The 243,793-nt window shown below is 35.5% G+C and overlaps 10 protein-coding genes across 22 annotated transcripts in view; 4 read left to right on the forward strand and 6 right to left on the reverse strand.

Moving 5' to 3' along the window:
* marchf8 (membrane-associated ring finger (C3HC4) 8) overlaps positions 1-29,078 on the reverse strand; it is a 137,468-nt gene extending 108,390 nt beyond the window's left edge. The window contains exons 1-2 of one of the 2 annotated variants that reach the window (XM_051125725.1): positions 28,818-29,078; positions 1,250-1,431 (exon numbers count right to left, since the gene is read on the reverse strand). In XM_051125725.1, the coding sequence (XP_050981682.1) occupies positions 1,250-1,345 (96 nt within the window). In that variant the 5' untranslated portion in view covers positions 1,346-1,431; positions 28,818-29,078. The remainder of the gene's footprint in view (positions 1-1,249; positions 1,432-28,817) is intronic. The other variant, XM_051125724.1, reaches the window with a different exon arrangement.
* A 3,876-nt stretch (positions 29,079-32,954) lies between these two features.
* zfand4 (zinc finger, AN1-type domain 4) lies at positions 32,955-62,217 on the reverse strand. 3 transcript variants are annotated; one of them, XR_007828954.1, is made up of 11 exons: positions 61,778-62,217; positions 61,054-61,354; positions 53,268-53,343; positions 52,450-52,517; positions 50,475-50,664; positions 46,848-46,995; positions 42,670-43,713; positions 42,340-42,385; positions 36,843-36,960; positions 36,627-36,761; positions 33,836-33,964 (listed from the first exon to the last, which is right to left on the reverse strand). XR_007828954.1 is itself a non-coding variant. In XM_051126100.1 (10 exons), the coding sequence occupies exons 2-10, from the start codon at positions 61,235-61,237 to the stop codon at positions 33,829-33,831; spliced, it is 2,010 nt and encodes a 669-aa protein (XP_050982057.1). In that variant the 5' UTR covers positions 61,238-61,354; positions 61,778-62,216; the 3' UTR covers positions 32,955-33,828. The 3 variants fall into 3 exon arrangements, 2 of the variants coding, with proteins under 2 accessions (XP_050982057.1, XP_050982058.1); XM_051126100.1 differs by lacking the exon at positions 36,627-36,761 and having other exon boundaries at positions 32,955-33,964; positions 61,778-62,216; XM_051126101.1 differs by lacking the exon at positions 36,627-36,761 and having other exon boundaries at positions 32,955-33,964; positions 62,081-62,211.
* Positions 62,218-62,464: 247 nt separating this feature from the next.
* On the reverse strand, positions 62,465-89,385 carry washc2c (WASH complex subunit 2C). Its single transcript, XM_051126081.1, is given in 33 exon segments — positions 62,465-63,070; positions 64,749-64,923; positions 65,001-65,576; positions 67,306-67,524; positions 68,244-68,300; positions 68,594-68,662; positions 68,758-68,856; positions 68,956-69,078; positions 69,172-69,384; positions 73,618-73,836; positions 74,327-74,441; positions 74,545-74,711; positions 74,884-74,985; positions 75,077-75,172; positions 77,969-78,067; positions 78,147-78,254; positions 78,326-78,362; positions 78,364-78,499; positions 78,586-78,780; positions 78,875-78,925; positions 82,033-82,102; positions 82,211-82,332; positions 84,251-84,316; positions 84,432-84,516; positions 84,636-84,737; positions 85,006-85,056; positions 85,143-85,204; positions 85,292-85,385; positions 86,436-86,609; positions 86,745-86,813; positions 87,071-87,235; positions 87,337-87,476; positions 89,250-89,385. Coding segments are annotated over 32 exon segments (4,194 nt in total). The 5' UTR covers positions 87,466-87,476; positions 89,250-89,385; the 3' UTR covers positions 62,465-62,921.
* A 711-nt stretch (positions 89,386-90,096) lies between these two features.
* Positions 90,097-103,030, reverse strand: alox5a (arachidonate 5-lipoxygenase a). The gene is made up of 14 exons (XM_051126099.1): positions 102,812-103,030; positions 101,733-101,931; positions 101,560-101,641; positions 99,384-99,506; positions 97,965-98,071; positions 96,152-96,324; positions 95,882-96,028; positions 95,426-95,629; positions 95,007-95,093; positions 91,824-92,002; positions 91,592-91,713; positions 91,330-91,430; positions 91,077-91,247; positions 90,097-90,993 (listed from the first exon to the last, which is right to left on the reverse strand). The coding sequence occupies exons 1-14, from the start codon at positions 102,959-102,961 to the stop codon at positions 90,814-90,816; spliced, it is 2,025 nt and encodes a 674-aa protein (XP_050982056.1). The 5' UTR covers positions 102,962-103,030; the 3' UTR covers positions 90,097-90,813.
* Positions 103,031-111,905: 8,875 nt separating this feature from the next.
* slc25a16 (solute carrier family 25 member 16) lies at positions 111,906-124,394 on the reverse strand. 4 transcript variants are annotated; one of them, XM_051126112.1, is made up of 10 exons: positions 124,255-124,394; positions 120,110-120,252; positions 118,900-118,992; positions 118,681-118,814; positions 117,008-117,071; positions 116,798-116,919; positions 116,654-116,720; positions 116,378-116,540; positions 114,164-114,232; positions 111,906-113,566 (listed from the first exon to the last, which is right to left on the reverse strand). In XM_051126112.1, the coding sequence occupies exons 2-10, from the start codon at positions 120,204-120,206 to the stop codon at positions 113,410-113,412; spliced, it is 966 nt and encodes a 321-aa protein (XP_050982069.1). In that variant the 5' UTR covers positions 120,207-120,252; positions 124,255-124,394; the 3' UTR covers positions 111,906-113,409. The 4 variants fall into 4 exon arrangements, with proteins under 4 accessions (XP_050982069.1, XP_050982067.1, XP_050982070.1 ...); XM_051126110.1 differs by lacking the exon at positions 124,255-124,394 and adding an exon at positions 121,161-121,440; XM_051126113.1 differs by lacking the exon at positions 124,255-124,394 and adding an exon at positions 120,817-121,136.
* On the forward strand, positions 124,281-180,173 carry tet1 (tet methylcytosine dioxygenase 1). 3 transcript variants are annotated; one of them, XM_051126078.1, is made up of 11 exons: positions 124,281-124,427; positions 127,768-129,309; positions 163,160-165,230; positions 165,317-165,407; positions 168,206-168,299; positions 168,393-168,601; positions 170,894-171,044; positions 172,150-172,239; positions 173,411-173,548; positions 173,650-173,941; positions 175,182-180,173. In XM_051126078.1, exons 2-11 carry the CDS (start codon positions 127,939-127,941, stop codon positions 176,129-176,131), a joined length of 5,457 nt encoding a protein of 1,818 aa, XP_050982035.1. In that variant the 5' UTR covers positions 124,281-124,427; positions 127,768-127,938; the 3' UTR covers positions 176,132-180,173. The 3 variants fall into 3 exon arrangements, with proteins under 3 accessions (XP_050982035.1, XP_050982036.1, XP_050982037.1); XM_051126079.1 differs by having other exon boundaries at positions 124,316-124,427; positions 127,772-129,309; XM_051126080.1 differs by lacking the exons at positions 124,281-124,427; positions 127,768-129,309 and adding an exon at positions 156,169-156,698.
* Positions 180,174-185,475: 5,302 nt separating this feature from the next.
* On the forward strand, positions 185,476-194,150 carry eif4e1c (eukaryotic translation initiation factor 4E family member 1c). Of its 2 annotated transcripts, none has more exons than XM_051126121.1 (7): positions 185,476-185,592; positions 186,677-186,771; positions 190,248-190,343; positions 190,463-190,526; positions 190,740-190,853; positions 190,951-191,090; positions 193,000-194,150. In XM_051126121.1, exons 1-7 carry the CDS (start codon positions 185,575-185,577, stop codon positions 193,112-193,114), a joined length of 642 nt encoding a protein of 213 aa, XP_050982078.1. In that variant the 5' UTR covers positions 185,476-185,574; the 3' UTR covers positions 193,115-194,150. The 2 variants fall into 2 exon arrangements, with proteins under 2 accessions (XP_050982078.1, XP_050982077.1); XM_051126120.1 differs by having other exon boundaries at positions 185,560-185,643.
* On the reverse strand, positions 193,900-204,621 carry si:dkey-228d14.5 (uncharacterized protein LOC796266 homolog). The gene is made up of 7 exons (XM_051126118.1): positions 203,927-204,621; positions 202,159-202,206; positions 202,012-202,083; positions 201,859-201,926; positions 201,621-201,751; positions 199,717-199,894; positions 193,900-199,269 (listed from the first exon to the last, which is right to left on the reverse strand). Exons 1-7 carry the CDS (start codon positions 203,989-203,991, stop codon positions 199,082-199,084), a joined length of 750 nt encoding a protein of 249 aa, XP_050982075.1. The 5' UTR covers positions 203,992-204,621; the 3' UTR covers positions 193,900-199,081.
* Positions 204,622-205,712: 1,091 nt separating this feature from the next.
* Positions 205,713-209,776, forward strand: zgc:110319 (uncharacterized protein LOC796111 homolog). Its single transcript, XM_051126114.1, has 8 exons — positions 205,713-205,906; positions 206,176-206,264; positions 206,366-206,525; positions 206,618-206,684; positions 206,774-206,885; positions 206,963-207,026; positions 208,846-209,020; positions 209,129-209,776. The coding sequence occupies exons 1-8, from the start codon at positions 205,851-205,853 to the stop codon at positions 209,198-209,200; spliced, it is 795 nt and encodes a 264-aa protein (XP_050982071.1). The 5' UTR covers positions 205,713-205,850; the 3' UTR covers positions 209,201-209,776.
* Positions 209,777-211,716: 1,940 nt separating this feature from the next.
* ccar1 (cell division cycle and apoptosis regulator 1) lies at positions 211,717-241,486 on the forward strand. Of its 4 annotated transcripts, none has more exons than XM_051126082.1 (26): positions 211,717-211,751; positions 212,995-213,152; positions 213,374-213,546; positions 215,138-215,269; positions 216,448-216,480; positions 217,191-217,387; positions 218,227-218,353; positions 218,470-218,583; positions 221,135-221,327; positions 221,408-221,606; positions 221,691-221,846; positions 223,463-223,688; positions 223,811-223,924; positions 226,655-226,821; positions 227,562-227,772; positions 228,762-228,845; positions 230,192-230,380; positions 230,467-230,658; positions 232,699-232,917; positions 233,278-233,413; positions 233,499-233,587; positions 233,677-233,823; positions 235,512-235,635; positions 235,740-235,925; positions 236,106-236,311; positions 240,324-241,486. In XM_051126082.1, exons 2-26 carry the CDS (start codon positions 213,041-213,043, stop codon positions 240,363-240,365), a joined length of 3,768 nt encoding a protein of 1,255 aa, XP_050982039.1. In that variant the 5' UTR covers positions 211,717-211,751; positions 212,995-213,040; the 3' UTR covers positions 240,366-241,486. The 4 variants fall into 4 exon arrangements, with proteins under 4 accessions (XP_050982039.1, XP_050982040.1, XP_050982041.1 ...); XM_051126083.1 differs by having other exon boundaries at positions 221,408-221,549; XM_051126084.1 differs by lacking the exon at positions 218,470-218,583.
* Positions 241,487-243,793: the final 2,307 nt, after the last annotated feature.

Below are 243,793 nucleotides of genomic sequence, written 5' to 3' on the forward strand. Positions count from 1 at the left end.
AATTAAAGCCATTTAAAAATATTATATTTATATTAATATTTTTCAAAAGCTAATAAAATGACAAAAGCACAAATCGACTTTAAAATGAAAAATAAAAATATAAAAAAGCTCATTTAAAATATATAATAACACTATAATAGTATATAAATAATACTAAAATAACTAAATTAATTTTTACCCCTTTTAATCAAATTATAATTTTTTTACAATGTACACTGTTATATTATAATATAAATTAATTTATAGCATTTTAAAGCAACTTTATTTTTTACAAACAGCTTTATTTTTTGTTTATTTTAAACAGTGCCTTATACAATAAGCTTTGTGTTACACGTAAGCTTTGTGTTTCAAGAGCTAATAAAATATTTAAACTTAAATCAATATTGTGTGTCTAATTATTTACTTCAGGACTATGTACATCCAGCTGTTATCGCAAAATAAACTACTTCAGGATGAAGCAAGATCCATCCGCTTCTCGTCAAGGTCCTGATCACTCTATCGGAGTTTATTCTGCAATAAAAACCAGCTGGAAAGTACATTATCCCTTAATTATCGTCTTATCTGTATCAGCCAGAATTTACATTTCAGTGCATCCCTAGATAAAAAATGACAAAGAACAGTAATGAAAAATAGCACACGATAATTCATTCAAAATGAGAACAGGGATGTCCAATAAGAAGATAATAAAGAGCCATTTATGACCTCATGCTAAATAAGCGCAAAGAATTCTTAAAGGCACGGCGTCCCAAATAATTCCTAGGTTTGAGAGTTCTGTGATGCGGAAAACCACAAAGCCCACAGGCACCATGATATCAATCACACTTTGTTTTGTTTTATAGTTCTCCTCACAGTCATTCCTGTCTGCAACACTTACTGGAAACCAGCCCCCCCTCCAAAGCACCCAATCTTGTGAATGTGTGACTTCCTCTACTTCATCAACTTCCTTTATTGTAATCTGTGTCAGTAGTTTTGATATTTAGGAGTGTTCCACGAAAGCATATAATATCAACATTACTTGAGACTGAGTTCACAGAACAACTTCGGAACAAACAAGCAAATTTCGAGCTCAGACTGACGAATACGTGCGTACAAGGTTTGCCTCTAAAATCCTTTCCTGAGAGGGCAAACAAACGTTCAGAACTGTGAAAACAGGATGCCGTCTTTCAGTCGGAATGAGGATGAAGGTATGACAAGGGTCACAGATTAGAGTACCGCCTGTTTTTCTATGTCTATCAGGTGGAAGACAAACCTGTTTGTCCTTTTCCTTTGCCTTCCCGCTGCTGGACACCCGGGAGGAAGTGACATCACGAGGGATGACAGAGATTTGGTGCAATGGCATGTTCATCCCCGCAGTTCAGTGGAGCTCACACTCTCTGAAGCTGAAGCCTGTCCACCAGCACCGGCATGATGGAAAGAACCACTAATCCAAACCTGAATAGAAAATGCACACAAACATATCTTGTCAATCAACTGCTGTTAACCGCTTTCTGTAGATGGTAATAGTCTGGTGTTAACTGAACCGGGTAAACAACGCAGACTTTTGTGTATCTGTGCTGTAGGTGTGAAGAAATGAGTGTCTAATTTAAATACTCATACAACAGCAGGCATATTTCAACATATTTTTCAAAAAATATCTATCAATATCTACAAAATAAATAAATGCAATGGATGAATGAACAAATGAATAAAGCCCCTAAAAATAGCTGAGGTCAAAAGTATTCATACACCTTGTAGATTACCAAAATAAGAGGGATCATACAAAATGCATGTTATTTTTTATTTAGTACTGACCTGAATAAGATATTTCACATAAAAGATGTTTACATATAGTCCACAAGGTACAAAATAATAGTTGAATTTATAAAAATGACCCTGTTCAAAAGTTTACGTACACTTGATTCTTAATACTTTGTTGTTATTGAATGATCCACAGCTGGTTTTCCTGTTTTGTGATAGTTGTTCATGAGTCACTTGTTTGTCCTTAACTGCCTGCTGTTCTTCAGAAAAATCATTCAGGTCCAACAAATTCTTTGTTTTTTCAGCATTTTTGCATATTTGAGCCCTTCTCAACGACTGGATGATTTTGAGATTCATCTTTTCACAGTGAGGATACAGCACTTAAAACAACGCATTAAGTGCCAGGGGGTGAAAACTTTTTGAATTTGAAGATCAGGGTAAATTTAACTTATTTTGTCTTCTGGGAAACATGCAAGTATCTTTTGTCGCTTCTGAAAGGCAGTACTAAATGAAAAAAAAATATGATATTTAGGCAAAATAAGAAAGAGGTACACATCTTCAATCTGTTCAAAAGTTTTCACCTCTGGATCCTAATGCTTGTTTTTCCTTCTGGAGCATCACTAAGCATTTGAACCTTCTGTAATAGTTGCATATGAGTCCCTCAGTTGTCCTTACAACAACATACAATCATTGTTGGAAAGGGTTCAAATACACAAAAATGCTAAAAAAAAAAAAAAAAAAAAATGTGGGAGCTGAAGGACTTTCTGAAGAACAGCAAGGGTCATTCAGAGCTGTGGGTCACTCAGGTAACAATACTGTTAAAAATCAAGTGTATGTAAACTTTTGAACTGGGTCATTTTTATAAATTCAATTATTATTTTCTCTTGTGGACTATATGTAAACATCTTTTTTGTGAAATATCTTATTCAGGTCAGTACTAAATAATAAAAAATAACATTAATTTTGTACGACCCCTCTTATTTTGCCAAACTAACATTTAGCAGATTCTGTAAACTTTAAATAAACCATTAATAAAATCCTTAACTCCTGTATGAACTTGCCAGATCAAGTGCTTTCAGTTTTTTGTGAAATAAACATCAGATGGTAAATGGAATGAAATAACAGGAAGATGAGAATGTTTTTCCAAGTCTAACCCAAATGCTAAAATCTGGTTAACAAGAATTTTGTTTTAAGTCCAACATGGATGTTGATCAGGAAAACATCTCACATGGTGAAATCACGGTAAGTATTCGCGAACACTGCTGCATATTAATTGAACAACAAAAACATCAAGTCTCATGCAGCGAGTGAGGAAATGAGAAGCAGCAGTAAAAGTTGAATCACCAATTACAAACCAACTCCCATATTTTCCATAATGAAAAGCATTCTTTGAAGGAGAACAAAGAGCTCATGCCACGCTGAGACAACGCAAAATCTGCTTACAAATAGTCCGTTCAACTTCTACCACCATCTGCTGCGACCATAACAGCAATTAAAATTCCCTCCATTTTGTGACCATGCCAACGGCCTTGTTGTGTGTAAGACTTTGCGTCTAGAATTGCCACAGTGACCACCGGCATCAGACTAAATCCACCAGTTTTACACTAGCAGGCCGATATGCACTGTGCAAATGGCTTGTTTAATGGACACACAAAAGTGCAGAATGACAAACTGTTGGACACTAAACACTGAAGTAGAACAGTATCGACAATACTGAATATCTCACTGCTGTTTTAGACCAACATTACAGTCCAACAGTTTGAGAACACACTTTTTGTGAATATTTGTTTATTTGTACACACTGTTATCCTAACAGAAGTAGAATGGCAGTTTTTAAGCATATTTCATAAATAAACTGTATTCTGAAGCACAGTATAAAAAAACTTAAAATTAGATATTTGAAAAAAAAGAACTCTGATCAAAACACTTACAGATTCCTCCAAGTTATTGGGGTTAATCTAGCACCTGGTGCTAATTTCCTTAATTATATGAAAAACCTAATTTTACCGGCAGCATTTCATTTGCAAGATTGCGGGCTGCTCTGAGGTGACTGAAACCCTGCGTCAGGAGGTTGTCCAGATGAAAGCCAAAGGAATAAGCCTTTCAGCCACTGCACGAAAAAGTTGGTTGTTTCAAATCTGTGATTTCTCAAATATTGCATGTTTGCAATGATACTAATTCATTGAAGGCTCCCAAAAAGGCTGGTCATCTATGTAAGCCAAATGCATGAGAAGACAGGATAAATGCAGAGACTCTTAATGGGGAATCGGTTCAGCACTGCAGCTGGAATTGCTAGGCAGTTCAATGCTGAACATGGTAAGGAGCTGTCTCTGCATGTTTAAAAGTCGTCAGACTCAAAGTGCACACAGCAGTGACCAAACCTATCATCACCAGAAAGAATCAAGAGAGAATCAAGTTGTGTGCAGAGAGGAGAACTGGTCCAAAGTTCACTTTAGCTATGAAAGCAAGTTCAAGTGGGTCTGATGGGAAACAATGGGAATGACTGAAGCCCAAGTGCGTAAATAAGTCAGTGAAAGGTGGAGGAGGAAGTCCCACGGTTTGGGGGATGTTTACTGCAGACGGAGTCGGGCTTGTTATACAGATACATGTTATACAATGCAGAGTGTCCTGATCTAAACCCGATTGAAAATCTCTGTTAAATCCTTGGTGACAAAGTTATGGCTAAAAAACCCAAACTATGGGAAGAAGAGTGGATCAAGATCACACCAACACAGTGTGAGAAACTAGGCAACTGATGTGCTGAACTCATTCAAAACAAGGGCCTCTACACTTTCTACTAATTTCTGACAGCTGTAACCCTCAAAAATTTTAGTTGCAATCTTATTTTGTGCTACACTGATTACTGGTCTCTAATTTTGATCACTGTGTTTTCCACAACTTCAAGGTTTGTGTTGAAATGCCTTTTGGCATATATTAACATACATGTTAGTCGAACAGTGGTATACCTACAGCAAATATTCCTACGATAATTATCGCGCAATACGAATTTCCTCGATAAACGATAACAAGAGTTCGATAAATGTTCGATATAATGTTAATGTGGAACAAAAGAGCACTAGTCAAAGCGCACCACTCGGACCGTTTATCCGCTCGGATCAAAGTTCAAATGGCAGCACGGCGCGAACTCACTAAACAGCGCCAATGTGAAACGCTTGAATTCAGTTAAAAACACAAATGACTCGGTTTAAAGCCAGATAAAACAGCGCTGACAAACAGGAGAAACGCTATGCACAACGAGACAGTCAGAAGACTTTTTAATATAAAAATCGCTATCATTTCTCATAGATTGACTGTAGTAGCACTAACTGCACAGTGGTGTGGTGTCAGAAATGTGGGTATATTTGTGTCTAATTTTATTATGTTATTAATGTAGACATGTAATTTACTGAAGGAGTAGTAATGGAATATAATTACAGTATTTTTTGTGATTAAACTATAGCGTTTATGCATTTATACTAAATGTATTTAAACTACTGTTTTTCATACAAATACCTAGGAACCAAATTATATTTTTACCATGGTACTGAGGTGCTATATTTGTGGTTTTAACTCTTATTATCATGATCTATGGATGATACTATGGAAGAGCAATGGTTAATAAAAAACAACAACAACAAAAAAAGTCAGAATAATTAAATTTCACCATATAAAAATGAGGTTGCTACAATTTTTACAGATATTACTGATTTTGATAGTAAACATAAATCTACACCTGCATCCTAACTCAAGCTACTGTCAAATGTGTATTTCTAAGAGACAAAAAATATATTATTATTATTATTATTATTATTATTAATATTATTAGGTAACACAAACCTGTTTCTTGATTTGAAACAATAATACATTATTTGGTTTATTGTTAAGATATTTATTTTGTTATGGAAAAATGACTGGAAAAAGTGTGAAGAATTCAAAAAACATGTTTGTCATGTTCTAAAGAATATTTTAAAGCTACATTTAACCGTATGGTTTTTACAACTTTTACATTTTAAATCTGCCTTCAAACTTGGAAGAAATAAAAATTATTTTGTGATCATTTTTGGCCATATCGCCCAGCCCTACTTCAGATTAACAATATTTCAACCATCTTTAACAATATAGAAACACTCAAACAGAAGCATTTTCACTCGTGGAAACTAGTCTCGGATTTTGGATCCTACTGTACTCGCAACAGCTTGAAGTCATTTTCACATTTGGTTGTGCGATTATCAGTGAATGCATATGATGATCTAATATTATGATATTGTTATAATGGTCAACACATGGGGAGGAGCGAATGAAATCCTCCCTCTCTGGCATCAAAAGTGCCATTAATTCATAAGCTGCTCACAGAACAGCTGGTCAGTTTATACAGATCCAAAACTCACAGCAGGACAGTTATCTGAGCAGAAACCGCTCTACATGACTGATCAACAGCCCATGCTAATCACGCCGCATTAAAGCAGAGGCCATGTGACTGCAATCACTCATGTGCCACCGGATCAATAGGCTGAGGATAATTTTTAGCGCTCTAAAACAAAGGCAGCAGCATATGGTTTACTGCCAAGCACATGAAATGTGTGACGTGCTGATAATTCTACAGTATCCTGGTCCATGCTGCCATTTTTGTAGGTAGATTTCATGTCATGTCAGCAAGCCAGCTTAAGGCATATTCGGTGAACAATCAAAACACAAAAAAACATCCATCTCGTGGCTTTTGTTTCAGTGAAGCAGTGATGGGTGGGAAAGGAAGCTAGCGGTAAAATTCCTGTGCCACTACACTTTGAGATTTTCATGAAATCAGATGTCATAATAACAATATTAATCACGGTCTTGAGGCCTGTGGAGTGATGACTAATGCATGAGGTGTCTGCCAGTTCTTGATATAAAGGAGCAGTGCTAAGTGAAATGCCTCAGTGTAGTCAATCAAGGTGGAGGAGTTAAAAAAGGGCAGCAGACTGTCGATCTGAAGTGCCATGTACAGTATGTACTGTGTAAAGGTCGTATTTAACTACTCTTCTTACTATTATTGCTCATATCTAAGGTTAGGGATTTGAACAAACCCATAAACTTAAGGCATGTAACTTATCCTTAACATTCGCTACTGAAAGTAAGTGATACCTCAAATCATGTGGCTTGTTGAGTAAAGGATGATTTATGATTTTTGTCTGGGCAAAAAAATCCCACAGAGTCATAAAGGGACAGTTCATCCAAAAATGAAAATGACCCTATGATTTACTCACCCTCAAATCATCCTGACTTTCTTCTTTCAGACAAATACAATCGGCGTTATATTAAAAAAAGCCCTGGCTGAATGGGTGCTGAGATTTTGAAGCACAACAAAGTGCAACCATCCATCATAAAAAGTACTCCACACAGCTCCAGGGCTCCAAGTGAATCAATGCATTTGTGTAAGAAAAATATCCATACTTAAACTTTATTCTCTAGCTTCCATTAACCACTGGTTTTCCTTTGCTGTAGACAAAACTTGGTTCTCACGAGACTAGCATATTCTCACCGGAGCTTACGTCATCCACTGGAACGCCACTCTCTCGTGAACGTGCATACGACAGTTAGTGTTAGATTACAGTTTATAAAGCTGTAAACATGGAGTTTTTTCTTCAGAAGGCCTTTATTAACCCCCTGGAGCTATGTGGAACACTTTTTATAATAGACCAATTCAGTGTTTGCAAACAGTGATTATATTTTTGTGGGCGGAGCCTATCTGGTGTCAGAAAAAGACAGTTTTCAAGTGGCTGTCTATGAAAACAATGGAATAAAATAATTAAAGAAGGTAAATTTGAGTTTATATGTAAAAATTCTGACTTTATTCTTACAATTCCGAGATTATATCTCACAATTCCGATAATCAACTTGTTATTCTTTCTTAGTCTTTCTTACATTTTTGGCTTTCTTCTCCCCTCAGAATGGACAAACTTGCCATTGTTGAGTTAAATCGAGATATAAAGTCTGAAATACGAGATATGAACTTGCATTTGTGAGACAAGAGTCAGAACTGTGAGATAAAATAGGCAAATGTTACAGGTTTAAGCAGTGTAATGCTGTATCTGTAGGGCTAATACAATATTAACTGCATATGGGAATACTATGTAGACATATTGTTTAAATTAAATGTATGCTTTAAAAGTAGAGTAATCATATCAGGTTTCATCCATTAGTCTGTCCATTTAAACATCTGCGTTTAGCTTCAAATGGCATCTCTGATGACAGTATTCTATAAAAATTATTTGCATTCCGATTCTGACATCCAAAGGCAACACAATACATTTTATCACTCATTTTGTGGATTTTTTTCCATTTCACTCCACAGTGTTTTTCTGCCACTACAATGTATGCGTAGATGCAGGTGACGTAACTGTGACGTCTACTCCAAATTGGTCTATAGATGGATGCAGTTTATTAGACTTCAAAAACTCAACACCCATTCACTGCCATTTTTAAACTTGGAAGAGCCAAAACATTTTTAACATAACTCCAATTGTATTCATCTAAAAGAAGAAAGTCAGACACCTGGGATGGCTTGAGGGTGAGTGAATCATGGGGTAATTTTCATTTTTAAGTAAACTATCCCTTTGTGCATGTCTCACTCTGCGGTGCCTTTAAAAAAAAAAACATAAATTTAAGGGATTAGTTCACTTTCAGAACAAAAATTTACAGATAATTTACTTACCCCTTGTCGTCCAAGATGTTGATGTCATTCTTTTTTCAGTCGTAAAGAAATTAGGTTTGTTGAGGAAAACATTTCAGGATTTTTCTCCATGTAATAGATTTCTATGGTGCCCCCAAATTAGAATTTCCAAAATGCAGTTTAAATGCAGATTCTTTAATGTATTTCTGCAGTGATGTAGGGCGATTTTAAAGTTTGAGGAGAAAATGAGATGGGAGTTCACACAGAGCTAGACAAGATGAGCATTTGAGGTTAAAAAGTATATAAAACTGTAATAATTAAAAAAAAAAAAAAAAAAAAAAAAACGATCCTTTCGATAGATAAAACCCTTCTTCCTTGGCTGGGATCATTTAGAGCCCTTTGAAGCTGCATTTTCGAAGTTCAAATTTGAAATGAAAACATAATTACAAAAAACATAATTACTTTACGACTGAAGAAAGAAAAACATGAACATCTTGGATGACAAGGGGGTGAGTACATTACCTGTAAATTTTTGTTCTGGAAGTGAACTAATCCTTTAACATATAACGCTAAAGGAGCAACTACAGTCATCTAGAAAACATAAAATCGCAGAGACTTGAGACACTTTTTCACCATCAAGCCAAGCCTTTTTTGTTGCTTAACTGTTGGCCAGCCAAAGAGAGAAACTGGAATCCTGAAGGGCGATGTCACTAAACAAGTGTACAATTTCGTAATCAAGCTTCTCCTGAGCCAAGCTCAAGTGAAAATATAACTGTAACCATTTATTACCATTCTTATAACCATTTGGCCCAACAGACTAAAAGCGTCCATTAACAACGCCCTAGCAACCTAATAGCAATGCACTAAAACCCTAAGAACCCTTTAGTAACCACACAGTAACACTCCAGCATCTTGACAGCAAGTTTTGCAGACAAACATTGCCAATATTTTGTTCAGAAATGTTCAAAACTAGGAAACATGTCTCAGCCTGGCTGAAATGCCTCAAAGAGCATAAAAAATGTTGGCTTTTTTCATCCTTTTGGAGGTTTAAAGAGAAAAATTGTGATAAATGATCGAAGATAAATAATATACTCACATATTACGTCGTACACAGTGAAACAACTGCATTGAATTGGATTACAGAGCTCACACAGAAACTGACACAATGGATGAGAAAATTTGCTTCGGTTCAAATCAGTCACCAAGTTCAAGCTCATGACAGGAAGAATGGCTAAGAGGAACAGCAACGGATCCCTGCTGGCAGCATGTGATGAGGTGTACCGTATGCTACACGACTGCCACAAATACAGCTTTCACAGAGCCCAGAGCAGGGATTTTAGTCTTAAGGTGCATCACATTAGCAATACGAAGCACAGAAGTCACTTTCAAACCAAGCAGCTTTCTGCTGCAAATCTGTGTAACCAACTTGAAAAAACAGGAAAACCTGTGTGGAGAATTCTTTCAGCCTTGTGAAAAATATCCAATTGCATGGATTTCTATTGAAATGACTGCAGTTTGCCTGTGAAAAATCGCCAACACAGGCAGATTTCTAAAACATTTCAATTCTGTAAGAACAGAGGAGTCCACACCACAACTACAACGATACAGTTCTCTCTGTGAACAGTCCTTAACTCTCTGACAGTAAGAGAGAGTCACTGCACTGTGCACTGAACTGCTCAGGCTGGTAAATTACCCTGCTTCCACAAAGGATGATCCATCAATGAGCAGCTGCCGCTAGAAATGACACGAGATCGATACAGCAATGGATCTATCTAAGAGACGGGCCTGAGCCTGTGTGTTTCCCCTCCCCTGGAAAATCCTTCTGCTGGTCTCCTGTGTGAGAGATAGCACTGAGCGCCAAGACTCTAACCCAGATTTATTCATCCATGCGACTGTAAAGGTGACATAGTTAGATATTCCCTATAGATCTTCCTCTAGTCTGAAAACAGAAACCAGCTAAAGTTTCATATGTATGATCTATGTTTCCACTTAAGAAACTGTCAGTGCTGGGGAAGCTTGTTAAGTTACAAGATACTCTTCATTTAAGGGTAATCTTCAGTCAAGATAGCGTTTTTAAAAACGCAGTTACCTACACCAGAAGCTGTAATAGAAACTACACTGAAGCTATTTTTAAATATCATATTGTATCACTGCTTTTTTTACTGACTTACTACTTTTAACTCTTATAAATACATTTATGTACAGTTGAAGTCAAAAGTTTACATACGGCTTGCAGAATCTGCAAAATGTTAATTATTTTACCAAAATAAGTGAGATCATACAAAATGCATGTTGTTTTTTTATTTAGTACTGACCTGAATAAGAGAAAATAATAGTTGAATTTATAAAAATTCCCCTGTTTACATACGCTTGATTCTTAATACTATGCTGTTACCTGAATGATCCACAGCTGTGCGTTTTTTTGTTTAGCGATAGTTGTTCATGAGTCCCTTGTTTGTCCTGAACAGTTAAACTGCCTGCTGTTCTTCAGAAAAATCTTTTAGGTCCCACAAATTCTTTTGTTTTTTTAGCATTTTTGTGTATTTGAACCCTTTCTAACAATGACTGTATGGTTTTGGGATCCTTATTTTCACACTCAGGACAACTAAGGGACTCATATGCAACTATTACAGAAGGTTCAAACACTCACTGAAGCTCCAGAAGGAAACATGATGCATTAAGAGCCGGGGGTGAAAACTTTTGAACATAATGAAGATGTGTACATTTTTCTTATGTTGCCTAAATATCATATTTTTTTCATTTAGTACTGCCCCCTTAGAAGCTACAGAAGACAAAATAAGTTAAAGTTACCATGATCTTCAAATTCCAAAAGTTTTCACCCTCCCCAGCTCTTAATGCATCGTGTTTCCTTCTGGAGCATCAGTGAGCGTTTGAACCTTCTGTAATATTGGACCTCAAAATCCTCCAGTCATTGTTCGAAAGGGTTAAAATACTCAGAAATGCTAAAAAACCAATTCTAGGACAAACAAGGGATTATCACTAAACAAAAAAAGTTTACTTTCAAGTTATTAAACCTAAAATTACACTACAAAGGGAAACACATCGTTCTTTCAGTAAAATAGTATTGACCAAAAATTACAAAAGTATCAAAACAGCAAACTTAAATGATCACTTGTATTTTTTCCTGATAACAATGAAAACTTAAAATGCTCCATCATTTTTGATTATACAGATAATGCATCATTTAACTGTAAAAGGTCTCACAATATCAACAAAACATTGTGCTTTTGTTAAATAGGGTTACTGATCAAATAACTGTCATGCACACCACTGTGCAGGAACAGAAAGTAATTGGTGAAAAAAATACTGAAACAGAGCATTTAAAAAAATAACAATGCGAATCAGTTCACTAAAATGAAAGGAAAATTAGCTTGGTACTAAAAAGCTACTCTGGCTTGAGCTATTGCACACCATTGAAAAAGTATTTAAGCTTTAGCCGCCTCACTACTTTTATTCAGTTTCTTACTCCGCCTCATTGGATCCTTAAAGGTGAATCTGTATTCAGCAAACACCTTGGTTGCAGTTTTCTATTCAGTCTTTTATTTCCAGTAGCAGGCGTCAACAGGATTAATCCCTGCTGTTTTTTCTAAACAGTTGCACAATCACACGCCTTATTATCTTGCATCCTTTGGATTTTACTCAAATGGGTAACGTCAGGTAGTGTCATATGTGACCGGAGTGATGATATCAGATAATTATTCAAAGCTTAATAAGTGGCTTACTGGCTTAAACCCCATCAGTGTGCTATATTACATGACCTCAAGATCAGAGCGGGACACAAACTCCGCCAGTGCTGGAACATCCTCACAGACTGTTAAGAGATTAGAGCGGGATAAACCGGACTTGATGTGTACTGATGAAAGCCTGCTGATCCTCACACAAACTCTGTGCTGCACAGCAGTACTTTCATTCCTTCATTTCACATTCAGAGACCAGAACGATCTAAAGAATAAATTATCATAATGTTTTGTGCGTCAACACGTTGTTCTTTTGGGACGCCGTAATTTATGGAGCGAAGTGTTACGGCACTGACCGACTCCTTGCTCGACACTGTCAGATCTGCTGTCTCTGAATAAGACAAAGTCATTACTATGACATATGTATGTCAGTTTATGTTATGAATGAACATGTGTTTCTGTCACGCATCTGCAGTGGAAACATTAAGATGTCCTAATCCCTGTTGAAAAAAACAGCATATGTTGGTTAGGTAGGTTTTGAAGCATGGATGCTGGCTTTAGCTGGTTTAAGATGGTCCTTAGCTGGTTTATGCTGGTCCTGAGCAGGGGGACCAGCTTAGGAACAGCTTAAACCAGCTCAAACCAGCATGCATGCTTCAAATCCTTCCTAACCAGCACATGCTGTTTTTTTCAACAGAGATGTTCTACATTATTAAACAGTTTCCTCTATTCTGAATACAACTGTAAAGCTATTTTAGATAAACCTGCCCCTAAACAGCACAACAAATCCAAACAAACTGTGATTTGTCATTTTCATGTTAATCAGACAACGGAACTGGACTTCATGTCTATAGAGGGTATGCACTGACGTCACTTTCCCGCCGGGAAACGCGCCCCCTCAGCCGGACTGAGTGGCAAAAGAGCCTTCAGCGTGAATGGATTTAATAGGGAAGATGCGAAAATGTGAGTAAAACAAACTAAAGGTTGCTGAACTTGATATAATGTTCCTAACAACTTAACAAATATCCAGTCATCAGTGGATATCGAAGCAGCCAAGAATTGTGTTTTCTAACACTTATATGTGTGTGATTTTGACGCCTGGGAATATAAATAAAGCAAATTTGCCTGTGAACTCATTTTGTAAATACAAAATAGGTTGGTATAAACCCCTGTGATCACTTATATCAATGTTACATATACCGTCATATCGTCCAGCTGAAAAACCTAGTTTTTGTCAGTGTTTATTTAAAAACATCCAGTTATGCAGAATTTAAGATGGTTAATATTTAGTTGATGACTTGTCAGTACGATATACTATAATACAATATATAGGACATGATTTTACTGCATAATTTAACATATTAACGTGAAATAATCAAAGCAAATGCGTGTTTCGCTGCCATACATCACATACATACATACATCACAGAGATGTCTATTTGACGTCTGCATTTACATCTGGAAGACGTATTTTTTAGAGTGTTTGCTCATTTGCAATAGGCCTATACGACGTTTTCTATCATATGTCAAATAGACGACTATTAGATTTTTATGATTTAGTATATATATAAAACTGACATCTTACAGACGTCTGTCAGATGTTGTGCACAGCAGATGTTTCCAGATCAAGTTCAGCCTTCCAGATCTTGCAGACGTACCTGTGCTGTCTGGGTTAGGTCTATTTTTATTACCTCAAAAATGTATTATAATTATTCGATAACTTGATTAAGCAACAGATTAATCAACCGATTACTCAATTACCAATATAATCATTAGTGACAGCCCTAAAAAGGTGTGTTTGAATTTGTTTGCAGCTGGATTTGCCATCCATCATGAGATCTAGCCATCTAGACTTGCTTTTTGCAGTATTTTGATGGCATACGTCATAGTTACGTGACGTTGGCGCCGTCTCGAGTTGAAAAAAAATTCAGCTCAGACACCGATCGGTCTGCGCAGTGCTGCATGAAGTCGAACAAACACATGACCTCAGGGTACACATGCATTTTTGAACACACACAGACACAGTCTCTGCTGGCTCAAACAAGAAGAGTCTTCTAAGAAAGTAAACCCTTCTCACACTTTGAAGACAAATCCTGCAATTTTAATGGGGACGGCAGACCTTCCCAGATTTTCTGCATTAGTTGTAGTTTCTGTCAAAGCGTCTCTCCATCCGCACAGACTCAGAGCAGAGCACGGGAGGAAACTGGATAGTGGCTGACTTCATGTTTTGCAAGAGGAGCAGGATGAAACGTTTTGAAAACTTTAGTGAGGAAGACGAAACTGCAGACTGCATCAAAACATCAAAAAGAGTCCCTAAAAAGCATAGAGACATTGAAAAATCTCAATTTTGTGAAACACGGTGTACGGATGGCATCGCTTTGTTATTATGTGATTCTGCTGCTTTTAAGTGCAGATTATTCAAATGGCAGCTTGGTTTCAGTAAATGCTTTTCTATCTATCAAAATGTTAATGGCCGGTTAGTGGGCAAAAGGAGGTGCTCATTTAGGGCACACTCTTGTTTCTGAACGCATAAACGCCTGGATGCAAAATTAAAGCATAATGCGTGAATAATTGGGTCATGCAAAGGTTTCTTGGTAATCTGCCAGCAGCATCTAGCCAAACAACTTAACTGTTTATGAAGCATGTCTGCACCGGCAGAATTCATACAGACATGATAACAATAATAAAATCCAATAGATAAATTTTTAAAAAAAGCTAAAAACCAGCCAAAAGATAAAGCATTTGATATGTGCCTTATATATGATATATAGTTTACATATTACAAAAGCTTGCATTAAATACACCAATGTTCAAAGGTTTGGGGTCTCTTATGCTCACTAAGACAGCAATGACTTTATCAGAAAGACGTAGGCAATATTGTGAAACATTATTACAATTTAAAATAAATGTTTTCTATTTTAATATATTTTAAAATGTAATTTATTCCTGTGATGCAAAGCTGAATTTTCAGCATAATTACTGCAGTCTTAAGTGTCACATGTTCCTTCAGAAATCACTCAAATATGCTGATTTGGTGCACATACTTTTCTTTTAATTATTAATGCAGAACAAATATTTTTTTTGTGCATACTCAGACTTGTTCAGGGCTCTTTGATGAATATAAAGATCAAAAGATTTATTGCACTTAAAGCAATTATTTTTTTTAATAAATCTTTTATGACATTATAAATGTCTTTACTGACACATTTTACTGTCACATCCTTGCTGAATAAAAGTATTAATTTATTTTAGGGAAAACCTCACTGACACTAAACTTTTGAATGGTAGTGTGTATCTTACTTTGATTTATATATTACATTTATATTTAAATGCTCATAAACTACAGATCTGTTATATCTATCCATAGCATTTCGTTAAAAAACTAAAAGTTATAGTCTGTTAAAACATTTTACCACATTTGAAAACATTCCAGTGATGTTTTATAGTCACTTTTAAAACAGGAGAATGAGCATGTCCATTTTTTGCTATGAAAAGAAAGGCAATAATGCAATGTGAGATTCTATAAAATTGCCCCATACAAATACAGTTATGGCACCGCAGAATCAATTCATGGTTCTACACTCATTACGGTGGTCTCAAGCAGCATCAGGGACAGCGGGGAAAAAAAGCACTGAGACGAAAGTGCAAAATTCAGCATCATTGATTTTTCATCACACACTGGAACAAAATATCTTCCCTTGAATTTCCTGCTTTCACTTCTTAATAAAACTTAAGGTTACTGCCACAATAAGAGGGAAATGGCATTTGCAGAACAATAACAAAAGAAAAACACAGCATGTGCTGCAGACAGTACTATGGTTAATTACTACCTTAAACCAAGAGGATGTAGTTAAAATACTAAGGGGTTATTTACACTTCTGTTTACTTCCTGTGGAACACAAAAAGGAGTTATTAAAAAGTCAAAGCTGTTCTTTTACAAAGAATATTCATGATGATGCACAGTATTATAAGCAAAGTTTAGCTGTTAACCAAATTCAACCACAAATGAAAAAAATTACTATTAGGTAATTCAAAATGTAGATGAGTTTGTTTGTTCATCGAGTCAGTTTTGGAGAAATTTAGCATTACATCACTTGCTCACAAATAGATCCTCTGCAGTGAATGGGTGCCGTCAAAACGAGAGTCCAAACAGCTGATAAAAACATCACAATAATCCACATGACTCCTGTCCATCAATTAATGCATTATGAAGTAAAAAGCTGAGTATTTCTAAGAAAATTCAAACCAAATTAAAGCTGCAAGCAGCGTTAAAAGAACCCTCGCACCTGGGCTCACCACCTTTAGAAAAACAGCAAACGGTGAGCAATATGCATTTAAAGTGGAAAATATAGGGGGAAAATCTCACAGTCATTTAAATGTGCCAAACTTCCTTACGACTATAACTGAATATTGACATGTAGATGTCTTTATTTTTATCGAACATATGAAGTTTGGTGCAGATTTTGTTCCATGGTATGTTCCAGCATGATTTATCCTGTTGCCAACAGGTGCCCGACATGCCTTTAGATGTCTTCAGGCCAGGACTCTTACCAAACGTGAAGTTTGGTGCAGATCGGACATTGCATGTTTAAGTTAGTGTAAAACAAGTCATTTCCTGTTGCCAGCAGGTGGCAATATGATTGTAACAGAATATTGGCCTTTAAATGTGTTCTTATTGAACATGTGAAGTTTGGGGCAGATCACACATTGTATGACAGAGTTACAACACCTTTTATTCCCATGGCGAAACATCGAAATTTGTCAGGATGCCACACACACGCCAGCAACTCATGATCGTCGCATTTTAACATTGCAAAGGCCTTTTGAGTAAACTGACCAAATATAATATTGTTGTTGTTAAATCTCAAAGAGTTTGTTAGGGCATAAAACATGCCACTTCCTGTTGCCACCAGGTGGTGGTATGACTATAACTGAATATGATAATAGGCATGTGTTCTTATCAAATGTGAATTTTGGTGCAGATCGGACACTGTATTGCTTAACTATAACAACTTTATGTTTCATGGCGAAACAATGTTTGTCAGGCTGCAATAGACACACCGTTTAACAAAAACTCAAGATCTTCGCAACTTAAGGTCACAAAGGTCTTTAGATTACACTGACCAAATTTGGTGTTGATCTGTTTAAATCTCTAGGAGTTTGTTTAAATGCAATGCCTGAAAATGGCAAAAACAACACAAAACTTGCAGAAAAATGTGAAATAACAGACTTCCTCTTGGGTTTTGGACTTCGTACCGAGGGACTTTTTTGTAGGTATTGGTGTGTTACATATGTCAACCAAATTTTGTACATGTACGTGAAAAGTAGCTCGAAGGGCACTTCGTTGAAATTTCATAGGTGGTGCTATTAAGCCATTTTGACACACCCACTTCTGAAACCCATATCAGGTTTAAATTTTCACCACTTTTGGTGTGTATGCACAGTTTCATAAATTTGCAAGCATGTTTAGGCCCTCATAAATGCAATTCATTTTGGAGAAGAAGAAGAAACTGAGCAATTCCAATACCTTGGGCACTAATTATGAGTCCATAATCCATAATAATGCTTCTTTCACTAAAAAAAAGCCCATCCCCTATTGTCATATCACATGAAAATCCACAGACATAATTGTTAGGAATTGTTTTGGACTGTTTGGGCTTGTAAACAGTGTTTGATCAATGCATATTTGTTTCCCAATTCAGAAGAGAGAACTGAAGAAAGCAATATTATGAAGAGGGTCTAGTATTTTAGCTGGAAGCAATGGTTTTGAAATTACAAAACATCTTAATTATGGTTTTGTTTATTACAAACATGCAGCTTTTCTTTCGACAAGATGTTAACTGATGGATTTGAGTCGTTTGTATTACTTGTGGATTATTGTGATGTTTTGATTAGCTGTTTGGCCTCTCATTCTGACGGCACCCATTCACTGAAGAGGATCCATTGGTGAGGAACAGAGTAATGTTGAATATCTCCAAATCTGTTCCGATGAACAAACTCATCTGCATCTCGGATTGCCTAAGAGTGAGTAAATTTTCTTTTTTTTAGGGTGAACTATTATTTTAATGTTCAATTGGAAACGCTGAGAAGCAGCTGGGCAGAACTGTTTGGAAAATACATAAGAAAACAAGGAAAAAACTGGTCCAGAGCCTTGGGTCTCTATATGAAATACAACAAATAAAACAGCTCCAAACTGTGAAACACACAACCCTATACACATACAGCTTGTTGGTGTACATACTAATCAGGCCTAGGCTATCATCATAAGCACACAAGTGATGATGACTGAACAGCACTGCAATTCATCATTTCATAAGTGGATTATAATTGTTTTTTTCTTTGAGTGGCCCAAAGAGCTGTACACTCCATCTCTATTAAAACACATTTTCTGCGTCCAAATGGTCTTACTCAGAGCAAAAAAGCAAATAATCTGTAATGGAAAGTGTGATTCAACTCAAACTAATGTACAAAACAGAGACATGGTGTCCAAAAACAGTTCTAATATGTACTCTTATCTACACACCCAAAACAGTGTATTTGTATATATACAGTGGGCCCAAAAGACCACAAAGTTATTAAAGGAGAAGTCCACTTCCAGAACAAAAATTTACAGATAATGTACTCGCCCCCTTGTCATCCAAGATGTTCATGTCTTTCTTTCTTTAGTCATAAATAAATTATGTTTTTTGAGGAAAACATTTCAGCATTTTTCTCCATATAGTGGACTTCTATGGTGCCCCGAGTTTGAACTTCCAAAATGCAGTTTAAATGCGGCTTCAAAAGATCCCAAATGCGGTTGTAAATGATCCCTCAAACTCTTGTCTTGTCTCGCTCTGCCTGAACTCTGTGTATTCTGGCTCAAGACAGTTAGGGTATGTCGAAAAACTCCAATCGTATTTTCTCCCTCAACTTCAAAAATCATTTCAAAATCATCCTACATCGCTGCAGAAGTACCGACCCCGTGTTTGCAAAGTGAACATGCAAAGATGATCAAACACCCTTAACAAAAAAAGGTAAAACAGAGATATAGGATGATTTTGAAGTTAAGGGAGAACATGAGATGGGAGTTTTTCGACATACCCCAACTGTCATGAACTGGAAAAAAACAGTAACACAAGATGAGCGTTTGACATTAAAAAGTATATAAATTGTATTTTTTAATGAAAATAACCATTCGGTTTGCTAGATAAGACCCTTCTTCGTCGGCTGGGATCATTTACAACCACATTTAGGATCGTTTCAAGCCACATTTAAACTGCATTTTGTAAGTTCAAACTCGGGGCACCGTATCAGTCCATTATATGGACATTATATTCTTTACGACTGAAGAAAGAAAGACACGAACATCTTGGATGACAAGGGGGTGAGTACATTATCTGTACATTTTTGTTCTGGAAGTGAACTTTTTTTCTTGTGCTTTGCTGCTATTGGTATTTTTTTTTTAATCATAATTCAAATATTATGATAACAAATACCCATCTGCAACATCAAGCAGCATAACTGACTGTTTTTGTACATCAAACACAAATGTAAAAAGCCACACCTGCTCTACTTTACCAAAAAGTTAGATAGCATGCAGTGTCATAAAAGAGAAGAAAATTTATACAGTTTGAAGGTCCTAATAACAAGGTGATCATTTATTTATTCAGTAAGTCTGAACTCAAGCGAAGCATTGCGGTTATTAAAATCTCTCTCGCACACTGGCGAAGTACTGCTGCAACGGCAGTCTGCTTCACCTAAAGCTTTCAGATTTGCATTCCCTTGTCATCTGAATTAGCCACTATGACATTTGTGTCATTTTTGTTATATCTGTCAGCTTTAAATTCATGCAAAAGCTGATATGACTTTATTCTGGTTCAACAGTCATGTCTGTCACTTGTCTGCGGTAGAAACCTTTGAAGTAAGGGACCTAGACATGACATTTTCAGCAAATCTATCCATGTTTATAGTCTACGTCTATCAGCTTCAAAGTCACCTATATTTGTGTGTGTGTGTGTGTGCACACCAAGCACCAATTTCTTTTTCCAAAAACATAAATATTTCATAGTGATTCCAAACAATGAATAGTAGTGTACACAAAACACACAGTGTTTCTTTTCCAGATTATATCACATGCCCTCTAGTGTTGTTAAACATCTTTCTTTTTCGTTTGTCACCTAAACCTAGCGAGGCTGTGTAGAATTATTTAGTATTACCATATGTTACTCATAAATGCATCCTTGATTCCCATAGCTGTACTATGAGCAGTGATGTCTAGACAATGCTGCTTGCTATTCTGTAACATCCGTCCTTTACTTTCGCCCTTGTTGGAAGATGAGTTTGTTAATATTTAACTAGGTTCTGGCAAAATACATGTTAGAGAAACTGCATCTGACTGCCCATCTGACTGTATTGTTTCATCTTTTAACAAGCACAGCAGCACGCTGTTGATCTGAATGAGGCATCTCTGATTCACCCCTTAAAGAAGATGGCTTACATGCTTTTGTTGCTGGGTTTTTACAATGGTGAATGTACTGAATAATGAATAAATGAATACAAAGTACATAGGGATTCCAAAGCAAACATGGTGACTCCCAATTTGGCCCACCTCTACTTCTAGGAAATGTCCTATCGTAATTTATGACTCTGTTTGGAATAAAATACTAGCTTGCTGCTAACTGAATACTTCACATATAGTGTACATTGTATATTGACTACTATTTTTTTTAAATTGCTGTCATCTGTTGTCACAACGTGGCAATTAATCATCTCAAAAACACACTACCGGATATTTCAGTAAGGAATATAATACAATCATTCATTAAAGGAGAAGTCCACTTTCAAAACAAAGATTCACATATAATGTACTCACCCCCTTGTCATCCAAGATGTTCATGTCTTTCTTTCTTCAGTCGTAAAGAAATTATATTGTTTAAATGCGGCTTCAAGCGATCCCAAATGTGGTTGTAAACGATCCCAGCCGAGAAAGAAGGGTCTTATCTACCGAAACGGACGGTTATTTTCATTAAAAAAGTACAATTTCAATACTTTTTAATCTCAAACGCTCGTCTTGTCTTGCTCTGCCTGAACTCTGTGTATTCTGGCTCAACTCCAATCGTATTTTCTCCCTCAACTTCAAAAATGATTTCAAAATCAACCTACATCAGTGCAGAAGTACCGACACAGTCTTTGCAAAGTGAACATGCAAAAAAGACCAAACGATTTATTGGAGAACATGAGAACCGGAACAAAAACAGTCCAGGCAGAGTAAGACAAGACGAGCGTTTGACATTACAAAGTATATGAATTGTATTATTTTTATTAAAATAACCGATCGTTACGCTTGATAAGTCCCTTCTTCCTCGGCTGGGATCGTTTACAACCCCATTTGGGATCGTTTGAAGCCGCATTTAAACTGCATTTTGTTCAAAAAAGTTTAAAATCGGGGCACCATATCAGTCCATTATATGGAGAAAAATGCTGAAATGTTTTCCTCAAAAAACAATTTCTTTACAACTTTTTTTTTAAAATGGAATTCTCCTTTGAGGAATTAGAGCTCGTATACAGCAAAAATGCATTATCAACCAAATTTCAAAAACTTCCCCAGCTCAAATTTTTGATTTTACTAGTTTTTGGGGTTTTTTTTAAGAAAGATACACATGTATAGTTATGAAAGCCAAAATATTAAATGTCATGGATGAATATTTACTGTGTAATCCACTATTTTGTAGCAAAATGTCAATTTTCACCTGAAATTCAGAGTCAAGTTACAGGGGGGTAAAAATGACTTCAGAAAGATGGCAGCATCATTATTTTATTTTTACACAGAGATTGGTAGTTATATTAGTAAAATCTGTTGACTTCAGTAATTTTTGTTGCATTATGTGCCAGTGGTGACCAATTTAAAAATGGGGAAACAGCACTTTTCAAAATTTTCTCCAAAGTTTGCATGCCTGTAACTCAAGAAGTATTAAGGATATCTTAATGCCCTTTTAGATATTGGGTCTTAACAAACTTTCCCTTTGGCATCTTCATTTATAAGACCCTATGAGATTCGGTTCCAGAGATAATGGAAATTCAATATGGCTCCAGGAGTAAATCATTAAAATTTACACATTTTCAGTGGTCAAAAGCCAAATGTGGGTCAGTTTGCAAAAATATGAGACTTTTCTTTTAAAGAGGAATGTCTGAAGAACAAATAATGTTAAAACTAGAGATGTATCTCAACTGCATTGAACATACCAATACTGACCCCCCTCTACAAAACAATGGATTACTCAGTCAATATTCATTGATGTTAAAATGTAATATTTTGGCTTTCATCACTATACATGTCTATTTTTCTTCAGAAAAAAATATTAGCAAAGTCAAAAATTTGAGCTGGGGACCTCTAGTTGAGTTGAATGACCCTGCTTTTTTTTTTTTTTCCTTTTAAATCCTGAAGAAAAAGTATCAGAGTTTCCACAAAAATATTAAGCAGCACTGTTTTGAACATCAAAAATAATAATAAATGTTTCTTCAGCAGCAAATCAGCATATTATAATTGATTAATGAAGGATCATGTGACAATGAAGACTGGAGTAACTTACTGTATTTTTTTTAAATATCATAAATAATTTAAAAATATATTTAAAAAAAAATTAACATAATTAATAATAAATACAACTGTTTAATTTAACTTAGTTAGATTAAGTAAATGCAGTCTTGATGAAGATAAGAGATGCCTTTCAAAAACATAAAAAAATATTACCACCCCATTTTTTGTACAAGCTCCAAAAAAAATGAGTCAAGAATTGAGAGAACTGTCAAGTGCATTGCAGGATTCAGTACTGCACATACTTCTACTCTTAGCATACTGTGGACAGTATATTGATTATATCCTTAAAAAAAAAACACTGCAGAAATAGTATGTTAATATGTTATCCGAAACACAGTCCATGAAGCTGAGGGCAAGGGTCATGAGACAGTGTAGTGGGCAAGTGCACTAATGTAAATAGCAAAGCCTGGAAGCATGTGTCCAGATTAGTCAAACAAGGCAAATGTTCTCCCATCTCTAAATAACATACTACTGTGTCTTGTCTCGGCTATAATATTGTACCTAAGTGAGATCAAAAGTTTATTATGCTATATTAAAACCCAACAGCACATTCATTAGCAGGCCATGACAGGACACTGTAAATACATGGCTATTGGCCATCTTAAAAATGTCTGTAATATGAACACTTTTGCATTACAAACAAATATGACTTCCTGCATCATTACAGAATACTGTTCAAAGTTTAGCCGATATGCTGTTCATAGATGATAAACCTTTAAGCACCACTCATCTTGCAAACTGCTGCCATACTGTATGCGCTTTAAGCAATGTAATAAAATGTTGGCATAGTTAGGGCCCTAGAATCGCAATGGAATCGCGGAATCCAGTCATAAAAATGGAATTTACAGTATAATGCGGAACATCATGGAATTTGCCACATTTTGGATGAATAAATTAAAAGTAGGTCAGTACATTTAAATCAAAAACGCAACATGAACTAGTGTCTGTGACTATTAAGCCGCAAAAATACTATATAAAAATGAATCCTGCGTTTTCTGCAAGTCTCTGTGTGAATGAATGGCACAGACGGACGGTTTTGTTTACTACTCACATACCGAGGCGTACGTGATACTAGCAGTGATTTCAGCCTCTGTCGCCTCAAAATATATGTACATGAACACAAGCATAATCTCTTGGGCTGCTCTGAGAGTCACTTCATGAGCATTTTACCGTTTCGTTTGAGAAAAACTATTGTTATATGACATAACAGAAACAGACAGACAAACAGAAACTTACAGGCGACCTTACAGGCCTTCAATTTCAATTGATTTGATAAGCTTTTTTTAACATTATTTTTTAACTTTACCATTAAAACATGAGTCTGAAAAAATTAAAACGGGGAAAAAAACGAAATGGCTATTTTATAGGGCCTTAAAATGTAATTTTTGTCCAACTTTTAATAAATCACAGTTAAATTGTGTAAGTTTTATGATTTTGGTTAATTTTACATGCTTTTTGATTAATACTTTTTTTTTTTTTAATTTAACCATTAAAACAGAGTCTAGAAAAATTAAAATGGAAAAAAATGAATTTGTAAAAAAAAAAAATAAAATGGAATTTGGAAATAAAAATATTTCATAAGGTCCTATATAGTCATGTGTTTTGGAGAAAACTGTACCTGTACCTTTTTAGCACCACTCGCTGGACACTGCAACTGTTGCAAAACGTGCAAGAAGTAAAGAAATATCATATTTGACACCAAAATATTTGTCATGAGCTTGGGTTGCAAATCTTTATGGCCTCGTTTACACTGCAGGACTCGATGCCAATTTCTGATTTGTTGCCCATATCCGATTTTTCTGCCAGTTCTTTCAATTGTGACCCATATTCGATTCATGTGTTGCCATACCATCTGAAACCACAAACTAGCCAAGATGGATGAACACAAAATATGCTTGAAGCTAGACCTGCAATATATGCAAAGGTTACCAAACATCACCATGATGTTGTCATTTACCGCCTCCACATGTTTTTTCCTGAGAAGAAGATGACGTCATTAAACAGCAGAGAAGCACCAGTTTTAATGTACAAAACGCAATGCCTCAGAAAAGCCAAGCTGCATGTTTGACAGTCGCATTGGCACATATCCGATTTATTTCCACATATCAATGAGGTCTGAAACCGATTTCAAAATATGCAAACGCATGTGTTTTTTTCCTGTTTACACAATCATAGAATGCATCCGATCTGTCACAAAAACGGAACTGGGTCTCACTGTGTAAACAAGCCTAAGATATTCTGGTCTCTAGATATGTCTTGCGTCACTACTTCATGGTAAACCTATGGGATTTTTCTGCCTCTCCTTAAAAAGCCCTGCAAATTTAAAGTGTAATTCATGCTGATAATACAAATAGTGTGAGCCAATGGTTTGTTCAAATCACTAACCGTATGCATGAGCAATATAATACTGATGTTTCCCATAGCAAACTCCACTAATTACTTAGTGAAAAACTTGAATCCGCCAGAGGGGACAAATTAGTGGAATCCAAAAAATGCTCTATTTGTAGCTCTAAGTATTAGATCTCATTATGGATTTTCCTACAGTCTTACAATAAATCGTTAAGTGTCTTGGCTAATGCCGGAGTGGTTATTCAAAAGCTCCGTCAAGTGCATCAAGCACATTCGAGCACAAAGGTGAATGTGCTTCATGAATAGACAGCATTAAAAGCAATGCACACATACAGACTGTCAAATAGCAGTCAATTTTTTCAGGAATTCACCCTGTTAGAGTTTTCCAATGTAGCTGCAATTTAGAAAAATGTTTTTGGTAATTAAATGGCTTTTTGGGGTCAAACCAATTTCAGAGAATCTAATTACTTTCTACTGTAACTACCTACAGCAGTTTTTAGTTTTCTGTCAGAAACACAACTAATTTAAAAATATAACAGTGCAAGTGGTTGCACAACTTAATCAATATGTTTATTTTAAACCTGTCACGTTCACGACCTATGCTGAAGCATTTGTGCATTTGGCTATATCTAGTCAGACTGCAGACGGCAGTAGCATAAAACTCAGTGATAATTCAACACCTTCTTCCAAAGGAGGAATTGCACCATTTGATACGGAGATATACAGCTTTTCGTGGCAGGTCTGTCCTGCAGCTATACATTTTTATGCTAATCATAAACATTTCATGCAGTGAAGGCCCAGGGGCGGAGCTTGCCTTTTCTGAATGAGGATGCAAATGAGAAACCCTGACTTGAAATGTAAAATCCAGAATCTGGATACAACTTATATGAAAAATGTTTAACGCATGCTTCAAAAATGTATGGGAAAAGGCTGAATATTGTTTGCAGCATGATGGATGGGTTATTGGATTTCTATTGGACTATGGAATATTAGCACCCATTCACTGCCATTATAAACCCAGGACTTTTTTTATATATATGACCCTGGACCACAAAACCAGTCATAAGTAGCACAGGTATATTTGTAGCAATAGCCAAACAATACATTGTATGGGTCAAAATGATTGATTTTTCTTTTATGCCAAAAATCATGAGTAAAGATCATGTTCCATGAAGATATTTTGTACATTTCCTACCATAACTATATCAAAACTTAATTTTTATTAGTAATATGCATTGCTAAGAACTTTATTTGGACAACTTTAAAGGTGATTTTCTCTATATGTAACAAATATTGTCCTATCTTAACAAACCACAAATCAATGGAATGCTTTTTTCAGATTTCTGATGATGTATAAATGACTGGTTTTGTGGTCCAGGGTCACATATACAACTCCAACTGTATTTGTCTAAAAGAAGAAAGTCATATACACCTAGTATGGCTTGAGGGATGAGTAAATCTTTTTTTTTTTTCATTTTTGGGTGAACTATCTCTATTCAACAACTTACTATCTTACAATTCTAAAGTAAGGAAAACAAGATCTACCCTATGCATGTACAGCATTCTGCATTACTCAACCTATTCATTAAGTCTTATCACTAAAACATCCCCGTTTATCATTTACAGCTTCACGTAAGCTGAGATAAGACTCACACCAAGGCACACAGACGCCACGAATGCCAGCACACGTAACATTTGGCAACATGGAAGTAACAGGAAAAATCTTGATACAATGCACTAAGGTCTTCCTGGACGAACTACATTTTTTTTTTTTTTTAGCAAAATTCACTGGAAGGGAGGCAACTCTGCCATTCCTGAAGCACATCCCCCCACATGATATGTTCTTAAAAACCTCAAGCAAGTTCAATAACAAGCAAACAGGATCAGAAAATGCAAGCTTGGCATGCAAAGCCATGTATTGTTATATTTATTGTGACATTCTGCTGTTAAGATAACAGTGGCAATGCAAAAACGATAAGAAAGTGTATAAAAAGTCAAACTGTTCAGCAAGATGTGATAAGACTAATGTGACAAATACAGTCATGTTATTATAAAAAAGGCTATATTATTTTACTACCATCCTGTCAGCAAGATGCACTTACTTCTCCAATTACTTATGTAATTTATGATTTAGAGTATAAAAGAGTTATTACTCTAATCAAGTAAAGAGGACCTAGATTAACCTTAGTGGTTAAATAAGGACGTTGTGACAAGGCCTATAATTATTAGTAAATATATGAAACAAGTGCTTGTTTAATACTAGACAGAAACTGTCTTAAATTACAATCATTTTCATTGGAGCAAATTGTAACGTATTTGAAATGCTATATTATTTACGTTTGCCGAGTTCTATACAAATCTATACAGAAATTGGCTTAAAAAAGAAGTTTGTCACTAGAGTAGATATTTATCCTCGGACTCATTTAGAAGTGTCTTACTGTAGTAACAAAAATATAAAAATACACTTAATAATAATCAATTATACAGTATAAACAAAATAATGCGCTTACCGCCATGGCCATCAACATCAACAAAACTGGCAGCTCAAAACCATCCTTCAATTGTGAAAGACAAGGCGTGTATGAATGTGCCTGACACCATAGAGTCACTGATCCACCCTTTAAAGCTATTAATGCTAGACAGTAGCCTAACGCTAGCAAAAAGCGAAATAAAATGTTTACAGTACGCACTTAAGTAGCGCTGTAATCCATTCTGCATTGAGCCAATGCATCCATCCAACAGACCTGCCGCAATCCAAGCGCGCTGGGTACTCTGCCTAGTTAGTAACGTTGGCGATTCGGGAATCGTCTTCGGAGTCGAATCTTTTCGATGAATCATTTGAACTGGTTCGCTAACGCGCTTTAACATAAATGAATCAGACGCGAGTGAACAACTCACTGTCTGGCTAGTAGCCAAATATAGCAGCAACTTTACGAATAAAACCTGAAATGTGTTAAGTGTTTACGTACGTACGTATGATAGCAAAACTACTTCACCTAAGTGATTTAGAAAACATTTTACTGTTGTTACATACATATAAAAAACATAAACAGTAACAAACAGCAATATTTACCAAGCTTTTACATGTAAAAGCCTTGCTTAGAAGTCAAAAGTCGCGCTTTGGCGAAATTACGTCACGGGATTAAAAAGAATCATTTCTGAGGTGTTCGACTCTTTTAAAACAGCTGTTCAAAAGAATCGATTTGAGAACTGTGCACCCACCAGAGCGACCGCAACCAAAGCGCTTGTTTTTTTCTCGAGTCTGGTGTTACACTGATTCCCAGCAGCTTACTCTTTTGTAGGTTACACATCGTTCACTAGCAATAGTTTTGGCGTACAGTATTAAAACAGTTTTGCTGATGACTCGCGACGAAGAATGACAGCAGCTGCAGACCACCGGATAGATTTGTCTTACAGTTTCATTTCGACAGCATACTCGCTAAAAACAGATACTGTTGCATTTCACCGTCTGTTCATTATTAGCACGAACACTGTCAAAGGAAATACAGCACGTATAACAGCAGAGCTGTTTAGCAGTGTTTCTGCGCGCACCGAAACAACGAAGGCACGAGCTGCAGTGTTGTTTATACAATAAACCAATGTTTTCTGCAGGGCTGAACGAAATGACATGCGAATGATACATTTATAACATGTATGCAAGACGGAATTCCTCTGTGCAAATGCCAAAAAAGGTACACATTATTTGACGGCGAGTTAAGAGACGCCCGTGTGTTTTCTTCCAGTGACAGCGGTACAGTGTTTAGCCTCTTAATGCACGTTTACGCGATTCGCTCAAATGTTTACTTACCTCGTCTTCCCCAATCTATACAAACGATGTTTTTGTTTTTATTTCACAGTCCCCATCTGATCAGCGTGCGTCATGTCCACCGACTTCCGCGTTCGGGGTGGAAAATCGGGCTGATAAAGAAAATAAATCGGAGAGGGCATGCGCGTACTATCGACTACTCCAGTGCTAATAATTTATATACACAGCTGATCCAGTGGTGTGGGGTTATAAATCATTGTTCAAATTCTATTTAGAAACGAGCAAGAACTTTTTTGTTTTTGCGAGTTCTAGCGATGGATCCCTTTGTGTTTCTACTGTCTGATTGTTTGAGATTCATGCGTCTATACAGTCATTAGTTACAATGGTGCAATATAGGGTGTGTTTTTAGTTCGTTACAGGTTTTTTTTAATGAAATGAATTGAAAGATGCTCCTTTCTAGTGTTTAAACACAATAAATGAACCTTGATTACACAGGGCTGGGCTCGATGTGCCCTGCTCCTCCTCGTCTTATTTGGAGGAACACAACAGATGATCTTATGTGTCATGATAGAGGAGAGAACAGCTAAAGGCTGTGTCATGCTTTCAAAGGGTTTACACGTTTTATCCGCACATTCTGTGCTCAGAGCATTGTCTAAACAAGTTTTGATTCATTGTTACGTAATGCTGGTGGTTATGAATCGTGCATGCATGAATAAAGTACAACAGTCTGGGCGCTACAATCAATGACAGCATTTGTGTGTGTGTGTGTCGATATGTCATCATATGTAAAACTAGTTTTTCTTGATATTCCTGCATTCTAAGATGCATGTTTTCTTAAAGGACATAGGACAAATCTTAAAGGAGACCTACTATGCCTTTTTACAAGATATAATAAGTGTCAGGTATCCACAGTGTCTGTAAAGTTTCAGCTCAAAATACCCCACAGATCATTTATTACATCATTTTAAAAATGCCCTTTTTGAGTAAATGCGCAAACACGCTGTTTTCGTGCATGTCTCTTTAAATGCAAATGAGCTGCTGCTCCCCGCCCACTTTTCCAGAAAGGCTGTGCTTTTAGTATTTTACCCTCCAGAACACCATTTTTACCTGGATACCCCCTCAAAATGTGATTAGGCCAGTTTTGATTAGAAATTGGGTGGGTTTTATGAAAACCTGGCAACTTTGCTCAGATCAGTGTTGCCAAGTGTGTGGTTTTCCAGCTGAATTGGGCTAATATTTTAACGCATCCAAAGCTCAAATCCGAAATGTCCACATATGCATATGATCAGAACTCCCGCACACTTTCGATTGGAAATGAATGACTTTCGATCTGACGCTTGTTTGTTTGCGTGGGTTGTTTTTCATGTCCACAGGCAACCTTGTTCAGATCAGTGTTGCCAAGTGCACGGATTTCCAGCAGATTTGGGTTACGTTAACTGTTGCCGTGGCTTGTTTTTCATGTCCACAGTTTGAAGTTACCCCGATAATGTAATATTTAGCCCTTGGAATGCGAATTTTACCATGGGAACCCTGCCAAAAAAAAAAAAAAAAAAAAAGGTGTATTTTACCCTCCAGAATGTAATTTATTACCAGGGGACCCACTCGAAATACGATTGGGCTAGTTTTGATTAAAAATTGGGTGGGTTTTTATATGAAAACCTGGCAACCTTGTTCAGATCAGTGTTGCCAAGTGCACAGTTTTCCAGCAGAATTGGGTTACGTTAACACTGTTGCCGTGGGTTGTTTTTCATGTCCACGGTTTTAAGTTACCCCAGTAATGTAATATTTAGCCTTTGGAATGCAAATTTTACCAGGAGAACCCCTACCAAAAAAAAAAAAAAAAAAAAAAAAAAAAAACGTGTATTTTACCCTCTGGAATGTGATTTTTACCAGGGGACCCACTCAAAATAAGATTGGGTTAGTTTTGATTAGAAATTGGGCAGGTTTTGTTAGTTTTCCTGTGCAATTGAGCTACTTTAATATTTTTGCTGCGGGTTGTTCTTTATGTCCTCAGGTTAAAGCGATCCCAATAACGTGATATTTATGCAGCCTTTCCACTGTCTTCAACATTTGGATACGATTGTCACATTTTTCCCCCAGTTGCAGTTGCACAGAAATTTCAAATTGGTCATGCAGCAACCATTACCTCAGCATATTCATCATGGTTAAATTAATGATTTTAATCAATATAATTAATATAATGTATCAACACAAAAAAACATGACCCCCAAAATAAAAACACAGTAGGTTTTATCAATGTAAAAAAATCTTAAAAAATGATTTAATAATTATAAAATTATTTCTGCCATAATTATTCTAAAGCACCATTTTTCAGAAACTGTGTTTAAAGAAGAATGCTAAAGTGAAAAAATACTGGTCATTTTAACCTTACGCTCATAGTTTTTGATAGAATATATCATATTCAGTCAGGCGGTCACAAAAGAAGCCCAAATCGGATCCAAAATTTCCACATACTCATATGCTCCAATTCCACGCACATTGGAAATGAATGACTTCCGGTCTGTCGCTTGTCATTTGTCTGAGATAGTGGAAAATATCTTGAATGCGAATTTTACCCGAGGAACCTTGCCAAAAAATGGTTATTTTACACCCCTTGGAATGCGATTTTTTTCAGAGGGACCCCACACGTGGCAACCATGCCTCAGATACTCTGCTAAAAACATCTGTTTGAAATCATGCATTTTAAAGCCATATTAAACTTCTGATATAGGGTTTTTTAAACACACATATCCGAAGCACGCACACAGAAAGCGGATGTCTCACGGCATGTGAGTACTAGGTTTTTCGCGTCTTATTGCGCTTAAACTGTCAAATACACAGGAGTTCATGTTAAAAACATAAATGAGTTACAAAAACAGTCAGTTGTCAACCTAATAAAAACATACGTGGGAACTTTTTCGCAAGACGCAAAATACGTACCAATAAGTATTAATCACTGCAGTTTCCAACAGAAATGAACACCAGAGGCAGTAAAACAGCAAGCACTTAATCATTTTCATACACAGTTATGATTACAACTCCATGTGTTTCGCTTTCCAGATGAAACAAGCTTGCTTAGTAGCTTATCTGGCACAGAACTGGACTTAGGATGCGGAATCCTTGGGTACGAATCCTGTGAAAGATCGGCATGCTTGCAATTGTGTTTTTACGCCACATTCGCTTTTGTTCATACGATCGGACAGGTTTAGATGTAATGCAGATGTTACGTTATTTTAAAGCATTAGAGTTATAGCGCCACTCAAAGGACATTTCAAGTCAGAACTGCAGTGACACGTCACATAAAACGTACCATATGTATGTTCATCTGTTCTGACGGGGAAAAAAAATTAACACTCAGTGGACATTTTCCATCGAATATGTCACGAAACATACATGGCATATTTCCCATCTTGCAGAAAAGTTCCTACAGGTACATTTTCATCATGAGATCAGGTTGGTCTATGAAGTAAACAGCTTAGTCTTGTCTCCTCTAAGACTGCGACTCAAAAAAGTGTTCTGTGCTCATCTGTCCAGCCAGTGACAGAACATGTGTCCTTTTTCCAGAAAATGTGTCGTTTTTCACATTTTCTAGGTTGGGAGATACACCAGGGACCGATTATAGGACTTAAACATGGAAAAAGTCATATTTTCATACGTCTCCTTTACGACTTATTGGCAAATGAGATCTGTGTTCTTCTATAATGTGAGATTGTGTTTTAAAGAGGTGGTTACTTTTGAAATGGCACAGTACAATAAAACTGCACATCTAAAAAGCTCCACTTCTTTCACATTCTCTGTTTTGAGCAACGCTTGTTTCCTTTAATTTAGCAATGCATGAGCCATTCTTACACCATCTGTTGGCTCCACAAACTAGTCTTTTTAGTTCAAGACTCAGCTGAGGTTATTCCTGAAATTTCTTTGACACTATTTAAAGTAAAAAAATGAGCAATCATAACACAATTACAGTAATTCCGAGGAAGATGCACTCATCGAAACAGGTTCATGCGAGACACAAGATAACATCTTAGTCAAACGAGGTGGAAACATGTTAAGACAGGACCGTGAATATACTCATTCCAGTACCTGGAATCCCTCACAGTAGTGCTGTTATGACGAAGCAACCGAAACAATAACATATACACTCCAATGCAATCCAACAGAGTGAAGAAGAAAAAAAAATCAAAGGAAACACAAGGATATTTTATTAGGCTCATCACCCGACAATTACAGAAAAATGCAAATAACAATTGCCGCCTTCTGAGCAGCTTTTCAAATACTAAGGTACAAAAAGGATCGTTCGTCATGGCATCCAGTCAAATGTTCACATCTTATCATGCCAAGCCCTTATAAAGTTGGTTTAGAATGCTACATGGTCAATCTGCATAGTGTAGTGCGTATGGCCGACAGAGCCTATATACTTCATACTGAAAGTGAACCAAGGTTAAACAGTCTTGTTATAACACTAGCGTACAGTGCTTGGCATTTTCCTTGATAAGAAGTGTTCGGTAGAGTGCTACTAGACAGAGAAGAGAAGTAATGTGTCAGAAATATAAGAAGTTCTAATAGGAAACTTACAAAAGACAAACGGCACATAGTTCAAGCACACCATCACCCCCCCTCCCATACAGACCCCAATCTCCACAAGAGATATTCAGCGTTACTAAAGTGCATCTCTGCAAGACTTGTCATTAAAAGTGATTGTTGGTTCTATTTCAAAAAGCAAAACGCACAAAACATTTGAATAGATATGCGTAGTTGTGTATTTTGCTTGTTTAAAAGTGTTTTACTCATTTTAAAAGTTTGTTTGCATGATATAAAGGTTTTTAGAAACTATTTACATGCAGGGTTTCATATTTTTTCATTTATGTCATTTATGGACAGCAGACAAAGGTGTGTTTTTCCAAGGCAACAGCTAATTTTTTTCCTTTTGTTTTTTTTTTACTACATTTGTAAGCAAACATGGTGATAAAAGCACACGTTGGTGATCAAGGTTTTTTTTCTCTTTTAATAGCTGATGGATGTCTTTATCTATTCTCTCACCCGTGCAGTGCCTTCATATTTTGGGCAGCTTTGGTGCACTTATGATGGGGTTGGTCTCCTGTAGAAAGCGTCGGCCTGCGCTTTTGTAGTCGTAGGTGCAGTCGTGGGTTTCTGAGTAGCGATGCATGGAACAGAAGATGTTGCCACACCTTACACAAAAAAAATAAACAGATACCCTTATGAGAACAGAAATAATCAGCAGTCTAAGCGATGCTTCCTCTAAGCTGTGTGTGAGAAAGTGCACTTCTGAAATTGCTTCCTCAGAACTGAGTAAATGGATTGTGTTTGAAATTCATCCGGATGTCCATTGATTTTCAGTATGAAACTAAAGCTGTGAGAAAACTGTCCAGAAAAAGCTCAAAGTGAGACCAAATGGAATTGTTTCTAAACATCCCACACAGATGCATCTTGTTTTCACTATATCTTATTGTTCTTGTGAAGCTGATATAAAAAGTAACTTTGACATAACAATTATTGACTTTTTTTTAAAAGTATATTATAGAGTTGCAGCCTCTAGATTAACCTGGGAATAGTAAATAATCATCTTGGCACAATTAGCCCAAATACATGGTATAATGATTTTGAAGGACGACTCTTATGCTCACTGAGACAGCATTTATTTAATACAAATATAGTAACATGGCAAAATGTTATTACAATTTACAATATCTGTTTTCTATTTTAAAGAAGTCCACTTCCAAAACAAAGATTCATATATTATGTACTCACCCCCTTGTTATCCAAGATGTTCATGTCTTTCTTTCTTCAGTCGTAAAGAAATTAGTACATTATATGTGAATCTTTGGTTTGGAAGTGGACTTCTCCTTTAATTTATTTTAAAATGCAATTTATTCCTGTGATACAAAGCTGAAATTTCAGCATCATTACTCCAGTCTTCAGTGTCACATGATCCTTCTGAAATTATTCTAATATGCTGTTGCACAAGAATAATTTCTTAAGGCCCGTTTATACCAAGAATGATAATGATCAAGATAAGTATAATAGTATCCACGCTAAGAGATGACATTATTTATTTCGAGAACATCTTGCAGTCTGCCGCTTAAATGCTCAAGCTCTTTAAAGTCTGATGAATTATGATTGGCTATCATTGTTTTTATCATTCATAAGCTGACAACAAATTGTTACAATTATATTTAGTCATTTAGCAGTCGCTTTTATCCATAGCAACTTAGGGACAACAAAAGCAATCAAAACCAACAAAAGAACAATAATATGTAAGTGCTACGACAAGTCTTGGTTAGTCTAACACTTACATGTAGCAAGAATAGAAAATGCTGGTGTTAGTCATTTTTTTATAATAAATAAAAAGAAAACAAGTAGATAGAATAGAAAAAGATGGTGTTAAAAGAGTCTGTTCTGAAAGTAATTCCAATGATATTGTTTCTCTGTGTTTTTATTGCTATAATTGTGCTGTGGAATTTATAGTTACTGTGAAGTTACAGTCATCATAATTAGTGTAAATGAGCCTTTAATATGATTAATGATAAAATAGATGTGCTACTTGGTAGTCTTTCACTCAGCAAGAATAAAAATAAAGCGAATTAATTCAAATTAATTATATTCTATTGACTAGTACAATAGAAAAAGAATAGAGAATGCTAGTGTTAGAGGTTCATTTTTTTTAAATAAAAAAGTTGAAAGAATAGAAAAAGAATAGAGAATACTAGCGTTAAAGGGTCATTTTTTAAAATAAATAAAAACAAAAGTAGAATATAAAAAGAGAATGATAGTGTTAGAGGGTCAATTTTTTTAAATAACAAAAAAAGTTGAAAAAATAGAAAAAGAATAGTGTTAGAATGTCATTTTTATAAATAAAAAAAACAAGTAGATAGAATAGAAGAAGAATAGAAAATGCTTGTGTTAGAGGGTCATTTTTACAATAAATAAAAACAAAAGTAGACAGAATAGAAAAAGAATAGAGAACGCTCGTGTTAGAGGGTCATTTTTTTATAATAAATAAAAACAAAAGTAGAATAGAAAAAGAGAATTATAGTGTTAGAGGGTCATTTTTTAATCATAAAAAAAAGAAAATAAGTACACAGAATAGAAAAAAATAGAGAACGCTAGTGTTAGAGGGTCATTTTTTATAATAAATAAAAACAAAAGTAAAATAGAAAAAGAGAATGCTAGTGTTAGAGGGTCAATTTTTAAAAATAAGTAAACAGAATAGAAAAAGAATAGAGTACGCTAATGTTAGAGGGCTTGTTCTGAAACTCATTCCATTAATATTGTTTCTCTGCGTCTTTATTTCTATAGTTGTGCTTTGGAATTTATAGTTATAGTTATCACAATTGGTGTGAATGGGCTTTTAATATTATTAATGGTGAAACAGATGTGCTATTTAGTAGTAGGCTTTTATTAAGCAAATTAATTTTAAATGATTATATTACATTGATAAATGTTCAAATGAATCTGCAAAAAGATCAATGACACATAATTCTAAACATTCTAAACCTAAAATCCTAAAATCCCTACAATACACTCAACATGAATGCTCTGAATGTAGAAAAATCAAACAAAGAATTTAGCCTATAAGCCAAACATATGACTGTATATTAGAGGGATCAAATGATTTAAGAATAAACCATAAAACCCATACTGGCCAATCTAAATATTTAATTTATGGTGATTATAGCCATGCTATAAACAAACTATTCAATACTATTTTGTACCAGTCTAGCTGGTTGGATTATATAAGAAACAGAAGAGAATAACACATAGCTTTCTTTTTAGTCCCATTTAAAGATGCATCATAGCCTTTGCCTTGATCAAAGCTTAAAGACAACATACCGAGAAACTGCAGAAAGTCACAGATGGTGTTATCAGCAATGGCACATGACATATAAGAGAACTACTGTCACCTCCAAACAGAAATAGCTCTGTCTTCAGCCATGTGCGCGTGCACCAAATGAAGCACATACTTCCCTTTAAGATTACAGATATATATATTAACTTCCCCTGTTGTAAACTAATGAAAAACTCACTACTGAGGGATCCGCACTGTACCTGCATTCATAGCTGGTGGCCAAGCCGGTCTTCTTCCCACACAGGAAGCAGTGCTTTGAACTCTTTTTCTTTGTTCCAGTGGGAACCTTCACAGGGGGCAAGTGATGTGTTGGAGTGCCTAAACCAACATTTCCAAAAACGCAGACAATCACAGGAATAGAACAAGAGAGACAATCACAACAATTATACAAGCTAGATTCAAAAGAAAAAGTACCCATGCACTTGAACCTCCCTGTTTATATTTCTACACAAGTCACAACGACAAGAAGCATGGAAAAGACACACATTGTGACAAAAAAATGCCAAGCACTGGGGCTTGAGATTGGATTTCTAGTCATGTAGTTGCTGGTCTATCTATTCTGTTATTTGCCATCACTACTGCATTTTCAAGCCAGTGACAATCTCAGATGTAACAGAACATTCAGACTGGCGGTAAAATGTCAGGGAACATTTCCCAAATGTACCAGGACCACCTGTTGCAAAACCATCATCCAGGCTCTTAAGTGCACAATCATGCAGACAGTCTGTCTAAGCATCAGAGTGAAGATGTGCTTCTATTTTATGTGTAATTTTGCATGCATGCTTTTGTAAACATGTGATTGTGAGAATATTTATCTATTCAAATGAGCTGCGGTCATCATTTCCCGTTTCTTGGTTTCAGTCAGCAGTTATTCTCTGTATGACACTGAATATTTTAAATTCGCTGTCCTCTTCAACCCTCAAACTGACTTTCTGGAAAATATTTTATAGACTGATATGCAGTATTAGGATTACAAATTAATCAACCAATGTTTGGCATTTTGAGATTGTCACATTGGCTTGACCTACAAAAAAAACTTTCCCAAAACGTAATACAGCTACATTTACAATTTCATATTTTCTAGTTTTGTGATGCCATTCAATACATATCTCAATATTTAGCTATTTGCACTGAAGTGGCATAAATGATGGCTTAAACTGAAGCCTTATTTTAGCATCGTTAGTCAATTTGATTCAAAATGTTTAAAGGGGTCATGAACTGAGAAACCAAAATTCCCTTGATCTTTTGACATATAAGAGGTCATTGTACTATAAAAACCTCCTGTAAGTTTCAAAACTCAAAACTTTGTAGTTAGTCTAAAAACTAGTGTTGGGGGTAACACAAATTTTGTAATCAGATTACTTTTTTCAAGTAACTAGTAAAGTAATGCATTACTTTTTAGTTTATAAGAAAATATCTGAGTTTCTTTTTCAAACAAGTAACGCCAGGCACTTTGTTTTCCCATTTATTGACTGACAAGTCTCCTGTCCTCATGTGGAGAGAAATCAGAAGTACAGAGGCGTAAACTTGATGTTACTATAGTTCAGTGGTTCCCAAACTTTTTCTGCCGGGCCCCCCCTTTTGCAGAATAAAAAACAATTTCACCCCCCTTTACTTTACTAGTAATACTACATAGCTTTACTATGTACTATTTTTTTTTATTATGTAACAGCATTCACTGTTTTTTAAACAGATTTTGTTGTCTTTTCAAAAACTTATCCATGCTTATAGCAGAACTACTATGCGTCCATTCACTCATAATTTTACTCGGCTACGGCAATTCTCATTTCTGATATCAACTGTACCATCTAGTGGTCTGTTATTTTACGTCAAAAACTGCTACAACTGATAACAGACAGCTGCAGTGGGTACTGCGAGTCTTGAGGTAATAAAATATGATGAAATTCATATTTTGTGTTAAATTATTTACATATGTGGCAAGTAGCCATATAATAAGCAAGATAATTTCACAGTGGTGTCATGAATCACCCTGAAAACAATCTAGGGATGTACCGAAATGAAAATTCTTGGCCGAAACTGAAACTGCTTTGTAATAATTATTTATTATTTTATTAAATAATATAGTCATTTTGTAAGACTTTTAAATTTAACTCAATAATTTTAAATGATACATAAAACATAAAAATCACAAGCCAATAAAATAACCATGTTTATGAAAAGTAAAAATAAAATTGGACAGAAAATATATGAATATTAAATCTCAATATATTATTTTTATTCAGTTCTATGAAACAGAATTAGATATAACTTTTTTTGACTAATTATCAAAATAATGTATAGTCCTACAAAGCTATTATTATCAGAGCATGTGAGCAGAGCATACCGTCACGAGAGGGTAACGTCATTTTACCAGCGTTGTCCAGTACAAAAGTACTACAGCATGTTACAGCACAGTATGCGACGCTGTTGCAAACAGGAACAAGTATACATAGACATTTTCTGTCGGCGCGTTATTTGAGCGGACTTTGCTTTTCCAGCTACATAAGCCGTACACGAGTGGAGCATTCATATGGGCCGTGAGCAACTCAACGGAACGCACATTCATAGAGCGGAATATTGAGCGGTGCGTCACACACTGAAAACAACAGGATGCTCTTCAGTGCCAATTTGTGTCTATGCATTGCCTTTATTCTGATCCCAACATTAGGAAAGAGTCTATGAACTTTATTTTTAATAAAGTTCCAGACCGCGTCAGTAAGAACTCAGTCCTTTGTTTACTTCATTTTACCATGGATTTGTTTACCGTTTATTATTACCGCTTACCGATTTGTTTATTACTCATAGCATCAGAAACGCAGCACTCGTTCCCTTATCTCAGGGAACCAAGGTTACTTCAACGTGAGATTTTCAAAAAGATTGAAACTAAAAGATGATGCTGTGCCGCCTATATTGGAACTGTTTTTATTACATGGCCACTATTGCTTTGTCTCTTCTTACAGATCGTTTGACATGTATTGAGTTATTTATGCGTTTTAAACTTAAATCACAATGACGTCTGTCTATGAGGAATGAATATACACTGGTAGCTAAACATAGCAGTGGGCGTTAATATCCGAGTCTACAATCCACCACGCCTATTCAAACAAAGCGTTCTGCTGAGGGGGTTTATAAAAGAAGGACAGAAAATAGCCTATTACTTCTAAATGATGTTTTTTTAAATGTAAAAATCTTGCTGACATTATAAGTGGACCTCAGAGAACAGTACAAAAACACAAAGGCAGTTCATGACCCCTTTGATGTAAAGTCAGGGATTTTTTCATGTTTAAAAAAATCTGACTGTTATAAGACTGCATTTATTTGATCAAAAATATAGTAAAACTGTAATATTGTGAAATATTATTACAATTTAAAGTGCATTTCTATTTTCATTTTGTTAAATATTCTAAAATGTTATTTCTGTGATGGCAAAAATGAACTTTTAGCAGCAGCTTCCGTGTCACATGAACCTGCTGAAATCATTCTAACATGATGATATGATGCTCAAGAAACATTTGTTATTATTATCAATGTTGAAAACAGTTACTTAATATCCTGTGGAATCTGTGATATTTATTTAAGATTCTATGACAAATATAAAGTTAAAAAAAAACCATTTATTTGAAATATAGATCTTTTTAAGTCTTTGCTGTCACTTTTGAACAATTTACTGCATCCTTGCTAAATACAAGTAGGAATTTCCTTACAAAAATAAATATAAGTATTCAAAATACTCACATATTCAATATGCTGGGCCCATAAACCACAGATCTCAATCTAAGTTGGGCATTAGTATTTTAAAGGCAGGACCTTCTGAGTGACCACTGGGGAGTTTTCTTCTTTGTCGGTTTCCCCATTATGCGGTGTGCCCCAAGGGCCTATTTTAGGCCCTCTTCTTTTTTCACTTTATGTGTTCCCCTCAGGTGCTGTTTTTAAGAAATACAGGATTTCCTAACACTGCTGTGCTGACAATGCACAATTTTATCTACCAGCTAAAACTGATAACGGTTATCATTTGGAATCTCTTTGTGATTGCTATGAGATTAAATGTTGGATGGCTAATTTTTTTTCTAGATTCTTCAAGGTCTTCTCCTGATTTTAATCTAGGGCCTCTTGCAGCTACTGTGCAACCACATGTAAGAAATCTTGGTGTTACATTTGATTCATCACTAAACTTTGAGAAACAAATCAGTTCTGTAGTAAAGGGCAGTTTCTTTCATCTGAGATCAATTGCTAATTAAAACAGGTTCTGTCCCCGAGAGATTTAGAGACTGTAATACACGCTCTTATAACATGATGCCTGGACTACTGTACTTCTTTATATTGTGGCCTGACACAATATGTAATCTCTCACTTGCAAATTGTCCAAAATGTTTAATGTGTCTTCTGTACAGCACTATGGTGCAACTCTGCTTTTAAACGTGCTATAGAAATACATTTTACTTTTAAACTCCACTTTCAGAACAACAATTTACAGATAATTTACTCACCCCCTTGTCATCCAAGATGTTGATGCCTTTTTTTCATCAGTCGTAAAGAAATTATGTTTTTTGAAGAAAACATTTCAGCATTTTTCTCCATATAATGGACTGATATGGTGCCCTGATTTTGATCTTTCAAAATGCAGTTTAAATGCGTCTTCAAACGATCCCAAATGCGGTTGTAAACTATCCCAGCCGAGGAAGAAGGGTCTTATCTAGCGTAACGATCAGTTATTGTAATAAAAATAATACAATTTATATACTTTTTAATGCCTAACGCTTATCTTGTCTTAGTCTGCATTGACTGTTTTTGTTTCCAGTTCATAACAGTTAGGGTATGTCGAAAAACCCCCATCTTATGTTCTCCTTCAACTTCGAAATCGTCCTAAGCTGTTTTACCTTTTTTGTTAAGGGTGTTTGATCTTTGCATGTTCACTTTGCAGTAACTGGGTCGGTACTTCTGCAGCGATGCAGGATGATTTTAAAATGATTTTTGAAGTTTAGGGAGAAAATACAATTGGAGTTTTTCGACATACCCTAACTGTCTTGAACCAGAATACACAGAGTTCAACGAGAGCAAGACAAGATGAGCATTTGAGATTAAAAAGTATTTAAATTGTATTTTTTAATGAAAATAACCAATCGTTTCGCTAGATAAGATCCCACTGGGTGGGATTGTTTGGAACCGTATTTGGGATCGTTTGAAGCCACATTTAAACTGCATTTTGAAAGTTCAAAATCAGGGCACCATATCAGTCCATTATATGGAGAAAAATGCTGAAATGTTTTCTTCAAAAAACATAATTTCTTTACAGCTGAAGAAAGAAAGACATGAACATCTTGGATGACAAGGGGGTGAGTACATTATATGTGAATCTCTGTTTTGGAAGTGGACTTCTCCTGGACTTCTGCTTTTAAACGTGCTATAGAAATACATCTTGAGTTGACTTGAATAGGTGAGTACTGAACTAGGCTGGAGGCAGCTATGAACTCAAGTGCAGCATGACATTAAAGCAGTGGCCTGTGGATTTACAGATACAGTAGGTTTAACAAGCTAGGTGTAAGAATCTTTAAAGCAGTGACGAGTGGAAAAGTATGACAAACGACCGACACGAATGACATTACTCTCAACAACAAAAAAAGTTTCTCTGTGATATGGGCCAGCATTGTGAGATGTTCTTAACGGTTCATTTCACACTGTTTATGTCAAGCCACTCACCTAATCTCTTTATTGAACCAGAGAGGCCGCTTGATGAGCTTGACGGCTGCAACGACAAGATTTCGCATGATAAAGCATTCGTGAGATTGCCACAGCACTATTCTCATTAGCTGAAATGCCAAAACTAATGAATCGCACTTGTAATCTGTCTTGTACGGTGTATAATGTGCAGCAAGTGTCTTTTCGTGACAGGAAACACGCTCTAGTAGTAGCACTAATTTGCACGACAACATCCACATGTCATATTGACAAATGAACATCAGGTTTTTGAAGCTGTACAAACGGTTAGATCTGTAAAAGCAGCAGCATAAGTCAAGGTTACAAACTCACTGTGTGGCCGGCTGTTCTCTGTAGGGGGGAGATCCTCCTCAGCAGGTCTTCCTGCAACAGATGGATGTTGGTTGGTAGGGGGGCGGCTGTAGCACATAACCTGCCCAGCGCGAAGGGCCCGGTCAGAGGCTCTTGACCACCGCCAGCCAGGGAGGCCAGGAGCTCTGCGTTGCTCACCGAACCCAACGGCTCTTTAGTCGCTTTATTAGCCATCTTCGTAATATCTCGGGCCTCGCTTTTGGAAATCACCTCTGAATGCTTGTCGACTTTGAGCCCACATACTGATTTGGTCCTTGATGGGGAGCTGACTGGGAGAGAGGGGCTGTTGCTGGTTCTGAGGAGCGCATGGGCTGGACTGGAGGAACCTGTAAACTCAAAGTGCTGCGGTATATGAGGAGGTGCCTCAGATTGGGACGCCAGCCAGTTTGAATTGATGGCTTGTGAAAGAAGAGGAGCTGCATTATTAGGTTCTGGTACAGCTATAGTGTTCAAACCTCGCTCTCGCTGAGTGGATACGTCCAGACTCAGGGGCTCGGGAAGATTGAAAGGTACAGCTTTGGGTGGCTCCATCACCGCTGAGCTCTCGGCTACTGTTACTCGGTCACTCTGGAGATCAACTTCATCTTGACCTCCAGAACTGGACAGAAGCGATACAGGTGGGTACACGCAATCTCGCATGACTTTAGGTCCTCTCATATCCAGCCTGGACACTTTGGGAGGGAGTCTGATCTTCCTGGGCACTGGATTATCCCATGGTTCCTCAGCGTGGAGCATATATATGCCGGAGGCTGGAGAGGAAGGATGAGCGCGGTTTGAGGAAGTGGGGCTCGAGAGAGATGCGAATGGTTGGCGGGAGGAGCTAGCAGCAGGGGATGAAACTGCAGGTTGCTGCTGATCACCGATCGGAGGTAGATGTGTTGGAGAAGCGTGGCCTATTTGAGGAAGGACACGAAACATTCGATGGTGTCGTGCAGAGCCGAGCGAACCGCTGCAGGGACGCGGACCCACTGGAGGTCTGACTTTTAATTTTGCAGTCTTCTTGGGCTGACAAAGACAAGAGAAAACAATCACACGCATATCATACACAATAAGGTACATAAACAGAGAAGATCTGGCATTTCTTAGTGATTAGGAGTGGGCGATATGACCAAATCATATATAGTGGTATGAGTCACAGTAAAAATATCTCTCATACTTTTTACCTGGGATTCCCTTTACCAATACACATAAGTCAAATGGATAATATTTATACTTTATAAGCAGGGTTCAGACAGATACTGTAAAATGAAATTCCAGAGCTTTCAAGGGTATTTCAAGCACTATTTTTTGATCAAGCACTTCAATCAGAGACACTTATCGAACAATGTCTTCTATTTCAAAGTCTTAAAAAAAGAGAAATAAATAAAAACATACTAATAAAAAAAATGGCAAAAATAAAGTGAAGCACATCCAAAGTATTACTACTAAAGTATTACAAAGTATACTACACTTTTACTAAAGTACAACCACTGTTAATTTTCTTAAAGGATTTGTATTTATGCATACTTTCGTTTTTCTCTTTCTTTTTTTTGTTTTTATAACTGTACTGCATTAAATATTTGATGTTTTCTACCGTTTAAGAAAAAAACTGGAAAAAAAAAAAAAAAAAATTTCCGAAAGTGCTCTGAAATCCTGATCTGAAACAAATGACTTGCAAACCCGGGCTGAAGTCCTGATCTGAATCTGAATCAACTAATTTGTGTTTATAATGAGGACTGTTATTATTTTTACAGCAATTCAAATGTATGGGGTCATTACGATTTTTAAGAAATTATTTTAATTCAAGGATGCATTGAATGGACCAAAAATCTTTTTACAGTAAATTATTTTAAGATAAGTGTAATAACATTCATTTACAGAGTTTTTAAGCATGTTAGTTACAGCTTCAGTGTTGCTGAGATGCTGATATACCTTGTTGCCCCAAATTTAAAAAGACTAAAAAAAAAAAAATATCCTTTTTAGAACATATCCACAGAGACATTTTTACAGAAGAGATTTTAGTTTGTTCCTCCATTCCTGGAAATCTTGAACACCCTTTTTACTGCTGTGATATGTTTTGATGTTTTCAATTAGCTTTCAGTGAAAATTAATAACATTTATCCCTTATGTTGAATATGTTGAGTTCGCTTTTTTCTGACATAGTGGACATGGTTATTTTGGTGGGTAAATAGCCTACCACATTTACACATGCAAATGGAAGAAATGTAAACCCTACTTTACTATATTCATAAACTGTGTGAGAATATTTAAAAGTTTGCTTACAAATACTTTAAATAAAACAATGTACAACCCTAATTCTAGAAAAGTTGGGACGTTTTGTAAAATGATAAAATCTGTGATTTGTTAACTTTACTTTGGGGTTGTAGACAGATGGGAAACTTATTTTCACGATAGTGACTATTTCAGCACTGTCCTGATTTATATATTTGTTGTTGTCAATTAAATTTCAAATCTTGCTTTTTTGTCAGTGTGGTGTGCCAGCTATAATAAGAAGAAAAGTTTCTTAAGCAACAATCAGCATGATTTCTGAAAGATCATGTGACACTAAAAGCTGGAGTAATGAAGATTAGCATGAGAGGAAAGCACAGAGAGCTTTTTTTTTTTTTTTTTTAATGGTAGATTTACTGTTTTTACTGTATTTTTTAAACAAACAAATGAAACTTTTTTTTTTTTTTATTAATTCATTAACAAATCTTACTGACCTTTTTTGATGGCATGTATATTATAGGCTATATTTTATTAATAATATGTAGGTCTGTTTTAAAAGCAAGTACCCAAATATAACAGCCCACATTAGCCCAAACATAATTTTATTTTAAAATATTGCATACTGCATTGAATGCAGTGAAAAAAGTGCCATGGATATAAATTTATATTTGTGAGCTTTGAATAAACTCTTTGGTTTTCAAACCAACAGCAGCCAATCAGCAAACAAAAATCTTTCATATTAATTTTTCTAAACCAGAAAAAGCGTCTTATGGTTTAATCGTGTCTAAATGCTTGCTATTGTTTTGATGGGAAGTTCAGCAGCTGCGCTCCAAAAAGTCAAGTGAACACTAAAGTAAAAAGTCGATGCTAAGGAAATAATACGCCGTCTAGTCTAAAAGTGGGAGTATTGGTGTAAAATAGCAGCTAACACTAGACCGGGCGCAAAAGGCGCGACACGTTGCGTATTCTAATCAGTCGTTCAGTAACTGAGCGCGAGCGCTACAGTAAACGGACGCATTTCTGACGCATTCCATGCGCTTGTGCTACCGACAAGTTAATGAATAGATAATAGAAAGTGCGCTTTGATGCATCCATCAAAGAGTAGAAACAGCGATAGGATGAGGAAGACCATTTTCTTTGGTAAGTTCAAGCTCATACATCCTAACTAAACGCCCCCCAAGAATAGCTCAGTGCCCCCCTTTCAAAAATATTACCTCCGACGTCCCCTGATGCTCTCCGAGCACCCCCGCTGAGAAACACTATGTTAAACCAAGAAACAAAAGACTATTAAATTGAAAAAATATTATTTTAATTTCACAATAAATTAATCAAACTAATTGTTTAAACTGATTAATTAACTAATATATTATATTAGTAATTCTTAAAATTAATAGTTCTGAATTCATATTGTACACACATTTGAAGAAGTTGTTAAATATGGCACACTCACTAAACCCTAACTAATGTGTCAAGTTGCGCTGCTGCTCAGAACTGTAACCAATTAAACTGTGCTTCATGTTACACCTCTTAATGTTTTCCTTAACACATTTCTAAGTTGTTGACAGAAGCAATGCACACATGCAGACATCTCAACTAAGTGCAATAGTTTTCTAGATATAGAAAAACAAATATCTGCCACATACTGACAACTATGCATAGCGGAGTATGAATAATTAACTTCATGTGCCAATCTGCTGAGCTTGTAGTTATTACTGCGCTGGTTACTCAGACACAGCGTGGGATGGGTGACACTCCCTCAAGCCAGCTGGAGAACGGTGCGCACTTCCACACCGTTCCACCGACAAATTAAATCAGATGTGTTTGACAGCAAGGACGTTCATGCACTTCAGGATAAGATGATTTTGTTAGAATATGTGGAGGAGGAACGAAGAAAGATTAAGAGCATGTACAGTCCGCCTATTCTGTTGTACCTTTTTGTTAAGGTTCATATTCTCCATCTTGGCCTTGAGCAGCTTCATCTTGCTCATTGTGATGGAGTTCTCCAGCGTCTGCTGTTCTGAAGATGCACTCTCTGTTTCCTCCTCCTCCTCCGCGTACACATTGTGTACAGAGGCGCCGCTGAAACACATGCATGCATGAACTCTCTGATTATTTGTGGTTAACAGTGCTGTTCTTTTTCCTTATGCTGCACTGAATAAATGCCATTTTGCATCCTTAAATTCAATGAAGAGAATTTTATGAAACGTCTCTCAGCTGTTGAAAAGGCTCAGGGGTTAATTATTGGGTTTTACCTACCCAGCGTTCAGAATGGTCTGTGGTTAATGTAGCAAAACCAGCTGATTACAGCACTGCAGATCCCCCGAATGATAAAAAAAAAATAAATATTTCGAAACAAAGGAAGGAAGCCCTTAGTAGTTTCATTTGTTCTGTAAAACTTTCAACAGATGGCTAACTGAGATAGCTTTCCGATTAAAAAAAAACGAAATATGTCACAATGATAGCTGACACATTAAAAAATCAAAATGTGACCCTAGACCACAAAAGCAGTCTTACGTAGCATGGGTGTATTTGTAGCAATAGCCAAAAATACATTGTATGGGTCAAAATGATCTATTTATCTTTTATGCCAAAAATCATTAAGATATTAAGTAAAGATCATGTTCCATGAAGATTTTTTGTAAATTTCCTACTATAAATATATCAAAACTTAATTTTTGATTTGTAAAATGCATTGCTAAGAACTTCATTTGGACAAGTTTAAAGACAATTTTCTCAATATTTTGAAAAGATTTTAGATTTTCAAATAGCTGTATCTCAAATATTGTCCTAAAGCTTATTCAGCTTTCAGATGGTGTATAAATCATAAAAATGGACCATTATGACTGGTTTTGTGATCCAGTGTCACATATTACAAAGGTGAAGTGTGTCATTTCTGTGTCAAAATGTAATTGCAAACATACTTAGATTTAACAATTTTAACAATTTATGGAAAAAATGTCACTATAGTATTAGCGGATCTGATATTCTGCTTCTTAGATATGGATCAGATCAGTTCTTCTTTGCTGATGGTAAAGATGAAAGACTTAAAGTGCACAATATTTATACTTTAGTCTAAAAACTAAAATCAATTGTTTTAAATGCTACAAGTGAATTTATGCAGCACAACATTGTAATGTACAATATGAAAAATATATATTAGTATTCTGGTACTTAGATATAATCACTTCTTCAGTGTCAGTCTTTGGGAATTTTTGTTGATTTTATCAACTAGCTGAAATGTTGACCTATATTTCCTCAAAAAAATGGATTGATTGTTTGATTCATTCATTTATTTTAAAACACTGGTCTATTTGTTCAAGCAAAAACCTTTGTTACAATTATTTTTAAATTCTTTTTGGAATTCTGTTTGAATGTATACTCATTTTGAGATTTAAGATCACATTTAACAGTGTTATTAAAGATCAAAAGTTTACTTAAGTTTATTTTACCAAAATAAGAGGGATTACACAAAATGCATTTTATTTTTCATTTAGTACTGACCTGAATAAGGTATTTCTCATAAAAGACATTTACATATAGTCCACAAGAGAATATAATAGTTGAATTTATAAAAAATTACCCTGTTCAAAAGTTTACATACGCTTTATTCTTAGTACCGTGTTGTTACCTGAATGATCCACAGCTGTGTTTTTTTGTTTAGTAATAGTTGTTCATGAGTCCCTTGTTTGTCCTGAACAGTTAAACTACCTGCTGTTCCTCTGGAAAATCCTTTAGGTCCCACAAACTCTTTGGTTTTCCAGCACTTTTTTGCATGTTTGAACTCTTTCAGCAGTGATTGTATGATTTTGAGATTCATGTTTTCACACAGAAGACAACTGAGGGACTCAAACACAGCTATTACAAAAAGTTCAAATGCTCACTGATGCTCCAGAAGAAAACACAAGGCATTAAGTTCAAGTTGAAGTAAATTTAACTTATTTTGTCTTCAAGTATCTTCTGTAGCTTCTGGAGGGCTGTACTAGAGCAATACATTTTATCGATTAACTCGAATGTGTAGTTTATGTCGACTTGTTGGAATGAAAATCGTTTTTTTTCTTTAACATCCGCCGACGCTCCTCTCTGGGCTCCCGTAGTTCCAAATGGGCTTAGCCCTCCCCCTCCCCTAAGTACTGCCGCTGTATCCACCTTATTTTTCCCATAAGAGTGGGTGCAGCCATTTGTAAACTTTTTGTGTCTGGCTTCCGGTCTCATCCACTTCCAGCTATTTTTAGCTGCACAAAAAGCTTGTTTTGCTGCTTGATATTGCAAATTGGTGAACAATTATGAACATACTGGTTTGTAGTGCAAACAGTTTCACCGGTTACTGCACTTCGATATTCTTCTCATTATTTCCCTATGGTTGATTATGAACCAGATGTCTAACACATTACCAGAAAACAGCTTACTTCCGCATTGAAAAATAAGGTGGATACACAGAGCACTTGCGATCGCAAATTTCGAAAGTGAAAGTAAACAAAGTGATCGTGCATTCAAAAGCAATTTCAATGCCCCGCATTTTAATAGCTTCTCCCTGATGCCCACAATTTATATACAGTGTAATTACCCAAAAATATAACTGCAAGAGCATTGAAATATATATTTTCCTCCCATCTCGTATTTATTTCCTTTGGGGTTCCGTAGAACACATCATTTTCTTTCCGAACACGGTATTGGGATGCAGCGAGATTGGATTGTGGGGTTTATTTTTTAGGCCATATCGCCCAGCCCTAGGCAGTACTAAATGATAAAAATATGATATTTAGGCAAAAAAAAAAAAAAAATTATACATTTTCAGTCTGTTCAAAAGTTTATACTCTTGGCTCTTAATGCATAATTTTTCCTTCTGGAGCATCAGTGAGCATTTGAACCTTTTGTAATAATTGCATATGAGTCCCTCAGTTGTCCTCAGTGTGAAAAAATGGATCTCAAAATCATACAGTCATTGTTGGAAAGGGTTCAAATACACAAAAATGCTGAAAAAACAAAGAACTTGTGGACCCTGAAGAATTTTTCTGAAGAACAGCAGGCAGTTTAACTGTTCAGGACAAACAAGGGACTCATGAACAACTATCACTAAACAAAAAAACACAGCTGTGAATCTTCAGGTAACAACACAGTATTAAGAATCAAGCGTATGTAAACTTTTGAATGGGGATATTTTTATAAATTCAACCATTATTTTCTTTTGTGGACTATATGTAAACATTTTGGTAAAATAATTAACATTTTGCAGATTCTGCAAGGTGTATGTAAACTTTTGACCTCAACTGTATTAGTGTTTTTCATGGTTATATGATACCAAAGGCAAATGATTTATGATTTACATATTTTATGGAAATCTTTTATTTTATTTTTTGCGTTAAGGTCATGCTAATGATGTAGATGTTACAGACTGTTAAGTCTGCCAGTAAATGCTGATGCATATCTTCTTTAGTAAAACAACATGACACATGAAAACTGTATTCTGAAACATCTGCTTTCATCTAAAAAAGGGAACTAGACTGCAGTGAGGATGGGGTTGTTCCTCTTGGCAAGTAATTTCTCTTCTTTGAACTGACCTCAATGATTCAGACACAGGTGTGAGAGTTCCATCTCCTCTATCCACCACTCGAAAGAAATTGAGCTGATCTCCCTCACGGTACACCAGGAAGGTGACCTGTTTATTAGGCAGAGACTTTTCCCACATCTCGTCTCTCCCTGCATCAAGGCAGTCAGTGATATCCCTCACCGAGTCATCTGTCACTGTCACTGCAGGTAACGAGAAGAAACAGGATGCAGGTCATACTAATCAATATCAGACTGTTAACGAACTGTGTGCCTGCACACTTCCTGGAATTAGTAATGAGCAACTTTTTTTTTTCTTGACCTCAAAACCATTGCACAGCAGCACATAGAAAGGACTAGAAAGTTGGTACAAATCCAGCATGCACTGAACTGCTGCAACCCTGCAGTACAGCCAATCATAAAGTGTCTCAGTGGTTACATCATTAAATATTCATGTGGTTTGTACAGTTGCAGAAACTTTCATGTGTTGCATTTCATTTCAGCATCTGAGGTAAACAGTGCTGAAGAGCGATGGCAAGCACATTAACTGGAGTGCATTTACAGTCTTTGACTCGATGCACTCATTATTTATTCAAATCTTTTTTGTTGACAAAGGAAACGGTTTATTCTCCTTTGAGGCACAGTTTCAATACCAAAGGATGGAACAAGGTCAAGATTATAAGTAAATAATTAAAAAAAAAAAAATTCATCAAGTCTGCATTCAAAAATACAAAAAAAGCAGTAACATTGGGAAACATTATTATGATGTAAATTAACATATTTCTATTTTAATATACTTTAAAATGTAATTTTTTCCTGTGATCAAAGCTTTGATGAATAAAAAGATAGAAAGAACATTATTTAAAAAAAAAATCTGAAATCTTTTCGAACAATATGCACTACAGAAGTACACTAGAAAACTAGAAAAGATTTATATCATGAATATGCTGTTCTTTTTTTTCATCAAAGAATCCTGAAAATTTTCAAAGTTTTCGAAAAAAAATTGGCAGCACAACTGTTGCCAACATAGATAATTCTAATAATAAATCAGCATATTAGAATGATTTCTGATGGATGATGTGACACTTAAGACTGGAGCAATGGCTGATGAAAATTCAGCTTTGCATCACAGAAATAAATTATTTTAACGTATACTAAAACAGAAAGCATTATTATATATGGTTTTACCATTTTGCAATATTAATGTTATTTTTTTGGTATATTTGACCAAATAAATGCAGCCTTGATGACCATAAGAGATTTCTTTAAAAACATTACAAGCCTTACTGATCCCAAACTTTTGACCAGCATTGTATATAAATACTCTAACATAAAGACAGACGTTTTAGAAATTATACCTCTATTGGAATTAGAAATTCTATTGAAAATATCTATTTTTTCCTTATTGATCAAAATATTATTGTGAACAATGTATCCATGCATGTTTGTTTTTTTTTGTTTTTTTACCTTTTTTATCATCAACATTCATTTTTAATTGTGTATATTTTAATCAAAATTGATCCTGTAACAAACTTGTGACATATGTTGGACTTCTCCGATCTTTAAAATAGCCTCTTTTTCTACAATTGACTGCAAGCTTGCGTTCAAACCCGTCTCCATCAAACTAGCAACTGATGGACTGAACCAAGTGCTAAGCCTACATTTTTTGTTCTTTCACTATTTCACTCGAAACATACGTCAGCTACATCCATTACATTTTTTCCAATAAAATCCATACAACTTGATAAGGTTGAGACAACCAGTGTATGACATTTTCATAGACGGACAAGCAGGTACTGAAACATATTGTGTTTTACTCCTTAAATCAATGTTATTAAACTGAAATATAGTGTTTTCAAAAGCACTCAGGATAAAGTATATACAGTGTGAAATAAGGACCAAGATAAGCCAGGGTTGCATTTCCTGGGGTTCAGAATGACATGGTTAACATTTCAACTGTGAAAATCCCAGTTGGTGCTGGAAACGCACCTCGTCTGGTGTTTACAGGCCCTCCTCTCATGGCGAGCACCAGCTTGAGAGTGCAGCCCTCTGTGATGCTGAAAGCACAACCATAGAAAAACTCAAAGCATGCAGTTGCATGACAAACCCAAAACCGCTACAGTCTACACAGTTCTGCTTTTATAAATATTTGCTTCACTTAACATGTGAAGCACAATGAGTGCCATCCAGCCCCACAATATCTTCCCAGAAAGCCTCCATGTGGAATATTAACCGACAATAATTTATGACAAATCCACCATCTGTGACCTCCAGACTGAGCCAGCCTGCTCTTGAGAGAAGTGGTTGCATTTAAAGGAATAGCTCACCTAAAATGCAAACACTGTCATTATGTACTCACTCACATGCTGTTCCAAACCTTTTCATATGACTTCCTTTTTTTTTTTTTTTTTCACAGAACATAAAGCAAGACGTTTCTTGAAGAACGTCCAAGCTGCTCAAGCGCAAATGAGATTTGAGAGCCGTGGCAGAGAGGCTTTTCCGTGAATAACAACTTAAATATCACTCTGTTCCACACACAAAGCTATCGTGTGGCTTCAGGAGATCAAATATAGAGCAGGAGTCATATAGACTACTTTTATGATACTTTTAGGTAGCTGATGAGCCCTTGGTCACAACATGGTTTGGACATGGCGCAAAACATCTCAGTTTCTGTTCCACAAAAGCAGGAAAGTGTTTAAAGCAACTTATGTGGTAAGTCTGACCTAATGTGGTAGTTCAGCGTACTTCCTGTAATACATTTTCCTGGATCCTGTTTTGTAAAGCTGAAAAGCAGACTGAAAACTCACCTGTAATCATGTAAGCAGTATTCATCTTCAAGCTCCATACCATTCCATATCAAATGCTGCTGAGAGACTGGGATGCCTGTGAATGAAGATATGTCAGAAAATGATTTTTTTATAATGCAAACTGTAGGAAACATTCAACCACCTGCAGATCATCTAAAAATATGTCAGACAAAAGACAGGAGCATGAGAACATTTGACTGTGGTAAATGGTTGACCAAATGGAATGTTTTTGAACTGTAATCATTCGAGGGAAATGGAAAGAGTACAAAAAGCAGAGAAAATAACACCTGGCCGTTGACATCTTATGAGTAGTAAAAATCTGTGTCTGGCGACATTCATAACTTTCACACTCTTCGAGTCTTTACAAAACGGTTTAGGTGATTTTTTTACAAGGCACAGATTTCTGTACATAAAGATATCCAAATGGGCTTTTAGCTCAACGCAGAACCTGTAGCTGTCATGGTGGTAGAAAAAACTAACTGGAAATGTCTTAGGATGAAAACTGTAAACGAAGTACAAACATTAGCAAACCCACAAAGACTTGCTATGATGTGTCCTGATGTATTTAATTGTCCTGGCCTGAGATTTACAGCCATATCATCACAATGACTTCAAAAAAAAACTTGTGCACAAGTCATAAGGACCACTATCTTCATACTTCATGGTGATTTTTTGTTCTTTTTGGAGCTTGACAGTTTTCATCCCACCTTTAAAAGGAATTAGAAATGATGTGAGTTTAGAAGAACATAATAGTGAGTTCATCACGATTGACCTTTTATTTCTGGGTAATTTATTCCTTTGAGATTCAAATGATTTCACACTACCAACATCTTTCCTGTTTTGAAAGAAGTCTCTTATGCTCAACATGGCTGCATTTATTAGACAGAAAATACAGTAAAAATAGTTATATTGTGAAATATTATTACAATGCAAGATGATTTTAACTGTAATAAATTTTAAAATGTAATTTATTGCTTTGGTGGCAAAGCTGTATTTTCAGCTTCAGTCTTCAGTGTCACATGATGTTTCAGAAATCATTCTAATATGCTGATTTGCTGCTCAAGAAACATTTCTTGTTTGTCGTTTTAGTACCAGTAAAAAATACCTGTAAAGACAATAATATTAATTTCTCTCTCTCTCTCTCTCTCTCAAAAAAAAACAAACAAACAAAACAAACAAAACAAATCTTACTGTCTTTGTTTTAAGGACCAGGTTAAGTATGCTGTCTCCTGTTTATTCATCATTATTATATATTTTATTGAGAGAGAAGAGAGGGCTAAAATATAAGGACTTTAGTATAGGGAACAATTTTCACTATTAACTAGTTACTTATTAGCATGCCTATTATTAACATACTGCCTGTTTATTAGTATATTAGTACTTATAAAGCACCATTTCTGCATGACCATATTCTATATTCCTAATCCTATGCAATACCTGAACTACCTTACTAACTATTAATAAGCAGCAAATTAGTAGTTTACTGAGGCAAAAGCCATAGTTAATGGTTTGTTAATAGTGAGAACTGGACCTTAAAATAAAGTGTGACCAAGGAATGTTGACCTAACCAAATGTTCATCACATCTGACCAATCAGAAAGAAGACATTTTGATGACCATGACAGAAATATTTAATAACACAAATAACCAGCTTATTTAACCAGAGAACTTTGAGGAACATTTTACCATTAACATACTGAAATAAATAAATCAACTCAAAAAAATAAATTCTGTAATACTGTATAAAAGCAGAGCAGGGCGTCTCAGCCATCATAAGCAGAACAAATATGACTCAGATCTGCCCCCCTGTGTACACCAAATGTACAAAACCTTTATATCTAGGAGTGGTCAGAAAATATAACAACACAAAAAGCACCTAAATGTTTGAAATTGCTATATAAAAACCTTTTTCAAGGTAATTATGGTCATTCATTCTTAGGACCATGAATGCAATTGCACTTGGATATAAAGATAAGCGTACAGCTTAAAGGAATAGTCCACCCAAAAAATACAAATTCTGTCATTAATTACTCACCCTCATGTCGTTCCAAACCTGTAAGATTTTCGTTCATCTTCAGAATATAAATTAAGATATTTTTTATGAAATACGTTTTCTTGCCCTGCATAGACAACAATGCACCTGACACGTTCAAGATCCACAAAGGTGGTAAGGACATTGATAAAACGGTCATCAGTGGTTCAACTGTAATGTTATGAAGCTACGAGAACACTCTGTGTGCAAAGAAAACCAAAATAATGACTTTATTCAATTTCTTCTCTTCCATCTCAGTCTTTGACGCACATTCATGAAAGAACCATCTGTCTAAGGGACTGTTTAAACCTAGTCACATCAGTTTTCTCTAATCGGATATATATATGATTTGTGAAAAAGTTTCCATTTACACTTGGCCACATAAAAGCATCTTTGCAAAATAGATATAAATCAGTTCTTCAATTCCCACGCTATATGCAAATGTAACAAAGTTTTGCGTCAATGAAAGCCACAGACATGCGCTGGATTTTACTCATCAGCTAATCAGTCAGCTAATTTCAATATCAAAGACCACAACAGGAGAGAGCACTAGCACTGGAAATATAGGTTAGTCTTAGTATAAGATCATTTTATGATGAGCATCTGAAACTTACTTTCAATTTCATTTATCCCAGTTTGCATGTCGGTTTTCTGAAGAGATACTCAGCTACTTATCCGCGTTGCATTAGCACTGTCATATCTGAGTATAACATGTCATATAGCCTATAAAACACTCTCACACATTAATTATTTTAATATTTTGGGAGCAGGAAAATTTGCATAGGTGGCTCAACATCCAGATGCATTTACACTTGTCCAGTTTCAACTGGAATGCGGCGCAGACCACCTCCTGAAGTGGTTTGAGCGATTGGATTTAAATGCATCCTGAAAGCGTTTCGGAAGGCATTTACACCTGGACTTTTCAAGATCGGATAGCTAGTGATCAAGTGTAAACATGCCCTTAGTTTACTGTCTGTATATTCTGGTTCAAATAATAAAGGTGGGCAAAAAATTTCAAGTCATCCTTTCTCTCGAAATCTTTAGACATGTTTACAAAGACTGTTTTATGTACAGCGTGCAGCTTCCTCTGCATTTAAACAACGCACGGTGCATCCAGGTTCTACCTCAGAACGCGCATTGAAGACTAACACAGAAGAGAAATTGTTGAATAAAGTTTTTTTTTTTCTTTTCACACAAAACATATTCTCGTAGCTTCAAAACATTACGGTAGAACGTCTAATGTCACATGGACTATTGTAATGATGTCCTTACTACCTTTCTGGGTCTTAAACGTGTCAGTTGTGTTGCTGTCTATGCAGGGTCAAAAAGCTCTCTTAATGTCGCAATTTGTGTTCTGAAGATGAAAAAGGGTCTTACGGGTTTGGAACATGAGGGTGGGTAATTAAAGGAGAAGACCACTTCCAGAACTAAAATTTACAGAAAATGTACTCACCCCCATGTCATCCAAAATGTTCATGTCTTCCTTTCTTCAGTCGTAAAGAAATTATGTTTTTTTAAAAAAAAACATTTCAGCATTTTTCTCCATATAGTGGACATCTATGGTGCCCCGAGTTTGAACTTCCAAAATGCAGTTTAAATGCAGCTTCAAACAATCCCAGCCGAGGAAGAAGGGTCTTCTCTAGTGTAACAATCAGTTATTTTCATAAAAATATTAGAATTTATATACTTTTTAATGTCAAATGCTCCTCTTGTCTTGCTCTGCCTGAACTCTTTTTTTCCGGTTCAATACAGTTGAGTTATGCCGAAAAACTCCCATTTCATGTTCCCCCTCAACTTCAAAAACATCCTATATCGCTGTTTTACCTTTTTAGTTAAGGGTGTTTGATCTTCTTTGCATATTCACTTTGCAAAGATTGGGTCGGTACTTCTGCAGTGATGTAGGATGATATTGAAATATTTTTGAAGTTGAACAGAGAAACTACGATTGGAGTTTTTCGACATACCCTAACTGTCTTGAACCAGAATACACAGAGTTCAGGCAGAGCAAGACAAGACGAGCGTTTGAGATCAAAAAATATTTAAATTGTATGTTTACGACCATATTTGGGATCGTCTGAAGCTGCATTTAAACTGCATTTTGGAAGTTCAAACTCGGGGCACCATTGCAGTCCATTATATGGAGAAAAATCCAGAAATGTTTTCCTCAAAAAACATCATTTCTTTACAACTGAAGAAAGAAACACATGAACATCTTGGCTGACAAGGGGGTGAGTACCTTATCTGTAAATTTTTGTTCTGGAAGTGGACTTCTCCTCTAATGACAGAATTTTAATTTTTGGGTGAACTATCCCTTTAAATTTCTCAGACGTCTGCACTGGCCTGTGATTAAGCAAACAGACGTACCTTTATCAGGTGTAAAGTGCAATAAGACACCACAAAGCACCCATGCAACACAAAACTGGTATCCGTTCCCAGAAGGGGTAGTTTTCTAAACAGGATCAGCGAGGAGTGTGACACGACAGTGTGAGGTGGTCAGAGCAGTTAGTGTGCGTGGCCTTCCCATTGTTTAGAGACATGCCTAGTCATGCTTTTTAAACTATACACAGCCTCCATGTGTGTAATCTTAAACCTAATCTGAAACAGAAATTTGAAAAACATTTCATTCTAAAATGTGGATTACCTCAACATATCCATCTCATACTTCTTCCCGCAAATGGTCTGATTCCTGGAAGGGGGAAGCAAATTCGGCTCCAGATGCAAAGTGTATCCGACAATCTAAGATTAGCTACAATGGCAGAACTAAAACTAGGCCATTCGTCACCTGTAATCCACAGGGCGGATGAACTCATCTCTAATAAAGCTAACTGCTAGAGGAAAGCGCCAGACCTGGTGAAACACATTAAAATGTTCCTGGGAGAAAACCTGTCTGCCGACTGGCATGCATAAAGACCCCAGTGATGTATGCAACAGCCGTCTGGACTGACAGCGTCCCATCTGGGTTTTCAACTAATGCTTTTCCTGTCTCGTTCATTTCGCACTTATCAATGGAGTGCACTGCGTCAATCAGACTCGCAAATAAAGCAACCCTCAGTTTTAATTTTCAGCCCAAATGTTACACATAGCTGTGCCCCCAAAATAAATAAAAACCTGCTCATTTAAAGATTACTAACATTTCTCATTCTAACAAAGCTGCTTTCAGTCTTTCAACCACGCTACATGATTGAGCAGCAAGTTTAGGGACTGAGTAATAACAATGGCAGCTTTGATAGCGAGGGAGAGAAGCAATTTTTCCGATCTCCTTTATTGATTGCTCATGTATTAAACTGGTAAGACACGTTTTATCTGTAACTGCATGAGCGGATCTGTTAAACAAGTGCAATTACAGAGCGTGCCAGTTTTTAATAAATGACTCCATTTCTTCTAAAGCTCTAAATCAGAATTAAAACATCAGACCTGGGCTACTGGGAATAAAGCCATCTTTTAAACTAATGATGGATATTTATTGTCTCATTAAAATTGTTCCAAATCACTATTCAATCAGCACAGAGCAATTAAGGTGCATTTCTTATTATAATGCATCAGTGTTTCCTTTCAGCCTAGCATAGATGAGGGGCGTAATGAATAAAGACTGTTTTAGATAAATGGAATGTGGTTTTATAATGTAATGCATAATGACCAATAGCCAAAACCATTAGAATAAGTCATGGCAATTAGAAAGACAATAATATGAAATGACCATCATATTTTAAGTTGCTAGTCACGCTCACTACCAAAAAAAAAGTATGATCGAAATTGATCAAAAGTGACAATAAACACATTTATAATGTTATAAAGATTTTAAGTTGAAATTTTGATTAATCAATGAATCCTGAAAACATTTCACATTGCACATTAATAAGAAGAAATGTTTCTTAAACAAGGAATTCATCATATTAGAATGATTTCTGAAGGATCAAGTGACACCGAAGACTGGAGTAATAAAAATCAAATTACAACATTTTAAAATATTCTAAATTTTTAATATTCTAAACTGTAACTATTACATTTTACTGTATTTTATTTTTATTTTTTTTTAAATGCAGCCTTGGTGAGCATGAGGCTTTTTTCTAAAATTTTACAAACTTTTTGCGACCTCAATACAACAATTGAACAATAATATGTTAGAGCATTTTGTAAGAAGAGTAACAACTTAAAGTTTTAATAGAGTAAAATGTCTGTACGTGTACACTACCAGTCAAAAGTTTTTGAACAGTAAAATCTGTTATGTTTTTTAAAGAGATTCTTCTGCTCACCAAGCCTGCATTTATTTGATCCAAAGTACAACAAAAATAGTACAATTTTAAAATATTTTTACAATTTAAAAAAATGCATTCTATTTGAATATATTTTAAAATGCAATTTATTCCTGGAATCAAAGCTAAATTTTCAGCATCATTACTCCAGTCTTCAGTGTTACATGATCCTTCAGAAATCATTCTAATCATGCTGATTTGCTGTTTAAGAAACATTTTTTATTATTGTCAAATACTTAAAACAGTTGAGTACATTTTTTTCAGTATTCTTTGATGAACAGAAAGATCTAAAGATCAGCATTTATCTTAAATAAAAAGCTTTTGTAACATTATAAACTATACCATTCAAAAGCTTGGAGTCAGTAACATTTTTTGGGAAAGAAATTATAAAACAAGTGATGATAAAGAAACGTATAATGTTACAAAATATTTCTATTTCAGATAAATGCTGCTCTTCTGTACTTACTATTCAAAGAAACCTGAAAAATTCTACTCAGCCGTTTTCAACATAATAATAAGAATAATAATCCTTTTTGAGCAGCAAATCAGAACATTAGAATGACCTAAGAAGGATCATATGACTAAAGTAATGATGCTAAAAATTTAGCTTTCAAATCACAGGAATAAATAACATTTTAAAATATATTCAAATAGAAAACAGTTATTTTAAATAGTAAAAAATATTTCAAAATTTTACTGTTTATGCTGTATTTTGGATCAAAAAAATGCAGACTTGCTGAGCATAAGAGACTTTTTTCTAAAACTTTTTGCGACCTAAATACAACAGTTGAACAATAGTGTGTTTGAGCATTTTGTAAGGAGAGTAACAACCTAAAGTTTTAATAGAGTAAAATGTCTGTACGTGTACACTACCAGTCAAAATACTATGTGTTTTTTTTTCATGTTTTTCAAAGTTTCTTCTGCTCACCAAGCCTGCATTTATTTGACCCAAAGTACAGCAAAAATGGTACAATTTTGAAATAGTTTTACTATTTAAAATAACTGTTTTCTATTTGAAAATATTTTTTAAATGTAGTTTATACCTGTGATCAAAGCTAAATTTTTAGTAATGATGCCAAAAATCTAGCTTTGAAATCACAGGAATAAATTACATTTTAAAATATATTCAAATAGAACAGTTATTTTAAACAGAAAAAAAAAAAAATCTTAATTTTACTGTTTATGCTGTACTTTGGATCAAAGTGAGAAGACACTTCTTTAAAAAAACATGAAAAACTTTTGACTGGTACTGTATATTTTTACATGTTCACTATTTTTTAGAGAGTCATCCAAGGTGACCAATAATTTTTTCAAAGCTGAAATATTCCACACAATCCCTCACTAAATATGAGCTCATAAAAACCATACTGGTTCTAATTATTTAATAATAAGAAAATGCAGTTTAAAATAAATTGTCACTTGTAATGTCATTATTATTCATAATCGAGCATTTATAAAGCATTCACTGTGTGCTGTGCGATGAGTCAAGAGAGAACACATACCCTCCAATCTCTGAATCTTGGCCTTGACTGAGACGACCTGTTCAAACGGAGAGACGCGCAGCTGGAAGCAGGTCCCTGTCAAAGTCTCAATGAACAGCTCCATGGTCTCGCTGAAGGGCAGCTTGTAGTGCACCACGCCTATATTGTCATCATTGAAAAACGGTGGGTTCCTCTTGTCAGTCATTATTGCAAAGGACAGGGCTCAAGATGAGATAACAATGAACCCTGTCCAAGGTGGAGGAGTGAGGGCTGAGATGTCGCCTCTGTCACAGTAGAAACACATCATGCGTGGAGCTTTGAGCTGTGCAGAATAGAAGTATTCAGATAAGTATACATACACATATACTTCATACTACATATTAATGATAATTATATATAATTATATATATATATATATATATATATATATATATATATATATATATAGTGTGTGTGGGAGATCTGCCCATCTATCTATCTATTATAGATCTATCTATAACTATCTGTCTATTACTTCTGTTGATCAGTACTGACCAGTGTTGCGTTTAATGTTACTGGATGTTGTGCTATCAGAATGTTTATTTACAATTAGTCTAAACAACACAAAAGTGTCTTTAAAGGCTCAAAAGACGCTTTTCTAACTTATTCTCGCCAGAAGTCGACTACGTATCCAAAAAGTCCAGTCGACTATCTCGCTTCTTAGACTTTTAAAATAGTCGTCCCGTGCACCTATTTGTCATCTTACCTTGACAGCATCAGAAGAGATCTGCAGGGAGGGACAGCTGGATCAGAGAGAGTCCTGGCTGATGTCCCAGCCACAACACACCCCAAAAACTAGATAGTTACCCCTAAAGATAAACGCGACCGATTCCCCACTCTCTAAACTGTTATCCGAGATAAACTTGCAATGAAAGGTGCTTTAATTCTGTTTTAGCGGCTAGCTGGTTTAGCAAAGCGGCGCGGGCAGCGCGACTAACTACTCGCGGATGCCGTTGATGCTTACATATTATTATACCACCTTCGCTGTTTCTTCACCCCAATACGTTACCTTATTTTTTCGAGCCACGGACAACTGCTTTTGTTTCGATGTTATGCGGCTCAAAGGCCCCATTAAAACAGAATACAAAAATCTGAAAAGGAGGCAGCCTATTGTGATGTCCTTAACTGACAGCGAGGAGAACGAATTACATTAGCCGTTGAAGAAAAAGAGAGTCGCTCGTCCAATGGTAATGCAGAGTGGGCGGGACCATTCTCTCGACTCCCCTTTCTATCTCCCGGATGTTACCCCGGTCACCCTGGCAGCGTCAAACAACAATTTGACTGTATCTGGTTGCATTTTAATGTACAAGACTGAAAACAAGATATTGAATCTTCTGCACTGGAATTAGCAATGGTTTGGGCCTCTACAAATTCAAACACTCAGACTCGTTCAGTACGTTTCATAAAATATATTTTCTTTAGTTTCCAAAAATCATTTCACATGCAACACAAGTTCAAGTTATAAAAACATCAACAACAAAAGCACTTACGTTGGCGCACAGGCTTAGACTTATGGCACCACACTGGAAAATTAAACGTTACCGGTTGACAATGTCAGAGGAATGTCTCCAGTCTTAATTAACTCTTCTTTTACACCTTTCCAGACAATTCTCATGTTTAAAGTGCTAATAAAAGACACATAAACCGTTGCAAATGTCAATGCCATTTGAAGACCGCTACATCATTTACCAGTCAGATGACTTCACAGATGGCATAGAGGTAAATAGATTTACAATCTTTTTTTTCCTGTCTATTTTTTACCTATTAGAGTTTAAATTATTAACAGTGTTAGATTACATCTACCTTTATTTAGGCTACAGAGTTAAACAAATAGCTGTTATGAATGAAACTCAGTTTCCCCCAAACGCATTCAGGGGATCATCGAAAATATTGCTGCCTGGTTCCACAGCCGAGACGGGATCCTGGACAGGCTGGTTCTTCTTAGACTTGGAGGACGGCTTCACCGTTGGTTTCGCAGTCCCAGTCGAGAAGATATCATCTGTGAGGTCGGAGCAAAAAGCAGATATCAGTAAGTATTTATGAGTGTCTTTATTGTTTATAAGTTGAGCACAATTACCTTCAAAACTAGTGTTCAGAAAATAATGCATAACTTTTAGGATTTGGGCCATTCTACAGAACTGGTACAAAGTCAGAGTTGGAAACTCAAAAAAATTGTATGTATGCAAACTGTATTATAACCAAGGTAGTTAATTCTCCAAAGTTTTGGAATATTTGTCCTCTCCCCTAATTTGTCACTACTTTAATTAGAAGAGTTATAAAGACCTTTTAAGATTTTGCTTACATCTAGATTGTAAATAAATATTTTTTGCTATTTTTTTTCAGAGGTAAATCCATAACAATTAAATTTTTAACAATATTTCAAGCGTAATTTATGATATTTGTTGTATCTGGAATCCAGTTCTTCTTTGTAAAAGGCAAAAAGTTGATCATACTGATTTCAAAGTTAAGCATGCATTAGTTTGAATATACAATGAACATATACATGTATTTGTATTTGTATATATACATTCATTGTATATGAAAATATACAACATCTTAGTTGATATTTCAGTATACTTTATTTTTGACAAAACATCCCATGTTTCGGTCGTGACAGCACATCATTGGTAGTGTCAGTAATGCTTTGGTAGCGACCGCGTCACATTACAGAATTTTAACATACTAAAACACTACTAAAACATACTAAAATAAAAAAAAAATAAAAAAAGCATAACTGTACAAAAATTCTGTTTATTTCTCTCAAATATGAGGAATATGTGTTCCCTTTTTTATCACTACCAAAACAATGATGACATGTTTTGGTCGTGACTGTTTCGGCAGTAACAGTTCTAAGGGATAACACCCAAAAAACAAAGATGTTACTACTAAAACGCCACCAAATGTTTCGGTAGTGACAATTTTAGATACTTTTTAAACTAGATCAAAGATGCTAATCAGCACATGGTTAGCTAGCACAGTTCTGAACAGTTGTACACATAAAAAAAACCTAAATGTTATGGAACAACTCCAAAAAAAAGTGTGCTTAATAGCAGGAAAAAGGTGTTAGGTAGCGATGTTCCCTAAAGTTCCACAGATTTTTTCCGGCTTTTGAACACATTTACCTCAAAATTATGAGACCTATCTACTCACACCTTGAGAGAGCGGAACACAGGAATATTTCCTGATCATACATTTATGGGTTTAGTTAAAATCAGTCTTAGCCATTGGACTAAAACATGCACTGTTTCAGTAGTGACACGTTTTTGTTTTGTTTTTATGTGATTTTTATAGTGATATGTTTTTTTTGTATTTTTCTTTTTAAAAGAATCAAAAAAGATACTTTTAAAAATAACAATGCAAAAAAATACAAACGTTTTTTCAATTTCATTAGTTGAAATTTAGTTGTTAGGGTTTGGGACAGCCACCTCCCAATGGAAAGTACCCAATAAATGATGATTTTATATATATTAAGCTTACTAATATTTTAAATATTATTGTAGGTTTCAATATATAATAGAAAGATCTTAATAAACATCTAAAATTTGAAAACTTAAATGCTTTTTTAATGTGTTTTTTGTTTGTGGGACAGCAATTTGCAGCAATTCTGTAGAAAGGCCCTCATACACAAGGCCACTGCTAAGAATCAGAGCGAATAGTGTTTTGCAAAGATAACTAACCCATGTCATCGTCGAATATAGATTTTGTCTCCAGTTTCTTCTTTGCTTTCTTCTCCTTTGGCTTTGTGGTGCCAGTCAAGTCAGCAAAAATATCAACATCATCATCAAACAAACTTGCATCCAAAGACACTTCCTTGGGCTTCTTCTGGGCCTTGGGAGGTTCTTTCACTTCATCCTGTGAACATAAATTTTATGGTCAATGCCACTCCCTAACACCCAACTGATTTGTAACACTGAATGTGTGATATTTACCTTGAAAATGTCTGGTTTTGCAGCGCTGGCCTCTGCTTTTGAGTTCTTACTATCTGCGCTTTTACGCTTCCCTGCTCCAAAAATATCATCATCGCCGTCATCATCTAAGAAGGATATTTGTTTGGTTTTCTGAACAGGCTTCTGTTTCACTGTTGCAAAAAGATCATCCTCATGGCTGTCGAAAATAGATGAGGCCTGGTCTTTCTTTGAGGCTGTGACGACCTCTGTCTTGGAGGTTTTCTTATGGCCTTCCTCGGGGGTCTTTGCTTTTTGTTTTGAGGAGGGAACAGGCTTTGTGGCAAAGAGATCATCTGAATCAAACAGATCATCTCCAGAATCAAGAAATCTCTTTGGCCTGACTGCTTCATCGGGGCTCTTGGCAGGAGCAGGGGTGCTGACAGGTATAGTGAGTGCTGAAGGTCGCACTGAAACGGGGTTAAAGGTAGGGAGAGAAGCAGCCATAACTGGTTCTGGTATAGAAGTGCTTTCCCCAACAGCTTCCTCAGATTGCTGTGCTGCAAGATGTCTTGCTGCCCTTGTCTGTGGCCGCCGTCGCACTGCGCCTTTAGTCCGACCCTGCAGTAGAAAAAAGCCAGTGATTTTTACATGGTGTTCGCATATAAATGTATTTTAGCAGTGTGTGGACACAACCACCCTACAATGATAAAAATCAAAATCGCTTTATGATGTCATATTGCTCAAGCCCCGCCCACGGCCGCTGACAGACTGCCCATATTAGCATACTTCTGCTCTCAGCTAGTTGTCCGCTGTCCACCATTTTCTTAGCCCTCAAGCAGCTGTAGCGACAACAATGTCTCGTAAGCAACGCAGGCGTTTTGTGTTTGGATGTAAAAGTGAACATAAGAGTTTTCAAATTCTTCCAACATCAGAGCCACTGAGAATGCAGTGGATTAGTTTTGTTTTTGATGTTAACACGCCACCAAATACACAAAAACAGAAGAGAGGGGCGGGGTGAGCAGTAGCTCATTATCATTTAAAGAGAAAATGTAAGGAAAATTAATCATTTAAAGAAAAAAAGAAAAAATATATAAACCTATAGAAATATAGACCACCAAACATTCTCAATGACAAATTGTAATAAATAATGGGTTTCAACTATATTTTGATTGTGATTCCTGAATACATGCACTTACACAACCTCTCTGCAACAATAGTCTTTTTGTTTGTTTTAATAAAAACGTGATTATAATTTGGAATTATATTAGTATTATATATTTCACTTTTTTAAGCTTTTGAGAGAAGGTTTTATCTGTTTTTATAATGTAAAGAGTGACTTATAATTTGTGATTAAAGGAGAAGTTCACTTCCAGAGCAAAAATTCACAGATAATTTACTCACCACATTGTCATCCAAGATGTTCATGTCTTTCTTTCTTCAGTCGTAAAGAAGTTATGTTTTTTTGAAGAAAACATTTCAGGAATATTCATCATATAGTGGACTTCTATGGTGCCCGTGAGTTTGAATTTCCAAAATGCAGTTTAAATGCAGCTTCAAAGAGCTCTAGACGATCCCAGCCAAGGAAGAAAGGTCTTTTGTGTTTAAATTCACAATTTATATACTTTTTAACCTCAAATGCTCGTCTTGTCTAGCTCTGCGATGTGCATGCATAGTCTGTGTAATCCGGGTCAATACAGTTAGGGTAGGTCGAAAAACTCATCTTATTTTTTCCTCCAACTTCAAAATCATCCCTAGGTTAAAAAGTATGTAAAGTATTAAAAAAAAAAAACCTATCGTTTTGCTAGATAAGATCCTTCTTCCTCGGCTGGGATCTTTTAAAGCCCTTAGCTGCATTTAAACTGCATTTTGAAAGTTCAAACTCACAGGCACCATAGAAGTCCACTATATGGACAGAAATCCTTAAATGTTTTCCCTCAAGAAACATAATTTCTTTACAACTGAAAAAGAAAGACATGAACATATTGGATGACAAGGGGGTGAGTAAATTATCTGTAAATTTTTATTCTGGAAGTGAACTTCTCCTTTAATAAATAAGAAAACTTGATGAAAATAAACCATAGGTGCGTTTCCATTACAGATTTGCGCAAAACTTTTGTGATATTTCATAAATGTCGATAAAACACTGTTGTGTTAACATTTACAGACGTTAACGTAAAACCTCTCGAGATAAATCATGGCAATGGATGTTGGTAGGTTTATGTAAAGCGCAGCCACCACACTAGCCATTAATTTTAATCATAGGAGACGTAGCATTGACAAGAGTTAGCATTGACAACCAATAATTTTTATGACATCTATAAAACATACATACCACAGTCTGACCTACCTTGTTAGCATTCTGTAGCGTGCTGATCTGAGCGGGTGAGTCAAAGCTCACCCCTCCCTCACTGGAGGGCTGATGATCAGGGATCGCATCGGTAGCTGCCAGCGGCTTGGCAGCTGCAGGGAGGGCCGCGGGTGCCAGGCCAGGGATTACACTGACAGCTCCTGGAATCCGTGGCACAGCGCCTGGCAGAAGGCTGGCAGGGTTGACAGCTAAGCTGGCCTGAAAGAAACAGACAGGTCTTTAAATCTGTGACAAAACTTGAAATCAATACACACACTGCCCTTTGCTCACAAGCCAAGATCAGAGAGGAACTGGTTTGTGCTATTTTAGAAGTACACCAGATTTGCATTTCCTGAAGGGCATGAATGTGCATGCAAGGCTGCAACAAAACAGTGAATAGGGTAAAATCTAAATATTTTAATTCAAGATGCTTTAAATGTTTAAATTGATGCAAGAAAGACACAATTCTGTATGCAAAAAATAGGTCAATGCCATAATTGTTGGTTATGTGGTAAACATCAACACACTGCTGCCTTGCAAACACTGTAAACAGCACATTGATAGATGCAGAGTGCTGCCACAAGTGATTTCCTATTGGTGCAGTAATGGTTTACAGCGTAGGCATAGAGAGAAACAATGTTATGGCAAAAGCTACAGATGTTCTGGTATACCAGAAACAGTGAAAATGTTAACAGACAAGAATATATATATATATATATATATATGGTTTGCAGACTTTTAGCAGATCGTTGGCAGGCACTGGTAAGTCATAAAACAGCTCAATGAAAAGCAAGATTGTAGATTTTCTTTGACTTCTGAGAAAGATCATGCCAGAAGGACAAAGTACAAAACATAACAGAAATACAGAAAACACTGTTTTCACAATGAGAGAAATGGAGCATATAAAGTATAGAGATTTTATTTTTTTAAAACATTACTTGAAGTTCTCCAATCCTTGAGGAGGTTTTTTTAGATTTTAGAGGGCTTGTAGGCTCCTGTGCGATTAAATAATATCAATTACATACAAACCAATAAAAAAAACAATAACCACTGTAACAGGTTCTGGAAATGTCACAAATTATAGTTTATATGTGGTAAAATTAAATAAAATAATAAAAAATGAAAAAAAAAGAAGTTACTCCATAATTATATACACATCTTTAATAAAATGTCAATACATAAACATAAATGCATTTTAAGTCTCTACATATAAACAGAATGTTTTTCGCATTCTGTTGCCGAATAAAGATGAATTAAAGTAGCAAAGCATTTTTATTTCTAAGTATACCTTGCTTGAGGTCAATGATGATTTGTCTGTTTCATTTGTTTTGGGCTTGCTGGGCTTCTCGGGTACTTTCTGTATGAGGAAATATAGTACACATATTTATAAAATATTAGCTTTTACATAAAACACAAAACGTATTAATGTACAAGCTGGGAAATCAACGGTACCGGAGGAGCTTTAGGCTTTGCTGTGCTGAAGAGGTCATCTTCGTCATCGTCCCCGAACAGTGTGGGGACAACTTGTTTTACAGAGCTCTGAGACGGCGCCTGTAAAATAAAAATAACTCCATCAGTAAGTAACCTCACCATGAAGTGGAAAAGTCTAAGGAGGTAAAATCAAAACAGTTCATCATAGCATAGACTTACAGCTGGTTTAGGAGATGTGGCAAAAAGGTCTACATCAGGATCGTTGTCTCTCTGTTGCGTGTGACTGAAAAGTAGTTCCTCGTCTTGGAACACACCTGTGCTCTTCATTCGGGGCCCATGATCCTGGTATCACAAGCAAGATCAATAAATAACATTAAATAACCTATTTAAAGTCATTCAGAAACCTCACAGCACTGAATATCTAAAACGACTAACCTTTAGTGCATTCTTTTCTGTTGATTTGGATGATGTAGGGGCAGGAATTATTTCATCATTGTTCATATCTCCATCGTCATCGTCATCGTCATCATCATCAAAAAGACTCAGTGCTGTTTTCTTGGGCTTGGCCCCTTTACTCTCCATGGGTGGTGGGCCCTCCTTTTGCAGCTCATCACCATCAGCAATCTCCTCTTGATTCTTAGTCTGTTTCTGTGGAATAGACAATCTCCAGTTCTCTAACTCTTTTTTTTTTATCATATATTTAGGTGCAAACCATAATTGTCAATACTTATTGCTATTTTATTTTATGCTGTTTGTTAATTTTATATTATATACACTAGCACTCAGAAGTTTGGAATAATGATTTTTTTTAATGTTTTCAAACATAAAACACAAAAGAAGCTTCTTATGTGTGCCAGACTTGTGACACTGAAGACTGTTAAAAATTCAGCTGTTATCACAGGAATACATTACACTTTAAAATTAGGGCTGTCAGTTTAAATTATTTAAATTAAATATTAAAATATTTTTAATGCAGCTGACACACTGGCCAGACCTGTATGTCATCTTCATGGGCGTCGGAAGCAAAATAAATGTGGGTGGGTCCTCCTCCCCAAAATAATTACTGGAGTATATGCCATTTTCTGTAGTCTGGTACCTTTTAATTAACAGACATTACCTCTGCCCACTAACATCACAAGATTACAAATGACAGCTGTTAAAACATGTTTCCAGTGGCTGTCCCACCCACATTCAATAGTTCCGACTAGAGGTCGACCGATATTGGATTTTACCGATACCGATAACTAGAGGTCGACCGATATTGGATTTTACCGATACCGATAACTAGGTTGGACCACACTGGCCAATACCGATTAATTGACCTATAGTTTTTAAAATGGATACTGAACGGAAAATAAATAGTGCTCTACAATTAAAAAAAAAAAAAAGTAGCCTACTGAAACATACTTTGTAAATTAATAAAAAATATTATGATTAATTATATACTGATCATTATCTTTAGTTAATTGTTCATTAATATTAACAAAAACAACTAACATTTTTTTAATATATCAGTAAATGTTGAAATTAACACACTTAAGGAAAAATACTTCTATTCTACAGCTTTTTATCAATCTTAATGTTACAAATGGACTCATATTGTAAAGTGTTACCATTACATCAACAATCAAGCTAAAGATGGCCATCTTTAAATATCTACACAAGGTACACAGTATTGAAACTGCATACATATGGATATTGTGTACTTTCACAATTTAACTGCTTCTATTCTACAACATTTGTGGTTATCTAATTCAAATATTAAAATAATTAGTCACACAACGGGTAAAAGTGCAGCGCCATCTAGAAGAACTCGCAGCTATCCGGTATCACACAGACTGGACGCGTCGCATTCAGTTCAAGCGGCGGTCTACAAGACTTTATTTGATCACCAAACGGGCAAAAGTATACTGCTGTCTTTTCTCCACTAATGCAGCATCTAGTCAACAAATTCATCACTTTGTAATGACATGAAAACATGCACTACAGTATACTGTACACACCGTTTCGTTGTCAACGTTTTAAATCTGCCTTTGAAGTGTCCCGCTCTGTGCAGCGCGCAGTGTCACGTGTCTAAACAAACGGCACGTGCTGTCAGTGATTTCCGCCACTAGAGGCTGCTCCCGTGCTGTATAACAAAGACTATAGGGACTTTGTTGTATAATGAGGAAATTCTGAGCCGCTCCAGCAACGGACCCGACCCGGAAAAACTATCGGCATGGATTTTTGCCGATAACCGATAGCTCCGCCAATCAACTATCGGTGCCGATTAATCGGCAAAACCGATACATCGGTCGACCTCTACCGATAACTAGGTTGGGCCCCACTGGCCGATACCGATTAATCGACCGATAGTTTTTAAAATGGATACTGAATGGAAAATAAATAGTGCTCTACTATTTAAAAAAAAAAAAAAAAAAAAAAAAAAAAAAAAGTAGCCTACTGAATCATACTTTGTAAAAGAATAAAAATATTAATATTAATTATATATTGATCATTACAGTTAGTTCGTTGTTCATTAATGTTAACAAAACGAACTAAACTTTTTTTTAAATATATCAGTAAATGCTGAAATTAACACACTCTAACAAGGAACAATACTTCTATTCTACAGCTTTTATCAATATAATGTTACAAATGCACTCATATTGTAAAGTGTTACCATTACATCAACAATCAAGCTAAAGATGGCATCTTTAAATATCTACACAAAGGCCACAGTATTGAAATTGCTACATATAGATATTGTGTACTTTTACAATTTAACTGCTTCTATTCTAGAATATTTGTGGTTATCTTATCAAAATATAAAAGTATGTTAGTCACACAATGGGCAAAAGTGCAGTGCCGCCTCTTGAACAACTTGCAGCTATCCGCTATCACACACACTGGACGCATCACGTTCAAATCAAGCGGCGGTCTACAAGACTTTATTTGATCACCAAACGGGCAGAAGTATACTGCTGTCCTTTCTTTGCAGCATCTAGTCAACGAATTCATCGCTTAGTAATGACATGAAAACATGCATTACAGTATACTGTACACACAGTTTTGTTGTCAATGTTTTAAATCCGCCTTTGAAGTGTCCCGCTCCATGCAGCGCACGTGCTGTCAGTGATTTCCGCCACTAGAGGCTGCTCTTGTGCTGTATAACAACGATTATAGGGACTTTGCTGTATAACAAGACCTTCTCAGCTGCTCCAGCAATGAACCCAACCCGGAAAAAACTATCGGAATGGATTTTTTGCAGATAACGATAGTTCCGCCAATCAACTATCGGTGCCGATTAATCGGCAAAACCGATACATCAGTCGACCTTTAGTTCCGACGCCCATGGTCATCTTATATTTCATATAGTTGACTGCTGACAAATATGATGCAGGGCAACAACTCCACAAATGCAGTTATGCCCTAATATTCAAGACACTGGTGCAAAAAATGCCCCTGTATGTTTTTTTAATCTCATATTTATATATATCACATATTACACGATAGCACACAGGCAGCAAGAGCAAAATGACACCAGTGCTGATTTTGCACTGTGTCCCAATCTATCACAAGCTTAAATGTGATTTAAGTGTCTTAGATTTAGTGTCTTATTAAAGAAATTAATAAACAATAATAATAATAAAAAAAAATTAAAGGCATAGAAAAAAAAATTAATTCTGTCATCATTTATTCATCCTCATGTCGTTTCAAACCTTTCTTTTGTGGAATATAATTTAAGGTATTTTAAAGGGGTCATCGGATGCCCATTTTCCACAAGTTGATATGATTCTTTAGGGTCTTAATGAAAAGTCTCTAATATACTTTGATTAAAAATTCTCAATGGTTTTGTAAAACAACACCCTTTTTACCTTGCCAAAATCAGCTCTGCAAAAATCATCTCATTCTAAGGGCTTGTTCTTTTAAATGCAAATGAGCTCTGCTCACCCCGCCCCTCTCTTCTCTCTGTGGAATGACGATCTTGTTTACATTAGCCGCATTTAGCCGCTAAACTTCCTAACTACCACGTTATAAGGAAAGGCGATCGCAAAGGTTTATAAAAAAAAACCTTATACTCACTTCTGCTGTAAGTGAAGCTGGATCATGAATGATTCGCGCCAACATAGAAGGATATATGAAGATCGGGAGGCGCATTCCCTTCACAAACAAACCTAATCCACTGCATCTTCAGCGGCTCAGATGTCGGGAGTAAATGACGACCACTACGTTCATTATTATATACAGCAACACAACACCTCAATCGCTCAATCTGAGATATTCTTGTCTAACTTACATCCCTGGCACAACGACAGGCATCTGAGAATGACTCGATTTGAAAAAGGGGATATTACTTTTACAGATTAATTAAAAACCACTGCATGGATTTTTATCATTATAGGGTAGATGTGTACACTGCCAACACACATTAATGTTCAAACAACATGAAAAAGTGAACTTAGCATCCGATGACCCCTTTAAAGACTGTTGGTAACAAAGCTGTTTTGATTAACAATGACTTTCATCGTATGAACAAAAAATACTGAGATGTTTCTCGAATTGTCTTCTTATGTTCCATAGTTTATGTTACAGCCTAAATGTTTATGTGAATCAAATAATATATTTCTTTAAAAAGCTACAATTTGTAACGTCTACTTGATACTTTCTCATTTAACACAAAAATAGCTTTAAATAATCTTTTGTGGGGATTTTCAGTCAAATTCATTTTGCGATTAATTATGAATTAATTCAAACATCATGTAATAAATTAGATTAAAAATTGTAATCGACTGACAGCCCTATTTAAAATATATTAAAACAGAAAAGAGTCTGTAAATTGTAATATTATTTCTCATCAAATAAATGCATTTCTTATTATTTTGTAAACATTTTACTTACTGTACTTGTGTCTTGCTTGTCTGCTAATACATCGATCCCACCAAAAAGGCTTACTGCTCCTACCGGCTTCTTCTTAATCTCAGTGCTATCATCAGTGGATGGAATGGATTCCACAGGCTTCTTCTCCACAGACTTCTTCTCCTCTGTTATCTTGTCTTTTGCTACATTAGGTACATTCTCCTCCTCCGTAGATTCAAACAGAGAGGAAGCACCAGAAACCTGAAACACAAAGCTATTTTTAGCTACTAACAAAAACACAGTAAATAAAAAATGGCCACATTAATGATTTAGATGCTAAAAAAAAAAAAAAAAAAAAAAAAAAAAAAGGTATGTGTCAAATAATTCACAATAAATTATTGGAAAAAAACACTACATTCAAAAGTTTCAGGTCAGTAAGATTTTATTATGAAATGAATATTTTATTTAGCAACAACACATTAAATTGATGAAAAAAAAGTCAGTAAGGACATGATAATAATATATAATAAATTACATTGTAAATTATATTAAAACTGTTAGCTATTATATATATATATATATATATATTTTTTTTTTTTTTTTTTTTTTTCCCAATTGTAATAATATTTTACAATATTACTGTGAAATGCATCCTTTGGTGAGCATATGAGACTTCTTTCAAAAACATTTTACAAAATCTTAATTTTGAAAAGTAGCCCATAAAGTATATGAACACTTAAGCCACACTTACTTTCGTTTCAGGAGTTGCTTTATTTGCAGGTGTTTTAAAGCCAAAAAGAGGTTCTTTGTCCTCATCACCATCTTCATCCTCAAACAGGAGAGATACTCTCTGAGATGACTTCTTACTGCAAGGACAGACAAAAACAACTTTTTGTCAGACACTACAGCATAATGATTAATTGTTTCTCTCACTACTTTAGTATTTTAACTGATCACAGATCAACAAACCTTAACTCATTTGTGGCTGCAAACAAATCATCATCATCATCAAACAGGCCATCTTTTTGTGGTGTTTTGACACTGGGTAGCCTGGAGGGGGCGCTAACACTCGACGTCATTCCACTGGGCTTCACTTCCGGGCTCTCTTTGCTGGGCTTGGAGCTTATCCACTGATCCTGATATGTGAACAAAGCAAATGTTGTGCCATGCCATATGATATCAGCATGCATTATCGAATTAACAAATAAAAATGACAATTTCATATAATTGTTTCGTATTGCAACATATTTTATATAGTATTTTTATAATTGTATTAACTGGTTTACTCAGCATTATGCACACAAATACCTCATCATCACTGAAGAGTGAACTGGATAGAGGTTTCTTGGGCTGTAGAGATGTCTTTTTGACTTGAACTGACTTGGACTTTGGTGTTGATGAAAAAAGGTCCTAAAATCAAAGCAGACTTGTTGAAAACCACTGAATTGAATAAAATACATCTAGATTAATATCTATTTAAATTAAGCTTGCTTAACATCACCTCTTCTTCTTCATCATCAAATATCGAGAGCGGAGCTTTACTGGGTTTGTTCTGAGTTACAGGCTTTGATTTACTTGTAGTCTCACTTGCGAACAGCTTTAAAACAATCAAGAACAAGAACAGCACACACATCAATGACAAGTTTCAGGAGTCAGCTTGTAAATAAAGGGAGTTCACCTAAAAATAAAAATTATCCTATGATTTACTCAGCCTGAAGACATCCTAGGTGTATATGGCTTTTTTCTTTCAAACAAATACAATCAGAGTTATATTTAAAAAATGTCCTGGCTCTACCAAGCCTTATAAATGGCAGTGAATGGGTGTTGAGATTTTGAAGTCCAATAAAGTGCATCCATCCATTATAAAAAGTGTTCCACACAGCACCAGAGGTTAATAAAGGCCTTCTGAAGTGAATCAATGTGTTTGTGTAAGAAAAATATCCATATTTAAAACTTTATAAATTATAATCTCTAGCTTCTGCTAACTGCGGATGATGCAGGACGTTGACGGACGCGGTGACAAACACGGAAGCACAGTGGAGAGAGCATAACAAAGCACTGATCACAAATTAGAAGTACAAAACAAGGTGTTGTAAAGAAAAATGTTACAAGATTTTGATATAAGCCCAGAGGAGACTGGTTTGGTTCTCACGAGACTAGCATATTTTCACCAGAGCTTACGCTACACCTACATCCTACGTCATCTGCTGGAACGCCACTCTTTTGTGAATGCATGTATAACAGCAGAGTCTAGAGATTACGGTTTATATTGGGGTTTTTTCTTACACAAACACATCGCTTCGCTTCAGAAGGCTTTTATTAACCCTCCGGAGCCATGTGGAGTACTTGTTATGATGCATGGATGCATTTCATTGGACTTTAACTTTATTTTAACACCCATTCACTGCCATTATAAAGCGCTTGGAAGTGGAAGAGCCAGGACTTATATATATATATATATATATATATATATATATATAAGTTTTAAAAATTGATATTTTTCTTACACAAACACATCGATTCACTTCAGAAGGCCTTTATTAACCTCCGGTGCTGTGTGGAGCACTTTTTGTGATGGATGGATGAACTTTATTGGACTTAAAAATCTCAACACCCATTCATTGCCATTATAAAGCTTGGAAGAGCCAGGATATTTTTTAAATCTAACTCCAATTGTATTCGTCTGATATAAGAAAGTCATATACATCTAGGATGGCCTGAGGGTGAGTAAATCATGGGCTAATTATCATTTTTAGGTGAATTACCCCTTTAAGGTTGAGTAAAACAATATTTCAAATATTGTCAAGATATAAATTTTAAAACATCTGTTATCAATTTTAGTAATACTTTATTAACATTAATGAAGAAGTCCACTTCCAGAACAACAATTCACAAATAATTTACTCACCCCCTTGTCATCCAAGATGTTCATGTCTTTCTGTCTTCAGTCGTAAAGAAATTATGTTTTTTGAGGAAAACATTTTTCTTCATATAATGGACTTCAATTGTTCCCCCGATTTTTAACTTCCAAAATGCAGTTTAAATGCAGCTTTAAAGGGCTCTAAATGATCCCAGCCGAGGAAGAAGGGTCTTATCTAGAGAAACGATCTGTCACTTTTTTCAGAAAATAAAAATGTGTTTACTTTTTAAGCACAAAAGGTCGTGTAGCACAGGTTCTGGTATGTGCGTTCACGACGCTACGTACTATTGAATCATGTCGAAAGGTCACGCCGAATGTAGGTGGAACTACAGACCCAGTGTTTACAAAGCGAACGCGCAAAGACTAAGAAAGTGCAAGTAAGTCAAACGCTGTTTACAAACAAAAAGGTAGGAGAAAAGTTTTTCGCCATACTCTACCTTTTTTAGCCGGAGTACACAGACGATAAACTTAGACGTGATTCGTATTAGTGATGGGAAGTTCAGATTATTTTACTGACTCGGACCTTTGAGTCTCGTTCAGCAAAATGAACGAATCTTTTTGAGTCATTTCGTTCATTTTAGCAAAATCAGCATCACGTGACAGCCCCATAAGATGAACGAACGACTCAAAAAACGTGAAGACTCGAAACTGGTGAACAAATTCCAGTACAGAACTTAATAGGATGTTGCGCATGCGTGACTAAATGAATCACTCCCCGAGACGACTCGTTCTTCGCGAGTCACATTAAAGATTCGTTCAAAATAAACGAATCGTTCAAGAACAACCCGTGGACGCGCATCTGAGAGCCTGTGCTACGCGAGCCTTTGTGCTTAAAAAGTACAAAAAAATTTATTTTACGAAAAAAAATGACCGATCGTTCCGCTAGATAAGACCCTTCTTCCTCGGCTGGGATCATTTAGAGCCCTTTGAAACTGCGTTTAAACTACATTTTGGAAGTTCAAAATCGGGGGCACAATTGAAGTCCATTATATGAAGAAAAATGCTGAAATGTTTTCCTCAAAAACCATAATTTCTTTACAACTGAAGACAGAAAGACATGAACATCTTGGATGACAAGAGGGTGAGTAAATTATTTGTAAATTGTTGTTTTGGAAGTGGACTTCTTTAATTACATAAACAATGATTCACAAAAATGAATCAAACTTTTTTTGCCTGTAAAATGTCTTTAGACTAAACATTAATACTTGTAATTCATGAGACAAGAAGTGGCTACAAAACTAGCTTACTGAATCTTTAGGAGATTTACTGATATGCTGTACTACATTAAACAAAATTACTAATATAAAATACTATGTAATCACTGCAATATTGTGTGTGTTGCATAATTTTATATCACTAGTAAAATCATTACAAAAATACTTGAATATTGAATATATGGCCTAGCACTACTGTAAATACTCCAGAAAACTGAGAATAAGCTATCTGTATCATGACTATAGAAAAGTGACGTACTTGCGAATCTTCATCGTCTGAGAACAGACTCTTGCTATGCGTTTTCTCTGATGCTCCCAGTGCAGGTGAAGATTTGACTGCTTCAGGAGGAGGTCCACTCTGAAGAAACAAAGCAAACATTATAAATAACAATAAACACAGCAGGTATAGATACAACAGAGAGACTGAACGTTTCTACCTCTTCAGACTTGGCAGACTCTTCACTGGTGGAAGGCCGGCGTTTCTTCAGACCCTCCAGTATATTTTTAGTGCCGGGCCCAAACATTGAAATGGCGCCAGCAGGAGGCTGCAAGCAAACTCATTCAGAATATAACCAACAACAACAATCATAATGAAATAATAATTAACTAAACAGACCTTTTTCTCTGGAGGACGTGTCTCCTCCTCCCCCTCAACTCTTTTGATCATGCTGGGGAAGAGTTGCACTGGTTCTCCCACTGAACATAGCTCCGTCTTCATCATCATCATCATCCTCCTCATCAGCTTCCCCAAACAGGTCTACTGTTTTCTTTGGTATTTGCTTGTCTTGTCCTAATAACAGAGATACACTTATAAGTTTCCCTAAAAAAGACAGTCAGTTAGACAGTCATACTGCAGTGAAAATATTAGAGATTTACCAGGGGTGGATTTGTTAGGCGTCTTCCCACTGAAGAAGTCATCATCGTCGTCGTCGTCATCAAAGAGCCCACCTCCCACCGAGGCTCGTTTTGGAGCTGCCTGCACTTTTGGAGCTGGCTTCACTGGACTCTTACTGTCTTTGCTCTCTAGTGAGTCTGAATCATTGGGTGAGCCAAAAAGTTTGTGTTCTGTGGCTAAAGGGCATGATATCTTACTCATTAGCTACTACAGAAAACTTTTATGCAAAACAGTGTATGAGTATGCAAATTGAATGCCGTAAAAGCTTACCAGGAAAGATAGAGACGGCACCAGTGGGTATTTTCTTAGTTTTAAGGGGCTCTAGAAAAGCAAACGGACAAAAGATAAGATGGTTATTATGTAAAAGAGCTTTTATATGTCAGCACATAGTGGGTTTCACAACGTATAAATAGAAAATTGTGTAAGAAAAAGAAAATGTACAGCCATTAAATGGCTATAGATAAAATACTTAAATACACAGATTTTTTTTATTTAGTATTTGATTTTTTTTCTTATTAGGGGCCAAGCACAAAAGGTGCGAATTGTATCCTTTGGCGTTTTTCTTTTTTTTCTTCTTCCGCTCTTCAGTCTATGGCAGCCCACAGAACCGCTTGCGGGAAAGATGAGAAATTTGGCACACAGATAGAGGACAGTCTCAACATTAACCAGAGCAAATGTGGATTCTCTAACTCAAACTCTCTAGCACCACCACTTGTCCAAAGTTTCACTCATGTTTATGCTAACAACTTTTGAACTGTAAGGCACAGAATGAATTTTTTTTTCCTCTGAATCCTTGGCTCATGCCGAGTCAAATGAAGTCCAAAAATCGTAAGGTTTAGTTTTTTTCTATAATTTTTTGTTCGTAAAAACTACTTTTTCGAACTCGTCCTAGATGGTTTGCGTGATTTTCACCAAAATTGGCTCAGATCATCTTCAGATCACGCAGGCAAAAAGTTATTCAATTCAAGTTGATTAGTCAAACCATTCTCGAATAACGTACGAACGAAGTCTACGAAAAACATGCAAAAATGGTTGTGAGGCTATATCTCCGGAACAGTTTGGCGTATTGAGACCAAACTTGGTGTGTGTAATAACAAACATGGCCGGGGCTACCTTTTAAATGGTTTGGCCAAAAATCACAAAACTAGTCTCTTTAGATTTGGCGCATCATGTCGAGTCCAACCATAATTCCCATGTCAGCCATTTTGGGCGTCGCCCATTTTGAATTTTGTCAAAAAAACAGCTATATTTTGCAAACACATTGGCATATCGTTACGAAACTCGGTATGTGTCTTCGGCACCGTGCCCTGAGAGTACTCAAAACGTTTGGGGGCAGTGCCACCTTGTGGCCAAAAGTTATAAAGAAATGTACAAAAATGCTAATAACTTCTGCTTACATTAGCCTATTGTAATGAATCTGGTCTTTATATTTTTCTTGGATCATTCTGAAAACACTGATACCAATTATGCCTTAATTGGATGAACTTCCTGTCTGCCATTTTGATCAAACCTACTTTTTCGAATTCCCCCTAGACCGTTGGTCCGATTTTCACCAAATTTGACTCGGATCATCTTCAGACCATGCTGGCAAAAAGTTATGGATTTTGTGCCGATATACGAAATGGTTTTCATTTAACGTATCAACGAATTTGCTGTAAAGATGTCAAAGTGCATCTGAGGCTGTATCTCTGCAAAGCTTTGACATATTTACACCAAACTTTGTATGTGCCATTGTCACCTCACACTGACTACACCACATCAATTTGGTAACAGTGCCACCTATTGGTCAGAAGTAATACACTATTCATTAAACAATGATAATGAAATTTCCAAAAATGCTAATACCTTTTGACTGCATTAGCCTATTGTAATGAGACTGGTCTCAAAATGTTCCTTGGGTCATGCCGACAGCATACACACCAATTATACCATAGTTGGAGGAACTGTCCGCCATTTTGCTTAATGCACAAAACCTACTTGCTTAAATTCCTCCTAGACCGTTGGTGCGTTTTTACCAAATTTGAATCAAATCATCTTCAGACTGTCCTGACACAAAGTTACGGATTTCGTGTTAATGGATAAATGGATTTTCGTACAGCGCCACTACGAATTTTAGGCTTGATGCCAAAATGACTCTGAGGCTGTATCTCTGTAAAGCTTTGACATAATGACACCAAGCTTTGTGTGTGTCATTTTCACCTCACACAGAACACGCCACATCAATTTGAAAACAGCACCACCTATTGGTCAAAAGTGATAAGCCAATAAATTATATTATTAGTGGTTGTATTTATGATTTTTCAGCCATTTTAACTGATATCATCCTAAAATGGCTTCAATAACTCATTGTTGTAGTCAGTTTGCTGCTCCATGCCACTCTTAGCTTCTTATTCTGCCTCTTTTGTGCTTGGCCCCACAACTGCTGCATGCAGCTATATTTAGATTTAGATTTTTTTGTACCATTTAAAGTAACTGTTTTCTATTTGAATATATTTTAAAATATAATTTATTCCTGTAATTTCAAATTAGAATTTTTAGCATCATTACTCCAGTCACATGATCCTTCAGAAATCCTTCTAATATTCTGATTTGCTGCTCAAAAACATTTATTATTATTATTACTATAATTATGTTGAAAACAGCTGAGTAGACGTTTTTTCAGTTTTCTTTGATGAACAGAAAAACTCAGAAGAACAGCATTTATCTGAAATCTTTTGTAACATTATAAATGTCTTTATCATCACTTTTGATCAATTTAAACCATCTTTAAATAAAAGTAATAACTTCTATAATTTCTTTCCCAAAAAACAACAAAAAATTATACTGACTCCAAGCTTTTGAATGGTATAGTGTAGAATGTTAAAAACTGTTTTAAATATTGACAACAGTAATAAAAAAAGTTTCTTGAACAGCAAATCAGCATATTAGAATGATTTCTGAAGGATCATGTGACACTGAAGAATGGAGTATTATTTAGCTTTGATCACAGAAATAAATTATATTTTAAAATATATTCAGATAGAAAGCAGTTATTTTACATAGTAAAAATATTTCACAATATTAATGCTTTTGCTGTATTTTTAGAAAATACATAAATATAAATCCACTTAAAGTCATTTTAATTTTTTTTTTTGTGAGAAGAAAGAGATCGGTTGGCTGGAACAATGGATCACACTTGACTACACTATTGCGAAATGACCAGTCAGTATAAAAGTTACGGAAGTAGTGACAGATCTTTTCCTCTATACTGTGGTGTACAACAAAGTGAAATGAATCATTGAAAAACTAAAAATGTAGGGTGTGACTTGGTTCTATACATCTGAATGTGAGCTTGCATCCTAAGTTTGAAATATCAAGTAGGACCGGCCCACATATGACTTTAAATAGGCAACAGAATATGAGCTGAGAGATGTGACAATTATTCTCACCTGTTGCATGGGTTACAGTCTTCACCTTTTCCACCGGCTCGCTTTTGGGCGCTTCAGAAAACAGATCTCCCTGAGAAACAAATAATATGAACTGACTTTCAAAGATTACTTTTAAAGATGTCTTTTTCTAGTTGTACTTGTATGCTTTTGCATTAATATTACATTAACATTGACCAACCTCATCATCATCATCAAACAGGCCTTTGCCTCCACTAAAGAGACCACCCTTCCCACCGAATGGAGAATACTCCTCATCTTCCATTTTAGGTGGTTTGAACATCTCATCCTGATCGTCTTCCACTGTAATCACATATACAGAAAATATATAACACTATTTTAAAAGCTATACAATTTTGTATCATTTTTGAAAGAAACAATGGTACACAATCTTAAAAAATGTTTTCAATAAAACAATATATATATAACCATCTGCTAATTCTAAAAAGTTTGGGGTCAGTATAATAATTATTATTTCATTTAGTAATTAATACTGCATTAATTAATAAAGCATTTAGAGATGCACGATATTGGATTTTTGCCGATATCCGATATGGCGATATTTTTTCATCTCATTTTGGCCGATACCGATACCAATACCGATATATATCATTTTATTTGGAAAGTTAGTTTTTAACAATAACTTATTTGTTAGGATTAAATAAATAGTAATGAGTGGTTTACATTCAATCCCTTCTTTTTCATCAGTAGACTAGCATTATTTATGATCTGAATTTTGTGAATTAAGTTCACTTTTGCTATGTTATAAGCCGAACTTCGGATGCTTTCACTTTCGAATTCGCAATCTGAATACAACATTTCAAAACGAAAACAGAAAAGTAGAACTAAACTGGGTGACTGTGAGGGTGCTTTGCGGGACATGAACAGGACATAATTCATTGCTACAATTTCTTAATTCGTTCCTATGATTTATTAATTTATTAATTTGTAAAATGAGGGAACGAATTAATATGTAGTATTAACAAATTGTTAAATTATTCCCACGAAATATTTTATTTCCCACCCGCAAATTTATCACAGTAAGAGATACGAAAACATGGATTAAAAGTGAATGACAAGAAAATAAACCTAAGAAATTAAAGGGTGAGACAGCGAGGATTTGGGAAAATAAAAATATTAAGTTATGTCGCAATTCCTGACCAACTGGCAAAACAGTACACTTTTTTTGCACAAGAATACCAACATGTTTACCTTCTCTGGTTTAACAAGCGGTCTTTTACCCTACTCGAAAACCAAATCCTCCGTCCGCCATCGTTTCCAGAATAGTCGCGTCCTTTTTGCCGTCACCACCGCGCTCGTGCTGACACTACAAATACAAACCAGGCTCTACACCCGAAGCGCTCACAACGAAAACTACTCTTCGCGTGATCAGTGAAATCCTAAATATATCACGGCTTTGTAACTCTGTAACCCGCGCTGTATGGAGCAGTGTGACCGTTTGCGGCGCCGAAGAAAGAGAATTCACTGACCGCGCGCCGTAATTACTTTTTATTTTAAATGCAGATCATGTCATGTGCAAACACAGCCATTGGGTTTCAAAATACAACAAAGAGCACCATAAAACCATTTAAAATGTGCATTTAGCGATCTAGTGACTGGATATGAAACAGGCAACAGTAAATTATCCCAAATGGAACAACGGCGCATTTTCTCCTATAGCCACTGCTGCCACTGCACGTGCTATTGCTATGCATCATTCTGTATGTGTATTCTCAGTTTAAATGCAGCGAACCAAAACAGTGAATCTACTCCTCATTCAGTCAAAACTTTGCTTCAAGAATGAGCCACACTGCTGACATGATCTAATCCCTAGCACACCCTTAGCACATGTGAGTTAACATATTCATCTTATCGGCAAAACATATCGGCATAATTTTTCATATCGGGCCGATGCCGATATTTACATCTGAAGTCATTATCGGCCGATTCCAATATCAGTCCGATAATATCGTGCATCCCTAAAAGCATTACAGCTTTGCCATGACAAATAAAAATGAAAATCTAATAAAATAGGAAATAATAATAATGATAATAGTAATAATAAAATAAAATCAGCCTTGGTGAGCATTAAAGACTTCTTGCAAAAACATTTTTAAAAATTACAGACAGAACTTTCGAATGATAGTATGCATTTTGCACAATACGGGAACATTATCTGATAAGCACATGCTATATGAAATGAACACACAGCTGCTCATACCCTCAGGTTTTGGCTCTTTCTTTGTTTTACTCTTCTTCTGGGTGATGGATGGGCCTGATGACAATGCTTTAGAACAAAGAAGTGCATGCACATGATAAACTTGAGAAACAAAACTGAATGGAAATATGAAAATGTGCAAAACAATAAAACGATTAAATTCATATGTAATTCATGACCATACATGCGCGATCAGCTTCTGGCTTTTTTGGAGTCTCTCCCTTGATTCTGGCTGCTAGTTCATCAGCAAAAGACGGTTGACCAGTGTCCTGGAAGACATGGGATGCAGGAAACTGAATGCTTTTTGTTTGCACATTTTAATGTCTCAAAACACTAATTTTCTAAATAGGTGTCTGAGGTGCTAAAAAAACCCCGAAAGGCTATTAACCTTTTGGAGCTCGTCTTCATCCTTATCAGATCCTCCAAATATGTCAGAATCTTCATCTTCATTCTCTTCATCAGCATCATCATAACTAGCAACAGACGGCTTCTATTGGATGAACAAACATTAGATGAACAGAATTACAACAAAAAATATAAGATATAAAATAATGCATATATACATACACATTATATATATATATATATTTATATGAAATACCATTTTAAAAGCTTGTTTAATTAAATCTGACAGTATTGGGTTGTTTTTGTTTAATAACCCACTTAATTTGCGGCATTACATGTGACATGTGGCATTACATATCTATAAATACTGTAAAAGCACCTGGGTAAATATTTCACCCAAATATTTTCCTTACTTTCTTAAAGTTGCCATGGACTTCCTCATCCTGGTCAGAGTACTCATCCGACTGCTTTTAGAAAACAAATGGAGGATTATACATACATTTTTTAAAAAATGGGTACAAATGTACAAATGCAGATCATCATCTCTTACCTCATCGCCTTCTTCAACATCACTCTCAATGACGCTGTCTCTGTCACTCCCAATAGACATTTCTACAAAACATACCAAACACACACAAGTTAAAAGCAACCTATGCCAAGAGGAAGAAAATCATAAAGCTTATGAATCAGAAATCTCACCATCACTGGACAGATCTCCCAGGCCAACATCATCCTGATCCATAAATGCTTGGGAACCAATCAAGTATGGCAAAGGCCTGTCCACATACAGGTCCTACAAATAAAAATACATTTAGTCACAAAAAATGATGAAGATATACCCATAGACATGGCTCAGGTCCTTCTTTCAATGTGAGTTTTTAGGATTTTTTGGGACTTACATATAACTGTCTGATAATCAAATAACTGCTTGAAGTCCACTTCCAAAACAAAGATTCACATATACTCACCCCCTTGTCGTCCAAGATGTTCATGCCTTCCTTTCTTCAGTCATAAAGAAATTATGCTTTTTGAGGAAAACATTTCTGCATTTTTCTCCATATAATGGACTGATATGGTGCCCCGATTTTGAACTTCCAAAATGCAGTTTAAATACGATCCCAGCCGACAAAGAAGGGTCTTATCTAGCGAAACGATCAGTTATTTTCATTAAAAATTACAATTTAAAAACTTTTTAATCTCAAATGCTTGTCTTGTCTTACTCTGCCTGAACTCTGTGTATTCTGGTTCAAGACAGTTAGGGTATGTCGAAAAACTCTGATCGTATTTTCTCTCTCAACTTAAAAAATCATTTCAAAATCATCCTACATCGCTGCAGATGTACCGACCCAGTCTTTTCAAAGTGAACATGCAAAGAAGATCAAACACCTCTAACAAAAAAGGTAAAAGCGATATAGGGCGATTTTGAAGTTGAGGGAGTTTTTCGACACAACTGTCATGAACCAGAAAAAAAAACAGTTCAGGCAGAGTAAGACAAAACGAGCATTTGACAATAGAAAGTATATAAATTGTATTATTTTTATGAAAATAACCAATCGTTTTGCTACATAACACCCTTCTTTCTCGGCTGGGATCGTTTACAACCACATTTGGGATCGTTTGAATCCACATTTAAACTGCATTTTGGAAGTTCAAACTCGGGGCACCATAGCAGTCGATTACAAGGAGAAAAATGTTGAAATGTTTTCCTCAAAAAACATAATTTTTTTACGACTGAAGAAAGAAAAACATGAACATCTTGGATGACAAGAGGGTGAGTACATTATATGTGAATCTTTGTTTTGGAAGTGGACTTCTCCTTTAAGGGCTACAGAGGAAAATTTACCTTTGCTTCCAAAATGGGCTCTACTTTTTCCATAGTCTCCTCATCCTCAGAGTCTGAGTTTCCTGCTTTGATGTCCAGCTGTTCGAAAGCAGACTCCAGGACCTTCAGACCATAGTTGACGGCTTCTTGGACTTTGGGAATCAGTTCTGCTTCCTTCTGTTCTCTCGTCTTCTCCTGGACATACAGTATGTATGATATGATAAGAATGCTTCAAACCATTATCAGCCAAATATTTATAATAACGCACTATATGAAATCACAGAAATGACCCACAGCAGAAATAACCAAAGAAGCATTCCCAATCACTACCTGTTCAGGTTGTTTCTCCACGGTTTCTGGCTTTGGTGCAGAGTCTTCCACCTCTTCATCATAAACTCTCTAATAAACAAAAAAAACTACATCAGATATCCCAAACAGTGTTTGTTTGTGTTTACACCCTTTTTTTTTTTTTTTTTAGAAATGTATGAAATCTCACAATCTTTTCAGTGTGAAGTGAGAAAAATGCTCAGTAAAGAATTTACAGTTAGGCCACTTTGAATCTCAAAGGAGGAACTTTAAACAGGAAATGTATAAATATCAAAAGCTGACAAACTCTGCCCCATAATATCTCAGGACATGTGTGAAAAAACACATACGTTTTCAATGAACTGTGTGTTGGACAGCATGAGAAAGTCATTAAACACTGTGTGTAGGCGGCTATCTGTGGCTTTAGTGTCCCGGATAAGACCGTCCAACTGTTTCTCAATCTCATGTGTCTTGGACAACATCCTTTGAGAGAAGTCTTGCAGGAAAAGAAATAACTGAAGAGATACAAACAAAAATTCACTGTAAACCATCTGTACAATGCAGCGGCAAGCGCATACAATATGAATATGAAAGATGAATGCATTCCACTCCATACCCCTGAATCTGCTGCCAGTGACCAGTTTGTGCCAGATTTCTGCATCTCTTCCAGCGTCCAGGGTCTCTCCCAAATTTGTTCAGCCTCCCCATTATGATTACTGGGGCCATTCTCCATAAAATTAGACATGTTGATTTAATCTGTTGAAGATTAGAAGTATTATCTAAATATGTTACCAACAGAATGAACATTTTAACTCCTAAGATTATATCTCAATAAAATTTATATAGGAATCACCGTCCCTTGTAAAAAAAAAAAAAAAAAAAAGTGCTTAATTGTATTGAACGTGCACTTGTATTGTACTTCAAATCTTTGTAGTAGATTTTAAAAACTGTACTTGAAGATAATATAATTTTAAATAAATAAAAGCCCATTTAATTGTACTTAGAGCACACTTTCAAGACTGTATAATTACTTAAAACACTTAAGCACACCTTTAAAAAGTACTCTTTGTAATAATGTCAAAATAATTGTACTTTAAATCATTAAGTTTTAATAAAAAAAAATGTATTATGTTTAGGAGTAGACCGATATGCATTGTTCAGGGCCGATGCTGATTATTATAGATCAAGTAGACAGAAAACCAATATTTTGAACCGATATGTCTGTTGTAAAAATGAAAATTAATGTCAAAAGTTAAAAATAACAAGGGCTCCGACAAAAACTCTTTAAATGCTTCTAAAGTATTTTAATCGGCAAATCGGTTTTGAAAATGACCGATACTGATAATCATAAAAATGCTTAATATTTGCACCGATAATCGGTTGACCAATAATCAAGCTACAAAAACTACACTTATTTTAATAAAATAAGTGACTAAAGCACATGTAAAGTACTTAATTATAATTTCTATTTTAGTATGTTATTTTATCATACATTTAAAGCTTTTTAAAAATATATTTTAGTATTTTTAAAAAATACTAAATTTCAACTTCATCATTACAAATGTGTAATTATAAATATATTAAATTATCACATATAAGCTTAAAATACATGACATTAATGTCTATTATAGGTTACCATAAATGCTTCAGTTGAGTACATTTAGCAGGAAAATACAATTATGAACTTCTACAATAATGAACTACATATAAAGATGTATTTAAGTTGTTTAAAATGCATCCTTATTCACTGCATTTTAGTATCAACTAAAATATAATACATTTTAACTTACTTTTAAATAATAATAATAAATAAAGTATTTAAAAATAACTACACTATTTAGTATATTAAGTATATAATTTCCATAATAAGAGCTCTTTTTAAAAATATGCTAATGTGTACCTCTTTTTAAAAGAGGTTGATCAAAATGCATCCTTATTCATTGCATTTTAGTATAAATTAAAACTGTAACACAGTTTAACTTAGTTGTAAATAAGATGCAATTAAGCATTTGAACTTTATTAATAACTATATTATATATCATTTCCATAAGAAGAGCTCTTTTAAAAAATACACTAATATGTCCCTTTTTTCACAAGAGGCTGAAAAATGAATGCCTGTTTATTAAAAGTCAGACATTTATATATTTTTATCTAACAGGTGCCTTCGCTATATATAATATAAAGCGCAAACAAAACTACGTATCATCATTTGGGAAATGAAAGGAAACTTTTCAAAGTTAAAACGTTATAACTATGTGCCAATGAAACATCAGCATATGCAGAGACGATAACCTCGTCCTTCCTCAAACGCTAAACGATGAAAAATATCAGTACATACACCTGAAACCACTTTTGATCCGTTATTTTACTGTTTTACGCATTTGTATGTAATTGCTAAACCTGCTGTCATGCAAGGCTAGCTACTGTGTTAGCAATTTACAGTCTTGATCTCTGCTCATGTCATTCGTAGTATCGATTTACCTTATATATGTACTGTGATAAAATATTCTCGGTAGTGTTTTGATTCACCTCAAAATCTCACGAATCCAGCGGTGAGACAAGTCAAGGGCAGCTTATCGCTGTCATTCGTCCCATCATCAGCTCAGTATTTTGAGAGGTCGGCCATGTTCCGTCTGCAGAGAATCAGCTGATTCTAGTCACCTGACTGAGGCGCGCACCGCAGTCCCGCTGATCTGAGAACAGCTTCTCATGGGCGTGAATGACTCTGCTCATAAACGCAGCAGATTTAAACTGATCTCAAAGCAGCACTTCCTGACTGTAACTTCTAACGATTATGATAAAGAGGAAAAACATGCATTTTTAACGGATTATCATGAATGAATGAATGTAAACTCCTGAGAAAAAAAAAAGGTTGAGAAAGAAGAAAATCAAAATTTGAATACAAAAAAAATATTTATTTCGCACTCAAACCCTGCTGGAACTTGCTATGGATAATTGAGTAATTGATAAGTTGCTTCAGTAGTTATGTTTTAGATTTAATACTGAACATCCATCTAATATCTAATTTTTCAAGAATGAGCAGATGTTGTAAACAACTTGTTCCCAACACAGCTCAGTGAACTTCCTCTTTTTGATTTTAACCCCTTTCAGGGTTTTGTAGGTGCTAAATCTAAGGAGATATGATGCTATCGAACATTTTAATGTGTAAAATACATAATCAGTAATTTCTACAACAGCCTGTTTATAATAAATGCTAAAACTACAGATTGCTCTTAAGGTAAAAGGTAAAGTTTGCAGTAACCAGACTGAGGCAAATAATTTTAAGCAAATATAATAAAGGAAACCATCATGAATCCTAGTTTTTTTCTCTAATCCATGCAGTGTTAACATAGAGACACAGAGACGACTGTGCTGTAAAAAGCTGCCCGTTTATTTATTCACAGAAAACAATTTTTACAGTCCCTGCAAAGCTTACGTTTCTCAATTTACTGCTCATGATTTATGCATTAATGAATATTATTAGTAGGCATTCATTTAAAAAATGCTAATTGCAAAAATTAATCTGTTAATCTGTGTTTTCAAGCAAACAAGCCATTTCAAACAGCTCCCCTTGTGATCAAGAATGGTGCTGAAAAAAATTATAAAAAATGTAAGAATATATATATATAACATTTGTTTGACATGTTGGTAAAGTAAAGGGTAGAAATGGCAAAATGTTGACATTAGGATAATAAAAAGGCATGAAATTCTTGCTACAACCTATGTATAACATATTTTCTTATTATTATTACTCAGAAGTTGTAAATTATACAGAATTATGTAACTTCTCTTACATTACATATGCACTATAAAAATTCCAGAGGAGTGGTTTCAAAGTAATGCCATAGAAGAACCATTCAACCTAATGAACCTTTAGGTGAACAGTTTTTAAAGGAACCTTTATTTTTCTAAAAACCTTTATCCACTATAAAGAATCTTTTGTGAAATGCAAAGGTTGCGTAGATGTTAAAGGTGCTTTAAGAGTGTGGCAAACTTTGCATATATAAAATCGTTTCTTTTTCCAATTTTTAACACTCTGACAAAACACTTTCTACTACTAACATAGCACTTCTGGTCCCGTGCGACTGGTGGATCAGACAGCCACACTGTTTGGGATTCTGTCTGGAGACAGATAGTAGTAAGGCAGTTTCTTTCCCTCATTTCGGTTCTTGATGACTTTAGTCACTTCTGCAAGTTTCTTGCGGAACTTCGCCATGGCCTCTTTCACAGGTTTCTCAATGAAGTGTTCATCTGGATACATCCCTAGGAACAACTGCAAAAATCATACTTTTCAGTGTCATTGCTCACATAGCATTCCTGAGTTTGTATTCGTGTAGATATGCATTTATTTCAGACCTCATTTTCTTGAAACTGACTGAGGGCCCACACAGCTCCCAGATGCCAGCAGGAGCGTCCTCGATCAGGCAGACTCTCCACTATGTACTTCAAATCCACCTCGCCCTTCTTTGTAGGAGGAGGCTTCCGCATGGTTGGAGGGGAATTTGGGATCCATGAACACCAGTCATACTGGAGTAAACCATCAGAACAGTGATATTAGTCTAGGGGTTTTGCTGCTCATTTTACTTTCCAGGATATTATAGTGTGTTACCTGTCCAAAGTTTACTGCAGCATGTTGTGCAGAAGCAGTGTAGATGACGATGGTTAGATACTCCACCAGCTGCTCTTTGGTTTGTAAACTCTTGGGAAACTCTGCAGAAATGATAATGTGTCATCACTGTACAGTTCATTTAGAGTTCAAACATATTTACATTCAGAAGAACACACTCAGGCCTGAATTTAAAGTAGCCTTGAAATGAATCAGTTGTTGAGCATTTGCTAACTAAAAGTTTCAGGTTCAGGCGTATATTTACCACAGTAGTCAAAATCCTGCATTCCAAAGCTGCAAACATCTTTTACAAATGCCTGGATTTCTTCATCCTCCTGGACTGTTTCATCTTTGTCATAGTAGATGTCCACTACATCTGTCACAAAACTAGAAAGACATCAAGTCAATATCAAATTATTGAATGAAAATGACAAATTTTGCTTTTTTTAATTCCTTTACAAATTGAATGTCCATGCTTCATTTTGCACTTTACACACCTTTTCACCACCTCCCAGACACTGCAGCCATCATCTCTGTAGAAGTAGTAGGGCAGTTCCTCCTGGCTGTCCATGCCTCGTTCTTTTATAGCCTCTGGGAAACACAAGGAACTGTATGTGAAGGTCTTCATGGACCTCTGGACCAGTTCTACATGGCCACCTCCACCGGTTCCATTAGCCTATGAGACAAACACAGAGATACAAACACCCTATAAGAAACACTGCTGTAATACTTTAGTAAAAATGTTACAGGAACTGAACAGTCAGTTCCGATTTAAGTTTGTATCACTATGTGTTTGCGCGTATCCAGACTGTCATTCTGTGAATTAGTGGTGGGGATTTTTCAGTGGCCAGTTGGTAGTGAATCATTCAGGAACAAAACTAGTGACTTTCTTTATAAGTAAGTCATTGAATTATTAATTTGACTGATTTGTTCAAAAACTAGCTGCAATTGCTTACTCTTCGCTAACTTCATCTTGCTATATTATGATGTATACGTTCAAGATTACTTTCTGAACAATAATGATTTAACACTAAAGTAACCCTGTTCAATATTGATGTCTTCACAATAAATTGTTTTTTTGTAATAAATTGTAATAAATTGTCAGTGTAATTTATATTAAAGGAAATCCTGGGTATTAACTCGTATGGCTTAGTATATGCAGTAGAAAACCCATGAAAGATTTATGTTATTTTAAAAAAGCACAACGTTTTATACATATTTTGGACTGTGGGGGACACCATTATTTCAGTGATGTGAAATGGTTGCACTCACTGAGCTACTAGTGCTACCTGTTGCTATTTTAACCACAACACCACTTGAAAAACAAAATACTGATACGATGACCACAGCTATTGATAGAACTTACATGTGGCGATGTATATAAGCATAGGCTTAAACCAAATGCTGTACCATCGATTTTTCCCCACAAGGAGTCTAAACGGCTCAGGATATTGAGTGAAATCCACACTGGGAAACTCCTTCAGTGGCTGCGGCGTCATGACAAGCATCAACATGTTTACATCCTACCCGGATGACATCTAGCGTTTGCCATTTGTAAGCTCTTTTAGTAGCTATGGTCTGCTAAAAGCCTCAAAGGCATCAGGGATAAAGTGGAAAGAACAAAGACGTGGGTCTTTAGGAAGTTTTATTCTTCCACAGGCATCTTCCCATTACTCTCTCTTCTTCTTATCACTAGGAAAGCAGTGAAGACTTACATCACTACTCTTGTTGCAAAAGAGTCACTTTTGTCAATTTTGGAAAATGACAACCAAAAGCCGGACAATGTGGCATCGTATCAGTATTTTATTTTCCGAGTTGTGTATTCCAAATTGTGCTGCGGTGAAAATAGCAACATGTAGCGCCAGTAGCTCACAGAGTGCAACCATTTGATGTCATCGAAATAATGGCGCCCCCCATAGTCCAAAATATGTATAAAACAATGTTGATTTTTAAATAATGTAAATGTTAATGGGTTTTCTACTAGATATACCAGTAAGAGACATAGTTTACGTTATATTAAGCCATCCAAGTCTTAATACCCATGGTTCCCTTTAAAATTACATCAACACTGAGGTTTTAAATTTCAACACTAGCGTTTCTGCTGTAGGAAGTGGGAATGCTTGCATAATTTGATCAAGTCATCATAGTGACCAAAGGTAAAACCAAACATATGCCTTATTATGCAAAAAAACATGTCTTAAAATCACAGATTGCTTGTCTTTTTATTTAGACTTTACATTTACGAAAATGTTAAATGGTTAGCAGTAGACATTATGTGACATATAGACATATAGAAAACAATATAGCTGCAAGCAGCAATTATTGGGCAAGGCATGGCAACGTGCATCAGACCAGAGTAAATAAAAGACATTTGGAGACATGTTTAATTGAAATGGTTGGAAACCTATATTTACAATTACTTGTAATGTCACATAATTGTTTATTACCTTTGCCCAATAGGTGGTGCTGACACCAAATTGATGTGGTGTGGTCAGTGCTGCGTGACATTGATTCACTTGAGGTTTGGTTGCAATATGTTAAAAGGACAGTTCACCCAAAAATGAATATTCTGTCACTAATTACTCACCTTCATGTTGTTCCAAACCCGTAAGACCTTTGTTCATCTTCGAAACACAAATTAAGATATTTTTGAGCAAATTCGAGTGCTTTCTGACCCTCCATAGACAGCAACACAACTACCACATTCAAGGTCCAGAAAGGTAGTAAGGACATCAATAAAATAGTCCATGTGACATCAGTGGTTCAACTGTATTTTTATGAAGCTATGATAATACTTTTTGTGGGCAAAAAAAAAAAACTTTATTCAACAATTTCTTCTCTCCCGTGTCCGTCTTGTCAGCCTGTGGTAGTACTGTTGCTGTCTATGCAGGGCCAGAAAGCTCTCTGATTTCATCAAAAATATCTTAATTTGTGTTCTGAAGATGAATGAAGGTCTTACTGGTTTGGAACAAAATGAGGGTGAGTAATTAATGACAGAATTTTCATTTTTGGGTGAACTATCCCAAGAGATACAGAGACGCAGTTCGGCATCATGCTATCAAATTCACTGATCCAGTAAATGAAAACAGTTTTGTCTATAAACATGAAATCTGTTAATTTTGCCAGCATAGCCTGAAGATGATCCAAGTCAAATTTTCTGAAAAATGAACCAATGGTTCAAAAAAGAAAACTAACTTGAATTCTATTTTTTGTTTGTTTTTGTGTTTTTAATTGTCTGAAGATAATCTGGCTAAATTTTTGTTAAAATCAGACAAACAGCCTAGTAGTAGTTTGACAAAGTAGTTTTTTTGGTAAATGTAAAATTTCAGAAAAATGCTCATGATGGAAACTTATTATTATTATTATTTATTTTTTTTTTTTGATTATCTTTTTATTAGATGATGGAAACTTATGTAATAGAATGGGAGAAAAATAATTTTGTTTCTAGCCTTACGTTTCAGAAGTTATTAGTGTAAACATGAATGAAATTTGCATAGCTGGTGGCGTTAGAGGGACTGAAATTTTTTCTGTGAGCCAAATTTCACAACTTTTTAGCATATGGTTCTATGGGCTTTTAGACTTCTACAGCGGAAGATTAAAAAAAAAAAGAAGAAGCACACTAACGATTACAATAGGTGCTTTTGGAGGAAGTAAACTAATAGAGGAAGAGAAAAGCTGACCTTGTCAAAGAGTCCACACTCACAGATGAGCTGCTCACGAGCCTTCGTGTTAATGGCGATGGTAAAACGAATGTGAGGTAACAGCAGCTGAAAGAGCAGAGGATGCCTTTTAATATGTATTATCAACCATACATAGACTCTTAAAAACAAAGGTGCTTCACAGTGCCATAGGAGAACCTTTTTTTGTCTAAATGATTCCATAAAGAATCTTTAACATTCCTCAGGTTATAAAAAGCTAAGAAAGATATGGTTCTTTAAAGAACATTTAACTGAATGGTTCTTTGTGGAACCAAAAATGGTTCTTCTATGGCATCGCTGTGAAGAACCTTTTAAAGCACCTTTATTTTTAAGAGTGTAGGACATAGACATTTTTTTTTACTGTACATGAATCAATTCTATACAGGAAATAAAGAAATTACCTTAAAAACAGGATGAACTGCAGGCAGCTGTCTGAACATGGCTATGCCAAAGACCTCAGATATCAGATGTGTCCTGAGAAGATGTGTGACTGTCTGGTGTACGTGGAAGTCTGAAGATCTTACCCAGATCTTGGCCAGCAACCAGTCGTTCTGATCATCACTCGGAAGGAAGATGGGGTTATCCTCTCCTGGTTTCTGACTCAGCTGTGTCAATAATATAGAGGTTAATTTCAAAACCAATTCTGCCTGTTTTTATAGACAGTCATACAAGCAAATGTTCTAAACTGAAATAATATTTTTTTGTTTTTTATTATTAATTTTTTTGTTCACGTTTTTTCTAATTTCACAACCTAGTGTGAGAAACGAAATGGTGATGCAGAAATGATCTTATCACACATTGTGGTGTATCTAATACTGATGTTTCCAGCACATGCACTTGGTGTGTAGTTTAGATACCTGGATGGCGATTGGCATGATTTTCTTCTGACTGTTCTTATATAGGAGACAGATGGGTGCAGCCAAGTACTGAAGGGTGCATGGGTCTGTGGCATTGGGAGTAACACCATCTAATAACTCATAGTCAGCAATAAAGATGTTTCCTTCCTGAAAGATAAGTCACATTTGTACTTAAACCATGCAAAATATCACAAGCCGGATGGACTCAGATGATCAGATGATGTGTTGCGAGCGAATACTGCACATGCCCGTGGCTTGTGTGTTGCATACCTTTAGCTCCTGTTCCAGTGTGAGACCCCTCTCCAGACTGTCCTCAATAATCTTTTGTGTGACTGGAAACTTGTCAGGAATTTCTGTGCATTTCCTGATGACCACTGGATTACAGCCATTCAAGAACTGGTATCCGAACATGAAGTCTTCCTTCCAATGCTCCATCACATATTCTGTGCAAAAGACACAAGCAGTCATACAAAATAACATGACCTAAAGAAATTTTAACATTAATTACACATTCATACCAGGGTCAGAAATTAACTTGTAATGTAACTTGTAAACTTGTAAGGGGCAATATTTACCCCCTAGAATTGATTTCCATTTTTTTAAACTGTTGTCAATAACAACAGACTGTTTATAATTGTACCTAAATTATGTAAAAACAAAACAAAAAAAAAAAAAAAACTGAAGTGCAATATTATGACAAAAATCACTGTCCTATATTGCTGGTTATGTTGTAATAATGATTATATCGACACGAAAACAGTCATAGGCAGAGCATAAGGTTAAACTTTCCCCTGGCCATGGGAACTTTGCGCAAAAAGCCACTAAATTGGACAAAAATGCCCCTGCACAAACAAATTAAATCTATTGCGTCTGTTGGTAACAAAGTGAAATTGAATAGAAAGTGTCGATTGCGTCATTAGATTAAGATCTGCTCATGTTGCACCTTAATTCTTTGTAGGCGTTTTTACAGCGTTTTTACAGCGTTGCGCATTAAAACCAATCACACACTATTCTGTTGAGCTTAGGAATACTATGGCCAATCAGAGGCGTTCAGATGAGTCATCGCTCAACTCATCAATTTTGTTGAGTGCACGCAACTCTTGAATTCTCTCATCATAAACAAAACACAGATGTACGTACAATGTAAGTAAAAGATTCATTTCACAGTGTAACGTTAGACTTTAGTGATTATAACGATTTTTTTGCCTAAACTCGCGATAGTTAGTAATAATGTGGCGTTCTGTATATAATTTCGCTGTTATAATTATCAATTTCTAATGTTTTTATTAAATTATAATCACATTAAATACAAATTTAGTCCCATTAAAAATATTTAATTAGCCTACAGACATTTTGTGCCTGCCTTTTGTGTCTCGTCACATTTTTGCTTCACAGACAAACATGTAGGTCCATGACGTTGGTCTAGTCTAGCGCAAGTTATGCACAAACTCCCGTTATACTCACTAAAACGACGAAATTAATATTTTATTTTCATTGTATCTGGACTGTGTTGTTTATGATGACACAGCTCCAGCGTTCTCTGTGCACACTAATCTAAGTGTCTCTGATTGGCCAGTGCATTCCTAAATTCAACAGAAATGCGTTTGATTGGTTATGAGGCTCAACGCTGCAATTCACACTTAATTTGAATCGCGACATCTGTAATGCATTGTTTAATTGTGCAGGACATTTGTTGCCCCTTTGTGGGGCATTTTTGGTCATATTGGTGGCAATTTTTGCCATGAGCCCTCTTTAATTTCCGACCCTGATTCATACAACAAATTTGAAAGCAGCTGTGTGCCTTAAAAATGTAAATAACTGTTGTTTTTGTTGTTGTTGTTGTTGTTAAGAGTGTGGTGTAAAACCTAAGATTAATCTAAAAATATTAAGTACAGGCCTACATTTTATGGACATATGAGTAAACAAAATGCAATGCTACAAATTCCATGCATTTTTTTTTTTTTTTTTTTTTTTTTTGTATTATAATGACATAATAGTGTTTGTGAGATGGATAGGATAACTGTGTGTAATGTGCAATGTTGATAAAGATATTGTACAGATTAAATATGCTGGCTGTACAAACCTGATATTGTATTCTTAATTCTCACAAATATACGCTCAAAGTCTGCAAAATCTCCCCATGAGGACTGAAACATGTGCATGAACTGGTTTACGTAGAGATTTTCGATCCTAAGGAATGAAACACAGTCAAATAAATAATTGCACATATGGTCAATGATTTGTTATATTAAATGCATCAAAATAATAAATAAAAAGAGAGATATTTACTTATATTATTTTGGCGAAAAATTAAATTAATATGTCATGAACAATAAAGCCATTTTCCAATTTGGTATAAGGTTTTGGATAGCATACTTTTTAAAAAAGAGTACTACATATTACAGAAATAATATGCTTCAAAGGAATATATTTAAAGTATTCAAGTAATGTTTTGGACACTTAATTGCATGTTATTAGCAAATAAATGAAAATGTATTATAGTTAAAATATTATTTTTTATTATTTTTAAATATTAAATGCAATTACACCGACCAACACTTTTGTTTTTGCCCCCATTTTTCATGAGCTGAACTCAAAGATCTAAGACTTTTTCTATGTACACAAAAGGCCTATTTCTCTCAAATATTGATCACAAATCTGTCTAAATCTCCGTTAGTGAGCACTTCTCCTTTGCCGAGATAATCCATCCACCTCACAGGTGTGGCATATCAAGATGCTGACTAGACAGTGGCCTTTTATTGTGGCCACACCTGTGCAATAATTATAATTATACCTGTGCTGCTTAATTATTTTTTTAGTATTTATTTAAAATAGGAATCTTTTTTAATAATATACACTACCGTTCAAAGTTTGGGGTCAGTAATGTTTCTTTCGTTTTTGTTGGAAAGAAATTAGTACTTTTGTTCAGCAAGAATGTGTTAAATAGATAAAAAGTGATAGTAAAGACTGATAGTAAAAAATATATATATATTTCAAATGCTATTCTTTTTAACTCTATATTATATTATATTATATTTGAACTTTATAAGCACAGTTTTTTACAGTAGCAATTTTCACACATTCTGAGCTTGACCCCTGGACCTCATGCATTAAAAATGAGTTTTGCTCTGATAACTCCTGCAGATATGGGTGTTAAACACGGTAAACACATGTATGTGTGTGACTGCGAATGACACTTCTCAAAACTATTTATATCTACAACACAGTCCACCGTATCTGCAATTTCCCTCTTTTAACAGTCGCACTTTTAAATGAGCACAGGCCAACACAGTTCTTTAGGGCCAGTGCAAATGTACAATACTACAGAAACAATGCATGTTTGTATTCAGACCTTGTTGTTAGAGATACATGCAAAAGATTCTATTAAAAAAACCTGAAAACATGCAAATGTGCATAAAATGGAAATAACAGCTGTTTGACTGCACAGTAAATGGTATTCCAGAATGCAATATGCAAAGTCATCAAACAAAATGAATCTTACGCTTTGCTGTAGTTGAGCACAAAGTCCACTCCTTTCTCGCTGTCAAACTGAATGTCTCGTGGAAGCTCGCTGTGAGCTTTGGCATCTATACTCATAGGGAAGCCAGGGTGCCACTCCTTCCATCTTTAACATCAAGCACAGCATCATATTTTAAAATTAACTCTCTGTTATATCAACACCAAATCATTTATTGCCATGATTATGCAATAAATTAAAATTTCCGCAGTTAAAAACAGGATTTCCTGGGCAGTGTGGTCAGACATGCGGTGCTGGTGGTATCATTGGCATGGTATCAAAGATACCAGATACTGTTTTCATAAGGGATTATTCAGCTAAAAAAATTAATAATAAATTCTGTCATCATTTAATCATCCTCATGTCATTCCAAAACTTTTATGTGTTTCTTTTTTCTGTTGAGCACAAAAAACATAGAATGTGGGTAACCAAAGAGTTCACATAGCCATTGACATACACAGGATTAAAAAAAATACTATGGAAGTCAGCTGATTGGTTACCAAAGTTCTTCAAAATATCTTCATTTGTGTTCAGAATAGAAACTCATACAGAAAGAACCTCAAAAAGGTTTGGAACAACATGAGGTTGAGTAAATGATGAGAGAAATTGAATTTTTGGGTTAAATATCCCTAAAGTGTCATAAAACCCCTCTGCTTCAGCAGTGTTTTTTCACACCTCTGATTTGAAAAGGGTTCCAAAAGGGTGGTCTACTGTGATAAAGTGGGTGGGTCCTGTGTGAAAAGAAGGAAGGGTTTGCATAAAAACTTTTTAAATTAGCTTAACGGTTTCTGTCTTTTTAATCTCTCATTTAAGGAATAGCTTATCCAGAAAATAAAACCTCTGCCATCATTTACACACCCTCATATTGTTCTTTAAAATACCTAAATATCTAAATAGGCAAAATCTAAATATGCAAAATATTTACTTTTTCTGCAGAAGAACAAAAGTCATACAGGTTTGTAAGGACATGAGTAAATGATGACAAAATTTTAATTTGAGTGTAGTAACGTTTTTACTCTGTGTTTACGGTAGGCGGGTTAGAAAACGACGCTTTTGCAGCAACCAATCATTAACTGAACAGCGCTTGCCTTATTAAATATTCACGAGCTTGGCAGAGTCACCAACTTTGATGCGGTGTATTTTGTTTCAGAGTTTCAGGGTGAATCATCAAAAATTTTAATTCTGTCATCATTTACTCACCCTCATGTCAACTTTATATGTTTCTTTCTTCTGTTGAGCACAAGAAAGATTAATGTGGGTAACCAAAGAGTTGACGGTAGCCATTGAATTCCACAGAATGGAACAAAATACAATGGAAGTCAAATGTTTGGTCTTCAAAATATCTTAATTTTTGTTCAGAATAGAAACCCATACAGAAACTCAAACAGGTTTAAAACAACATGAGGTTGAGTAATTGATGAGAGAATTGTCATTTTTGGGTTAACTATCCCTTAAGGACTTCTCAAATGATCTTAACCCAAGGTTACTGTCTTTTTAAACTCTCATTTTAAAGGAATAGCTTACCCAGAAAATAAAACTTCTGTCATCACCTACACACCTTCATATCATTCTTCAAAATATCTAAATAGGCCAAATTTAAATATGTAATTATTTACTCGTTTATTTTCTGCAAAACGAAAGTCATACGGGTTTGTAAGGACATGAGTAAATGATGACAAACTTTTCATTCAAGGGGGAAATCTGTGTAACGCCAACTGCCATTATGGCGGTAAGAGCGATTTATTCTTACAGTTATGGTCAAAACAGTATATTCAGGAGAAACGGGATGGTCCAGTCAGCAATATAAACTCAGCTGACGGACAAGAGACGTTATTTAACCAAGCCGAGTTTTTTTTATAGTGTGACCCTGCAGATATGCAACACTGATAACCCGGAATTTACAAAGGTACGTCACAAGCATACCCTCTATATGAAACCTCGGTGCACAGAATTATTTACGAAACAGGGTCGAGATTAAACAGTAGCTATATAAATGAATCATCAAAGTATAGCTGTCTGTGAGAAAGATGAAAATGAATGGTATGTTCTGTTATGATGAAATCATAGACTTAACCAATAACCACATGTGCATATGAGGAAAGCACTTTTCCTGGAGACCATATTTTAGTGTTTAAACTCTTTTTGTAAAGTTCCATCAAACCTGTATGTCTTCTGTCTTTGTTCCAGTTCTTTGCGCCTGTGCTGTTTCGCCACTCCAGTCTTGTCATGCTGTGGCAATCGAGCTGAAAAACACAGCAAGCATTGAAACCTTACGTTAAGGTAAAGTCCAGACCTTTATTATAGGAAGAAATGCACAAGCCAATCAGAACATACCCCTGCCATCTCTGAGGATCACTTCTTTGTCATCAACTAACCAGCGAAAACAAGGAAACTCAATGTAATCTCCATAGGGTGTCTTCACCGTGACGTATTTGCAGTACCAGTCATCGTGCATCCAGTATTTCTTCTTTTCGATTTTCACCAGTGCGATTTCACCCAGGTCCTCTCCCACATTAACATCATACGAGTCCACCTTGAATTACATCTAATGTTAGGTGTTTTTGAAATGCAGTAGCTCCAACAAAATGCATGTAGGTTTAACAGCCTTCCTGTAAGTAATCTTTTTTTTTGATCTTTTATATTTGGTCTGACACTTCAAGACTAATTTCACTTAGAGATGCACTGTAAAACTAGTTCAAAGACATTAAACAAGTTTTCTTCTAAAGATTGCGGTTTGATTAAAAGGATGAAAGACACTGGCTATAAAGTGCACACTGAAAAATGATGAAATAAGTTTCACTCAGGAAGTTGATTTTACGAATAAAAGAATTGGCAAGTGACACATTGATTTAAACAGGTGTTTTAAAATAAAAGAACTGAAAATGGTATTTTCTTGTTAAAACAATCCTTTTTTGACTTGGAAACCTAACTTTAACTAACAAAAACAATTTTTTCGTTTATACGATGCAATACACTTACAGTACACTTTGACTCTGACGTTATGTTATGTTGTAGAGATTATTTGATTTTTAGTTAAAGCCATAAAGACCTGATTATCGAATATGGGACAAATCATACCCAAAATTTTATATTGCATTTTTACCAGCATCTTTTCCACTTTTAACTTAATCAGCCTTTTCCTCATTCCTGTGGTTTATATAGTTTATATAGTTTTTGAGTCAAACTATTTAACAGGCAAAAAAGAAAAAACACTAAAGCATTAAAAAAAAGAGGAAAAAATTGCGGTTTTAATATATGATTTCATTCATGCAATATAATTCTTTACATTATTTGCATTATATGTTAAATATAATTCAGATAAAACAAGTCAAACTCTTCAAAAGGAGCTCAAAGGTCTAATGCAGCATAGGTTGCGATCATAGGCAACTATTACTTTAGGTAAAGTCTCTTACCGCTCCTCTCTCAAAGTCATTATAGAGGGGTTTATCCAGGAGGGTTCTCTCACTGCATCCCTCAGATCCCACCAGGGTCAGATAAATGTAGTCATCCGTTCCAGCAAACCACTGAGTGCCTGTGGCGACAGTCACTGTGTAGTTAGGCATTTTCGTCAAGCTGGAGATCAGCTCTGCAACTGAACTCGAATGGACTTTTCAAGAGTTGCACGCAGACTGCATTTCCTCTTCTCACTCCACCTCTCCCATTCTCTCTCTAACTGACTCGCTCAAGCCACAAACTTCACACATAGAGTACACGGAAATTCATAGATATGCTCTTGATTAAATGTGGTAGGCTTTACCCTAGATACTCGTATCAAGAAGTTTATAAACAGCACAATGTAGTTTTATTTATGAAATAAAATTCTGTCTATACAGTAAATCATATCTATATGCACTTCTATATACACTTCACAATACAGGAACCAGTTTTTAAGATGCTCTGCTTGCCATGGTTATCAGATATTTTAGTTCTCATTTATCTTTAAGGCTTGGCCATAAGTGTTTTACTTCGGAGTGAGCGGTTGCTTCACAGTTGTGTGTTTTTTTTTTTTAATAGTTGTGTTTGCATGATCTCGACAGTTTGCAAGGCTTTGTGGTATTTGTCTTGTGGTGTACCAGCTCACATTCAGCTGATGAATACAACCAAATTTGCAATTAACCGAAAAAAGAAGAAGAAGAAGAAGAAAAAATACCATTAAAATGTTTTATATTATTTTAATATATTTTATTTATTTATTTTTTTATCTTTTATGCTCACCTAGGCTGCATTTGTTTGATCAAAAAGTAATATTATAATTAATTTACAATAAAAGTATAATTGCAATTAAAATAGTTTTTTATTTAATATATTTTACAATTTATATAATTTATAACTGTAATGCACAGCTAAATTTCCAGCATTATTTTTCCAGTCTTCAGTGGCGAATGATCATCACATGATTGCAATATGCTGTTTTGCCGCTCAACAAATATTTAGGGGTTCAAGCGCACAGTGCCAATTCCGTGTTTTTTTTAACACTGTTGCCGCAGGTTGAAGCAATCCCAATAATGTAATATTTAGCCCATGGAATGTAATTTTACCAGGGGAACACCCCCCACCCACGGTAGCAATTGGGCAGGCTTCGTTGTGAAAACCTGGCAACCCTGCATAGCACTGAAACCCTATTGTAATTGTTAGAATGGTCACTGATCAGCATCTCCACTTACTACAGCGAAGAAAAGTACGAAATCACTCATAACTCCTAAACTATCAGTCGCAGGCTCAGGTGTCTTGTTGTTGGAATCCTTGGCTCATGCCGGACAAAACACATGCCTCATATTCAGTAATGAGTCTGGCGAAATTTTCAGGTATTTCGCATTTTTTTTTGAAAAACCTACTTTTACGAATTACTCCTAGGTTTTTCACCCGATCAGATCACCAACCTGATCACCAAACCAGTGCAGAAATATTCTCTGGAGTGTGAAAATCAATAATTATTAATAAAAGGTGAACTTTCGACTCTCTGCAAAATTTTGCCAAAACGTTTGAAAGAGGCGGGGCCACTTTTAGTAAAATGCCTGTAACTCCTGAACGGAATGAGATATTTCTGCCAAACTCAGAACACATATGTAATAGCTCAGTCTGAGGTCACAGGAAAAAAATCATGGAGCTTGGCCTCTTGGTGGCACTATTAGAGGGAAAAAAAACGGTTGTAACTGCACAACCATTTGTCCTTTCAACATGAAAATTGGTGTGCACTGTCTTGGTACAAAGTGCCACAAGTGTCTATAAGGATATTTGCGTATCTCAAAAAGCATGGTCACCATTGGCCGACGAAATTTGAGCTCCTGTTCAACAAGGTTAATGGAAGCTGATCGTAACAAAACTCAGTGGGCCTGTTTTACTCACGGCCCCAAAGGTCTAAGAGAAATTTGAAAGAAATCAGTCCCTGGGGGGTGATATCGCATTTTTCAAGGACATGAACATTTGTACGTCGCACTGTTTTTCCATACATACATGTGAAATTCGTATCATACGATAGAACTCCTCATTCCAGACAGCTAGAACCAATCCAGTCAATCAAATCATTTGTTAATGATTGAGAAGATGTCAAAAACCTACTTCTGCAAACTAGTCCTAGGTTTTTTGTGAAAAATCTGGAAAAAACACTGCTGTACAATTCACTTGACTCTCTAGGTCAATAATTTATCAAAAGAATGTTGAAATTTACCCTTTGGGAGGCTATAATGGGGTCGTTTAGAAAAGGGGCCTATTCAAATTTACTCAAAATCCTATAAAGCCTAAAGGAAAGCTCAAAACTTTACAAAACCTGGTGAGCACATGAGACAGGTGATTCTAAACAAGCATGCAAAGTTTACAGGAAATCGACGCTATAACAGTTAAAAAAAACACTGTATTTCTGTGGTAAATGATTAAAACACTGTATTTCTATGGTAAATGATTTGCCAAAAAATGCTTTTTTAATCACTGATTTAGATGGGGACAGCCTTGCTAAATAATATTGTTGTAGAATTTTCCTTGTTCAAAATGAATTGCTCTGAAAAAGTTTTGAAGCCAGATAGACCTTTATTAACAAGTTAACAAAAGGCAGAGTAATGTTCGAACACCACTCCAGAGTCTTTTCTCAAACACATATATATACATACATCCTGAAGTTGTTTGCAGCATTCCATATATACACAGTCTGATAACAACTAGTAGATAATAGTAGAATAGTTTTCTCTTGTGAATAGGCATAATTCTATTATATTGATCCAAGATCAGTGAAAATATTCTACATCTCCCCCTCTGGGACTTACTTAAGTCCCACCTTACTGACTTTTTCCAGAATGTAGTTTCACAATCCAGGTTTCTCAGTTCTTGTATTATTGTGACTAGAGGTCGACCGATATTGGATTTTACCGATACCGATAACTAGGTTGAACCACACTGGCCGATACCTGTTAATCGATGATAGTTTTTAAAATGATACTGAATGGAAAATAAATAGTGCTCTACTATTTAAAAAGTAACCTACTGAACCATACTTTGTAAATTAATAAAAATATTAATATCAATTATATATTGATCATTACAGTTAGTTCATTGTTCAAACAATTGTTATTGTCAAAAGTTACCGGGTTCTGTACTTTTGGTACTGACATTTTGAAAAAACGTCCATTTCCCACTCACATTTGAGCGCTGTTGAGCCTATTTTCGCTGATTGGCCGTAGTGTTCATGCGCTCAACAGACATGACTACAATGTGATTGGCTACAATGGTTTCACGTAATGGTTCCTCAAAGGTGTCAACTTTTATGGTTGGGGGGTTGAATGCCCATCAGCCACTCTCTTTCCTTCTTTTTGCTGCGGTGTCTTTGCATTTTCTTCTCTTGTTGCTTCCATTCTTCAATGCACTATTCCAGAAACCTTCTGAAATTTGAACACTCAGGATAATTTTTATTTATTCTAATTCCAGCTGTGTTAACAATCTGCTTTTTATGTTCAACCATGTTTGTTTAAGGCAGGGGTGCCCAACCCTGTTCCTGGAGATCGATCTTCCTGCAGAGTTTAGTTCCAACCTTGATCAAACACACCTGAACCAACTAATTAGGATCTGAAGGAGCACTTGATAATTACAGACACACCTGTCTGTTCTGCAATGGATTCATTTTCCATTTGTCTTTCAGGGATAATGAAATACAATTTTCCTGGACGTCTTCAAATATAAGATATAATATTTTAGGCCCGTACATTCGTATTTCTTATTCATATATTATGTTATTAAATGTATTATACATTTAATAACATAATATATGGAAGAGGAAAGCTACAGGATTAAAGCTGTTAGCCAATGCCAACAAGGGAAATGGACAACTTGGGAGGCTGTCATCGGCAGGACCATCACATGGGCTGATCTGTGGAAGCTGTCCCAAACAAGGTTAAGCTTCCTGATTAGGGCCACATACGATACCCTCCCAAGCCCCCAGAACTTGCATCGCTGGTACGGCACAGAAGAGCTCTGCCAGCTTTGCGGCCACCAGAGTCCCAGTCTACAACACATCCTCTCTGGCTGCAAGACTGCTCTAACCCAGGGGCGGTACAGGTGGCGCCATGACCGTGTGCTGCGGAAGCTAGCAGAGGTCATCGAAGGACGCAGACTCGAAGTGAACAAAGCCAGCTCGCTAACATCAGACCAGCCTGTTCAATTTGTCAGGGAAGGGGGAGAGGCATTATGCAGTATCATACGGGAGAGGTCTTTGTTGTCACCGGGAGGTGAGTGGGACCTGAGAGTGGATATTAGCCACCAACTCAAGTTCCCACAACAGATTGCTATAACATCTCTTCGACCAGACATTGTAATCTGGTCTACCACCACAAAGAGTGTTATAATGGCTGAACTAACTGTGCCATGGGAAGATGGGATCGAGGCAGCATTCGAGAGAAAAAAGGAGAAGTATGCAGACCTTGCAGCTGCATGCACACAAGCTGGGTGAAGGGCATATACTTTTCCAGTGGAGGTGGGCTGCAGAGGCTTCACTGGAACTTCCACACAGCGATTCCTTAAGACCCTCGGAGTCAGAGGCCACAAGCTGCAGAAGGCCCTGAAAGACCTGGCAGAGGAGGCAGAGCAGGGGAGCTTTTGGCTTTGGCTACGCAGGAAAGACAAGGCTTGGGGCAGAGATGGATCCTAGGGTGGCTGCAGGGGGCGGCAGGGAGACGTCCCTGCTGCTGCTCCACCACCCAGAGATGTTCCGGGATTAATGTGCTTATATTTACATATCATTATATCATTCTTTTTATTTGTATATCACAAATAAATTTAGTCAGTAACATTTATCGTTACTATTTATTTATTTATTTTATCTAGTTATTTATTTATTTAACTATTTATTATTCACATCCACCTATTAGTTTTAATATAAGTAAATCAGTGAAGAGTCATATATCACCGCTCTGTAGACAGAAAGTCTATTTATATACTCACGCTGCCTCGGCTACTGAACCACTCACTCAAGTGTGCACACACAGACAACATATACTCGTCAGTTTACTAAAACTACTGTACCATCTTTCAGGCTTTTTCAGGCTTTTTACTAAAACTACTGTACCATCTTTCAGGCTTTTTACTAAAACTACTGTACCATCTTTCAGGCTTTTTACTAAAACTACCCACCATCTTTCAGGCTTTTTACTAAAACTACCCACCATCTTTCAGGCTTTTTAAACTAAAACTTTCTACCACCATCTTTCAGGTTTTACTAAAACTACTGTACCATCTATCAGACTTTTTACTAAAACTACCCACCATCTTTCAGGCTTTTACTAAACTACTGTACCATCTTTCAGGCTTTTACTAAAACTACTGTACTTATCTGTCTCAGGCTTTTTACTAAAACTACCCACCATCTTTTTACAGGCTTTTTTCAGGCTTTTTACTAAAACTACCCACCATCTTTCAGGCTTTTTACTAAAACTACCCATTCTTTCAGGCTTTTACTAAAACTACAGGGTTTTTTTTTTAATAAAAACTACCCACCATCTTTCAGGCTTTTTACTAAAACTACCCACCATTTTTCAGGGTTTTTTAAAACTACCCACCATCTTTCAGGCTTTTTACTAAAACTACTGTACCATCTTTCAGGCTTTTTACTAAAACTACCCACCATTTTTCAGGCTTTTTACTAAAACTACTGTACCATCTTTCAGGCTTTTTACTAAAACTACTGTACCATCTTTCAGACTTTTTACTAAAACTACTGTACCATCTTTCAGACTTTTTACTAAAACTACTGTACCATCTTTCAGGCTTTTTACTAAAACTACTGTACCATCTTTCAGGCTTTTACTAAACTACTGTACCTTTCTCAGAAAAACTACTATTTCAGGCTGTTTACTTTTTTCAGGCTTTTTACTAAAACTACCCACCATCTTTCAGGCTTTTTACTAAAACTACCCACCATCTTTCAGGCTTTTTACTAAAACTACTGTACCATCTTTCAGGCTTTTTACTAAACTACCCACCATCTTTCAGGCTTTTTACTAAAACTACTGTACCATCTTTCAGGCTTTTTACTAAAACTACTGTACCATCTTTCAGGCTTTTTACTAAAACTACTGTACCATCTTTCAGGCTTTTTACTAAAACTACTGTACCATCTTTCAGGCTTTTTACTAAAACTACCCACCATCTTTCAGGCTTTTTACTAAAACTACTGTACCATCTTTCAGGCTTTTTACTAAAACTACCCACCATCTTTCAGGCTTTTTACTAAAACTACTGTACCATCTTTCAGTACCATCTTTTTACTAAAACAGGCTTTTTATCTTTCAGGCTTTTTACTAAAACTACTGTACCATCTTTCAGACTTTTTACTAAAACTACCCACCATCTTTCAGGCTTTATACTAAAACTACTGTACCATCTTTCAGGCTTTTACTAAACTACTGTACCTTTCTCAGAAATCTATCTGTCTCAGATTTTTTACTAAACCTACCCACCATCTTACAGGCTTTTTACTAAACCTATGCACCATCTTTCAGGCTTTTTACTAAACCTACCCACCATCTTACAGGCTTTTTACTAAACCTATGCACCATCTTTCAGGCTTTTTACTAAACCTACCCACCATCTTTCAGGCTTTTTACTAAAACTACTGTACCATCTTTCAGGCTTTTTACTAAAACTACCCACTATCTTTCAGGCTTTTTACTAAAACTACCCACCATCTTTCAGGCTTTTTACTAAAACTACCCACCATCTTTCAGGCTTTTTACTAAAACTACTGTACCATCTTTCAGGCTTTTTACTAAAACTACTGTACCATCTTTCAGGCTTTTTACTAAAACTACTGTACCATCTTTCAGGCTTTTTACTAAAACTTTTTACTAAAACTACTGTACCATCTTTTTCAGCTTTTTACTAAAACTACCCACCATCTTTCAGGCTTTTTACTTTTACTAACCACTTTCACTTTTTACTAAAACTACATCTTTTTCAGGCTTTTTACTAAAACTACTGTACCATCTTTCAGGCTTTTTACTAAAACTACTGTACCATCTTTCAGGCTTTTACTAAACTACTGTACCATCTTTCAGGCTTTTACTAAACTACATCTTTCAGGCTTTTTACTAAAACTACTGTACCATCTTTCAGGCTTTTACTAAACTACTACCCACCATCTTTCAGGCTTTTTACTAAACCTACCTCAGGCTTTTTACTAAAACTACCCACCATCTTTCAGGCTTTTTACTAAACTACCCACCATCTTTCAGGCTTTTTACTAAACTACACCATCTTTCAGGCTTTTTACTAAAACTACCCACTATCTTTCAGGCTTTTTACTAAAACTACCCACCATCTTTCAGACTTTTTACTAAAACTACTGTACCATCTTTCAGACTTTTTACTAAAACTACCCACCATCTTTCAGGCTTTTTACTAAAACTACTGTACATCTTTCAGGCTTTATACTAAAACTACTGTACCATCTTTCAGGCTTTTACTAAACTACTGTACCTGTCTCAGAAATCTATCTGTCTCAGGTTTTTTACTAAAACTACCCACCATCTTACAGGCTTTTTACTAAACCTACCCACCATCTTTCAGGCTTTTTACTAAACCTATGCACCATCTTTCAGGCTTTTTACTAAACCTACCCACCATCTTTCAGGCTTTTTACTAAAACTACTGTATCATCTTTCAGGCTTTTTACTAAACTACTATACCTGTCTCAGAAATCTGTCTGTCTCAGGCTTTTTACTACTTACTACTACTACCCACCTGTGATATCCGGTACCATAAATTAATTCCCGCGCGCTTTAATTCCTTGCTGTCATATACTATTACAAGACAACTGCAGTACAACTACATCAACTCCCTTGCTGTCTAAAAATGCTTACCCTTTTATTGTGGCCATTTGAGTTATCATTTAGAGAGCCCTTTGCGGCTTTTTCACTCTTTTGCCCTGTCTCTGTCCTGCCGGGGTCGCCAATTATGTTGCAGAATTTTCCTTGTTCAAAATAAATTGCTCTGAAGAGGTTTTGAAGCCAAGTTAACAAAAAGCTGAGTAATATTCGAACACCACTCCAGTCTCGTCTCAAACATATATATATATATATATATATATATATATATATATCCTAAAGTTGTTTGCAGCATTCCATATCTGCACTGTTGTATTTTTGGACAGGGTATTTTTTTTTTTACCATACATGAGTTCCTGAAGGTTGATCAATAGCTGTCATGTATTTCTAGCTCCTGAACAGGTTCTTTCCATGTCTCTGTGTTTTTCAAGCTTTGAAGGTTAGTTACTGCATTCCTCAGCACAGTCACTACACACAGTCAGATAACAACAAGTAGATAATAGTAGAATAGTTTTCTCTTGTGAATAGGCATAATTCTATTTATTATATTGATCCAAGATTAATGAAAATATTCTACAATATATACTTTATATAAGTATACCTTATATACTTAAATGCCTTAAACGCTTGAACCCAAGTTATCGCTGCTTGCAGCTATATTTCTTATTCTTATCAGTGTTGAAAACAGTTGTGCTGCTTTGGTGGAAACTGATACATTTTTCAGTATTCTTTGATAAAGTATAATTTCATTTAAACAAATAAAACACAACCAACTTATACTGACAATAAACCTCTGAACGGTAGTATAGTGTAATATTGCTTTATTTATTTCCAAAGTAGGCTACGGAAGGACCAAAATCTACACTGGCCAGTGAGGTCTACTTTTTTATGACATGCATGGTAACATGATAATCAGGACATATATTATAACCAGTGTTTTGTTTGTAACATATTTACCAGTCAAATTAGACGTTATCAAACAACAGTACCTTGCAAACATAGGAGGAAATGAATGCAAATGAATTGCTATGTGGGAGGCGTATTATAGTAAATCCATTTCCAAGCAAAAATGAGGGAACTTTAGGGAAATCCCACTGGATGACAAATGGTGTAAAATAGGATCATACAAACACTTACTGGCAATTCATATTTTAAGTATCTGAAAGCAATAAAGACAAAAAAGCCTATTTTTACTCCAAAGATATTGGTTTAGCATTTACATTTCTTTAATGATCTAAGCATACACACACAAAATCACATGTACAAAACAGACATTCTCACTTTGTTCAGTGCCTGTTAACCATTTCAATCTGACTTTATATTCATTATACAAATTTACCATGAATAAATAAAGGCGATTTATCCAAAGCAGCAAGATGAACTTTCTCTCAGGAATCAGCAAAGATAAGCTTAAGACAGACCTCATATTCTAGTGATTCAACTCGACAGCATTTAGTGCAAATAAACTGAAATGTGATCAATGAATCACGACCTTCACTACTCATACATGTATCCACTCAATAATAAAACTGTATCAGTCACTTTTGAATGTAGTCATACACACATATACTCAAAAATGTTCCCCTTCATCTCTGGAAACACATGCAGCTAAATGATCAACACCTACGTGAACCCAAAATTCAAATTTAAAGAGGTTTAAGAACTCAATTCACTGCAACACTGCCACCACATGGCAACAAAAGCAATTACAACAGAAAGAAACAAATGGAGCAGTTTAGAGCTCATTTACATACAAAACAATAGGCAATAGCTCTATTTTATATATATATATATATATATATTTATAAAAATAATAATAATCAGTGTTAATTTTCATCTGGCCTGGTAAAAGTGTAATACCAGTGTAAAAGGTATATTTGACATGCACTACTTGACAAGCAAGACAATTATTTATGACAACACATGGCAAGGCAAGTCATTATTGTATTTAATGGACTCTTTTAGTTCCCATCACAAATCAGCGAACAATAATTTAAGGTTCATATACATATCAGCTATGACCACACATTCTTATAAAAAGGGAGATTGTGAATTAATCTTGAACTGTAAGGCATCAGATATTAAAGCTGAGCTACAGTAACTTCTGCATGCGAACATGACTGAATACTGCATAGACATCATGTACACTCTCTTCCATTCACTGTATTATTGAATTGTAGAGGAAAGTCATCTTTATCAGTAAAAGAGACAAGTATCAGTCAATAAGACTTGAGGTGACTCTGATTTGCTGAAATATAAAGCTACATATGAATGAAACAAAGAAAAATCAACTTCCATTTTTGACATAAAAAGACATCAGTCATAATTAAAAGCACTGTTAAACACCAAATCAAACTGCCCACAAAGATAAAATGTACTGTGATTTTGTGTTATATGAGTGAAATATTAAGGCAGATTGTTCAAATTGAGACAGGATGGCTTCTTACAGTCAAGTTTCAGATGTAGGTTTCCATGGCATTTCCAGTGTCGGTTGTTTCTGATCCACACAAAACGGAAAAGCGAGCTTTTGTCTCTGTATCCATAGTGACTGTTGCTGGGCTGTGCAAAGCCACAGGTTTGCCGTTTGTGTGGGTGTTTTGTAAGAACTGGAGTTCAGATGACTGGTCACTGGAATGGCAGACAAGGCTGCTGTGATGTTGCCAGGGGTTGTTTCAACTCTTTTCTTTAAGGCTTAGTCACTGTTTGTTCTAGTTTAGATGCAGAACTTGCTTCATGAACTCGTAAGTGGTGAAGGCAACGGCCTGTGACGGTATACAGCGGATGTAGTTGAGGGACAGGCCCCGATACAGTCCTTTCTTAACACCATACTGGGTGTACACATACTTGAGAGTTTTTGTCAGGCTGCTGCTCAAAAAGAACAAAAAAAAAAAATTAGTGATCACAGAGAAAAGCTGATGGGAATTTTTGAGTGCAATATGCAAAAGAGATCTAACTGCTATACATTATATATATGCTTATTTGTATTAATGTTAAAAATGTTGAACGGTTTCCACAAACATATTAAGCAACACAACTGGTTTCAACATGAAAATGTTTTGAAATTTTCCTCAAGCAGCAAATCAGCAGATTTCTTAAAGATCAAGTGACACTGAAGACTTAAGTAACTGCTACTGCAAATTCAGCTTTGCCATCACAAAAATAAATTATGTTTTAAAATATATTAAAATATAAAACAGCGGTTCTATATTGTTTTTACTGTGTTTATTCAGCAAATAAACACAGCCTCTTAGGCAAAACATTAACTACTACAAACTTATGCGAATATATGTGTATATACACACACACACACACACACACACACACACAGTTATCTGCCACAATATGAAAATAATTATTACTCAGATTTTAATACTGATGCATCATAATTTACTTAACATTTTCACTAGTGTAAATCATTAAGGGAACAAAGACTTAAAATCATCCAAATTATATGATACTCACCAACATTTGTCAAAATCAGGCAGTGATGCACCTAACTGCATTCTCCTCCGGGCAACATCTAGTGGATATCTGTGCAGAAATGTTAGAAAGAACGTTTTATACAGTATGTAGAATGTATGTACAGTAACACAAATGCATATAACAGTTGAGATCAAAATTAGAGAACAATCGAGAAATACTTGATTTCTTCTAAAATACTGCTAATCTTTGTTCAAAAAAATTGTTCAAAATTTAAAGAAACACTCCACTTTTTTTTGAAAATAGGCTCATTTTCCAACTCCCCTGGAGTTAAACAGTTGAGTTTAACCGTTTTCGAATCCATTTAGACAATCTCCCGGTCTTCCGGTAGCACTTAAAAATGACCAAAGAGTTTCGATATTTTTCCTATTTAAAACATGACTCTTCTGTAGTTACATCGTGTGCTAAGACTGATAGAAAATGAAACATTGTGATTTTCTAGGCTGATATATCTAGAAACTATACTCTCATTCTGGCGTAATAATCAAGGAACTTTGTGGCTGTACCATGGGTGCAGCAGGCGCAATATTACACAGCACCTAAAAATAGGCTAACTTCCGTTAACATAACAAACATGACCACCTGCTTGCACAGGGAGACTATTTTCAGGTGCTGTGTAATATCATTGCGCCTGCCGCATCCATGGTACGGCAGCAAAGTTCCTTGATTATTATGCCAGAATGAGAGTATAGCTCCTAGCCATATCAGCCTAGAAAATTGCAACTTTTCATTTTCCATCAGTCTTAGTACACGATGTAACTACAAAAGAGTCAAGTTTTATATATGAAAAATATCGAAACTCCTTAGTCATTTTTGCGCGAGATGCTAACGGTCCAATCAGATTCAATAAACTATGCTAAGCTGCGCTAAAAGTGTTACCGCCAGACCTGGAGATCGACTGAATGGATTCGAAAACGGTAAAACTCAACTGTTTAACAGTAGGGGAGTTGGAAAATGAGCCTATTTTTTAAAAAAGTGGAGTGTTCCTTTAAAGGAATATTCGCTGTATGTGTATACCACAGTTCTACTAACATGTTTGGAAAAATATCCAAGGCATTTCAACAACAACAACAAAAAAATGTATTTTGTGGAAAACACAGTGATCAAAATTAGAGACCAGTAACCACTGTAGCACAAAAGAAGTTTACAACTAAAATTTTGGAGGGTTACAGCTGTCAGAAATTGGTAAGAAGTGTAGAGGCTCTTTGCTTTGAATGACTTCAGCACATCACTAGTTTCTCACACTGTGCTGGTGTGATCTTGATCCACTCTTCCACTCTCCTCCATAGTTTGGTAACTGTAGTGGGTTTCTTAGCTATAACTTTGACACCAAAGATTTTCCAGAGATTTTCAGTCGGGATTAGATTAAGACTCTGGGCCAGCCATTTTATTATTTCAGTGTTCTTAGCTTCCAGGAACTGCTTTGCGACAAGTGCATTTTCTTGCATGAAAATTGCAGGCTGATTTAGAAATGCTTGCAGGGGAAAAAGCTGCATGTTACTGAGGGAGGTTATAATAAACATTTGCATTCACCCTGCCATGTATCTGTATAAGAGGCCCAACTCCTGCAGCAGAAAACACCCCCCAAACTATGACACTTCCTCATCCACCTTTTACTGACTTCTTTACGCACTTGGGCTTCAGTCTTTCTTCAGTTTGACACCGAACAAAATGTTTCCCATCAAAATCAAATAAATTAAACTCGCTCTCATCACTAAAGTGAACTTTGGATCAGTTCTCTCTCCACACAACTTGCTCCTCAGCAAATGTGAGCTTAGCCTATTGACTCCTCTAATTTTGATCAGAGTTCTTTTCAAGTATCTTATGTAAGTTTTATGTGCTTAAAAATAAATATGCTTAAAAACTGGCCTTCTGCTTCTGTTAGGATTCAAACAGGACTAAGCAGTGACCTTGAAATTTGGGAAATTATAAGTTGTTCTCTAATATATATATATATATATATATATACAGTAGTCAACCTTTGAAGTGGATCAAAACCTTTCATCAAAGTTGTCCTAAAACCAAAACAATACACCGTTCTTGTCTTAGGACAACTTTGATGGGCTTTTTTGATCCACTTCAAATGTTGACTACTGTATATATATATAGTTACTTTAAAGCTAAATAACAGTTGTAAAATAGAAAACTAGAAAACATAGAAAACAAGGCATTTAATAAATAAATAAATAAACATACGATATAGTTTGAGCAATCGCTCCAGCAACTCCACCACACATCAGATTGACATGCGTCTTCAGCACTAGAACATCAGGATTGTCGAGAGACGGCTTGCCTAGGAGCTCTGGAAAGTGAGTGAGTCCCAGAGTCTTCAATGTACCGAATGTGAAAAAAGAAAAGCCTGGAACATAGAGGAAAACAATGACATGAGGAAGCGAGGTAAAGTAAAAGTAGGTGCTTCTCAGTTTCACACATTTTACTTTATAATTTTCATAAAATAAACAAGAAAATAACCTGCATATGGAGCCATGCCAATGATTGTGGGGGTCAAACCACGGTAGAATCCAGAGATACCTCCTTCCTTTAAAGACAAAACACTGTCATGCAAAAGGGACGCATAGAAGGTTTCTTATTTAAAATTCTTTCCTGTCTTCATACCTTAAGGTAAATAGTCTGAAACGCATTTCGTATGCCAGTGTAGCGATGTTCTCCTGTCACTTGAAACGCCAAGCGGGCTCGGATAACATCGAGTGGATAGGTACAAATAACTGCAGTCATCCCTGCAGAAAGAATAAAAATTTTTGTCAATAACACTCATCATGTTGTTACAAGGTTCTTGGAAAAAAGTCAAGGAAAACAATCACAAACCTGCCATAGATCCTGCCATGAGCCGATGAATATGCCCAGATATTCCAAGTTGTGTGTTAAGGAACTGAAAGTACAATTTAAAAAAAAAAACACTTACTATAAGCATTACAAAATCTAAATAGCATTAGTACAAAACTGTGTACTAACAAAAATTAGGGGAAGCTACATTGAAATTTTTGAAGTAAAGTTAAGACACTGACATAAAATAGTTAACTAAGAAAGCAGAAGCTGTAAGGTGACCATATACAGTAATTTCAAATACAGTTGAGGTCAAAAGTTTACATACACCTTGCAGAATCTGAAAAACATTACTTATTTTACTAAAGTAAGAGGGATTGTACAAAATGTGTGTTATTGTTTATTTAGTACTGACCTGAATAAGATATTTCTCATAAAAGATGTTTACACATAGTCCACAAAAGAAATTAAAGTTGAATTTATAAAAATGACCCTGTTCAAAAGTTTACATACACTTGAATGTTCCACAGCTGTGTGTGTGTGTGTTTTAAGTGATAGTTGTCCCTTGTTTGTCTTAAACAGTTAAACTGCCTGCTGTCCCACAAATTCTTTGGTTTTTCAGACTTTTTGTGTATTTGAACGCCCTTATGCAACTATTACAGAAGGTTCAAATGCTCACTGATGCTCCAGAAGAGCCAGGGTGTGACGATCAGGATAAACTTAACGTATTTTGTCTTCTGGGAAACATGTAAATATCTTCTGTAAAAATATGATTTTAGGCAAAATAAGAAAAATGTACACATCTTCAATCTGTTCAAAAGTTTACACCCCTGGCTCCTAATGCATTGTTTTTCCTTCTGGAGCATCAGTGAGCATTTGAACTTTCTGTAATAGTTGCATATGAGTCCCTCAGTTGTCCTCAGTGTGCAAAGATGGATCTCAAAATCATACAGTCATTTTTAGAAAGGGTTCAAATACACATAAATGCTGAAAAACCAAAGAATTTGTGGGACCTGGAGGATTTTTCTGAAGAACAGCAGACAGTTTAACTGTTCGGGACAAACAAGGGATTCATGAACAACTATCACTAAAGAAAAAAAACAACTGTGGATCATTCAGGTAGCAACACAGTATTAAGAATCAAGTGTGTGTAAACTTTTGAACTTATTCAGGTCAGTACTAAACAAAAAAAATAACATGAATTTTGTTTGATCCCTCTTGTTTTGGTAAAATAATAAACATTTTGCAGATTCTGCAAGGTCATGTAAACTTTTGACCCCAACTGTATACAAGCATCAGATAATATTATTAATTTTACTCAATACAATTGGTTAGTATTTAGCCAGCCCAGTATCATTTATAGAGATACATTTACAATGAACACAAATCATAAAAAGTGGAAAAGTGTTTTTGATACCAGAAAAAAACATAAAATGCCCCACAGAAACTTCTAAAATAAAACTGTGAATCAGACTAGTGCTTCACTTGAGAGGACAGTTTAGGAGATTGTGTTTGATTACAATCTATTTTTATGGCTGCTTGTGCAATACAACATGACAAAAAACCTAGAAGTATTACCGGAATAGCTATGGTATTTTGAACAACTGTCACACTACTAAAAATATAGTTACTGTATGTTAATAACGTCACTGTGTTTAGTTTGTTCCCCAAAACTGGTTGGCATTATTAAATAATGACTTTGAAACATAAGTAACCTTTTTGTAGTTATCAAAAGCCATAAACTGAATGGCTCCATATGGGAAAATCCTGATCATCATAGCTCCATTTCCTTTGTATAGTCCAAGGAAGCCCTCTTTTTTTGGCACAGCCTTAAGTGTGGCAAACACTCCTAAAAAAAAAAACCACACACACACAAGATAACATCACATGTTCAACTGTTTTATTAAGCCAGAAACATTTTGAGTTTAACTCACCAAGGTGTTTGTAATGAGGATTTTGAGCTTGTAGTAAAATTTTTACTCTATCGAGAGGCGCTATGGTGGACTTGGCACAGCATCCTGCAACACCTAAATATAAAAATATAAACAGAATAACGCTTAATCCATAAATAAATCATTTTAAAATGAAAACAATCATAATAAAACACTTACTAAAAAAGACTACACATTTATCTGTCTACCTTCGTGTCATGTGATCTATAAAAAGGCATTGTTTAACTAAAAATGAAAATTTCCTGAACATTTACTCACTCTCAGGTTATTCCAGAGGTAGATGAGTTTGTTTCTTTATCAGAACAAATTTGGAGAAATTAGGCATTACGTCACTTGCTCACCAATGGATCCTCTGCAGCGAATGGGTGCCGTCAGAATGAGAGCCCAAACAGCTGACATCACAATAATCCACAAATAATTGACACGACTCCAGTCCATCAATAAATGTCTTGTGAAGTGAAAAGCTGTGTGTTTTTAATAAACAAATTCATAATTGAGACATATTTTAACTTTAAACCATTCCTTCCAGCTAAAATAAGAGTTGTCCTCTATCCATAATATTGCTTTCTAAAGTAAAAAAAAAAAAGTTGTATCGTCTGAGAGATACGCATAGATCGAGTTCTAAACAAATATGTCAATCGATTTTGATGGATTAATGGACTTGCATTTTTGCCATAAGTGACAGTTCGCAATTATAACTCCTTTAAACACTTAAAACAGATACGTTTCTCACAAACATGCAGCTTTTCACTTCACAGAACATTAACTGATGGACTGGAGTCGTGTGAATTTGTTGTTGAGTGCTGTGATGTTTTTATCAGCTGTCTGGATTATGTTGTTGATGACGGCACCCATTCACTGCAGAGGATCCACTGGTGAGCAAGTGAGGTAATGCAACATTTCTCCAAATCTGTTCTGATGAAGAAACAAACTCGTGGATGTAATTCAATAAATTATTTTTTTTGTAAATTATTACAAAGTTTCAGCAGACAATAAATAAATAAATAAAAAACCTTTGGGAATCTCTGTATTAAACTTAAAGACTTCAATGCAAACACAGTTAAAAAAAAAAAACACACTTACAACCTATACTGTAAGTAAATGCAGATTCATACTTGCATACTACAAGATATGTAAGAGTGGCTGAATAGACATACTTTAGTACATAAACATTTTGTGGTTAAAACTTCACCTCCAGCTGCGAAAGAGCGTAACCAGTAGTAGTAGTCTTTCTGGACAGGAGCTGGGATTTGAGCCCGAGTCCCTGAGGACACAGCCTCTGTGGTCATGATGGCTGCTATCAGAACTGCAGTACATTGATGTCTTCAGCACACTCTGGAATGTAGTAAACAAACACATGCATTGTTATCATTATGTCTTAACTGATCTATGCCATAGGCTGGACTATGCACACAGGAGAGTCGTATCAGTCATAAACAGATGGACAGCATTGTAAATGTATTACTTTATGAGTACCTGGTTTGGAGAAATGTTAACAGATCCAGTTCTTTAAGATACAAAGACAAACCAAATCATGTACAGGTGCCATCAGTATAAGTGAGCGGTTCCAGCTCTTTAACATTAATATGTAATTCTGTATTAATGCTTACATAAAAGACAGATTATTCAATAATTAATGCAAACATATTTTTTTCTGGCTAAATGACTGTGCTGCACTATGCAATCACATGTCAATACATGCACTGAAAGATTACCATACTCACGACGTACGTCAAAAACTACCACGGTGATGTCAGAGGGGAAAAAAAGCATGGACATTTTTGTACTTTCTTTTTAGTGCGTAAACGTCTGGTCTGCTTTTTCGCAACTGGCTAAATGTGATAAAATTGTCTACATGCGTAAGCATTTATAACTCTAAAGGTAGCCTACCTTGGTTACCTTGGTTACTGTTGTTTATTCCGTGCGTCAACCAGCCATATTACACTAGAGATTTCACTCCTCATGTAATTTACACTGAATTATTTGGATCATTCACAGACAGACGTTTTCAGTAGCTCTGACCTGAATTCTTGGAAACCGATAAAATAAACACTGGCTAAAATCAAGGTCACTGGTTGCACAACTGTATATGGACCTGTGTGATACTGAAGCTGTCAGCTCTTCCTGTTATAAACACTGCGTCTGAACTGCGTGAACACTATACGTCAACGACGACACGATTGTTCGTTTGACATTAGACGCATAGACGTATTAATTTCTTTGTATTTAAACGATGTACTTACATAAAACACAATTCAAGACATATTGACATTTTTTCACGTGTTTGTCGGCAGTTACGTCCACATCGTGTCCGTCCTTCACTGATTCGTTTCCTGTCGCAGAATTACTACGTAATTGCGTGTCAACGCACCACCACAGCGTTTCATTTTGTGAGATTTTTTTTAACGTTCATCTACATTCATATATCAGGTTTAGCGTGATAAAATATTGTATAATATTATATATTGTTATCTTTTAATTCAATAAAATGAATTGATGTAAATCATCGTGATGACGATTTTGTTGTTGTTTTAGCATTCATCTGATTTTTTTTGAGAAAAGATTGTCTATAATAATAATGTATTGCAAAAATGTGGTGTTTGTTTTCTATTCATCTGAATTTTTTTGAGGAATTATTGTCTATGTATGAAAATTACGTAATACAATAATTATTATTATTATTATAATATAGACAATTTATATATAATATAAATTATTATAATATAATTAATATAATATATTAGTAGTTGTAATAACAATAATGATCATTTTAAATTGTATGTGTTTGTTTTCTCTTCATCTGACTTTTTTGAGGAATTATTGCCTTTATATTAAAATTGTGTAATATAAATAATAAAAATAAAGGCATAATTTATATATATATATATATATATATATATATATATATTATAAACAATAATAGTATAATATAATAGTAGTTGTATTAGCAATAATGATAATTTTAAATGTCATATGTTTGTTTTATATTCATCTGACTATTTTGAAGAATTATTGCCTTTATATTAAAATTGCGTAATATAATAATAATAATATAGACAATTTATATATACTATACATAATTATAATATAATATAATATAATATAATGTAATATAATATAGTAGTAGCTGCAATAACAATAATGATCATTTTAAATGTCATGTTTGTTTTCTATACCTCTGACTTTTTAAAATAATTATTGCCTTTATATTAAAATTGTGTAATAATAATAATAATAATAATAATAATATAAAATTATAAATAATAATATAGATATAATGTGTGTGTGTATATATATATATATATATGTGTGTGTGTGTGTGTATTATAAATATAATAATAATAATAATAATAATAATATATAATAGTAGGAGTAGTAGTAATAACAATAATGATAATTTTAAATGTTATATGTTTCCTATTCCTCTGACTTTTTGGAAGAATCATTGCCTTTATATTAAAATTGTGTAATAAAGTAATAATAATAATAACATAAACATAACGTATATATATTATAAATATAATAATATATTATATGTAGTAGTAATAACAATAATAATAATTTTAAATGTTTTAAATGTTTTTTTAAGAATTATTGCCTTTATACTAAAATTGCGTAATAAGATAATAATGATAATAATAATAATTTATATAAATTATAAACAATTACAACATAATATAATATATAACAGTAGTAATAACAATAATGATAATTTTGCCTTTATAAAGAAATATCGCCTTTATATTAAAATTATGTAGTAAAATAATAATGATAATAATATAGACATAACGTATATATATTATAAATATAATAATATATGTAGTAGTAATAACAATAATAATAATTTTAAATGTTTTAAATGTTTTTTAAGAATTATTGCCTTTATACTAAAATTGCGTAATAAGATAATAATGATAATAATAATAATTTATATTAATTATAAACAATTATAACATAATATAATATATAACAGTAGTAATAACAATAATGATAATTTTGCCTTTATAAAGAAATATCGCCTGTATATTAAAATTGTGTAATAAAATAATAATAATAATAATATAGACATAACGTATATATATTATAAATATAATAATATATTATATGTAGTAGTAATAACAATAATAATAATTTTAAATGTTTTAAATGTTTTTTAAGAATTATTGCCTTTATACTAAAATTGCGTAATAAGATAATAATGATAATAATAATAATTTATATAAATTATAAACAACTATAACATAATATAATATATAATAGTAGTAATAACAATAATGATAATTTTGCCTTTATAAAGAAATATCACCTTTATATTAAAATTGTGTAATAAAATAATAATAATAATAATAATATAGACATAACGTATATATATTATAAATATAATAATATATTATATATAGTAGTAATAACAATAATAATAATTTAAATGTTTTAAATGTTTTTTAAGAATTATTGCCTTTATACTAAAATTGCGTAATAAGATAATAATGATAATAATAATAATTATTTATATAAATTATAAACAACTATAACATAATATAATATATAATAGTAGTAATAACAATAATGATAATTTTGCCTTTATAAAGAAATATTGCCTTTATATTAAAATTGTGTAACAAAATAATAATATTAATAATATAGACATAACGTATATATATTAGAAATATAATAATATATGTAGTAGCAATAACAATAATAATAATTTTAAATGTTTTAAATGTTTTTTAAGAATTATTGCCTTTATACTAAAATTGTGTAATAAGATAATAATGATAATAATAATAATTTATATTAATTATAAACAATTATAACATAATATATAATAGTAGTAATAACAATAATAAGTTTGCCTGTATAAAGAAATATCGCCTGTATATTAAAATTGCGTAATAAAATAATAATAACAATAATAATAGTATTAATAATAATAAAATCATGAGAGAGATATATAAGACAGTTATAATTGTAATGTAAAGTAGGCTATTATTATTCCTCATAAACACAGATTGTCATACAAGCTCATTCACATTCATTGGTAAACTGAGAAGTGACGACAGTCATAGTGAAACTGACGTCATGTAAGTCGTGGTGCACGCATTTAGATGTGTTAGCAGTTAGCTCAAAGCACAGTGAGTTAGCAGCCTAAAAATTGATATGATATTTAGACCGATTTCAGCACAGATCGCCTATGCTGAGAACAGGAATCCAGTCCGGATTTTCCCGCCGCCTCACGCCGACGTCCATTAAATATCCTGAAGTTGACTGGAGAGTGTAGGTCGAGCCTGGCAGAGGGCTGCCGTGAATGGATTGACATAAGAAGGATTTGCCTTTTACCAGGTGCTATAGTCTCGGTGGCAGCATGTCAATGTTACAGTTCAAAGATACGCCGTGAAGACGATATTCCCGCGTGCCTAGGGAAGATCCATCGAAGAGAAATGCTGAAGGATCGGTCGTGTCGTACAGGCGGGGAATATTATTAGCCCTCAGACAGTGCATCTGTCTCTCCGGTATGTAAAGTATTTCAACTCCCTTCAAAGTGTTCATAACAAAACAGCAACCCACAGATTACAGCCCCCTTGTTTAATTATTTGCTTCGTAGCACGTTTGAAAGTTTCTCGAGCAGTTTATAGAAACCGAAACGAAGTGTTGTAAGAGATAAGCGTGTGAGAACGTTAAGCGATTAGTCAGCCACTGTTACTGCTGTCACAAAACCTACTTAGTTCCCTACTTAGACAGCATTTTTGGACATCGTAGGCGCGTGACTCGCAATTTTGCACGAGGCTGTGACGCACAAAAATGCTGTGTAGTTAGGGAGCTCACTAGGTTTAGGACACAGCCAATGTGTAAACTTGAGTGTCTTTAGATCCACTTGTCAGAAGAACCATAGCTCACACTTGCCTAATTTGTATTTACGTTTTACTCATAACAAGTGCCAAAACACTTGTTTCACTTGAGGGAAACTTTGAATCACATACACACAGCTGACACGTAAACAAACAGCTGAAACCAATAAACCTGTAAATGTAGGAAGTTTGAGTATCCCTTATAAAAAAAGCGTGGTATTTTATGATTGCCATAATCATAAACCATGTCATTTAAAGTAGTATCATGGTACTCAAACATTGTCCAGAATTGACTAGTGTCCAAAAGCTATGATAGCACAACTGTTTAATAACCATGTAATACCATGGTAAGCACGAGGATTTGTCTTATTAGCTGTGCTATCCCTACTGTGTTTGTGCACTGAATACTTTGTACCTAAAATCTGCATAATATTTCCTTTATTGTACCAACATTACCACTATTGTGCATTTCTTCCTGACTGAAATATATTCACATTAGTTACATATGTTTTATGGTAGAAACTGTACAAAGATTGGAATAGTGAGGAATAAGTATATCTAATAACTGTGTGATATGCCAGATGACATGATTATCTGTTTACTGTATGGTTCACATTACACTTCATTAGCTTGAAGTTAATGACCCAATTTAACGGCTTGGTGAGCGCATTTTTCTTCGCTGTGTTTATTAATTTTTTTTAAACATTGACACAGTCATTCTTTAAGTTTACATTACAGCCATGAATCACAGTTTCCTGCTTGCTGGTATGTTCTTGTTTTAAAAAATATGCAAAGTGTAGGATGTGTGTCAGTCGTATCCCTAGTTTGTGAATCAGTGTGTTGTGTACATGACGTACATACCACTGGGGACCGGTAAGGACCCTGAGTCACTACAACATAGGGACACTGATGAATCTATTTCCAGCAATGTGACAGCATACTCATATTGAAAAACATCACCACTGTTATTTATTAACAGTAGCAGCAGGACCAATATATTTCTGACAGTATTTTTAATGCTGTTTAAAGTACGTTATGAAAAATAATTTGAATGGACAGTCTGCAATGTGCAAAAATCTTCGGCCATTAGTATTTTCACCAACAAAAAAATAGTTTTAAGCCAGTTATTACTATCTTTTGCTGTTGTGTATTAGGAAATATCAGTTTATATTTCCAAACATTAATTTTGCCATTAATTGTAATAATCCAGTAAGATATATCCAAATTTTATATCCAAATGGAGTCTAACAACAGACCATCATCCAGTCTGGCATTACATGTGGAAACAACTAAAGAAAAAACTCAGACTAAATCCAGAAGGACCGTGGCAACATCTCCAAGACACTTGAAGAAACCTTCCTCCTTAAATAAAATCTATTTGTGACATTATTTTTGAATGCATCGTCACTTCACAGCATTATTTTAGTTTTGAAAGTGCCTAAAACTTTTAACAGTACTGTAGCTTTGCAAGTAGGTCTCATGAAGCATCTTGGAGACGTTACCACAGTTCTGGATTTAGTCTGTCTCAGTTTTTTCTGTTTCTTCATGTAATCCCAGATGGACTGGATCATGCTGAGATGAGATCTGTGTGAAGCACTGGCTGTTGTCAGACTCCTTGTGCATACAAAAATCTCACTGGATTATTACAATTAATGGCAAAAAGAATGTTTGGAAATGTAAACTGAAATTTCCTACTCACACAGTACTGCAAAAAGTAGACATAACTGGCTTAAAGGAGAAGTTCACTTCCAGAACAAAAATTTACAGATAGTTTACTCACCCCCTTGTCATCCAAGATGTTCATGTCTTTCTTTCTTCAGTCGATAAAAATTATGTTTCTTGAGGAAAACATTTCATGAATGTTCTCCATATAGTGAACTTCAGTGGTGCCCCCCCATTGAACTTTCAAAATGCAGTTTAAATGCAGCTTCAGATGGCTCTAAACGATCCCACCTGAGGAAGAAGGGTCTTATCTAGCGAAGCGATCAGTCATTTTCAAAACAAATTGACAATTTATATACTTTTTAACCTCAAATGCTTGTCTTCTGTCGTCTCTGCGACGCGCATCCGTAGTCTATGTAATCCGGGTCAGTACAATTAGGGTGTGTTGAAAAATTTTCTTCAACGTCAAAATCATCCTACATTGCTGTTTTACCTTTTTTGGTAAAGGGTGTTTGCATGTTCACTTTGTAAACGCTAGGTCAGTACTTCTGCAGTGATGTAGGACAATTTTAAAGTTTTCAGATATATATAAAAAGTGGAGTTTTTCGACATACCCGAACTGTATGGATCGTTTAGAGCCATTTGAAGCTCCATTTAAACTGCATTTTGGAAGTTTAAGCTTGGGGGCACCATAAAAGTCCACTATATGGAGATAATTCCTGATTTTTTCTCCTCAAGAAACAAATTCTTATTGACTGAAGAAAGAAAGACATCTTGGATGACAAGGGGGTGAGTAAATTATCTGTAAATGTTTGTTATTTTACACAGTACTGTATATTCGCACCACATTTCAGCCTTAAATTAATTAGGAATGTTGGCTAGAAGATTTGGGTCGCTACTGTCTAGTAATATGTTTATGGCGAAATATAATATAACAGCTTATAACAGCAATACAACAGTCTTCTCAAAACTTCCAACAAGTGCCATGGTGTGTATTGTGATGCCTTGTGTATTTTATGTTTCACACTTTAGAAATGTGATACAATTTCTGTTATGTGAACGACTGCATTAACTCCCTGACCACAACTCCTGAACTAGGGAGCCGATTAAGACACTCAATAATAGTTTTGTTTCAGTTATTCATAAGAAAAAGACAGTAAAATTGAAATGAATATGGTGAATTTTGTCACATTTTTGGAGCACACTAACATACAGATGCCTTCAAAGCCCACAAATGTAGACCACAAGCCACAAACCCCAATTTGATTTAAGGGGTCTTAAATAAAAGATTCAGATGCTACATCATACTGCGTAAATCAATAATGAATTGTCCCTTCCACAGGTAGCCCTACATCCATATGTCATCAGTGGAAAAATGTCAATGTGATCTTACTCAAAACAGGAAATATTACGTGAAAGATCTGAAAAGTACTGTTGCCCAGAGTCATCTTTATACTGTTTCCCATGCCGGCAATCTTGAACTCCTCCTCCCTCACCCTCACTTACTTCAGCTATGCCTCATACTCCCAAAGCACCCAAGAAGTCATCTTGTGCATCCAAAAAGCAAAATGTTAGGAGGGTGACAGCTTCCACGACTAGGAGGCAAACGGTCAACTTGCTCAAAGCCAATGACGAGACCAGGAAGGCCATAAAGAAGAAACAGGCAGCCAAGGCGACCCAGAGGACTGTTGTCAGCAAGCCCAGGAAGAGGACAGTCAAGAATGTCCTCGTTGTTAAAGGATCCAAGCACACGTGTGGTTCTTTGAACCGAAATGGCTTGTTGTCAAAACGTAATGGGAAGGGGAAGTCACCTGGCAATAGTGTCTCATGTCCGAGGGAAGTTAAGTCCAACAAGAAAGTGGTTACAAAGAAAAAGGGAGGTCAGGAGATCAGAGAACAGGATATTGATACTAAAAGGTCAGAAGTTCATGATCCTAATGGTGAGGGACAACAAAAGGGTGCTGTAATTCCCACTGGAGAGGGACAGAGCGCTAACATAAGCTCGGAGAAAACTGCGGAGGATCACAGAGAGACTGTTGTTCACAACACTGACGAGGCTGAGAAAGAGACCGTAGAAGCAAACACAGGAACTGTACAAAACGAAAGCTGCTCTGCCTCTACAGAGCAGCCAAACACGGTGCTTGTTGAGCAGCATGACCCTCATGACCCCATCAATAATGTGGACTTTGCCTACAACAATAATACCTCAGGCCCAACAACTCCCTCCCCTTCACAGTCAGATAAGTATGCTTCAGGTCAGATTGAGGAGGTTCCACGCATGAACTTTCCCGACAGTTCTTTTCAAACCACTCCAGAAAACTCTACAGAAGCAGGTGAGACTGTGGCCTCCCAAGTGTGTCAGTCCTCCATTGAATCACCAGCACTTGAAATCATTGCAAATGCTCCCCAGAAGGAAGAAAACGAGTTTGAAAGCACTGCAGACGTGAACACCAAAGATGAAACTGACGATGCTGAAATGTCGATGAAGAAAGAGGGAGCGCTTTCTCTCCTCTCGCTGAGCATGACCATTTACAACAGCACTCTTTGTGAAATGGGCCGTGGGCCTCAGGCAACGGCGTTGCTCTCCAGTAGCACAGAAAGCACCCAGTCCTCTTTTGACAGCGACTCAGAGTCGGTTCTGGAGCACGGGGCGTCAGGAAGCCCTCCTTTACAAGTTGAGGATATTCAGTTGCGTTTACTTCAAGTTCAAGAGAGGAGGGAGAAGAAGAAGCAAATTCACTGCGGTGTTTGCACACCCTGTCTGCGCAAGATCAACTGCGGGGAATGCAGGAGCTGCTTGAACCGAAAAACGGGGCATCAGATCTGCAAGCTCAGGAAATGTATTGAGCTGAGGAAAAAGCCCCTCATGATCTGTGCGGGAGAGGTAAGGCACCTGACTCTTCAACTTTTGGATGTGTCTCTTGTTCTAACTTCAACATTTTGAATTAAAGGATTAGTTCACTTCCAGAATAAAAATGTACTGGTAATTTAGTCATCCAAGGTGTTAATGACTTTCTTTGTTCAGTCGAAAAGAAATTAAGGTTTTTGAGGAAAACATTTCAGGATTTTTCTCCATATAATGGACTTCAGTGGTGGCCAATGGTTTGAAGGTCCAAATTGCAGTTTCAGTGCAACTTCAAAGGGCTGTACACGATCCCAGCCGAAGAATAAGGGTCTTATCGAAACGATCTTAGTGAAATGATCTGTCATTTTCTGAAAGCAATAAAAATTTAGATAACTTGCACATTACGTAATGATGTTGGAAAGGTCACGCATGACGTAGGTGGAAGTACTGACAAGGGCTGCACGATTAATTAAAGGCAATTGTCATGCGCATTTTTTTGTGAAGTTGGTTGTGTAATCAGTAGTAAATCTCAAACAGGAGCAGCATTTAGTACATAGAGCCATAATTCAGTGAAAAGCTACGCTAAATCTTGCTCATTATCGCAGATGATTTAATTGCGCGGTTATGAAATCAAAAGAAATCGTTTGCAATAATAACAGCTGTTTGCGTAGCTTCTCGGTGAGCTACGGCTCTAGCCATTTCTCAATACCAAGTACGCAAAGTTCGGACTTGTGTCCTTGGTAGTTCAGACTTCGCAAGTTTGACTCGAGAGTACGAACTCCCGAGGACGGGAGGTTGAAGTCCCGTAATTCTGCAAATGGAACAGCAGCGTACTTAATAACGTCAGTCAGCTCACCTTTTCTACTCCGGTTGTCTTCAATGTATGTATTTACAATATGAAGAAATATATATCAACCACCACTGCCTCTTTTCGTTTTCATTTAAACATATTAATAGCTGCAAAAATGTAGTTTAGGGAACGTACATACATTACAGTGGAACAAAATACTATATCAAACAGCATTGCCTCTTTTCTGTTTCATTTAAGCATATTAACAGCGACAAAAATGTGGTGCAACGCGTACTTGCATTACAGTAAAATTAAATGATATCAAACACCACTGCCTCTCTTTGTTTTCTTCAAAATATAAAACACAACCCTCTTCGTATTCATTTTAAAAATATAAAACATATTAATGTGAAATAGGCAATATGTGCACTGTGTATAATACATCTATGTATAATAAAATGAAACATGACAAGCATAAATCTCTGCCTTTTTTTTTTATTGTCAGTTTTAATGAACAATATTAGCCATTATAAAAGCATAAGTATAAGGAATAAGAGACTAATGTAATCAGAAATAAAGACAAAAGCAAACAATTCAGTCAAATGCATGCTACAAAGTCAGCGTTGAATTGTGATTGATAAATAATTAATTTAGGAAGCATAACTTTGTAATCAGTAAAAACGATACGACCTGGAATAAATAATAGATTCACAAGACCAAAAATTAGCTGTTAGATTTACCCAAAACGAATTATACCTCTTGTTTAACCACTACAGAATCAGAACCAGTGGCAAGGTCAGAAGAAGTTCACATCTCCGAAATCGGCGAAACAAATTTTCAAATAGGCGCTGTCTTTATAAACGCAGATTTGAGTTTTAAACAACATTTCATGACACAGTAACAGTAATATTTTGAAAATTATGTGGATTTTCTCCTCCGCCATTAACACTCTCTGATTGGTGCAAAATGCATTCTGGGATACATGGCAGTCTCAAGTTCGCACAAGTCTCCTCTTGATGCATCCTTGATAAAAGGGGCAGAGCAAGAACACATCCGGGGATTTGAACTGTACTTGGCTAGATGTGAACTTTGAATTGGAACAGCACTTGGGTGAGGACTGATGACGTTTCACAAGTCCACAAGAACACAAATACAGACAAGAATGCATATTGAGAAACGGCTTCTGTGTAGAAATGCTGCTACATCTGAAAGCACATGAATTTACACAAAATAAGGCACGCATAGTATTCATAGTATTCTAAGCAGTGATAAAGGCATTGCATTATTATATACTGTGTTATAAGGAAAATTATAATAAGAAAAACTTAGATAAACCATACATTGTCGTAGTTGTGTGTTTATTAGTCACACTGAATCAATGAAAGCAGTTAAATCTTTTGTTTATTCAGCTGCAGCGATCGTGATTTCCGGAAGTGTCTTCTTCTGACATATTTGGAGTTTCTGCGTGAGAGCACCCTCTGGCCTTCGGATGGAGATATACTGCTGATCACAGAACCGTGCTTCACTAAAAGACAGTCACAGCTTTTGAATAATCACGATTGCGATTTCATTTTGATTTATCGTGCAACCCTAGTACTGACCCAGTGCGAAACATGCAAAGAAAATCAAACGCCCTTTACAAAAAAAGGTAAAACAACAATGTTGGACGATTTTTAAGTTGGATTTAAAATGAGATGAAGTTTTTTCACCAGCTTGAGTTTTTTCCAACTTGATTACGTAATGCGCAAAGACATGCATGCGCATCGCAGAGCTAGTGCAAGACAAGCATTTGTGGTTAAAAAGTTTTTTTTTAAGAAAACAACCAATGGTTTAGCTAGATAAGACCCTTATTCCTCAGCTGGGATCGTGTAGAGCCCTTTGACGCTGCATTGAAACTGCAGTTTGGACCTTTAACCCGTTGGAGAAATATATGGAGAAAAATCCTGGAATGTTTTCCTCAAAAACCTTCAGTTCTTTGCGACTGAAGGAAGAAAGATATAAACATCTTGGATTGAATTATCAGGAATTTTTTATTCTGGAAGCGAACTTCTCTTAAAGCCAAAAGCTCTTCAGTACAACATTTACTTACTTTTCAGTTAAAGGGGTCACAGGGAATCAAGTTTTCCTTGATCTTTAGAGTCCAAGTCCAAAAAAGCCTTTATTACAATTAATTTTGGATTTTTTGTGTGATGTTGCACAGATAAATGCATCATTTTATACATCAGTGATGTCTGTTGGGTGATGCAAAACTTCCACCCAGATGTAATAAGGAAACGCCTTATAAGTTGTGGAACGGATATCTTTCCCAAAGATCCCCAAGTTGAACTAAAGGCTAAAGTTCGTTTTGAAGGTCCCTGATCATTTAAATCGCTCTAATACCTTTCAGTAAGGATTGTCTGGTGATTCACAATTATCACACAACAGCAGAATTACAGTTCTCAGTCTTGTTTGGAGTGCTAAATAAGGTTCTGTTCACATGGTTTGTTGAAGCACATTTAAAATTATAATGGCCACACCCGCTCTTAAGTTAAACATACAGTTGATAAGTGGACATAGCAAGTTTAGAAAAATGATATGACTCATTTAATTATGGTTAATGATATTACTAGGCTGGAGAGGTTTTAATAAAGGCGTCGAAACAGATTTAGTCATAGTTGGTTTCTGAATTGTTTGAGTGAACTCATCATACTTTTGCTTATTGTTGTCTCCTGACTCCATTGGCTCAAAAATATGGAAGAAATAGATGAGCACTGCTTTCAGCCACAACCCATCACATGATTTGCCATCAGTGTTGCACGTGGCTTATGTGTCTGTGTGAGCAAGTTTGTGAGCCAGAGAGAATGAATGGCACTCCACATATGTTAAGTCTCCATGTTACAGCGTGTCCTCTTTTTACTTGTGTGCGTTTGAGTGTCAGTAGTTTGTCTTATTCATGTCAATTCAGTGTTGTTACTATGTCATTGTGCTGATTGAGACTGAATTCCTGGCATTTTCGAGTCTAGTTGTTTATTTAGTCTCTGTTGGAAACAGGATTGCTGTTTCTGATTAAGCGCTAATTATGCAACTTTATGTACTGTAGCAGTATAGACCCTTTGTCAAATTTACCAGCAAGGAACTGGGAATATAAAGCCACCCATGACCTGTAGTTCAAACAGTAGACCATGGCACTAGGAAAGTCAAGTTCATGGGTTCGGTTCAAGTAATGTGTGATATGATTAAATGCATAGCTTGAATGCAAAGTATTGTGTTTATGCGTGTACTGTAGTTGCTAGTTCTGAAATGTTTCAAACTTGGAAGAAAGTTGAGTAACAAAATTGTTTCACTCTCACCCAATTATATAATCGTTGCTGTCACTTATGAGTGTTTGAGGCAGTCCTCTAACGTCTGTCTGTTAGTAGCAGCGACAGGGATGATGACAGGATTACACCAGATTGAGGTTCGTAAACGTATCAGTCGTTTCCCTAAAATTTAGGCCAGCGTTCAGCCAGGGTCACATCTGTCATAGTTATAGTCAGACTTTAGTCAGGTTGCCATCAGTGTCTGGATGTGAGCGGGTGGTTTGTGGGCTGAAGGTTTTGGATTGTGTTTCTTTATCTTTTAAGGGTTGATGGGATAGGCCATCTGTAATTATGTAATTAACTACATAAGAGGGTTGTTGTTTGTGCATCCATCTGCCCATTATGGGTGTCACATGATAGGTAAAGTGGATATAAGTGCAAGAGGAAATGTAGACGCTTACGAACGATTCAATGCAATGATGTAATTCACCCTGTCTGATGTACTTAGTGATAAAAATATGGCCTATTTTAGTTTCATATACACTACTTTTTAATATCTTAACTGTCACCCGTCCCCTCGGCGAGACGGCTAAGTTTACTGCACCATATTACAAAAAAATCTTAATCTAATCATGACAAACTTTATATCATTGGAAATAGATATTTTACCACTGTTTTATGTTATGAATTATGTAGGAGAAGTAATAGATTAATTTATGACAAGAGTCAAAAAAATCTACATTGAAAACTTTTATCCTTGAAAACCATTTTAAAATCAGACATTGCCTTACCATGGAAAATGTACATTAAAATCATATTACAAAATGTTTTCGTTCATGAATTATAAAAATTTAAGATTGGATAGTGGTTTTTCACGTCTACACTGTAAAAAACAATTTGTTGAGTCAACTTAAAATAATTTGTAACCTGGCTGCCTTAAAATTTTAAGTTCAGTCAACTAAAAAAAAGTTTATTCAACTTGAAATGTTAAATTATACTAAGTGACAACTTAGATATTTGAGTTGAATCAACTTAAAATAATTAACACACAACACACAAGCACAACAGAGACCAATCTTTTGATTTTTGGCCAAACTTGTCAGAAGTTATAAGCAGAAATTAAAATTTTTTAAATATTTTTGACCAGTAGATGGTGCTGTGCCGAAACTACTCATGTGCCCTCAGGTCATGCTTGATATAACACATACCAAGTTTGGTCAGAATCCACTAAACCCTTGCGGAGATGTAGCTTCATGTCCATTTTTGCATGAATTTCATCAAATTTGGCACAATATGTAAGATTTTTGTAATAAAATGTCCAAAAACCACTTGCACAGTGTTATATATTTCATTCAGTTGTGTTCTTATGTTATCTCAAAAGTTCACAAGGATTTGTAAATCCAAAGAAATCCCAGTTTTAAATAATGACTCGTACCTGGTCGTTGTCGCCTATCAATGATGCAATATCCGCACTATTCTCAGTTTCCGCTTATGAATATAACTATAACTTTTTTTATATATAACTTTTAAACTAATTATCCAAATAATGTATAGTGCTACAAAGCTGTTATTATCAGAGCATGTGAGCAGAGCATAGCGGGAGCACTACTACAGCATAGCACAGTAGAGCTACTGCAAACAGGAACAAGTATACTACATAGAAACTTCCTATAGGGGCGTTATTTGAGCAGACTCTATTTGTCCGGTAAGCATGAGTAGCGGTACATGAGCGGAACGCACATTCATAGAGCTGAATATTGAGCAGTGTGTCACACCAACCAGTGACAGCGGCTAGAGGAGAGTGCAACTACGTGCTGAACACTGCCGGTCAGTGCGGTGCGGCGCGCTGCGCTGTGCCATATATAGGCCTATATTATATATATATATTTTCAGCTATTTTTCTCTTTCAGCCGAAAAAACAAAAATGCCATTTTCAGGCCGATAATTTTCGGTGGCTGAAAATTCGGTGCATCCCTAGTTTTTATCAAGTCTGGTGAGCAAACCTATGGTAATGTGATTAAATACAGTATGTGCTGCACAAAAACATTTAGCCATTCTTGCAAATACGGTGGGTTCGTTCAAATTTACTTTTATAACAACTGTTTTACACACGTAAAAATGTGCATCATTAACCCACCAAATCATGACAAATAGTCAAATATCAGTAAAAGGCTAATATTGAATTAAATGTCATGTTCTTTGTGGATAATTCATTACGATGACATAAAATACTGTCATTAAATGTACAGGTAAGTCAATAAAAAAGTAATACATTACCTCATCCGTGAGCATGATTTGTGAAAACAACATCTCCCAACGTTCCATGCTCCGTCATTGCGTCATCGAGCTTCGCCCCTGTTATTGTTTTGAAAATGCGACCTCTAGCGGCAAAAACTTACATATTGTGCCTATAACACTCTTTATGAAAAACCGCTTGGTATATCAGATAGCTTTTGATAACTATTTGCCAGCGTTGTCTGAAAATGATCTGAGCCAATTTTGGTAAAAATTGGACATACGGTCAAGGACGAGTTAGAAAAAGTAGATTTTTTTGGATTTTTTTTTAAATTGCAAAAAAGTTGTAGAAATTAAAAATTTTGGCATGCATTATCATGAGCCAAGGAATCAGAAGGGAAAAAGGAAGAAAATTTACTTCTAGACCGTACAGTTCAAAATTTATTAGCAGAAACATGAGTGCAAATTTAGCCTATTGGTGGCAGAGTATGTGAGCGGAGTGGAGCGACAACAAGTTCCCCTCCGCGCTCCATGCATTTTATAACCACTCCGCTCCAGCTCCGCTCTGGGTTCACCGTTTCCCGCTCCCACTCCACTCTTCGCTCACTAATTCCAAGAAACACTGCTCCGCCTTCGCTCTGCGTCTAAACTATATCAGTATGTTTGAATTACCGCAGTTCTGTTCATAACGTATATTAAAAGAAGAAAATAACAGAAATAAAATGAAAGTATAGTTTTAAAGTGGCTTATTGGAACACTAGTGTGCAAACTTTTTCCTCGTGCCAAGCTAACATGGTTGTCAGTCAGCATTAAAAGGTATAATTGCTTAAAAAAAAAATAATAATAATAACAATACGTTTCATCAGTTATTTTACGTACAGATCGCTGCATTTCTTATAGATTTCTTCTCATTCGAAATCGGATATACAGATGAAGTACCACAGTGAGTTTACATTTGTTTGAATGCATTATTGAGAGAGCGATTGCGTGTGAGTAAGTGTTGTACTTGTTTAAATCACGCTTTCACTTGAAAATATTCAGTATCTTGAAAGAACAAATTCATTGAAAATTATAAGTTTCTGCTCATGTCCATTGCCGTCATCCTAGTTTTCACATTCTTTCTGATTTGAGTGATCCATCTCTATCAAGCTAGCTAAATAGGCTATGTTTAACGTGTGAATTCTTGCTATATATGCAGTTATGTTATGGGTCGTTGTCATGAATTGTACTCATGATGGAGCGGTAGTGGAGCATTCTTGGAGCGAGTAAAAACCACAATTCTCCAACTTTTAAAATTTCCACTCCTCACTCCATTAAAAATCACGCCGCTCCACTCCACGCTCCGCTCCCACTCCACTCCGCTCACATACTCTGATTGGTGGTGCTAGAGAGTTTGAGATAGAGTCTCCAAATTTGCTATGGTTATTATTGAGACTGTCCTCGATCTATGTGCCAAATTTCATAACTTTCCCGCAAGTGGTTCAGTGGGCTGCCACAGTCTTTGAAAGCTGAAGAAGAAGAAAACTAGTGGACACAGTAGTAGTTCCTAAAGCGTGTTCGGTGCTTGGCCCCTAATTATACCCACCCCAAACTTTTGAACTGTATACTATAAGTACTGTGCTAAACTGCTTATTTAATATAAATTAAATAAATAGTTTTCACTAGAGTTGTCATCAATAAGGTATTTCTCCATCGAATACCAGTTTTCGTTTTCTAAAATTAGTCATGTTTTTTGGCCTACAAAAGAGATTTCAAAATGGTTAGTCTTAAGGTTTGTTCTGTTTGTTACATACTGTTCTGTTCCTTCCTGAGCAGGTTAAATCAGGTCTCTTTGGGTGTATGTGGAGGAAAGAGGCTGTTCTGACAAGAAGTTCAGGATCAGCCTGCGTCCACACCTACTGTAACAGGTCAAAAGTTACCAAACATGAAACACTGGTGCTGCCAAACTGGATCAGATGATCCTGATGGTGTGTATGTGTAAGACTTACATGTGCTCTGACTCGTAAACAAGACGTTTATCTAACATGCTGATAACTACTTGGAGATATCAACATGCTGGGTGATTTGTGATCCAGTACGAGAGCTCAGTTGTCGCTTTTACGTAATGCGCTTTGTGTTTTCGTTGCGTCTTTCTTTAATTATTGTTACTGAACAACATGACCCCTGGGCTAGAAGCAATCACATACCACATCTCACAGCCTGTGCCGCAACATGTCTCTTTCATCACCGTAGAATAGTCATAACAATTATAAGTGATGTGTGTTTTGTTTACTTTTCAAAGCGTGGCTTTTGCTAAGGGAGGAGTTATGCTGGGTTTGTGATTTGGATTAGATCTCAGTTACTCCATGTAGGTTCGCTTTAACATTACCGGGCTTTTGTGATCATGTTTGTTCCACTCCTAATTACAAGGTATATTCGTACAAAAAACAAAGCTAATTTCGCTGGGTGCGCACATCTGCCATCCAGCTGTGACACTCCCAACTGCACCAACACCCCATGAGCTTGCGCTTCAAAAAGTTTAATCTTCCTTGCCGTATTTCGCCATGCCTCAGAGACGGAGCTACCGCCGTGTGCTTGTGAATGGCACGAGGGGCTGCTTAACTTGGCACAGTTGAGGAAGAGGGAAATCAAGGGAAAACGAAGGGTAAGAGGGCTGTTGGTTCAGTTAGGTCTGGTTTTAATCACGTCTGACAGCAGGCCGAAGCCAGGCAGGATGCTGAGGTAATGCTTTAGAATACAGTGGCTTCAGTTTATGTCACACATGTCCTGATTTACTCTCATGAAGTGTTTGGACCACGAGTTTGGGTATTAGTAAACGCCGATCGGAAAGGTTTTAAGTCATGGGTTTCTCTTGCTGGAGGCTTTGTATCTAAAGTCCCAAAGGTAGATACAGCAGCCCATCCTCTCCTGGGCTCTGCTTTGTGTAACAAGCAAACAATATATATTTCCTTGACTGGGAAAACGCTACTTAGTTTCTCAGAAAACCATAACGACTTTCTCTTCTCCAGGAAGTATTTATTTGGATTGAGTATGCTTATCAAGATGGTAACCTCAAATTCTCCTTTTTTACAAACAAATGCTTGCTAGTTTAGTTCACAGATGATTTGTATTAAACGGCGGATGTTTTTTTCTACTACTTCCGTGTGCTAATGTCCTGATTTAATCGACTACGTGGAAAATAAATTCTTAGGACCTTCATGTAACTATTTTGTTTTGTTGGCTTCTTGCCAAATCCTCCAAACATTGAAAAGCAAGGATGTAGCAATTGACCCCCACCCTCACATCACAACATACCCGGTCACTTTTAGAAAAGACTAAATTTGTCTCCCTCTTTTTTTGAGACATAATCTTTCTATTTCAAGAGCTTCATTTTTCTTGGCTGCAGTGCGAAGGAAAAGAAACGGTTTGAAATGATGGCTTTTAAATCTAAGGAGTAGACTCTGCCAACTGGTTGCTTTGGCTGTGAGCTGAATGAAGCGATTAAGTGATAGCACTCACTGATCCATCTTACAGCAAATCAGTTAAGGTGAACATCATTGTAGGGTAATTACTATTTATGAACCCAGTGCTGATCGGAAGCAAACTTCAAAATTAATTTTTTGGATTATTTCCCCTACTGAAAATAGAGGAACCAAACTCTTAAAAGCTATTATAGTATTTTTTACAAATGCAGAAATTAAAAACGTGTATGAATGAAACAAAGTCACTACAAACACAGGCGAGGCTGCATATGACTAAACCTCTTTCATAACCAGTACGTTTTCATATTTGAAAATAAAGGAACTTGAGTTTTACAACTTCCATTTCCTCTCTCATACATTAAGTAATGGTTTTGACACAGTACTGCAGTAGTCTGAAGTGATGTACCGCAGAAATCTTGGCTGTGTGGAGCAAAACTAATGAGAGTGTCAGCAAGTTCTACATGATGGAGCTCAAATTGACATACCATACGACCGTTTGCACAGTTGAGCTTGCCAGATCACACACGCAATCAACACAGAATGAAGAATATGACTGGGCTGCTTGTAGTGGGCTGAATCTATCCAGACTATCTAATGTGAGTCCAGTTAACGAAAGGTATAAAACAGATGTCTCATTTTTGCTCTGAAGCTTCCACACTGCACAAGGAAACATCTCTGAAAATCAAAGATTTTGAAAGACTTTTTCATAGTACAAAATACTGTATTTTTGAATACATTTGGCCTACTTTGTGTCTAGATGTATGGCTTTCCTCAGTGCGATTTATTTCAGAATCGTAAATAAGGAGAAATAAGAATTATAAGAGATATAAACTTGCGATTCTGAGAAATGAAGTCAAAATTGCCAGATATAAACTCACAATTACAAGGAAAACACTCAGAATTGCAAAAATTGCGAGTTATCTTGCAATTCTGACTTTATTTCTCGCAATTGTGCATTTATATCCTGCTATTTTGACTTTCTAGCTGAGTTTATATCACGCAATTCTGAGAAAAAAAAAGTCAGAATTGTGAGTTATCTTGCAATTCTGACTTTATTTCTCGCAATTGCACATTTATATTCCGCTATTTTGACTTTAGAAATTACAATTGTGAGTTTATATCACGCAATTCTGAGAAAAAAAGTCAGAATTGTGAGTTATCTTGCAATTCTGACTTTATTTCTCGCAATTGCACATTTATATTCCGCTATTTTGACTTTAGAAATTACAATTGTGAGTTTATATCACGCAATTCTGAGAAAAAAAGTCAGAATTGTGAGTTATCTTGCAATTCTGACTTTATTTCTCGCAATTGCACATTTATATTCTGCTTTTTTTACTTTAGAAATTATAATTGTGAGTTTATATCACGCAATTCTGAGAAAAAAAACTCAGAATTGCAAGTTTATATCATCCAGTTCTGAGAAAAAAAGTCAGAATTGTGAGATATAAACTTGCATGTGCGAGAAAAGTCAAAATTGTGAGTTATCTCGCAATTCTGACTTTATTTCTTGCAATTGCACATTTATATCCCGCTATTTTGACTTTAGAAATCACAACTGTGAGTTTATATCACGCAATTCTGAGAAAAAAAGTCAGAACTGCAGGAAATAAACTCGCAATTACCTTTTTTTTTTTTTTATTTAGTGGCGGAAACAGGCTTCCAAATACATGTCTCTGTTATGATGTCTAAGTAAATAATTATAAATAAAATGAAATAAAAAGTATATATAAAAAATAAAATAAGTAAATAACTGAACATAATTTAAATGTTTTAATATAGTTAATGAAAATGACCAACATGGAGGGTACTTTATTCCATGAAGGATGTGTAGGAACTTGGGTAGCATGTGTGATTAGCATAGACTAATCAATTAGCTTGCAAAAAAGAAAATACAATTTTTGTAACGATCTCACATCACCAGGACCTCTAATTAGGGAATTCTATCTTCTGTCATTGATGTCTTCTTGGGTACAAGAATGATGGTTGATGACTTTGAGTTTTCACTTTAGAGATTAGTGTATAATTAGTTTGGCAATTTGATTTTCAGTCTTTTTTGAGTCCTGTCATTATTCATACTCGTGCATCTTTTGTTTTTCCATGATGAACAAGTCTTTCGTTGCTTTTCCAGAGCCCTTGCCAAAAACTACTTGATAAACCACAGAACTGAGCTGATATGGTTGCCATGATATCAGCGTGCATCACCTTGACATCTAAGTCAAGATCATCTGCCCATTTGGCCTCTGATATTTTCACAGAACTGTTGATGATGTATCATGAATGATTACTGTCAACATTTAATCTTAAATCCTCCAAATTTCCAGTCATGTCTATAAAGACATGAGCTATTAAAACATCATCAGAGGTGCACACATATTTTATGTTTTCAAAGCCTATTAAATGTTCAGATATAAGTACTGGATGTATTTTTAGCAGAGGCTCAGGTTAGACATCATCTGGACAGCTTGGGCAACAAAAACATGAAAAACAAAACCAAAATAGACTGGCACACTGATTAACAAAAAACTGATATCCTTTTATTAATTTTCTGTTTTAGCACTGTGGAGAGATTCTCTAAACCATGAATGACTGGCACTTAATCGTTTAATAAAATGAAAAATCACAAGAAAATAGCCAGCACTTACACCTATGCCTCAGGACATTATTACAGCGTGTATTGTTATGCAGTTAAAAGGCTTTTTAAAAGCAATGATCCACGAGAGATTACTCATTACAGTGACTTCACTACAGATAAGTGGAGTAAATAGACATAACGCCCTTACTCATGGTAAAAATGGTAAAGCACAGCCTTGAGTGGCATTTTGCCTTCAGTAAAATGTTCCAGTGTTCAATTAATACTTAAATAATTCTGTGGTATTCCTTCATAGAAAATACATTATATATGGAGATAAATGACTTGCATTGTCTAGGAACAGGAAGAGGTATTGCACCAATGATTTTCTCTAATTTTTGTAATTCAAGGTGGTGAACTTACTGCCTTTCTGGTCTATGTAATCGATTCAGCCTTTGAGTTGGCAATTGCCATAATTAATCCTCTACCCCAGATGCAGCTGCATGTCAAAATGAATTTTTATTGACAAGTCCCTGTGGATATGTGTTGGATTTGGCATCTTGCCTTTATACTTTAAGTAACAGACAATACAAAGTAAAAAAACTCAGTCAAAATGAGTAATGTCAACAGAGCAGAAACAATTAAGGTGAACGTGTTTTATTAAGTAAACACTGCATCGTCTTTTACAGTGTATATCTGATTGTAGTAGAGGATACAGGAAGGAATGAGAAGAGAGAGTGAAGGACAGGAAGGAAAGGTTGAGACTCTAACTTGGGATGCCCAAAGCAAACTTGGGTTTCAGCAGTCCAAAGAAAACATTGGAGGTAGTGAATTTGGGTACATAAGATAAGTGGTAGGAAACTGATATACCATTTCAATCCTGCTAACATAACTAACGTACACTCTCGGATAAAAAGGTACAAAAGCTATCACTGGGGTGGTATCCTTTCAAAAGATATACCTTTGTACCTTTTTTTTTACCCCTAGAAGGTGCATATTTGTAATTTAAAGAGATAGTTCACCCAAAAATAAAAATTATGTCATTAATTACTCACCCTCATGTCATTCCAGACCTTCATCATCAGAATACAAATTAAGATATTTTTGATGAACATGGGTCCTACCACGTTCAAGGTCCAGAGAGGTACCGAAAACATCAACAAAATAGTGCATGTGACATCAGTGGTTCAACCGTAATTTTATGAAGCTACAATAAAACTTTTTGTGTGCAAAAAAAACTGAAATAGCTATTTATGTCTGTATTCATTTAATTAAAGGAGAAGTCCACTTCCAGAACAAAAATTTACAGATAATGTACTCACCCCCTTGTCATCCAAGATGTTCATGTCTTTCTTTCTTCAGTTGTAATAAAACTATGTTTTTTGAGGAAAACATTTCTCCATATAATGGACCGCTATGGTGCCCCGAGTTTAAATGCGGCTTCAAACGATCCCAAATGTGGTTGTAAACGATCCCAGCCGAGGAAGAAGGGTCTTCTCTAACAAAATGATTGGTTATTTTCATAAAATAGTACAATTTTTATTCTTTTTAATCTCAAACGCTCGCCTTGTCTTGCTCTGCCTGAACTCTGTGTATTCTGGCTCAAGACAGTTAGGGTATGTCGAAAAAATCCATTTCTCTACTTCAAAAATCATTTCAAAATCATCCTACATCACTGCAGAAGTTCAGACCCAGTCTTTGCGAAGTGAGCATGCAAAGAAGATCAAACAACCTTAAAAAAGATAAAACAAAGGTACATGATGATTTTGAAGTTGAGGAAGAACATGAGATGGGAGTTTTTCGACATACACTAACTGTCATGAACCGGAACAAAAACTGAGTTCAGGGAGAGTAAGACAAGACGAGCGTTTGAGATTAAAAAGTTTATAAATTGTATTATTTTTATGAAAATAACAGATCGTTTCGCTAGATAAGACAGTAAATTTATTTTAATAATATGTCATTTAAATTTATTGTAGCTCTTTTATTGAATGTGTGCTTACTTGGTGTGTATAGAAATCGACTGTGTAATTGCAGATGTGTTTTGAAACTTGGCTCATACTGTGAGATTTTAGATCAGGAACTGTTTATAATAAGGTAGGATGATGATAAATGTTGTATTCATGTAGTTAAATCTCAAGCGAAAAGTTTTTCCTGGAGCCTGTGGGCTGGGGCTGTAATGCTGTGCCCGTGTGGGATCATTGGCAGGAGCTGGTGTGAGTCTTGGTGAGCCAGGCAAGCTGGTAGGAGGCTGGAGTGTAAGAAAGTGAGCAAACGAATCGTGAAATGTCAGTATGAGTGAATGCCTCTGCATCAGCTCTCGCTCTGACCAATGTGATATGATCTCTGATCTGCCTCAACACCTTGTAATGCTTCCATCACACCCTCAAAACAACAGAAATCCAAACCTAGAACAACATCTGACACCATTAGCCACCATGGTGATCATCATGACACAGTCCAAAGGCATCTAAATTTATTTTTTAGTTTGGGCTATATACATCCAAGTACACATCAGTTTTAGAAAAGATTAAAAAAAGATATGTGGTTCTCTTTTCCAACATATCAAAGTATATTTGTGACCCTGCACCACAAAACCAGTCATAAACAGCACGGGTATATTTGTAGCAATGGCCAAAAATACGTTGACCTTTAAAGTTGTCCAAATGCAATGCATTTTACTAATCAGAAATTAGGTTTTGATATATTTACAGTAGGAATTTTACAAAATATCTTCATGGAACATGATCTTTACTTAATTTCTTAATGATTTTTGGCATAAAAGAAAAATCAATAATTTTGACCCACACAACGTATTTTTGGTTATTGCTGCAAATATACCCCAGCGACTTAAGACTGGTTTTGTGGTCCAGGGTCACATATTGCCCTGTCCTCACAAACCATACATCAATAGAAAGCTTATTATTCAGCTTTCAGATGATGTATAAATCTCAATTTCAAAAAATTGACTCTTATGACTGGTTTTGTGGTCTAGGGTCACATTTATAGCTCACAATTTGACTTTATTGCAATATATAAAGTAACAGTTGAAAGATATAGGGTCACCTTGCGAAATATAAATGAGTGGAAATGTACTTCCATTGTAACTAGACTATATAAGGTAGACCAAATATGGAGAAACTTGTTTAAAAGCAACACACAGTCCAGACTCTACAGCATTCAGCTTGTCTCCGCTCAAAATATCTCATTACTTCGAAGCAAACCTCAGATTAATGTCTGTCAGTACTGAAAATAGGAAGTCTTGAAGCGTTTTACACTACCACATTAGTTGCCATGGAGGAGTATGGTAGTACTGGAAAATTTCTTCACAGTCCTCACAACTTTACAGTTGAATAGTGATTTAAATTTCAATGTCAGCCCTCCGAGCAAGCCAATGGATTGAATCGTTCAGTTTCTTTTGAGGAGTCCCAGGTGTTCTTACACTATTCACTCAAGCTAATCCTTCCCCAAGAGCTGTACAGGTTTTAGTTTGTGATATGAATCATCATAGCTTAAAATAAAGTCATGACATAAGTACAATGATGGGAATCAGGCAACTGGCTTTTTGTTATATTTGTAATTACAGAAGCCAGGTCCATCCCTTGAATTGTCCTTGATGGACTTTGTCGCCTCTCCCTCTGTTTTTTCCCTTGTTATCTGAGTGCAGAGCAAACCATCAGTTAGTCTTCCTGTGTTCACACACACTTCCCTCCTGACTGAGGAAATCTTGTGGAGCAAAACTGTCTGCTCGCAGATCCATTTTTTTGTTGTTGTGTATGCAGACATGCGTAACACTTTGCATGTTATGCAAAAACGGATTGCGTAGGATGTATGAGGGCAGCATTATCAACAAGTTTACTCATTTAATGGCCAGAAATAAGCTTTTACTGCACTTTTGTATGAATTTGTTAAGAGACAACACTTTCCAAGGCTTTCTCACTTCATAATAACTGTGCATATTAGCAGGCTCCAGTGGGTTATTGAATTAAGAACTGTATTCCCTCAATAAATACATTGTTTTATTGCTTCTTGATGCCTTTTAGAGGGGATTAGGATTCTCGCCTCTTGCTCAGCCTGACTTTTCCTGCCGTCTGGGGTTGATTTAATGTGTGTGTGACTTTAGGGATATATCCAAACATACAGTCATGCTTTCCTGAAAGAGAATGGGTGATTCTTTGATTGGGGAACCTATTTGTTTGTATGAAAAAATGCTTTTAAAGACAAACAAACCAAAACAACAAATCATTTTAATTTAAGAGGATAAGTAATTTTAATCTTTTTATTGTGTGTATGTTTTTTTAAGTTCTAATCAAGAAAATTCAGCTTTTGACTTTTCATATTTTAAGTTCATTTTGACATTTAAAGATATAGTTGACCCAAAAATGAAGATTCTGTCATTAAATACTCACTGTTTTGTCGTTCCAAACCTGTAAGACCTTCGTTCATCTTTGAAACACAAATTAAGATATTTTTGATGAAATCTGAGAGCTTTCTGACCCTCCATAGACAGCAACACAACTACCACGTTTAAGGCCCAGAAAGGTAGTAAGGACAATGGTAAAGTAGTCCATGTGTCATCAGTGGTTCAACAAAATTGTGCGCAAAGAAAACAAAAATAACAGCTTAATTCAACAGTTTCTTCTCCTCCTGTGTCGGAGTACCATGACATTAATCAAGTCGTTATTTTTGTGTTCTTTATGCACAAAAATTATTCTCTTCGCTTTATAACATTATGGTTGAACCACTGATGTCACATGGACTATTTTAACAAGGTGTCAGTTGTGTTACCCTCTATGCAGGGTCTGAAAGCTCTCAGATGTCATCAAAATATCTTAACTTGTGTTCCGAAGATGAACGAAGGTCTTAAGGGTTTGGAACGACATGAGGGTGAGTAATTAAGTAATTAATGACTTTAAGATACATAATTTACTTTTTAAGACCTAAGTCAGCAGTTCCCCTAGTTGTAGATTCACCCATATGCATCCATCTGCCACAGACAGTTTATTCCTTCCTCAGTTACAGTGGTAAAAGGAGGAGGTGAAGTTCTCTTTTAATCTCCTGACATGCTCAATTGTGGCTGGTGTTTTATTGGTATGAGCCATTGGTGAGCAGGTCACACCTCGACATAGTGCACTGGTGTAGGGGCTGTTTGCCAGCACTTCATGAGGAGATTTATACATGGGTTCCTTGTGACTAATGAAGGCTGGGCAGCTTTTTAAAGCTCACCATATGGACATGTTTCTACAATTGGAGCTCAAACACAAGTGAGGACAGACAAAGAAGGGAGGAGTTCTGGGTGATGTTGGAAACGATTTCTATAGATTTCAGCACTATAAGTTTACATTACTCTAAAAAGGCGTCTTTACGCAGCTGATTGAAGGCTGTAAGGATGCAATGCCACATAAAAGCCAGACTAATTTATGCCTGTTCAGACACACCTCAGTTACTAATATAAAGGTACATAGTTGTAATTGCTGTGTAAATATATTCATGCCATCTCTGAGCAGCATTTCAGAAGTGCTTCTGTGCCTCCTTTGCAGTAAAAAAATTGTAAATTTGGCGTAAGAAAAGATTGAGCCAAAATATTATTATTAATAATAAATATGGCTGCAACAGCAACTAACGGGCCAACCAAAACAGAGGTAATGAGCTGTCTTTAATTACTCAGTTAAGACCAGGGTTCTCCATCCCTGCTCCTGGAGAGCTACCTTCCTGCAGACTTCAGTTGTAAGCATGCTTCAAAACACCTGTCTTTAATTAAGTAGCCCTGAAAACCTTGATTAGCTGGTTCAGGTGTGTTTGATTAAGGTTGGAGCTGAAAGGAGTATGGTAGCTCTCCAGGAGCAGGGTTGGAGACCCCTGTTAAAGATATTTGTTGATACAGAATTTTACTACAAAACTCAAAAAGGCAGACATAGGAAAATTAGGTAGCATCTGATTCAGTGTGCCATTCTGAGATCAGTCTTATGATTTTTGCACCAACTGGTAAAAAGTTATAAGCTTAAATATCAATTTTTTGACCAGTAGGCGGTGCTCTGCCAAAACTACTTTTGTGCCCTCAGGTCAGGCTTGTTTTAACACATACCAAGTTTGGTCAGAATCTGCTAAATTGTAGCAGAGATATAGCCTCATGTCCTTTTTTGCACAAACTTTGTCAAATATGTTCGCACGCTTTATGAAAATGCTTTTCTATACCAACAAGCTTTTGATAACATTTTACCAGAATGCTCTGAAGATGATCTGAGCCAATTTTGGTGAACAAACTAGACAAACCGAAAAAAAATGGACAAACTGTCTAGGATGAGTTAGGAAAAGTTGATATTTTGGAAAATTCAAAATTGTGAAAAATCTTAAACAACAGAAATTAAAATTTTCATATGCGTTTAACTCAGTTTGAACCAAGGAAACAGAAAAAAAGGAATTTTGCTTTTAGACTTTACAGTTCAAAAGTTACTAGCAGAAACAGTGCAAATTTGGTCTGTTGATGGCACTAGAGTTGGAGACTCCAAATTTGCTGTGGTTAATGATGAGACTGTCATCTATCCGTGTGTCAAATTTCATAACTTTCTCATAAGCGATTCTAAAGGATTCATAATAATACTTTAAAGCATTTGGAAAAATACAGCATTTTACTACAACGTTCAAAATGGTCCATGCTCAAAATGACAGACATAAGAAAAAAAATGGCATTGTTTGATTTGGTATGTTACTCTCAATCTAATAACATCACTCTTATGATTTTTGGTCAAACTGTTCAGAAAATATAATTAAAAATGTCAATGTTTTTATATATTTTGACCAGTAGGTGGTGCTGTGCCAAAACTACTTATGTGACCTCAGGTCATGCTTGTTATAACACATACCAAGTTTGGTCAGAATCTGCTTTAAGTATTGCAGACATTTAGCCTCATGTCCTTTTTTGCACAAATTCTGTCAACTTTGTTAGCATGCTTTGCGAAAATGGTTTGGAATAGCAAAAAGCTTTTGATAACTTTTTTCCAGAATGCTTTGGAAATGGTCAGAGATCTGAGTTTTGGTGAACAAACTGGACAAACTGAAAAAATTGGACAAACTAGGGCAAGTTAAAAAAAGTTCAAATTTGTGAAAATTAATTTTGTTTTTAGATCTTAAGTTTCAAAAGTTATTTGCAGAAAAATTATTGCAAATTTGGTCTGTTGGTGGCACTAGAGAGTTTGAGTTAGAGACTCCAAATTTGCTGTGGTATCTGTGTGTCAAATTAAATAACTTTCTCACAAGCGATTCTATAAGATTCATAACAATTTGATACAGCATTAGAAAAATACAGCATTTTACTACAAAATTTGAAATGGTCCACACTCAAAATGGGTGACATAGGAAAATTGGTATTGTTTGATTTGGTATGCTACTCCAAATCTAAGGAGATCATTCTAATGATTTTTGGTCAAACTTTTCAGAAAATATAAACAATAATGTCAATGTTTTTATGTCTTTTGGCCAGTAGGTGGCACTATGCTAAAACAACACACATGCCCTCACGTCATGCTTGGTGTAACACGTACCAAGTTTCAAGTTTGTTCGGAGTCACCTGAAGAATTTCAGAGATATAGCATCATATCCATTTTTGCGCAAATTTAGTCAAGTTCGTTAACGTGCTTTATGAAAATGGTTTGGTATATCGAAAAGCTTTTGATCACTTTTTGCCAGCATTGTCTGAAGATGTTCTGAGCCAATTTTGGTTAAAATCGGAAACAAACTGTCTAGGACAATTTCAGAAAAGTAGATTTTTTCGCAAAATTAAAATGTTACATTTTGGTATGCTTTCGACTCGGCATGAGCCAGGGAATCAGAAGAAAAAAATAGCTTCTAGACCTTACGGTTCAAAAGGTATTAGCAGAAATATGTGTGCGAACTTAGCCCTTTGGTGGCACTAGAGAGCTTGAGACTCCAAATTTGGTGTGGTTGATGATGAGACTATCTGTGTGTCAAATTTCATAACTTTCATGCAACCGATACATGAAAGATTCATAAGATTCATTATAATACTTTAAACCTTGTGAAAAATACAGCATTTTACTACAAAATTCGAAATGTTCCACACTCAAAATGGCTGACATAGGAAAAGTTGGTATTGTTTGATTTGGTATGCTACTCCAGATTTAACGAGATCACCCTTACGATCTTTGGTCAAACTGCTCAGAAAATATAAATAAAAATTCCAATGTTTTGGCCAGTAGGTGGTGCTGTGCCAAAACTACTCATGTGCCCTCAGGTCATGCTTGGGATAACACATACCAAGTTTGGTCTGAATCCACTAAAGAGTTGCAAAGATGTAGCCTCATTTTTGCCAAATGTAGCCATTTTTGCTTGAATTTCATCAAATTCGTTAACGAAAATGCTTTGTTATGTCAAAAAGCTTTTGATAACTTTTTGTGAGAATGCTCTGAAGATGATCTGAACAAACTTTGGTGAGAATCGGACAAACTGTCTAGGACAAGTTTGAAACAGTAGATTTTTGGAAAATTCCAAATTGCGAAAAATCTTGACTTGTAGAAATTAAAATTTTGGTATTCATTCGACTCAGCATGAGCCAAGGAATCAGAGAAAAAAAGAATTCTGCTTTTAGATCTTGTGGGTCAAAAGTTATTAGGAGAAACATAAGCGCAAATTTGGCCTGTTGGTGGCGCTATAGAGTTTAAGATAGAGACTTCAAATTTGCTGTGGTTATTATTGAGACTGTCCTCTATCTATGTGCCAAATTTTGTAACTTTACTGCAAGTGGTTCTATGCGCTGCTATAGACTCCCAGAGTGGAAAAGAAGAAGAAGAAAACTAGGTGTTTGGCCTCTAATAATAATAATGAAAGTTCTGTCTTTATTTAGTCACCTCCATGTCATTCCAAACCGGTTTGACTTTCTTTATTAGGTGGAATGTAATGAACATATTTAACAGAATGTCCAAGTTGCACTTTTCAATACACAGAGCAAGTAAATGAATCTTCAGTTTTTGGGTGAGCTATCCCTTTAAAAAAATATAACCGACTTTTTTTTTAAGGCAAATGATTTGTCAAAGAGAAGGGCATGATGAAACATGCTAGGATTAATATTTGTAATAGGTCCACAAAGACTACTGGTTTCACTTGTGAAATGCATTCTCACTTGTAGCATTATGTAGCTTTCAGCAGTCTTCAGAATATTAACCAGATTCAGCCTTTATGTCCGTTGTCAAAGAGAATACCACAACTCCATTGTCCGTTGATGCGAGCGTGAAGAAAACTGTCTCAAGGCAGCTGACTCACTGCACGACTCAAACCGATTTCCATCAGCCACCTCACATGTTATCACACAAAGCGCCTCAACAATACTCAGCCATCACTGGACACAGCAGGCAGGCTTATTATGGATGGCTGCTTTAGACAAACGCTCACAGAGAGACGGTCAGTCTATTATGCACATTATGCTTTGGAGTAAAGTTTCATCTAGAGTGAGGATTAGTTGAAATGTCTTAGTTTAGACCCACATGGACTTTCATCTGGTCAAGACTGCTTTAGAAATCAGTGATAAATAAAATAAAGTTAAAATCCGTTTTTGTACATGAAAAACCCTTGAAAAAGTGTAGTGATCATTGTGGATTCATTACTATATTAATTGGCAAAAAGGAATGGGTCATATTCATAGAAACTAAGTAATCCAGACAGACCAGTCTAACATACAACCCCCATTAAGTCAAAATATAACCTGTTTTATGACCTTGAGTTAGTCATTTCCTATTGACTCAACAAATACTGTATTTTTCAGTGAAACAATGTGCTGTCTGTCTGCAGTATTTGAGGCATATATATATATATATGTATATATATATATATATATATATATATATATATATGTAAAGACATTATATATGTAAAAAAAAAAAAATATATATATATATATATATATATATATATACACATTTTTATTTAAATGTTCTTTTTAATATATATGTTTAATGGTCATCAAGGCTGCATTTGTTTGATCCAAATAAAAAAATCCAGAAAAAACAGCAATATTATTTAAATGTAAAATAACTGTTTTCTATGTGAATATATTTTAAAATGTAATTTATGCCTGTGATTACACCTGAATTTTCAGCATAATTACTCAGTTTTCAGTGTCACATGATCCTTCAGAAATCATTCTAATATGCTGATTTATTATCAGTGTTGAAAACAATTATGCTGCTTAATATTTTGTTGGAACCTGTGCTGATTTTTTTAAGGATTCTTTTATGAATAAAATGTTAAAAAGAACAGCATTTATTTAAAATAAAAATCTTTTGTAACAATATAAACCACCATTTAAAAGTTTGTGGTCAGTAAATGTTTATTCTTTCTTTTTTTGAAAGAAATGAATGCTTTTATTCACCAAGAATGTGTTAAAGGGATCCTATTATGCTCTTTTACAAAGTCTTGTTTTTGTTTTGGGGGTGTACTAGAACATGCTTTCATGCTTAGTGGTTCGAAAAACGCATTATTTTTTAACATAATTTACATTATTACAATACATTTCTCCCAGCCTGGCACATAAGGCTCGATTAGTTCTGGGTTTAATGAAGGCCCGCCTTCCGAAAAATGAAACGTGTTGTGATTGGTTAGCTGTCCCACTGCTTTGCTATTGGCGAACAGCTTAGATGGTGTTTCGGTACTGCCACACCCCTTGACAAAGAAGCATGTTCCGTGTACAACTGTTAAAACTACATTAAAGTGATTCTTACGTTTTAAATATAGATATTTTCTTACAAAAATGCATCGATTCGCTACAGGAGGCCTTTATTAACCCCCTGGAGCTGTGTGAGGCACTTTTTATTATGGATAGATGCATATTATTGGACTTGTTTTGGACTGTTGAAGAGAAACACCCCTCTATGCTGTTTTAAAGCTTGAGGGAGTGCCAGGATAAATTTTAATATAACTCTGATTGCATTCGTCTGAAAGAAGGAAGTCATATACACCTAGAATGCATGGAGGGTGAGTAAATAATACGCTACAGTAGTGTTCGGTCCTATCATCAGCCTGCGAGATCGCCAATACATGATATTATCCTACTAATGTATTTCATTATTTATTCATTGCCCGAAACCAGCTCCAGCATAAGGCTAAAAGCAGCCTAACATTAACATTATCAAAGCATGTTAAAAAACACTCACGGTATAAGTGAAGCTATTTACACTGTATGATGAATAAATCTTACCACACACTGCACACGCCACCGGAGTAGATTGCGGCTTCGGCATGTGTTTCGACCCCCTGTACTGCACACGTCTGCAGCGTGTTACTGCTCTGAAGTGGCCACTCTAGTCAATGCTTGTGTTTATACCCGCTGCGCTGCGGCTTGTTGAAGCGGTTCTCTGCGCTGCATCGCTAAAGTTTGGCTAATCCCCCACCTCGTCCCTACACACGCAGGATTTAATTTAATGATATTCTAATGGACCGCGTTGTGACATCACTGCATGCGGAAAACAAGCGTGGTAGTCCAAAGAAGCCGTTTGTTGTAGTTCTAGAAAAGGGATTTTTTAAAAACGAAATATCTCCTTTTGGAGATTTGTAACTTTGTAGATCTTTTTTATGCCTAAAGATACACACCACACACTGACTTTGTCTGATGTTCAAAGAGTGAAAAAGCATAATAGCACCCCTTTAAATTTCTAAAAAGTGATAGCAAAGACTTATATTGTTAGAAAAGATTTCTATTTTGAATAAATACTGTTCTTTTAACCTTTTTATTCATCAAAAAATCCTGAAAAATGAATCATAGGTTCCAAAAAATATTAAGCAGCACAACTGTTTTTAACATTGATAATAAAAGTAGTAAATCAACATATTGGAATGATTTCTGAAGGATCATGTGACACTTAAGACTGGAGCAATGGCTGAGGAAAACTTAGGAAAAAATATATTTTAAAATATATTCAAATCGAAAACCATTATTGTAAACTGTAATAATATTTCACAATATTACTATTTTTTTGTATTTTTGATCAAGTAAGTGCAGCCTTGTAATTATAATGATGTACAAACAGACATTTATATATAATATATCAAAGATATATTATGTAACATAATACATCTGCATGCAGAAGATATGTAAAATACTACAGTTGCATTTGTATTCGCCGGCTTGGTCTTTGTAGTCAATAGCTGCGCTAGTGCTAAAAGTAGCTGTTGCATTCCCTTGTCCTCATCTGACCTCCTCAGCCATATGTTTGTGTGTGGAGGTTGGTGTGTGTCTGCAGACTGGGCTGAACAGTACATCGTGTGACAGCTGCAGTGCAGCGGTGGAGGGTCTGCGGCTGCGCCGTCACATCCACTCTAAACGCGTCTCCATGGAGAGACCGAGAGCGCGACTGCCTGCCCTGAAGCGTCTGACATCCTCCCAGAAAAAGGAGAGCGTGACGCGCCTTGCTGTGACGTCACTTATGAAAACAGCTGTGTGGCAGCACGCTTAGTCATACTCGTGCACTTCGGCTTTGTTCCCTGTGCTATTTTGAACACATTATCCATGTTGTGTTGCATCATAGATCAGCTAGGTTGATTATAATATTTCAGTGTTAATTTTAGATTTATTCTAACATTTTTATAGGAAGAATCGAGGTAATTAACCTACAAATGAAGTAACAGGTTATGTGTGTGTTTTTTGCAATTTAAAATAAGATATAAATGCAGTTTTTGCAGCTCGCATTTGTCATGGGAAAACGTTTTCACATAATGCACCATTAATTTAATACAAAAAAATGAATGCTAATATGTTTGGGAAATTTTCTGTGCTTCTAAAAACTGTGAGTTTGTTTATAATAATAAGAGTGAGTTCATCATATAATAATAAATAGCCTATTATATATATTAGAAAGAAAATGTATTTAATTAATATATTAATTATATTAATATTTTACATTATTAATCTATTTTTAAATTCTATAATATTTATAAATAAATTTTAATTAGTGCATTACACATATTGCACTATTAATATAATAGAACGAAATGCCTGCTAATTATAATATAATTAGAAATAATATAATATATTAAATATAGTTCCCATATCTACTATTAATGAAAACATATACTATTAAAATATAAATAATCATACAAATTATGGAATATATAGAATATAATTCTGTTTTAACTTGATTATTAATTAATTATATTTATTATTGTTTAATTACTGTTAAACACAATCTCTGTCAATATATAAGATTATTAGAGATTAAATATACAATTGAAATATAAATAAACATACGAGATACGGAATAATATTTTATGGAATTCTATTTTAACTAGATTATTACATAATTATATTTATTATATTTTTTAGATTATTAAAATCACCATTTCTGTCAATATATAAGATTATTAAAGATAAAAATGTACAATTAAAGTATAAAGAAGCATACAAAATATAGAATATTTAGGATACAATTCTATACATTATTAGAGATAAAATATACAATTAAAAACATACAAAATATGAAATATGCAGAATATAATTATTTTTTTAACTAGATTAATTCATTAAATTTATTACTTTTTTATTATTAAAATCACAATTTCTGTCAATATAGATTATTAGTGATATAGAATATAATTCTATTTTAACTAGATTATTAATTATATTTACTATTATTGTTTAATTATCATTTAAATCCTTTTCTGTCAATGTACAGGATTATTAGAGATAAAATATAAATATAAATAAACAAATGAGAAATGGAATATGATATAATATAATTCAATTTTTACTAGATTATTACTTAATTATATTTATTATTGTTTAGTTATCACTAAACTCACATTTTCTGTCAACATATAAGATTATTAACGATAAAATATGAATTTAAAATATAAATAAACAAATATAGAAAATTTAGGATACAATTATATAAGATTATTAGAGATAAAATATAGAATTAAAACATGAATACGCATACAAAATGCGGAATATATACAGTGCAGTTCAAACTGTTATAATTAGATTATTATTCATTAATTGTATTTATTATTATTTTTTGTTATTTAATTTTGTTGTGTTATGATGTATTTGTTGTGCTATTTAATTTCAGTCATATTTAGGAATAAATGATATTTAATTATTTCACATAATGCACTGTTAATATTTGTTTATTTTAACTAGATTATTAATTAAATATATTTATAATTTTTGAATTATTAAAATCGAAACAATAAAAATATAAATTATATAAATACTAGCGAGTTAAAATATAAATAAACTTGAGATATTGAATATATGGAATATAATTCTATTTTAACTAGATTATTTATTAATAAGTAATAATTTATTATTGTTTAACTATCAATAAAATCACAACTTCTGCCAATGTATGATTATTAGGAATAAAATGTACAATTAAAAAATATATAAACATACAAAATATAAAATGCATAGGATACAGTTCTGTAAGATTATTAGAGTTAAAATATAAATAAATATACAAAGTATAGAATATATACAATGCAATTTGAACTACCAGAATTAGATTATTATCCATTATTTTTATTTGTTATTATTTTTAATGATCATTTAATTTCTATCATATTTAGAAACAAATGATAATCAGTTGTTTCACATTTTGCAATGTTAATAAAATAAGACCGAGATGGCACATAATGCGCTTGGAAACTTCTAAAAATAGTACAAAGCCCACTTTTCCTGTTTTCTCCACCTCCCTACCCAACGACTTTGAGCTCCAGTCCGGTGTCGTGAGTGTCCGGACCGCAGCTTAACACTCTCCCTCGTGCGTACTTGTAGAGTAAGAAACCACATAGGGGATCCTTTGTTTAGGAGGGTCTAGGCATGGCTGATACATTTACAAGCCGCCAGAGTCCCTTCGCGATTGGCTGACGGGGTGCTGTCTGCGTCTGCGAGAGGCATGCGTCGGCTGTCTGCAGCGGCAGCGGCGATCCAAAGCCTCTCTCCTCTGCACTGATCATGCGAACCTGTGCTGCTCGCGCTGCATCTGCCACTACGGCCACTTATTCTTCTGAAGCCGAGGGAGGCAAGATGGCTACCTTTTAGGATTATGCTGCCCAAAATTGAGGGTCTGCCTCTGAGGAATGAGAAGGTACAACCCCATGCTGGCTTTAATGGCTATTGTCTCAAACAGATGCTCATGGGAGAGTGTGTGTGCGCTGGGAGCTTTGTGTGTGTTTATGCTCTTGCTGCATCATCAGTAATGTGGCTCAGCTAATGTTTTGGTTCTTCTTTTCAGGTAAGGTGCGAGGATGTTTCCAAACCGTGACAAAAAGAGCTAACAGGCTTCTAAGTTTTTAGGCACAGAATGTTTTGTTCTCATTGAAGCAGTGTCTTAAATCAGAGTTTAGCTTGGCTGAAGGGGTAGCCGCGAGTGTGTTCACCTGCGCCCTGACTTTTTTCTTTGCGCCGAAGTTCAGAAACAGGAAAGCAGCAGCGTATGAATGAAAAAACCTCTCAACTTCAGAGAAACTACAGACGAGCTCCAGGAAGGAAGCCTGCGTTTTTAGAATTTGCGTTTGTGCACGCAAAGCAGTTCGAGCAAAACTACTAGCTTTGATGTGTTTAGAAGGGAGTTCGCAACCGAGATGCACATTAGAGTTTTGGGGATGATGGTTAACTTCTCGGAGTACCTGCTAAATGATAAAGCCGTGATAAGAGATGCTATTTTGCGGCTTGTGATATTTCCACGCTCTCGTAGCTGTGTTTTTCAATGAGCGTTTGGTGGGAGATACACAGGGTGTCAGGTCTCTTCTCCTCTCCCTCTTGTTTGGGTTGGATACTCCCCTTCTGCTTTAACTTTCCCTGGTAACGCTTCCTAAGGGAGGCTTCTTAGGATTCTGGCAGTACGTGTGCTGTTGCTAGGGGTGTGTGTGTGTTGCGTGCGTGTGTCTGGGGGAGCTTTTACTACAATGAAAAGGAGACAAAGTCAAGTGTGACTTTTTTTGAGTTTTCAAGGCTTCAGACACAACAAATCAAGAACAAAGCCGCAGATGCACCGCTGTGAGAGAGTAACGTTTGACGTGCTGAGAATGAGCAAACCGCCAACTCCTAACGTCTAGTGATGTTTTCAATAAAATGCACATTTTCGACTGTGTGTGTTCGGGACGTTGTAGTGTACGTTTTTGACCCACACAAATTCAAGAGAAGTATGTAGCCATCTGAGGAGATTTGTTTACTTTCTTGATACACTTTCTTCGTTTATTTATAAACATGAAAGTTTTGGACACTGTTACCATGAGACTGTAATTTGAGCGGTTGGTTGTTGTAGGTCTGCTTACGATCAAGCACAGACACAATCTGTGGAGGTTTTTTCACATTTTCTGCTGAATTCTGTAGATTTAAAAACGTATTGGTAGCTGAATCAAATTTACATACATATGTAATAAACTTAATTATACACTACCAGTCAAAAGTTTTTGAACAGTAAGATTTTTAATGTTTTTATTTTTGCTCACCAAGCATGCATTTATTTGATCCAAAATGCAGCAAAAGCAGAAATATTGTGGAATATTTTTACTATTTAAAATAACTGCTTCCTATTTTAATATATTTTAAAATCTAATTTATTCCTGTGATTTCAAAGCTGAATTTTCAGCATCATTACTCCAGTGTCACATGATCCTTTAGAAATCATTCTAATATGCTGATTTGCTGTTCAAGGAACGTTTATTATTATTATCAATATTTAAAACAGTTGAGTAAATTTTTTCTTGATTTTTTGATGAATAAAAAGACCAAAGATCAGCATTTATCTGAAATAAAAGCTTTTGTAACATTATACACTATACCATTCAAAAGCTTGGAGTCAGTATATATATTTTTGGGGAATAATTCTAGAAATTATTTAGCAAGGATACTTTAAATTGATCAAAAGTGATGATAAAACATTTATGATGTTTTAAAAGATTTTTATTTCAGATAAATGCTGTTCTTCTGAACTTTTGATTCATCAAAGAAACCTGGAAAAAAATCCACTTAATAATGAATGTTTTTTGAGCAGAAAAGCAAAATATTAGAATGATTTCTGAAGGAACATGTGACTGGAGTAATGATGCTAAAAATTCAGCTTTGAAATCACAGTAAATTACATTTTAAAATATAAGTAGAACATTAAACATATTCATTAATTATTTAGTATAAGATCAATAGATACATTATGGAAGCCCGTTTCAGGCGCTGAATAAAAAAAAAAAAATTATCTTATAATTCTGACTTTTTTCTCAGAATTGCGTGATACAAACTGCAAATTTTAACTTTTTTCTCGGAATTGTGATATAAACGTGCAATTGAAAGAAATAAAGTCAGAATTGCAAGATAAAACCTTTTTTGCAGTTTATGTCATGCAATTCTAACTTTATTTCTCAGAAATGCGAGTTTATATCAATTCTGAGAAAAAAAGTCAGAATTGCAAGTTTGTACCACACAATTCTGAGAAAAAAAAAAAGTCTGAATTGCTGAATTGTACCATGCAATTCTCAGAAAAAAAGGCAGAACTGCGAAATGTAAACTCGCAATTGCAAGAAAAATGTCAGAAATATGATATAAACTTGGGTTAAGTCAAAATTGAGAGATAAAAACTTTGAGATAAAAATTGCAAGAAATAAAGTCAGAATTGTGGGATAAAAACTTTTTATCAATGTATTTCTCACAATTCTGACTTTGTAACTCGCAATTGTGAGTTTGTCTTACAAAAAAAAGTCAGAATTGCGGGTTTGTGTCATGAAAAAAGACAGAACTGGGAAATGTGAACTCGCAATTGCAAGAAAAAAGTCAGAACTGTGATGTAAACTTGCAATTGCAAGAAATAAAGTCAGAATTGCGAGAAACTTTTTATCAATTTATTTCTTGCAATTCTGACTTTATAACTTGCAATTGCAAGTTTATGTTACGTAATTGTAACTTCATTTCTCAGAAATGCAAGTTTATATCTCACAATTCTGAGGGAAAAAAACAGAATTGCAAGTTTGTACCACACAATTCTCCAAAATAAAGCCAGAATTGCGAGATGTAAACTTGCAATTGTGAGAAAAAAGGTCAGAATTGTGATATAAACTCGCAATTGCGAGTTAAGTCAGAAGTGAGAGACATAAACTCACAATTGCAAGAAATAAAGTCAGAATTGTGGAATAATTTCTCGCAATTCTGACTTTGTAACTCGCAATTGCGAGTTTGTCATGCAATTCTAACTAAAAAAAGTCAGAACTGCGGGTTTGTATCACAAAATTCTGAGAAAAAAGGCAGAATTGGGAAATGTGAACTCGCAATTATAAGAAAAAAGTCAGAATTGTGATATAAACTTGCAATTGCAAGTATATCGTCAGAATTACAAGATACAAACTCGCAATTGCTAGAAATAAAGGCAGTATTGCAAGATAACTTGGTTTATTACACATGCAGACAGCTCTCAATAGCACATTTGCACTTTTTGTATCCAGTAAACAAGGCAAAAATCTGTCACAGTATTTCATTTGACCTGTAATCAGTCGGTCTACTGATTTTCATGTTTAATTAGATGGAATAATTGCTCCAACTCTTGCGACGATCAGCTGAAGTGTGCATGTATGAAATATCTGTGTTGTAAGCACTTTAATCGTTTTATCACCCATCTGCAAAAGGTTGTTTTAACTGCAATCATCTGCTAGAAAATGACAGTGTAAACTCAAGAGCTCAGGTCTATCAGTGCTGTTTTTCCTGAAAAGCAACAGCTTTGGATTTATTTGCAAGTTTACCCAAAATTTGCACAAACAAACTAGCTCTAACTTGCAGCCTTTATATCTACAGAGTCTCATTTTCATTGTGTTTACATAGTGTTTGTCACATTTTTACGTAATTAAACCTCATGATCAGCAGGCATGAAGCACTGCTAAGTTTGTGTTTCTATATTGCAGGATGCAAAAGATCGAAAACATTTACAAAAAGCCTCCCATTAGATGCCTATCCAGACTACTTTGTTATTGAAAGTAGTTTCACTCAGCATCTGATGCTGACCGCTTTTGTTTCACTACTGGATGGGAACATCAGAGGAGCCGATTACTATTCTCTTCCTATTCCCCCCAGTAATAACAGTTGCAGTGGCTGCCAAGTTATTGCCTCACTCTTGTTTCGACCCCTCTGTTGCATCAGCCCTCTCCTGGCATAAGTGTTAATGATACATGAAGGAGTTTTCCTCAATACTACATTGTTGGCACTGCTAAATTTATTTACACACTGCACTGAGAGATACATTTAACTTGCTTATAAATGCGAAAAAACGTGAAACCACAGCTTCTCACAAAAGGACTGACCGACTCCCACAAGTATTTAATTGTCTCATGCACACTGCTTTACGCGGGTAGTAAAATTGTGTTTTATGAGAGGTACTTAGGTTACAGTAAGGCAGGCATGCTGCGAATGCTCTTAAATGCCTTGTTTTTTCTTTTCTTTTCATTGCATCTTCTTTTCTGATATGGAAAAACAATTATGAAGCTATAATGAGCGTTACTAATAATGTTCACATTGTGGTGTATTTAAATTAGGGTACGATTAATTGTATCTTAATAATCATGTGCAAATTGTTTTTTATTGGTTTAAATACATGCACATGCATGTGTAACTGTATGTACAGCATTCCTGTAGAACTATAACACAGAGTGCTAGCAACACAAAGGCTTCAGTTCCTAAGAAATGCCTGAAATGTCAGAATGTATATTTCTAGGGCAAAAAAGAAACATAATTTCCTTGCACATTAAAGCTACACTGTATATTTAGTCTCTTTAGTGATTAAAAACATATGTCTTGCATGTGCAGTTTTTAATCATCCATAGAAAACAAACTTTCAGCTTTACTGTACTTTTCTCTGTGTGTAGATATGACATGACAGGTCTAAAATATAAATAATTTTATAGGCTTAGCAAAGCATATTTGGGTAAAGTAAATGCAAATGTTGCAAATGTTAGCAAATGTTGCTATTATTGTGAATATTAAAGAAACTCATATTAGAAATGATAAGACAGTTAGGGTCCTATGATTTCCACAGTGCGGAAGATGTGGACAGAATTGTGGAATCCAGCCATAAAAATGGAATTTCGGAAAACATAATGTCTTAGAATGTGCCAAATTTTGGATGAATCAGTAAGTTAAATTTTTGGATGAAAAAAGTGGGTCTGTACACTCAAAACACGACATGGTGAAAGAAATATATTACTAAATGTAATGATAGTACTGCTACTAATAAAATTATTATTCAAACATTATTTTTAAGCAATATTTACCTAAATTTATTTGTCACAACACTTCATATACACAGCACAGTATTTCTTTAAAAAATAAATAAATAAATAAAATAATAAATAATAATAAATTAATTCTTTATAAAATCAGTTAGAGATGCAAATTAATTACAGATGCTTTTGATTATTAAAATATAATGAAACCATTAAAATGGAAATCCAGAAATTAATGGAAAACAGAATAAGACAGAAAATAAAAAAACTGAATTTAAAAAAAAACACATTTCATAGGGTCTTAAAAATTTAATTTTTGTTAAACTCAATTCATTAGACATGCTTTTTTATTAATATGTTTTAATGTAACTATTAAAACAGAGTCTAGAAAAATTAAAACAGGGGAAAAAAACAGTATCCAGAAAATAAAAAACTAATTTGGGGGGGAAAAAACTGAATTTGGAAAAAAATAAAACAGATTTCATAGGGCTCTAGACAGTCTTGATCAGTTATAGAATGTTAATTTGCTAATATAAACTTCATCCTAGAGAAAAATAAATTTAAAATACAAAATTTAAAAGACATTTATTTCATTCTATGTATACTACAAATACATTTACATAATATGTACTTACTAAGAATACTCAGCAATTGTACTTTTAGTATACTAAACTATTAAGTATTAGTAGTATACTAAAATATTTAAAGTCTGCTAAATAAATATTAATTTTGTACTTAATGCAGTTTAATTTTGCAGAACAGTGATGACTTTTGTGAACTTACAAATGGACATTTTGCATTTATTTTTTTTATTTTTAATACAATCAATTAATTAAAGATTACTTTTACTTCTGACATTCTATTTGGGGCATTTGTGGCCTAATGGTTTGAGAGTTGGACTTGTAACCTGAAGGTCAGGGCTTTGTGTGTCAGTACTGGCAGGAAATGTAGGTGGTGCCCAACTTCGGTGCCTTGCAGTTACTCCCTGGGCGTGACAGCAAAAATTTCTGCCCATTGCTTTTGGGTGTGTGTGTGTGTGCATTTGGATATGGGACACCACACTTGGCTACACATCACTCACTCTTTATTAAGTTTTTCAAGTTGGCACAAAACTTTTAACAAAGTAGACGTTTTGTGTATAGATACTATGTACAATAATGTTTTAACATTTTACAAGAAACAAGAAAAGAAAAAAAGTGTTTTTCATGTCTTGCTTAATCACCCCAAGTTGCATGCCACGATCCACTGTGGCACCAGCTGTCGTAAGTTGCGATGACCAATTGCAGCATGTCCTGCTTTACACCCCAGCCAAAACATGCTGAAGCATCTTTATATTTTTCCACTGCAGGTTGAGTCAGAGGCAAACTCAGTAAATGGCACATGCTCAGAGCAGATGGAGGAGACCTGCGCGGCACCAGAGGAAGAGGCACATTACATATCCTTAACACGCAATGTTCCACCTGATGTTCCCACGCCTCTTCAACATGGCTTGTTACCAGCACCTCCTGGAAAGCCCGGGACCATTGATGTACTTCTCCCTCACAACAGTTCTCTAACCTCTCATAATGGTGCTGAACACATGAAACCAAACACTGAGACACATGTGGATCCCACTGAGCCACATGCCACGTTCCATAGACCCACGTTTAGGAAAAGTCACGAATCCGAGGCTGTTCGAGAACAGACGGTTCCTCCGAAGAAGATCAAACTGGAGGAGCAATGGGTTGAGATCGACGACCCGCACTCAAAGCACTTAGAGGCTAACGGGCGCTACGAGGACGCTTTATCTACTCTAGCGGCTGTGGTCTGCTTCTCCAGTATGGACAGGAAACGTCTAGAGGAGAGGCTTTACGGGCCTCAGGCCTGTTTAAAAACTGAGCCGAAAGAAGAACCATATCAGTGTCAGATAAATCAAGGAGAAAGTCCAGAAGAACCTCCTCAGAGTGATAATGTTGCACTATCTTTACCCAGTGTCCAATCTCTGGTCCAGCATAGGAATATTAGCGTTGATCAGGCTATAGCTATTGAGGCCTTGACCCAACTGGCAGCTACCCCACGAACAGTGCCCTTCGAAACAGAAAACCAGAGTCAGGACGCTCAGCAAGAAAAAATACCTCTTCGAGAGGCTAAACCAGTTTCAGATGTTTTCTCAAACAAGGTCTCGGTAATCAGTTCATCATTGCAACAGGCTTCTGTCATCCGCAACCCTCTGAACAGGCCGGCCAACTTCACCCAAAGTCAAAATCAGCATTGCGCGTCTACCTCCAGAAAACTTTCCTTGAAGGATCTTCTGGTGGCCAGCTCAGAATGTGAAAAGCTATCGTATACCGCGGAGAACCGCAGAAATGGCCAAGCACTTTGTAAACCCGACAGGTTAGAAGGCACTTTCAAGATGTATAAGCATGGAGAAGCGACTCAGATCTCGAGAAAGAGGGACGAGGAGGAAGTCGCGGCTCAGTTGGTGCAGCTCGCGTTCATGATCGAATCTAGGCAGATGCAAGTCTCGGAAAACAGTCCCCCGAAAGGTATGCCAGCTCAGACCATGAAATACAATCATAATTACTTGGGGCAGCACTTAAAAAAGCAAAGGAAGCCTAAAATGACGCCGTCGAAGCCCAGGATGTCTAAGAAGAAAGCTGCTGAGATCGAGGGCAGCCATTGTAGGATTCCGTTGGCCAAGAAGACGCCCAACAGGAAAACCCCACTCAAGGCTACCATCCAGAAAGCCATTTCGCAACAAAAGATGAGGTTCCAGCACAAGAGGAGTCCGTTTCTTCCACAAGCGCAGATAGATCTGAAAAAGTACATCGCGGAGGCTCATCACGAGAACAGGCAGCTCTTATACTACGGCAACTCTCTGAAGAAAGAGCACTTTGAAACCATCTTAGGTTCTGGTAAGCAGAACGGCTTTCACCCTAAATACGAGCACGCAGCTCATTCTTTACCGCCGCCGAACGGACTCTTTCACAATCATACAAATGACCATCTAGGTGCTAGCCAGTGGCCGAGGCATGAATGTGAACAACAAACGAATTCTCAGGTATCGAAAACCTACGATGTGCTAAATCATGGTGCTAAACAACAACCTCAGCAAACCATGGCCAGTGAACCCTGTAAGGACTTGCCGCAAAGCCCAGGGATGTACCATAAAGCCAACGGCTTTAATGATCATCAATACTTGCACACCAATCAAAATGGATTTTACAAAGTGGAGAAGTCTGGAGGGGTTACGGTGTTGTCCACATCAAGTGCGCATTTGGAGAACGGGGATGTGGCGAACGCCGAAGAACAGACTCCCACCAAACACACGATCGACAGCTTTTTGGAGTCTCCGATAAAGTTCTTGAGCACACCGACCAAGAATCTCCTCAACACCCCCTCTAAACAAATCATAGAGCTGCCCTCCTGTGACTGTGTGGGTAAGTCACGTTAGACATTTCATAACTTGAAATAAAAGTTTGCTAGAACTTCTTTCGGTTCATTTACAAACAGTTTTTCTCTACAGAACAAGTTATTGAGAAAGAGGAGGGTCCGTATTACACTCACCTTGGATCTGGCCCGAATGTAGCAGCTGTGAGAGAGATGATGGAGAACAGGTAAAGTGGATCTCAGTTGCTGTCAGTGCTGAGTAATTATGTTTAATCTGGATTACGTAATCATATTCCAAAAATTAAGTGCTTGTAATTAGATAATATTACTTTTTAAAATGCTCATAATCAGATTAAAGTTTTTTATGAATTACAGTATTACATATTCACAAAATGGCAGTAAATTATTGCTAAATACTGTCTTCATCATATCCAGTGAACTTTACTAATCATTTATATTGGAAGTCTGAAGAAAAATATTTCAAACCTGGAATACTTTGGCCATGTAATATCAAGTTGTCACGTTTATTAATGTTTGTTTGTTCACGTTTTTTTTTTACATCAGTATGGTACACAATAGTCACATTCAAGTCTATGTGATTAACAGGTTAGCTCAAGTAATCTGAAAGTAATCAAAAATTAGTCAGACCACATTATTTAATATGTGTACTTCAGATTATGTTAATAACTACAGTTTTCCTCGTTTAATTTGGAATCTGTAATGGATTACAGTTTGTAAGTAATCTACCCAGCACTGGTTGCTGTGTTTACATGCAATAATGTTTTCACTGGCTCCAACACAAAATATACATTTTTATTCATTTTAATGTATAGTTTTAAGTTTACATGTATGCATTTAATTTTCTTAATTTTCTTTATGTCATTTCATATAATAATTTTTGCAGTTATTGTTTTATATTTATTTTAAAATTATTTTTTGTAAAATAAAAAATAATTATATTTTAGTGCCGTCAAATTGATTAATTGTGATGTGTATATGAATACAATATGTATATATGAATACACACACATGGATGTATATATTTAAGAAATATATGTAATATATACTGTATTTATATTTACAGAATTTCACATACACCTTGCAGAATCTGCAAAATGTTAATTATTTTACCAAAATAAGAGGGATCATACAAAACGTTATTTTTTTTGTTTAGTACTGACCTGTATAAGATATTTCACATAAAAAACAGTACATATAGTCCACAATAGAAAATAATAGTTCAAAAGGTTACATATGCTTGATTCTTAATACTGTGTTCTTACCTGAATGATCTACAGCTGTTTTTTTTTTTTTGTTGTTGTTGGGGTTTTTTTTAGTGATAGTTGTTCATGAGTCCGTTGTCCTGAACAGTTAAACTGTCTGCTTCAGGTCCCACATATTCTTTGGTTTTTCAGCATTTCTGACTATTTGAACCCTTTCCAACAGTGACTGTATGAGTTTGAGATCCATCTTTGCAACTATGCAACTATTACAGAAGGTTCAAACACTCACAGATGCTCCAAAAGAAAAAACAATGTGGGGGTGAAAACTTTTGAACAGAATGAAGATGTGTACATTTTCCCTAAATATCATATTTTTTCATTTAGTACTGCCCTTCAGAAGCTATAGAAGGTACTTACATGTTTTCCAGAAGACAAAATAAGTTAAATACACCCTAATCTTCAAATTCAAAAAGTTTTATGCATCGTTTTTCCTTCTGGAGCATCAGTGAGTGTTTGGATCTCAGCTGCATATGAGTCCCTCAGTTGTCCTCAGTGTGAAAAGATGGATCTCAAAATCACACAGTCATTGTTGGAAAGGGTTCAAATACACTTTTTAATATACAGTCAAATTAATTATCAGGCCGCGTGTCAATGTAGCTAATGTTGCATAAATAAATACTGTAACTCTAGGGCTTGGCAAACAAATACTGGCAGTGGCAGTATTTTTTAATATTGACAGGGACATATACATGTAACTATAGACTTTTCTGCATTCAAAGTAGCAACCACAGACGCATTTCAGCAGAAACACACTTTCATACTCTCTAGAAGCTAAAACAGGAAGCTTATAACTGGGTTCAAGGGGCCCATAGAGTGATTCTCACCACAGAGGTGGAGAGGTTACTACTGTACTGCGCTAGCTATGGCAGAATTATGTTGTGATGATACTATTTCCTATCTTACATTCAAAAGTCTGACACATAGAGTGTTTGCAAGGAAGCGTTTTATTTATGTTTCTCAAACCTTCTGGTTAGAGTTTGTTTCAGACCCCTAACCCTAAATATGACACTTCTGCAATTAAGTAAGTTAAATAAATTGTTTCGAGAATTTCAGTCTGTTTTTTAAATGTAAGATTAAGTTTTAAAAATCTCTATTTGGGTTATATTATTGAAATACCCACCATACAGAATCCACCTGATGATGATGATGTCATCATGTTTGAATACTGAATTCTGATTGGTGTTCTTTTTTTGCACTTATTTGCATATTAAATCGTAATGGATCTGTTCTACAGTATATATATATTTAAAAGATTAGTTCACTCCAGAATTAAAATTTCCTTATTATTCAATTTCTCATTTGAAAAGAAATGATTTTCCTCCAAATAGTGGACTTCGATGGGGATCAACAAGTTGAAATTCGAAATTGAAGTTTCAATGCAGCCTCAAATTTTAATTCTGGAGTAAACTAATCCTGTAACAGTAAGAAACACCAATCGTATTTGTAAATTTGAATCTGAATTTAAAAATGTTTCTCTTCAAGTTTTTACATCTAACGTTTGTGTAATAGTGGGTAATTAACTCGTTTGGTTTCAGTACAGTGACAGTTTAAAAGCCAGTTATTTAATTTTAGAAACAACATGTCTTTGTAAAATCACAGTTAACACAGTGTAAATGAGTCTTTTTACATGTACATGTGCCTTCATATTTTATGAAGGGAGGTCAAAAATTGCTGAACTTTTGATAACCCCTGTGTCATAGTGCTTGACACCCACACAACTCACTGCACTGTTTTCATCACAGATATGGTGAGAAAGGCAACGCAGTCCGTGTGGAGGTTGTTGTGTATACAGGCAAAGAGGGGCGGAGCTCACAGGGTTGTCCAATCGCCAAGTGGGTGAGTGACCCGTATGAAATAACTAGCAGTCTGCAAAAAGCTTGCGGAGTGTCTGTTCCTTCACATACTGTGTGCACGTGTTGAATTCTGCAGATCATACGTCGAGGAAGTGAGGAAGAGAAGCTGTTGTGTCTTGTGCGGCAGCGTGCTGGTCACTGCTGTCAGAACGCCGTGGTAGTCATTCTCATCCTGGCCTGGGAGGGGATCCCACGCAGTGTGGCTGACAGGCTGTACCAGGAGCTCACACAGACTCTCTGCAAATATGGCTCGCCCACTAGCCGCCGATGTGCCCTCAATGAGGAGTGAGTCACAAGTAACATACGGACAGAGTGTGTGGGAATGATTCACGTACACACGCCCTCACACAAATACAAAAGAACATTTGGAGGTTGTTCTTGATGAAGAATGAGTACTTTTCTTTAAGCTTTTACACCAACTCCTTCACGTCATCATGTTGAAAGTGTACATTCACCGCTGAAAAGACCAGGCTAGATTAGTACAAAGGGTCAGAAAGTAATTTGGGTCGAAAATTACACAGAAATGAACAAAACATTTAAGAAATGAGGACAAAAATGCCTCTGCACAATTAAACTAAAACAGTTGCAATTAAAGTGAAATGCGGATAAAGAGAGCAGCATTACATTCAAATCTGCTCACAATGTGTAGTTTTTGCATGTTTTTTTGCAGTGTTGAACTTTATAAATAATAATACACATCTGTTGAGCGCATAAATGTGATGACTAATAAGAGATGTTTAGATTAGTCACCGGTGAGGAAGAAGAAAAGTTCTGCAATTTCATGAATTTCTCTCATTAAATTAAGTGAAATCTTGATTTTCTGACATGTTAAAAAATAGTAAGCATATGGAAACCAGTTTCCACCACTAAATAAAAAAGTAAAAAAGGTTGCGACTTTTTATCTTACAATTCTGATTTTTTTTCTCGCAATTGCAAGTTTACATCTCGCTATTTTAAATCTTTCTCTCACTTTTTTTCTCAGAATTGTAAGAGATAAACTCACAATTGTGAGTTATAATGTCAGAATTATGAGATATAAACTCAGAATAGCAAGATATAAACTCACGATTTTGGCTTTTTTTCTCAGATTTGTGACTTAATATCATTTGCGAATGAAGTCAGAATTGAGATATAAACTCGCAATTCTGAAAACATATCAGAAGTCCGTGACATTATATGAAGTCATATCTCAATTCTGACTTTATAACACGCAATTACAGGTTTATTTATTACAATTCTAATTTTTTTTCTACAGAATTGTGAATCCAGTTTTGAGGGAAAAAGTTTATATCTCACAATTCAGACTTAATAACCCGCAATTGCAAGTTTATATCTCAATTCTGAGAAAATAAGTCAGAAGAGCAAGTTTCTATCACACAGTTCTGAAACTGTAATGTAAACTCGCAATTGCGAAAAAAAAAGTCAGAATTGTGAGTTAAAAAGTCGCAATTACCTTTTTTATTCAGTGGTGGAAACAGGCTTCCATATAAACTAATTCATGGTTGATGTTCTGATTTAATTAATTCATTAAACTTAAATATTTTACATAAAAAGACGACGTATATTTAAATGAGATCATTGTAATAATTGCCTTTACAAAGGTAAGAAAATGCCCCAGGAAATCACTTCCAGGGGACAAATTTTGCCCCATAATGGAAGTTACTTTCAGACCCTGGTTGTAAGTCATTGAAGCTCATTCATTTGTCCAAAAAATGGGTTAAAATTTTGGCTATGATCATTTAAAGTCATTATTGTGTTAGATGAGAATAACACTGAACAGACATTACGAAACATAGTTTTAGAAAGAAATGTTAAGATTCAGCATTGCATAAATAATGATAGTATTTGTTTGTTTGCTTTTAATGAGTATTAGTAAGTTCTCAAAAAAATCATATTGAACTTATATTTTAAAAAATAAAGTTTATACTCTCAAAATGAAAGTAGAAGTCATAATGAGTGGGGCATTCAGTCATTCATTCAACCAATTCATTCAAATAACAAAGTAAGTAAATCAACTACTGAGTAGGTACTACACATGTTATTTTGCACCCATTAATAGTATGAATATGGGTGGGTGGTATGAATGAAACTAAACTACAACTGCCTTGTTATTACTGTCACATGAACAACTAGTGTCAGCTGTGTCACTTCACTGCCATTTATAAATCCTCTCCTGTTAAGCTTATGGTTCAAAATACTGATATGAATTTGGACATACTACTCTTTTGGCACACTGTATTTCATATACTATACAGTAGGGAAGTATTTGATTTCAGATGCAGCAAATGAGTCGTTAGCTCGCATCATGTTGATAACTTAGCAGCTCCATGCAATGAAAGATGGGATACAAGTCTGGGCCCCTGGTGGGGCGCATTAAATTTCAACATGTGCATGTTCCACATTTTCCATGCATATTTTTTGTAATTAATTATACAAAATTACTGTGTTAAATCTACACCCTAGAAAAAAATTGTAATCTTCTGTACAATAATGCACCAGCAGCAAGGTTTTTAGCATATTGTATTATTTTATAGTGTATTACAGCACTCTAACTTACTTTATCTTCTCTCCTGTTAGTCGTACATGTGCGTGTCAGGGCCTGGATCCAGAGACCTGCGGTGCCTCTTTCTCATTTGGTTGCTCTTGGAGTATGTACTTCAATGGCTGCAAGTTTGCACGCAGCAAAGCGCCTCGGAAGTTCAGACTGCTGGGAGACTATCCTGAGGAGGTGAGCACTAGACGGGCTCATAGGAGATACATTCTCAGTCCACTAGAAATGTGTGAAAAAATGCTCTTTTATGGAAGAATCATGCTGGTTTTTAAAATCCTGCCAACAAACCATAGTGGCTTTAAATGAGATGTGCAACTGGGATGAGAGTGTCCTGTGTGAGCATAACTGAATTACTTTGTTTACCTGAACCAATTTAACCTGTTGCACTCTAAGTAAATCAGTTAAATGAAAAGACATGAATCCATAAAGGCGTGACTAATACCATTGAGTGTTGAGTCAGCACACCTTCTTATTAAGTAAATTATCCTCATTATAGATTATACACTTTCAGGCGATTCAAGTGCCCGATTTGCAGTAGTGGATCAATGCTGTGTAAAGTACGGCAGATTGTAGTACTCTGCTGTATCTTCTACAACCAAGCTTTCAGAGCCATCCTGCAAGATTGTGGTCACGATGAGAATAATTCAGCTGGATTTGACTTGAGTGCACAGATTATCTTCTGTATGAAACATTATTTTTATAGTCCCTGTCACATAAAAATACTTTTTAAAAAATACTGAATTAACACATAAAAGTACACTACTGTTCCAACGTTTGGTGTCAGTAAGGTTTTTTAAAAAATTAATACTTTTATCCAGCAAAATAAATGTATGTGTAATGTTAATAAAAAGTTATATTTCAAATAAATGCTATTCTTTTGAACTTCCTATCAGTCAAATAATGCTAAAAAATGGTTTCTACAAAAATATTAAGCAGCATAATTGTTTTAAGGTTGATAGTAATAAGAAATGTTTCATGAGACTCAAATCAGCATATTAGAATGATTTCTGAAGGATCATGTGACACTCAAGACTAAAAATTCAGCTTTGTCGTCACAAGAATAAATTACATTTTAACATATTGAAATACAAAACAGTTACTGTAAATGTTAATATTTCACACTATTACTGTCAGCTAAATCCTTGCAGCATCCTTGCTGAGCATAAAGGATATTTTTCAAAAACTAAAAAATTAACATTTTTTGAAAGGTAGGTGGGTATGCTTTATGGTCATTTTAATTTATCCTTCAAACTGCAATAATGTTCGATTTTTTTCTGTTTAGGAGATAAAGTTGGAGAAAAATTTGCAGAATCTGGCATCAGATTTGGCCCCTGTGTACCAGAAACTTGCTCCTGAGGCCTTTCATAACCAGGTAGGAATGACATAATTAAAATGTCACAATCTCTAACAATGTTAGAACTGCTCTTAAAGGGATAAATAAAAATTCCAGTAGTTCTAGTAGAAAATTCTAGGTAGTTGCATTACCGTTGAACCACAGATGTCACATGGATAATTTTAACAATGTCCTTACTACCTTTCTGGGTCTTGAATGTGTCAGTTGCGTTGCTGTCTATGCAGGGTCAGAAAGCTCTCAGATTTCATCAAAAATATCCTAATTTGTGTTTTGAAAATAAACGAAAGTCTTAAAGTCTTATGGGTTTGGAACAACATGAGGGTGGGTAATTAATGACAGGATTTAAATTTTTGGGTGAACTATCCTTAAGCAGAGCTCAACAGTAAAAAAAAATGTTAGCTAAGTTATTTGATTATATGTTGCTATTTCTGTAGCATCCAAGATAAAGCAAACTGAGCACGTAAGGAAAGTATCATAAAGATCTGACCAGTGTTAATTTCGTTGACAAATAATTTTCATCATAATTTTCATCAACAACATTTTTTACCAACGAAAACGAGACAATAATGAAACAAAAACTCTGACAAAAATCTATTGACATTTTCATTATTGAAAATCTGCTGTGTGGTAGAGATTCATCTATCCGGCAGGATCTATCTGGCGGGACATAAGCTAGTATACATTTGCTGCATGTCTCATAAAACGTTAAAAAATGTCATTATCTGGGATAAACAAAAGAGCAGACATATGGATAAATTTGATGACACAAAAAACAACTCAATTTGTTCCAGTCTTCTGAGTGCACACAATTCTCACACAATACACAAGTACTCTTCTAACGTCTCATGAATGGAGAAATACACACAAAATTATGTCGAATTGTCTAGTTTGATAAGTATTCACGTAAACACACTCGGTTACCTCTTAGGTGAACGTAAACAGTTAGGAGAATATCGGACATGTTTCAGTTCATTGCGTCTGTGCATTTGGGTTTAAAGTGCTCCTATTATGCCACTTTAGAGGTTGCTAATATTGTTTTATAAGTCTCCTAAAACAGGCTTAAAGTTATTCAAGATATTCAAAGTTATTTGAATATGTGATCGTGTTGACATTTCTATAGCATCCAAGATAAAGCTGAGTCCTGCATACTTTTGTAAAGAAAGTATCATAATGATTTGTAACCCGTCAGGTGGAGCAGGAGCAGCAGGGGCAGGATTGTCGGCTAGGCAGGACCAAAGGTCGACCGTTCTCTGGTGTGACTGCATGTGTGGACTTCTGTGCTCATGCCCACAGAGACACACATAACATGACCAATGGAAGCACTGTGGTGAGTCTCACTTCCACTATCAATATGTCAGTGTCCTTCTAATACATTCTTTTTCAAGTCACCATTGAGATAAATGAGCACTTGCCTCATGTGAACCTCAGGTATGCACTTTAACCAAGGAGGATAACCGCGCGGTGCGGAACATTCCAGAGGATGAGCAGCTGCACGTCCTGCCACTCTACAAGATCTCTGACACGGATGAGTTTGGCCATGTTGAGGGCCAGTGGGCCAAGATAAAGTCTGGGGCACTGCAGGTCCTCTCTGCTTTCCCAAGAGAAGTGAGAATGTTGGCCGAGCCCGTCAAATCAGCACACAAGAGGAGGATGGAAGCTAAAAGAGCCCATGCTGTGAAACAGGGCACACCTATGAAAGTGAAGAACGAGCCTCTTAAAGGTATATCCAGTTCAGCCTTTATTTTTAGAAGGCGTGCTGTCTTCTTGATGCATACAAGTTGGTTTAAAGCAGGGTTTTCCAGCAGTCTTTGGAGCCTCTTCATGTGTGCCTATCATTCAAAATGTGTAGTGCTGGGGAGGCTCCAAAAAAACTGTAAGAAAACCCCTGGTTTAGGGGGCATTAACACGACACCATTTCTAACTTAAAACAGAAAACTTACTTGCATGTTGGGCGTTCATTTACATGACAACACTTTATGGGGGTCTAAACATGCAAAGTTTTGAAATCAGGTTTCAAAGTGTAAGTACAGTTATTGTCTCTGCGTAAACAACAAAAAGTTGAATGCGTGAAAATGACGTCATCCACATACACCGATCAGGCTAAACATTTTCACCACTGACAGGTAAAGTGAATAACACTGATTACCTCTTCATCACAGCACCTGTTAGAGGAATATATTAGGCAGCAAGTGAACTTTTGGTCCTCAAAGTTGATGTGTTGACGTAGGAAAAATGGGCAAAAAGAATTTGAGTGAGTTTGACAAGGGCCTAATTGTGATGGCTAGACGACTGATGGCTAGACGACTGATGGCTAGACAATGTTTCATTACCCCCACATGTCGAAAATGAAATTATTCTCATTACAAAGTAATGAGAATAATTTACCCATTTTCTACCTCTGAACTAAAAAAACAGCGGAAAAGCAAGGCAAATTCTTGTTTTGGTGTCGTTTTCTCATGTTTCTGTTGTCAATATTAAAGGGGTGCTATGGTGTTTCTCTTCATCAGTCCAAAACAAGTCAATAAAGTGCATCCATCCATAATTAAAAAGTGCCTCACACGGCCCTGGGGGGGTCGATAAAGGCCTCCTGTAATGAATCGATGTGTTTTTGTAAGAAAAATATCCATATTTAAAACGTAAGAATCACTTTAATCAACTTTCGTAACTGCTTTGGCAAAGGGCGTAGCAGGAAGGAAACACCGTCTAAGCTGTTTGGCAATTGCAACACAGTGGAACAGTTCATTAAACACATTTCGTTCATTAAACCCAGAACTAATCGAGCCATTTGTGCCAGGCTACAGAGTATGTAAGCATGTTCTAGTACACCCCAAAACAAAATCAAGACTTTGTAATGAGAATAATAGGACCCCTTTAAATAAAAAAATCAATGAAGGCAACATACACAGACCCTCTTATCTCTAATCTATATTAAATTCTTATTATTATTATTTTGTCAACAGGTCTCAAACACAACTCACCATGTTCAGAAAAGAATACTTGTAATTTAAGTTCCACAATGCGATTGTCTGGAGTTCCAGGCATTGGAGACCAATTCTCAGACCTGCGTTCTACTGTCCCGTACAACCAGACCAACACATGCCACACACCTCCTGTGGCCTCCGGCTTTGGCATGCCCGCACACCCAGAGTTTCCTCAATCGCATGATCCCTCAAGAGGAACTGGACACAGCAATGGTTCTCCTTCTCTTAGACACGGACTCGAGAACATCAGGCAGACGTCTGAACCGTTCAGAAACTCGCATCCGAACGATCCGAAATACTCTCCCGCGTTCAAATCCGAGCCTGAGGAGATGCGGTGCTTCCAGGGCGGCGCAGCTCCCACCCCACTCTCCCCGCCCATGGCCGAGGGTCTCCACAGTCGCTTGATCCCTGAGAACCACAGCAACCCACCAGTTACGCCGCAACCCCTGACCCCAGAGGTGGGTAGAGCGGAGCAAGTGTGGTCGGACAGCGAGCACAATTTCCTCGACAGGAATATCGGCGGTGTCGCGGTGGCTCCTTCCCACGGCTCCATCCTGATCGAATGCGCTCGACGGGAACTGCACGCCACCACTCCCATCCTGCGGCCCAACCGCACGCATCCCACCCGCATCTCCCTGGTCTTTTACCAGCACAAGAGCCTGAACGCCCCAGGCCACGGCCTGCAACAGTGGGAGGCCAAAATGGCCGAGAAGGCCAGGGAGAAAGAGGAAGCTGAGCGTTTGGGACTCAACGACAGGTCAAAGGCGATGGATTCAGACACGGAGAGCGAAAACGAGACTTATCCGGAAGAGAGACACAAGTATCAGGTCCCTACCCGTCAATCGTTAACAGTCACACATGATGGCGTCGTCATGTCAGCTCCCTACGCCCTCACGCACGTCACTGGGCCTTACAACCGCTGGACGTGAAATTCTCCGTGCTTGTCTAGCTAATGCCTTACCTCAGCTAGTTCTCATCCTTTCATGCCCGTTTTTACGTGTGCCCTTCTTCAGTTGTGCTTTTCATCTCAGCTTTTACGAAGAAATAGACTACCGTTTGTGGGTTTTTAACTGTGAGTTTTTGGTGTGTATGTCTGTGTTTTTTTTATTGTAAAGAGATGGTGCTCAGAACAGATGTTATAAAACTGGTTTTATACATATAGATGAAATTAGTGCATAGAAGATGTGATTATTTATTCTGATCATTTTCAAGACTATTTTGTAATTTAATTTCTGGTCCAAGCCTGTTTACTGCAATAGGAGTATGTCATCCTTTAAATGACGTGTGTAGTAAACACTCCGAATTGACATTGTCAAATGTGAATTCTATATTCTCGTCTAAGCCTTCGGTGCTGTCTTGTCTGACACTCGGTAGTTGCTATTTTATGGTGCCATTGTAGCAGTAAGGTTGAATGACCAATATGAACCACACTTGGGGGTCGTTACAGGAACTTTACATCAGTTTTCTGGGTATTCGTATTGGTATGAAGGTACATTGTTTCGGCATTGTGAGACAGTGTTGGGGTTAACGCATTACAAGTTACATAATCAGATTTGATAGGTGCAAACGTTAGTAAAATGTGTTGCTCATTTCACATTCATTTTAAAACTCTAAAACTCTCCTCCCATAAATTTTACTTCTGAAAACGTCCTACAAATGCAAGTTTAATAAGGTCAAGCTCAAAAATCAGCACTAATTCTGCATGGCGCATCTTTAGTGAATCCGTGCTATTTTAACCCCAAAAAAATGGTTTGCAGTGGCACAAGCTGTTAGTAAAACTGGCACTTAGTGTGATAGGGCCATTACAGTTGCCAAAAATATAACTTTTGGGGGGTTTGTTATTAAAAAAAACAAATAAGCAAGCCTAGCCCAAGTGGCAAAAGTAACGTAATTCATTACTTTCCATAAAAAGTAACTAGGTACGGCATTTAGTTACTTTTTTAGGAAATAATGAAATTATGTAATGCATTACTTTTAAAAGTAACTTTGGAAATGTAATAGGTTACAGATTACAAGTTACCCTATTTAAAATGTAATAAGTAGTGTAACTATTTCAGTTACTTTATTGAAGTAATGTAACTGATTACATTTGATTCCTTTTTGACTACTTTTACTAATTTAAATTTCAATTTTTTTCTAAACTGTTAATCATTCTAAAACATTTAAAGCAGGCAGGGTTAACCTTACAGTAGTACTCAACATTGATTACTGTCAGACTTTCAAAATCCATCATCACTTGAAATAAGATAATAATTTAATTTTGAAGCACAGCCACTACAAAATCAGATTAGCACCTCTTTTTACTTTTAGATCATTCTGCGGTTAAAGATGTAAAATCATAACAAGAAATAGTTTAGTAGCTATGATATTGTTTTTGAAATCAAATCTTTGCGTAGCTATGACAGGAAACACTAGCATCTAACAGCACCTTGGAGAAAACAGTTAATTTAAAAAATAAAACTTATACATAAACCCAAACAGAAAATAAAACAGTTATCGAATCCAATATTCTGTGTCCTAAACTCTTGAAACTTTGTTGTGTCGTATTTTAGAGCAGCCAATGCGATTTTGGAAAGAAATCAATCAAATCTGTATGTGTGCAAAAATATTCACCCCCCTTTGTAATCGTTAACATTTCCGTAAGTAACTGTTATTTAATGACCTTTTTTCTCAGTAACTGTAATAGATTACAGTTACATTTATTTTGCAATTCAATTACGTAACGCTGTCCCCAACACTGAACATAGTACGTGGCATCCTTTAAAAAAGCACTTTGTATCTTCAGACCAACTTGACATTTGAAGTTTCCAATATGCACGTTTGGTTTATTCATCATCGAGTATCTATAGTCACATGTTTGCTGTCGAGTCATGATTATGAAACTTTGCATATTTAAGCAATAATCATGGAAGGTTTATGCTGCATTTAACAACGTGTCCAACCCGTTTCCTTTCTGGCACTTACGTAAAAGTTTATATTATTTAATCCCCGTTTTTTTTTTTTTTTTAACTCCCAAAGAGGTTGAAACATAACTTGAAAACAGCTTATTCATTTTCTACAATTCAAGCGTGTTAAGTTCGAACGAATTTACTGTATGTTTTTCACTGGTGCTTTTAAAGAGATCCCATGACACCTCCTGAGATGACATTTCATATATTTTTATTGCTACATAGTGCATTTTTATTTGAAATCAGTCACTTTTGGTGCAAGAGGTGGGATGGATCGGTGTCTGTGCATTTTTATACACAAGTTTGTTCGGGTTTTATTTAGGTGCGTCGAATGAAAGATCAACTCATGACTTCGTAATTGCATATGTTATCCAGAGGCCTAGTCAAGATATTGGCTCAAACGCAAGGTTTACATTTCTCTTACATGAGGTTTAAAGTTAACATACGGCTAAGAAATGTCTTTTTCATTTCATCTTTAAGGTGCTAAAGAGTGTACGTCAGTGTTTAAAACCATTGTACACCCCAAATGCTGTACTTCAGCTCTTGAAACAACATCTTGTCATGTAGGCTGTGAGAAATTTGACACTTGTCTCTGAAAATGTGTTTTAACTAGTACTCTATCTGCAACCAAGATAGAAAAGCTCAAGGGTAACCCAATGTTAGCCTATGTTTTGGGGAACTTGAAGTCACAGAGTGGCATGGGTACGTTCACGCTACTGTCTCTTCAATCCGATCTGTTTTTGCTGTTGTTTTTTGTGTAAAACCATCATCAAGATGATATTGTAACCCTGAGTTTGTATGTAGCTCAGGGACAGTGCTCATCAGCGGTGCTTATTCATAGTACCAGAGTCCCCTGGCATTGACAAATCACATGTAGTGCTGCACTAGTTCTGGATCTTTCGTTTCGGCCGGTGCTCAATGTTTTACTCAGCTTGAATATCGTTAGATCATGCTATGTTATGGAGTGTTTTTCCTCTTGACTTTATGTGGCACAAATAATACTATGACCTCACAGTCCCCTGATGGTAATTGACTGACATTGAAATGCCAGTACTATGAACATCAAATAGCCTAAGGGAATTACCAATGCAATTCGATTCAATGCTTACTGATTTTATGCATTTTTCTAAGCTATTGTTTTGTGTGAATTATGGGTTGTTTTTTGTGTCGCTGTTCAAAACCTGCATCTCTGTGAATTAGATTTATGAGTACCATAAACTTATTTTTTGTGATTTTATCTGAGTTCAGATGATGCTCTCATTGCAACAGTCTAGTAAGAAAAAACATGTTCCTAAGGAAATAAATTTTGTTACATTCCTTTTTAAATTAATATATTCACATTAGGCATCTTTTGCATGTTTTTCCTCCTTTTTGTTGTATTTTTTCCCCTCTTTTCTCAGGTCTCTCTGCCCATGTAATTTTGGTCGCAAGCTTTTATGATTCTTGCACTGTCTTCCAGTTAAATTCTCCAAAATTTGAAATTACTTTTGGTTATGTTTTGTGAAATGGAAAAGTGGTTCCCTTAAAACATCTTCATGTATATTATCAGTTTGACAATTCTCTTCTGTATATGTTGAATGAAAGCTGAAGTGTGTCATTTTTCAGGCAGTTTTCCCAACACTAGATTACGCAGATAGTCAGACAAATCGATTGGTTAATCCACTGTTATTGTGTTGTGCCAATCACAAGCAATGTTTTGATTTCAGCTCATAGATGAACATGTTACATTTTTTGGTAATTCAACCCATCATTGGTTCATTTACTTACTTTTATCTGAATTTTAACATTAACATTAAAAAAAAAATTACACACTTCAGCTTTAAGAATGAATGTAAGCCATTACGGGCACTGTTGTAGTATAATGTGGAATTTTAAACCTCCTCTTACCTTCAAAACAAAAGAGAACATACTATGACTTGAAGACTTATTCATTTTGTGACTTGAAATGATCTGTCAAGGAAAGAAAACACCAGCTTTTGAGATTTTTCTTTTAGAAAATAAAATGCACAGTAGTTGTACAGTACGTGTGACGTGTGAGGCTTTTCTGTTTGCACATATGAGCATTTATTCTTCTGCATTTCAACAGTATTTCCATCTCACATATTTTTTATGTTGTGTACTTTCAAGAACAGGATATTTGGAATAGATTTTTGAAAATAGGTTGAATATTAGTCAGTTTGGACCACGCTCAAATATGCATTTGGCTCGTGTCTGACAAATGTGTTCAGGAATAACAATTCCCTAACTGTGATATCATAAACAGTCATTTTCCTGGCAGAAAAATGACCTGGAATTTGGGAGAATTTACTAATCAGAAAAGATTTTGAATTAACCCATACAGTTGCACTTGTACTAAATTGGTTGAATGATACATTTTGGCCTGATTGCATTATATCTATAGGAGAGTTAATGATGACATGACATCAGATTTAGAGTTTGTCAGGAGCATGTGCTCCAACAGTCTCACCAACAAGAATAGTGCATTTCAACATCAACAAACAGTGCCCTCTACGGGCGAAATTTTATGAACTTTGGTGTGCATCCTCAGATGACCCTATTGCTGATGTTTTTTTGAGTTTATATTACACAGGTCAGAGTCAAAAACTTCCATTGCACACATCTGCAAAACTCAATAATCAAAGTTACCTGAATAACTGTAGTGTATGAAAACTTTGCAGAAAAGTTTATTCCATTCTTACTAGTGTACTTCTTTTAAACTAAAAATAGAGTATACATACTTTCAATCCAAAATGTATACTTAAGTATACTTTACACATAAACAGAAAAGTCTGAATTGGAAAACACATACCATACCACTCTACACACTATTTCTGCCATACAAAGACTTGGTAAAAGATGTACTCAGTGTGAGTACATATAGCCTATAATTAATGTTTTGATCAAGATTTTGACATTTCTTTTTTGATAGAGTAATACTTTTTTCACGTGTAATGCATTCTTTGATGTTGTCAGTAGTCTAGCCAGTGTTTTACATACTATCTTATAAATTTACATGTTCATGTTTATAGTAACAACTCAGCTTTGATGTAGATAACGTCCCTTTCAAAGTTCATTTTATTATGCAAACGTGAGTTCAAGTATATTTTCCTAATATGCGTTAAGTACTCATTTTACTTGTATATGTACTATATTTGAATACTTATTAGGAGTTGACCCACTTAGTTTATAAAAGTATACTTTTAAGTGTACTTGGTATGCTTTCAAGTGTAACAGTATCAAATTTTATATACAAAACTGTAGTTTAAATTTTTCGTTAGTATGGCAACCACAAGTCAATTTCTGTTAGTTAACAAGTTATATACTTCTAATACTTTTTTTTATTTATAAAAGTGCATTTTAAAGAATACTATCAGCAAATTGCTAGTTTAATAGTTTGTATGCAAGTTTTCTTGAACTTATTTACTTTTAAGTGAACTCTAACATCATAGTTATATTATATTTGCACCAAGTATACACTGAAAACAAAAATTGAAGTATGCATGGGTCATTCTATAATTGTGGGTAAATCTCATGTCCGTGAAGTGTATTTTGAATATATTTTCATCAATATAAAGCCCTGATGCTTAATTTTCTAGTACACAGTTATATTTTTCCCAGTCACACTACTACACTGACCAAAATTATAAATGCAACACTATTGTTTTTGCCCCCATTTTTAATGAGCTGAACTCAAACATCTAAGACTTTTTCTATGTACACAAAAGGCCTATTTCTCTCAGATATTGTTTACAAATTTGTCTAAATCTGTGTTAGTAAGCACTTCTCCTTTGCTGAGATAATCCATCCACCTCACAGGTATGGCATATCAAGATGCTGATTAGACAGCATGATTATTGCACAGGTGTGCCTTAGGCTGCCCACAGTAAAAGGCCACTCTAAAATGTGCAGTTTTATCACACAGCACAATGCCACAGATGTTCCAAGTTTTGAGGGAGCATGCAATTGGCATGCTGACTGCAGGAATGTCCACCAGAGCTATTGCCCGTGAATTGAATGTTCATTTCTCTACCGTAAGCAGTCTTCAAAGGCGTTTCAGAGAATTTGGCAGTACATCCAACCGGCCTCACAACCACAGACCACGTGTAACCACACCAGCCCAGGACCTCCACATCCAGCATCTTCACCTCCAAGATCGTCTGAGACCAAACCACCCAGACAGCTGCTGCAAAAATCGGTTTGCATAACCAAAGAATTTCTGCACAAACTCAGGGAAGCTCATCTGCATGCTTGTCGTCCTCATCGGAGTCTCAGCCTGACTGCAGTTCGTCGTCGTAACCGACTTGAGTGGGCAAATGCTCACATTCGATGGCATCTGGCACTATGGAGAGGTGTTCTCTTCACGGATGAATCCCGCATTTCATTGTACAGGGCAGATGGCAGACAGCGTGTATGGTGTCGTGTGGGTGAGCGGTTTGCTGATGTCAACATTGTGGATCGAGTGGCCCATGGTGGCGATGGGGTTATGGTATGGGCAGGCGTATGTTATGGACAACAAACACAGGTGCATTTTATTGATTGCATTTTGAATGCACAGAGATACCTGTGAGGTGGATGGATTATCTCGGCAAAGGAGAAGTGCTCACTAACACAGATTTAGACAGATTTGTGATCAATATTTGAGAGAAATAGGCCTTTTGTGTACATAGAAAAAGTCTTAGATCTTTGAGTTCAGCTCATGAAAAATGGGGGCAAAAACAAAAGTGTTGCGTTTATAATTTTGGTCAGTGTATATGTTGAAAAAGGCATATCTTTTGTTCAAAAATTATGTTCATATCCCATACAACCCTGGTATTCAGCTGATTCAGCCGATTTTATAAAGTTGCTCATTCTACTCTGCATTTAAGCATGAAAATTACCTCAAATATAAATTAATTTCATAGTTTTGCCTTCAGTTAGATTAGGTTATCAAGACATTTGGGTGTGCGCATCAAAAATAATAAGGGTTTATTGTGATATAGCTTGTTTTATTTGTGTCCGAAAAACCATTGTCAACTAAGTTACCCATCACATTGTCAAATTCTAAATGCACCCCTAATTATAGAATGACCCACATACATAAACTAAAATGTCAACAAGAAGTATATAACTAGTATAGTTGCAATAGAAACACTTACAGTAGATAAGTGATGTCAAGTACTTGCTGAAACTTTTGAAGTCAAAAGTGGGACAAATTGGTACAACATAGTACACATATTAGCAGTGTTGGGGAGTAACTACTTACATCATGTAATGGAATTAGTAATTTAATTACAAAATAAATGTAACTAATTTTTACATTTACTGAGAAAAAAATGTTACGAAAATGTTAATGATTACAAAGGGGGTGAATATTTTCGCAAACATACAGATTTGATTCATTTCTTTACAAAATTGTTCACTGACTGCTTTAAAATGTGAGTCACCAATGTTTATTTGATAACTGTTTTATTTCCTATTTGAGCTGATGTATCTGCTTTTTTGTAAGGTTATCTGTTTTTTTCTACGGCATTGTTAGATGCCAGTGTTTCTTTGTCATAGCTATGCAAAGATTTGATTTCAAAAACAGTATCATAGCTATTAAACTACATCTCGTTATGATTTTAAATCAGTATTTAACCTCAGATCTCAAAGTAAAACGAGGCGCTAAAGTCTGATTTTATGGTGGCTGTGCTTTAAAATTAAATTATTATAATCTTAATTCAAGTGATGAGTACTACTGTAAGGTTAACCCTGCCTGCTTTAAACGTTTCAAAATGATTAACTCCTGAAAACATTCATGTAGAAAACTAATCGAATGTAATCAGTTACATTCCTATAATAAAATAATTGAAATAGTTACACTATTTAATACATTTTAAACAGGCTAACTTGTAATCTGTAACCTATTACTTTTCCAAAGTAACCTTCCCAACACTGCATATGAGTAATATACTGATATTAGTATACTTAGTAATTACATAAAGTATACTTGAACTTTAGGGTTACATAATATTTGAATTTAAAGTATACTGATGTATACATATTCCCTTGACACATTTCTGATCTCTTTTCATGCTCAAGTCATCAGTAATTTTACTAATAAAATTAAAACAAATTAGCTTCTCTAGTCCTCCCAAGGTTTTTCCTCTCTTCACTAAACATCCTGTGGACTTTTTTTCTATAATTTCAGTAAACCTGGAAACCTCATCGTGGAAATGTCATGCACAGAGGTTATGAGAATGCTAGAGGTGAATAGTGACAGGTGCCATATATAAACAGATCTGTAAAAATGACAATGAAAACAAAGACAATAGAGAATATAAAGGAAAGCAGCCTTCTAAAGGCTTTCTAAAAAGCTCTTTAAGCCTTCTAAAGAGCAGTTGTGTGATTTCTGGAGTACAGGGTGAGCAGGAGAGCCAGGCAGACAAAAGTGGGGGAGGTTAGGGTGTGCACATCTCCTGCTGAATGCAAGTGGAGCTTTGTATGTAGGATGATTGAAGTGTTTTAGGACGAAGTCACAAATCCAAGCCTCTTTTTGCAGTCTGGACTGGAATACACATTCGGAAACAGACCTGATAGGCCTTCAGAACAAAACAGCTAATGTGAGGATCCCACGCCACTGATTTTTCAACCGTATTTATTTTTAATTTCTTTAATTGCTGTTATATTAGGTAATAAAAGCTACAAACTCAGTTTTGAATCATCATGAATAAATTTTTAAAATATATTAAAATAAAAAGCAGTTATTTTAAAGAGGAAAATATATTTTGATATTTTACAGCTTTTGCTGTACTTTGGATCAAATGAATTCATGCTTGGTGAGCAGAAGAGACTTCTTTAAAAACTTTTGACTGGTAGCGTAATACGATTCAGAGGTTCTTTTGATTTTATATGTGACCCTGGACCACAAAATCAGTCTTAAATCGCTGGGGTATATTTGTAGCAATAGCCAAAAATACATTGTATGGGTCAAAATTATTGATTTTTCTTTTATGCCAAAAATCATTAGGAAATTAAGTAAAGATCATGTTCCATGAAGATATTTAGTAAAATTCCTACTGTAAATATATTAAAACTTAATGTTTGATTAGTAACAAGCATTAGTAAGAGCTTCATTTGGACAACTTTAAAGGTGATTTTCTCAATATTTAATTTTTTTTGCACCCTCAGATTCCAGATGTTCAAATAGCTGTATTTACATACATATACATCAATGGAAAGTTTATTTATTCAGCTTTCAGATCATGTATAAAGCTCAGTTTTGAAAAATTGACGCTTATGACCGGTTTTGTGGTCCAGGGTCACATATGTATGTTTCGAAATAGCGTTTCTGTCTCCCGCGTCAAGCGCGTTTGGCGCGATTGAGCCCCGCCAGCTTCCGTAGGTTGTCGAGCGCGTGCGTGACGCAGCAGCGTCCAACGGTCAGAAGAATTTTCACAGGCAAGATGGCGACTTCGGAGCCGGTAAGAGGGAGCGGGTTTCTTTCATTTAGGGCTTCCCGGCGACCAGAAATGGTAAAGCGGCGTTTGTTGTGTTGTCTGCGGGACATGTTTAAACAGCGAGCAGCACTGTTAAAAAGCTGGAGGTGTCCCTCAGGCGTTCAGTGGGGGTTTCGGGGCGGCACTGCTGCTGGTGACTTTAGAGACAGGGAGGGTCCGGACAACGACAATTCATCAGTCCTCACAGCCGTTAACGGGGCATTTCGGATAGGTGTAATGATCCCATAACGCTTTTAGGATGGATGGTGACGGGTTTTGTCTCGTCTCGATGTGATGAGATCATATCTCCAGACATCTGGACACGTGTGTTCATGGCTAACAGTCATCGGCTAGCGTGCTCAGTCGTGGCTGCTTAAATGCGTTTCGTAATTCATTATTTCAATGAAATGTGACGTTTCGATGTGCAAGACTGAATTATCATGTAGTTTGATTCTGTGAAAAGCTCTAAAGTCATTGATCGCTGAAATAAGCGAGCATGTGTTTAGAGAAGCTTATACCGTAGCCGACAGTAGAGGGTGTATGACTCCAAATTGAACTGGAAATTACACTTACTGACTCTATAGTGAGTGATCAGTGATACATTGCATGAAGAACATGCTGTAATCGAGCTAGTTGTCTTGGTAACAGGCCTGAAGGTCCAGTCAGTCTGATCGGATGTCCTCTGGGGTTTAGGAGCCAATTGCAACAGCTGTTTCCATTTAGTATCTTTGCTCTTTATTCAGAGAAGGATCTCAGGTTGTCCAAGAGCACCTTTAGCGGTGAAGCCAGGCTGACAGGTGCACATAATGTGCTGTAGGTCAGTTTAAGGTTGTGTGTCTCAGAGGATCACGACTTGAGGTGATTGTCAGGATTTTTCTTTATGCATGTGTGGAATGACCCTTAACTTTCTGTAATCGGTTTTCCCACCGTTATGGAAAAATCTGGGGGTTTCTAGGAGTTCTAAAATCATGGAAAATTCTCTCTGTTGCTTTTTGTGAAGTAAAACTTGCTGAAGTTTACTGGGAAAAGGCAGGGAAACTAAATTGTTTTTTGTTTTGTTTTTACATAGCGAGGAACTGAAAATGAAGAAGGCCGTGCTGATAGTCCTACGACGACTGCTGTGACAAGTCCTGAACAGTACATCAAACACCCTTTGCAAAACAGGTAAATTAATTTCACTTCTTTGTTTAATTTAATTTGATGTTCTCAATGCAACACATCTGTAACACATGCTGTACTGAGCACAGATAACTTCATTCAGTCCTAGTGCGTTAGGGGACAAGCAGAATTGGTCATGTCGTCCTGGGACCATGGGGAATTTACTTGAATTAAAAGGAGATCTTTACAAATATCTAGAGAGCCACGGTGTGGCCAAAATAGTGTTTATTTAATGAGGATAATTATGATAAGCTTAAATGCTGAATTTAATGTTTATTAAAAATCACTAAAAAGAGAGTGCACATTTTTGGCCTCTCCTGACAATCTGAATGGGGTCAGATTTATTTCTCTTGTTTACTATTATTTAATTATTTTTTGGAAAGAAATTAATATGTTTATTCAACCAGGATGCATAAAATGTATAAAAAATATCTATTAAAACAAATTACGTTTATAATATTTTCTGTTGCAAATAAATGCTGTTCTTTTGAAGTTTGTTCTTCAAAGAATTCTGAAAAATAGTATTATAGTTTCTACAAAAATATGATTTCTGAAGGATCATGAGACACTAAAGACTGAAGTAATGGCTGCTGAAAATTCAAAAGGTAAGTTTAGGGCTGTCACTAACCATTGTTTTGGTAATCGAGTAATCGGATTTGGGCTTTAATGATTCCTCGATTCTATTCGAGTTTTCGATTTTAAAAAATCTTTGATTGCATTTTGCCCGTGTCGAGCAAGTGGCACATTCCACATATTACACCCATTTAAAAATCACAATAAATTCATGCTATTAAGAATTCATAAATGCTACAATTTAATTAGTGTAGCTTTCTATCATAAAAATGGCCAAATATTAAAGATTAAGTCGACAATTGAATTAAATGTTATTGAATCAATATTAAGCATAGGGCTGGGCGATATGGGCAAAAAAATTATCACGATAATTTTTTTAATACAGTCGATATCGATAATTATCACAGTAAATGTCAGATCTTTATTTCTTTCAAGTTTAAAGTCAGATTTTTGCTCCAAAGTGTTGTAGAAAAGTTGTAGAAACCGGACCATAAATTTTCTTTAACAAAATAAATATCTAAATAGAAAAATTAATTTCTGCATGTTTCAAATCAAGAAACAGGTTTGGGTTGTCTGATAATAATATTAATAATAATAATAATAATTTAACTTTTTTTTGTCTCTTAGAAATGCACATTTGATGCAGAGGTACAGTTTTGTTCATGATCAATCAGTAACATCTGTAAAAATTGTAGCAACCTCAGTTTTATATGGTTAAATTTATTCTTTTCAGGTGCGTCCGTGCCGCATGCATCTTCTCTAGTAAGCTCACGCAAATGAGATTGCGTTATTTCGTTCTGCTTTTGGCGCATAAAAATTATATCGAACATTTATCGAACTCTTTATATCGCTCTATTAAGGAAAATTATATCGCGATAATTATCGTTATCGAATTATCGCCCAGCCCTAATTAAACACTGATTCGATTGCACAGTAAAGTGTCAAAACAATCATCAGGCCGTACGCGCCCTCTGCAGACATTTGTTATAGTGTGTAATGTACATTAGCTCTACTGTTTATAATACATTATGTATTTTAACAGTTTTGTTCAACTTGCTTTTGATACTTTATTTGAACTATTATTATTGCCTCATTGCGATTATATATGTGAAGAGTTCAGATGCAAAACCAGCTAAATCCATCTGACGTCTTTCTTTAAAAAATGCATTTTTATCAGGCTCAGATGTATAGGTTTCTATGCAAGTACCGCTACTTCTGATTGGGCTGAGGCTGGTATTTTAGTGAGTTTGAAGAAAAAGTATTTGATGGACGTATAATATGTGTCGAGAGCATTCACTCAGTATCATTATCTCATTTTTGACCGAGATGGCTTTAGATGGGTTTTGCATCTGAACTCTTCATGTATTTTAAGACATTTTAAATGCTATGTTCACTTGGGTCTATTTTTATTACTACAAAAAAAAATGTAATTAGAATTATCCAATTACTCGATTAATCATCAGAATAATTGACAGATTACTTGATTTCCAAAATAATCATTAGTGATGGCCCTAAATTGGATAATTCTCATCCGTGAAATGCACCACTTCTGGTATTATCCCGGTTACTCGACACAGGCAAAATGCAGTAGAGGATTTTTTTTTACCCTAATTGAATCAAGAAATCGTGACAGACCTAGATAAGTTAAAGTGTTCATAATATTTCACTGTAATTCTAAACAGATTTCTTCAAAATTTCATGTACTTGGATAAATATTTACTCAGGACATATTAGGAAGATGTGACGTTTTCTAGTCTTGCGTGACGGTGTGGAGAGAGTCACATTTTAGGTGGTAGTAGTGTTTAGTGTCATTCTGAGCTCAAAAGTCATATGAGCGATGCGGTGGCAGTCCGCCAGCATGCTGCAGGAAGTGCTGAGCTCACACTTTGAGCTGTCTCATTCCAGCCCTTTCTGCCTTTTCACTGCCTCTGTCTTATTCCTGTGATATTTAAATCTGTGAGGACCTTCATTCATTTTGAAAGCTGTCACTGAAAGTTGTACTCTATCTTTCAGCAGACTTGAGAGAACAATTTCAGTTTGTATTGCAGTTAAGTCATTTTTAGAATTTTTCATTTTGCCTTTTTTTTTTTTTCTTTTTTTTTTCTTCCTAGTTTGTAGATGGATAACCAAAAGTTCAAAGTTCACCACAGGTCAAGGCCACAGTATAGATAACCCCGCAGTATCAGTGACAGGGTGCATCTGTCAGATCCCCAGCTCTCTCTGCTGGTTTCATCAGCCTCTTATTATGACTGATAACAATAGCAGGTTTTGTTTAGTGGAGCTGCATTGTTTCTCTGCCCTTTTTCTTTTATACTTCTGGGTAGAATGACACATTGTTGAAGGTGAAAATTCACTTTTGTTCCTCTTTGCACTAGATGTTTTTGAAAGAAGTTTCTTGAGCTCACCATGGCTGCATTTACTTGATCAGAATTAAGTAAAAACAATAAATCTGTTAAATATTATTACAATTTAAAATGATGGTTTTTATCTTAATATATTTAAAAATGTAATTTATTCTTGTGATTTCAAAGCTGAATTTTCAGCATCATTACTCCAATCTTTAATGATTTTTCAGAAATCATTCTAATATTCTGATATGCTGCTTAAGAACCATTTCTTATTATTATCAACGTTGAAAACAGTTGTGCTGCTTAATATTTTTTTATGGAAACTGTGAGACATTTTTCAGGATTCTTTAGTGAATAGATTCATTGATGATCTAAAGAAATTGAGCTTTAACAGCAGCAGAACTTCTTACACCTGTAATACTGTCACCCGTAATATTTAGAATTTTTGTAGATTAGTCACGATTTGGTTAAAAAAGACAGTATGAGTCATCTCTTCTGCATGAATATTAACCAGTAACCCAAAGAGATCCGTGCTTACTGTGCTTATTTGCGTTCTTGCAGATGGGCTCTCTGGTATTTCAAAAATGACAAGAGCAAAAGTTGGACAGAAAATCTGCGTCTCATCTCCAAGTTTGACACAGTGGAAGATTTCTGGGCGTAAGTGTTTTTCCCTTGTCATATATTGATAGTCCCCTTTTTTCTTATAACAAAGCTTGAAAATTTGAGTGGCAAATGATGATGGGTTTGACTTGACACCATTTCCTTTCACTCCTCAGATTATACAATCACATACAGCAGCCCAGTAAGCTTGGATTTGGCTGTGACTACTGTTTATTTAAGGTAAGATGAGCAAGTGTGTGTGTATATGGCCAAACTGAAACACGTGGTTGACTATTAACCAAACATTTTACTGCAAAGCAGGTGCATTTCTGAATTTCTGAGCATCACTCTGTGACAGCTTATTTAATTATCTGCATGCTTATAAAGAGATGAATGTCAGCACTTAGCAAAAATAACAAAACACTAATATACATATTTTTTTGTATGTCTCAGGATGGTATTAAACCCATGTGGGAGGATGACAGGAATAAACTCGGTGGAAGGTGGTTAATGACCCTCAGCAAACAGCAACGACACAATGACCTTGACCGCTACTGGATGGAGACTGTAAGACTCACTTTTTTGCTCACGTTTTCACATGGATTATTGGACAGCTCGGTGTGTGATTGTCAACTTCATACTGACTTGTCTGTGGTGTTTGCAGCTGTTGTGTTTAATTGGCGAGTCCTTTGATGAAGCCAGTGAAGACGTGTGTGGAGCTGTGGTCAATGTCAGGCCAAAGGGAGATAAAATAGCCATCTGGACGGGCAACTGCCAAAACAGGGATGCTATCATGACGATAGGGTATGCTGCTTATGTACAATCCACAACAAGACACAACACATTCTTGAAAAAGTTAAAGTACAAATCAGGACAGGGTAGATGTTTCCACTTGGTCTAATATTGGAAATGCACTACCCAGGTTCGTACAAGGTGCTTAAAGTGCTTGAAGTTTGACTTTAATTTGACTTTTTGCAATTTATGGCCTGGGAAACCCTTAAAAACTAGCAATATTTCTGAAGAGAAACTTGAAAGATGCTTTAAGTATTGACAGACAGTGTATCTATGAAATAAGTGTTTAATTTTATTAATAAGCACATATCTTTAAGTAAAATTCTTGCAATTCAAAAGACATCGTACCTTTTTCGCTTACTTCAGTTAATGTCAGAAAACAATTAAGGTAATGAAGTAGTAGTACTGACAATGTAGTGTAAACATGGCTAAAGACGTGAAAAGAGGAACAGATGAACCAAATCAATTGAGTCATTTACGCTGGAACGCACTGATTCAAACTTGTGACTTCCATCATTCGTTTCAAGCGATTCACTGGCAAAAACCAGATCAAATTAAAAGAGCCGTTCATTTTTTAATTTCAACATCACTTGTAACAATTTTAAAATGGCACCGTGACGGGCGACACGGAGCTTTTCAAAACTCCATATCAGTTAAACCATTGCGTTGCAAAATGATTCAGTGTTTTGAAGCACTGTAATTGGATTGCGTATTGCAATTTAGATCAGATTTGGATTGGAACTTCACATGTTGCGAATCATTTGATTCAGATCGGGACTTGGAGCATGTATCACGAATCATTTGGTTTAGATTTTAACGGGCTTGTGAATCATTTTTTCAAATTGAATGATTAAAATCAAATGAAGTGATTGAATGACTGATTCAAGTCTAAAATGATTTACGCTCTTTGCTCCTAGTCCTGATCTGAAATGGTTCGCAAATCATTATTCAGATTGGAACGTCAGAACGTGTATCGGGAATCATTTGATTTAGATCGTAACTGGTTTGTGAATCATTTCGCAAATTGAATTAATCAAATCAAATGATTTGCAGTACACGAATTTAAGTCCTGATTGAAATTGAATGATTCATGATACCCAAAGTTCCAGTGTAAGTCAAATGATTTATGATCTGCACTACTGATCTGAAATGGTTTGTGAATCATTATTCAGATCAGAACTTGAACTTGTGGAACTTGTGAATCATTTTGCAAATTGAATGATTCAAATCAAATGTTTCGCGATATACACCCTGAAGTTCAGATCTAAATAATGATTTGCGAATCATCATTTTAGATCAAGACTCGCATCGAGGATTGCAAATGGGTTTGTGAATCATTTAGCAAACTGAATGATTCAAATCGGATGATTCACGATCAAGTCCCGATCAAAGTCAAATAATTCACGATACACGTATCCTGATCTGAAATGGACTGAAACCCTGACTACCAAAATGTGATATTTTGATGTTTTTGAAAGAACATGCTTACCAAGGCTGCGTTTATTTGATCAAGTCATCAGTAAAAACAGTAATATTGTAACATATTTATACATGTTTTAACTGTTTTTGAGTTTTCAGCATCAATACTCTTTAGTGTCACGTGGTCCTTCAGAAATCATTCTAATATGCTGATTTGCTGCTCAAGAAGCATTTCTTATCATCAAAGTAGAAAACAGTTATGCAGCTTAATAATTTTGTCGATGCCATGATACATTTTGTCCGAATTCTTTGAATCGAAAGTTAGAATATAAGTCTCTTGTAACATTTTGTCTTTACGGTCACATTTAATCAATTTCATACATCCTTTTTGAGTGAAATATTAAATTCTTTAGGAAAACCTGAAATGTTTCTGCTGATATCTAGCGGTTTCTGTACTGACAGCTTCATTGTGACGGTGAAATCTGTTGTTCTTCCCCTTTAGGCAACAATACAAAGAACGTTTGAGTCTCCCAGGCAAAACCCTCATCGGATACCAGTCACACGACGACACCTCTAGCAAAAGTGGCTCTACAACAAAGAACATGTATTCAGTTTGAAGAAAACTAATTTCAACTCATTGTAGGTTTATAAAATTTCAAATTTGCATCACATTAATACTTTTGAGTTGTCAACTACTGTAGTGTCCTTCCTTTTTAAGAAAAGAAAAAAAAAGTCAAATATGTAAATGTAGTGCTCTCCAGCCTGAAATGATCAGCACCGTTACCGTGTGGATCGAGGGACGTCTGCTTGTTTAGACCTGAGAGAGGACCGCATCAGCTAAAGCTATACGAGTTGAGCTAGATGTTACTGATATCATTTTAGTCGTTCGGGAGAGTTTAAAGGACTAATCGAGACTTACCTAGCTGAAGAGGTTCTAAGGCTTAGATAAGAGACATGCCGTTCTTTGCTTTAACCTTTTTTTTTCTCTCACGCGTCACGTCACGAAGTGTTTCTCATCGTCAGACGAACAAATTAACTCACAACTTAATCCACACGGACATTTTAAGGGCCCAAACTGTTTTAACATGCTTTGGTTGGAGGTGTTTGGCATGAGAAGTGATTGCAGAGGCGCCTGCAGACTGACTATCTTAAAGGTTTGTAAAGGATTACTTTTGGTCGCGCTCCAAGTTTGGAATTTGGAGGAGTGGTCATTTATTGTTTCAGCTATGCTGGAATTGAGGCATCTTGCTTGTAGACCTATCTAACACTTGTGTTTCTCCCCTTCATCTATTTATGATATATGCATTGCAGTTGAACTATGTAGTAAGAGGAACACCATGAAAATCAAGCTCCTGTTTTCTTTATTTTTTTGAGGTTCTTAGCAATGTGGACTACTGCTTGCTGTTTTCATTTTTTTTTTTTTTTTACAGTGTATTCAGTGAATGCCTGGACATACATGCTTTTTAGGTTTGCTACCACTTTTCTCCTTATTGATACTGTAGCCATTTTCTAGTTTGCCCCACTCTTTGGATCAGTGAAAGAAGAGAGGATATTCATTGTGAATTTATTTTGCTCATAATGTATCTTTATTATCTGTAATTCCAGGATGTATATTACCTTCTTTCAAAGTAAAGGTTATGTGCTTTGCATTAACGTTTGAGTCTTTTCCTGTTTCTTTATTCTCTTGACTCCTTTTATTAGATTTGACTCTATAGGTCATGAATACAAAATCTTAACACCCCAATTCAAAAGGTTTATTGCTCTCATTTTAAGCAACTGCTTGAGTTCAAGTACAGTGCAGGTACAGTGTGTTTTTGTAAGCCAAACCAGAAAGTTCCCTTGATTAAAAATCCAGTAGGGTTTTTTTATTGGACTTTGGATTATTGCAGAACATACTGTAAACTCTGTGACTAACAAAAGTTTATGAGATTAGATCGTCTTCACAAATTAACACGGCTTTATGAATTCTGAAGCATAAGTACAATCACCAGAAGTAAAAAGCTAGAGCACATCACTAAGCTTTGAACAACTCTTTCAGTCTTTATCTATCTATCTATCTATGGTGTGCAGTGTTCTCCCTGAAAGCACAGGTACATCTTGGAGACGTCTATTTGACATCTGCATTTACATCTGCAAGACACATTTTTTAGATTGTTTGCTCATCTGCAGTACATCTAGAACGTTTCCTATAGGATGTCAGATAGATGTCTATTAGATGTCTTTAAGATGTTTGATTCAGAATGTATGTGAAACTGACATCTTACAGACGTCTGCCAGATGTTTGTACACAGCAGATGCTTTCCAGATCAAGAGATCTTTAACAGACATCTTGCAGACGGACATGTGCTATCTGGGCTGAAATGAGGAGCCAACCCTGGTAGCACACGTACATCTCAGAGATTTCTATTTGACGTCTGCATTTACATCTGCAAGATGTATTTTTTAGGGTGTTTACTCATCTGCAATTCATCTATAGGACGTTTCGAATCAGATGTCAAATAGACGTCTATTAGATGTTTTAAGATGTTTATGATTTAGAATGTATGTAAAACTGACATCTCACCGACGTCTGCCAGACGTTTGTACACAGCAGATGCTTTCCAGATCAAATGATCTTTAACAGACATCTTGCAGATGTACGTGTGCTATTTGGGAAAGTCCCTACTTCTACCACTTTTTATTTTTAATTTAATGTAAACTCATGTCACAGTCACATTTTCTTGGTTAAATAAACATTACTTACACTACCAGGAAAGATTTCTACTTTGTATTTTTACATTAACAATGTAATTAATTATATCTATTCTATTTTATTTATTAAAACCTCAAGTATAAATCTCATCAGTTTAGTGTTTTTTTTTTTTTAGTTTAGTTCTTACTTTCGGGAACATCAGTCATCAGAGCTCGGTAAACACTGGTCACAGACGCAGAGATGTACCTTAAATTTTAACAAGCTGACCGCTTACTAAAAAACAACATCATGTTTTCAGGCCATTTGAAGTTCAATTTTGACCTGACAAAGTGGTTATATCTAAGTGTGTGAGTTGTTTACTTTTTTATTATTCTGGCCATTAACACCATTATATTGTTCATTCAAACTGATTCAAAACCATGCACAAACACAAGAGGTGGGATTTATCGCTTGAACCAATTACAGGTGATCAGTTTGCATTAGAGGCACTGCCTCCTCTCTGACTTTCCCCCATTCATTCTCAGTTACCTACCACCAAACTCACCGCATGCTTAGGGTGTCTGTTAAAACTTAATAGGCTGAGGGGAGGTGAAAAAGACGCGCACTCCCGTTGTAACTTTCCCTGCGGGTGTTGCTGTTGGATGGTGTTACTTTAGAAAAACAAGTGATTTATATGTTTTTAATGTCATATTTTGTAATATTTGCATTGTTTTATTTTTGTACAATGAGTTTTTTTCTCATCCAATAGTGTGTTTTCACGGCGCGTCATCAGTCGGCCATATTGGTGGCACTGAATGTAAACATTGCCACCGAACCAAAAGAAACTTGCATATTTTGCTGATTATTGCTGCTGAAGATGGTCAATTACTGTCATGCTTTGGGCTGTGCTAATCAGTTGGACCGGGAAAAACATTTGGAGTACTATACCAAATTTGGACTACCAAAAGTTGTAACAAATCTAGAAGAAAAGTGCCAAAATCTGTCTGAGGAACAAAAGGCGTTTGTGGTTGGCTAAACTGAACTAGGATTTCCAGGAAAAGAATCTTGACAACATTTGTGTTTGTTCTTATAATTTCCGGTCAGGTAGGTGAAATGTTAGAATGCTAGAATCTTAATGAATTCCTGTTTCTATAAATTGACAAATTAGTTTGTCGAAATGTTGCACACTTTCCTGCTTACTAAGTCGCTATATGTTTTAACAGCTTCCAAATGTTTTTATTCGGTGATTTCGACAGCATAAATTAGCAGAACAATGTATTCAGTAGTAAAATAACCATGCAGTCCATGCTGTTGTTTACATCTGAGTATCACCAATATGGCTGCACATCCAGGTAACTGGCCAAATCACAACGTAAGTGCAAACCCTCTATTTGTTGAGGAGACACTGCCTCCCTTGCCTCCTTGGAGCAAATGCCCCACAACTTGTTAGCAACTGCCTACAAGATGCATAAAAGCATGAATAAAAGACAAGTTGGCCATTGCTGATGTATTTTATATTGTAGAAACTACTTTGAGCTTGTGTTTGCCACACACCTTAGACTTTGGGACAACAGAACAAACATTACGTGCAAATATGCTAACTGGTTTCCAGGCTTTAAGACTAATTTCTTCATTCAACACTGTTCTTGAGCACACGTCCAAAGTCCTCAGCTGCATTAGTATCTTTGTCTTACAGCAGTATGTATGCATAACCTTTCCAAACAGTCACGCCTCTTCACTATGAGAGTTCAGAAGTTTGAACAAGCTGTCCTGTATTTCCCCTTCATGTTCTGGATGTTTCTTTGCCATTCTGAATCATGCAGTATTTGAGATTGTATAGCACAAAGTAAACTATAAGTTAATGATTGTTTGTGAAAACAATTTTGAGTCTTCATGGCCAGTACATAGATCCAGACTACATTATTTAAAAATAAAAAGGGCAATAAGGAAACTATGTTTTAGATGATTACCCCATTAAACCTGAAAGTTTCAACAGAAAAACAATTGAGTTGGAGCTTCACCTGCGCAAGTACATGACTATGCAAGAATGATCTTAGTTAAACACAATGGGTGTGTCAGAAGTACACAGAACAGGTGTTTCAGGTGCTAGTGCTTCTTTTGAATTACTGTACACCAATCTTGACTTTATATTGCTACCTGTGTGTGTGTTTGGTAAGATCCTGTTGGTCATTTCAGCATAGTCAAATCGATTCATGCATGCTGTACAGTCTACAAGTAGATATGAGTTCTACCTGTACAACCATAAACGTCAACAATCATACAGAAGCAATGAAAAAATGCTTGCTTTGACAAAAGGAAATACAGGTTTTGCATTGTAGTTTTCTGTGGTAGTGAAAAAACATCAGGAATTGACCCTTCACAAAGACCCGCCCCCCTTTGTTAAGATTTCCCATGTCAGACAAGCCATGGTGTATCATAACAGAATAGTTACTAGTTGCTATTGAAATAAGTACTATCTAATAAATAAGTACTAGTATCTATTTAATAGGTACTAGTATGTAAGGAATAAGTACTAATAAACAAGTCTTGGATCTCTTAAAAAGGCACTAGTACTTACTAAGCACTAGTAGCTAATGAACAAGTACTAGTACTTAATGGAAAAGATACTAGTATCTAAAAATAAGTACTAGTAGCATGAAAATATATACTAGTAAGGTTTATAGATTAAATGTTAAAATGGCTTCCCTGGTGAAAAAAACAGCATATGCTGGTAGGTATGTTTTGATGCTGGTTTAAGCTGGTCCTTTGCTGGTTTATGCTGGTCCTTAGCTGGTTTAAGATGGTCCTTTGCTGGTTTTTGCTGGTCATGTTGCTGGTCAAGAACCAGCATGAACCAGCAAAGGACCAGCTTAAACCAGCATCCCAGCATCAAAACATACCTACCAGCATATGCTGGTTTTTTCACCAGGGTTGCCATATTCAGTGTTCAAATTTTGTCATTTTTTAAGAAATTCAAACAATAAATACCGTTTTGTGGCTCTTTCATGTGTCGTGACAGATCGCTGTGACCATCTCTTCTTTTTTACTAGTTATAGCATGAAATAAGCATGAATGAACATCAATCTGGGTCTTGTTTCGACAGCGGAAAGACGTCAGTACACGCCATTTTTCACGTTAAAGTGCAACGACGTTAATCTACTCTCTTGCTTGTTTGTCGGACAGAAATTGTAGATTCGGCGTTCTGATTGGTCAGTTCGCCTGTCAATCAATTTCCCTCCGGAAGAGTCAATTAAACTTGCCAATGATCTTGCCAAGAAAATTAGACCCGTTTTGATCTTTAGAAGGTCGTTTCAGGTAAATTGGACCACTTAGCCATAGTCGTTCTCCTGAATTCACCCTTTGAGGTTCTGACACTATAATAAGGGATAATGAAAAATAATTTAATTCGAGATAAACCTGTGACTATGAATGGGATATTCTTATCATTTTCTACATAGACCTTACAACACATTCATTTCTGACAAATATATATTTCCTGCCAGCAGTTGATTTCCACATTATCAAGGGACTGAGTGATTAGATTAAAAGTGCGAGGTAAACAAACCAAGTTACTCTCTCACACAGGAAATCTAGATATGAGGTCAAATATTGCATTTGTAAGGTATTTTCATAGTTAAATGATAAAGTATTTAGAAAGTAAAGATGCTTTGGAAGAAACTAAGAAGTTCAAAGTGCCTGTTGCTCCACTCTGAGAAAAAATCAGAGTATCCTGCGTTAAATCCAGTGCTTGCTATCTCAAAGAGTATGTACATTGTATTACAACTTCAAAAGTATGTGCAAACCCTTTACAAGTCTTCAAATGCCTCCTGAGTAGACCTGCTGCTTGAATGAGGTTACATTTAAAATGTCTTACATTATAAATCCATAACGGAAAAACTATCGATTTTCAACATTAAGCTAAAATGAGAGGTTTCTCTTCGTCTTTCTTTGATAAAAGTACTGAAAGCATTGATGAGGAGAAAAAGTAGAACTCCACAGTGTAACTGAGTTCATAGAGCTCCAGATTGACGCACAGAAACCATTCAAACACAGCAGCGATGTGCTTGTAGAAGTAACTCTCCTGGATGAAGAAGATGCCATCTGATAAAAGAAGAGTTATGGAGGAAAAACAACTGTGATTTAAATAAATAGCTGTAAGGGAGAGTTCATCATTGCCTCACCCTCATGTAGTTCCACGCCTGTATGACTGACTTTCTTCTTTGACGCAAAAAGAGGATATTCGGAAGAATGTTGGTAACAATAAGAGGTAGGGACAACAAACACAATAGAAGTCAACAGAACCCGAAACTGCTTATCAACATTCTCCAATATATATTCCTTTGTGTTTCACAGAAGAAAGAAATGCATAAAGGTTTGGACAGACGTGAGTAATATCTACAGTCTGCCCCAAAAAGTTTTTTTGTTCATCAGAGAATCAAAAAAGAAAATTTTACCAATCCCACATTTTTAAAGCATAGACATATTGAACCATAACAGTTAAACAGCATTACCATGCATAATGCAAAATATGTGAGCGTAAAAGGATACAGAGGATGGTGGCAGAAATCTGGATGAATGAGGAGGTGATGCGTAGTGGGTAGAGAACCCGTTCACATCCCGTCAGCATACATTTACTAGTGAGGGAGGTCAGGATGGTCATGTATAGACACACAAACACAAAGCTCACAGCAGCTCCCAGGTAATGGAGCAACACCAGCTCTGCTGGCTGCAAGAAAACACAGGAAACAATATCTATTCAGATCCATTTGGTCATTTCACCACACATTCTTGGCTTCCTCAAAGAACCTTTAAGTGAACAGTTTTAAAAACAACAACATTTTTTACATTAATGTGAAAAACATACAGAATATAACAAACTGTAAAGAAATTTTTGTGATATGGAAAGTTTCCAAGAATGTTAAAAGTTCTTCATGGAACTATAGATGTCAATACAGAAAATAAAAGAGAATGTTTCAGTTAACTCTGGTTTAGACAAGGGTGCTAGACAAGCTGTCATGTGATTCCATAATAAAAATGTTGTTAAATGTACTGTAATGTTAAAAAACAGGTTAAAGTTGTCATTAAAGCGTCAGACATCAGATAATGCATGTTCGTCATATTTACACAGTTTAGCTACAAGAAACGGTCTACCAAGCATGGAAAGAGTTTGTTTTGTGACTCCACCTATGACTGAATTCACATGAATGTTGTCATACAACCTGTTGTGTTATAAAATGGTTGAGGACCTTTATTTTTGTTGTTTTTTTTCAGAGTGAGGCCACTGAAAGTACAGAAAGTGTTTTGTTAAGGCCGAGTCACCTGAGGTCCCTTCATTAAAGGAATGATTCACCCAAATATGAAAATTTGCTGATAATTTACTCGCCCTTAGGCCATTTAAGATGTAGATCAGAACAGATCTGAAGAAATGTAGCATTACATCACTTGCTCACCGAGTGAATGGGTGCCGTCAGAATGAGAATCCAAACAGCTCATAAAAACATCACAGTAAATGATTAACAGTCCAATTAATATCCAATCAATTAACACCCTGTAAAGTGAAGTGCATGTTTGTAATAAACCAACCCATTATTAAGGTGTTTTAACTTTAAATTGCTACTTTTGGCCAAAATAAGAGTCCATAATCCATAATAACGCCTCCTGTAGTGAAAAAGTCCATCACCTGTTTTGGACTGTTTTCACTTGTAAACGCGTATCTCTCTCCTGATGCAGACAAGTTTTTTTCTTCTTTCATTGGAGAAAGCAATATATGGATCGAGGGCTCTAGTATTTTAGAAACAACAGTTTGAAGTTGATGGATTTGTTTCTTACAAACACGCAGCTTTTCGCTTCACAAGATGTTAATTGATAGACTGGAGTCGTGTGGATTAGTTGTGGATTATTGTGCAAAGGATTGGTTTGTGAGCAAGTGATGTAATGCTAGGTTTCTCCAAATCTGTTCTGATGAAGAAACAAACTTGTCTACATCTTGAATGGACTGGGGTGAATACATTTTAAGCAAATTTTAGAACTGTACACTGTAAAAAATAAAAAAACAATTTGTTGAGTCAGCTTAAAATAATTTGTTACCCTGCTGCCTTAAAATTTTAAGTTCAGTCAACTAAAATAAGTTTAGTCAACTTGAAATGTTAAGTTGTACTAAGTAACAACTTAGATATTTGTGTTTGCTAAACTTAACAGATGGGTAAGTAACCCAGCTGCCTTCAAATTTGAAGTTGATTCAACTCAAATATCTAAGTCGCCACTTAGTATAATTTAACATTTTAGGCTGAATAAACTTTTTTTTTGAGTTGACTGCACTTAAAATTTTAAGGCAGCCAGGTTACAAAAAGTTGACTCAACAAATTGTTTTTTTTACAGTGTAGTGATTTGTCAGCACATATACATCTGTAAGCACGAAGTGAAATTATGGATGCGTATTCATCTATACTTACATTGCAGTTCCCTGCCATGAACGCGCCCACAGACACCACACAGCCTAAAATCATTGCAATCTTACTGAGTAGAGAATGAACACTGTTCCTGTCCAGGATGTGTGCATGATGGAAAACGCAAAAAATCAGAACTGCAGGGAGAAAGAGAAGACGTATTACACAGATTTTCTTTGCAGTGTGTTCGAAACACAATATGATTTAGTACCATGAGTGATACAAATGTATCATATATACCCACACAAAAATGAACCAGCATTTATTGTTGCTGTAAAAAGGGAATTTTCGGGAAAGTTTGTTCCACTTGTGCTGCAAAATAAACAGAAAACTCTCGTCATTATGATTATCAAGTGGAAAATAACAGGTGTTTCACAGGTTAATGTGTTATACAGACCTTACGGTGGGGATATTATCCATGGTGCAGCAAACCCCTGTTTCATTTGGGAGACATGAGTTTCTGTATTCCCTGTTAAAACAATTTTAGAATGAGACATGCATAACAGAATGATAATAATGATACTAGCTGAACTCATCACTTTACCAGTTGTTAAGTGAGCAGACATGGTTGAAACTTAATGCAAGTCCGTATCTGTAGAAAAATACAGGAGAACCCTTTACAACAAGTCATTTTAAGTCAAGTTTATTTGTTTACAGTGGCATATATTATACTGTTCTGAATTGTATTTGCTGAATGACATCCAGTACTTTTCTTGTTTCTAATTTGCTGTGCTGATTCCAAAAATACTGCCTGTTTTGCTATAACACTTTACACTTTCTCAAAACATATGATATGCATTTCAGATCCGAAATATTTTACATTTGACTACTTTTGTTATTTTGATAAGTGCGTTAAAGCTGATACATGCACTGTAAAAAATAAACAACACAATTTGTTAAGTCAGCTTAAAATAATTTGTTACCCTGCTGCCTTAAAATTTTAAGTTCAGTCAACTAAAATAAGTTTATTCAACCTGAAATGTTAAGTTGTACTAAGTAACAACTTAGATATTTGTGTTTGCTAAACTTAACAGATGTGTAAGTAACCCAGCTGCCTTAAAATTTGAAGTTGATTCAACTCAAATATCTAAGTTGTCACTTAGTATAATTTAACATTTCAAGTTGAATAAACTGTTTTTGAGTTGACTGAACTTAAAATTTTAAGGCAGCCAGGTTACAAATTATTTTAAGTTGACCCAACAAATTGTTTTTTACAGTGTACAGTATAGATAGGTAGATAGATAGATAGATAGATAGATAGATAGATAGATAAATAGATATGTTTTTATTGTTTTTTTTTCAATGCAGCATCATCACATTACACTGTAAAAAGTTTTCACCAGTTTCAACTTAAAAACTTAGGTTCAGCAGCTACCTTAAAATTTTAAGTTAAATTAACTTAAAACTACAAGTCATTTCAACTTACTATAATAAAATGAATTAAAATGACTTGTACTTTTAAGTTAATTTAACTTATGAGTTGACATTATTTGAACTTTCAAGTTGATTTAACTTAAAATTTTAAGGGAGCTGCTGAACTTAAATTTTTAAGTTGAAATTGGTAAAAACGTTTTACAGTTTTTCAAGATGCAGAGCTATATTATATTACTTTTTACCATGAACACAGGGAAGAATTACTAGTACTAAAATCTGACCCAAAATAATACAACTATTGTGTAGCATGTTTTATTGTTTCTGTACTAATTCTGTTTAGTGTTCCTGCTCTAGTAGAGATGCATCAGGATTGTTTAATAAGTAACCCGGAACCTGCTTATAGAGTATGACTCATAAATTGATGAGCGTTTAACATTGTATGTGAATGTTTGTCTGAGATCAGACTCCCTTTTCTAAGAGCAGAAAAGACCAGCCTTGACTTATCTTTGAGATCCTGACTTCGGTTACTGAGTTTAAAGAATAATGTGCCTTGATGCGTGTGACATCATCACTGAAATGATGTGCCTCTTTTGTTGTTGCTTTGTTGTTAAGCTGGTTATGCAACGATCATTTACACGTCAGCACCAATCTCATAATGCAGATATTAATAAATTATGACTAAAACATCCTAAATTACTATGCCTGTCTTTCTATGTATCTATCTGTGTGTCTATATCTAGCTAGTAAAGTAATCTCAGCAAAGGAAAAGAGATGTAAGTAATAGTAAAAGTAACAGTAAGTAATAATAGTAATGCAAAAAATTTTAACAGTAGTAAAAGACTAACATAAAATCTCTATCAGAGTTATAGTTGAGAATCATTAATGTGTAATATGTTATTTAAATGTAGAAAAAATGTCAAAAAATCTTGTCAACTCACACTGTCCAACACCCGATGAATGAGACGGCACACAGAACAATTGGTAAGATAACCCAAATAGCCATTTTGGTTCAAGAGTTGGTTCAAGAATAAAATAAAGTGCTGATAATCTCAGAAGTGATCCTTCCACGGAGGGCTTAAAAAGCTGACTGACATATTAGCCCCTCAGAAACGCGTCAACACGTCCTTTTGCATCTTTCACTTTTCTGCTGGCCTTACCGGTTTACTGTCTCTTCTACCAGACGAGCTACATTCTTACTTAAATACGCAAAGGAAGCTTTGAGACATGTCACCACATACAGCCACTCCTCTATGGTAATCACCTTCAAGACAAGAAAATATAACAGCCACAAGGCAACTTTAGTTGAGTCAACTCAGTCTTATCCCAGTGTTTACTTACGGTCTTACTCATAGAGCATGTTAGTGTAGAGCAGTCGTTCTCAAAACTTTTCAGACCTTTAATCAAATCAGTGTTAATCGTTAATCAAGTGGCACCTGGTCACAACAACATATTAATATTAAGCACATTTAAAGTTTGATTGAATCTCAGTCCACATATATGGTCAACAACCCACATCCTGCATACATTACCCAGATAGCACACGTACGTCTGCAAGATGTCTGTTAAAGATCACTTGATCTGGAAAGCATCTGCTGTGTACAAACATCTGACAGACGTCTGTAAGATGTCAGTTTTACATACATTCTAAGTCATAAACATCTTAAAGACATCTAACAGACGTGTATTTGACATCTGATTGGAAACGTCCTATAGACGTATTTCAGATGAGCAAACACTCTAAAAAAAATACGTCTTCCAGATGTAAATGCAGATGTCAAATAGACATCTCTGTGATGTATGTGTGCTATCATTAGTATGCATTAGTCATAAAAATCCGTAGCCTATTACAAAGGTATATGGGCCATTCTAGTCTTGAAAAAAGTGTCTATTTCCACAAATTTTGTATTTATGAAAATTGTATAATATCCAACAAACACATTTCTATTAATTGTGCAGTTAATTCTCGTATTGTATTTTCAGAAATGTGTGTAATATTTGTCCTCTCCCCAAATGTATTACTACCAAAACACAGTAATATATAATTTAATAAGAAGGGTTATATTGACCTGTCAGGATTTTGCTTACATCTGCCTTGTAAATATAATTTTTTGCTATTTTATTAAAAAGTTTTCAGAGGTAAATCAATAACAATTACAATTTTAACAATATTACAAGTGTGATTTATGAGATTTGTTGTATTTTGAATCCAATTTTTCTTTGTAAAAAGGCAAAAGGTTGACCATACTGATTTCACTTAAGGATTCATTAGTTTGAATATACATTGAACAAAACACTATCATAACATCTTAGTCGATAATTCAGTATATTTCTGACAAAACATCCCATGTTTTAGTAGTGACCACATCACATTACAGAATTTTAACTCACATACTAAAACACTACTAAAACATACTAAAATACAAAACATTTTCATAACCAAATAAAGTATGTGTCACTACCGAAACAATGATGACATGTTTTGGTAGTGACAGTTATATTGGATAACACACATTTTCTGTGTTACGCAACAGAGAAATCAGACATAATTTAATTAGTCATAGGTATGAGCAATTAGGGCTAATAGTCACTGTCATTTTCATTTTGAGGTAACTTTTCTGAAACTGTCCCTTTAAGAAGGGAAGCTCTAGAAAGCGTTAACGATAGTCCACTTGCGCCTCTTAATATATTCGCATGTCAGGTGCCGTAATTCACTCTGATTTCATGCGCATTTCACAACATATTTTTACAAGCACTATATATATTTTTAATAGCACACTATATTCATTTAACACACATAGAGTCGTATTTTTCAGCAGGAGAATTATTGTCCGCTTTGGGGTCCTAATTTTCAAAACAATCGAAATGGCGGCGTGTGTAAGATGGAGTCTATTGCGCTTCATGCGGTCAAATCATTTGAGGTTGGAAATGACACACTGCATCTTTTACAGTGTTTAAATCTAAGATGTGTATTGTTGCATAATATAATGTCAAATGACGATTGTGTTAGTTACCATATTAACCGTAGTTTCCACCAAAATGAGGCAGTGAAACGATTTCCGTTGTATTGAACTCTCATAAAAGTAAATAAGTTTGTCCTATGTAAAATATGTAGTCCTTGTAAATACCTCCTAATAAATTCGCCTTCACAGTGTGTGTAGAAACTGTAATCGCAAATGTTCTCTCTTAGATTGCCTGTAAATGACGGAAATCAGTGCTATTCAATGTGGGCTGCCCACAGAGTTCAGTCTCAACAGTATGAATGTAAACCATTCTCAGGTGAGGCATTTTAATTTTTTACCTCATATCCACTTTATTCCATGACAGGTCACTTTTGATGAATTAAAGTTTGTGATGCTGTTGAATTTTATGTTGTACAGCCCTGAGGACTTTTCCCATTGCAGTACGAAAGCTTTCCATTTTAACTCAAGACACACCAAACCCCAGAAGTCTCAAGTTTCTTCCTGGTAAGCCTGTGCTGGGGACGGGGACTCGAGATTTCCCAACATCAAACTCAGCAGAAAGTTCCCCTTTAGCCAAGTAAGCTTCACTGTGAAAGTATAGTGTCTTCTTGCAAGTAGTGATTTGAATGAAAATCTAAATACTAAATACATTTGTTATTCATCCAACAGGGATCTTTTCCAAATTGAAGGCATAAAAAGTGTCTTTTATGGTCCAGATTTTATCACACTGACTAAGGTAGTGTTCAGCGATGGGATAGTCCGTTTGATTGCTAGGCTGTTTGAATGCTGCATTTAACTTTATGAATTTGTTGTTGCTTACTGAAGACAGATGATGATGTTGAATGGACAGAGATCAAGAGACATGCGATTGAGGTCATTACTAAGTTCTTTGAGAGTGGCGAGGCCATCACAACAGGAGCAACACACGCTGAGAGCAGTAAGGGAAACATTGCACAGATTGACTAAATGCATTTTGAATGCATTGTATTTAAAATTTTGATATTTATTTTTCAGGTGTTACAGAAGATGATGATGAAATTGTCCTGATGATTAAGGAGCTTTTAGACACACGGATCAGGTATGTTTATATTGTTGTGATTCAGTATACTAAAGGTTTATTACATTGAGAGATATTTACAGTGCTGCTTGAAAGTTTGTGAACACTTTAGAATTTTCTATATTTCTGCATAAATATAACACAAAACATCAGATTTTCACACAAGTCCTTAAAGTTGACAAAGAGAATCCAATCAAACAAAAAAACAAAAATACACACTTTGTCATTTAGTATTTGAGAAAAATGATCCGGTGTTAAATATTTGCGAGGTGCAATAGTATACTTTCAGTATCTGTTGTGACCCCTTTTTGAAACAATAACTGCAGGTAACGTTTTTTGTAACTGCTGATCAGTCCTGCACAACGACTTGTAGAAATTTTAGCCCATTCCTTAGTACAGATAGGAGGAAACCCACCAACATCACAAGTTCAAGTCTAAGAACTGCTTGCTTCAGGTCCTTCCACAAGATTTTAATTGGATTAAGGTTCGGACTTTGACTCGGCCGTTCCAAAACATTACCTTTGTTCTTGTTTAACCATTTTTTGGTAGAATGACTTGTGCGCTTGGGGTCGCTGTCTTGCTGCATGACCCACTTTCTCTTTAGATTTTAGTTCATGGACAGATGGCCCAGATGCAGCAAAACAGGCCCAAACCATGATACTACCACCACCATGTTTCACAGATGGGATAAGGTTCTTATGCTGGAGTGCAGTGTTTTTCTTTCTCCAAACATAACACTTAAAACGTTCCACAAAACATTTCTCCAATAGCCTTCTGACTTGTCCACATGATCTTTATAAAATTGCAGACAGGCAACAGTGCTTTTTGGAGAGTTGTGGCTTTCTCCTTGCAACCCTGCCATGCGCACCATGGTTGTTCATTGTTCTCCTGATGATGGACTCATAACTAATGGGAGAAAGGCCTTTAGTTGCTTAGAAGTTATCCTGGGGTTCTTTGCAACCTCTGAAACTATTATACATCTTGATTTGGAGTGATCTTTGTTGGTCGACCACTTCTGGGGAGGGTAACTGTGGTCTGGAATTTCCTCCATTTGTACACAATCAGTCTGACTGTGGATTTGTGAAGTCCAAACTCTTTAGAGATGGTTTTGTAACCTTTTCCAGCCTGATGAGCAACAACAACTCTTTTTCTGAGGTCCTCAGAGATCTTCTTTGTTTGTGCCATGATTCACTTTCACAAACATGATCAGACTTTAATAGATCCCTGTTCTTTAAATAAAACAGGGCATAAACTGACACCCAATTGTCATTCTATTTACTAAAAACACTCTAATTTCACCTTCAAATTAACTGTTAATCCTAGAGATTCACATACTTTTGCAACTCACAAATATTTAATGCTGGATAATTTTTCATAATATATATATATATTTGGAAAGAAATTATAAAAATTAACACTTTTATTTAGCAAGAATGCTTTAAATTGATTGTTTGATTGTTTTTTTGAGTAGCAATTACAGAATATTAGAATGATTTCTGAACGATCAGGTGATAGGAGTAATGATGCTAAAAATTCAGCTTTGAAATCACAGAAGTAAATTACATTTTAAAATATATTCAATATAAAACTGTTATTTTAGACAGTAAAATTATAAAAAAATTGTACTGTTGTTGGCGCCAATAGCCTTGTGGGCAGTGCGCTGACATATGGTGTAGTTGCACCTTGGGTGTCCTGAGATTGAATCCTGCCTTGTGGACCTTTCCTGATCCCCCCCCTCTCTCTCTCCCACTCACTGGTAAAAAAAAAAACTGGTAGCGTATGTATTGACGGTTTTTAGATGACCAGCAGAGCATAAAGCTCTTTGTCTGTTTTCTTTAAGACCCACAGTTCAAGAAGATGGTGGTGATGTCATATTCAAAGGCTTTGAGGATGGCACAGTGAAGCTGAAGCTGGTTGGCTCCTGCACGGGCTGTCCCAGCTCCACAGTTACCCTAAGAAATGGCATCCAGAACATGCTGCAGTTTTACATACCTGAGGTGGACAAGGTAGAACAGGTGAGAGATATAAACCCATTAGTTATTCATGAGAACTCCTTTTGCATATTTTATCTACAGTGTTTATGACTTTTATTATTCATGATTGTATATTTTATATTAAACAAGGTTGAGGATGAAGTGGATGAAGTCAACATGAAGGTGTTTACTGAACTGGAGAAGAAGCTGCAAGACTCGTAGCATGAGATCCGGCTTTGCTGTCCACATATTTAAATTTGCTATTGTTGTGTCATAATTATTGTGGGATTCAGGCACTCCGTAAGGATACTGTATATTGAGGTTCAGAATCTAGAATATGATGTAATATTTAACCAAGCTCAAAGTCGTAAGTTGTTCTGTTTTTAATATAATAGTGCAATATTGTGATTGCAAGTACACGAAAACTGAGCTTTGCACTTTTCCATAGCTTTACATGTTCTAGATGGCACAAGGATTTGTTACTTGCCTGAGAGAAAAGGTTAAATTGAAGACGGTTATGCTTTTATGCTTTTATTCGCTATGTTTATTAAACGCTGCAGTTTCACCTAGATGTCTGGTGAATGCAGTGATTAAGTGGGAGTTCTTTTATAGCATGAATACAGTGTTGTGATGCTGATACAATCTTAAACCTGAAATGACCACTTGAAGTAATGCAGATCTTCCACAGCTTAAAGAGTCTGTGAGATCAGTTGTGAAAGTCTGTATTCATAAACATCTACAGCTGCCATCCAGCAGTTCTGGAGGACCTATAATGAAATAAAACAGTGTATAAATTAATTATTGTCTTGGTGTAGATATTTGTCCTACTTTTGCCACTTTTTCCCCCTTGGGCTGAGGTACTTCTGAATTAAATTATACAATGTACACTACCAGTCAAAGGTTTTCGAACGGTAAGATTTTTAATGTTTTTAAAGAAGTCTCTTCTGCTCACCAAGCCTGCATTTATTTGATTAGTACAGAAAAAACTTTGAAAAAAAAAAAACTAAAACTAACTAAAAAATAATTTTACTATTCAAAATAACTGCTTTTTATTTGAATATGTTTTAAAATGTAATTTATGCCTGTGATTTCAAAGCTGAATTTTTAGCATCGTTACTCTAGTCACATGATCTTTAAGAAATCATTACAATATTCTGATTTGCTGCTTAAAAAACTAGAATTTTTCAGGTTTCTTAGATGAATAGAAAGTTTAGAAAACAACATTTATCTGAAATAGAAATCTTTTGTAACATCATAAATGTCTTGATCATCACTTTTGATCATTTTAAAGCAAAATAAAATAATTCATTTATATAATTTCTTTCCCAAGAAAAAAATTATACTGAATTCAAGCTTTTAAATGGTATAGTGTATAATGTTGCAAAAGCATTTTATTTCAGATAAATGCTGATCTTTAGATTTTTCTGTTCATCAAGAAATTCCCCCAAAAAGTACTCAACTGTTTTTGATAAAATTATTAGATGATATTATATAATGTTTTTATCTGTTAATAAATGTTTCTTGAACAGCAAATCAGCATATTAGAATGATTTCTGAAGGATCATGTGACACTGAAGACTGCAGTAATGATGCTGAAAATGTAGGTTTGATCACAGGAATAAATTACATTTTAAAATATATTCAAATAGAAAGCAGTTATTTAAAATAATAAAAATATTACTGTTTTTTCTGTATTTTAGATCAATTAAATACAGGCTTGGTGATCAGAAGAGAATTCTTAAAAAACATAAAATTCTTCAATCTTAAAAATCTTAAAAATGTGAAAATGTGAGGCGAATTGGGGGAAATTTTGGGGGACATATAATCAGACTTCCTTTATTACTGCATGATTGAAAAATACTAATTATTATTATTATTATTTCATTATTTTTTTATTTACTTTGCAACACAGCAAAATGAGAAATAAATAATAAAAAGAGTGTTAATAATTTCTGAAAGCAATGTGGTTTACAGTTCCAGCTTGTCTAAAAAAACGACTAATTCTCTCGGATTTCATATCAGGACCTCAGTGAACAATAAATATACTAAAACGTATTTGAAATACATTTATTTAATGCCAGGTATACTACAAATACATTTACATATTTTTGTACTTAAATGTATGTATAAAAATGTAATTGCTATTGTACTTTTAGTGTACTAAACCGGTATACTTAAAGTCTGCTAAATTGGAACAACTCATTTTGTACTTAATGCACTTTAATCGTGCGGAAGTCCAACTAAAGATATACAAAGTATATGACTGTGCTACTTTAGGTACACTTTAAATATCTTGCATTTAAAGACCGATATTATTTAAAGATCATACAATCCTCATCAACAGTGGCATTAAAACCCATTTTAGGCTTAATATAAAGTGGTACTCCAAATAAAATTTAATAATTTTTATATCAGTCTAAAGCGATATGTCAGTAAATATATTAATAGATCTGAACTATATTTAGTATAAAATAAATTGATTTTAAATATATTCGTTTTTTTTTTTTTTTTTTTTTTTTTATACTAGAGGAGTCTTACAAATTTTGATCGAAAAAAACATTATTTGAAGTAAAATAAAACAGTAATAATAATAAAAACAACGATATAATATGTAGGATTTGCTTCAGTATGCGGCATTGTCAGTTTTTTTCGTTTTCTTACATCATCGGATCCTGGATCAGCGTTGCACTGACCGTTGGATTTCAAGCGATCTGCGCATGCGCGTCATCCAGACTTCAGTGTGTCTCTACCGGTGAATGAGAGAGGACGGAGGGTAAGCAGCGACAATAACAGCAAGCTTGCATACTTACATATTGACTGAAGTTATGTTATACTATTAATGCTTTATCATGCACTCGACTGCTCGTAATTCCGCGCACGCTGCATACACTTTTGAGGTGTAAAGGAGTCTAGTAAGTGCACGGACAGAACACTAGACAGTGTGCTCATGCGAGGGCCCGAATCAGACAGCGCTGCTGAAAAACAAAACACTGCAGTCAGCACAACTGAGGTTTACGTACGAGCACCGACACTGCTGTTTAGTTTAAGTTAATACGCTTCGTAGAAGCTGAAAGACATAATACGAGGTTTAAAATGGTTTGGTTAGTAGTGCTGTGTTGCTGCGTTAGCTGCTTAGCTTGCTGCATTGAAAATACGTTGGTGTGCTAAGCTAGTGCAGATAAAAGATTGCGTGGTAAAACTGATTGTTTGGGTCTCCAAACAAAGGTCATGTAGAAGTTAATGTTCCTATACGCTGTTAGTTTGGACTTAAACTGAGTTTTAAAGAAGGAAGAGGTTGTAAACAGTCTGCTGGTGTTCTGGAGCTGACAGATGGCATTGGCTATGTTTCAAAATCTAGTGAGCTCCCTAAGTAGACAGCATGTCCTAGTTGAAAAATTGTAAAATTAAGTTAACAATCCTGGAAAATTTGCTTTTAATTATTAGTCCATTATATAGATCTTCTTTAAAGCTACTGTATTTATTATTGAAATCTATATGTTTAACTTTCTTTGAATGAAGGAATTAAATAATAAGTACAATAATTTTGCTACATACAATTTAGTAAGCTGACAGATGGGATTGGTTGTCTAGAGAGATCCCTAACTAGGCAGCATGTCTGAGTGTGTTCCGAATTGCTGGCTCTTGAGAAGACGTGGAATTGTTTTAGTTAAATTAACGATCTTGTAAACACAACTCTTAGTCTGAAAATTAAATTTATTACCAGCCCCACTTTCTGTTTCAGAACGATTAAAAACAAGCATCTTTGCAGCAGTCGTAGTAGTAGTAAAATATCGTATAGTTTATATGAAGGCTTTTTAATTGTTGATTTGGGGCAGTAGGAGCTCTAAAGTTACAAAGATCAAAACCATTGACACTGTGTGTCATGTGATTATCAGTAGTTGTCTTGGCGAACAGCCACTGAAACAGCAACTGTATTTCAGTTCCTGTCCATCCAGTTTTATGCTTGTAGTGCTTTGAGCTTGCAGTTTTACTAAGTTTAATTGCCATCCCCACAGAAAATAATCTGCAGCCTGGTCCAGCAGAAAACGTGAGCAGGTCTCCATGGCCCAGTTCGGGGGGCAGAAGAACCCTCCATGGGCGGCCCAGTTTGCCGCAACAGCGGTTTCACAACCCGGCCACTCGGGACAGTCGCTGGACCTGAACAGTTTACACTGTAAGTCATCATAAATCAGCAAATACTTGAATTATTGGCACTGTGTTCATTTCACTTTCAATTACAAATAACCGAATGCTAGTATAAACATGCATTTGTAATCCCTAACTTTATCTTATTGTGAAGGTCAAAGCTCAGGATGTTTTTGTTTGGGTTTCACTCATTGGTCAAAGTTTGCTTGTTTATTTGGATGTTGCTGACGGCACACATTTCTCCCGTAGCTTTAGGCGTACAGCAGCCGTCCCTCTTGGGAGCGTCTCCTATGTACACTCAGCAGTCGGCTTTAGCGGCAGCCTCCCTCAACACACAGTCAGCTGCCAACTACCAACTCTCGCAGCAGACCGCAGCGCTCCAGCAACAGGCCGCAGCAGCCGCTGCCGCTGCATTACAGCAGGTGAGGCCCTGGCTGTGATCCATAACCGTAATGCAGGTGGAGTACATGCACAATAAAGCCTTTGGCTATGTTTGGAATAGCATACTAACATGGCAGATGTATCAGTTCTGCAGTATATAGCGTGTAATAGTATGCAATTATCCTTAATTCCGACCGAATAACAACCAGCATTTCGAGTGTGATGACTGAACTGGAAACGAGTACGGTGACTCTTTTTATTTTTTATTGGATTGGCAATAATTAAGACAGGTTTTTCCTAATGTGACAGCAGAGTAGCATGCTAATATTTAAAGCATTTATTTTGGAAAACTAAGTAGTATAGTCAAGGACTGCACAATTTGGGAAAAATTTATTTTTGGTCTAAATGTGATTTTTCTGGTAAAAAAAAAAAAAAAGGGTTTGCCATTTAAAATGTGATTTAAAAAAATCCAGGATCTCGCTGCTTGTTTGCAGGACTCTACAATTAGCCAGACTTTTGTGATTTATATATCAATAAGGATAAATAATAATACCAATGATGATAATAATTATTATTATTATTACTATTATCATTAGTATTATTATTTATCCTTATTTGTGTATAAGTATATTGTATATTAATAATGTTAAATAACAACAAAATATATTATTGTAATATTTCACTGTAAAATAAAAGACAGTTTAGAAAAACAATACAATAATGATAATAATGATACATTTATTGGTAACTTTACAATAAGGTTCATTATTTAACATGAGCTAAGAATTAATACTTCTACAGCATTTATTAATCTTAGTTAATGTTAATTTCCACATTTACTTATGCATTATTAAATTCACAAGTTGTGTTTGTTAACATTAGTTAATGCACTGTGAACTAACAATGAACGCCTGTATTAACTATGTTAACTAACATTAACAAAGATTAATAAGTAGTGTAATAAATGTACTGTTCTTTGTTTGTTCTTACATTAACTAACAAATGACACCTTGTTGTAAAGTGTTACCCATTTATTTTATGTTACAACCCTAAAATAAATATTATTGTAATGTCGTAATTTCTTCATTTTCAAACGTTCAACTATCAAACTTATATTTTGATGGAAAAACTGCATGGAGACCTTAATGCTTCTCTTAGATTGGTAATCACTTCTTATTACAAGTATGGGAAGATGCTTGCTTAATGTTGCATACGTAAATGCGCTTTAAACCCAAATTTAGAGCAGATGCAGAGATGGTTTACTGTGAACCAAGCCACTCACCGTACCACACTTCACTCTGAGACATGCAGCACATATTTGTTTTAATTAAATTTCAGCCTTTGATATTTGATAATCGCACTAAACCATATTGCAGTTTCGTTTTATTTCAGCTAATCATGCAGCCCTAATACAATACCTATTATTTTCCAAAAATAATGGTCATTTTACAGTGTATATTCTGCACCTTACCCAATCTCATTTTAGTCTCCGCAATGCATAAAGTGCTTCCTCCTTCAATTTGAATTGTGCTCATCTGCATTTCTAGCGTGCTCAGTGTTGGAGTGCTGTAACATGAGCCCTTCCCCCAGCCTGCAGTAGCAGTCTTGAGTCACTGGTGTGTTTTATTTTAGTCGCAGATCAATTCAGCCCTGCAGCAGTATCAGCAGCAACAACAACAGCAGCAGCAACAACAACAGCAGCCACCTCAAGCCCCCCCTCCACAACCTCCACCTCAACAAACTCTTTACAACGTCCCGCATCAGGTACATACGCCCACTCTTAGCTTTTCCAAAGCCCTAGTTTTATCTTGAAGATTGTCTGTATTGTTGGTTGTGAGTTCTTGTATGTACCACAAGGTCATGGGTTTGATTCCCAGAGAATGTATGTGCTAAAAATTGCATTTGCTTGAATGCACTGTAAGGCTCTTTGGATAAAAGTGGCTGTCATGTGCATAAATGTATACATCATGACAGATGAACTAAAAGGGCTGCAGTCAGCACAGCGGTTACTCGCAAAAGGGCAAGTGCTGCAGTGCATGAGTGCCTTTCTGCATTATTTAACTATCAGGACTCACTTCCAGTCTTGGTAGATGTGGTTGCCTCTGAATGTGAATTCAAGCACATATTGATTTTTCAGTTTAGATATTTTAAATATGAAGTGCCTTTGTTTAATTGTGGTTTAAAAAGCTAATGGGATCAGTAAGTTTTTTTTTTTTTTTTTTTTTTTTTTTTAAGAAATTAATACTTTTATTTTGCAATAATGCATAAAATTTGATCAAAATAACATAAATACATTGATAATGTTACTGAAGATTTCTATTTTAAATAGCCGTCCTTTTGAACTTTTTTTTAATCAAAGAAAGATAGAAAAAAATCAAAGAACCAAAGATATTAAGCAAAACAACCGTTTATAAACGTAGGTAATAATACAAAAAATTTCTAAACATTCTTAAACAGCAAATTGGCATATTAGAATAATTTCTGAAGGATCATGCCAGAGGAATACATTATATATAAAAATATATTAATGTAATTTTATATTATGTTAATTAATAATAAACATAATAATATATTAATATATAATATTATAAAATATTAATATCATTTTATTATTTAAAAAATACAAATATATATATATTAATATATATATTTTTTTAAGTCTATAAAATACTTTAAAATAGAAAACAATTTATTGTTTTTAATAAAATAAATGCTGCCTTGGTGAGCATTGGAGACTTAAAAAATCTGTACGGATCCCAATTTTTTGTTTAATTTTGTAGTGTATTAATTGGAACTTATATTTGTATGTTTAACATGTAAAAAATATCTAGATTTGGATTTTAAATAAATAAGATATATTCATGTTATGTAAATATATAACACTTTTGCCTTACAGTTAATGAGTAATTTTTTTTCTCTTGTGTTTTCTTTATTTCTCACAGCTTCCACAACCTCAACAAGCCCTGCTATCACAGGTACACTGTGTTTCCAAATGCTGCCTATGTATTATGTATTTCACGTTTTTCTTGCAAAACATTTCTTAGCATTTAAAAGGGATAGTTCACCCAAAATAAGGGATAGTTCACCCTCTTGTCGTTCCGAACCCATAAGGCCTTCGTTCATCTTCAGAACACAAATTAAGATTTTTTTGATAAAATCTGAGAGCTTTCTGACCCTGAAAAGACAGCAATGCAACTACCACATTCAAGACCCAGAAAAGTAATAAGAACATTGTTAAAATAGTCCATGTGAAATCAGTGGTTCAACCGTAATGTTATGAAGCTACGAGAATACTTCTTGTAAATGAAAAAACTGTTGAATAAAGTCATTAATTTAGGTTTCTTTGTGCACAAAAAGTATTCTTGAAGCTTCATATTGTTACGATTAAATCACTGATGTCACATGGACTATTTTATCAATGTCCTTACTCCCTTTCTGGGCTTTGAGCATGCCATTTGTGTTGCTGTTTATGGAGGGTCAGAAAGCTCTTGGATTTCGTCAAAAATATCTGATGAACGAAAGTCTTACAGGTTTGGAACAACATGAGGGTGAGTAATTAATCACAGAATTTCCGTTTTTGGGTAAACTATCTCTTTAATTGTGTAAAATGAAGCAAGAGATCCCTTAACCTCTGCAGATATGAAGAGTTTATGTTCTAACAGTGATGCTTTTGTGTATTTTGCAGCCCCCTGTTGCTTTGCCCACCAGCCTGAGCTTGTCAAACCCGCAGCAGACAGCACAGATAACCGTATCATACCCGACCCCGCGCTCCAGCCACCAGCAGCAGACCCAACCCCAAAAGCAGCGCGTTTTCACCGGGGTCGTCAGCAAACTACACGATACTTTTGGCTTTGTCGACGAAGATGTCTTCTTCCAGCTTAGGTGCCTTATTTTGTGAATGTGCAGTTGTACTTGAGAGCTTTAAAGGAACACTCCACTTTTTTGAAAACAGGCTCATTTTCCAACTCCCCTAGAGTTAAACAGTTGAGTTTTACCGTTTTCGGATCCATTCAGCCGATCTCCGGTAGCACTTTTAGCATAGCTTAGCATAGATCATTGAATCCGAAAATGACCAAGGAGTTTCAATATTTTTCCTATTTAAAACATGACTCTTCTGTAGTTACAGTGTACAAAGACAGACAAAAACTGAAAAGTTGCGATTTTCTAGGTTGATATGGCTAGGAACTATACTCTCATTTCGGCTTAATAATCAAGGAACTTTGCTGCCGTACCATTGGTGCAGCAGGCGCAATGATATTACGCAGCCGTCAACTCTGCCGGCTGCAACTCTGCATCTACACAAACTTAGTGCCGGTCACTTTCAGGTGCTGTGTAATATCATTGCACCTGCTGCACCCATAGTATGGCAGCAAAGTTCCTTGATTATTATGCCAGAATAAGAGTATAGTTACTAGACATATCAACCTAGAAAATCACAACTTTTCATTTTCCGTCAGTCTTAGTACACGATGTAACTACAGAAAAGTCAAGTTTTAAATAGTCATTTTTGAGTAAGATGCTATCGGTCTAATCAGATTCAATGATCAACGCTAAGCTATGCTAAAAGTGCTACCGCCGGACACCCGGAGATCGGCTGAATGGATCCGAAAATGGTAAAACTCAACTGTTTAACAGTAGGGGAGTTGGAAAATGAGCCTATTTTCAAAGTGGAGTGTTTCTTTAAAGGTCAGGTGTGTAACTTCTGTGTATTTTTTTTTTAGTGCGGTTAAGGGGAAAACACCCCAAGTGGGCGATCGAGTTCTGGTGGAAGCTGTCTACAATCCCAACATGCCTTTCAAGTGGAATGCCCAGCGCATCCAGACGTTACCTCAGCTGCCCAATCAAACGGTAAGCACACCCAAGTGGTCTGAATGGATCCCTGGCAGATACAGTCTGATATGGTTCTGCCTCCACAGTGTGTTATGATGCTGCTGTTGATTCCTGTGTTCTCAATCTCCATGTAGCACCAGCCGCCTCAGCCCTTACCTCAGGTTTCCCCACAGCTGTCCAGCTTTTACTCTGAAGCAGGAATGCAGCGCTACTCTGACATACACTCTGCGGTGGATTCAAGACAAAATGTAACCCACGCCACTTGAACCCTGTGCCCCAAATCCCCTTTCTCTACTCCTCCTCCTCCTCTTGTCTTCTGCTTGATACGTTCCTCCAATCTCCTGTTTCACAAACAGGTTTTAGTCACATGTGCTTGGGTTTCTTTCCTTCCACCCAAGATGAGTCTCTCTGTTGATGCTTTTTCACCCTTCCCCTTATTACAGCTCACAGCTTGCGTGTTGTATTTGTAATTAAACATTTTTCTCGCAATCCATAGATTCCATGTTTAGCTAATCAGCACCTGCTGTGCTATTAATGCCTATTGTCTTGAGGGGATGCTGTAGTCATATTTTTGTAATTACCCAAACTAATTATTTAATCATTTTCAATGTTGTTTTTTCTTTTTTTTTTTTGAGTTTTGTAGTAGTTCAAATACCAGTTGAGTCACTTAGCACTAATTACAGATTAACTAATTAAATATTAATTGACCCAATCACAAGATTTAGGGCTGGATATTAATGTAAATCATTTTAACAGATTAAAATAATGGCATGTGGGTGTACATATTTATCAAATAAACACCATTCTCTACACCTATGTCACACTAAGCAAGTGCGTTATGATAAATTAAGTGCTGTCTGTTTTGTTTTATGTAACTAACAGTACTTGTGAGACATTGTCTCCTTTTGAAATGCCCAGAATGCTTGCCGCCTTGCATTTTTTTTTTTTTTTTTTTTGAAAGAAAGTGCCTTTTGTGCTTTTTCCCAATGCAAGACTTGAAAATCTATTGTCTCTTAACAGGGGCCAAAACCAGCAAATGGTAATAGCAGTGCTTCTACTTCCTCTGTCTTCAGCTATTTCTAACCATTTATTTTCTTTTCACTGGGTTTAGTGCTCCTTGATTACTCATTTAAGCACATTTCCTCCCAGATTATCTAAACATTACGTGCTGGATTAATGTTATTTATTTAAAGGCTTGTTTATAGCCCGTAGATGAAAGCTGTCATAATCATTTTGATGTATTGATTGTTTGTTTCTTTTGATAGACATTGACTTGTCCGAAGTGGCGCTAGGCGATGTTAACTGAATATGTCATTTTATTGTGTATTTGGTATATTTTTGTATTTAAATATATATACACACTACCAGTCAAAAGTTTTTGAACAGTGACCTTTTTTTTTTTTTTTTTTTTTTTTTTAAGAGAAGTCTCTTTTTCTCACCAAGCCTGCATTTATTTGATCCAAAGTACAGCAAAAACAGTACAGTTGTAAAATATATTTTAACTGTTTAAAACAACTGTTTTCTATTTGAATATATTTTAAAATGTAATTTATTCCTGTGGTTTCAAAGCAGAGTTTTTAGCATTCTCATTCTCATATTCTGATTTGCTGCTCAAAAAACATTATTATTTTTATTATTGTTATTATTATTGTTATTATCAGATTTCTTTGATGAATAGAAAGTTCAGAAGAACAGCATTTACCCGAAATATAAATCTTTTTGTAACATCATAAATATCCTTATTATCACTTTGTATTAATTTTTTTCGCCCCCTTTTTTATTTTAAGCTTTTTATTTTAGATAAATGCTGACCTTTGGATCTTTCTATTCATCAAATAATTCTGAAAAATGTATAATAAAAAATATATAATAATAAAAAATGTTTGTTGAATAGCAAATCAGCATATTAGAATGATTTCTGAAGGATCACGTGACACTGAAGAGTAATGGTGCTGAAAATGTATTCCTTTGATCACAGAAATAAATTACATTTGAATATGTGTTTAAATAGAAAGTAGTTATTTTAAATAGTAAAAATATTTCACAGTGTTTTTGCTTTTGCTGCCTTTTGGAGCAAATAAATGCAGGCTTGGTGAGCAGAAGAGACTTCACTTAAAAAACATTAAAAATCTTACTGTTCAAAAACTTTTGACTTCCGTTCCAAGTTTTGTGGTCAGTATAATTTTTAAACGGTTTTGAAAAACATCTCTTATGCTCACCAAAGCTGTATGTATTTGATTAAAATTATAGTATAAACAGTAATATTGTGAAATATTATCACAATTATAACTGTTTTCTATTTTAATGTATTTTAAAATATAATTTATTCCTGTGATGAAGAAGCTTAATTTTCAGAATTCTTTGATGAATAGGAGGTTCAAATAAATTCTGTTAAAAGAACAGAATTTTCTGAGACATTATAAATGTTTTTTTTTTTAAATTAATTTAATGCATTCTTGCTGAAATGAGGCATTTCTTTTAAAAACAGTAAGATAAATGTAAGTCATTTTCCACCAAACTGACACTATTTCTTTGAAATTTACTATCTTTAATTGGTGGAGGGAAGGGGACTTTTAAGACATTTCAGGTTGAGTACATGAATTTTCAGATGTTTATCAGGCATCATCCATAATGAAACATATCTGTATAGTTAAAATGTAAAAAATAAACCAGCTCAAGCCTCAAGCACTATTTCATTAAAATTGTCATTTAATAAAAACCGCGCTATAAAACTGGCGGTTGTACATACTAGCAAATCCAACTCTTTTGTTCCATCTCTTTTTTTTAATTGTCTCTCAGAGCCAGCCGCCAGGCCCGAATATGATGAAACCAGGTCCCACCATGCTGCAGTCTCTACCCCCGCCCACTACGTTCAGCGTCCCGGCCCAGGGACCTCCTCCATCTCTTCTGCAGGCCCAGCTCTCAGCTGCCTCTCTGGCCCCACTGCTGCAGAACCCCCCACAACCACTGCTACCCCAACCGCCCCCTAAAGGTACATCAACCAACTCCATCTTTCAGAGACGCTCTTTACACAATCAAATCTAATGTCCCATCTCTCTCTGCCATGTTTAGATTCTGTGTTCTCAGGGGGTTTGCTGCAGCCCCCGGTGCGGATGATGCCTCAGCCGCAACAAGTTAGGCGTGTGGACCCCTCACCCCGCTTCCCCAGCCGCAGCGACCGACCAGAACTCATCCTGAGGAAAGATGACCGCAGGTCAGCGCTTATGCATGCACCTAACTTTGTCAGGAGCAATCAAGTAGAATTCCTTCAGTAGGTGCAACTAGAAAAAAATAGATATTGTGAATTTTTATTTGCTGTACATGCTCATGCCTTATTTTGCCTGTGTTTGTGTAGTCGGGAAAGAGATAGAGAGCGAAGGAGGTCAAGAGAACGTTCACCCACACGGAAACGCTCAAGAGACCGGTCTCCTCGCAGAGAGCGTTCTCCGAGACGGCCACGCAGAGTCGTCCCAAGATATACTGTGCAGTTCTCCAAATTCTCTCTCGATGGGTAAGTTAATTGTTTGTAAAAGAAGAATCTTGAGATATCTTGTTGCAAATTAGAGAGATTTTTTTGCATGCATGCACGCACACATTTATTGGCATGACATGGGAGAATGAAATTGTTTTAATTGTGTCTACAATTATGTTCCTCTGGTAATAATTTAATAGTATATCAATTTAGTTTGATATATACAACCATCTGAAAATGACAACTCAATTAAATGTGACCTTCATGGAACCTAAACTTGCATTAAGAGCTCAAAAGAATAAAGGTACGACTGCGTTTTAGTGCCACGTTAAAACATAAAAAAACATCTAAGATTAAGAGATTAAAGTCAAAATACTACGAGAATGAAGTCGATATATTTCGAGAAGGAAGTCAAGGTACTACGAGAAGGAAGCCGAGCTACTACGAAAAGAGAGCCGAGATACTACGAAAATAAAGCCGAAGTACTGTGAGAATGACGCCAAAATACTATGAGAAACTGCGCGAAGGGAGCCGAAATACTACGAGATACTACATGAAGAAAGTCAAGATACTACGAGAATGAAGTCTAAATACTACGAGAATACAGTTGAAATGTTTTGAGAATTTAAATTGTAGAAAATATGGTTACAGTATTTTGAGAGTATAGCCTGTATTGCGCATGCGAATGGCCCGGATTGAGAGCACTGGGAGAGGCCATCGGAATTTATTTGAATATTGTTGCCGATTTTAAGGACAGCTTAATATAATCAAGAATATGAAATGCATACCCAATCAACATTCCATCGGGGGCTGCCACAGCATTCTTATTTAACCCTTTTTAATACTACAGATATATGTGGGATTATTAGCAGAAATCATACCATGTATTATACTCGCGTGGATAGTATGTTTGGAAATAATATTTCATGTCTTTGATTGTATTCTTTATTTGTAGTGCACCAGCACTAAGCAATAAGCTTTGTGCTTTTGGTACTTTTAAAATAGAACAAGTCTCAGCTTTCAATATCAGTTTTATAGCAAAATACAAACAATGTGTCTTACAATAATGTGTTTTTCAAGCTCTTTAATGTGGCGTGACAGATCGCTGTATTCATGTGAGTCAACTCATTAAATTATACTGTTTTCTTTGTGAAAATTCCACCACCAACTCCACAAAAATGTCTGTGGCATCCAACCTTTCATTCCTCACATGTATTTAATTAAAAACAACATTAAAACGTTGTAAAGGTTGAAGTGGGCTCCAACTTGTTAACATGCGTTATATGTTTGTCCTTTCTGAGGTAGCCTATATAACGTTAAGTGACTATTCACAAGCTGTTCTATTCACAGTATAATACAGTAAATGATTGGACATAATATTTAACATCTTCCATTTATTATTTGTAGCACGCCAGCCACCCAGTAATTGTAATAATTTTGTGCTTTGTTGCTTTTAATATAACACAGCTCAGCTTTCAAATCTCAGATTTTTCTTATTTTTTTAAGTGGCACTAAAACGCTGTCGTAAAAAAGGCACACAGACATCTTGAAATTATTCATGAATAAATTAGCTACTTTATTATGATGCAGTTTTTTTAGTGTTTAGATGTATGTTTAGACTTTGTTTGGTATCTGACTGTGTCTGCTCTTGCCAGTTACAACTGTGATATGATGGAGTTGCGGCGGAGGTATCAGAGCCTCTACATCCCCAGTGACTTCTTTGATGCTGTGTTTACCTGGGTAGACGCCTTTCCCCTAATACGACCTTTCACATTTGGAAACTACTGTAACTTCCACATCATGCATAAAGAGGTGGACTCTCTGGTGAAAAACACGGCTGTGCTGGACCCACCTGATGCCAATCACACCTACAGTGCAAAGGTAACACCACCCCACCACTCGAGGTCATCCCAGTTATTGTCAAATTCTTTTCAGATAAATACTTCTTCCCAGATTTCATTCAGTGATTTGGCAGTTGTGCTTAATATTGATGGTTGTTATAGGTAATGCTGCTGGCCAACCCAAGTCTAGATGAGCTGTATCATAAGTCATGTGCTCTGGCAGAAGATCCACAAGAGCTGAGAGACTCCTTCCAGCACCCTGCCCGCCTCATCAAGGTATAGCTCTCTGAATTACACTACTAACTGCAACAAAACTGACTGGGTTTGTTTAATCAGCTTGTTATGTAATCACTAACTTATGTGCCAATTGTTTTGCACTTATGCTGTAGTATTTCACAGGGATGGACAACATTACGGTGTTGTTACTATGAACCCTTTTCAAAGACAGTGATGTAAATCTGTAGTCTAGTATTTTAATTAAAAAAAAAAAATTAATATGCATTTATAAAACGTGTTAAATTTTCTAGGTATTACATTTCAGAAAACAAGCAACAACACTGTGTGAGTGTTTTTAACACAATGACTGAGGGAGTGGCTGTAAATTTGACACCTTTCTCTTTTGTGATCAGTGTAATCAAGCTCTTGATATGCTATTTGGGATTTTATCTTTTGCTTTTCTGATCAAATGGGATGCAGAAAAAGAAACTATGATGGTTTAGGCTAATGAGAATGCCAGAAAAGGGTCCATTGTAATCCAGCAAACTATTAAACAGCAAGCTTAAAGAACAAAAGTGGCAGCTGACCCTTTTTGTGGGTCTGGATTTTGAAGTTTGTCCCATTCATTTTCTCCATATATGTCTTGAACTGATCTGAACCAAACCAAACAGCTCTGAGATAAATCATAACATTTCATTCATATTTCATATCAAAGTATTTAGTATTACATAATGCTAATTAAGTATTTGAAATACTTTCTTGGGTTTTTTGTTTGTATCTATGCTAGAAAATGTCATCTTGCCAAAATGATACTCAAATTTCAAGTTATGAATGTTATCTGTACAATTTATTCAATGTACATTTTATGCAGTGATGATGATGAAGAATAGTGACCTACTTGCCAGAAGATACTACTCATTTAACCAGTTGATAAGCAACATCTACAAATTATTGTATTATCTAAATAATATAATAATTTCAGTGGTACATAAGCTTTAAGACGTCTCTTCACTTTTTGCTAGCAGAAAAGCTTCCTTTCTGGGAACTGAAAAAGAAAGAAATACAAAATTGTTTAACACATCCAGTTTATTGTGACCATGATGACGCACATGTGATAAGTGTTGTCTCAGTACCACAATATTTGTTAGTTTCAGTGCTTATTTTAATAACACAGCAAAAACTTAACACTTCTTTTACCAGTTTTGTTTAACAATTATTTGAAGTTAATAGATATAAAGTTGTTATATGTGATAATGCTATTATTAATGAAGCTAATAATTATAAATAATAGAATAAAAGATCAGAATGTAAAATCAAAGTATACATTCTTGAAAGTTTTCTTTGAGATTTTTGTATCAAAACATACACTACTGCTCAAAAGTTTGGAGTTGAAAAAATCTTTTTGAAAGTATGTTTTCTGTTTAAATTAAAAATACAGTAAAACCCGTAATATTGTGAAATATTATTACAAGTTAAAACAACTGTTTTCTATTATAGTGAATTTAAAACATTTTTTAAATATATATTTAAACATTTTATTCATGATGACTCCGAAAGCTGATTTTTCAGCAGCCATTATTTGCCATGGCACATGATCCAGCAAAAATGACTTTAATATTCTGATTTTATGCTCAAGAACGTTTTTTTATTATTATCAATGTATTATAAATGGATCATCAATGAAAGCATGCTTAAAGCATGTTGTTACTCCACTTCCAGAACAACAATTTACAAATAATTTACTCACCCCGTTGTCAACCAAGATTTTCATGTCTTTCTGTCTTAAGTCTTAAAGAAATTATGTTTTTTTTAAAGAAAGCATTTCTGGATTTTCTCCATATAATGGACTTCATTGGTGCCCCAATTTTGAACTTTCAAAATTCAGTTTAAATGCAGCTTTAAGGGGCTCTGAATGATCCCAGCCGATGAAGAAGGGTCTTATCTAGCGAAACGATCAGTCTTTTTTTTTTTTTAAAAATAAAAATTTGTATACTTTTTAAGTACAAAAGCTCATGTAGCACTAGCTCTGGGATTCGCGTCCACGACGCTACATACTACAGAATCATGTCGAAAGGTCATGCGCGACGTAGTCGGAACTACAGACCCAGTGTTTACAAAGCGAACGCGCAAAGACTAAGGAAGTGGAAGTAAGTCAAATGTTGTTTACAAACAAAAAAGTACAACATTGGACGATTCAGAAGTTTTAGGAAAAAATGAGATTAGCTTTTCGCCATATCCTACCTTTTTGAGCCAGAGCACACAGACGATGAACTTAGAAGTGATTCCATAGTATGTAAAGAAGATTTTGTAACATTACAAATGTCTTTAATGTCATTATTGCTGTATGAAAGTATTATTATTTTAAAAATCTCCATATTTTAGACTCTATATTTTTAAACAGTAGTGTTTACCATAATTTACCAAACATTTACCATGATTTAGCTCTGACTGAGCTAAGTACATTCATTTCAAATTTCAAATTTTGAATGGGATTTAACTTTAAGGACCCCGCTGTTGCAATCTTTTACATATAATTTACACTAAAACTATTTTTGTTCACCTGGACACTGACAGATGATTGTCCATTCCTGTGCTTGATGTGGGGACTTTCTATTGGTGTTGGGGAGCTGACTGTGATGTGTCTCTGTCCTATTCCATTGCTGAACGCTTTGCTGTGTGGAATAAGCTCATCTGATGTTGTCTCTCCCTGTGTCCGCCGCATACGCCGCCCTCAGAGCGCTCAGTGACTTCCCAGCGTCTCGTAACCCATTTGAACTCCTCTATTTTCAGTTCTTGGTGGGGATGCGGGGCAAGGACGAGGCCATGGCCATCGGGGGTCACTGGTCTCCCTCTTTGGATGGGGCCGACCCGGAAAACGATGCCTCGGTCCTTATAAAGACAGCCATACGTTGTTGTAAGGCTCTGACAGGCATTGATCTGAGTTTATGTACCCAGTGGTAAGTACAGCTCCTTTCTCGATTTGTGCCGACGCATCTCCTTGTAATCTCCATGTGTGCATCTTTTACTATTTTTTTTTTTTTTTTTTTTTAAATTAAAAAGGCCAAGAGGCAGACAACATGTAATAGTCTGTGACCCGCTGCATGGTTTTGCCACAGCAGTGTATCTCCTGACATGTTCGATGCTTTTGTGTTCATAATTATGATTTCTCAAATTTTGTTTTGCAATGTTTACGCTAATGTGTGTGGCAGTCCTGCCTCTATATCTATGTGGTGAATGCATTGATTCTTTTGCTCCGAGAGCAGAGCCAGAGGAGTCGCCGCCGCCACCGCCATCGTTACTTTCTGTTCTCTCTGACCTTTGCCTTGTGTTAAATATCTTACATATTTAACTTGCTTTCACTGTGTCTGAATCTGTCCTTCTCTCACACCCCCGGGGGTTCGTAAGCTATCTTTCACGAGCAACCGGTTCAGATTGACGGGCGCAGGGGGGAGGGCTCTTCGTCGTTTTTTGTTTAGCTGTCGATATTGTCTGTCGACCTCCCTGATGCGTGGCTGCCGTTCATCCTGAGAAACCCCCTCGCAGACTGTATTTTCTCATACGCGTCTCATTCAGGGGGTCGAGGGGATCAAAGCTTTGTGTGTGTGTGTACGTACGTACATGTGTGTGTGTGTGTTGGGGGAAATGGGTGATGTCTCACAGAATGTTTCTTTCCAACGCGCTTCTTCCTTTGCGACAGGTATCGTTTTGCAGAGATACGCTATCACCGCCCTGAGGAGACTCACAAAGGGCGGACAGTCCCCGCACATGTGGAGACAGTGGTTTTATTTCTCCCGGATGTTTGGCATTGTCTTCCTACCCGCTCAGAGTGGGAGGGCCTGTCCCGTGGACTCAAGGAGCAGCTGGCAGAGAAACTCTTGGCTGAACGGAAGGAGGCTGATGGAGAACAGGCACTGAACGCTAATCCCTCTCTTCTCATTTCCGCTTCTCACAGGCACAGGAATAGACAAACAAAACACTCAGAAAGCACAGAAAGAAACAGACAAGTATCACAGGCATCATACAGAACCCACTTTTACCATCCCTTCCTCTCATCCCTGTCTCATCCCTGACCCTCCACCCCATTTCCTCCTGCTCTCCCTCTGTCACGCAGTCTCACACACAGCGGAAGAGCTTAGGTCCTACTTTATGACACCTGCGTCAACTGGTAAAACAGCTTCCAGCTCTGCCGAATGCACAGCCGTGATTGACAAAACTCAAAATTTCCTGTTTATTTTCAACAAATCCAATCTGAAATTTGATGTACGAACCAATGAGATCGATTGGGAAATGAATGCTGGAATCTGGAGAGCCAGTTGTCTTTATGATGTTTGTGTGTTTTTAGATCGTTTTGTTTTCCTGTTCAAAATCTGCCAAACTGAGTTCTGTCTCTTGTCTGTCTCTTTTTTTTTTTTATTTTATTTACACTGTTCTCTGATTGGACTGTGTCTAGACCCTTTGTGGATGTGATTTTTCCAGGGAGATTTGCAGTTCTGGCTAGGTGTTTAAGAAATCAAGCTAAAAAGAGTATACGTGGGCCAAAAAAAGGCAGCAGCAGTAAATGTAGGCGTAGGGTTTGGAGACCTTCTCTGAGTGCATCTGTCCCATGTCCATCTTTTGAACCCACTGTCATTGATTATCTTTTTGTATTCCACAGAACTGGCATTGATTGGCTGATGAGTGGGATATGGATCTGTTTCTGAAAGCTAGAGAGCTTCCGTGTATCCTAGCAGTGGATATATTTTTTTTTTTACCCAATCACGAGCTCAGTAGGAGGAGACAATGAGAGACAGTTGTGACCTTGCTTCTTGCACGGATCAGCTTTTGTTTCGGAAAACTCCTTCAAGTGTTTTAACATGTTGTCTTTTCTCTTTTCCTCTCTTTCACATAACGTGCGTAGGAGGAGGAGGATAAGGACGAAGATGATTCAAAGGAAGTCACTACGCCGACTCACTGGTCAAAGCTTGATCCGAAATCCATGAAGGTGAGATTCCCACAAGCAGCTTTTCTCCTACAGACTAAACTTTTTATCATTCTGTCATTATTTTATATCAATATCCTCTATGTTCTATTTCAAGGGGTCTTTACATCCTTTATCCACCTTATTCTTCAATGCGGAAGCCTTGCCTATGAGCAAGATTTACAGTTCATTAGCCGCTGTAGGGAAATAACAAGAAGAATTTCAACGTGCAGTAAACTGTAAAACACTTTAAACTACCAGTATGTTCATAATTAAGATAATACTTAAAAATAATATGGTAAAAGAAACACCAATTTGCAATATCAAGCAGCAAACTGAGCTGTTTTGTACAGCTAAAAATAGCTGAAAGCCAGACCTATAAAATTTACAAATGGACGAGCCTGCTCTTACGTGAAAAATAAGGTGGATAGACCCAATTAAATGCTTTAAACACAATATTTTTTTTTAATGCTGAATTTGTAGAAAGGCTTGTCCTTTTTTAAAATAACCACTAGTTTTTAGTTTAGTCACAGTCCTAAACAAAACTTTATTTTGGACAAGAATAGAATAAATTTAGCAATTGTGACATTTAAGGCTTTATTAACATTATTGCAACTAATTAAACTAAATGATGCTCTTTTGAAGTCAAAGAATCCTGAAACTTCTAAAAACAAAAATGCATCATGGTTTACACAAAAATATTAAAAAGCACAACTGTTTTTGACATTGATAATAAAAATATTTCTTGCATCAAATCAGTATATTGTAGTATATGCTAGTCTTGGAAGAACCAAGTTTTGTTTACATGAGCAAAGAAGGCAAAGTTTCCTTTGTTTAGCAAAGGAAAAACAGTTTCTTCTTGGCTTATATTGAAATCCTCCCACACTTTCTTTACAAATCCTTGATTTGTACTTCTAATTTGTGACTGGTGTTTTGTTTTACTTTCTCTTCTGCGCTTCCGTGTTCGTCACTTCTCACCGTAGATATGGATGTGCTTTGCTGGACTTCTGTTGGACTATTGTGTATCAATAGCCATATAAACTTAAAAGAGCCAGAACATTTTTTAATATAACTCTGATTGCATGCGTCTGAAAGAAGAAAGTCATATACACCTAGAATGGCTTCAGGTTGAGTAAATCATGGGGTAATTTTAAATTTTAAGTGAACTATCCCTTTAACTATAATCATGGTTTCAAAGAGTGGTACCTGCCATGGAAATAGAAAACTGCCCCTGCAATCTATATACAGTTATTTTAAAAAATGCTTTTAAACAACTGGAAAATCCATAGAAATGTGTAAAAGAACAACACAATGAGCAGATGTACATCCATGGAGTGTTTAATGGGCTGATGAAATGAATTTGCACACAGGTCAATGACTTGCGTAAGGAGTTGGAGAGTCGTTCACTGAGTTCTAAAGGGCTGAAGTCCCAGCTGATCGCTCGCCTCACCAAACAGCTGAAGGTGGAGGAGCAGGTGGAGGAGTCAAAGGAGCCGGAGAAGCCTGAACCTCCTAGTGTGGAGGAGGATGAGTCCTGCAGACTGGAGGATGACCGAGAGGTAAAAGAAGATCAGAGAATCCTGATCTTATAGAGAGTCTGTCTGATCGATCGCATACAAAAATAATGAAAACTAATTTCCTTCAGGAAGAGGAGCGAAAGCGACAGGAGGAGCAGGAACGTCAGCGCAGGGAGAGACGTTACGTTCTGCCAGATGAGCCAACCATTATCGTCCACCCCAACTGGGCTGCCAAGAATGGCAAATTTGACTGCAGCATTATGTCCTTGAGTGTGCTGCTAGACTACAGACTCGAGGATAATAAAGAGCACTCCTTTGAGGTGAGGATCACTGTAGAGAGGTAAAACAACTTGTTTCTGCATATTAAAGATTTACAATTAATGATTCACATAGCCTGTAAAGTAGTTTTAGGATCACTTTTGCTAATAAATATAAAAATATATATATATAGTTTTGCAGTGAAAGGTATGAAATGAAGCTTATTTCCACCACTAAAGAAACAAAGGTTATTGTGACTTTTTATCTCACAATTCTGACTTTTATCTCACAAACTAGCAATTCTGATTTATTTTCTCAGAATTGTGAGAGATAAATTTGCAAATCTGACTTTTTTTCTCAGAATTGCAAGTTTATATCTCACAGTTATGGCTTTCAATTCTGCCTTAATACATGCAATTGCGAGTTAACAAAAAATCTGAATTGTGAGATATAAACTCACAATTCAGAGAAAAAAGCCATAACTGCTAGATATAAACTTTTAAAAAATTGAGAACATATCAGTCTTTTTTCCCTTGACTTTATAACTTGCAATTGCGAGTATTATTATATCATGCAATTCTGATGTTATAGCTTGCAGTTGTGAGTTTATATCAGTTATGAGAAAAAAAAAGTCAGAATTAGGAGATAAAGTCGCAATTTTTATTTTTTTTAATTCAGTGGCGGAAATGGGCTTCCATAGAAAGCAGGGACTTGGCATTCAAAAATTATTGAATAGAAACATTTTAAAATATTAAAGAAAGACAGTTGCCAGGACAGCATTTCTCATTTTCATTTAGTTTAACTAGGGTTGGGTAGCGTTTAAAAGTTTTCGATATCGATGCCGATACCGGTCCCTGAACAATATTTTTTTCGATACCAATTTTATGAAATCAATTTTAACAAGATTACATTATCTCCAAATAATTTTTTTCAGCTTACTGACGTTTGTACAGATTCGAAGACTACTGTGCTACTGCACAAAGTAACAAAATATATCTAACACAGTAAATCAATAAAAATAATTTTAATAAAGCTCAAAAAGTTTTCAGTTTACACATCTGTCAGGCTACATTCACACTAGTGCAGGTTCGTTTTAAAATGCATTCCTCAGACAGAATCATAATTTCTATTCATATTTCACTAATTTACTGACAAGCACTAGCTCCCTCCAGTGCTGTCTGCCCGTATGTATAACGTTACATGCCTTTCTTTCTTCTGCAATTGCTGTTCGGACTCAAAGGACATAACATGTTTCAACCACATTACATGGCCAAAACACACATTAGACAGCAAATGGAAGTTATTACAAACACTTGCTGGTGGTTTAAAATGAGTTTTGAGTAAAAGCAGAATATAAATCTTATTTATTGTCTTATGTAGGCCTAGCATCATGCAATAGTGTGCATGAATAATAACGTAATGCACACTTTCGGTCGTGTAGTATGGACAGAGATCTTTTCTGAAATGCCAGTATGGATAAGGATTGTTTTAATTTTTTAAACAAAAACACACCAGTGCAACCGTAGCCTTACATCTAAGGGGGTTGTGATGCTTTCACACTACAGCCTCACGTGTGAGCCACATCTCTGAGTGTAACCGGTGTAAACTAGCAGGTGTGTTCGACTTTGTCGCAGCTCTATGCAGGACCAAGAGAGCTATAGAGAGCAGACTGCTTCGTATGCCTTCGGATCGCTCTCGCGGCTGTCAAACATCAATCGATCTGCGCGGCACCATTCCTAGTTAAACACACCTAGTCCTGCAGGCTTATTGGCACACTTGACGTTGATGAGATTAACCCCGTAGGTATCAAAGTTTGGTACCGAACGACAAGAAGTTTTTCGATACTCAGTGGTATCGAGGCATTTCGGTCGGTGCCTAAAAAGTATCGTAACTCTTTAACGTGGTATACTAAAACATCAAATTTTAATTTAAATTAAAAATATATTTTTTTAAAAGACAAAAATTAACAATACTAAACCTTAACTACTAAAATGAAAATGAAAAATATTAAATGTAAAAATAAACCCAAATACAAATATTATTATAAACTATAATAGTATCAGTAATGCTAAATAACTCTGGTATTTTGGTGTCTGTTTCAGGTGTCTTTGTTTGCTGAATTATTCAATGAGATGCTTCAACGTGACTTTGGCTACAGGATCTACAAAGCACTCGCTTCTCTTCCAAACAAGGATGAGAGGAAAGATAAAAAAGAGAAAGCTAAAAAAGAGGCGGACCGGAGGGATGTAAAGAAGGAGAAGGATGAAGAAAATGGAGAGCCGGCCACAAAGAGAATGAGAGAGGAGGATGAGAAGAGAAAGGTGGGGAAATACTTCAAAAATAAAAATGAAAAATATCAGGACATTTTATAACTGTCCTAAAAGAGTTATGAAAATTATTAAAAGTTTTAAAGTAATGGAAATTTCTATAGTAAAATTTGATTAGTGATTGTAGTTACACTTGTTTTTTTTTTTTTTTTTCATGAAAATGTTTATTTGGCATCATGAACAACTGGAAAAGTCATGAGAGAATCATGCTGATTGGTCAGAAAGTGTGGGGATCATGTTTAAATTGATTCTTTGATTTATTCAGATGTCCATTAAATGCATTAGAAGTGTTGTGATTTGTTCAGATGAATGCATTTTAAGCTTTTTGGCTATTTTAATATCTCCTGTGTAAAGGATGAGGATAAAGAGAGAGGTATTAAGAGAGAAGAATCCAAAGATGACGATGATAATGAAGACGGCAGCAGCAACAACAACGCTGATGAATATGACCCACTGGAAGCAGAAGACGCAGACGACTATGATGACGATGGTAGGGGTCACACTGTTTGCATAAGCATCCTCAAACACATTTTTGATCAGTTTTGATTTAGAAACTGATTCTTTGTGCTCCTCAGATAAAGATGATGAAGACTCCAATGGCAGGGACAGAAGAGATGACCGGCGAGATGAACGAAAATCCAAAGAGAGATCATCTAAAGATAAAGTGAGTCAACAACAGGCCTCCTGTTGCAGCACAAAATCTTTCTAATAGTGAGTGGAGTGGAATGGTTTAATAATTCAATCTGTTTGTAGGATGAGAAGAAAAAGCAGATGGTGACGTTCAACAAGGATCTGCTGATGGCTTTTGTGTACTTCGACCAGAGTCACTGTGGCTACCTGCTGGAGAAGGACTTGGAGGAGATCATGTACACGCTGGGCCTGCATCTCTCCAGAGCTCAGGTGCTGCTAATGTGCACTATTTTGTGTTTAGTTAATGTGGGTTCAATGAATTAATTTATTATAATTCTAATATAGTTTGTACTTTTGTTTTTTGTTTTTTTTGGAAAAGCGCAGAATTTTTCTCTATGTGTGCCTTATCTGGGTTGCTTGAATTAACCTCAGTCATCTTTTATTGTTTTTATTTGGATTTTTTAAAACTGTTTATATTGACTAACAATAATACAAATAATATTATAAATGGATTCTAGTAATTATAATAATTAAATGTTTTAATAATAATGTGTTTCAGATTTAATTAAACGTTGGTATTAATATTTTAGTTAGCAATAATAATAAGATTTAATGGTGAATGAATTATATGTTTTTCTTGTTTATTCATGAAACAATTATATTAGTTAAATAACAATAGTATTAAATATGAATGTTTATTATTTTTGTAATAATAATAATAACAATAATAGTAATGCTAAAGTTTTGAGTAGACTATAATAATAATATTATGAAAATAATAAAATAATTTCTTAAATTAATATCTTGTTCAATGTAAATGTTATATTACTTAAGTATTATATTAAATAATATATATATATATATATATATATATATATATAAAAATAAATATATTAAAAATAATATAAAAATAAAATAATACTAATAATACAATAGTTTTGTAATAATAATGATATTGTTAACTAAATCAATATTTATTTTATATTATTGTTAATAATATTGATACTTGTAATGATTATTATTTTATAATAATAATTAATGATAATATTGTAGTGATAAAGTTATTAATATTATTATTAGTAGTAGTAGTAGTAGTAGTAGTAGTAGTAGTAGTTTTTGTTTGTTCAATGTAACAGTGATATTTGTTAAAAATAAAATAATAATACCAATAAATAATTACTAATAAAATAGTTTTGTAATGATAATGCTATTGGTAACTAATTTATTATTTATTTGCTATTATTGTCAAAAATACTAATATTTGTTATGGTATTTCTTGTTATATATTGTAGAATTATATTGTTACAAAATTGTTTGTTGTTGTTATATTCTTTATTAAATTGAACAGTTACATTTGTTAATATGCCAGTAATAATAATAATAATAAATATGAATGTGTTTATTATTATTGTAGTAATGATGATAAAGTTCTAAATAGAAATAATAAATAATAATTATTATTATTGTTATTTTTTATTATTACAATAAATTAATGTTTATTATTATCTTGTTTATTCAATGCAACAATTTTATTACTTAATTATTGTTATATTTGTTATAAATAAAATTATAATACAAATAATAAATATATATTAATATAATAAAACAATGTTAACTGATTTATTATTTATTTGCTATTATTATTATCAGTACTCATATTTGTAATGATGTTTATTATTATTATATATTATAGAATTATATTGTTATAGAATTATGTTGTTATATTTTCTTCTTTGTTAAATTTAACAATTATATTTAATACGTCAATAAGAAGAAAAAATAATAAGTAATATAAATAAGTAATATTTGCCGCTTGACTGTTTACTTGCATCATGATTGATCAGGACGCAATGTGTTACCTGTAATTTCTTAGTTGCAGGCTATATAGCATATTTCCGACATACTAACATATCTTGTTTGTTGTTGTTGTTGTTTTTTTTTTTGTTTTTTTTATTCAGGTGAAGAAATTGTTAAACAAACCACTGGTTAGAGAGTCTTGCCATTATCGAAAGCTGACGGACAGACCTAAGGATGAGCCTAGCCCCACGTTGACCTCTGATGCTCTGGTAGACAACCTTTTAGGTGTGCAAAGAGAATGATGGCTGGAACTGAGAAGCTTATTCGTAACACTAGAGTACACGTCCATGACGCTACAGTAGACTGAATCCCTCTCTGTGCCCCAACAGGTAACCATAGCTTGCTGCCCAGTCTGAAGATCAAACGGGAATCGGAGGACAGCGGCGAGTCGTCTAGCCTAATCGTCTACAAGGGAGCCATGGTGGATGTGGGAAGCATGATGCAGAAGCTGGAGAAGAGTGAGAAAACCCGAGAAGAAATTGAGCAGAAGCTCATGCATCAGGACATAAAAATGGGTATTTTTTCAATAATTGTTTTCTTTATATTTTCGTTCACTCCATATTTTTTTTTTTTTTTTTTTTTTTTTTTTTTTAGAAATTATACAGCTGTAAAGTTATTCCATGAACTGATAAACAATGCATTTTTCTACTCTCAATACTGTTAAATTTGCTAATCCGACATTTTTGTTTTTGTAGAGGAGGATTCAAAGCATATAGCAGAGCTAGAAGCAGCAAACCGCACCCTTCAGAGGGAGTTGGAGGAGGTTAAGAGCAATCTCAGAGAGACGGAGGACAACCTGAGAGCCTCAGACCAGCAGAAAGGCAGCTATGAGCAACAGCTCCACAGCACAGTGTCCAGCCTCGACACCATCATGAAGGAGCTACAGGGCGTTTTATCACACGTACGAACCTTTATTTGTTTCATCACTGTGTGAAATAGGGCAGTCACGATTCCTTAATTCAATAAAAAAAATCCTTGATTGCGGTTCATCCGTGATGCATTTCACAGATGAGAATCCATGAAACGGATTATTAGACCGTTTTCTATTGCTGCGTGGTATAATAATACCCATTTAAAATCACAAATGCTACAGTTTAATAAAATAGATATATGCAATAGGGGTTTAATATATCTGCTTTAATTATTTTCACGCGTGCATTAGACTAGCTCCATTCACAGTAAATGTTGCTTCACACAAACAGTTACCATTTACATGTGAGGAGCATCTCAAACTCCATCACTGCATATTGCTGTGAGTTTGGGTTTATTATAATGTTCATCTGGGAACGCAGCGTGCGACATCGTCTTTCTCAGTATGCTAACTGTTTATCGCTATTTCAAAATAAAAAAACTCAAACCTCTCTCTGAGTTTACATGTTTTCATGTCCACATATTCAAGAAATGTCATTGGCTGTAGCATTTCTGTTGCAAAGTAATGGCCAAATATTAAAGATTAAGTGGACATTTGAATTTAATGTTGTTTAGTCGATTAAACAAGGATTAGATCATGTTATAAAGTGTAAACAAACAACGTTAGGCTGTTGGCGCCCTCTTCAGGCATTTTATATAATACATAATACAAGTTAGTTCTATTTTTTTGTAATAAATTATGTATTTTCAGAGGTTATTTTTTTTTTCAGTGAAACAATATGATTTCAAGCTTTTGATACTTTATTTGAACCAATTATTTTTTGCCTTTATTGCCATTACATATGTAAGTGTCAATTTTTCGAAATTGAGATTTATACATGATCTGAAAGCTGAATAAATAAGCTTTCCATCGATGTATGGTTTGTTAGGATAGAACAATATTTGGCCGAGATACAACTATTTCAGTGTATGGAATCTGAAGGTGCAAAAAAATCAAAATATTGAGAAAATCACCTTTAAAGTTTTCCAAATTAAGTTATTTGCAATGCATATTACTAATCAAAAATTAAGCTTTGATATATTAACAGTACGAAATTTACAAAATCTCTTTATGGAACATGATCTTTACTTAATTTCCTAATGATTTTTGGCATAAAAGAAAAATCTATAATTTTGACCCATACAATGTATTTTTGGCTATTGCTACAAATATACCCCAGCGACTTAAGACTGGTTTTGTGGTCCAGGGTCACATGTATTTTAAGTCATTTTTACATCTATTTCTATTACGTCAAAAAATTTATCATAATTATCTGATTACTCGATTAATTGTCAGATTAATCGACTAATTACTCGATTATCAAAAAAGGTCGTTACTGACAGCCTTAGTGTGAAATGTAGTAAATTGTGACTGGGACTGTAAAATGAAACTAAAATATGCTTTAAATTTGTGCTTTTTTAATGAAACGATTATTTTAACGATTAATTTTTCTGAAATTTATGGTGATTAATCCCACCTAACATTAAAGTTTTTAAAGATACTTTTATATTGCAATAATTTCATGTTCAATCTTCAAATTAATGTACAAACAACATAACAAAAGTTAGGGCTGCACGATTAATCGAAGGTTGATTGTCATGCATTTTTTTTTTAGTAAAGCCTGTTGTGTAGTCAGTAGTAAATCTCCAGCAGGTGCTTTCAGATTAGAGGAGCATTTACTACACAGAGCCGTAGTTCAATGAAAGCTACGTTATTTCGCGTTCATTATCGCAGATGATTTAATCGCCTGATTATGAAATCGAAAGAAATAATTTGTGATAATGGCTTCTCAGTGAACTACGGCTGTTTAGAAATGCTGCTACATCTGAAAGCATGTGAAAATACCACATTTAATAGCATGTTTTTACTCCAAATTCACTTCATAACATCAGTTGAGTGTTTGAAATAAATCCTTCTGTGAGATGATGTGGCTTTTTACACAATAAGGCACACATAGTATTCATAGTATTCTAAGCAGTGATAAAGGCATTGCATTATCATATGCTGTATTATAAGGAAAATTATTATAAGAAGAGCTCGGATAAAACACACATTGTGGTAGTCGTGTGTTTATTAGGTAAGGGATGATCAACGGTTTGCCGTGCGTTAAAGGATTTTAAATGCACGATGTGGAGGCTAAATGCACAATGCCAAGTGCATTTAAAATCCTTCAACGCATGGCAAGCTGTTGAATAACCTGCTTATTCCATGATCATTTGCGAAGTTATAGACAAGGTAAAAGTAATATTGCTCTTTGCAGTGCATTATTTGACAGTGGGTAAAAAAGACGGTTATTTTCGTCAGTTATGACACGCAGCTCTAGCATTCTGACCACTTCAAATCAGATAGAGAGATTAAATAGTGCGGTAAGATCACATTTATTCGAATTAATTATAGCATTATAGAAGGCGAGAGAGAGAGAAAGAGAGAGATGACAGGTGTGTGTGTATGCGTACCTGCCTGCATGCTGTGCGTCTGTGCGTCTCTCTCTACAAACAACGAATTTATTCAAAAACAGCGGTTTTACCACCTTGTTGCTGAGGAATATAATGTAGCGATTTAGTATCTAGACTATTTTGTTAATAAGAATAGCAGGGAAGTGCAGATAAGTTTATGTATGTGCGCAGCGCAGTGCGATCTCTGACCTCTCTCTCTGTGTGTGTGTGTGTGCATTTCCCTGCATCAATTAAAGAACAGTGATTAAACTGACTTGGAACTACCTTGGAACTACGGTTTTACTGCATTCCTGCCAGCCAATCAGAATCTAGTATCCAGACATTCCATGGAATAATTACATTTAATCAGTGAAAGCAGTTAAATCTTCTAGCTGTGTACGAAATCGTTCACTCATTCATTAATCCCTATATAGTGTATGGCAGTTGAGTGGAGTATATCAGAAGGAGTGAACAAAATGAAGTGAACGAATTCAGACGGTGACGTATATACTGCGCGTGAGACTTGCAAAAACGTCTTCATCACATATGCTTTTATATTACATGTACCTTAGTAAAATATTAAACTCAGTTAAAGCTTACGTTATATATTTAAATATAAATAATGCATGAAATAAACGTTAAAGCAGAAATAAGAAAGTAAATAAGATGTAAACGGCAGCTCTCATTCAGAATCGCTCTCTCCCGTTGTCTCTTTGAGCTCGTCGATTCTTCGCACTGGATTGTGGGAAATAGTGCTTCATTCGAAATCAGAATGCATTGTGGGTAAAAAAGTAGTGAACAAATGTAGGGAAGTTGTTCACTCAGAATTCGGACAACACTACAAAATAGCTGACACCCAATATAGTGCACTATATAGCTGGAGCGATCATGATTTCCTGATCGTGATTTGTCTTTGGGTGCATTTGGAGTTTCTGCACGAGAGCGCCCTCTGGCTTTCGGGTGGAGATTTACTGCTGTCCACAGAACCGTACATGACAATCACAGCTGATGTGACATGACGTCAGAACATGACGTGGATCTGACACGCATGCTTGTAATTTCATTCGTGCTTTAATATGAAATGATACAGGCTACAGTGCGCACCATCATATTTGTTTTTGCAACTGAAGAGCATGTGCTACGAGCACAGTATAACGGCTGACAGGACAGGTAAATTCATTTTTACTGACATATGGCCTGACAACATCTCATCTGACCGCAGTTCACTGTTGTTCTACTGAAGCTCCTTGTCACCCGCACCGTTTTCCGAACTCGTTTGACTCGCACCCAGTGCTGAGGTGAAGTGGAGTGTGTGTCTGAAAAGTCTTCCGTGTGATGTGATTGTAAAGACATTCTGCGTCTAAATAAATGCAATTCTTGTCCAGAAAACGGAGACAGAAGCAGCAGTTGTGAGTGGGGTGGCCAACCTCAGCCCGCCCCTGCGTTAACTGCTTTAAACATTTTTAACACCGTTAAACTGGAAAAATTAATCGCCTGTGTTAACATGCTAATTTTGGCAGCACTATTTAAGTCAATAATGTATAACAAGTGTTTTGTTTTTATTGCAGGGTGATCCTACAGAAGACGGTGACCAAAAAAACTCAAGCTAATGGCTCAGATGAGTGAACACTGCTCTCCAGTTCATCCACATCTAATTTCCCTTCAAATGTGTAAATAAGCTTAAAACTAACACAATTCTGAAACTAATTTTATTTTGACTTTTTTTTGGTTTCTGTGTACAGAGTTTTAATGGCAGTGGAGGATAAACTCTCCTTTTCCTCATAATTCTATATTTAAGAATCTCAGAATTCTTCAGAATCAGATTATTACACTTAACAAGTTCATGTTTAAATGATTAGTTTGAATTATGTAAAAGTTTTTGGTTGTTAATCCATTTGAGCTTTTCTTGGCCTTTTTTCAAATGTTGCTAGTAATTTTAACATATGTTGCTTTATCAGCATATTTCATTGTTGAAATAATACATGACTTGTGCCAGTACGTGACTTATTAGCAGAGTTTATTTAGCAATAAAAGTGTTATTTATGTTGAAATCAAATGTTAGAAACAGCCATTAGGATTTTATTAGAACCTATGTGAAGCTGCTTTCTGATCTCTTTCATTGTTCCATAACAAACAGTGATCGAAAAACACATTTTGTTCAATGTTTTGTTTGTTTTGGTCACATCTGCGCACGCATCTGAGTTAGCGCATGCATATCAGCTTGATTCCTGAATAATCTTTTTTTTTAATTTGATTTGATCTTGATGTTTTGTTCTGTGAATTCTGTTTAATCCTACAAGGGTAGCTTTGTGTGAATGGGGCCATGTTCTTTGTCATTTCAAACAAAACCAAGGCAGTTACCCAGTTTAAGATGCACAGACTTGATCTGACCGAGGTCATGCCCATTCTGAGTCCCGGGTACTTCATATCAGAGTGATTGTACTGTGTCAGAATAGTGTGAGTCGAATACTGTGTGTTTTTCCAGTAGTTTGTTATGCTGGAGTTGTTTGGAAGGCAGTAAATTCTTTTGTTTTTTTTATGTTTTTCCTGTTGCTGGCCCACGAAAGATGAGAGTGATTACAGTGGGTGGTTTCTGCTGAGTGGAAAAGAGCCAATCCTGGTCAAAATGAGCCCGAGGCAGCCAAGTGCATATTATTTTTCTATTCTGGATGTTCTCTGTGGTTGTCCTAGTAAAGGAAACAAAATAAAACTGCTTCGTTTTAACATTTCATTCAATTGAATTTTGAATTTTCCTCAATTGTTTTGAATTTACAGGAGTTTTGGGAACTTTGCAATGCCATTTTTTTCCCAGTAGATGGCAACCTTTGTTTGATCCAGAGGGATTATGCATGCACTTTTTATGAGGAAAACAAGCAATGGGTTTAATAAACAAATATTCTTCTTGTCACAAACTTGAATTTCTTGTAATTTCAGTGTGTAAAGTGTTTCAATGATTTTAGTTTGACTGCAGGATGATTTTCCCTGAATAGGGTGAATTCCATTACACTTGGTATATTTCAATCAGTGCTGTAGTAGCAAGATCAGCATTACACTGACTTACAAGACAATAACAATCTGTATTTCTTGTGAAAAGATACTATTTTTTTGCCCATGCTAAAAAGGTAAAGTTGTTGAGGTTTCGTGGTTAGTAGTGTGGCTGCATCCAAAAATCACATGCTTCCTTATAGGAAATATTCATAAAACATTAGGGAAATGGTCTTTGAATGAGGCCCCAGGAGAGGAGTTTTGACATTGTAGGTCACATGACAGTGACAAAATGAACGGAATATGTCCAGAGTTAATACTACCTACATTCATACTGTATAGTACATGCTTTTTGTAAACAGTTCCAAAGTAATTACTTATTTAAAAGAAGTACCTACTCAAAATATGTGATTTTTGGATGCAGCCTTAGTTTATTCTTATTTATAATTATTATGTTGACATAAAGCACTAGGGCCATTCACACAGAATGCATTTTTGCATTTTAAAACACAAGATGGATGTCATTTTAAAAAAAGAGTTGCGTTTTAAAAAGACCTGAGTGCAATGGTCAAACAACCTAAACAGTGGACTACATCTGAACGCTCTATGCGGCATTATGTCACCAAGTGCCAGGAATGAGTGTTGTCATGAATTTATTTTCCTGCAGATCCAGAGTGATTAGTATGGAAGCCCGTTTCTGCCACTGAATAAGAAATAAAAAAAAAAAAAGGTAATTGCAACCTTTTATTTCACACTTTCGGACTATTTTTCTTGGGATTGTGTGATTTAAAAACTCACAATTGCGAGAAAGAATTAATTCTTAATTCATACTTTTTTCTCAGGATTGTGAGATAACTCACAATTGTGAGTTATAAAGTCCAAATTTTTTTTGTGGGGGGAAAAGACTGATGTTCTCAGAATTGCGAGTTTATATCTCACAATTCTGACTTAATAACTCACAATTGTGCGTTATAAACGTGCAATTCTGAGAAAAAAACTCACAATCGTAAAATATAAATTTGCAATTCTGAGAAAAAAGTTTCAATTGTTTATATCTTGCAATTCTGACGTAATTTCTCAGAATTTAGTTTATGTCTCACAAATCTGAATTTATAACTTGCAGTTGCGAGTTTATATCTCACAATTCTGAGAAAAAAAAGTCAGAACTGTGAGATGTGAACGACTTCTGTGAGAACAAAAGTCGCAATTACCTTTTTTTTTATTATTCAGCGGTGAAACGGGCTTTCAGAAAATAGTCACATGACATTTACTGCTCTGGTATTTAGTTAAAAAACATTGAACTCGAATGGAAATGATAAGATCCAACAAATCATAACATGTCAGTTTAAATCTAGTCTAAAGGTGTGGTCACATTAGTGACATTTTGGCAAAAGTTTGGCCAAAAATAGGTCCATTGTCTGTTGCCAATCATGTAGCGATATTTGAAACGCTGTATATCCAGAATTTACTTTCAAAACAAGCAGCTTTCTGTTGGTCAACACTGCAAATTTGCGTGAACAACTTATTTTTTTGCAAAATTTCCTTTTCCTCTTGCATAAAATTCCAGATTGCACAGGTTCTTATTGAAATTGTTGAATTTCACCCATGAAAATTTACAGAACTGTAAATGTGACTGTACATTCTGGTGGTGGTACTGTTGTGAACGTGTGTTGAAGACTGACACGAAGAGTAGAAATTGTTGCATGAAGTTGTTTTGTTTTGTTTTATATTTTTGCAAATTTTGTTTACGATGCACACAAAAAGTATTCTCGTAGCTTCATAAAATTAAGTTTAAACCACTGATGTCACATGGACTGTTTTAACAATGTCCACACTACCATTCTGGACCTTGAATGTGGTAGGACCCTTACTGTCTACAGAGGGTCAGAAAGCTCTCAGATTTGATCAAAAATATCTTAATATGTGTTTCGAAGATGAATGAAGGTCCTATGGGTTTGGAACAACATGAGGGTGAATATTCAATGGCAGATTTTTATTTTTGGGTGAACTATCCATTTAAGAACAAACTTGTTCTAAAAAGTCACACTGCATG

Source organism: Labeo rohita, chromosome 13 (assembly GCF_022985175.1).
Source record: "Labeo rohita strain BAU-BD-2019 chromosome 13, IGBB_LRoh.1.0, whole genome shotgun sequence".
Classification (NCBI taxonomy): domain Eukaryota; kingdom Metazoa; phylum Chordata; class Actinopteri; order Cypriniformes; family Cyprinidae; genus Labeo; species Labeo rohita.

Coding starts and splice junctions, on each gene's coding strand:
- zfand4 (XM_051126100.1), bottom strand. CDS start 61,237: ATGACTGACAAGAGGAACCCACCGTTTTTCAATGATGACAATATAGGC. Junction 46,996..50,474: donor CCTGTGTCTGAATCATTGAG/GTCAGTTCAAAG, acceptor CATGTGTTTCAG/CGGCGCCTCTGTACACAATG. Junction 42,386..42,669: donor AGAGAACAGCCGGCCACACA/GTGAGTTTGTAA, acceptor TTGTCGTTGCAG/CCGTCAAGCTCATCAAGCGG.
- alox5a (XM_051126099.1), bottom strand. CDS start 102,961: ATGCCTAACTACACAGTGACTGTCGCCACAGGCACTCAGTGGTTTGCT. Junction 95,630..95,881: donor TCATGCCAATCGCCATCCAG/GTATCTAAACTA, acceptor TTATTGACACAG/CTGAGTCAGAAACCAGGAGA. Junction 91,714..91,823: donor GTCTGGGAGGTGGTGAAAAG/GTGTGTAAAGTG, acceptor ATGTCTTTCTAG/TTTTGTGACAGATGTAGTGG.
- slc25a16 (XM_051126112.1), bottom strand. CDS start 120,206: ATGACCACAGAGGCTGTGTCCTCAGGGACTCGGGCTCAAATCCCAGCT. Junction 116,721..116,797: donor TTCAGACTATTTACCTTAAG/GTATGAAGACAG, acceptor TTGTCTTTAAAG/GAAGGAGGTATCTCTGGATT. Junction 116,541..116,653: donor TGGCATGGCTCCATATGCAG/GTTATTTTCTTG, acceptor TCTATGTTCCAG/GCTTTTCTTTTTTCACATTC.
- tet1 (XM_051126078.1), top strand. CDS start 127,939: ATGCCTCATACTCCCAAAGCACCCAAGAAGTCATCTTGTGCATCCAAA. Junction 168,300..168,392: donor GTTGTCCAATCGCCAAGTGG/GTGAGTGACCCG, acceptor TGAATTCTGCAG/ATCATACGTCGAGGAAGTGA. Junction 171,045..172,149: donor TGGGAGACTATCCTGAGGAG/GTGAGCACTAGA, acceptor TTTTCTGTTTAG/GAGATAAAGTTGGAGAAAAA.
- eif4e1c (XM_051126120.1), top strand. CDS start 185,575: ATGGCGACTTCGGAGCCGGTAAGAGGGAGCGGGTTTCTTTCATTTAGG. Junction 186,772..190,247: donor AAACACCCTTTGCAAAACAG/GTAAATTAATTT, acceptor GCGTTCTTGCAG/ATGGGCTCTCTGGTATTTCA. Junction 190,854..190,950: donor ACCGCTACTGGATGGAGACT/GTAAGACTCACT, acceptor TGGTGTTTGCAG/CTGTTGTGTTTAATTGGCGA.
- si:dkey-228d14.5 (XM_051126118.1), bottom strand. CDS start 203,991: ATGGCTATTTGGGTTATCTTACCAATTGTTCTGTGTGCCGTCTCATTC. Junction 201,752..201,858: donor AAATGCTGGTTCATTTTTGT/GTGGGTATATAT, acceptor TTCTCCCTGCAG/TTCTGATTTTTTGCGTTTTC. Junction 199,895..201,620: donor TCATGGCAGGGAACTGCAAT/GTAAGTATAGAT, acceptor GTTTTCTTGCAG/CCAGCAGAGCTGGTGTTGCT.
- zgc:110319 (XM_051126114.1), top strand. CDS start 205,851: ATGGCGGCGTGTGTAAGATGGAGTCTATTGCGCTTCATGCGGTCAAAT. Junction 206,265..206,365: donor TGAATGTAAACCATTCTCAG/GTGAGGCATTTT, acceptor TATGTTGTACAG/CCCTGAGGACTTTTCCCATT. Junction 207,027..208,845: donor CTTTTAGACACACGGATCAG/GTATGTTTATAT, acceptor GTTTTCTTTAAG/ACCCACAGTTCAAGAAGATG.
- ccar1 (XM_051126082.1), top strand. CDS start 213,041: ATGGCCCAGTTCGGGGGGCAGAAGAACCCTCCATGGGCGGCCCAGTTT. Junction 218,354..218,469: donor CTCAGCTGCCCAATCAAACG/GTAAGCACACCC, acceptor ATCTCCATGTAG/CACCAGCCGCCTCAGCCCTT. Junction 233,824..235,511: donor TGCATCTCTCCAGAGCTCAG/GTGCTGCTAATG, acceptor TTTTTTATTCAG/GTGAAGAAATTGTTAAACAA.